At 44.5% G+C, this 228,662-nt stretch overlaps 84 protein-coding genes across 84 annotated transcripts; 44 read left to right on the top strand and 40 right to left on the bottom strand.

The window, feature by feature from the left end:
* Positions 1 to 560: 560 nt before the first annotated feature.
* FPOAC1_007752 (uncharacterized protein) lies at positions 561 to 2,547 on the bottom strand (the record flags this gene model as incomplete). The annotated part of the gene is made up of 10 exons (XM_044852202.1): positions 561 to 656; positions 713 to 795; positions 845 to 890; positions 939 to 1,479; positions 1,525 to 1,786; positions 1,836 to 1,991; positions 2,036 to 2,105; positions 2,152 to 2,207; positions 2,260 to 2,408; positions 2,465 to 2,547. The coding sequence occupies 10 exons, from the start codon at positions 2,545 to 2,547 to the stop codon at positions 561 to 563; spliced, it is 1,542 nt and encodes a 513-aa protein (XP_044704872.1).
* Positions 2,548 to 3,340: 793 nt separating this feature from the next.
* FPOAC1_007753 (uncharacterized protein) lies at positions 3,341 to 4,960 on the top strand (the record flags this gene model as incomplete). Its single annotated transcript, XM_044852203.1, has 4 exons — positions 3,341 to 3,518; positions 3,569 to 3,816; positions 3,876 to 4,679; positions 4,730 to 4,960. 4 exons carry the CDS (start codon positions 3,341 to 3,343, stop codon positions 4,958 to 4,960), a joined length of 1,461 nt encoding a protein of 486 aa, XP_044704873.1.
* Positions 4,961 to 5,275: 315 nt separating this feature from the next.
* FPOAC1_007754 (uncharacterized protein) lies at positions 5,276 to 5,970 on the top strand (the record flags this gene model as incomplete). Its single annotated transcript, XM_044852204.1, has 2 exons — positions 5,276 to 5,700; positions 5,754 to 5,970. 2 exons carry the CDS (start codon positions 5,276 to 5,278, stop codon positions 5,968 to 5,970), a joined length of 642 nt encoding a protein of 213 aa, XP_044704874.1.
* A 1,790-nt stretch (positions 5,971 to 7,760) lies between these two features.
* Positions 7,761 to 8,121, top strand: FPOAC1_007755 (uncharacterized protein; the record flags this gene model as incomplete). The annotated part of the gene is made up of 3 exons (XM_044852205.1): positions 7,761 to 7,789; positions 7,844 to 7,919; positions 7,981 to 8,121. The coding sequence occupies 3 exons, from the start codon at positions 7,761 to 7,763 to the stop codon at positions 8,119 to 8,121; spliced, it is 246 nt and encodes an 81-aa protein (XP_044704875.1).
* Positions 8,122 to 9,711: 1,590 nt separating this feature from the next.
* On the bottom strand, positions 9,712 to 11,394 carry FPOAC1_007756 (uncharacterized protein; the record flags this gene model as incomplete). Its single annotated transcript, XM_044852206.1, has 1 exon — positions 9,712 to 11,394. One exon carries the CDS (start codon positions 11,392 to 11,394, stop codon positions 9,712 to 9,714), a length of 1,683 nt encoding a protein of 560 aa, XP_044704876.1.
* Positions 11,395 to 12,001: 607 nt separating this feature from the next.
* Positions 12,002 to 12,459, bottom strand: FPOAC1_007757 (uncharacterized protein; the record flags this gene model as incomplete). The annotated part of the gene is made up of 2 exons (XM_044852207.1): positions 12,002 to 12,409; positions 12,457 to 12,459. The coding sequence occupies 2 exons, from the start codon at positions 12,457 to 12,459 to the stop codon at positions 12,002 to 12,004; spliced, it is 411 nt and encodes a 136-aa protein (XP_044704877.1).
* Positions 12,460 to 13,505: 1,046 nt separating this feature from the next.
* Positions 13,506 to 14,400, top strand: FPOAC1_007758 (uncharacterized protein; the record flags this gene model as incomplete). The annotated part of the gene is made up of 2 exons (XM_044852208.1): positions 13,506 to 13,962; positions 14,222 to 14,400. The coding sequence occupies 2 exons, from the start codon at positions 13,506 to 13,508 to the stop codon at positions 14,398 to 14,400; spliced, it is 636 nt and encodes a 211-aa protein (XP_044704878.1).
* Positions 14,401 to 15,888: 1,488 nt separating this feature from the next.
* Positions 15,889 to 17,316, top strand: FPOAC1_007759 (uncharacterized protein; the record flags this gene model as incomplete). Its single annotated transcript, XM_044852209.1, has 1 exon — positions 15,889 to 17,316. The coding sequence occupies one exon, from the start codon at positions 15,889 to 15,891 to the stop codon at positions 17,314 to 17,316; it is 1,428 nt and encodes a 475-aa protein (XP_044704879.1).
* Positions 17,317 to 17,543: 227 nt separating this feature from the next.
* FPOAC1_007760 (uncharacterized protein) lies at positions 17,544 to 18,264 on the bottom strand (the record flags this gene model as incomplete). The annotated part of the gene is made up of 3 exons (XM_044852210.1): positions 17,544 to 17,858; positions 17,908 to 18,030; positions 18,112 to 18,264. 3 exons carry the CDS (start codon positions 18,262 to 18,264, stop codon positions 17,544 to 17,546), a joined length of 591 nt encoding a protein of 196 aa, XP_044704880.1.
* Positions 18,265 to 20,098: 1,834 nt separating this feature from the next.
* Positions 20,099 to 23,268, top strand: FPOAC1_007761 (uncharacterized protein; the record flags this gene model as incomplete). Its single annotated transcript, XM_044852211.1, has 4 exons — positions 20,099 to 20,680; positions 20,734 to 21,426; positions 21,475 to 22,549; positions 22,601 to 23,268. The coding sequence occupies 4 exons, from the start codon at positions 20,099 to 20,101 to the stop codon at positions 23,266 to 23,268; spliced, it is 3,018 nt and encodes a 1,005-aa protein (XP_044704881.1).
* Positions 23,269 to 23,762: 494 nt separating this feature from the next.
* Positions 23,763 to 24,844, top strand: FPOAC1_007762 (uncharacterized protein; the record flags this gene model as incomplete). Its single annotated transcript, XM_044852212.1, has 4 exons — positions 23,763 to 23,829; positions 23,886 to 23,984; positions 24,035 to 24,405; positions 24,452 to 24,844. 4 exons carry the CDS (start codon positions 23,763 to 23,765, stop codon positions 24,842 to 24,844), a joined length of 930 nt encoding a protein of 309 aa, XP_044704882.1.
* A 1,295-nt stretch (positions 24,845 to 26,139) lies between these two features.
* Positions 26,140 to 29,404, top strand: FPOAC1_007763 (uncharacterized protein; the record flags this gene model as incomplete). The annotated part of the gene is made up of 4 exons (XM_044852213.1): positions 26,140 to 26,194; positions 26,245 to 26,284; positions 26,335 to 26,454; positions 26,503 to 29,404. 4 exons carry the CDS (start codon positions 26,140 to 26,142, stop codon positions 29,402 to 29,404), a joined length of 3,117 nt encoding a protein of 1,038 aa, XP_044704883.1.
* Positions 29,405 to 30,257: 853 nt separating this feature from the next.
* FPOAC1_007764 (uncharacterized protein) lies at positions 30,258 to 30,719 on the top strand (the record flags this gene model as incomplete). Its single annotated transcript, XM_044852214.1, has 1 exon — positions 30,258 to 30,719. The coding sequence occupies one exon, from the start codon at positions 30,258 to 30,260 to the stop codon at positions 30,717 to 30,719; it is 462 nt and encodes a 153-aa protein (XP_044704884.1).
* A 746-nt stretch (positions 30,720 to 31,465) lies between these two features.
* FPOAC1_007765 (uncharacterized protein) lies at positions 31,466 to 32,884 on the top strand (the record flags this gene model as incomplete). The annotated part of the gene is made up of 1 exon (XM_044852215.1): positions 31,466 to 32,884. The coding sequence occupies one exon, from the start codon at positions 31,466 to 31,468 to the stop codon at positions 32,882 to 32,884; it is 1,419 nt and encodes a 472-aa protein (XP_044704885.1).
* Positions 32,885 to 33,552: 668 nt separating this feature from the next.
* FPOAC1_007766 (uncharacterized protein) lies at positions 33,553 to 34,431 on the top strand (the record flags this gene model as incomplete). Its single annotated transcript, XM_044852216.1, has 1 exon — positions 33,553 to 34,431. One exon carries the CDS (start codon positions 33,553 to 33,555, stop codon positions 34,429 to 34,431), a length of 879 nt encoding a protein of 292 aa, XP_044704886.1.
* Positions 34,432 to 36,022: 1,591 nt separating this feature from the next.
* FPOAC1_007767 (uncharacterized protein) lies at positions 36,023 to 36,409 on the top strand (the record flags this gene model as incomplete). The annotated part of the gene is made up of 1 exon (XM_044852217.1): positions 36,023 to 36,409. One exon carries the CDS (start codon positions 36,023 to 36,025, stop codon positions 36,407 to 36,409), a length of 387 nt encoding a protein of 128 aa, XP_044704887.1.
* A 563-nt stretch (positions 36,410 to 36,972) lies between these two features.
* Positions 36,973 to 39,169, top strand: FPOAC1_007768 (uncharacterized protein; the record flags this gene model as incomplete). The annotated part of the gene is made up of 2 exons (XM_044852218.1): positions 36,973 to 38,689; positions 38,739 to 39,169. The coding sequence occupies 2 exons, from the start codon at positions 36,973 to 36,975 to the stop codon at positions 39,167 to 39,169; spliced, it is 2,148 nt and encodes a 715-aa protein (XP_044704888.1).
* Positions 39,170 to 40,347: 1,178 nt separating this feature from the next.
* On the bottom strand, positions 40,348 to 42,010 carry FPOAC1_007769 (uncharacterized protein; the record flags this gene model as incomplete). The annotated part of the gene is made up of 5 exons (XM_044852219.1): positions 40,348 to 40,569; positions 40,739 to 41,394; positions 41,441 to 41,652; positions 41,703 to 41,725; positions 41,774 to 42,010. 5 exons carry the CDS (start codon positions 42,008 to 42,010, stop codon positions 40,348 to 40,350), a joined length of 1,350 nt encoding a protein of 449 aa, XP_044704889.1.
* Positions 42,011 to 42,653: 643 nt separating this feature from the next.
* On the bottom strand, positions 42,654 to 44,426 carry FPOAC1_007770 (uncharacterized protein; the record flags this gene model as incomplete). The annotated part of the gene is made up of 7 exons (XM_044852220.1): positions 42,654 to 43,226; positions 43,281 to 43,353; positions 43,413 to 43,584; positions 43,638 to 43,669; positions 43,722 to 43,727; positions 43,785 to 44,279; positions 44,314 to 44,426. The coding sequence occupies 7 exons, from the start codon at positions 44,424 to 44,426 to the stop codon at positions 42,654 to 42,656; spliced, it is 1,464 nt and encodes a 487-aa protein (XP_044704890.1).
* A 3,646-nt stretch (positions 44,427 to 48,072) lies between these two features.
* On the bottom strand, positions 48,073 to 50,328 carry FPOAC1_007771 (uncharacterized protein; the record flags this gene model as incomplete). The annotated part of the gene is made up of 5 exons (XM_044852221.1): positions 48,073 to 48,932; positions 48,981 to 49,320; positions 49,366 to 50,053; positions 50,111 to 50,242; positions 50,294 to 50,328. 5 exons carry the CDS (start codon positions 50,326 to 50,328, stop codon positions 48,073 to 48,075), a joined length of 2,055 nt encoding a protein of 684 aa, XP_044704891.1.
* A 370-nt stretch (positions 50,329 to 50,698) lies between these two features.
* FPOAC1_007772 (uncharacterized protein) lies at positions 50,699 to 54,657 on the top strand (the record flags this gene model as incomplete). The annotated part of the gene is made up of 2 exons (XM_044852222.1): positions 50,699 to 53,803; positions 53,851 to 54,657. 2 exons carry the CDS (start codon positions 50,699 to 50,701, stop codon positions 54,655 to 54,657), a joined length of 3,912 nt encoding a protein of 1,303 aa, XP_044704892.1.
* Positions 54,658 to 54,919: 262 nt separating this feature from the next.
* FPOAC1_007773 (uncharacterized protein) lies at positions 54,920 to 55,901 on the bottom strand (the record flags this gene model as incomplete). Its single annotated transcript, XM_044852223.1, has 3 exons — positions 54,920 to 55,464; positions 55,513 to 55,590; positions 55,643 to 55,901. The coding sequence occupies 3 exons, from the start codon at positions 55,899 to 55,901 to the stop codon at positions 54,920 to 54,922; spliced, it is 882 nt and encodes a 293-aa protein (XP_044704893.1).
* A 366-nt stretch (positions 55,902 to 56,267) lies between these two features.
* FPOAC1_007774 (uncharacterized protein) lies at positions 56,268 to 57,758 on the bottom strand (the record flags this gene model as incomplete). The annotated part of the gene is made up of 1 exon (XM_044852224.1): positions 56,268 to 57,758. The coding sequence occupies one exon, from the start codon at positions 57,756 to 57,758 to the stop codon at positions 56,268 to 56,270; it is 1,491 nt and encodes a 496-aa protein (XP_044704894.1).
* Positions 57,759 to 58,574: 816 nt separating this feature from the next.
* On the top strand, positions 58,575 to 59,619 carry FPOAC1_007775 (uncharacterized protein; the record flags this gene model as incomplete). Its single annotated transcript, XM_044852225.1, has 2 exons — positions 58,575 to 58,663; positions 58,713 to 59,619. 2 exons carry the CDS (start codon positions 58,575 to 58,577, stop codon positions 59,617 to 59,619), a joined length of 996 nt encoding a protein of 331 aa, XP_044704895.1.
* A 184-nt stretch (positions 59,620 to 59,803) lies between these two features.
* On the bottom strand, positions 59,804 to 61,588 carry FPOAC1_007776 (uncharacterized protein; the record flags this gene model as incomplete). The annotated part of the gene is made up of 1 exon (XM_044852226.1): positions 59,804 to 61,588. One exon carries the CDS (start codon positions 61,586 to 61,588, stop codon positions 59,804 to 59,806), a length of 1,785 nt encoding a protein of 594 aa, XP_044704896.1.
* A 510-nt stretch (positions 61,589 to 62,098) lies between these two features.
* Positions 62,099 to 66,555, top strand: FPOAC1_007777 (uncharacterized protein; the record flags this gene model as incomplete). The annotated part of the gene is made up of 5 exons (XM_044852227.1): positions 62,099 to 64,172; positions 64,219 to 64,523; positions 64,568 to 64,741; positions 64,785 to 66,027; positions 66,077 to 66,555. The coding sequence occupies 5 exons, from the start codon at positions 62,099 to 62,101 to the stop codon at positions 66,553 to 66,555; spliced, it is 4,275 nt and encodes a 1,424-aa protein (XP_044704897.1).
* Positions 66,556 to 69,124: 2,569 nt separating this feature from the next.
* FPOAC1_007778 (uncharacterized protein) lies at positions 69,125 to 70,785 on the bottom strand (the record flags this gene model as incomplete). The annotated part of the gene is made up of 3 exons (XM_044852228.1): positions 69,125 to 69,433; positions 69,481 to 70,368; positions 70,759 to 70,785. The coding sequence occupies 3 exons, from the start codon at positions 70,783 to 70,785 to the stop codon at positions 69,125 to 69,127; spliced, it is 1,224 nt and encodes a 407-aa protein (XP_044704898.1).
* A 1,616-nt stretch (positions 70,786 to 72,401) lies between these two features.
* On the top strand, positions 72,402 to 73,370 carry FPOAC1_007779 (uncharacterized protein; the record flags this gene model as incomplete). The annotated part of the gene is made up of 2 exons (XM_044852229.1): positions 72,402 to 72,663; positions 72,709 to 73,370. 2 exons carry the CDS (start codon positions 72,402 to 72,404, stop codon positions 73,368 to 73,370), a joined length of 924 nt encoding a protein of 307 aa, XP_044704899.1.
* A 1,908-nt stretch (positions 73,371 to 75,278) lies between these two features.
* CKS1 (Cyclin-dependent kinases regulatory subunit (Cell division control protein cks1)) lies at positions 75,279 to 75,744 on the top strand (the record flags this gene model as incomplete). Its single annotated transcript, XM_044852230.1, has 3 exons — positions 75,279 to 75,533; positions 75,601 to 75,659; positions 75,714 to 75,744. 3 exons carry the CDS (start codon positions 75,279 to 75,281, stop codon positions 75,742 to 75,744), a joined length of 345 nt encoding a protein of 114 aa, XP_044704900.1.
* A 1,498-nt stretch (positions 75,745 to 77,242) lies between these two features.
* ERO1 (endoplasmic oxidoreductin-1) lies at positions 77,243 to 79,293 on the top strand (the record flags this gene model as incomplete). Its single annotated transcript, XM_044852231.1, has 3 exons — positions 77,243 to 77,338; positions 77,384 to 79,125; positions 79,173 to 79,293. 3 exons carry the CDS (start codon positions 77,243 to 77,245, stop codon positions 79,291 to 79,293), a joined length of 1,959 nt encoding a protein of 652 aa, XP_044704901.1.
* Positions 79,294 to 81,120: 1,827 nt separating this feature from the next.
* Positions 81,121 to 81,620, top strand: FPOAC1_007782 (uncharacterized protein; the record flags this gene model as incomplete). Its single annotated transcript, XM_044852232.1, has 2 exons — positions 81,121 to 81,482; positions 81,530 to 81,620. 2 exons carry the CDS (start codon positions 81,121 to 81,123, stop codon positions 81,618 to 81,620), a joined length of 453 nt encoding a protein of 150 aa, XP_044704902.1.
* A 90-nt stretch (positions 81,621 to 81,710) lies between these two features.
* On the bottom strand, positions 81,711 to 82,499 carry FPOAC1_007783 (uncharacterized protein; the record flags this gene model as incomplete). Its single annotated transcript, XM_044852233.1, has 3 exons — positions 81,711 to 81,791; positions 81,838 to 82,121; positions 82,241 to 82,499. 3 exons carry the CDS (start codon positions 82,497 to 82,499, stop codon positions 81,711 to 81,713), a joined length of 624 nt encoding a protein of 207 aa, XP_044704903.1.
* A 1,657-nt stretch (positions 82,500 to 84,156) lies between these two features.
* Positions 84,157 to 87,021, top strand: FPOAC1_007784 (uncharacterized protein; the record flags this gene model as incomplete). Its single annotated transcript, XM_044852234.1, has 7 exons — positions 84,157 to 84,294; positions 84,342 to 84,467; positions 84,511 to 84,769; positions 84,818 to 85,037; positions 85,085 to 86,387; positions 86,435 to 86,925; positions 86,973 to 87,021. The coding sequence occupies 7 exons, from the start codon at positions 84,157 to 84,159 to the stop codon at positions 87,019 to 87,021; spliced, it is 2,586 nt and encodes an 861-aa protein (XP_044704904.1).
* Positions 87,022 to 87,372: 351 nt separating this feature from the next.
* Positions 87,373 to 87,886, bottom strand: FPOAC1_007785 (uncharacterized protein; the record flags this gene model as incomplete). The annotated part of the gene is made up of 2 exons (XM_044852235.1): positions 87,373 to 87,594; positions 87,644 to 87,886. 2 exons carry the CDS (start codon positions 87,884 to 87,886, stop codon positions 87,373 to 87,375), a joined length of 465 nt encoding a protein of 154 aa, XP_044704905.1.
* A 649-nt stretch (positions 87,887 to 88,535) lies between these two features.
* Positions 88,536 to 88,919, bottom strand: FPOAC1_007786 (uncharacterized protein; the record flags this gene model as incomplete). The annotated part of the gene is made up of 4 exons (XM_044852236.1): positions 88,536 to 88,559; positions 88,615 to 88,719; positions 88,797 to 88,822; positions 88,886 to 88,919. 4 exons carry the CDS (start codon positions 88,917 to 88,919, stop codon positions 88,536 to 88,538), a joined length of 189 nt encoding a protein of 62 aa, XP_044704906.1.
* A 3,596-nt stretch (positions 88,920 to 92,515) lies between these two features.
* FPOAC1_007787 (uncharacterized protein) lies at positions 92,516 to 95,213 on the top strand (the record flags this gene model as incomplete). The annotated part of the gene is made up of 2 exons (XM_044852237.1): positions 92,516 to 92,599; positions 92,649 to 95,213. The coding sequence occupies 2 exons, from the start codon at positions 92,516 to 92,518 to the stop codon at positions 95,211 to 95,213; spliced, it is 2,649 nt and encodes an 882-aa protein (XP_044704907.1).
* Positions 95,214 to 96,071: 858 nt separating this feature from the next.
* FPOAC1_007788 (uncharacterized protein) lies at positions 96,072 to 96,485 on the top strand (the record flags this gene model as incomplete). The annotated part of the gene is made up of 1 exon (XM_044852238.1): positions 96,072 to 96,485. One exon carries the CDS (start codon positions 96,072 to 96,074, stop codon positions 96,483 to 96,485), a length of 414 nt encoding a protein of 137 aa, XP_044704908.1.
* Positions 96,486 to 99,015: 2,530 nt separating this feature from the next.
* FPOAC1_007789 (uncharacterized protein) lies at positions 99,016 to 99,793 on the bottom strand (the record flags this gene model as incomplete). The annotated part of the gene is made up of 3 exons (XM_044852239.1): positions 99,016 to 99,121; positions 99,642 to 99,705; positions 99,760 to 99,793. The coding sequence occupies 3 exons, from the start codon at positions 99,791 to 99,793 to the stop codon at positions 99,016 to 99,018; spliced, it is 204 nt and encodes a 67-aa protein (XP_044704909.1).
* Positions 99,794 to 101,060: 1,267 nt separating this feature from the next.
* On the top strand, positions 101,061 to 101,549 carry FPOAC1_007790 (uncharacterized protein; the record flags this gene model as incomplete). The annotated part of the gene is made up of 2 exons (XM_044852240.1): positions 101,061 to 101,069; positions 101,136 to 101,549. 2 exons carry the CDS (start codon positions 101,061 to 101,063, stop codon positions 101,547 to 101,549), a joined length of 423 nt encoding a protein of 140 aa, XP_044704910.1.
* A 284-nt stretch (positions 101,550 to 101,833) lies between these two features.
* On the top strand, positions 101,834 to 105,347 carry FPOAC1_007791 (uncharacterized protein; the record flags this gene model as incomplete). The annotated part of the gene is made up of 4 exons (XM_044852241.1): positions 101,834 to 102,082; positions 102,239 to 102,504; positions 102,551 to 104,234; positions 104,280 to 105,347. The coding sequence occupies 4 exons, from the start codon at positions 101,834 to 101,836 to the stop codon at positions 105,345 to 105,347; spliced, it is 3,267 nt and encodes a 1,088-aa protein (XP_044704911.1).
* A 543-nt stretch (positions 105,348 to 105,890) lies between these two features.
* FPOAC1_007792 (uncharacterized protein) lies at positions 105,891 to 107,090 on the top strand (the record flags this gene model as incomplete). The annotated part of the gene is made up of 2 exons (XM_044852242.1): positions 105,891 to 106,509; positions 106,855 to 107,090. The coding sequence occupies 2 exons, from the start codon at positions 105,891 to 105,893 to the stop codon at positions 107,088 to 107,090; spliced, it is 855 nt and encodes a 284-aa protein (XP_044704912.1).
* Positions 107,091 to 108,262: 1,172 nt separating this feature from the next.
* Positions 108,263 to 109,399, top strand: FPOAC1_007793 (uncharacterized protein; the record flags this gene model as incomplete). Its single annotated transcript, XM_044852243.1, has 2 exons — positions 108,263 to 108,271; positions 108,347 to 109,399. 2 exons carry the CDS (start codon positions 108,263 to 108,265, stop codon positions 109,397 to 109,399), a joined length of 1,062 nt encoding a protein of 353 aa, XP_044704913.1.
* A 1,388-nt stretch (positions 109,400 to 110,787) lies between these two features.
* On the top strand, positions 110,788 to 111,851 carry FPOAC1_007794 (uncharacterized protein; the record flags this gene model as incomplete). The annotated part of the gene is made up of 3 exons (XM_044852244.1): positions 110,788 to 110,952; positions 110,999 to 111,318; positions 111,368 to 111,851. The coding sequence occupies 3 exons, from the start codon at positions 110,788 to 110,790 to the stop codon at positions 111,849 to 111,851; spliced, it is 969 nt and encodes a 322-aa protein (XP_044704914.1).
* Positions 111,852 to 112,407: 556 nt separating this feature from the next.
* Positions 112,408 to 113,937, bottom strand: FPOAC1_007795 (uncharacterized protein; the record flags this gene model as incomplete). Its single annotated transcript, XM_044852245.1, has 3 exons — positions 112,408 to 112,970; positions 113,020 to 113,401; positions 113,452 to 113,937. 3 exons carry the CDS (start codon positions 113,935 to 113,937, stop codon positions 112,408 to 112,410), a joined length of 1,431 nt encoding a protein of 476 aa, XP_044704915.1.
* A 797-nt stretch (positions 113,938 to 114,734) lies between these two features.
* Positions 114,735 to 115,296, top strand: FPOAC1_007796 (uncharacterized protein; the record flags this gene model as incomplete). The annotated part of the gene is made up of 2 exons (XM_044852246.1): positions 114,735 to 114,879; positions 114,980 to 115,296. 2 exons carry the CDS (start codon positions 114,735 to 114,737, stop codon positions 115,294 to 115,296), a joined length of 462 nt encoding a protein of 153 aa, XP_044704916.1.
* Positions 115,297 to 116,385: 1,089 nt separating this feature from the next.
* Positions 116,386 to 118,218, top strand: FPOAC1_007797 (uncharacterized protein; the record flags this gene model as incomplete). Its single annotated transcript, XM_044852247.1, has 1 exon — positions 116,386 to 118,218. One exon carries the CDS (start codon positions 116,386 to 116,388, stop codon positions 118,216 to 118,218), a length of 1,833 nt encoding a protein of 610 aa, XP_044704917.1.
* A 213-nt stretch (positions 118,219 to 118,431) lies between these two features.
* On the bottom strand, positions 118,432 to 119,260 carry UTP11 (Small subunit (SSU) processome component; the record flags this gene model as incomplete). The annotated part of the gene is made up of 2 exons (XM_044852248.1): positions 118,432 to 119,118; positions 119,165 to 119,260. The coding sequence occupies 2 exons, from the start codon at positions 119,258 to 119,260 to the stop codon at positions 118,432 to 118,434; spliced, it is 783 nt and encodes a 260-aa protein (XP_044704918.1).
* An 863-nt stretch (positions 119,261 to 120,123) lies between these two features.
* On the top strand, positions 120,124 to 121,818 carry FPOAC1_007799 (uncharacterized protein; the record flags this gene model as incomplete). Its single annotated transcript, XM_044852249.1, has 1 exon — positions 120,124 to 121,818. One exon carries the CDS (start codon positions 120,124 to 120,126, stop codon positions 121,816 to 121,818), a length of 1,695 nt encoding a protein of 564 aa, XP_044704919.1.
* Positions 121,819 to 123,978: 2,160 nt separating this feature from the next.
* Positions 123,979 to 124,244, bottom strand: FPOAC1_007800 (uncharacterized protein; the record flags this gene model as incomplete). Its single annotated transcript, XM_044852250.1, has 2 exons — positions 123,979 to 124,142; positions 124,193 to 124,244. 2 exons carry the CDS (start codon positions 124,242 to 124,244, stop codon positions 123,979 to 123,981), a joined length of 216 nt encoding a protein of 71 aa, XP_044704920.1.
* Positions 124,245 to 125,451: 1,207 nt separating this feature from the next.
* FPOAC1_007801 (uncharacterized protein) lies at positions 125,452 to 126,803 on the top strand (the record flags this gene model as incomplete). Its single annotated transcript, XM_044852251.1, has 3 exons — positions 125,452 to 126,465; positions 126,533 to 126,621; positions 126,677 to 126,803. The coding sequence occupies 3 exons, from the start codon at positions 125,452 to 125,454 to the stop codon at positions 126,801 to 126,803; spliced, it is 1,230 nt and encodes a 409-aa protein (XP_044704921.1).
* Positions 126,804 to 127,917: 1,114 nt separating this feature from the next.
* FPOAC1_007802 (uncharacterized protein) lies at positions 127,918 to 128,364 on the top strand (the record flags this gene model as incomplete). The annotated part of the gene is made up of 1 exon (XM_044852252.1): positions 127,918 to 128,364. The coding sequence occupies one exon, from the start codon at positions 127,918 to 127,920 to the stop codon at positions 128,362 to 128,364; it is 447 nt and encodes a 148-aa protein (XP_044704922.1).
* A 267-nt stretch (positions 128,365 to 128,631) lies between these two features.
* On the bottom strand, positions 128,632 to 130,763 carry FPOAC1_007803 (uncharacterized protein; the record flags this gene model as incomplete). The annotated part of the gene is made up of 3 exons (XM_044852253.1): positions 128,632 to 129,594; positions 129,638 to 130,560; positions 130,607 to 130,763. The coding sequence occupies 3 exons, from the start codon at positions 130,761 to 130,763 to the stop codon at positions 128,632 to 128,634; spliced, it is 2,043 nt and encodes a 680-aa protein (XP_044704923.1).
* A 335-nt stretch (positions 130,764 to 131,098) lies between these two features.
* On the top strand, positions 131,099 to 132,489 carry FPOAC1_007804 (uncharacterized protein; the record flags this gene model as incomplete). The annotated part of the gene is made up of 4 exons (XM_044852254.1): positions 131,099 to 131,749; positions 131,839 to 132,234; positions 132,270 to 132,341; positions 132,400 to 132,489. The coding sequence occupies 4 exons, from the start codon at positions 131,099 to 131,101 to the stop codon at positions 132,487 to 132,489; spliced, it is 1,209 nt and encodes a 402-aa protein (XP_044704924.1).
* A 74-nt stretch (positions 132,490 to 132,563) lies between these two features.
* On the top strand, positions 132,564 to 133,457 carry FPOAC1_007805 (uncharacterized protein; the record flags this gene model as incomplete). Its single annotated transcript, XM_044852255.1, has 1 exon — positions 132,564 to 133,457. The coding sequence occupies one exon, from the start codon at positions 132,564 to 132,566 to the stop codon at positions 133,455 to 133,457; it is 894 nt and encodes a 297-aa protein (XP_044704925.1).
* Positions 133,458 to 135,284: 1,827 nt separating this feature from the next.
* Positions 135,285 to 135,692, bottom strand: FPOAC1_007806 (uncharacterized protein; the record flags this gene model as incomplete). Its single annotated transcript, XM_044852256.1, has 1 exon — positions 135,285 to 135,692. One exon carries the CDS (start codon positions 135,690 to 135,692, stop codon positions 135,285 to 135,287), a length of 408 nt encoding a protein of 135 aa, XP_044704926.1.
* Positions 135,693 to 136,787: 1,095 nt separating this feature from the next.
* Positions 136,788 to 137,843, top strand: FPOAC1_007807 (uncharacterized protein; the record flags this gene model as incomplete). Its single annotated transcript, XM_044852257.1, has 1 exon — positions 136,788 to 137,843. The coding sequence occupies one exon, from the start codon at positions 136,788 to 136,790 to the stop codon at positions 137,841 to 137,843; it is 1,056 nt and encodes a 351-aa protein (XP_044704927.1).
* A 632-nt stretch (positions 137,844 to 138,475) lies between these two features.
* Positions 138,476 to 139,591, top strand: FPOAC1_007808 (uncharacterized protein; the record flags this gene model as incomplete). The annotated part of the gene is made up of 1 exon (XM_044852258.1): positions 138,476 to 139,591. The coding sequence occupies one exon, from the start codon at positions 138,476 to 138,478 to the stop codon at positions 139,589 to 139,591; it is 1,116 nt and encodes a 371-aa protein (XP_044704928.1).
* Positions 139,592 to 140,313: 722 nt separating this feature from the next.
* FPOAC1_007809 (uncharacterized protein) lies at positions 140,314 to 141,913 on the bottom strand (the record flags this gene model as incomplete). Its single annotated transcript, XM_044852259.1, has 2 exons — positions 140,314 to 141,069; positions 141,122 to 141,913. 2 exons carry the CDS (start codon positions 141,911 to 141,913, stop codon positions 140,314 to 140,316), a joined length of 1,548 nt encoding a protein of 515 aa, XP_044704929.1.
* A 1,247-nt stretch (positions 141,914 to 143,160) lies between these two features.
* Positions 143,161 to 144,285, bottom strand: FPOAC1_007810 (uncharacterized protein; the record flags this gene model as incomplete). Its single annotated transcript, XM_044852260.1, has 2 exons — positions 143,161 to 143,511; positions 143,557 to 144,285. 2 exons carry the CDS (start codon positions 144,283 to 144,285, stop codon positions 143,161 to 143,163), a joined length of 1,080 nt encoding a protein of 359 aa, XP_044704930.1.
* A 1,568-nt stretch (positions 144,286 to 145,853) lies between these two features.
* FPOAC1_007811 (uncharacterized protein) lies at positions 145,854 to 146,077 on the bottom strand (the record flags this gene model as incomplete). Its single annotated transcript, XM_044852261.1, has 2 exons — positions 145,854 to 145,859; positions 145,907 to 146,077. 2 exons carry the CDS (start codon positions 146,075 to 146,077, stop codon positions 145,854 to 145,856), a joined length of 177 nt encoding a protein of 58 aa, XP_044704931.1.
* A 500-nt stretch (positions 146,078 to 146,577) lies between these two features.
* Positions 146,578 to 147,701, bottom strand: FPOAC1_007812 (uncharacterized protein; the record flags this gene model as incomplete). Its single annotated transcript, XM_044852262.1, has 2 exons — positions 146,578 to 147,510; positions 147,555 to 147,701. The coding sequence occupies 2 exons, from the start codon at positions 147,699 to 147,701 to the stop codon at positions 146,578 to 146,580; spliced, it is 1,080 nt and encodes a 359-aa protein (XP_044704932.1).
* Positions 147,702 to 148,059: 358 nt separating this feature from the next.
* FPOAC1_007813 (uncharacterized protein) lies at positions 148,060 to 149,536 on the bottom strand (the record flags this gene model as incomplete). Its single annotated transcript, XM_044852263.1, has 4 exons — positions 148,060 to 148,756; positions 148,802 to 149,105; positions 149,150 to 149,251; positions 149,296 to 149,536. The coding sequence occupies 4 exons, from the start codon at positions 149,534 to 149,536 to the stop codon at positions 148,060 to 148,062; spliced, it is 1,344 nt and encodes a 447-aa protein (XP_044704933.1).
* A 212-nt stretch (positions 149,537 to 149,748) lies between these two features.
* FPOAC1_007814 (uncharacterized protein) lies at positions 149,749 to 151,270 on the bottom strand (the record flags this gene model as incomplete). The annotated part of the gene is made up of 2 exons (XM_044852264.1): positions 149,749 to 150,454; positions 150,501 to 151,270. 2 exons carry the CDS (start codon positions 151,268 to 151,270, stop codon positions 149,749 to 149,751), a joined length of 1,476 nt encoding a protein of 491 aa, XP_044704934.1.
* Positions 151,271 to 152,536: 1,266 nt separating this feature from the next.
* On the bottom strand, positions 152,537 to 153,337 carry FPOAC1_007815 (uncharacterized protein; the record flags this gene model as incomplete). Its single annotated transcript, XM_044852265.1, has 2 exons — positions 152,537 to 153,208; positions 153,260 to 153,337. The coding sequence occupies 2 exons, from the start codon at positions 153,335 to 153,337 to the stop codon at positions 152,537 to 152,539; spliced, it is 750 nt and encodes a 249-aa protein (XP_044704935.1).
* Positions 153,338 to 153,885: 548 nt separating this feature from the next.
* On the top strand, positions 153,886 to 154,287 carry FPOAC1_007816 (uncharacterized protein; the record flags this gene model as incomplete). The annotated part of the gene is made up of 4 exons (XM_044852266.1): positions 153,886 to 153,941; positions 153,990 to 153,997; positions 154,049 to 154,227; positions 154,279 to 154,287. The coding sequence occupies 4 exons, from the start codon at positions 153,886 to 153,888 to the stop codon at positions 154,285 to 154,287; spliced, it is 252 nt and encodes an 83-aa protein (XP_044704936.1).
* Positions 154,288 to 155,432: 1,145 nt separating this feature from the next.
* On the top strand, positions 155,433 to 155,624 carry FPOAC1_007817 (uncharacterized protein; the record flags this gene model as incomplete). The annotated part of the gene is made up of 1 exon (XM_044852267.1): positions 155,433 to 155,624. A coding segment is annotated over one exon (192 nt), but the record flags the coding sequence as incomplete, so codon positions are not given.
* A 1,230-nt stretch (positions 155,625 to 156,854) lies between these two features.
* FPOAC1_007818 (uncharacterized protein) lies at positions 156,855 to 157,529 on the bottom strand (the record flags this gene model as incomplete). Its single annotated transcript, XM_044852268.1, has 1 exon — positions 156,855 to 157,529. One exon carries the CDS (start codon positions 157,527 to 157,529, stop codon positions 156,855 to 156,857), a length of 675 nt encoding a protein of 224 aa, XP_044704938.1.
* A 585-nt stretch (positions 157,530 to 158,114) lies between these two features.
* On the bottom strand, positions 158,115 to 159,635 carry FPOAC1_007819 (uncharacterized protein; the record flags this gene model as incomplete). Its single annotated transcript, XM_044852269.1, has 1 exon — positions 158,115 to 159,635. One exon carries the CDS (start codon positions 159,633 to 159,635, stop codon positions 158,115 to 158,117), a length of 1,521 nt encoding a protein of 506 aa, XP_044704939.1.
* Positions 159,636 to 160,491: 856 nt separating this feature from the next.
* FPOAC1_007820 (uncharacterized protein) lies at positions 160,492 to 161,328 on the bottom strand (the record flags this gene model as incomplete). Its single annotated transcript, XM_044852270.1, has 1 exon — positions 160,492 to 161,328. The coding sequence occupies one exon, from the start codon at positions 161,326 to 161,328 to the stop codon at positions 160,492 to 160,494; it is 837 nt and encodes a 278-aa protein (XP_044704940.1).
* Positions 161,329 to 161,373: 45 nt separating this feature from the next.
* On the bottom strand, positions 161,374 to 161,910 carry FPOAC1_007821 (uncharacterized protein; the record flags this gene model as incomplete). Its single annotated transcript, XM_044852271.1, has 1 exon — positions 161,374 to 161,910. The coding sequence occupies one exon, from the start codon at positions 161,908 to 161,910 to the stop codon at positions 161,374 to 161,376; it is 537 nt and encodes a 178-aa protein (XP_044704941.1).
* Positions 161,911 to 162,022: 112 nt separating this feature from the next.
* On the bottom strand, positions 162,023 to 164,113 carry FPOAC1_007822 (uncharacterized protein; the record flags this gene model as incomplete). The annotated part of the gene is made up of 4 exons (XM_044852272.1): positions 162,023 to 162,093; positions 162,269 to 162,416; positions 162,764 to 162,792; positions 162,868 to 164,113. 4 exons carry the CDS (start codon positions 164,111 to 164,113, stop codon positions 162,023 to 162,025), a joined length of 1,494 nt encoding a protein of 497 aa, XP_044704942.1.
* A 21,043-nt stretch (positions 164,114 to 185,156) lies between these two features.
* Positions 185,157 to 186,572, top strand: FPOAC1_007823 (uncharacterized protein; the record flags this gene model as incomplete). The annotated part of the gene is made up of 1 exon (XM_044852273.1): positions 185,157 to 186,572. The coding sequence occupies one exon, from the start codon at positions 185,157 to 185,159 to the stop codon at positions 186,570 to 186,572; it is 1,416 nt and encodes a 471-aa protein (XP_044704943.1).
* A 256-nt stretch (positions 186,573 to 186,828) lies between these two features.
* INDA1_3 (Amino-acid permease inda1) lies at positions 186,829 to 188,664 on the bottom strand (the record flags this gene model as incomplete). The annotated part of the gene is made up of 3 exons (XM_044852274.1): positions 186,829 to 187,089; positions 187,136 to 188,314; positions 188,362 to 188,664. 3 exons carry the CDS (start codon positions 188,662 to 188,664, stop codon positions 186,829 to 186,831), a joined length of 1,743 nt encoding a protein of 580 aa, XP_044704944.1.
* A 1,189-nt stretch (positions 188,665 to 189,853) lies between these two features.
* On the bottom strand, positions 189,854 to 192,220 carry FPOAC1_007825 (uncharacterized protein; the record flags this gene model as incomplete). Its single annotated transcript, XM_044852275.1, has 2 exons — positions 189,854 to 192,043; positions 192,095 to 192,220. The coding sequence occupies 2 exons, from the start codon at positions 192,218 to 192,220 to the stop codon at positions 189,854 to 189,856; spliced, it is 2,316 nt and encodes a 771-aa protein (XP_044704945.1).
* A 1,247-nt stretch (positions 192,221 to 193,467) lies between these two features.
* On the top strand, positions 193,468 to 195,036 carry FPOAC1_007826 (uncharacterized protein; the record flags this gene model as incomplete). The annotated part of the gene is made up of 2 exons (XM_044852276.1): positions 193,468 to 193,488; positions 193,534 to 195,036. The coding sequence occupies 2 exons, from the start codon at positions 193,468 to 193,470 to the stop codon at positions 195,034 to 195,036; spliced, it is 1,524 nt and encodes a 507-aa protein (XP_044704946.1).
* A 493-nt stretch (positions 195,037 to 195,529) lies between these two features.
* FPOAC1_007827 (uncharacterized protein) lies at positions 195,530 to 198,488 on the bottom strand (the record flags this gene model as incomplete). The annotated part of the gene is made up of 6 exons (XM_044852277.1): positions 195,530 to 196,227; positions 196,273 to 197,307; positions 197,354 to 198,063; positions 198,116 to 198,201; positions 198,260 to 198,352; positions 198,450 to 198,488. 6 exons carry the CDS (start codon positions 198,486 to 198,488, stop codon positions 195,530 to 195,532), a joined length of 2,661 nt encoding a protein of 886 aa, XP_044704947.1.
* An 886-nt stretch (positions 198,489 to 199,374) lies between these two features.
* FPOAC1_007828 (uncharacterized protein) lies at positions 199,375 to 201,384 on the top strand (the record flags this gene model as incomplete). Its single annotated transcript, XM_044852278.1, has 4 exons — positions 199,375 to 199,439; positions 199,485 to 199,563; positions 199,612 to 200,513; positions 201,174 to 201,384. The coding sequence occupies 4 exons, from the start codon at positions 199,375 to 199,377 to the stop codon at positions 201,382 to 201,384; spliced, it is 1,257 nt and encodes a 418-aa protein (XP_044704948.1).
* Positions 201,385 to 201,469: 85 nt separating this feature from the next.
* FPOAC1_007829 (uncharacterized protein) lies at positions 201,470 to 206,460 on the bottom strand (the record flags this gene model as incomplete). The annotated part of the gene is made up of 4 exons (XM_044852279.1): positions 201,470 to 202,494; positions 202,541 to 203,988; positions 204,035 to 206,130; positions 206,179 to 206,460. 4 exons carry the CDS (start codon positions 206,458 to 206,460, stop codon positions 201,470 to 201,472), a joined length of 4,851 nt encoding a protein of 1,616 aa, XP_044704949.1.
* A 1,655-nt stretch (positions 206,461 to 208,115) lies between these two features.
* Positions 208,116 to 211,983, top strand: FPOAC1_007830 (uncharacterized protein; the record flags this gene model as incomplete). The annotated part of the gene is made up of 3 exons (XM_044852280.1): positions 208,116 to 208,186; positions 208,785 to 208,800; positions 208,879 to 211,983. 3 exons carry the CDS (start codon positions 208,116 to 208,118, stop codon positions 211,981 to 211,983), a joined length of 3,192 nt encoding a protein of 1,063 aa, XP_044704950.1.
* A 380-nt stretch (positions 211,984 to 212,363) lies between these two features.
* Positions 212,364 to 212,654, bottom strand: FPOAC1_007831 (uncharacterized protein; the record flags this gene model as incomplete). The annotated part of the gene is made up of 2 exons (XM_044852281.1): positions 212,364 to 212,545; positions 212,597 to 212,654. 2 exons carry the CDS (start codon positions 212,652 to 212,654, stop codon positions 212,364 to 212,366), a joined length of 240 nt encoding a protein of 79 aa, XP_044704951.1.
* A 1,314-nt stretch (positions 212,655 to 213,968) lies between these two features.
* FPOAC1_007832 (uncharacterized protein) lies at positions 213,969 to 215,593 on the bottom strand (the record flags this gene model as incomplete). Its single annotated transcript, XM_044852282.1, has 2 exons — positions 213,969 to 214,001; positions 214,049 to 215,593. 2 exons carry the CDS (start codon positions 215,591 to 215,593, stop codon positions 213,969 to 213,971), a joined length of 1,578 nt encoding a protein of 525 aa, XP_044704952.1.
* Positions 215,594 to 217,908: 2,315 nt separating this feature from the next.
* Positions 217,909 to 218,502, bottom strand: FPOAC1_007833 (uncharacterized protein; the record flags this gene model as incomplete). Its single annotated transcript, XM_044852283.1, has 1 exon — positions 217,909 to 218,502. One exon carries the CDS (start codon positions 218,500 to 218,502, stop codon positions 217,909 to 217,911), a length of 594 nt encoding a protein of 197 aa, XP_044704953.1.
* A 778-nt stretch (positions 218,503 to 219,280) lies between these two features.
* On the bottom strand, positions 219,281 to 221,768 carry FPOAC1_007834 (uncharacterized protein; the record flags this gene model as incomplete). Its single annotated transcript, XM_044852284.1, has 2 exons — positions 219,281 to 221,559; positions 221,606 to 221,768. The coding sequence occupies 2 exons, from the start codon at positions 221,766 to 221,768 to the stop codon at positions 219,281 to 219,283; spliced, it is 2,442 nt and encodes an 813-aa protein (XP_044704954.1).
* A 5,039-nt stretch (positions 221,769 to 226,807) lies between these two features.
* FPOAC1_007835 (uncharacterized protein) lies at positions 226,808 to 228,340 on the top strand (the record flags this gene model as incomplete). Its single annotated transcript, XM_044852285.1, has 1 exon — positions 226,808 to 228,340. The coding sequence occupies one exon, from the start codon at positions 226,808 to 226,810 to the stop codon at positions 228,338 to 228,340; it is 1,533 nt and encodes a 510-aa protein (XP_044704955.1).
* Between the last annotated feature and the right edge of the window lie 322 nt (positions 228,341 to 228,662).

The following is a 228,662-nucleotide window of genomic DNA, read 5'->3' on the forward strand; positions in this document are numbered from 1 at the left end:
AAATTAAAAATTCTTATTTAAATTATTAAAAATAAATATAAATATTTTAAATAATAAGAAACTCTATTTAAATTAAAATCTATAAATAAAGAAATTTATATATATAATTAAGAGTTTAATATAAAATTAAAAAGCTAAAATAAAAGCTTTATTAATATTATAAATAATTAAATTTAATTATATATTTAATCTCTTACTATATTATATAATCACTGTAATCTCTTATAATTACAAGTATCAGTAGTTTTAACGAAGGTACCATCTTTGTATATATTGAGCGATTCAAAGACAACTATATAGAGTACAGTCCTCAGGGATATTAAATGCAATAGTCTGCACTTATCTCATTCATTATGTGTATTAGAGTTATTTCTAGAGATCGGAGAATATTGGCTACTCATCAAAGCATTGAATAGCATTTGTTCCCATTGAATACTATATTCAGAAGTATTTTACCACCTAGCTATACATGACAATGGCCTGGAACAAAAGACAAAAGGATAAATGAACAATTATATCCAGATAAGAAAGGTAAATATCGCATCACAGAGTAGCCCAATTTAGACCTTTGTCGGGGTTTGAAGCTTCCCCGGTAGTGTTTCCATCAGGTCTGATCCTGTGTCCTGAAAAGGTTGGCCGATTATGGCATCGAAATTCTATAAACTCAAGTCAGAACGTGATCGATAGGAAGCAATATGTTGAGTAAACTTACCGGACCTTGAAAGTCCTTTCCACCAGTAAACCAGTACACTGCAAGTAACAAGTAAAAGCCACCAACAACAGGGGAAACGTAGTCTATCACAAATTAGTTATCTTCTTGGCTGGCGGTAGAAACAACACTTACTCATGGTATTGGCATTCACTGGCATACCAGAGGGGAAGCAAAAGAACTAACCAATTAGCATTGTCAAACAACCCGAGCATGTATGTAAACTTACGATAGAAGTGACGACAACAAACACAGCAGCAATGCCATTGACAACTGCACCAACTCTCAAGCCCATCTTTGCGGGTGTCTTGTTTGTTTGGTAGTCTGCAAGTAGTCTTCTACCCCTGACAAGCAACGCGATAACAGGGCAAGCATAGGAAACGTTGAGGAAAATGGTACAAGACGCAACGTATGAACTGAAAGCCACTGCAGGACCCAAGTATAGAAGTCCAAAGAGAAGATTGAAGATGTAACAAAGCATGATTGTGCGGACAGGGACATCGAGCTTGGGTTGGAGGTGGGCAAAGAATCTGTGACAGACAATACCCTTGTCACGAGCCATGGAGTAAAGAAGACGACTGGCGCTGGTAATACTTGCTGATGTACCGTTGATGAAGCAGACGCTCAACATCAAAGCGAGAATTGTTGCGGCAGCGCGGGATTTGGTGCTTTGGAGGAACATTTCCACTATGGGCATACCAGTAGAACTTGCGAGGACTGTTGCAGGGTCGGTGAGGCAGAAGAGGATGACGATGATAAAGACGAATCCACTAAACAGTTAATGACTGATGGTTGAGGTGAAGAAAAAGACTTACGTGACACCACCGATAACAATAGCCAGCAGCATAGCTCTTGGTGCATCCCTCGAAGGATTAGGCATCTCCTCTGTAAGATGCAACACGACATCAAACCCAATGAGAGAAAGGGCAGATTGCAACAAGCCAAGGATCCAAGCAACACCATCAGACCAACCAGTCTCGTTGTTAAATTCTGCAAAGACTTGTTTGGCATCTGTCTTTTCAGACATGGACAGAAGAATGATGCTGGTGATGACAACGGACAAGATGGACCAATGCACTGCATCACTTGTTAGATGTGTTTTATCTGTGTGCAGGGTGACACTTACAAGCACCATCGTTCCAATGACCCAAGATTCTGTTTCCCCAGATATTACCGACCGTTCCGAAGGTGAGGATTGCGACGAAGAAGAGATATGTTTTCCAGGCTGTGGCTTCGTAGGCGTTGTTGGAGGCGACGACGGCGGCGGCGGATATCAATTGGGCTGTGGATGTTAGTATTAATAATAACTACAAGAAAAGAACATACCAGCGAAGAAGGCCTGAGTTGTCACGACAGTCAACCAACCAGCGATATTAGTCCATCCAACAAAGAAACTCTGTTATACGTTAACATCGATCAAAGATACAAACAATGGGTCATACCATGGATCGTTTCCATCGAGTCGTACACAAAGCGTACATGAAATGATACTGTCCTCCTGTTCCAATGTCAGTCAAATCCATTCTCGTTTCTGCAGAGGATTTTCTTACCAGCTGTAGGCCACAGGGCAGCAAGTTCTCCCAAACTAGCAGCAAGACATAAATTGCAAAAGACACAAACCAAGAATCCATAAATAAAAGAAACTGCACCACCAGAAGGAAGAATATACGCCATAACACCAGCGAGAGCAATCCACGTACTGCGGGGTCAGTCAGTCAGTCAAATGCCGGTACAGTTGAAAAGAAACAAACTAACTTGAGGATTGCAAACGCCATGGCAACCATTGTCAGTGTTGAAAGACGCTGCTGTAGCACGCCTTCTTGCGTATGGGAAGTCATCTTGTCGGTTTACGTTGTTTTGTCTTCTCACTGAGATGTAAATTCTTGAGGAGAAAGGGGTTGATTCATATATAGTCTTGTTTCTTAGGTTTAGGTCACACGGAACGAGGTGGTCTTTAGTCTGTGTGCAAGCGTCGTACAGCGATAAGCCAAGATTTCAGCACGACAATCATCAACTTTCCAAATCTACGTCTTCCCCCTTCCAATGACATATCTTCTATCTCAAACTGCCGGGTTACCGATACAACAACAAGACTCTATCTTGATAAGCGCATCTCTACCCCAGGTTTTTGAGAATGATCCACTGAATATACCGTAAAAGGAAATATTGCGAGAAGTTATGACGAGGATGATTGGGTACCGAGATCTAGCGTCTTCAACACCCCAAAAACGTCAAGTGGCAAGACGAGTCAAGATAGCAAGAGAGTCACTATTCCTTGCTAGTGGATTGCGGGGAAGCGATCTAGATGCGACATGGCCTGTTCATTTCTCGCAAAATTGCCTATTACAGTAAGATCTGGGGAGATAGCTGTTATCTAAGATTTTCACTTCGAGGCTGGGGTAAACGATAACTCGATTTCTCGTACAATTTCCTTTTTGGGTAATTTTGTGTCGGTTGATTGACATACGATGGTATTGATTATTATCATTAGGAGGCAAGATATGGAACCCGGACCGAGGATAAAAGAGTTGCCGTCCTTGATATATTTCATCAACTACTCTTGTCTCTCATCGTCTTCACTGTTTGAGTACTCGCGTTATTCTCGTTACATTCCTTACCATCATCTACACAATGTCATCAAAGGACGGCTACTCATGGACAGAGGCTCAAGGCCTCAAGCCCGGCGTTCCATGCATCGGTGCCATCAGTCCTCCTACAAATCTCAAAGGCAGCAACACAAAATATGATGTAATTGTCGTTGGAGCAGGATACTGCGGCTTGACTGCAGCCAGAGACGCAGCTCTTGCAGGTACGTCTCATCTTCCCCAACAAAAATATCAAAAGGCTGATCGAGTACAGGTCTCAAAGTGTTGCTCATCGAAGCTCGTGATCGCATCGGTGGTCGTTCTTGGTCATCAAACATAGATGGCTACCCATACGAAATGGGCGGTACGTGGGTGTACTGGGGTCAAGCTCACGTCTGGCGAGAACTCCAAAGATACAACATGCAGAGTGAACTTGAAGTCTCGTATGATTTCACTCGAGGAATCAATAAATATCTTCTCGTCACACCCGAGGGAACTCAAAAGTTTACTCACGAGGAAGAGGTTAGTTACTGACTGACACAAGCATATATAAGCACATCAAAAAACTAACAAGAGACCAGGACCAAATAATGCAGAGTGGTCTCAAAAAGCTAGTCAACGTAGACGGTCAAGACGGACGTGAAGCCATCATCTTCCCTCACGCAAGCAAACTTGACGCAGTGGCAGCAAAGTACGACCGCATGTCCATCGCAGACCGCATCGCCGAGATAAAGAGCGACCTAACATACAACGAACGCATCGGCCTAGAAGCATTCGTTCTTCTCTGCAGCGGCGGCACTCTCGAAACAACCAGCTTCTACGAGTTCTTGCACTGGTGGGCCATGAGCGGATACTCTTACCAAGGCTGCATAGAGTATCTCGTCAAGTACAAGTTCAAAGGTGGCCAATCCAGCTTTGCCATTAATTTCTTCAAAGAAGCCCTCGCAACTGGAAACTTGACCTACTCTTTCAGCACACCTGTTGCTTCTATCAAGAACAGCCCCGCTGGTGTTGAAGTTACTTCTCGAAGCGGACAGACGTTCCGGGCACGCAAGATGATTAGTGCGATTCCTCTCAACGTTCTCAACGATGTGAAGTTTGATCCGCCTCTGGCTCCGGGTAAAAAGGCTGCTGCTGATATTGGACATGTCAACCAATGTATCAAGGTCCACGCTGAAGTCTCGGATAAGGATCTGCGATCTATGACTAGCATCAGCTATCCTCATAATAAACTGTCATACGGTTTTGGTGACGGAACTACACCAGCAGGAAACACGCACATTGTTGCTTTTGGAGGACAGAGCAATCATTTCCACCCCGAAGAAAATATTCAGACTACGCTGGATGCTTTCCAAGGTTTTACTCCAATGAAGATTGAGCGTTTGGTAAGTTGAACATGACATGAAGTGGGGGAGTCATGGCTAACAGTGTTTAGGTCTTTCATAACTGGTCCAAAGACGAATTTGCAAAGGGTGCATGGTTCTTTTCACGACCTGGTCTTTTGACTGATCATCTACCTGACATGAGAGCCAGTCAAGGAAACATCATTTTTGCATGCTCTGACTGGGCTCTGGGATGGCGTAGCTTTATCGATGGTGCTATTGAAGAGGGAACTCGTGCCGCCATGGTTGTTCGATCTACTTTGTCCGAGAGAAGTCATCTGTAATGCTATCTATCTATCATCTGGGGGTATCTTTGTATAGAATTGCATCAAGAGGCTGTTTAGATATTGAATTATCTACTTTTTTTAATATTGTTCGTATAATTATCCAATCATCTTGACATTCTGAACCAATCTCGCCCCGTTATTAGGTCCATCCAAGTAGCGGCCCAACATCTCTCTTGGGAAGTTGTACAGCGACCATGCTCGGCAATACCACATTAGCTCTAGTTGATCTAGCGTTGTCTTACTATAACTCAAAATTTCAAACTGATGAAGCTGAGCTGTCAAATCTTGATTCTTACACAACAAACAGCAAATATGGCGACCACCACAGCAAAGCCTCAAAAGGCTTCAGGTTATCTCTTCATCTACAACACCCTCTTCGCCCTTGTCCGCATCGCTCTTTTCATTCGAACAACGTACCTATGGACACAGCAAGGAAACGGTGCTGTCTGGGATGAACTCAACGTCACAGCGCGATGGACAGAGACGTTTACAGTGATGGAAATTCTTCACGCGGTGGCAGGTCTTGTTCGTGCGGCACCAGCTACGACAGCGTTGCAAGTCGCGGGACGCAATACTATTATCTGGGCTATTACGAGAAACTACCCCCAAGTTGGTTTTCGAGAGGATGCGTACAGTTTTATGCTCATGGCTTGGAACGCAGCTGATGCGGTACGATATTTGTATTTCACGCTTCAGACAGGAACGGGATCTGTACCAGCTTTTTTAACATGGTTGAGGTATATGAAAGCATATGCAAACAAAAAAAAGAGTGAAACTGACAAATGTGCAGATACAACATGTTTATAGTGCTTTATCCTATTGGTATTCTTTCGGAGATGAAGCTTGTTTACGAGGTTATTGTACCTTCTCAGGCACGAAACCCAATGTATCAGTATTTGCTGTGGTTTGGATTGGCTATTTATGTTCCTGCGTTTTATATCCTTTTTGGACATATGCTGGCTCAGAGGGCAAAGTTGAACAGGTCTATTTCCAAGAAGCAGACTTGAAAATATATTTCAACTTGGACTGGATGTTTCTGATATGACAATACCTTATAAACAGGCCATACTATTACTTGGTTGTCAGTTAGACTATGGAGGCTGGGGTCATGTACTTGGGGAGATTCTATGTAAAAGCCAGATTTATATAGCTATATCAAATTCATACCCAAGCCTTTTTATATATCAAATTGTTCGATAACCTGCAAAGCAATCTATGTCTACTTGTAGTGGGTATGATGACTGACCCCCGAACAAAGAGTCGACTGACGGCATCAGGTCTCAGACGTGGTAATTGAGTTTCACTTGAGAAAAGTCAATTCCTTGTCCATAGACATCAGATGAGTCCAACGAGACGAATGTGAAACCTCGTCTTTGCTTCAAAGCTATATCTGTGGCATTTATACTCCTCTAATGCAACTGGGCATTAAAGGGTATATTCCAAATGCGTTGTCGATATCTCAATTGGGGATATTTCATCTGAAGTGGTGCTTGGATAGATGGTCGCTCCGGGAATTAACAACACCGGAACACAGCGAGTTGTCTGTTGTCGGTGAACACGCATGATACTAGACCGAAGGAGGCACTGGTGTCAGAGTCTAATATGCCATGTTGCATCGTCTTACTATAAGCATCTTCACCGTAAATATCATGTTGAAGCGTTTAATGGACGTTGAAGGAGGTCATGTCGCGTCGGAGTCACAAACAGTCGAGAATTTGAATCAATCCCGGATATTGGCTTCATCTCGGGAATAACCAGGATTCGTTCTCATCAGGTTGACGCCAGTCTTTGTATCTCAGCTTTCAGATCCCAGTTGTGAACGAACCCGTTGCCATGGGTACTATATCCGTGGTCTTGGTCTTTTTTAACGATACTGGCTGATCAAAAAGGATCCGATATTTTGACTCGATGATTTATTCTTTCATAAAGATGGACATGTCGAATAATTGTACACACACGCGTTGGGTGGCTCATTCGTTTATGTTGATCTATGGCGGTAACCACGCGCGTAGACCTCGAGCAGGGTTTGGACGGATACGACGGTGGATGAGAGACAAATGTTAATCGCAATTAAATACATAGTGGCAGTGGAGGATAAGAGAATTAAGAGACACGACACGACACGTGTAAATTAAGCCAAGAGAGTTGTGCTGTATATATGTAAACAGTCAGTGACTTGTTCAGTAACTAATGCCAAGCAGACCCTTTTATGCAGGAGTAGCTACACAGCCTACAAAGGACGCGCAATTGCCAAGACACAGCCTCTCTGTTTATCCCTGCACCGATAATTCAGTGGAGTTGTTCCAAGACCCTGAGAATTCACTGTAATTTACGGAGTAGATACATACGGTACAATCTAATGCCAAAAAGATTAATTATGCTTTTTTGGAGAGATACCATTTGTCGACTCGTAAAAACGGGATGACCCTGTCAAGCCATGTCTAGTGAGTAAAACTAACGGGATTAAGCTCAAACAAGTGAAGCTGACAGCGCCTGACAGTGAATAACTAACAAGTCCATGCCAAGACTACGGTTAACTCGGCCTCTGCTCACGGGGTTTCCGCGTTATTACGCCAAGGTAACAGTAACAGTCAAGGAGCCGCCAAGAAAAGAGACACAATCATAAGAGGAACAGACTCTTTTTGTTTTTCTTTCTACAGTGATTGATTGTCTGAGCCCCCCCTAACCCCTGCAGTCTTTGGGAGCCATTTCATTATATCTAACTTGTACTTTCCCATCTTTCTTTCCCTCTCCCCCCAAACTTGACCCCAACATTTACACACACCTCTCTACCAAAATGTCTGCACCATACGATCCCAACCAAGGGTAAGCTAACAAGAGTCACAATAATAGAAGAATATTCTAACTAACATTGTTCAGTTACTACCCTCAACAGGGTGGATATCCCCCTCAAGGTTACCCTCCTCCTGGCCAGGGCTACCCTCCCCCACAGCCTGTAAGTTTGGACACCCAACAACAGTCCATGTCCATCCAACATCGTCACTAACAAATACCAGATGCAATACCAGCAAGCGCCACCACCTCAAGAAGAAAAGAGCCACGGCTGCTTCTACACATGTATCGCCACGCTCTGTTGTTGTTGGGTCTGCGGAGAGACCTGCGAATGTTGTCTTGAGTGCCTCGACTGCTGCTGTTAATCAACCACCAACCCCTGCATTTCTCTCCCCCCTTCTTCCAACAAACAAAGCGCTTGCGCATAATAAAGAATGCATGATTTTTATTTTTCTATCATAGTCACTACACCCATAGCTCAGTAACGGCCTAAACACAATACCACACACAACGTTATCTCCCCCAATTGATTAGATTGCCTGTGCATTCATTCATTAGATCAAAGATGCTCCTCCAACGCGACAGCTTCGGCAGTTGGCATTGGTCAAACACTGAAAGTACCTAAAGACGTATAAGTAATTTATCTCCAAAAGTCTAGACACGACAAAAAAAAGACATACTCTTCACTCTGTTTATCTTTAAACTTTGAGCAATCGCATCCAGGAGGACACGTAGCAGTCGGTTTGGCTAAAGATGTGATTGCAGGTTGTCTACACGGTCTACAGTGAGAGTTGGTCAAGCACTGAAAGTATCTATAATAAACAAAACATCAGCGCCCTCCATGAAATAAAACTAAAATAGAATTGACGCTTATTCTAATTACTCACTCGGGACTTTTCTTGTCTTTTATTCCCGAGCAGTCACACTCTGCCGGACAGTTCCCATTCGTTGTAGCCGTGGGGTCGTTGACCACGATAATCCGAACCAAACCTGTAGAGATGCTTTCGGTGTAAGTCCCAGGAGGCATTGTTCTGTAGTCTGTTGATGACGTGATTGGTATGCCGATGTTTTCGCTGATGGGTTCAAAGTATCTTGGTTGTATTGCGATTTCTCTCTGAGCTTCATCTACCGGGTTTCTCCCATGTTGAGGGATGGCTTGAGCGACGCCGCAGAGGAGGAGTACTGTGATGTGTAAAGACAACATGGTCAGAATGAATGCTTTCTGTCAGGTATAAACAATTGTTGATGACAGTTATTCTGCGTCTTATAGCCAGTACAAATCCTCAATCATGAATCCGGTCGTCTGGCTCTGGGTTTATGTAGTCACCCTTCAGGCAACGCCGACGGAACTGTATCACCACTACTCACCAGCCTCGAGAAACACGCGCAATCTTTGACATCATATTTTTTATTTGTATTTCTTCAAAATCTGCTTTTCAGCTGACACGAACCGGTCCCAAGGTCAGCGTTGTGTCTACCATCAGCAGTCAACATCAAGAGCGATCAAAGTCACAAGGCGACACCAGAGCCCAAACGATTAGGATCATCTTGCATCATCAGGCTTCATGATACTTCATCTCGTTTCATGCAGATCAAACCAGCACATCATCTCTCCTCCCGCACCAGCAAACATCGGTACAACCACGCCCTCGCGGCCCTAATCTTTGTGCAACACCGTTACCATCACAGATCAACAATGCCACCTCATCAAGGTCTCAAATCGAACACCAGATTCGATTACAAGACATCTTTTTTACCTCACATCATTCGCGATGCCTACTAAACACCATCCATGATGCGATTGGTCTCCATCATCGAAATGTCTCGGCCATGTTCAACCACGCAATTCACCGACGGCAATCCCAAGCGAGACTAAACTGAATACGCAAATCGAAACAAGAAACGCTTATCGTCTATTCAGAAATCACATCAAAAACACCTCTATCTATCCCTAGTTACTTCTTCGCAATAGGTTTCTTCTCTCGTCTCCGAAGCACATAGTCCCACGTTCTCGCAGCGCAACCATCAACGTCAACACCACGAGTCTCAAGATTCGAAAGTACGGCGTACAGCACCACCCAGACCATCACGCATACATCCCAGATATGTGTGAACCACCAAAAGACCTGATTTCCAAGGGGGCACGTGGCGTACTCGAACTTCCACTCCCAGGTTTCTTGGTCAAACCATAGACTCAACAGACCAGCATTCCCACCAAAGTCGCCCATCATGCTGCGTACCGTGATCTCGCGTCGGCCAGGAATACCCTCGCTTCCTGGGATTTGCTGCGCTTGGGCGTCGGACCAACTAGCTACTTGCCATGATCGCTGCGAAGGGTCTGTTCCGTTTGTTTGGTTGATGTAGTGGTACGTGTCGCAACCTGCGTGGTCATGACCATTAAGCATCAGACCAGGACGACCATAACCTTTGCCAGGAGCATTGCTCTTTGCGCTCATACCCCACATGCCCTCCAAGAAACCCCGGGTGGCATCAACACTGAGCTGGTTCTGCTCCTTTAGACCCCCGCCGTCGGCAGTAGTGTGAAAGTCAAAGAGCGGTGCGTCAACGCAGATACCCTCGGGCTTGTACATAGGAATATGCGTGAGGATCAGCGTAAACTCTCCCTTGTACTGCACTGCACCTGAAGTCCCGATGACATCGTTGATAAAGCCATATGTAGCATCCTGAAGAGGGATAGACTTGGCCGGTGTATCGAGGTTCATATCGTTGACACCAATGATGCGCAGCTGAGGCATCACTTTTGTAGAATCGGGGTTTTCGTCCGAGTACAGAGTAGCTCTCGTCTCAGGATCTGTAATGGGCAGCTCAAAACGAAGCTCATAGTTGGTCTTTCCAAAAACCCGTTCAAAGCGTTCCAATCGCTCCTCTGTCAGGTCTCCAGCGTATCCAATATCGTGGTTTCCTGCCACGTTGAGCATTCTCTTCTTCCAAGCTTTCTGTTCCTCGCTACCATCCAAAACTCCAGATATTGTGTGATTGGTACTCGGGTATTTCGCCAATTCGTCCGAAAGTCTCTCTGTTCCTTTAAACACACGGTTCCAGAACCGTTGGCCTCGCTTCTCAAACTCCTTGTCGTCGATCCATTGACTACCGACAAGGTCGCCCAGCACTGAGACGTGGGTAGGATTGGTCCACCAGTTTACCTGACGATAAATATGCGCCAGATAAAAGTCGTTGCCCCATAGATCAACACGTTTGCGCTGCGACATGAGCCAGTAAGGAAGATCCTCCATGAAAACATCAACAATATCATGGATAATCTGTCTAACTCTCTCACGAAAGCACCAATGGCTCGTCTGAAAAGTCACTTTCTTGTAGGCAGACTTGATATGTGGAAACGTGCCCAAGTAGTTTGTAATAATCGATGTATCGCCTTCTAACTGGGGATCGCCCAGGGCAAGCAGTCGAAAAGGCGCAAGCTTCGCATTATCGTCGGCCGTCGGCGTCGAAGGCCAGTGGAACTTTTTTGTAAGGGAATAAGCCTCGTGGCTATCGCGCGACTCGACGGGGAATGCGCATCCTTGGATGACGGGGAAGAGGTAGAGGTAGAGAGTGAAAGCTACCGAGAGCGGCACCAAAAGGCGCAGGCCATGGCGGAGAAAAGCCACGACGTTCATGTAGCCGACCTCATGCGCGAGCCACTTTGGGGCTGTTTTGTACAGAAATTGGCCAACGGGAGTGTTGACGAGAGCAGCGCAATAGTTGGCGAGAAAAGAAGATGGTGGTGATACCCCTGGAATGCGGATTAACGACACGTGAAGACAAAAATGGCTTAGTCATGCAGAGACCCCTTTTTAGGGAGTAGGGACAGCATTCGTTTGAAGGGGATATCATTGGTTTCAAAATTAGAAGTCATTATTTTGTAAAGACTTGTTATTATCGCGTCCTAATTAATTGCAGAAACCGTTGGAAGTTGGACGTTGAGCGTTGTGTTTGTTAACTACAATGTGTGATCCCTCCATCGATTGATGCTACCCTGATTCAAGATTTACACTGCATCCTTGCTTGTCTGTAAAGTGTTCAATTGGGTATCTACTTTGACTCGTGTTGTATCAAGATTTTTTAAAGAGTATGTCGCTTGTTCGGGTTTCGACTGTCCTGTTTTGACGTGTTCCTCGTGAGGAGTTTGTAGGCATAACCTAGACCATTGTGGACGTAGGTAAGCACCAACATACAACGCCAAAATCACCAGACGTGATCAGTCGATGATGGAACGTACAAACTTCAACTCCACCCTTCCTCGTAAATCTCTTCTTCCTCTTGCGGCCACTCCACCTCAAACTCGGGATCATCCTTCTCATGCTTCGCCACAGCAAACACAAGCAAGCTGTTTTGCTTCAGCCCCAATTTGGTAGGCGTGCTCTCTCCGTCCCCCGTCTTGAGCTTGACCCATCCCGACGAGAGATCACCCGGAATCTTCAATGCGCCATACACGATAATAGAGTCCTCGTCGACAGGAGTGTTCTTGGGAGGTGAGATGGACGTCGTAAGACCCTCAGGGTATCGCTCGCTTATGACGCTGATAAGCTCGGCGGTGACGTTGGAGAATGGTGCGAGGGCGTCGATAAAGAGGTAGATAGTATGGATGCCGTGCTTGAAGCGCACAGAGATGTGTGCGTCATCGAGATCAGTCTACATTTTATTAGTTTTGGCGGTCAATAAGGCGGTTAGAATCTTACCATCTTGTCGATCTTGAGAGTGCACGGTTTGGGGAAGACGTCAGAGTTCAACGAGTCGCCTTCTAAACTCTTGTTCGACACGAGGGGCAGGTATTGAATTCGGCGGGGCTAATCGCGGCTTTGTCTGACACGACATCACGTGTGTCCGCGTAGAGTGATTCTTTGGGTGAGCGATGTCTTTGTCGATACCTAACTACGATCATTCTTGAGCAGTCATTAGCATATGCAAAAGCATCTAGATGCATCATCGGATCCGCAAATATATGAAGTTTGGTAGCGGTCAGATTCTTTGTCTTGAACCAGGTAACGTTAGATTATGGTTGTAGACTGGGCATTAATCTTGGATCTGGATAATAGGGTGTAAGCATCAATGTTGATAACGACCACATTATTGATACGTCACTTTTGTCAGAATGGATGACTCGTTGACATCTGATAGCCAGGTACCAGGCTGACAGTAAGACTCAATCCAAAGACAAATTTGGTAACATGTCTTCTAGAAAAGTCGTCAGTCCTCAAACTCACCATTACCCTGGACACCATTAATGGACCAAAACTGTCAGTGTGTGTAAAGTAAAAGCCGTGCATAAAACCGTACTAATGCACAAACGCACTGTCCATCATGACAAGACCATCAGTTCGTAACAGCATCCATCAATTCAATTCATATTACCTATTCAAATCTATCAGACAAGAAAAAAAGAGTCATCGGGCCTTTGCTGGTTATCAAAGTCCAGTCAGTCCAGACCAGACTCAGCCCCTCTTTACTCTTGGCTCAATTACCGACAACAAGCGCAAGCGAAGGCAACCTCTCTTTTTTTCCCTCGCAAACAACACCAAGGAAAAAATAAAGAAAACCCGCCAACACCGCCGGGATTGTAAACTCCGGACCTTGTCGTTCTCCGCAATCACCGCCGAACAGAGATAGATCCACAACTGAGAATCAGCCGTGCAGAAACAAGGCTAGGCACCGCAGAGCCTCACGTTAATTACGAGTGAGAAAGAAAACAGTTCAAAAAGACATCCAATTGCACTGCAACAAATACACCATGGCTGCTACTCCGTCATCCCGGCCCGGTTTCACACCATCTGGCGCCCCCGCGATACCCTCACCACCATCTGACATTGACTTCCCGCACGATGTCTTCCCCCGCCTGTCCGTCGCGACACCCACGCGGCTGATGCTGGGCACAATCTCGTCAGCCGTCGTGGGATTCTCGCTCGGTGCGACGCAGGGTGGTCAGATGGCGCAGTTGCGGTTCCGGGCCGAGCACGCCCACAAGATGCCCGACACGACGACAGGGTGGTATTTTTACCACAAGAGCAAGAACTACCACGCCATGCAGGGCGGAATCCGTGAGGGCTTTCGCATGGGGTTCAAGACGGGGTTCTGGAGCTTGATGGCCTTGTCTCTCGAGAGCACGGTTGACCGTTATCGCGGGGCCAGCGACATGTTTTCTACTACGATAGCCACGCTTACAGTAGCTGGCGCGTTTTCTCTCTGGCGTAAGTTACGTTTTTTTCCCCTTTTTGTCTTGTCACCCGTTTCTACAGATACCTCGGCTGCATGCATTGACTAAGAGGATGGCAATTGCGCAAAAACCCCATACGGGGAATTCCCACGCTAGGCATGGCACGCAGCAGAGATGGAAAGCGACGGGTAGATATTGCAAGCATGCATCCAAGATCAGAACCGACAAGTGGAACCCCGAATGAGAGATCAATATGGGCTAACAAGCGCCGAACATCGGCGTGTGCAATCTAGATCGCCTGTCATTAACAACCGCCGCCCGGACCGCGCGATACGGGCTCATGTTTGGTCTCGCGTATGGTGGGATTCAAGACCTCGTTGGCTTAGCCCGAGGCAGACCGATCGGATATGTCGAGTTTCTACGACGTCGTGGATCAAAGGATATTAAAGACGATGCTCACACAGCGTTGTGAGTGACTGTTACTATCTTGTACAATACAATCACTGTAGATATTAATATCACGACTGGAAACAATAAATGCTTCATATCCGCATTGACTCAAACAGGGGATGCTTTAGGCGCAGAGATCACCAGGAATTTTTAGTAGCGTCCTTTCGTTATCGGGGCAGTCCGAGTTTTTTCTCTCTAGGGGGACGCCTCTCCCGTGAACCAGCCCCAGAGAGGGGGAGAGCGGCTTTGCTCGGTCTTTTATGGAGACCATGATCGATAACAACAAAGCTTCTAGCGAGATGGAACATTTTTCTTTTGGTACTAGACTGTTCCAAGGCACTCACTGCATGCAGCAGGACACGAGATAGACGGGTTGCGATATGGTAGCAGAGCCCCATTCGTCATGTTTATGTTTATCTCGGCATATCAGGCTTATCTACCGATTGCAACGATAGACACGTTGACGTTGACATTAACAGTGACAGCATCAACGTTTCTACCCCTTGCGTAATAGTGACTTGAATTGACCAACCCCAGATTAACAATCGTCATAAAAGTCACAAGACCCTTTCTCATTGTCTCATCTCAAAAAGCACAAACCATCTGTGACCCCCAAAATGCCAATCCCTAAACAGTCAAGAGAATGCTTGTGATGCATCTCCAAGGTTTCCCCACAATGCTCTGTGCTGTTGTTCACCCAATTACATAACACGTAATTTGCTGGGATCGCGGCCTGTTGCGGCATCAAAAGAAACATTTCAGCGTCGTTGTTTTCCCCAGCTTCCCTAATCTCTGGTCCTGACCAATCATGTGTTGATGGTCATCTATGCCACTCCCCCACGCCCCTCAACGGCTACATTCGGTTTTCTTTTCTGCTGGTGATGCAAGACTAGCTTCACTTTTAGTTTGGCGGTAGAGCCAGAGCCAGCAAAAACGGCCACGTGACGGCTGATAAGCTCCGTCGCCATCGCATCGTCAAGGATTGTTGTTAAGGTCCCGGTAATCTGGGGCTTTTTCTTCTTTCGCCTTGTCTTTACTTACCTGGCAGATTCCCTGGTTCTTGATGTCACGGGGTCCGGGCTCGCTCGGCCTTTGCGGAGAAGAATCAAGGGGGTTCATTTAATGCGTAGCGTAAATATGCCCGACTATCAAATCATGACTAGTAATGGCGAGAAAAAAAAGATTGTCTAGGTTTTGGAATGGGGAAGCTCACGATAGCGCCACCTCCATCACACGCCCCTGGGGAGTTTAGGTCAGTGCTAGACAGATCCAGGCACCGCAGTCAACCGACAGTCTAGTGTCACTGCCAGACCAACAGATAGAGATATATTAAGCTCTCTGCCACCCGTTGTTCTTTACCCAAACACAACCAGATAGAATTAACTTATCTTCCACGCATCAACCGCCTCCAACTCTCGTAAAAATACACACCTGCCTGGATCCCTCCATACCGATCCAGCTTCACCTCTTCATCACGACCTTTCCAAAAACCACCACCACATCTCATATAATGAGCTCGGCCCTTCGGCGAGGGACTGCCCAGCCCCTTCGCTGGGCGACAGCATCTTCCAGCGCCATCACCATCAACACTCTCCGACCATGCCTCACTGCCCGCCGTTACATCCATTCTTCTGAGCGACGAACCAACACAATCGTCGAGCAGCGCCAGATCCGCGACCCTCTTCCTTCCGCTCCCAGCAAGGCTCCTCTCTCCGTCCTGCCTCTGATTATGATCCTGCGATCTCTGGCCACCATGACCGTCTCTTCCTCGCCTCTCCTCCTGCCTCCTTCTCTGCACGTCATGGGAATCCTGGCCAACACCTCCAACCCCATCCTCAACCCCGACAAGAACCCTCTTTTGCGATTTTTCTTGAAGAAGACCTTTTACGCTCAATTCTGTGCTGGCGAAAAGTCACCCGAGATTAAAAAGACTATCGACGGACTCAAGAATATTGGTTTCAACGGTGTTATTCTCAACTACGCCAAGGAGGTTGTCCTCACAAAGGATGAGGGTGCCGATCTCAAGAACGCCGCCATCGAGACCGAAGAGGCTATCCAGAACGAGATTCTTCCCTGGGCCCGAGGCACTCTTGAGACCGTCCGACTTGCTGAGCCTGGTGACTTTGTCGCCCTCAAGTTCACTGGCGCCGGCAGCATCGCCCTCCACCAGCTCAAGGAGCGTATGCCTCCCAGCCCCTCCATGTACAAGGCCATCGACTCCATCTGCCAGCTTGCCCACGAGCGAGGTGTCCGTCTTCTTTTCGACGCCGAGCAGGACATGCTCCAGGATGGTATCGATGACTGGACTCTAGAGTTTATCCGCAAGTACAACAAGGGTCTCGGCGAGGCTGTCGTCTTTGGTACTTACCAAGCCTACAAGAAGAAGTGTCCCGAGGTTCTCTCCGCCCACCTCAAGCTCGCTCAGGAAGAGGGCTTCGCTCTCGGTGTCAAGCTTGTCCGTGGTGCCTACCTCAACTCCGACCCCCGCGAGCTCTTCCACGATACCAAGGAGGACACCGACGCCTGCTTCGATTCTCTGTCTGCCAGTGTCCTCACCCGCGAATGGAACGCTGACGTCAAGGGTTCTGGTGTTTACCCCGTTGCCAGCCTGGTCGTTGCCTCTCACAACGCCGAGTCCGTCCGCAAGAGCCGTGCCATTATGGAGGCTGGCCGCGCCAAGTCCGACATTGCGTTTGCCCAGCTTCAGGGCATGGCTGACGAGGTTAGTTGCGAACTCGTCGAGGCCAACCAGCTGGACAAGACCATGAACCTCCCCGCCTACAAGTACCTCGTCTGGGGAACTACTGGCGAGTGCATGAAGTACCTTCTCCGCCGCGCGCATGAGAACAAGGATGCCGTGCAGCGCACCAAGGGTAGCCGAGATGCTCTCTGGTCTGAGCTTGTCCGACGATGCAAGAGCGTCGTTGGCCTTGCTTGAACAAAAAAAGAATAAAGAAAATCGGGAACGGGAAAGAGAAAAGAGTTTTATATCATTATGTCTTTTGGGGTTTCTTTTGTTTTGCATCATGGGTAGCGATCAGGAGTCCGGGGCGTCCAGCATCTCAATACCAGAGATAGATTAAGCATAGATGAAGAAATGACTTACGTTTTAGTCTTGTACATTATCTGATTGACCTGAGTGAAGCATTTGAACTGTTTTGTGACTCAAACACCCCGTAGAGCCATTGCGCCTATGACGAGCGACTCCATCTCCTTCTGTTTGACCTTTTCATCCTGGATATCATCCAGCCACTTGAGTCCGTTCAACTTGTAGTACTTTCGTACTTTTGGTACATCAGTAGCGGTGGATATCTGTTCATCGGTGATGGACACAGCCTCTCCCTCGACATTGGTCTTGAGATGCTCCCAGATTTGGTCCTGGGTCAAGGGCTCAGTACCCTCTACAGGAAATGTGACCTTGACAACGACAAGATCCTTGGTTGATGGGGAAATGCCATAACGACGATAGGCATCGGCAATCTGGACGCCAGTCAGTCCCTAAACTACTGTAAAGAGTAAGGGTTATTACGTTATTAGAGGAGCTCATGTTGCACACAATCTCGGAGTGAACGTTTGGCGTCCTTAGAGTGGCATTCACAGCCGTCGACGTAGCTTTAAAGACAGCAGACAACAGCTGAAGCCTCGAAACAACCTGCTCAATAAACAAAGCCCCAGTTATCAGAATTGCCTGAGCCTAAATCGGGTGTCCCGATTTTGTCTGAACGGAACTCACCACTGAGGCATCAATAAAGGCGTACTCAAACTCGGGGTTCCGGGCGAGGAGCTGCTGGTGCAGAAAGGCCGCATTCTTTACATTACGGAATAGGGCAACGTAGACCTTGTGCGATGCTGGTAGGTGTTCGAGAGTCACTGTTTCGAGAGACATGATGGATGTCAAGCCGAGAGAGCCGTTAGATTTGACTTGGCAAAGCGTGATGTTACTTGGCAGGAGAATGCAAAACAAAAGTTCGTTTGTCTTGGCCGCTTACGAAATCTGCTGATTTTTCGTAACCTTTTCGTAGCGCGACGGTTGAGAATATGATCTGGGTGAGGTTTTGCAAGTTCTAGTTCTGATTCTTTGACAAGTTTAGTTTAATGTGGAGGGGTAATTTTGGGAGTATGTAATAAAGTTCCCCTCATTCATCACATGTCGTTTTACTGTGTTCATACTGTATCCGATCTGTTGCAGCATCTCGCGACCTCTACAACTGCACTCAGAATTGAAGATTAAAGGTTATGACACGTCATCATAATGAGGAGAGGCCGTAATCACAAAAGAATACGTAAAAAATAATTACAGAGTCTTTATTCCTTATGCAATTTGAAGCCATCTTTGATCGCCTTCGCCCGTCCGTTACTGTTACACACGTGTCCCTCGCTTTTCATGTTCATCAACAACAAATGATCTACCCGTTGACAATGCGTTCTTTGTCGAAATACCGCCGATGCTAGGCCGCGCCACAGCCATCAAGTGCCGTGATGAGAATGCGAATGGTTGGCTGTCAATTTTGGTCGGCTGTCAACCTTGGCCTTGGCAGACTTGTGCAGGACAGGAAATAGTTTTACAGAATTAATAGAAATGAAAGCGACACGAAGATCATCATGTTTGTTTAGGTATAGTTGAGAGTCTGGTAGGGTTACATCATCTCATGTTACATGCACATCTACGATACCATCTATAGAGCTTCCTTTCTAGCAACTAGATTCTTGGTATTCATTCTCTTGGGCTCCGCTATCCAGCTGTGCAGGCATGTCTGACGGGACTTCCGAGTGTCCTCCTTCAGCCACAGCATCATAACGCTTCGTACGGCACATTTACCTCGTGGCTTGGCCTTGTCTTGCCCAGAAATGGACCAAGGTCTAGACCATCATCACCAGTCTTTCCTAAGGCGATCCCCCTTGCGCCGTGCCGCACAGCACAGGGTCTTGCAAATCTCCAAGTAAACTTTGATGCCTGCCTACGGAGAATTCTTCAATCTCGCATCCTGGCTGGTACAGTGCTGTACCGTGGCTGGTTCTCTTTCCACCGTTGTGTCTTCTAGAAGGCATCTCCGTTGAGAGTCAACGACTATCTTGATCGATGTGGAAGAGGTTTATTCCATTTTATTGCATCTGTGCTTTTTAGAATAATGCGGTCTTTCCGTGAAACCAAAACTTCACGATGGACATGTCTGCTGGACGCCAACCCCGAGCAATTGCGTACTGTACTTGAGGTAGGTGTATCTATTTTAACTCATCAAGCTAAAGATTTAGTGGGATGACTGATGGATGGTTACAACTTGGCATGTAGACAATACCCAGATACCATCATCTTGACTTGACTTATAAGACCGAGACATTGGCCAGCCTTATAACCCCTGTTTCTTGTCGTCAATCGAATCTATCCATTCATTTGCAACTGTCTCTGACTGTTACTCTGCAAACAACAAATTATTTCATCATTATAAATTATACAGCCACATAGACTACAGTCTAGACCATTCAATCTCATCCTCCCTTCCATCCCGTCTTTCCCTTCCCTGGGTTCATCATCACCCTCCGTACCGGGTTCTCAGGCCGGCCTCCACAACCCATCGCAGCCTTCAAGGCCGCTAATGCACAGCGCATTCCCCGCCAAATCCATCCCCTGTACAGTGCCAGTCCCGGCAAGGACAGCTACCCAAGTCCACCAACTGCAGTTGCAGGCGCAGCCACGGCTAGTGACTCGTAGAAGAGCCAATATGATGCAGGCCATATCCCAGCGCAACCTCAATTCCTCCTCCATCGCCAACTTTTCCACTCCAACGTCGTTGTCGTTGCCGTCGCAATCGCTGCCAAGTAGTTTATACTGGCCATTCGACGCGCGATCCTACTCCGCCCTCACGTGGGCGCCTGATAACTTCGCTTACAACTGCAACCCTTCTGTCGCCGTTGTAAAGCCTTCTGCTGCGACTTTGACAAAACCCACTGGGCGCCGCCCGCGCCAGCCTGCCGCGATATCTCGTTGCACGGCTAGGACAAAGGCCAGAACCGCGTCTCCTGCGAGTGTCGGCTACAGGAGCTCTGGATACAGAAGTGCTCCATCTTCAGCACCTTCATCTGCGAGATCTTCACCTTCTTGCACGAGGAGCTTCTCCCCACGACCAAAGTCCAAGATGCCCGGTCGACCTCCGAAACGGGCCAGCAGTGGCGAGGACGACGGCCATGCGCCAGGAAAAGTCAAGCAACCCCGATTAGAACGTGGACCCGATGATTTCTCCAGCGTTGTCAAGAATCGATTGCAATCATATACACGCACTGGTCAAGCTTGCGACAGGTGCAAGGTACGTCATGAAAGACCAAACTTGTGATAAAATCACTAACGCGCAAACTATAGGTTCGCAAGATTCGATGCGATGCCCTCCCCGAAGGATGCTCCCACTGTACCAACCAGAATCTCGAATGCTATGTCACGGATCGCGTGACTGGTCGCACAGAGCGAAGAGGATATATGCAGGAATTGGAGAGGGAAAAGAGCGACATGCTTTCCCACATCCGCGATCTCGAAAAGTTACTCGACAACAAAGGCGTCGAAGTCAAGCCATGGGAGTGGTCGCCCTACGCGCAGTACCCCTCTGGCGTAAACTTTGACGATATGGGCAATCCAATTCCAGATCCAAGTACTGGCGAAACATGGTCCCAGGTTGGCAGCGCATGGGTCAAGAATTCTGAATCGAGCTCAAGTCCAACCTTTCCTCGTACGCTGGAATCTCGACCTCATGGCAATCACCTTGGTGTTGGATTCGACAGCGCTCCTTTGAGCTCAATTGGAGGAACAAAACTGTCAATTCTGGGCATGACAGTCGACCTCGCAAAGTACGAGGACGACGAGCCCCCAGTCGATGCAAAGCCCTCGGCGCCATTGTACAACAAGTCGTCGCAGTCCTTCCTCCAATCCGCCATGCGCATCAACCCTCCCATGCACGTCGACATGCCCTCTCGTGAAGATGCTTTTACTTATGCCGAGTGGTACTTTATGACCTTTTCCGCCTTTCTCCCACTTCTCCACAAACCTTCATTTATGCGACTGGTGAGTTTTTCCCAAATTCTTATTGCACAAACGCTAATCGCGTGACAGTTGACGCGCATGTACGACGAACCTAATTTTGAGCCTTCGGTGGCGGAGCTTGTTACTGTGCATATGCTTTTCGCCATGATCTGCTACCAGTATGGTACTCGAAATTGGCAGCAAGTTGATCAGCGCACTCAAATGAATGATCTGTCCAATAAGCATTACCATTTCGCTTTGAGCAAATTCTTTGAGTTGACATGCTCCCGGGATCTAGCCTCGGTCCAGGCGATGGCCATGATTGTCAAGCATACCAGAGCCTTTCCCAAGTCTGGTTGTGTTTCGATCATCGCCAACATTGCGCTGCAGCGGGCGCTCGAATTGGACTTACACCGTGAGTCGAGAAAACCAGGTGAAAGCACCAATCTTCAACATGAACTCCGAAAGAGAATTTTCTGGGTCATCATGACTGTTTACATCGCTATCAATGGGCGTCGTGGTAGGCCCATGCCAATCACTATTGAGGAATTTGACGTCGGCTTTCCCGAGCCTATCGCAGACGAGCTTCTTTCGGATGAGGGTGTTGACACATCCCGCAACATTCCCTGCCCTTACTGGCCGGGAATTGTCAGTTTCAAGATTATTCCAATCTATTTGGAGATGTACTCGAATATCTACAGTGTCCGACGAGATGCGCGCAATTATGTCAGTATTGTCAGCGCGCTTGAAGCCAAGATTGAGAAATGGGAGGATGAGCTTCCTGGCTTTCTGAAGCTGGATCACGCCGAGCAGACAGAACAGACACGCATGGCAGCTGTTTATGCCAAAACATGGGCACTTGAGTTTCGACTTTGTTTGCGCCATCCCTCGGTGGCAATGACAAGCGACAAGGCCAAGATGGCAGAGAACATGTCAATCTGCGAGGATGTTTCGCGACAGATGCTTCAATGTCAGCTTGAGATCCAAAAGTGCAAGTGTCTCGATACTACGTGGTATCAGACTTCAATGTACACTGCAGGTGTTTTCACCATGTTGGCTGCCATGTGGGAGAGAAGATTTAAGACGACGCCAGAGGCCATCGCTACCTTGCGGGAGGAGATGAACGGCTGGGTCGGCATTCTTGAGGAAGCCGGCTCACTGCTCGGTAAGTCCCAGCAAATAGCATACGAATCTGACAGAGCTAACCTTTTTGTAGGGTCAGGATCCAGTATTGGTGCCGAGATTGGAACCATCATTGATCGTACAATTGCGTGGATCGACCATGATATGCGCAGCAAGGAGCCCAAGAGCACCCAACCGTCCATCACACCAGAGATCAAGCAGGAACAAGCTGCTCAATCCTCTACTTACCCAACCCCCCAGGTCCCATCCACAGCGTCCAGTGGAAACACTCAAGGTGAAGTCTCTACAAAGAGCTACTTCCCAGAGCCTCAGATGAATGGACAACCTCCTTATCCCACACTTGCCTACAACGAACCCACACCAAACGGCTTGCCTGCTTACGACGCTGGCACCATGTTCTACAACACAACTGCGCAAGCCGCAGCCACGACATCGGCCCTTTCGTCGTCTGTGGCGCAGGTGAACCCAATGCTCGCCTTTTCTGGATCGACCCAGGTACCCCAGCCTGACATGCTCTGGCAGGGTCGCGGCAACACTTGGCACGACTGGACTTCGGCCATCGCTGACACCCAGGATCGGTTCAGTGCATCCACTCTTTTGACGCTCGGAGGCAATACACGAGATGCCTCTACCAGCACAGGCGTCACAGCCAGCCCATCGGCAAACGACATTAACAATATACAAAACGGAGGCCAGTGGCCCCTGATAATCTTTGACCAAATGGCGCCAAACGGATCTTGATTTGATGTGAATAGGTATGGGGAATGTCTGTAGCATTTATTGGGGCGTTTTTATAGTGGCGTTTCACGGGAAGAATCGCCACGATTCAAAAAGGGTTCTATTGTATGATATCTACGATTGGAAGATATGGAGGTTTTGCATGGTTTGGAGTGTGTTCGAATGATGCTGTCATCAGCTTTTCTGGTATATAAGTATCTCTTTTCTATAGACTGTACATTATGTAAAAAGCACAATTGCTTCAAAATTATTTTTAAACTCGAAATCTCGGTAGCTTTCGCACTCGCATCGTGACTGTACATGTCTTTGCTCATGGAGTTTTCTTGTTCGACTGTTTACCCGAACCTTTTCCGACCGAGCTACCCACTCTTGTCTTGTCGCGTTCAATTCCAAGCTCCACGTCCAAGATATTGCGAATCGACATCTATCAGGAACTCTCTGCGCATCCGAATTGCATTTTCTAAGTATCATACATCAATTCTACTATCGCCGACAAGATGGGAAAGAAGCGGCGCGGTCATCCCGACATTGAGGAGGTGCTGCACCGTCCTTGGTGCTACTACTGTACGAAATCTTGCGCCGTGCACTCTTGTATCTAATGCTGACATTTTACATCGCAGGCGAGCGTGATTTTGAAGATTTGAAACTTCTCATCTCTCATCAAAAGGCTAAGCACTTTAAATGCGACCGCTGTGGTCGTCGTCTCAACACTGCAGGAGGTAAGTCTTTCCGTTTCTCGGATCTCCAAGATGTATATTGACGATTGTAGGTCTCTCTGTGCACATGAACCAGGTCCACAAGGAAAACCTCACGCAGGTCGAAAACGCGCTTCCCAACAGACAAGGTCTCGAGGTGGAGATCTTTGGTATGGAGGGTATTCCCCAGGAAATGCTCGACCAGCACCGCAACCGTATCCTCCAGAATTTCCAGCAGGCGCAGAAGGATAGACAGATCGCGACAGGAAACCCACTTCCTGGACAGGGTCATCAGCACAAGAAGATCAAGACGGAGTCGCCGGATGACCTGAAGCAGAGGTTGGCCGAGTTTAGGCAAAAGAAGAAGGAGATTGCTGCCAACGGAGGCGTGGATCCAGCTGCTGCTGCTGCTGCTCCTGCGGTCACCGAGCCACAAGATTCTTTCGTGAGTTTTTGGTCTTATTTGATGATACGTTTGCTAACATGTGTAGAACGCTCCTCCTACGTATGCTTCACAAAACCCCTACGAACAACCAGCTTTCGTTCAAGCTCCCGCCGCCGCCGTCGCACCACCTTACTCTTTCGCTGCCAACAATCTTCCCGCACGTCCATCATCCGGCGCCGCGCTTCCCACAGCTACAGGTCTACCCCAACGTCCCACACAAGGTGGCGCATGGAACGGCGCACCTGCTGCAGGCGACGATATTGATAACCTGATTCGCATGGCCGAGGCAGGTATCAAGCCTGCAACGCCAGCTGAAGATGGTGATAAGAAGAAGAAGGAGAAGAAGGCGAGGATGTTTTATGATGATGCCGAGATCAGTCCTGAGGAGAGAATGGCTGCGCTGCCGAGGTATGCGTTTGTTCCAGAGGTTGGACGTTAGAGACGGTTTATTCTTGATTGGACGGTTGGCGTTTGGTGGTAAACTAAATGGTTAATTTGATGGTGCTTTTGCGACACAGATGGCTTGCCATGATGGGCTTTTGGATGTGTGACTCGGTCAATCGAGCCTCTGCGATGTGAATGCTGTGCTGGAGCATGACACAAATGTTATTAAAGTATCGCCATAGAGAAATTCATACGGAAGCTTCGTTTTACCAGACATCACTGAGGCCATGAGATGCTCGTAGGACTCGGGTCAGTTAATCTACCTACAGCCAATCGCTCGCGAGTAGTAATGCAGTCAATTGCTGTCGTAAATTCGACTAATCCTGTCAGATTATGCTGAAAAAGCCCCTATTATTGTTCAAAGGACATTGCGCTGCCATGGAAAACGATATATCATAATATTGAAGCGATCTTGGGAAGCATTGTTCCAAGCTGGACGCCATCAATGTTACCCTACAGCTCCTAGACATATTCGCCATAGTGCATCATTCGGAGCTTCAACCTGTCCTTGAAGAGTATCAACAAATGTGTTACTTACTGTAAGTATTCAATGTTTATCTTTTCTTGTCATGTTGATTTAGATTCTCATCGTCGTGGGTCTTTCGAACTGCTTGCCATCCAATGGATTGGATGATCACTGTTCTTCGCGCTGCCAGCCTCGGATCAAAACATCACCAGCCTCAAAAGCAACATCGAGACAACAAATAACTCACCAACACCCTGCAAATAGACCCATCGCTTGACTCAAGCCCCATACGTTTAATTGACTTGTCCATGTTTATTAGGCAGATCGATAGGGGTCAGGCACATGCATTGAAGCACTCACAGACTAACAGGGTCCCCCTAGAACAGTGGCCATAGCGCGTTTCTACAGCAACACTACCCTGCCGAAGCTGAAACTTCCACTAACATGGGAAAACAAACCAGACGTCACCCGCAACCGTGCTTCGCTTCAGCAGCTTTAAACTGCACTCACTCTTTTCAACAAACTGTCGACTATACTAACATAACAACCAAACAGCAAACAGCAAAAGTCATATCTATTGTCTTGTCTAGACTCCTTTTTATTTCGTTTTCCTTTTTGTTTGAGTCAATCTTATTTTCTCAAACATTTGTTTCCATGATCATTAGCTCAACCCAAGAGCGCGCCTCTCATTTTACCACTGTCCCGCTTTTGTTTACTTTGTAACGCCTTCCTCACCGATACTGCTGCACACCACAAGAGAGCTCGAGGTGGTGATCTAAAGTTCCCGATTGCAACAACACCGCATAACGAGCAACGACGAAATAATGGTTATTACAGCCGCTCCAAGCGCCGCAGGGCAGTCCTCTATTACCGTTGCCGGTATGATGAGCATTTGCAGATGAAACGCTGTGTCGCTAATGGTCGTTTAGTTCGAGTTCGTCCTTTCACCATTCGAGAAGCTTCGCAATTGTACGGTTTACGATTCAATACAGCGAACCTTGTCGCTAACTATAACGCAGACAAAAGAACAATGACGGAACGGTTTTTCTCGGAGACGGTTCTTTGGCTGCTGCGCCCACACCAAAGCTACACCAACGAGGTATCCGAAACGTGATCAAGGTTGTCGATGACCGTTGTCTGTACGTGTATCCATATCGCAACCATTAGGAGATACTGACAATAAACAGAGTCTTTGATCCTCCCGAAGATAACCCCGTTCAAAAGTTTGGTCGCTCAGTCGTCCCCTCATCAAAAAAAGTCAAGGACCAAGTTTTCGCCTTTGACCGTGTGTTTGACGACAACACTACCCAATCCGAAGTCTACGAAGGCACTACCCGAACTCTCCTCGATAGCGTGCTGGACGGTTACAATGCGACAGTTTTTGCCTACGGTGCCACTGGCTGTGGAAAGACACATACCATTACCGGCACAGCACAACACCCTGGTATCATCTTTATGACGATGCAGGAGCTGTTTGAGAAGATTGGTGAGCGCAGCCAGGACAAGGTCACCGAACTGAGTCTCAGCTACCTCGAAATTTATAACGAGACTATTCGTGATTTATTGGTTCCTGGTGGTGGAGGCAAAGCTGGATTGACACTCAGAGAAGACAGCAACGCGGCTGTTTCAGTATCGGGATTGACGAGTCACCACCCCAAAGATGTCCAAGAAGTCATGGACATGATTGTTCAAGGAAACGAATACCGCACAGTATCGCCTACCGAGGCCAACCTCACCTCTTCACGATCGCACGCCGTCCTTCAGATCAATGTTGCCCAAAAAGACCGTTCAGCCGGCACAAACGAGCCCCATACCATGGCCACCCTCAGCATCATCGATCTTGCTGGTTCCGAACGAGCGTCCGTCACAAAGAACCGTGGCGAGCGCCTTGTAGAAGGTGCCAACATCAACAAGTCCCTTCTCGCCCTCGGAAGCTGTATCAACGCCCTTTGCGACCGTCGACAGAAGCAGCACGTCCCCTACCGAAACAGCAAACTTACCCGACTTTTAAAGTTCTCACTCGGCGGCAACTGTAAGACCGTCATGATTGTCTGTGTCTCGCCATCGAGCGCCCATTTCGACGAGACGCAAAACACCCTTCGATACGCAAACCGAGCCAAGAACATCCAAACCAAGGTGACGCGCAACGTTTTTAACGTCAACCGCCACGTCAAGGACTTTTTGGTCAAGATTGACGAGCAGATGGCTTTGATCAACGAGCTCAAGGCGCAGCAGAAGAACGCTGAGGGCATGTTCTTTGCCAAGTTCCGAAAGCAAGCCGAGAAGCGAGATGCCCTTGCGCGAGAGGGAATTCAGCGACTTCGAACAGCCTACGAGCATTCTGCTACTGAGCGTCACGAACGTATCAACAACATGAAGCGACTCAAGGGTTTCGAGCGACGCATCGGGATGCTGTCAGGATGGATCGCTGCTTTCGATACCGTTTGCGATCAGCGAGGTGACGAAGACTCGATGCCTCAGAACCTTGTTGCGATTCGAAAGACTGCCCAGGGCATCCTTGTTGAGCTGGAGAACAGCCGACACCATATCCACCAGAAGCTGGAAAAGTCTGGCTGGGAGCGAGCTATTGACACCGCTCTGTCGCACACCCTGCAGCAACTACAAGGAACTGATGGCGCCGACGGTGGTGAGACCGACAAATTGACTCGCGAAGCCGAGTTGCTCAAGGCCAACTTTAATCGTGAGGCGTACAGGGAGGTTCTCGAGCAGGACAAGGCTGGTGATGCTGCCATGGTCCAGATGCTTCTTACTGCCCAATTCGACATCCTCGCATCCCTTCACGATACTCTCGAGATGGGTGAAGAGGAAGCCGTCGCCCACGCCAAGGAGTCGATTAACCGTCTCCTCCAGACTGGATTCACCGCTGCTGGTCAAGTCGTCAAGCCCGACGGCTCCATGCCTGTGATTGAAGTCTTTTCGCCTCGAAAAAGAGGCACTCCCAAGCGCAAGAAGGCTATTGCTATGCACATCAAACCTGTGTCGGCTCCAGTCTTTATGCCTGAAAAGACTCCTGTTAGCCCAACCAAGGGTTCTCCCCGACGACGTAGGGTGTTGGGAGCTTCCAAGAAGAGCATCAGCTTCACGCCAGTCAAGATGATGAAGAAGAAGGGCGGAGTACGATGGAGGGATGATGAGACTGAAGAGGGTACGCTGGTGGACTTTTCGCAGACGCCCCAAAAGTTCAACTCATCACCAGCGATACCCTCACCCGAAAAAGACATTGTTGCGCCCCCAATGCCTTCCTACCTCGAACCCGACGAGTCAAAGATTGACGAGTCCAAAATTGAAGACTCAACAGACTCAAGTCCCAGGCTTGAGGTTCCAGAAGTCTCCAGCCTTGGAGGCGCGAAGCCAAGCAGGTTTCAAGCTGGGTTCCTCTCCAAGGGAGCTAGGCCGTCTCTTGCTGGAGGATCCCCTCAAGCACCAAGCCTGAGTCTCAGACTGGGTTCAGTCTCTCCCGACGTTCAACGAACACCGCCCTTGCGATCATTAGATGTCACTAAGAGCGGCAACTTTTCGCCATCGCCATCAGGGCTAGGTATTCCACGACCAATTCGACACTTTAACAGAGTACACGATGAGAACAACCCTCCCGGCTCAGGATCGGATTCGGAGACGAGCACCATCGACGCGCGAAAGCTTCAGACTGCTCTTCGCACAGCCATGAAGGAAAAGGCTCGTAGAGCGAGCATTTTGGCTGGTACAGGCGCATCCAGCTCTAAGCGCGTCTCTTCTATGGGCATGCTGCCTGAACGAAGCGCACCCCGACCCAGTTTGTCTGGCCCTCTTGCCAGCACAACCAACGGCATCTCTCGACTCCGACGAGGTAGCGCCGAGAGGAGAAGAAGCCCACCAATGGCATGCTTCGCCAACGACTTTACAATTGACAGAGCCCTAACTCAAGGTCAAGCTAGACGCATGAACTTGAGCACTACGCGAGCATCAGAAGTCAATGGCGGGAGCCCCCAGGGCAGTGTGGCCGGCGGTCCTGCGCGTCGGATCACTATCGGTACCGGCTCAGGAGCTGCGCATCGCCGCCAAGTTAGTGCCGGAGGTACATGGCGATGAAGAGGGTGACGTGTATAAATAGCGCTTGCGGATTAAATTGCCTTGATGGTATCAGGCCTTGGATGGGAGTGTGTGCTTGATTTGCTTATTAGCCTGGCGTTTGGGCATTGCATGAATCTATGTAGATTGGAATGATACGGCATTCTTTTTAGTGTATAACATTTGTGTTGAAAGAGATGTGAGCTTGATATTATGCCTGGAGTGAAACAATGAATGACTGTACATTTCCACGAAATGGAACACAAGAAGTTGCCACAGCGGGGGATAGATAAGGTAAATTGGCTATTTGGTGATTTCTTGAAGCTCAAATGGATTGATCACAACCTTCTGACCTTTGATTGTCACGGCAATGCTGGTAACGTGCCTTTGCCCTGATGTTACTGGTGTTCCATTTCGTGGAACTGTAGGGTGGCTTGGGCACATGAGGATATCCCAACCTTTCCAAATTGTAAAATCACTCTTATTGGTAAGAAGGAATTTCCTTTGTTTAGACAAGATTTAGTGCGAAGTATTAGCTAAAGCGAAAGCTTCTTGAGACAGTTGTCCAAAGAAAACAGTCGTGTAACGGCGTCTCCAAGCAACGTCAAAAAGTGGCATATGACGAATAGTAGTTCAACCAGTAGTTTCAACGATTTGGCAGTTTTGTAAAGACTAATGTAGGGCTCAATGAAGCAATCACAAATATAAAAGCAACGCATACTCAGCAGTCCCCTTCTTCTTCCCTTAACAAACACCACTCTTGAAATCGGACATCGATCATCAAGCCACCACTTGTGAGTAACTTGCCTGGATACAGTGAGGTTCAGTTTAACTGACTACTTGTCTAGACTCCTCCGTCTCTTCGACCGCAAAGATGGTTCGTCATCTTGTCAGCTGGTCCATTCTGGCCGTGATGCTCGCCGCCCTCGTCAGCGTCGTCATGACATGCCCGCCCCAACCAGTACCCTTCCCCAGAAAGGATCTCAAGATCAAGCCCGGCACAAAAGAGAAGCCAGTCTGCAACAACAACCAATGGGACCCCCCTCCCGAGGGCGTAATCTGCGGCGGACAAGGATGGCTCCTGGACCCGATAAAGAAATGGGGCTTCATCAAGGACCAAACGGATTTCTACTGGGGACCAAATGAGTGTTACAAGAGTTGTTTCAAAAAGCGAACCCACGCTGGAGACTGCAAAATCTTTGCTGTCTGGCCTGGCCTTAGATGTGAAAAGTATGAGAAGAAGATCCCTAGAGATAGATTGGAGAATTCGACGACGGCATTCAGATGGTACGAGCCGAAATGTTTCTGCAATATTACCAAGGATTGGATAGAGTGAGAGACCTTTGAAGGAATGGGCATGTCGGACTTTGTGAAGATATTCGATATGTGTTGGGGAATGAGTTCTGAAAAGGGTGATGGGTTTGATGTTTGGATGAGGTTATCTGGTTCTTTTCAAGGATATGGAACAGTCAGCAATGGTTACTTGTTTATTGCGGCTTATTCATAATATCAGAAACACAATTAAACGACAATACCTATTGCCTTAAACAACATTCATCCCTACCAATCTTTGTGATGACAGTAAGAAACGCCAATGATTGAGCATGTGACAACACAACGCGTGATTGGCTTTCGACAATAAGCACACATTTCTTCCATATGCTAATAACTTAAATTGCATGTCGTTTTCGATAGAATTCTCGTGGCTGGTCTGACTCGGGTATTCGATTGCCTGCCGCTGGAGGATCGATCCGCGCCAAGCTAATCCAGACTATTGACTGCGCTTATCTGAATAGTCGCCTGCCCTACGAAGCTACTAATAGTTTCTTTTTTAACGCAGTTTCTTTTTAGATGGATTTCGTACTAGGTAGACTTTGTTGACCAATTGAGGGTAGGGCTAGAAGTAAGCCGCAGCTATAATGAAATGAGGTTCAGGGGAAACTAACAGAGATGGAGCAAGTAAGGTCATGAGTTGTGGAAGTTCCAGGGGGAAATAATTCTCTTAAAAGAAGCATCTGCCTTGTGGTGTTGGTGGGAGTTTATCATTCACTTTATATTTCTCGGTTGCAATAATTCGTAGAGATGTCTCGTCATCTCGTTCGTTCGTTCATCTTGGCTGCGGTCCTCCCTCTCGTTAATGCAGGACCTTGTAAGCCATCGAGTAGCTCGGCAGTCTTGGGATTGACTACCACCGAGTCTACTAAGACTGATGTAGCGACGTCAACAGATGTCGTTTCTACGAGTGAGACGTATACACTTACGTCGACGTCTGAGGATGTGAGCACTACTATTGAGTCGTTTAGTAGTACTGTTAGTGAGAGTGTCTTGTTCACTACTACGGCTGAGACATCCTCTGTTGTTTCGAGTGACGAGACCATTGTTGCTAGCCATACAGATACTACTACAACCATTGAGGACATCACTTCAACTATTCTCGAGTCATCAACTACAGATGATCAAGTCTTGCCCACCATAATCTACATCTCCACACTCACCAGCGAGTTACCCACCACTACAACAGCCGAAGACGTCACCCTCACCTCAACTGAGCCCTCTGAAACCACTACCGAGGATGCATCGGCTTGCAAATACGATAAAAGGAATCCCCTTCCCAAAGACTTGTTATGCGGCGGAACTGGATATAGCTCAGGGTCCAGCGGCGCCGGGGCCGGGATTGTAGGCATGGGCCGTTACGGGACAGAGCTCGAGTGTGTAGAAGACTGCGCAAGAAACCCGAGCTGCAAATTACTGATTGTCCTGGCGGGCAACGGCGGTTTCTGCGAGCTTTGGTCCAAGGTTTTCTCCCCATCAGACGACGGTACTCCTTGGAAGTGGTATGAGCCTGGGTGTTTTTGCGAAGCCGATCCTGAGACTACAACGACTGAGGCTACAACGGCTGAGGCTACAACGACTGAGGTTTCTGAAGTTTTGCCTACCACTACAACCGAAATCACCAGCGAGATCGAACCTACCACTATGGCAACCGAAGGAGTTACTCTCACCTCAACTGAAACTGTCGAAACTATGACTGAGTCGGCTACCACTACGGTAGCCGAAGACGTTACTCTCACCTCAACTGAAACTGTCGAAACCATGTCCGAGTCGCCTACCACTACCACTATGACCGAAGACGTTACTCTTACCTCAACCGAGCCCTCTGAAACCACAACCGAGGCAGCCACAATCTGTGTAAACGACAAAAAGAGTCCCCCTCCCAAGGATCTGGTCTGCGGGACGATGGGAACTCGTACGACGGGCGACGGATATATGGGAGAGGGCCGTTATGGGTCAGAGCTTGAGTGTGTGGAAGATTGCCGGAATACCCCGAGCTGTAAATTTGTAGCTGTTCAAGCAGGCGGGTCTGGTTTCTGCGAGCTCTGGTCCCAGGTTAATCCCACATCAGACTTCGTGACTAGGTTTCACTGGTATGAGCCCGGGTGTTTCTGCGATTCACCTGAATCTGAACCCGAGGTTACGCAAACTCGGGCACCTGAGCCTTGAGGTGATATGTTGAGGGGAGGTTTGTGCTATTGGTGTCGTGAGGAGAGTGACGGGATGTATGTAGACTACTTCAAGGAGGTGTCAGAAGGACTATTGGGGGAAACAACATGATAATAAATTCACTTCTTGATGTAACAAGGGGCTCAGACATTGAGTTATTTTAAACGAGTCTGATGTCCCATCATACCTATTACACGATTTATGTTAATCTTTTGTACTCTTGTGATGATATTGGGCGATTAGTGAGTACAGAACAGCGAGCAATGCATTGGCTTACTCATAATGCCCGAGAGCTGACTCACAGTATTACCAGTAATTAATATCTAACAAGGTAATGATTTCCTGTTAATCCTTTTGGAGATAATCTACAGTAAGAAACGCCGATGATTACGTGGGTGGTTACACTAACACGCGATTGGTCTTCGGCGATAAGGCCCCGCTTTTGTCGGTGTTAGAGGGTTTCTGGTGTTTTCGGAGTTAAGTTACTTTGCCTAGTTTTTAGTGTACACCATATAGATTTAAAGCTATATAAATTCATGAAAGATTCACTGAGAATTTTACATCATCATTATCATCAGCCTTCATCACATAAACACTCACAACAAGCCAAGCAATTATAGACACAAATTATACAGTACCAGCCACACCAATTCACAAATATCATCAAAATGCCTTCACCAGTTTGGTTCATCACAGCGGCCTCTTCGGGTTTTGGCCATGACATCGCTCTTCACGCCCTCAACCTCGGTCACACAGTCATCGCCACAGCACGCAACACATCCCGTGTCCAAGACCTCGCCGACGCTGGGGCTTACACACTCGCCTTTGACGTGACTTCCCCCATCGTAGACCTCGAAACCATCGCCAAAGACGTCTATGCCAAACACGGCCGTGTTGACTATCTCATCAACGCTGCTGGGTATATCCTAGACGGTGCGGTCGAAGAGGTTTCTCAAGAGGAGCTGTACAACTCTTTCAACACAAACGTCTTTGGTATCTTCAACACCATCAAGGCTTTTCTTCCGGGTATGAGGGAGCAAAGTGTTGGCGAGAATGGACGTCATGGAACGGTTGTCACTTTTGGAAGTATTGGTTCTTGGAGCGGCGGCGCGACATACTCTGTCTACTCCATGGTAAAAGCCTGCATGTCTTCTCTCGCAGAATCTCTACGCGAGGAACTAGAACCTTTCAACATTCTAGCTTCAGTCGTTGAACCAGGATACTTTCGCACGAGCTTCCTCAACCCTGGTGTCAAGGTAGTCACCAAGAACCGGATGGATGTCTACAATGATGAGAGCACACCTACGGGCAAGACGCGCAAGGCGTTGGAAAAGACGGATAATAACCAGCCTGGCGATGTGAAGAAGGGAACAAAAGTTATTGTGGAGATTCTGACGGGGACAGGCGTTGGAAAGGGAAGAGAAGTGCCTGTGAGGATTATTTTGGGTAGTGATGCGGATGTGTTTATTCGGGGAAAGATTGGTGATGCGCTGAAGATTTTGGATGATTGGAAGAGTGTGACTGTGAGCACCGACATCACAGAGTAAGGACTTCTGAGGTTGTATTGTGTCGATGTTAATATTAGATTGTGTCTAAACCATTCGGGCAAGCGCTATACTCCTAGGGCGAACCAGTAGCCATGCTGACGGAGAGAGGGCTGTTATTGTGGTTTGCCCCAGGACGTCATATTTCGCGTGTCCTCTTGTATCGATATGTACGACTAGGCTCACCATTGAAGATACGAAAAGTGCGTTTGGTTTGATCGTCATTCGCGAAAGGGAGATAATATGCCATACATGACGGTCTAAACGTTCTAGACCACATCTTGTTGCGTCATTTGCTTATATATTCGACAGCCACCAAATAAGAAAATCGACCCCTGGAGAAACCAGGCTGAATGATCGACGTTCTAGACCATGCCTTATTGTGTCATTTGGCCATGTCCCTGTGACAGCTACCAATGAGAGAACTGTCTCCAAAAGAAACCTGGTCCGATCATGCATTTTACAGCAGAGCTTTGCTGAGTAGAAATGAAAATGTAGACTGAGCCACATAAGAAAATGGCCCAGACAATTTGATCATCGCATAACATCAAGCATAGAACCGTCGAGACCGTTTGAAGAAGAACTTGGAGATCCTCCTGTCCAATGGAGTAAATGCCCTGCTGCAATCGCCTGAAACCCTGTGAGGTTCCCATGTTGGTAGCAATTCAAGTTGCCTAACTGAAAAAACAAGGTTGTTGGGAAAGAGATATTTATATATAGAGTACCTTGATGAAAAGTTGGTCTAGTGCTAGAATGTTTGATTAGACAACCCATTACATCTTATATTAATTGGAAACATTCACATCGGAGCATTCATCCCCTTGCCAAGTGATGTTATCATGGACTCTCTTCGCAATAATACTTCTTCTCAAGTCAAGACTTCTTCGAGTTCAAAGATCAAGACCGATAAACTGGTTATAAATAAATACCAAGGTTAGCTAAACGTGTTCTGTTATCTCACCATTCTAATGAATATAGAACCAGCTTCACAATTGCTAGACTGGTTGAACCAGAAAGAGCGAGATGACCCGTGGCATGGGTTTACTGTCATGTCTACCCAAAGCCAAGGAAGACAATCGAAAGAAGTCTCTTCCAATGACATGTTAGATACATGGAGTACTCGAGCTGAAGTTGGATCTGATAAGGGAAAGTGATTGAAACGTATTATCTGGAGTCGGAGGTAAATGGGTTGACTAGTAGCCGTTGAGACTAGTACATTCAAATGCGATGAGATTGGAAAAAGAGATAAATAGAAGCAGTAATACATTCTAGAAATCATTGCTTATTGTTCTAATAAATGTGGCAAATATCTGTCAGCGTAATAAGCATGATTAAAGTGTCGGACTTGCAACAAATACCACAATAATCAGCGGTTTATTTCCTATTTTGGACAGCATCGGACCCCGAAATTGGACCGTCGGAAGTTCCGGACAGTAAGAATAGAATACAAGGATTAATAAAGAAGAATTACATATAATTTCAATAAGTTAGAATAAAGATAAAACATGAGACTCTTGCAGTTAATTCAAGTCGGTTCAATTCACATCTCAATATCATAAATACTACAGCAACTTGTTACCAAACAACCAGCACCATGTCATCATCACTCTTATCGACTGGCCTCAAGGCCTTTTCAATCTTTTCCATGGCTACAGGTACAGCAGATGTTATTGCCGGACATAAGCTTCTTATTCCCGCCTCTGAACGAGCTCTGCTGCCGAGATCAACACTCTCTGTAGTAGACAACCAACTACGCTTCCTGGGAGCTACCTGGGGAGGATGCGGCGCGATTTTGTGGTGGGTCAGCAATGATCTCCAAGCGAGACAGTCTCCTCTGGCAATACTCGGAGTTGTTATCTTTATTGCCGGTATCGGTCGGACTGTTTCGGGGTTGAGTCTTGGCTGGGGTGCATCATGGCTCAAGGTTGCTGCGGGAGTTGAGCTCATTGTTCCACCTTTGATCTATCTGTTTGGGTTCTAAGGGAGATGGATTAGGTAGAAGAAGACGAATCCCGCGGTATGGATATTGTAACTTGAAATGGTCCACTCAATTCTTACACCCCCAGCTCTGCCTGGATAGATTAGTCGCACATGAAAAAGTATGACCAACCGGATTTTACTCTCGCTCGTTGAAACAATACCGTTGTTATGTGACACTATGTGTAGCATTCATGAGATCCTGAGCGGAAGACTTGAACACGTAGCAAAAGGCTGTATGACAAGGTAAGACAGGTGGAGATACACAGATCAAGACTGGCCTCTATGCAATGATCCAGCCAACCAACTTACTCAGTTGGCGAGCTACATACTAGTCACACCTTTCGTAGATATCGAGAGTCATTCGTGCGACTTGGTGATGCATGATAGTAGACTGGAGACCGCTTCGAGTGCTGGTCGTGGTATTACTTCACTCGAGTACTAGCCCGAGTCTCTTTCTCTCACCTTTTATGATTTTCACAATAACATCCCAACACTATCAGTCGTCGAGGAAACTCCGTAAAATCTGAATCAACCATTGTCAAACTCTCTAGCAAATCCCTCATCATGGAAGTAGGTGGCTTCGCAATGGGGGCCATCGCCCTTGTCAGCCTTGCCAAAGATTGCACCGAACTCTACGCCATGTTCGTCTCTGCACAGGAGTTGGAAAAAGATTCATCATCACTGGTGACAAAACTTGACATTGAAAGAAACCGGTTCTTTACATGGTCTGGGCGAGTTGAATTACTTCATCAAGATGAGAACGGACTTGTATTCGGCAATAAGAGCACTGATGATCTTGTCAAGCGGATTTTGCAAATCATTAAAGATCTGTTGACTGATGCAACCAGATTGGAGAACATGTACGGCGTTCAGAGAGTCGGGCCTGCGAAACAGTCCGAGTTGAGCGTCACGCCAAAGCCCATACTCGAATCTGCCAGCGAACTTCAACTGCCCCAGTTTGTCAGGGACTTTCGAAAGATCAAACGCACATTCTCAAGCTATCGGTCTTCAAAGATTGATAGTTTCTCAAAGCATTTCACTTGGGTCATCATTGACAAAGAAAAGTTCAATAAGCTCATCTATGACCTCTCATACTACAACACCAGACTAGACGAGCTGGTTCCAGGATCTACTCCATTTTCGACTGCGAAAGGTCACAACGGGACAAACTTGAGTGTTACTGTGGAGGTATCAGAAGACAACTTGAATCGACGGGAAGCAGCCATGGCAGCCCGGTCCGATGCCATACGGGCTCGTGTACTAAATACACTTTGGTTCCGTTGGCTTGACGATAGAAGACTTACAGTTAAAGACGCCCATGCACAGACATTCTCTTGGGTTCTCGACCCAGACGTTGACACGGAATCACCGAATCATCTTCCAACCTGGTTGCAAAGCGGCTCTGGGATATATTGGCTTTACGGAAAGGCTGGAAGTGGGAAATCAACGCTGATGAAATTTCTCCACGACGATGAGCGTACCCAAAAGTACCTAAAAACATGGGCTGGTGACTCGGAACTCATCTCGATAAGCTTCTTCTTCTATGCCCTAGGGCATCCTGAACAGAAGTCGCAACTCGGACTACTAAGGAGTCTTCTGTATCAGATACTCAGTCATGATGCTGCTCTGGCGGAAACCGCTCTTCCGAATGTCTGGAGGGAGGCAAGCCGTGATAATGAGCAGAAACATGAAGACCTATCAATGCCATCCGTTGCGGAGATGGTGAATGCTCTAAAATGCATATGCAAAATGTATCGAGCCACTAAGAAGATGTTTTTCCTTATCGATGGCATCGACGAATACGAAGGCAACGACATTGATATCGCTGGATTCATTTCTGAACTCGGAAAGTTCTCAGATGTCAAAGTCCTCGTTTCAAGCAGACCCCATCCGGCGTTCTTCACTAGCTTCAGAGAATCGCCCAGTATGGACCTCCCACGTTTGACAGAACAAGATATTGCTTCTTATGTTGACGATACTGTTGCTTCTCACCCTTACATGAAAGATCTTTATGCTATGGATCCGAATGCAGCACATTCAATAACCAGGTCCCTCGTTGAAAGAGCTTCTGGAGTCTTTCTTTGGGTTGTCCTAGTCTGCCGATCCGTTATCGAGGGCTGCGACGAATATGAAACAACTTCCGATCTTCAAGCACGTGTTGACGAATCTCCTAAAGAAATCGAGGATTTATTTAATCATATCTTCGAATCAATTCCACCACGATGGGGGGATGAAGCGACGAAGATCATGTTTTTGATGTATAAGAACGCATTTGGCGGCGGTGAGCTACCGATTTTCGGCCTACACCTCATTTGCGAGCAGGGTTACAGTTCAGACATACATTCCTCCGATATCACAGCTTGTGGGCCAGTTACACCAGAAGAAATGGAATCAAAATGCATCTCAATGGAAAGAAGATTACGAAGCAGATGTCGTGGTCTCGTCGAAGTTAGACGTCCTCCGAAGCCAACCTATGGATTTGATTGGTTTGGTGAAGGAGACATCAATGACTCGTCTATTCGCCATTGCTATGTGGATTACATGCACCGAACCGTCTTTGAATTTCTCTGGCCAAAGTTTCAACGTTTCGATCCGATTACTATACAACAAGATTTCGATACTAGTCTGGTGTTGTGCAATCTTTGGTGTCAACTCGCCGCCACATGCCATGAACATCGATCCTGTAAAAAACCCGGTAACAGATATAAGTCCCATCTACGCCAGGATTGCTTCTATAACGCTATTGGTATATTTCGATTAGCGAATAAACACAAATACAAACCGGAGATTCTTCTGCATTTCATCTCCAGGATCCAATACACCTGTGGAATGTTTCTATATGAAGATTGTCCAGACACTACCAAACACTTCCTACATGATGGGAAATGCCGAGACTACTATAGCGATATGTCAGTTGTTCTCGCTCTAGCAGCAGAATTTTCATTGTATAAAACAATCAAGCTTGTGTACGAGAGCAATGTTCCTCTCCACCATCTTCTGTATCGGCCACTCAGACTAAAATTACTGGAAAGATGTCAGACTAGAAATACGACAGTGGTGGGAAGTCTGAACTGCCGGAAGAATGAGCCTTATCGTGAAATCGAGACCAAGCAAGGGGTTCTAAATATTAGAGCTCCTCTAACGTTCCACTGTGCGTTGCTCCCATACCTATGCGAACTTTCTCATTCTACGTACTTTATGTCGAACGATCCAGACCGCTTGCAAGCTCTTAAGTTCGTCCTCGAAAAAGAGAGCCTTAACTCTCTTGAGATCAAAACGCTTCTAGACAAGTTTGATACACTTTGTGACAAACAGGGGGAAGATTGCAGTCAGATTTATAAAGAAATGCAACTGTTAATGCATTCACGCTTTGGCTGACGTTAATCAGTAATGCTTTGTTTACAAAAATATAAAATAAATGTTTTCTCCTATTCGAATCTTGACTCCGAGCTGATTGTATTCCAGCTTATTATATTCCATATAGCATTTCATCCCACTAGCAATCACCAGCATGGAAATCATACAAGCAAAATGTTCAGACACGATATACTCAAATGCAGTTCCAAGTAACTGGTTCCACCCCATTCTCAACCCTAGGAATAGACTTGAAAGCACCCACGGACAAGTCCAAATAGTTCTCATCGATGTCACCATCGGTTGAAGCGACAACATTTACTTCAACTGACCTCTTCGCAGTTGTTTCAACACGAATCTTCTTGCCACAGACTCATGTCGAATCTACGTCGGGCCGCGACGAGATCGCCATCGCGGGAGACTTGTCCACATTTGCCAGTATTGGCCCTGGTAGATGTACGATGAGAATCCCTTGTATCTTTACGGCTGTTGAAATAGCCGTTATGGCAGTGTATAAGTTCAGGAACTGAATTTAATATTAAATTGAAAGTAGCTAAACGCGGTCTCTGGTGACAGCGTAAATTCCTAATATGTGTAGTGAAACCTCGGGTTATGCTCTCCCAATTCCTCAGCCTCTTCCTCAGTCAAGCCCTGAATTCTCCAATCCTCCTTACCCTCATCCTTTCTCTTATTCTGTTTTCGGAACCAAGCCCAAAAGGCAAGATAGATGAGTGAAGACATGGCTACCAAAGCCATAGACACAGCATGACCCTTGACGAATCGAGGTCCCTCGTGTGTTTTGTACAACTAAAAAATGTCAGTGGAAGAGCATCGTAGAGATAAAGGTGTGACTTGCAAATGGAGCTGGGATACCTGCAGAGTTACCGATGGTAAGCTGCAATCCCGTCGCAACGGTTCGCTTTCCATAGCGAGGATTGTTACTGGGAAGCCAAGCAAGAGGTAAACCAACAATGACATACAATCCCATAGCGGCGAGGAAGCATCCAAAGTATCGTACACCAGATGGAGCAGTGCTGACGAGGATGGCATATCCTACAGCACATACAAGACCAAGCACAACAGTGAAAATGGCTCTTCGCTGCGTCCTGTCTGAGAACCATGCAACTACAATGTACGTGATAGCACCCATAGCATAGCAAGGAATTGTAAGAGCTTGAACCTGCGCGTTGTTCCAATCACCCAGTCCGCGGATAATTGTAGGCAAGAAAGTGCTGTAGCCGTAGAGAATGGTGTCACCACCGAATTGACCAATACAGAAGAGCCAAATCTTCCAATCTTTGAGACCAGCGTAAACGTCTTCCTTGTGCATTTGGCTGGAGGACTTGGTGTGTCCGACTTGTCGTCGCATGCGGGCATCGATGAGTTCGCGTTCGGCGACGGTGAGATAGTGTGCCGAGTCAGGATCATCTGCGAGCCAAAACCAGACTGCGATACCGAGGATGAATGTTGGAATGCCTTCGATGATGATGATCCAGCGCCAGCCGCGAAGGCCTGCTACGCCGTCCATGTGACCGATACCGTAGGCTAAAAGTCCACCGAGGGATCCTGCTATGGCTGCGCTGACGAAGAGATAACCGATTCGGAGGGCGTATTCCTTTTTCGTGTAAAACACTGATCGCGTTAGTTTCAGTAGTTGAAGGAGGTCTGGGAGAGTTACTTGTGAGGTAGATGGCTAGACCAGGGAACAGACCACCCTCGAGAGCACCCAGGAGCACACGGCATGCGATAAGACCCTTGAAATCTTGCACGATTCCTGTGAGAGTGGCCACGATACCCCATGAGACGGTGATGAAAGAGATCCATCTCGAAGGCGTGAATTTCTTGATGACAAGGTTTGACGGCAACTCGCTTGCGATATATGTGACGAATCTACCACTCATTAGACAAGCAATTGGTTGGAAGCCAAAGGAGCAACTCACAAGACTGAAACTGCAAGTTGATACTGCGTACAAGTTAGTTTGTTTCCCTTCAAACTTCAGTTAAAACATACCTGATCGCCCACCAACCCAAGATCCTCCTCCATACCATAAAGTCTCGCATTTCCAATATTTACACGATCCAGAAAACTCAGTAAATACAAAAGCATAACAGGCGGAACAATCCACATGTCAAGTTTTCTCAAAAGAGCCTTTTCAGCTTCTGGGTCGATGTAGACGTCATCCTGTCCCGTAGCGCGCTGCTCTTCGATCTCCTTGTCAGGAAGAACATCAATAGGTTTAGAAGTCATTGTGGCGAATTATCTCATAAACCAAAAAGAATGATGAGAGAAGGAACAACAAAAAACAAAAAAAAAGAAGAGGGTCTCTCTTCATTTAAGAACCCCCCCATGCAAAATGCGCTTATCTCCGCACGCGGTCATGTCTTGGGACTACCCCGGGAATTGTTGTATCTCTTGCTGAATTGACCCCAGAATCTGGAGATAATGCTAACAGGGTTTACGTAGTGATCGGCGAGTTGACTTGCCTAGTGCAGTTTGGACCGGGATCGGCTTGTGAGGGGTTTACCGTTGAGTTTGCCGGTTGTGCATGAATCGCGTGCTCGGCAAGTCAAAAGTTGCCGGGTTGATTCTCTATCTAGCTTGATAACGTCTTGGCTGATGGAATGTCATTTGATGTTCGGGTGGTATCTTCTTGTGGAACAACTCGGCTGTGGTTCAATATTGCCGCATAGATTTCCGAGGGATGAACACTTCGGGATCTTGGACAGGTCTAATCGTTAGTTTAATTTTTCTACAACGCTTGGATATCATAATTGACCACTCCAACAATGACCATCTTCAAATATGTAGTATTTTTGTGGATACAAGATTGGCACTCATCGATTCATGCTTAGATTATATCCTTCACACTCCTGATAGCTCATCCGACCCTCTACCCATAAATGGTTGTGGTTGCCACATAAACAGTCACCAGCGGCGGCTCTATCACTTCAGCCTTGGTGACGGTCACAGGAATTGTTTCGTGCTCAGTGACGGTATAAATATCTACTTCAGTAACAATCTCCGTTTGTAGATCAGTTTCCAAGGCAGTATTGATGTTGGTAGTATAGATAGTGTTGTGATTTGTAACCTGGACGCTGTTGACGTGAGTGACAGTCACCGTCTTGACATGGGTGACGGTGACAGTAACAGGTTGAGTGACTGTAGCACTTTGGCGGTTTGTAATGGTTACTGTGTTGTAGCCTGTCTTGGTTGTAGTCTTGAAGTAGGTTAAATCAACGGTTCTGCGAAAGGTCGTAGTTATATATTTCCTTCTCTTATTATAAACCTTTATATGACTCGTCACTGTGACCAGCTTGGCGTTGAGGGCTTTTACTGTTGAAGTAGCTGGCGCAGCTGGTCTGTTGGTGATATGGCATGAACAAGCCCTGCTTACATCGCTAGCACCCTTGAGTGGTAGGTATGCAGGAATTCTTTTGTTGACCTGCGCGGCTCGTTTGAGAGGCTTCAGGAAAGAGTTAGTCACTTTTAAAAATCTGACATGTTGACTTCGGCATACCTTTGTTTCTGCAGGGCAAGCTAGATCGGAAAGAAAGATGTCGTAATCGGGGATCCTGCTCAAATGGACGTACCTGGCTATCGTCAGTACTGTATTACTGTGCTTCTCCAGGAAGTCGGATGGTCTGCTAACGTCAGGGCACTAAAGCATATACAACCGCCAAGGCCATAAGCAAAGCTCATAGCTCCGGGCTTGGTTGAACAGAATGCCTTGCATAAGCTGAATGAGCCGAAGTCAGATGAGCTGTCACCACTAGAAATAATATATTGTCGAGTCCAAAGGCCTCTAGCGCCACAGATATACGCTAAGCAGTTGTTGGTAAGTTGTTATCTTCAACTAGAGTGGTATATATCTTACGGACTGGCACTATCGTTGTCGCAGCTTCCTCTCTGTTGAGAATTAGCAACAAATGTCTCCTGGTCTCAACGTCATTTGGCTTACGTGCGACTATTATGGGTATCAGTCAGTCGAGAGTCATAAAATATGACTGAGATAGACACTTACGTGACAGTGATTGTAGTTGGAGCTTCTTCAGTAAGCTGCATGGTACTAGTCCTTGTGACGTCCCGGGTAGATGTCGTGTAGACGGTAGCTGTGGCCGTGATAGTAAAATGCCGAGTGACCCTTTTCGTGATTTGGGCTGTACCCGTCTTGGTCACTTGAGCCGTGTCTGTATTCATTATCTTGTCTGTTCTCGTGCCTGTCACCTTCTTGGTCCCAACATCGGTGACACTGATGGTTTTTGTCTTTGTGATTGTTGTAGACGCCGTCCTCATTACTTTAATTCTGGAGATGTGTTTGACTATGAAGTGGACCTTTTGAATAACAACTAGCCTTACAGACCTTGTCATCCATTTTGTCGTTGTGGCGCTAGCAACAGGTGTGATGGTTGAAGTCTTGGTGGTTTGAAGATATGTTGAGCAGAAAGCTGATCCATCGGCCTTGTGGCTTTTCAAGGCTAGAAGGTTTCGGTCACCAATTTTGCAGACTGAGATGGTACTTGGGTATTAGCAGTGTTTCCTGGTAGGCCTACGTCGGCTTCAGATTGTCCATACCCGTTGCTCTTTTATCAAGGCCTTGGCTAGCAGGGAACGCGCTGACTGCACCAAACCACAGGAGCGTAATAACAGCTTTAAATGGAAGCATTTTCAGATAAATACATCGTACAAGAGAGAGACGCCAAGTGGATTTTGGGAAACAAATAAACCTATGATATATATATGTGTCAACTCGCCACAAGGCTGAGTTTCCACCTGATGCACCGTTCTCGTCAGGGTCTCCCACCAACACCAACAGAAACAATTCAATCGCTCTTCTTGACAAGCCAATCCATCGAGACCATTCTAAAATTCCGGATTTGTGCTCAGTCTGACAGTCATCAAAAGCGCGCTAGTATGTTATGCTCAGGGTTCAAATCCATACCACGAAATCCACATATGGATCCACAATGTGGATCCATATCCATTCCATTCCATTCCACGTAGGCTTCAGCATTTCCATATCCACGCCACGGAATCCCTTCCACATGTTCCACATGTGGAAATTGTGGCAAGGAATGAAAATTTAGGTGGGGTTTGAAAATACCTGGATTTCCTTATGAAATAGCGCATACCCTAAGTACTTTCCATCGGCAATAACAACGCAACAGCAACAATTTTCCACTCCGTTTTACCCGTACACAAAGTTCAAACAAGTCTATTCTAGGACGGTTTACTATTACTCACGCCCTTACTATCCCAAATCGAAATGGCCACCCTTCATCCTACCAAGTCAACCACACCCGTTCCAGAACGTACAGAAGAAGACAATCAACGACTCTTCCAGCTCTACAAAGGCTGGACCTTGACGGAGAGAGACGGCCAAGTGCGTCAATGGGTATATCAGTTCGGCTACGATATCCAGCATGCCCAAAAGGGGGAACGCCGATGGGTGTGTTGCCTTTGCATCAAGCAAAAGCGGCCGAGGCCAAAGAGTTATGCCATCAAAGGGTTGCAGAACGCTGAGGGTCACCTGTACACGGACCACAATGGCATCATGGATCCGACAGGCAAGAGGCAAAAGCCTGCAAAGGCATCCGAGAAAGCACATCAGTCCATTGCAACAATCCTACAGTTGAACCCGAAGGAGCCGAAGGAACAAGATTTGATCAATACCTTGATCAAACGTTTCGACAAAACTGTATTCCAGCAGAAACTTGTCAACTGGATTGTCAATTCTAACCAATCCTTCTGGATCGTCAACGATCAAGATCTTCGAGACATCTTCAACTACCTCAATCCATCTGTTGAGATCACAAAAGTTAACATTACTGACGTGACCGTGCGTGCCATCGCAGAACGAGAATTTACCAACAATATGGAAAGAGTGAAGGATGCTTTGCGAAAGAGTCCGGGACAGATCCATATCCAGTACGATGGCTGGAAGTCTGGTAACCGACACGCCTTATACGGCATCACATGTGTGTTTCGGGATTCAAACAATCGGCCGCAGAAGTGCGTTCTCGGACTGCCTGAGCTTACGGAGCCGCACACAGGCGAGAATATCGCCGGGCAAATTATCGAGATCATTCGGGAGTACGAGATCAGCGATAAACTCGGATATTTCACACTGGATAATGCCGGTAACAATAAAACCTCGATGGGGGAGCTTGGATTAGAATTTGGTTTCGACTGGGAGAAGCGATGAGTTCGCTGCGTTGGCCACGTTGTCAACATAGGAGTGAAACAGATGCTGTATGGCAAGAACCCGGATGCTTTCGAGAAAGAGGTCTTCGAAGGACTTCACACGGCAGCGAAGGAGCATGAAGTCTGGAGGAGGCGAGGCTCTGTTGGAAAATGGCATAACTTTGCTGTTGTAGGTGGCTGAGTCACCTGCTTTATTTGTTATACTCACGAAGACCTAGGAGGTGAGCAGATCGGACACGTGGACTGATATGCTCAAGAAGGTACAAGCTGTCGAGAGCCAACTCTCTGATGACGCTCAGCTCAAGAAACACCGTCCAGTTGGAGTTGTGGTCGACAATGCTACCCGGTGGCTTTCTCAATTCTCGATGATTGAGCGCACTCTCGCCTTGAGGCCATTTTATAATTCTTTTGTCCAGAGAGCATCAAACGAGTGGGAGAAGGTCAACTTGACGAGAGCTGGCCACATCAAAAAGGGTTCCAAGCTGCCCTTCTTCCTGAAGGAAGAGAATCGCATGACAGCTGATGATTGGCATGTGCTCGGGACTCTTTACGACATTTTGCTTGACTTCCAGCTGGTTGTGAGAGGCCTTGAGGGTGATGGACAGGGAAAACACCAGAGAAAGGTCGAAGAAAACGAGATCGACCCTCCACTGTCTGGTAAGCCTTAGACTTCTCAAAAGCGGCCTGATTCTTATTTTAACAGCTGACTTGTACAGGAACAAGCTGGGATCTTGTTCATGCGTACGAATTTCTTCTCGAAACCCTCGAAACCGCGAAAAGAGCAGTCGCCAATTTTCCGGACGGCCATCATCTCGCTGTCAACATCAACCTGGGCTGGTTCAAATTGAACAAATACTACGAGCATCTGAACGACAGCCCCCTGGTCTATGGCGCCGCAGTTCTTCATCCTGCCTACCGGTGGGCACTGTTTGACGATTTGTGGGGAGACGACGACGAAAGACAGTTGTGGATTACCAAGGCGAAGGAGATGGTCCAGGATCTCTGGGTGAGAGAGTATAGGGACCTGGAGGTTGATGACCCAGAGATTGAGTTGCCTGCCAATAAGCGGCTGAAGACCTCAAGAAACAAGTTCACAGCGTGGCGCACAAAGAAGCGAGGACTGACGGCTGGAGGGATTTCTGTTACCGAGTCGCCAATTCAATCCCCAGCTCAATCCCCTAGGTCCTCGGTTGGCGGTCTGGATCTTGATGAATACGAGCAGTGGCAGCGTGATATCGAGGATGCTGATGCTTCTGTCACAGATCCCTACGAATACTGGCACATAAGGCGGCTCAAATCCCCGGTTGTCTAGAATGGCCTTGGATCTGCTTACTGTGCCACCAATGTCAGCCGAGTGTGAGAGGCTATTCTCGACCACTGGCCGCATGGTTACCAAGAGCCGCAATAGGCTAGATGCCAGTACAATTGGGCTTTGTCAGACACTACGGAGTTGGTTGCGTGCCGGTTTGATCGGGTCGCTAGATAGGATTCTAATGGACAAAAACGTCGACGTCACCAAGACCTGGATGTGACCCACTAATTACCATTGTTAGACAAAGTAGGTCATTCCACAAATTCCACAATATGGATTCATTTCCATAATGGATCCATTTCCACCCATTCCACATCGAAGTTATTAGTCAGCATCCATATCCACGCCATATTCACAAATGTGTCGTGGAGTGTCGTGGATTTGAACCCTGGTTATGCTTACATTCCTTGTCAAACTGAGGACCTTATGCTTTAGGCACGCCGTCAACACGCTTTCAAATGAGACTGGAATTCGGACTTGTAACGGAAATATAACCACTGAGCTTATTTCCGCATTTGACTCAACGTCCGCGATGTCTTGTTCTATTGATGTGGGTTTTCCTCGAAGTCCAATAATCGAAAGATGCAGCCTCGTCACGAAAGATAGGGCTTCTAGATGTCTTGTTCTATGTCAGTTTAGGTATAGTCTCTGTTCTCGGAGATATTGATAACATGTTTCCATTCATAGTGGGTATGATAAGCTCAGATAAAACAATCTGGCGAGATAAGAAACACAAGCTTTGTCTTGATATCGTTTAGCGAGTCATGCCGAGATCGGGTAAAAGACCAACGGGATTCTACCTAAACAAAAATTGATCTTCAATCTCTGAAGCAAACTCCTTCAACGTCCCATCCTCTGCAAAAAGAATATCCAGCCATTGAACCTGATTCCCATCCAAGAAACTCCCGATAAGTGGGTTTCCTAGGATATCCACATTATCATAATCAACAACCCCATTACACTCTGTATCCATGCTCATCGGTGTCTGAAGCGGTTGGTTCTGACCTGCAGATGAATCGAGGTTTTCGTTCGGTGAAGGTGGTCTTGTAGTAGGCGGAACACCATCTAAACGGCCCGTCGCTCTGAGTGTCGAAACTCGAGTTTGGATATGTGATAGTCTTTCACAAAAGTCCACGGCTGGAATGTTCCCATCATTCTTCAATGAGCGTAAAACACTAAGTAACGTCTCGAGATGGTCAGAATTAACAGCTGTGGGTTTCATAACGGCTGACATGATGAGAATCATGGCTGCTGAAAATATGTGATGCGCATCCCAATATCCAAACGTAGCAATACTGCCATCAAGAAATAGTCCTTCAACGATACGGCTAGACGCCTGAGCAGCATTGACACAACTCTCCGCCAGGGCTAGTGTGATGGATGAAACGTTTTGTCGAGGTGGAACGTCATCTCTTGGTTTGGGACCCAGTTGAAATTGTGTCTTGAATAGATGCAGCAAAACGGGACGAGTTGTTTGTATAATGCATTGGTTATATGCAAGGTGAAGACTCGCCACAGGTCTGGGAGTCCCACGTTCTTTGACGCGCATGTCGGGTCGTAGTTCGTCATGCCATTCTCGAAGTTGCTTTAGTATACCATGTACCTGATGGATATAAAGACCGTTTGTGGCTTTCGGTATACCGTATATATGTGTCACTGATAAACCGTTAGCCTTGCAAACCGTTTTGAAACGAGAAGACTCACAAATATTCCCAATAATCCTCGCCAGCTTAATATTCGTGATGAGATTCTGTGGATCCAGAAACTCGGCCATTTCTTCCCTCGTCAAACCTTCTTGGCTAGGCATCTCGACGTCTATATCTTCATCTCTGACTGTAATGGGCTGCCCTAGCTTGGAAGCTGAGAAACGGTCGAAAAAGTACAAAACCCACCATGTCCGTGTTCGACTCTCTCGCTCGACTGGTGTGAGGGTTGTGTGTCGCGATGCAGACCTGTGCATGCCGAGACTTTGGGCTAAACGCATGGCGATACCACTGTAGCAGTATGCTGTTCGGATGCGGCCCAAAACATTAGAAGCCCAGGCCTGTCGGAATGTTAGCGAGTGAATTGTGGAATAGAGGTTACTTACCAAAAGTGTGAGAACCTCTACTTGCATCAAGGATGGTTCTTCATAACAATCTTGGTTCTCCTGCAGTAAGCTCACTGCTCTCACGTAGTAATTCGTACCCGGCACTCTATTGTTATCCCCGACACCTCTTCTATGAGTATATATCTCGCCCAAAGCCATGAGAGCATAGAACTTGCACAACCACAACGACGAAGGTACCATCTCTCTTCGATATACTGCGTCAATCTCCTTCATAAAGGTAACTTCAAGAAACAAAGGGTGGTAATTTCCGATGAAGCGTCGAGCCACGTTGAGTAGTAGCTTAACATGCATCCGCTCTGGAAACTCCGACCCTTGTGCGGCGGGTAACCTTGTGTATGTGCTGAGTCGATGGTAGTTTGATAGACCAGCCGTTGAAGGTGTATATGTGTCGTCGAGACATGACAAGAGTCGGTTACTAAAGGCTGCGCATGACGCTTCGCCTATGAAACCTGGTTCGGAGGAGCGTTCTTGGATGGGCTTTTCGGGTTGTCTATCGAAGAGCGGATTGAAAAGATTACTCTCTTCTTTCGAGAGTGACGGTGGATCGTAATCATTTTGAGGGTGTTGGTTACTCTGGGGAGTAAAGGTTGGTTCAGTCTCTGGTGTTTGGTTATGGCTCGCAATGGCTTGTAGTTTTCGACTATCTTCTTCGAGCTTTTTGAGGTAACTGAGCATGAATTATTAGCAGAATAATTCGAAAAATTCACAATTACCCAAGGGTTACCTTTCAGAAACAGGAATCTTGCGTTCTTTGTTGGCAGGAAACTCACATTCACCCGCCCTGCCTGTAGAACTACATGAATGACACGGCTTGTCACCAGAACACTTGATCTTTTGCGAATGGCACCTATGACAACTAATAACAATCAGACTCAATCACTTCTGACAATCAAGGATTCGTTCTCACGCAGCTAAAAGTCTTCTCGGACGTCTTGTGCTCATCTCGTCCAGTCTCTCGGTAAAGTGATTGAGTAATGAAAATGGTTCCCAAGGTCTGGGGATATGCGGGTCTGTCCGGGGTAACAAGGACTTATTTCCTTTGGATTGGGAACGTTGATGATGCCGAGTGGAGATGTCATCGGCAAGTTGCAAGTTGCCGGTCGCGATAAGTCGGCTTCACTAAAAATTGCCGATGAGTAATCAATCTCGGAACCAATTGCCCGCTGGTGGCAGGCGCTGAATCCACTCACTTACACTACCCCAGACTCTTTACTATAATACAAACATCTTCAAGCCAAACATCAAAATGCGATTCATTCAACTCATTCACTCTCGCATTTTTTGTCATATACCCCCTTAGCTTTACTTCACAATGTCATCTCAAGGTATCCGCATCGCTATTGACCGCGGTGGCACATTCACAGACGCCTGGGCTCAAGTCCCTGGTCGACAAGAACACATTGTCTTCAAGATTCTCTCTGTCTGTCCAGATGAATACGATGACGCGCCTACAGAGTGTATCCGACAAATTCTAGAAAATGCGCTAGAAACAACAATACCAAAAGGCTCGCTACTAGACCTTGACCCCATCGAGTCCATCCGCATGGGAACAACAGTCGCTACGAATGCACTCCTTGAAAGAAAGGGTGATCGCGTAGCTTTCCTCGCGACGAAAGGATTCAGAGATGTTCTCCTTATTGGCAATCAAGCAAGACCAGATCTGTTTGATCTATCTGTCAGACGTCTCGAACAACTCTACGAGACTGTGGTGGAAGTTGATGAGCGCATCACAATTGAAGGTGCAAGCGAAGCACCCTCAAATGGTCCTATCGACGTATCTTCAGATCCAGCTCTCGTCTTTGGCCAAACGGGCGAAGTCGTGAGGATCATGAAGAAGCCAGACCTCGACGCTGTGCGCGCCGACCTCGAAAATCTCAAGACCCAAGGCTTTGAGAACATTGCCATTGGTCTCATGCACTCCTACACATATCCCGACCACGAGCTACAAGTCACCAAGCTCGCTGAAGAAATGGGATTCAAAGTATCTGCCTCTTCGGTTCTCCAATCCATGGCCAAGTACGTGCCTCGAAGTCAATCCGCCGTCGCAGATGCATACCTCACACCAATGACGTTTGCATACCTCGATGGATTCAGAAAGAACTTTAAGGGACAACTAGAGGATGAGAGTGCCAACAAGCTTCTTATCTGCCAGTCTGACGGCGGTCTCACAAGTTGGTCCAAGTTTACTGGACTAAGAGGTGTTCTCAGTGGTCCTGCGGGAGGCGTCGTCGGCTTAGCCAGGACATGCTATGATGACGCCGACGGAACACCGGTGTTGGGTTTCGACATGGGCGGTACCAGTACAGATGTCGCTCGATACTCTGGTGCTCTAGAGCACATTTTTGAGAGCACCATTGCCGAAGTAACCATTCAAACTCCTCAGCTCGACATTAACACGGTCGCTGCAGGCGGTGGCTCCATCTTGGCCTGGGAGAATGGACTGCTTAAGGTCGGACCAAGCAGTGCTGGCGCCAATCCTGGTCCTGCGTGTTACGGTCGAGGAGGTCCCTTGACAGTCACAGACGCCAACTTTCTCCTTGGCCGAATCATCCCCGACTTTTTCCCTCGGCGACTTGACCGCGAGATTGTCAGAGAAAAGTTCGCTGCTTTGACAGAAACAGTCAACAAGGAAAAGGATGGTGGTGAGCCTTTCACACCCGAGACATTGGCCCTCGGATTTTTGTCAATTGCCAACGCTACCATGACTCGACCAATTCGAACATTGAGCGAAGGTCGTGGATATGGCGCTTCAAGTCATAACCTTGGATCGTTTGGTGGCGCAGGTGGTCAACATGCTGTGTTTATCGCTCGAGATCTCGGTATCAAGCGAGCCATTATTCCATGCTACTCCAGTATTCTCTCTGCCTACGGTATGGCCCTGGCCGATGTCGTAGTAGAGAATCAAGAACCCTCCGCCATCACTTTCTCCCAACAGGTCGTCCCGGAGATCAAAGCCCGTTTGGAGTCTCTCTCCTCTAAGGGTTCTGAAGGTCTTGAATCCCAGGGCTTCGATGCTGCGTCTACTGAGCACGAGTACTTCCTCAACATGCGCTACCAAGGAAGCGACACCTCTCTTATGATCTCTGTGTCGGAGAATGTCGCCGATGCTGGCGTTGCTTTCACGGCGAGACATACACAAGAGTTTGGCTTTTCCCAGTCCCGCGACATCCTTATCGATGATGTTCGTGTTCGAAGTGTTGGCAAGTCGCGCGTTCTCAACATCTCAAGTCCTTTCGAGGAACTGAAAAAGTACAAATCCGATGGCCTGACTCCCGTTCCTACGCCCATCTTTTCTCGGAAGATCTTCTTCGAGACACACGGTTGGACAGAAACTCCAGTTTACCAGCTCAAGTCCATGAGTCCTGGTGTACACATCACAGGTCCAGCCATGATCATTGACAAGACACAGACCATCGTGGTTGACCATCTGAGCAAGGGAGTTATTCTCCCAGAGCACGTTATTCTCGAGGTCGACAAGGCTGAGAAACAAAATGTCGCAACAGAGACCGTCGATCCTGTTACACTCAGTGTCTTTGGGCATCGCTTCATGACTGTCGCCGAGCAGATGGGCCACACCATGGAAAAGACTTCTATTTCTGTCAACATCAAAGAGAGACTGGACTACTCATGCGCCATCTTTTCTGCCGACGGAGGTCTTGTGGCGAATGCACCACACGTTCCCAGCCATCTTGGGTCTATGAGTACTGCCATCGCGTACCAAGCGAAACGATACAAGGCTGGAGAACTCAAGCCAGGCGATGTCATCATCAGCAACCACCCCCAAGCAGGCGGTACTCATCTCCCCGACATCACCACCATCACGCCCGTTTTCGATGACGAAGAGAACCCCAAGGAGATTATCTTTTTCGTTGCCAACCGTGGTCATCACGCTGATATTGGTGGTATTGTTCCTGGTTCTATGCCTCCCAACTCGACAGAACTCTGGCAAGAAGGCGCTGCTATTGAATCATTCAAGATGATTGACCAAGGCGTGTTTGACGAAGCCGGTCTTGTCAAGCATCTCTACGAAGACCCTGCTTCATTCCCCGGCTGCAGTGGCACACGTACTCTCACCGAGAACATTGCCGATCTCAAAGCCGCTGTAGCTTCCAACCAGAAGGGTATTGAGTTGATCCGATCTCTGATCAAGGAGTTTACTTGGCCTGTTGTCCAACTGTACATGCACGCTATTCAGGACAATGCTGCGCAATCCGTTAGAGATCTGCTGAAGCAGATTGCTGCCAAGTACGACGGTGTTCTGGAGGCGACTGAATACAATGACGATGGTATTCCTTTCAAGCTCAAGATCACGGTTGACAAGGAGACCGGTGAAGCTGTATTTGACTTTACCGGTACTGGTCCTGAGCACTCTGGTAACCTGAATGCACCTCCTACCTGCTCATACTCTGTCATCATGGTACGTCCCCTAATCACACTTCTATAACAATAACTAACAAATTCTAGTATTGCCTCCGATCAATGATTAGCACCGACATCCCTCTCAACCAAGGCTGTCTCAAACCCATCAAAGTCATCTGCCCCGACAACACCATTCTCTCGCCGTCCCCAACAGCAGCCACAGTAGGCTGCACAACCGAAACATCCCAAAAGTTGGCTGATCTCGTCCTCCGCGCCTTCAACGCAGCAGCCGCTTCACAAGGAACCATGAACAACCTCAGCTTTGGGTGCGGCGGTACAGACCCTGTTACAGGCGAAGTAACAAAGGGTTTCGGCTACTACGAGACTATTTGCGGAGGCGCAGGTGCAGGATTAGGATGGCATGGTGCCAGTGCAGTGCACACTCACATGACAAACACACGCATCACAGACCCCGAGATTCTGGAGAAGCGGTACCCCGTTATTCTTCACGAATTTTCTATCCGCAAGGGCAGCGGCGGTGATGGAAAATGGCGCGGAGGAGACGGTTGTGTTCGCGAGATGGAATTCCGTATGCCGCTTCAAGTTTCTGTTCTTACTGATCGAAGAGTCACTGCACCGTATGGTCTTGAGGGAGGAGGTGAGGGACAGAGAGGACAGAATATCTGGGTTCGAAAGGATCCCATTACAGGTGCTACGAGACAGGTTTCACTAGGACCGAGAAAGACGTCGCATTTTGGAGTGGGCGATCGGGTGATTATTCTTACGCCTGGTGGTGGAGGTTATGGGTCTGCTTTGGAAAAGGCGGATGAAGAGGTTGTGAAGAGGGATGCGAGGTCATTTTTGACGAATGGTAGTTTGGGAGTTAGACATAGTATCGCTACTGGTAATTAGGCTGTGGGTGTAGGAAAATAATTGTTTTCATTACGTGGCTCCCATTGATGGTGTTGAGATCTCTTTGCAGCATTCAAGATTCGCCATCACAAGTATAAGAGACGAAATCAGTAGATCCATTCATGTTACTTAGATCACTCCTCTTGGGTCATTCAGTTTTCTGGTCTCAAGTTCAATCATGGACGTATTATAATAATGTTCTCTATGCAAGCGACATCTATAAAACAACGTTACTCCCAACACCCACCTCCCCTCGACGTCTTTAAAACTTGTGAATCTGACTCTTCTCAAATCCAATCTGTCTCAAAACTCCCTTCCCCCGTCCTCCAACAAGCGCCTTTTCCATCTCCGGAGGTCCACACACAAAAACCTTGGTATCCCTCCCAACCTTTGACCCAAGCACCTCTTCCAACAACATCTTGTCAACTCTTCCTTTCCTCAACTCTGATCCCTGGGCAGGATTGCTAGCAGTATACTTGACTTCAAACCTCTCAGGAAACTCTTTCGCGAAACTGTCAAGTTCCTTCTTGAGTAAAACATCTTCATCTGAATTAACGCCAAAGATGAGCGTCATGCGTGTCTTTTCCTCAGGGTTGCGAAGAATGCCCTGGGCAAGTTGGAAGATGGGTGTTATACCGCATCCACCTGCTATGAGGGTTATGTGAGGAAAGTTGTTGGTCTTCCATGTTGGTTTAAATGGGAGGGATGTGAAGGAAAGGGTGTCGCCTGGTTGGAGGGAGTGGAGATAGGTGCTGCCTTTTCCTTTGGGGTATTTCTTGACGAGAAGTTCCATATATCCTGGCTCATCTGATTTTGTCAGCGACTTATAAAATTGTGTGTAGATGGAGAGCTTACCTGGTGGTGAAATGGGAGTATAAGGTCGAGGTGTAGGTAGATATGATCCCTCAGGCCAAGTCAACGTCAACAAGGGCGCTATACAAAAAAATTAGCATCTTAATCTACTCATCTCAAGATTATAACATACACGCTAACGGAAGACCAGTAACGGCAGTTTCCTGAGGCAGCTTGAAACGCAACCTTTTTGTATCATGAGACTCATACTCGGAACTATGCAACGGCAGTTTCACCGAAGCAAATCCACCACCAAAGATCTTTTGGGGAGAGTTCGACTCTGCGGATGCTGTGCTGAACATCATTCTAGAAAGGACGCCGACTCCAATCGCGCTGGCTGTTATAGTCGCCAGTAGAGGTACAGGCCGGGATGGGGATAGACGAAGAGCCATGTTTATAATGGATGAAGAATTGAGTGTGTGATTTTGTTTTATTCAGTAAAGTCTACATTCTTATATATTATCTTGTTTGTATTATTATGGGTTCATTTTCGGTCTTTGCTGTAATTCATTGTATTGTTTTCCGGACGACGGTCTTCGGTCTTGTTGAATTGTCCGTCAAACGGGACCCACTTCCGGCCCGTCTTTTTTAAAACGGTCCGGACTCGGGAAATTCATTTGAAATCCGATGTATTCTCCAGGCCGCGGATGACATTTGCCAGGATGCAACGAATAATGTCAAGGTTCGTTCATTGATCTAATGCATAAAATAACAGTAAATCAGAAACTGTCCATCATGATGTTAATGCTCCATTAAATCTATGTAGGTATCAGATCCAACTTCTCATCAACATCTTTAGCAGCATCAATCGCCCTCTTCAAAATACCCTTCTCTACGCTGGACAACTCGTTGACTATCTTTCCAGCCATGCAACTCATATCCTTCTTGCTTCCGCCCTTGTGCCAAGTCTGGTCAATCATCCAATGCGTCGGGACTTCAAACTCTGTCTGATTGACGGCCTTGTTTTTTAGTAAACCGCCATTATACCAGAGCAATTTCTCATCTTGGTCCACGTGCGCTATTACAAAGCTACACACACGAACGTCTTTCTTCTTGTCGTTTGGTTTATCTTTCATCCAGCCCACGATACCACCGTAGTGCGGCGAAAATGAGTATTTCGATCCGGTCGCCTCGAATCCAATCCACCAACTCTCTTTATCGCCATACGTAATCTTGTACGTAACTTCATTCCTCACTCTGTCTGAGTTTTGCCATCCGATATGTATCAAACCAAGTAGGACATCAAGTCTAGACTTGTCAACTACCACAAGACCCGAATCTCCCTCTTCAGAATACCGTTCTGTCCACACGAGGGATTTGTCAGTTTCGGGGCTAGGATGCTTGATCTGATCATGCCACCAATCTTGTCGATCAGGAAACCCATTCTTCCAGAGGAGTCGATCGTGGAAGAGCAGCGCTCCAGTTTCGTTGAATCGGTCTTGTTGGAGAAGTCGTTCCGGATCTTGGAAGAATACTGCGTCTGCGTCTAGAAGAATGACTTTTTCGTAGTGACTTGCCAACGCAGCAAAAGGCTTTATCGCCCAACCTCCCTCTGCAAGCTTTAGTGATTTGTCGCTGAAGACGGTAAGGACGTCTAGCATCTCGATGTTTACACCATTGGCGGCTTGTTGGATTTTTCTTCTCCCTTGAGCGGACAAGTCATTGTCTCCAGCGTATACGACCTGGATTGGAAGGGAGGTCTTGTGGACTTGTGTTAGAGAGGCGATGAGATGGCATGCGAATCGGAGGGTCTTTTCGCCAGTAGGAATGACAATTCCAGCTGCTGCTGCATATGGTTTTGCGCTTGCGGTATTGTATGAGATACCGAGTCGGTCGTAGATATTGGCCAGAGGCGGCGAAATACCATTTTTCGAATTGAGCCATGGAAATTGAGATTCGATCAATTTTCCAATAAGCCCCGCCGTCTCTTTCTTTTCGTTTGGTTCATGACTCTCCAATTCTTCAATCCAGGTTCGTAATAGTTGTGTCCTCTGTCCAAGTTCTCCGAATATCTCTTTCGGCTCGTCCTTCAACGGATAATCCACAAAGTATTGCGCACCAAGCCTAATAGACTCTATACTTTTTAGCTTGACGTTCTCATAAGTGCCTTTATATGTATTTCGCAAAGGCGTCGTAGTGAAAAATGAAATGTTGCTGTAGTTGTAAAAGACGGCTATGAGAAGCCAGACAAAGACTATAAGTGCTGTGATCTTTACAGACCTTGCGCCGAGCGATTGAAAGGTAAACATGACGAGGAATGAATAAAGAACATGGCGGAGATGGTAATAAACAATTATATGAATAGCTTTATTAAAGATTCGTCATGTTCTGTCACTCCCATTCCATTAATTGCTTCTTTAGTGCTGTGATTGACAGCGATAGCGACTAGATAAGGACGTGATGCACTAAAATTAGCAGTCCAAGCACTGATCCACTATCACATCCAGTAACAAACAGCCCGGTTAGTGGGCAACACAACCTAAAGTTAGCCCCTAAACTTGGGGATGTCAAAATAAATAATCTAAGAGTACGGTCGACAGACTATAAACTGATCTACTAATTTTGTCTCTAATGCCTCGGCCTGGTATGACTTGCGTATGTCAAACCGTCAGCATGGAGACGCGCGTCGTAGGATTGATTCACTGCTCGCTCACGACATGGTCAGTTTAAGCCTGTTAACATTTGAAAGGATTCAGCGCCAAGAGATCAGGATTAGGGGTATTGTGATCGAGTCATTATTACCACATAGATTGACCAGTAACTTTCAGCTGCTGTAGCATGGATTCTGTACCGCATCAGATAATGAAGCCATCATGAATACAGACACAAAGTTGCATAAAATAAACATTCAACAAGTCTGAATCTGCATACTTGATATATTGACACCAAAACTCTTTTCTTCACATCCAACACTTGGCATCACCTTTCAAGGTCTATAGCCAAGACGATGGCAATGCCCCGCCCCCGCTACACGTCAGAGCCTCATCTCTCTTCACCACGACATCATCCCTCAACATCAGGCAATCAATTTGAACTACATCATCACATCTCTAAACCAGCTCACAATGCCCAACGATCTTGACAAGTCTCTTCTCGATCGCCTAAACGCCCTTCGAGGCAAAAGCGCAGGATCCGAGAAACCCGTTTCAACAGAGTACACCCACCCCAAACCTCTGATTACTCAGAAACTGACAAGCCTTAAGAATAAAAGTCGATCTTATTGAGAGGAAAAAGACGCCTACTCGTGAAGATACACTCGCTGCTCGTCTCAAGTCTTTACGAGAACGTAGCGATGAACCATCTCCACCAGTATCCAAGTCACTAGAGCCATCAAAGCCCAAACCTCAACCTGAAAAGGCAGATGAAGAAGATGAAGCTATGTTCCAGACAGATGATCAGACCCTAGAGGAACTTTTAGGAGATGTCAAGCCAGAGGAAGGCTTCAGCGCAGAACCAGACGATGCACAGGTCAAAGCCCTACTGGAACAACTCGCAGACGCAATACCGAAAGACACAGAAGAAAAACAACATGACTCGGATGATTCTGACGGAGAGGCTATGAACAAAGATGTCGATCAAGTCATCGCTCGCTTTCGCGATGAGGTAGAAGTAGAAGCTTCTCTAGCCAAGACGAAATCTCCAGAACCAGAGTCTGACTCTGAACCCAACGGTACAGAGACGGATATCGCACTTCCAGAAGTTCCCTCTGACCTCAACGAAATCCCTACCTCGGCTCGTGCAGGCAGCGCAGACATAGACGACATAACCGCCCGTCTAGCCGCTTTGCGCGCCCCATCCCCAGATGCCGAATCATCCCTCGCATTACCTTCCGTCCCAACATCCAAACCCTCAGGAAAACCGGTAAATCGTCTAAATACACGTACAAACTACACCGACGACGATGTAGAAAGTTGGTGTACTGTTTGTCTTGAGGATGCGACGCTACGATGTCCTGGGTGCGACGATGACGTTTACTGCACGCGGTGTTGGTACGAGATGCATCGTGGACCACAAGCTGGGTTTGACGAGAGAAGTCACAAAGCGGTGCAATTCACAAAAGAAAAAAAGACGGAGAAGAAGGAAAAGAAAAAGGTAGCACTGGGAGCGTAACGAATTCGATTTCAATGTTCATAGCTATTCATGTGCGTAAAGACAGATACCCAAATATACCAATTAACAAAAGAAGCCGCAAGCTGAGTAATTCATACCAATTAACAAACTCCAAATCATCAATGCGCTAGCAAAACAACACCTCCATCAATTTGAAACTCGGACTATTTATACGTGAAACAAATCAAGCAGCGGATTGTGATCCGTGGCCGTTATTCGTAGAGTCATTTCCTGTGCTGACCTTTCCTCTGACGTCCTGCCATGTAGCACCGAAGCGTCTACCAGTAGATGCGAGAAGGCTCTCCTCCTCATCTGCCTCGGCTTCCTCGTCAATTTGAGAGAGGTCAAGTTTGGGTGTGCGGAAAAGGGCTGTAATAAAAACAACAAGGAACACGCCAAGGAAGGCAAATTGAGCCCAAAAGTCGACCAGACCAAAGAATGGCCATGTGATAGTGATGCGGTTGAGGAACGTTGACATCACTGATGGGGTACAAACATCCTTGGCATGCTTGTACTTGAGCGCCTCGGAACAAGCGTGGATCATGTCTGAGTGGCCTCTGCAGTCGGGTTGCTCTCCCGGATGAGCGGGCTCGTTGGAGCAGAATGTTTGAGTTCCATAGGTAGAATATTGGGGTGCGACCAACATGGCGATACCGTAGTTCATAGCCAAGATGATCAATCCCAACATAACAGTGGCAATAAGAAGAGCTTGAGGCGCTGTTCTACCCTTGCGAATCTGGAAGATGCGAACCCAAAGGAACCGGATGCCAACCGTCGCGATACCAGAAATGGAGCTGCTGAAGAAGAAGAGCACAAGCAGGGCCATGAGAATATAGTCGACAGGGAAAGCCTTGGCGGCCTTGACAAAGATAAAGTTCATGGGCTGGAAAACATGGATCTGACCGAGGATGTAACCACACTTTTGCTTGCAGACCGAGTTCTTGGCCTTGTCAATGCCGGTGATGAGCATAGACACCCAGATAAAAACAGAGAGAAGCAGGAGAAGAATTCCACCGATAAGCTTGACAGGTCGAAAGACAGCGCACACCTTGAGCCAAGCCTGATAGACCTTGCTGTGGCCTTCGCCCTGAGCTTCAGCTGCGAGTCTCTCACGTCGTACCAGTGTCTGTTCTTCTCTAACCAAAGCATCCAACTCTCGTTGATCCTTTCGGGACATTTCCTCTTGTCGACCGGCGTTGCGCATCTCAATCTGTCGCTGACGTTCACGATTCTGCTCTAGTTGCGAAGTGGTGGACTGGTGAAGTTGAGGGGCCGAGATTGAAGGTGCAGCCTTGATGAAGGAAATCGGGAGAAGAGCGAGGCCAGCACCAGTGTAGACAACGTAGAGTAAAGTACCCATTGTGAGCAGGAGACCGAGAGCAAAAGTCAAGGCCTTTTCGCCATGGTTTTGAGCGACGAGCTTCTTGAAGTAGTCGAGATCCCAGTGGGACTGAGAGCTATCGCCGGCTGCAGGTACAAAGAATCCCAACAGGAATAGAACCACGACGAATGCAACGAAAAAGAGGGTGTACTTGGCTGCGGCCAGGAAGCGACTGCCTAGTGTTCGACCCTCCTCCTCTACTTCAATCTCGTCATACTCTTCATGCCAGAAGTAGGCGAAAGGAATAACGATCAGACAGAGAATTGCATCGAAACTGTACAAGCTGTAATAGACGACCTTGAGAGTGTAGAGGATACTGTCGATACGTTCGGGTGTAGCCCAATCCTTCTTGGCACCAAGTGTTGCAGAGGCGGTGGCAGAGACGAGAGCGATATCGACGGGTAGTAGCAGAACCGTAGCGAGTAGTGAAGTCAAGCTGACAATAGCGACGATGCTGACGACGGCGGATCGTTCACGGGGAGTCTGCCATGTGAATGTGGTGATGATGGCTGCAATCAGACAGAGGCCTACGGCGATGGCATAAGCGACCCAGATCAAACTGGTCTGGACGAGGCCTGCGTGGGCCATGATGAATAGTAGCGACGCTGAATTGATGAGTCGAACAATGATCAACAATGCAGTTGTAGAGTAGCCACTAGACTAGGTCGCGACCGTGGCGGATTTGGTGGCAGATCGCGGGGATTTAAAGGAAGATCTATCAAATCAAGGGTGACGTCGCTAAAGAAGCGGGATAGACCGGTGTAGCAACGTGATTAGCTTTGCTCAATCAGAGAAGAGCATGTTGTGAAGAAAACAAGATTCGATCGTCTCGATTGTTTAGCTCAAAGCTCGACCTTAAGCAGTTGATGTTTCGTGACGCAATCTATACGCTAGCGTTACTCAAGTGGGGATACTTGACTCCCTGTTGTTTTAGAGGTCTCCACTGTATTTACAGCGGATTGCCCGGAAGACGGCTCACTGATAATCCGTCCTGAGCTTAAGCTCTACTCTTTTGGGTCAATTCAATACCATCACCAACCATAACAACGGTCAAACCCAATTCTTTTCTCTCGACCGCAATAGAATGGTCTCGCTGAAATGCAGGCCTACACCGAGCTCGCAGCTCCTTCAGCTGTTACGCACTCCTTAATCGCTTCCCTCACTTCGGCTACAGCAAACAATCTTGTTGTCGCAAAGGGCTCCCTACTCCAAATCTTTACAACAAAGACCATATCCGCCGAATTCGATCCCGAGAACCAACCTGCTCAACCTACAAAGCCTGAACCCGAATTCGACCACCGCGCAAACGATGATGATGGTCTTGAGTCGTCCTTTCTTGGCGGCGAGTCAATGATTGTCAAAACCGACCGAGCACACAACACAAAGCTGGTCCTCGTCGCAGAGCTTCCACTTGCTGGAGCAGTCACGGGCTTAGCCAAGGTCAAGACCAAACACTCAAAGTGTGGAGGTGAAGCTCTCTTGATAGCGTACAAGGCTGCCAAGCTGTGTATGGCTGTATGGGACTCTGAAAAGAGCACCTTGGAGACCGTTTCCATTCACTACTACGAAAAAGAGGAGCTACATGGTGCGCCGTGGGAACTTTCCTTTGACGAGTATGCGAATTACCTCGCGGCCGATCCTGGCAGTCGATGCGCTGCCTTTCAATTTGGTTCGCGCAATATCGCGATTCTACCATTTCGACAGGCGGAAGAAGACTTGGAGATGGATGATTGGGATGAGGATCTCGATGGGCCACGACCTGTGAAGGAGGCTGCTACAGTCGCCAATGGAGATAGCGACACATTAGAACCACCATATACACCATCTTTTGTTCTCCGTCTTCCGCTGCTTGATCCCAGTCTGCTTCATCCCGTGCACTTTTCTTTTCTGCATGAGTACAGAGAACCGACATTTGGTATCTTGTCGTCTAGCCAGGAACGCGCGCACTCTCTCGGCCAGAAGGACCATCTTACATACAAGGTCTTTACGCTAGATCTACAACAACGAGCTTCAACGACTATTCTTTCTGTCACCGACCTTCCTCGAGATTTGTTCAAGATTCTCGCTTTGCCAGCGCCCGTCGGTGGTGCTTTGCTTATTGGAGAGAACGAGCTGATCCATGTTGATCAGTCGGGTAAAGCCAATGGCGTTGCTGTCAACTCAATGGCTCGACAGATTACATCGTTTAGCTTGACAGATCAAGCGGATCTAAACTTGCGATTGGAGCACTGCGTTGTTGAGCAGTTACATATAGAAAACGGCGAATTGTTACTCGTTCTCAACGATGGTCAAATTGCCATCGTCTCGTTCCAGATTGATGGCCGAACCGTCTCTGGACTTAGCATCAAGATGGTCACAGACGAAAACGGGGGCAATATCCTAAAGAGCCGAGCATCGACAGTATCCAAGCTTGGAAAGAACGCTTTCTTTGTCGGTAGTGAAATGGGCGACTCTATCGTGCTAGGCTGGACAAGGAAAATGGGACAAGAAAAGAGAAGGAAACCTCGTCTAATTGATACAGATATTGCGCTTGACGTGGACGAGCTGGATCTTGAAGATGACGACGATGAGGATGATGATCTTTATGGTACAGAGTCGGCGGCTGCGAAACCAGCTCAAGCACTTGGAGGAGGCAGATCAGGCGAATTGAGCTTCCGCATCCACGATACCTTGCTCAGCATTGCGCCAATTAAAGATCTAACTGCTGGAAAAGCATCGTTTCTTCCCGACAGCGAAGAAATGACTCTTTCAGATGGTGTCGTGTCGGATCTCCATCTTGCGTGTATCGTCGGGCGAGGAAAGGCTGGCTCGCTGGCCATTCTCAACCGAAACATTCAACCCAAGATTATCGGACGATTCGAATTCCCAGAGGCTCGAGGATTCTGGACCATGTCTGTCAATAAACCATTGCCTAAAGCACTTGGGGGAAGTGCTGGCGTTGGCGATGAGTATGAGGCTTTTGCACAACACGATAAGTATATGATTGTGGCCAAGGTCGACCTTGACGGTTACGAGACTTCAGACGTGTATGCCCTTACTGGTGCTGGATTCGAAACGCTAAAGGATACCGAGTTCGATCCTGCGGCTGGATTTACTGTCGAGGCCGGAACAATGGGCAAGCAGATGAGAATCATTCAAGTTCTCAAGTCTGAAGTTCGCTCCTACGATGGAGGTGAGTTGTTTTTCTCAGGAATTTCTATATATACTGACTATTCCAGATCTGGGACTTACTCAGATTCTGCCCATGCTCGACGAGGAAACTGGGGCAGAACCTAGAGTCACCAGTGCCAGCATTGTTGATCCCTACCTGCTCCTCATCCGTGATGACAGTAGTCTTTTACTAGCACAAATCGACAGTAACAATGAGCTCGAAGAGGTGGAAAAGATGGATGCTACACTCCAGAATACAAAGTGGCATGCTGGATGTCTGTATGCTGATACCAAGGGCGCTTTCCAACTCGGCGACAAGGTTGAGGCCGAAAAGATCATGATGTTCCTGCTCAGCTCTACAGGTGCACTACATGTAAGTGTCGCCGTTCTTCAGATTTATAGCTACTGACTTGATAGGTGTATGCTCTTCCTGATCTCTCAAAGCCCGTTTACGTTGCTGAAGGTCTCTCTTACGTGCCACCTCACTTATCAGCCGATTACACCCTTCGACGAGGTTTAGCAAAGGAGACTCTACGTGAGATTTTGGTAGCTGACCTCGGCGACAACATTTCCCAATCCCCATACCTCATTGTAAGTCCCCTCCACACTTGTCGAATCACTCTAACATCGTCAGCTCCGAAACCAATCCGACGACCTCACCATCTACGAACCTATCCGTCATGTAAGACCCGGTGAAAATAACTTATCTTCAGCTCTCAGCTTCAAAAAGACATCCAACGTAACATTAGCTACAACACCCGCCCAAACAGAGCAAGACGACGATGTAGAGCAACCCCGTTTCATGCCCATGCGCAGATGCGCAAACATCAACGGCTACAGCACAGTCTTTCTTCCTGGCCCATCACCAAGTTTCGTCCTCAAGTCCAGCAAGAGTATTCCCCGTGTCATCGGTCTTCAAGGCCTCGGTATCCGCGGAATGAGCTCGTTCCACACAGAGGGTTGTGATCGTGGCTTTATCTGTTCAGACGACAAGGGCATCGCGCGCGTCACTCAGTTTCCATCCGACACCAACTTTACCGAACTCGGCATCTCGGTCAAGAAAGTCCATCTGGGATCTGACGTTCGCGGCATCGCATATCATCAACCCACCGGTGCTTACATCGCAGGCTGTATGATAAGAGAACCTTTTGAACTTCCCAAAGATGATGATTATCACAAGGAGTGGGCTAAGGAAACACTCACTTTCCCTCCAACCATGCCCCGCGGCGTCTTGAAACTCATTAGCCCCATCACCTGGACCGTCATTCACGACATTGAGCTCGAATCCTGCGAGGCAATCGAGTGCATGAAGACTCTACACCTTGAAGTCTCGGAAGATACAAAAGAACGTCGCTTCCTCGTTGCAGTCGGCACAGCCGTTTCAAAGGGTGAAGACCTACCCATCCGCGGCCGCGTGCACGTCTTTGACATCGTAACCGTCATCCCCGAGCCCGGCAAGCCAGAAACAAACAGACGTCTCAAAGCCATCGCCCGCGAAGACATTCCCCGCGGCGGCGTCACTGCCATTTCTGAAATCGGTACCCAAGGTCTTATGCTCGTCGCCCAGGGTCAAAAGTGCATGGTCAGAGGCCTGAAGGAAGATGGATCTCTTCTTCCGGTCGCTTTTCTGGATATGAGCTGTCATGTGTCCAGCGCGCGCGAACTCTCACGTACTGGTCTTTGTCTCATGGCTGATGCGTTCAAGGGTGTTTGGTTTGCCGGTTATACCGAAGAACCGTATACTTTCAAGGTTCTAGGTAAAAGTCATGGTCGATTACCAGTTGTGGTGGCGGATTTTCTTCCTGATGGTGATGATCTTGCTATTGTTGCGGCGGATGTAGATGGTGATTTGCATATCCTCGAGTTCAACCCCGAGCGTAAGTCTTTTTCTACAAATCACAAATACATGCTAACACTCTGACACAGACCCCAAATCTCTTCAAGGCCACCTCCTTCTCCACCGCACATCCTTCTCCGTCTCACCAAACCCCCCATCAACAACCCTCCTCCTCCCACGCACAACACCCCCCAGCCAACCAACCCCTCAAGACCCCCCACACGTTCTTCTCCTCGCATCTTCCTCGGGTCACTTATCCAGCCTGATTCCCCTTCCGGAAACAGCATACCGTCGTCTCCTCTCTGTAACAAACCAGCTCCTCCCTGCGCTTACACCACACGGCGGGCTAAACGCCAAAGCGCATAGACTGCCTGACGGAATACGACCTGTGGGCGTTGAAGCAGCGGGTGGAAGAGCGATTGTTGATGGAGCAGTGTTGGCTAGATGGGCTGAGTTGAGCGCTGCAAAGAGGGCTGAGATTGCGGGCAAGGGTGGTTATGATGGTGTTGAGGAGTTGAGGGAGGAGTTGGAGGGTGTGTTGGGATGGAGTGGTATGTCGTATTTTTAGATAAGTGAATAGAGAACATATATAGTTATCGTAATACTGGGCAGACAATAGAATACTTACAATTGGAAGCATCATTATTCTACTGTTATTCATAGTGGTATGTGAAGTTGTGTAGTTATAGCAAGCAACGCCAACAAAAGCCCAATCAGCTGGGTAACAGACGCGCACGATGGTGAGAATGATGGTTCACTTGAACCAAGAAGCAGGACGAATTTCTTGATAACTTGAGAACTCAGTTTATCTGATCTCTACACGAGATCAGCTATCATCATCGTCCTTGTTATATTTCCCCCAGATACCCACGTTTTGGTTGAGCACTTGCATTCATGCTTTTCATCCCTGAATCGTAGCCGTGTTAAGAACATGTGTGTTGGCACCATATCTGATGAGGAAAGGTTTTGATTTCGGCTTGGGGATTCTTGTTTATTTATAGGCAGGCTTCGGTATTCATCACGTGAGCCAAACTCATTTTCCTGTGACACTGCACTTCCACAATAACTAACTTCGATTTCTTATCAGACTTCCTCTCATGCATTTACTGCGAAAAGAAACTTCCCTCCGACCACTTATAACAAACCTTGTCATTTGCCTTTACACAAAACTACCGCGTTGTGAAAAGTCCCGACAGCCCGGGCCTCATCTTCAGCTAGAGGTATTCTCAATTGTCCTGGTTATCAGCTTAATCTAAATGTTTAGATTTATCAACAGATGTTCTTCACAAAGTATTTTAACCTAATATTCCATACGCCCATGGTTGCCATTCATTAATGTGTAACATGGTCACTATATGGTGCATGCCTCAGATGCCAATATGCCTACAGGGAAAAGTGGCAAGGTCATTGGGAACTGGGAACTGATATAGCTCACCAAAGGCACATCGAGTTAAGGGCATCGACACCTTTTTGTTTATTCATTTATTTATTTCTAGACTGTTCTATTCCATATGAGGTGCCTCTACTTCCAAAGGGATACCCGCCTGTCTACAGCGAAACCTGGTGATGTTGCAGCATACCACTCCAGACATCAGGGAAGGAACCACCAGTACACGACACAACAACCCGCATCCCCCACCTTCCTTTATATGAAGACGAAACAAGGGTATATAAACCAAAATAGCAAAGGTTTTTAGTAACGCCCAATGATGAGCACTCTTGTTAATGCTTTTCATCCCTGAATCGTAGCTGTGTTAAAAACATTAGTTTCAAAACCATATCTGAGGGCTGACTGTACAGTGGGTTGGGTAGTAGTGCGGCAGTCATTTTTTGCATATTTCTACTAATTTTCCTCGACCAGATCTCTGACTATCCATCGAGTCGGCGTGTGTGCTGGCGCGGTGGTGTCTCCCAGACATCGCTGCTTCCCGGATGGTCCAGCGGTGACAACTTTTCTCAGCTACAGTCCCAACGATACTGTTCAAGTCTGAGATGTTTGAATAACTCAAGGCTATCTTCCTTTAAAAGAGGCAAGGGTTAGAAACATGTGGTTTTGTTAATATATACGAGATTATTTTGGTGAATTTCTGACCATAGATGGTGCCACATGCTTTACAGACATGGACTACCTCTATTTATACACACAATAGGTGGGCGGGTAAGTACATCGTGTCTATAGCCATTTCTAGAAACGATTACTCGATGATTGCTCTGATAGAGTAACCAAATCCTTACACAACCCACAAAACCTTCCTTCAACCGTGCTTTTGTACCTATTGTGTGAGAATTATATCTTCATATTGACTTTTGAGCTGGTAGTATCCCAATTCTATCCCACCTTCAGAATGCCGTTCATCTAATGTAAGCTACATGACCGCATGGGTATTGCTGTATGTGTATTATCCCACATCAATTTGTGTGAGAATAAGGTTGCTCTAAGAGCCCTATTTTTCGTGACGAGGCTGCATCTATCGAGGTCATATTAAACTTCGAGGGATACCCATATCTATCAATTATCCCACATCAATTTGTGTGAGAATAAGGTTGCTCTAAGAGCCCTATTTTTCGTGACGAGGCTGCATCTATCGAGATCATATTAAACTTCGAGGAACACCCACATCAAGTATATGTATTATAGTTTCGGGCTCGCTTGGTCTTTTGTGTGTCTTTGTGTTAAAGGAAGGATAAGTGGGTTGCATAGCAGGTCTTGCTTTTGTATTTGTGTGAGATTGAGGTTGCTCTAAGAGCCCTATTTTTCGTGACGAGGCTGCATCTATCGAGATCATATCAAACTTCGAGGAACACCCACATCAAGTATATGTATTATAGTTTCGGGCTCATGGACACTGGTCACTCTGAAACTGCAGGACAGGTATCTCTCCTCAAGGGAACAACTCGGCTGTATTCTAGACTTTACATGTCTATCTATCAGCATCTCAAAACTAAACAGGTATAAAACATTCTTTTCCCAAAACTCTTTTTACCAAGAGATACTATATCAGTACTTTCATCCGATACATATACAACACCCAAACCATCCATCATGTCTTGTTGACAAACGTACATCATAATCCCAATCCTCGCGCAAACCATAACGCCAATCCCAAGCTTAATAAAACAGGAAATACATTGGTCGTTTACTCAACTTCGCTAGCCTTTTTGCGTCGAATGCTGCCGAAGCGCTTTCGTAGACCGTCGCTCAATTTGTGGCGGCCTGTTGAGTTGTTGCGACGAATGTCAGTGCCGTTTGAGTATTCGGGGGTTGTGCGAGGGTTCTCGCTGAAGCTACGGTTATGAGTAAAGGCAGGGCGCTGGCTGGTACCCATGTTGGAAGAGAGCTCGTATTCGGCGGGACCACCTCGACGGTTGCGCTTGTGCTCCTTGAGGTCCTTCTCGTAAGTGTAAGAAGGCTCACCCTTGCCCTTCAGATCGTCGGGATGATATTGCTGTGAAAATTAGTAAAGATTCTCGAGTCTGGCGTAGAAATACTTACAATACCGTCCCAACGCTTGTACGCACCACCAGTGGCGTCGGGTTCTCTCATGAGATCAGCACCCTCCTCATAGTTGATGGTGTTTCCACTAAAGTCCCGCTCGCCGTTGGGAATATCGGCAGTGCCCTGTAGAGGCATCTTCTTCTTGAGGGAGTCCTGGATGTTTTCTCGCGGGGTGGCGCGGAGAGCTTCTCGGTTAGATTCCTCTACAGCCGCGACGGGCGAATACTTCTTGTTGCGATTACGGCTTGCGAGAGTGGCATCATAGGGACCGCCATGATGATAGGTTCCACCAATTGTGTCAAGAGCGTCAATGGTATCAGTCATGGGCATTTGCTTGCGTCGCAGATGAGGAGAACGATCAGCTGCGCGAGCCTCCTTTCTAAGGATGTCGAGAGGACGGTGAGACATGTCGCCTGGGTATCTTTGATTCAGTGAACGTTGACGGGAGACTCCGCAGTTGTTGGCGCTAAAGCTGCGGTTATGCTGGACTGGAGGTCGGCTGCGATGAGCAGGAACTCGAGCGCTTGCTGAACGGTTGACCGAAGAAACAGTGAATGGGTTGTTGCTTGGGCCAGGAGGAGAGTTTGGTGGAGAGATTGAGACTGAAGGGACAGATGATTCACGTCGTGAAGCTGCAGCGTCCGAGAATGGATTGGAAGAGTGAAAGCTGTCGCGAGTTGGACTGGCAGAAGTGGGTGGAGTAGGATAGCTTCCGTGATGTTTACGGGTTGATCGCTGCTTGTTTTTGCTCTCGGAACGATCTTTGCTTGAAGTTGAACTGGAGCTCTCAAGAGAATAGCTGCGGAATTGAGCTGAAAGGTTGCCGATACCGGTGTCTTGGTTTGGTTCAGGTTCGTTTAAAGGATCAAGTAGATAAGCCTTGGCCTATGAATCATTGTTAGACATGAAGATTAAATAGGTGACAAGTGGTGTGTTGTGAGGAACGTCATCGGGCTTGCGTGTACTTTGGGCTGTGGCATAACCCAAGCATGGTTGGTTACTTGGCTTGCATCAAGAAAACAGCCAAGCAGCCGTCAATCTTGGTGATCGACATTGACGCAAGACAACCACGGTACGTAACGATAAGGGTCTTTTTTTCTTTTGTCCCTGACGTCTTTTTTTCCATCACTGAAAGATGCTGGGATGACGTTGATTTAGGTAGAGAGCGGACCCTGAAGCGCTTGAACCAAGGAACAGACGGAAAAGAAAAGAATGGGCCATGATGGTGGGAGAACAAGGGTATCGATTTAGCTCAGGTAAGGGTCCAAAACTTACCCATTGCTTGTCACTTGTGTCTGTCATGGTGGCGACAATTGTTTTGTATTTTTTCGAGTTGCGCAAACAGTTGTAGTTTGTCGGTGATTAGAGTTGACTGTGAGTGAAGCGGCTCGATTGTAGTTGATGCGATGCGGTGCGATACTAGACAGATGCGATGATTCTGTGTTGCAATGTCTATTCGTCGTCGTGATTGTAGTTCTTTATGCGACAGAGATGATGTTTCTTTTTGGTACAAGACAGTATAGACTAGAGGATACAGAGAGAAAGAACGGAATCAAACGGTGGGATGGATGGGAGGACATGCAGCCTCTTTATTTAAGGAAGGCACGGCACGGCATGGCACCCACCATGATCCCAAAAGGAATAAAAGAGAAGCTCTCCATTTTCTTAGTAGCTACATACGTACGTAAGGCACAGGTACCGGAGCATGTGAGGTCCATGGATCTACATCTTGGAGCGGTCTCGTCCCCCCTCCATCCCCATCATGCGCCCATTCACAGCCATAGCGGGGTGAGCAAAAGCTCTCGTGATGCCCATTCTAATTCTAGCCGCTTCATCCATCCGCTATCGACGCCTCTTTTTAACGAAAAAGGGACTTTCCAGGCGTTTGGGTTTCTGGGTCAAGGGAGCCGAAGTCGGTACTAAAACGTTACAGTAGAGAGAGGTACCTAGGTGTGGTAGTTGTCACATCCACCATTAGCTAGGTCCCGCATGTCAATCCCTCAGTCAATCAGTCATGTCTCGCACTTTATGAGCCGATCCCTTTTTCTTTAGTCTTTTCTTCCAATCGCGGCAGGCTCGGAAGTAGACGACGTCAGCTAACACGAGATTTAAGCTCAGACGGCTGTCATAAATCAATCTACAGCATGAAGAAATACAATTTAAAAAAGACAAGGAGATCCTCGTTAGAGTCAAGTCAGGTCAGCTGAGCATTTAATGCAATGCACAGGGTCCAGTCCAAGCTCTCTCGCTACTGCTTGTAGGGACCAGACTTAGTTGGGCGGCGTTCTCCAATCGAGTGGCTTAACAGTAACGCTCGCTTCTTTTCCCCAAGAAACGGATGACAGCTGGCAGACCCTCTAAAGTCTAGGCCACTTGAATCAATGCTCAGTGGAGATTCATCAACAGACCGCTATTAAACATTTATGCATTTGAATATTAATATCAACATTGATTATTGAAACAAATGTTCTTCTCTTTCTTTCTGATTCTCATCATCTCTGATATCACAACCAAGAAAACTTTGCTTGTCCGGCCCGCAAGTGACGCAACAATAAGCCATGACGTCCTATTGCTACCCTATTCCAATTGATCAGCAAAAGATAGATATCGGATCTTGCCATGACAAACTTTGACAGCAAAAGTATCATAAGGCTAGTGACAGATATTTTTATCAGCAAATGACAAGACTTGAAGTCAACCCAATCGTCATCAATCGAGTTTGAGCCGCTTTACTTAGCGACCCTGCGACCGTTTATACTGACTGACCCCACTACGGGAATAATTGCCGCGTACCTTAGTACTGAACAATGATCAAACGCGCACTCCAGACACGTAAACAACAAAGAGCCGTTTATCCGTCAGAATAAGCTAGACTTTTGATACATTCATTAGTTATTACGTCTACATGACGTACAACTATGGCACTCGTCGATTATTCTTCATCCGAGTCCGGGTCCGAGCCGGAACCCGATACTCGCTCTGTCAAACGTCGTAAAGGTGACCAGAGTACAGACGGAGCTGCCGGTGCTTCTTCTATGCCGCCTTTGCCTGATACCTTTCATGATCTATATGCTTCCACTGTTCGACAGAGCGTCGTTGATGATCCGAGTTTGCATCAGGGACGGAAGAGGCAGGTTCCTCATGTAGTCGGCAACTGGCCCAGTCATGTCTATACAGAGTGTGAGTCGCCATGCACAGTTACTATTACAAAACTAATTCATTCAGGGCATCCATCTACTGAACAGCACAAACTTCTCACTGCTCTTATTGCCGACATTGAGGAACAGGTGTCGAGTGACACCAAGCTCTTTAATTTCCTGACAAGCGATCTGGGATCACCTCTACCACTTCACGTCAGCTTGTCTCGTCCATTGTCACTCACAACAGGAAACAAGGATGAGTTTCTAGATAAAATAACAGAATCCTTTAACAACAGTGGCGTCCCACCCTTTGTCATCAAGCCCCAGGGCCTCGCATGGTTCAGATCACCAGATTCAGACCGCACATTTCTCGTCCTCCGCGTCGCGAGGGTTGCCGACACCAAGGATAAAGCGATCCCTCTAAATCCAGAACTCACCAGCTTACTATCAAGGAGCAACTCGGTAGCAGCACAATTTGATCAACCGACGTTGTATCAACGAGATCAAAGAGAGCCTGTCGGAAGTGCTTTCCACGTCTCTATTGGATGGACGTTTCATTTACCGGTGGATGAAATGTCGCTCAAGACACTGCGGTTGTTTAAACAGTCCAAGTTTGACGATATACGCAAATGGGAGATCAGTGTGCCGGGGATCAAGGTCAAGATTGGAAATGTTGTGAATCACATTTCGCTCAAGGCTGGCCGAAGAGGTGCGCCGTCAAAGTCGACATCTTTTCTCGAGTCATGATTCGGGGTCCATTTTACGTCATTGGCTGGAAAGGGTCGACGGTAGAAGCAGTTACTGCCGGAGTGTCCGAGTACACCGGATGATTTGACTGAGATTAGATTCGGCTTTCCAGAGTATCGGGGTCAATAAACTTGTTGCTATGCTACCAGCGATCATTCCGGGACTTGAAACCTTGTTGGGTCAAATGAGAAGGAATGACTGCAGTGTCAGGCGAATCGGACGAAACGTAAACATGGCCACATCAAAGCAACGTCAGTCGAACGAGCGGATTGTTCGGAGACCAACACAAAATACAGTGACATCATATGACGTGACATGGATCTTGAAGAAAAAAGAGAGATTTGGGAGCTGAGAAGAGGATACAACAACTGAACGTCATGGAATGCAAGATGAGGCCATTCCAAAGACTCTAGCTATCGTCAAGAAATAAAAGCTCAAGGAAATGAGACTGCAAGAGACACGGGACGATGATAAGACAGGCGTGGGAGCCACGTGCTTTGATCTCAACGGTTTCTTTGCTTGGGTCAATACGAGAAGAAATCTGGTATCAGGGAGAAGCAAGAATGCAAGATATTAATGTTTACGTCGTGCTTCTACATGAGTGTGTTGATATTGTGGCATTACCCCGTAAACAAGTGTCATCAAATATGGCTATAAAATATACCCGGACCATGCTGAGGATGAAACTGATACCGGTAGTCGAAAGTTGTTTTGAAGATCAAACGGTTGTTAGGGTCCTAAAGACGGGAGATGGGATCCCTGTCTGTAAAATGAGGAATCATGCTGTCGATCAATGTTGCATTGGAGGGGTAAAGACGAAGCACGATGGTTTTGTATTAAGTAGAGTAAACAGGAGCTATGACTTGGACAGCTGAAGCCTCAAAATGTTGATTCAAGGGCAGCTTATCAGAGACATTTGGGGAGGAGAGAAGCCATTGGTCGTGCATACGTATTATTAGACTTTGGTCCCAGATTGATTGGCTCATTAAACTTGTTCGTAATCTAGATATTTCCTCCAAACTCAAGGGAGTCGTTGCTTGGGAGGCCAAAGGTAGATGAATTTAGGTGATACAATAGAAACCTTTTGTTTACTTTCTACTGCCCCTCCAAAACTCAATCTACCCCACCTAGATTGCTTATTGACCAGTAATCATCCACCAAATTAGGGATCCATCCCAGTCTGGATAGGCTCCTTCCAGTGCTATCAGCCATCATCTCATCTCATCCTCTCATCTTATTGCTTTTGTCTTTCTTGTCTTGCCTTGCCTTGCCTTCCATTTCAGGTTGCCTTTGCAAAACAAAAGTCAAAGTCATCCTCAACACCATCACCAAAATTTGTATCCTCCCCATCTTTCTCCTCTCTTCTTTTTTTTCTCTCTCCATCTTTCTTCCACCACAAGACAAAATATATCTTGGTCACTTCATCCAAGATATAAACCTTTTTCTTCCTCAGGGAACTCTTTACTTTATTTTCCGTCAGATTCTTTCGGGCAACGGCTTTCTCTGAGCGATCAACAGACCAAACCGCTTCTAGACGAACCCCTCGTCTCCATATCAAAGTTCCTTACCCCGGGAAATCTTTGACCGCCTCCGAAGACCCAGCCCAACCTCGCGCTGCGCAAGATTTGAACTTTTGCCGATCTCGCCTGACATTTCCGAAACAACATCCGCAAATCTTGTGTTTACTCGTCTCTACCGAATCGCGCCTCTCTTCGACGTCAAGTTGTATCGCGACATTGAGAGGAATCTTTATCCGACGGAACTGTTTTTGACCCGCCCTCACCAATCGATCGGCCGAGCTCTTGTGCCCCCCTCCCCGCACCTTGGACAATTTGGAGCTCTGTTCTCCCCCTCCCTCGTCAAAACTCGAATAAACAACAAAAAAAGTATCACGCAGACACAGCAAAAATGCCTTTCGACATTGACACCACTCGCCGGAATAAGGCGCCTCGACCTCTCTCAGACTCGGAACGCGCCCGCGTAGAAGAGTTTATCGACTCGATCCACTACTCTGCCAGATACTCCGACAGCGAATACGAGTACCGTCACGTTCAACTCCCCAAAGCCATGCTCAAGGCCATTCCCAAAGATTACCACGACTCTTCAAAGGGAACCCTCAAGCTTTTGTGGGAGGATGAATGGCGAGCTCTTGGCATTACTCAGGTACTACTCCCTTGCCCGCGTGTCAAGGGTGGGCAACTTTAGAAACAACAGACTGACAATCGCGCAGAGTCTAGGATGGGAACACTACGAAGTCCACGAGCCAGAACCACACATTCTTCTCTTCAAGTATGTTTGAGAATCAGCGGGTTCCACGCCTCTGATAGCTAACATGGTTTCTAGGCGACCGCTCAACTTCCAACCACCTCAGTAATTGACTAGATCCCCACGACTCAGATTTCTCCCCTTAATGTACCATACATATCATTGCACGGAACCCCCTTACACCGGTGCCACCCTCAAAGCCTAGACGCAAGTTCCGCTCATCGACATTGAGATGTAAAGAAAAACAAGAGACTTTTATGGTTCAACACCCTCGCAAACGTCCCATTCAGTGCTCCATGGTATACCTTGGCTGCCCCCGTCGAAATGCCAAGTCAAGGGAGGCTCTCTTACCAGTCTCTTGGGTCGAATGTCTAGTGTATGACGTATAGACGGTGGAATTTGGTTCAGGGCGAGTGGAAAGGGGATCTTTGCGAGACTGATGAGTCGCAAAAGTTGGATCCACGCCGTACATGTCCCCAAACAACCAAATGGCATGGGTACATTATAATATGGAGTTTGGATCTGGAACGATCCGGAAGCGCGCCGCGTCGGTGTTTTTGGTTTGGTTGGGCATTTCAACAAGTGTTTTTTTGTTATTGTCGTCTATTTTATCTAACGTGTTTGTTTCATGGAGAGACAGCTGGGGACAAAAAGATGATTGGGCGCGTGTGATTGAATGGAAAGAAATGTGGAGGGATGTGGCTCAGTGATGATACCCTTCTACGAAAGAAGCGCATGATGGGGGAATGACAATGAAATGGGCTTAATGGTAGGGCCTAGATGCGAAAGAAAGAAAGAAATGATACAACAAGACATAAAAACCCGACTGATTTCATTTTTTGTCAATAAGGCATCGCATCGTGTGGCTTGGGTTGAAGAGCGCCACAATTGTGAAACATTTGAGAATAGAATGTCATACGAGGGTATTGGTTGGATGTCTTGGAATAGGATGATTTGTAAGTCACTTTACGAGTATAGATATTCTTGGACATGGGCAGATCAAATCGTCTGATGTTGGGGCGGCTAATGCTTTAATGCATGGCTTCGGACCCTCGGATGACGGTGCAATTTGAATAGCTGTCATCTTTGACGGAGCATCTAAAAGTGGCAATTGATGGTCATGGTCAGTTCTAGATGTGCTTCGCCTCAAATTTGAACAGCCAGCGTGGCATCTTTATATTCCTTCTCCCGTACTTTGAGATATCTGGATACAAGTAGATTCAAGTTTTTATTTATGATCAAGAATTAATTTACTTGCATAAACTGTCTTTATTCTAGCTTCCATTTGTTTGTTGGACAAGAAAAGACAGACACTAAATTAAGGTACCGTTCGATAAATTGGCATCCAGCCTTTCCCTTTTGAGAAAAGTGCTACAGTTCCATCGCCGCCCGCCGAAGCCGTCAACCCACTTTATCTTACCTTGATACGTCGCTTCTTCTTCAACAGCGAAGAAACATTAAGAAGTTGCGCCTTGTTTTCCTTTTTACTTTTCTTTTACTTTTTTACTCTCTTTTGATTCGCCTTCACTCGCTGGCGATTCACTTTCTGTACTCAAGATTGTTACACTACAGTCTCGCATCGCATCGCTTTGGGCGCTCAAGTTACAATGAAGTCCAAGTCTGCCAGCAGACTGTTTTACCTCTCTGTGTTTGCTCTATGGGCTGCACCGGGTTCTTGCGAGGTTTCGAATGATGATTGTCATGTACGTTATTTGTCCGCCACTAAAGTCAACTGCTGACATGTCTAGATCTCGCCCAAGTCCATCGTTGGCGACGCCTGCGCTTCCTATTCCACCCTCGACAAATTAAACCTCTTGACCAAACCCGCCGTCGATGACCTCACACGAAACACCGATTTCTTCTCACACTACCGAGTTAATCTCTTTCACAAAAAATGCCCGTTCTGGGATGACGAGAATGGCATGTGCGGAAACATCGGATGCGCTGTCGAAACTCTGGATAACGAAGAAGACATCCCAGAAATCTGGCGCGCTCATGCCCTAGGTAAACTCGAGGGCCCTCGTGCTCAGCATCCCGGGAAAAAGGCCCAGCGCCAGCACCCCCAGCGACCCCTCGGAGGTCTTTTGGGCGAAAATGTCGGCGAGAGCTGTGTTTTCGAGTACGATGACGAATGCGACGAGCGAGATTACTGTGTTCCTGAAGACGAGAGTGCCAGCTCAAAGGGCGATTACGTGAGCTTGGTTCGAAACCCTGAACGATTCACAGGATACGCTGGCGACGGTGCCAAACAGGTCTGGGACGCCGTCTACCGGGAGAACTGCTTCCAAAAGAGTTCTTTCCCCAAGTCTGCCGATCTCGGTCAGTCTGGTTGGCAGCATGGTCCTGCTGCACAAGACTTTAAACAGATCCTCGATGCAGCCGGTCGCCAGGCTCAGCTTGAGGAGCGTCGTCAAGAGAACCCCAACACACCGTTTGTCGCAAACACTGGCTTCGAGGTTGAAGATGGGTGTCTTGAGAAGCGTGTGTTTTACCGTGTCATGTCGGGAATGCACGCCAGTATCAGCACCCATCTCTGCTGGGATTTCCTCAACCAGACTACCGGAGAGTGGTCTCCCAACCTGAGCTGCTACGAATACCGTCTTCACAAGTTCCCCGATCGCATTGGAAACGTCTACTTTAACTATGCACTCATGACCCGCGCCATTGCCAAGCTCAGCCCGTACCTCCAGAAGGAGGAGTACAAGTTTTGTCTGGGAGATCCCTCTGAGGATGCTGCCACCCGCGCAAAGGTCCTCGAAGTCACCGAGAAAGCTGCTAGCGTTCCTCAAATCTTTGACGAGAGCCTCATGTTTGTCAATGGTGAGGGTCCCTCTCTGAAGGAGGATTTCCGCAACCGTTTCCGCAATGTCAGTCGTCTTATGGACTGCGTTGGCTGCGACAAGTGCCGTCTCTGGGGTAAGCTCCAGACCGCTGGCTACGGAACAGCTCTCAAGATCCTTTTCGAACTGGACAACAACAACGAAGACGTTCCTCATCTCCAGCGAACCGAGATTGTCGCTCTCTTCAACACGTACGCTCGTATCAGCAGCTCTCTCCACAACATTGGTCAATTCCGTCAAATGATGGAAGCCAAGGCTGAGAAGGAAAGACTTGCTGAAGAACTTGCCGAGGAGAAGAAGCGTATCGACGCTGAGAGGGAAAAGCATGCAAAAGAACTCGAAGATCGCCAAAAGGAGGAGCAACGTATCAGGGTTGAGAGGGAAAAGCGCGCCGAGGAACGCAGGAAGGAAAAGACTCCTAACCAAAAGTTGGAGGAGATGTTTGAAGAGGTCAAGGAAGAGGACACAAAGGTTGAACCCGAGGTTGCCAGGAATGACCAGATGGACGATGCTATGAGGGACTTTATTCAGCTTCGTGCAAGAGGTCCCAAGGAGGAGTCCATGATGGGTCATCTTGAGCATGAACTCGCCCAGTTCAAGGGCGTTTTGCGCGTTGTCCTCAATGGGTGGGCACGCACCCCAAGAATGCTGTAAGTTTATGCCTGTTGGACCTAAAGTTAAGTACTAACAATTACAGATGGACCATTGTTAGATATGAAGCTCGACGTGCGTTCCGTAGCTACGTCGGTCTTCCCGTTGGTCCACGAGTGTGGAAGTTTGGATTGCCCAACATTCCCGCGGACAAGGATGAGCTGTGATGAATCATTGCCTTTCTGTACACATGCGATTGCTTTTATTTGACTGTCTATATGATGAATACAACAAATTGGAGATGATGGCATCACTGGCGTTTATGTTGTCCTCTGTTGAGGCGTTGCGATGCATTTCCCTGGCGTTTCTTTGGGTAGATGTGGCTTGCCTGGTCAATTACATAGCGAATACATAAAGTGTTTGTATAACTACACGGATACTATATGAGTGAATGGCGGTGTGTTGAAGTGCAAATGTTGTTATTGTCATTGGCTTGTAGATCCCACTCGAAGGTGCGTCAACAATGAGTTCCTCGCAAGAATTGCTTTTTGAGAATGATTACCTAGGAAAGTAACAGCAACATGGTCTCATTTCAACCCTTAATTTACAATTCACAAGTCAGACTCCAGTTGTATTGCAACCTCTTGATGTTTTTCGTTCTTTAGTCTTCAACTCCAATTGACATGTGGTAATTGGGGGCCAAAAAGGGCTGAGAACTGAGAACAGGGGATCTTTTAGGCTTTGAGGCCCCCAATTGATGGGAGCAGGGATTGTAATGTGAGACCCCGGGGTTGAGATGATGAGTGTGGGTGGGTTGCAGATGCGAGTAAAAGGGGATTTTTGAGATGAGGTAAACAATGAGAGACGATGAGAGATATGGTAAGGGATTTACTTGTATTATCCATTGTAAGTAAGTAAATACGATTCAGTACTTCTCCCATTGAGATAGAAAGAGTCAAGATAGACCAACTCATCACATCACATCACATCACAGCCTTGTCAATCACATATCAACAATATAAACCCGATACCCATGTCCCCCAAGCCCAATTCCTGACATCAATATTCTGTCCCGTCATAAAAAGCAAACAGAATGACATATTTTCAAGGTCCTTTTGCAAAATCAACCTGCATCAGTGAAACAAGCGGTGTTGGTTGTTGGTTCAAGACATTTCTTCTCAACCAATTACATCTCAAAATGCGGTACAGGTACCCTACCAGGCTGGCGGGATTTCCGATCCACCCTTTCTTACCGACCTCTTGGGTTTTTTCTAGTCTCCCAGTCCGTTGGGATGGGTTTCCAAGGATGGAAGGTAGTTGCAGGAATGGAGATTTTGTACCCAAGTGTCTGTTCCAACTGTGATATCTAAACGTGGATAAAAGGCCCGTCTGACTTGAAGCGGGCTTACATATTACCCCAAATGTCCAAGATGAGACGTATTTCCCTGGTTTTTGACATACTTTACAAAGGTTGGGAACCCTGGGGTGAACGGCAAGACCGAGCTTAGAGACAACAACCCCGGACTCCGGGTGTGATTCCGGTGCAGATAATGGGTCCCGTACTGCTGGGACGGAATGGGTGTGGTGGCCGTTTGACAAAGGTCAGCTAGTTTAGTTGCCTTGGACTAGAACCAGATGCTCGGGTCGGTTCATGTTCCTTTGTGTCGGTAACAGAATCCCTGTTTCATTGGAAGCCTTATAACTAGCTGTCAGCTCGCTTCTATGATGTGATAACAATTTCTCGAGGACTTGCCCTTTACACCTTTGTTACTATGGATCTATTGTCTGGTGTTGGTGGCTGTTGTGCTTCGACTGATAAAGTTGAGAGTGCAGCTAGAAGGGATAGTAGCATTAGCCTTGAGGACGGTGCTTATAAAAGGTATGTCTGTCATCCTGTTTGGGGAAGGGAACTAACGTGGTGTAGGCATACGCCTGAACCTGTCAAGTCTCCCCTTTCTTTTGATCTTGGGATATTTGAAGAACCGAGGGAGAATCGGCATGAACCTACCCTTCCTGCACCAAGTCCTACATCGTCGTCTTCAGTCGTCGCACCAATGGATGTATACCTTCGATGCGACGAGAGCCACGAGTCTAGAATGATGAGGCTCGGCGGTACAGTCTTACAGGACAAACATACTGAGCCTGGGGATGTGTCGCCTGCAGAGACAAGCAGCTGGGAGTTTATTCGTGGCCCAGCACAGATACCCAACACTCCAGTGCTACAGCCTGCACTCAGTCCCAAATCAACAGGTATCCCATCAGCAGAACTCTGTCGCCCAAGAGGATGTAAGAATATTTCGTCGGGCTCGGATATGTCTGATCTCGCATTGTCTGTTGACTCGCAACCTATGAGTGACGACACCGAGGCATACGAAGAGGCTATTGCCGAATACAAACTCGCTTCCAAGCGATACCGGTATAAGTTTTCTGTTCCTTCATTTAGTATTGCACTAACAATTGTAGGCATGCCAGTCCGAGGAGTTCCAAGAGACCTCGCGTCTATAAGGATCTACCAAGGCTTAGGGGGGGTAAGAGGGAAGCAGAGGACGGATGAGTAAAAGAGGGGGTAGTTACCAAGTGTTTGTATGTCATTAGTATTCTCTCCTTGTATAAATCGTTTCCCCTTCAAATAGTGTCGCGTGACTCAAGGAGTTGCCGTAGTCATGGGTTCACTCTCCTTGACGACGTCAATACTAAGCAAAAAAGAGAAAAACACCAAAAGCAGCTTTTCACGTTAGTCACATACTCAACCAACAAGACAATAAACATACCGCCATGCTGCATATACCCAAAACGTGAATCTCGAACCCTCCTACCAACGCTTTCCCACCCATCATGATCCTCTGATGCCTCCACGTCCTAACAGCCCCCAGCAGGATTGTTCCAATGGAGAACCCATAACAGGTCAAAGCCAGAGGTCTCCCCGTGATAAAGTATCCAAAGCTCTTTGTGTGATACCCTTTGCGACTGAGAGTAAACAGCTGAGCTATCATTGTTCCCACCATGGACATCATAACCGAGGTACGAAGATACCCTAAAAAGGTCCTTTCGTTTGCTGTGACCATGTGTTAGCCAGGATCATCTTTGATACCACCGGGTAAACATCACAAGACCCCTTTTTTTCCAACGTGGATCAAGTTCTTCCTCCAATCTTGTCTCTGGATGAAAACATACCCAGATGATCCCTTGACGCTGAGAGGTCTACCTCGCAGCTAACATAGTCTTTCCAGAACGTTCCCAGGCTTGTCTTGGGTGCAGCGTCATCCCTTTGCGTCACTGCGGTGGGTGTCTCTCCGTTGCTGTTTCGGGGATGGGATTCATCTTGTTCGTTGCGTGAACAGGAGCGGGAATGGCGTAGACGAGAGCCTGGTCTAGCGAGGTCTTGGAGTGAGTATTCTGAGTTTGAGCGGGTTATGTTTGAGGGGCGTAGCATTGTGAAGGAGTAAGATATACGTGAAATTGATGCTATAGAGATATGTATTGTTATGAAAGTGATTCCTTTGAGAAGTGAGGTTGAAGAGTGTCAATCGTGGATGACCATGTGCGGATATCGGCGTGTACAGGGGGAGGCTCCGAGCGCCGAGCCGGCCCCTCTTAGCCGGACACGGAGGAAGATCCATAACTTTTCGGAGGTCAGAGACAGACTTGTAAGTCGGTTGGTAATTGATTGATCAGTTATTGTGTCAGTTGTTAATTCATCGATCAGTTACATACTCACAACAATGCTTTTGTATTTGTGTGAGATTAAGGTTGCTCTAAGAGCCCTATTTTTCGTGACGAAGCTGCATCTATCGATTTCGCATTAGACTTCGAGGGATACCCATATCAACTCACAACAATGACAGAGGATTAGAGTTCAGCAATCAACTAAACAGAACCCATCCCATCACACAACAGATATCTAAATGATCTACTTACATATATGCATGCACAACTCCCCGGCACTTATTTATAAAATCTCCCCCCCTTTCAGCATCGGACATTCGTAAAAAGTCCCTCCTCTTTAAGCCCTTGGACTCATCTACCGAAGTTTCCACATCTGGCAACTGCAACGAAAAGTACCACTTATCTTCTAAACCCTACATACAAGTTTGTTAGTAAAAGTGGCTTCCAACGGCTCTCGCTCGTCTTGGCTCCGCCGGTACGCTCCGGCCGACAGACTGGGATCACCGGCCCGTATAGCCGCTGAAACAGGTTTATTTCCCGATTCTGTCACTTACTTGTAATCCATGTCGTATTTGATTCCCAGGCTGTCGGGAGAATCCTTTTTTATAGGAGTCATTGATACCTAGTGAGAAGTACAGCACGAGACTGCAAAACAAGCGCTTATGTCTTTTTAAATAACGATTCAGTTACTCTCCAACTTATTCTATATTGACATGTGTATTCAATCATCCAAGAAAAGCCTGGGAACCCCGGTGTAATTAATTCGAGTCCACGTCGCTCTCGCGGTCCGTATATACCGGCCCAAGTTCCTCATCTGCACTTGTCATGAAACAAAGACCCAAGGCGATGGAGACCTTGTCTTACATTATACTGGGCTTATTTCAGCCGGGCCGTTTAAATGCAACAGCAGACTAAAACTAGAACCTCATTTGTTGATTATCCAGAAAAGCAAATGCCTTATCTTGAACCACGATCAGCTTTACATCCTTGATCCTTGATCTTTCCACTACTGTACAACATTATTCCCCCCGAGCCTTATGCTTATCCATCCGTCGTGACATAGCAGATGACTTTATGTGCCGCTTGCCTACCTGATGATTGCGTTATCCCCCTAGTGGGTAGCAGAAAAAATGACCTCCTAAGTCTTAGGTTACAAAAATAAATAGTCTAAGAGCTATAGTCTAAGGAGCATAAAGTGGCCCACTGATTTCGTCTCTTATGCTTCCAGTGGCCAATTTTTCTGATACCCCGAGGTCCCCGTACAAGTGAAGCCAAGATTGACTCTTCTTCTGGTGCACTGTAACCTTGACCTCGCTTCCACTTGCCTTCTTTTTACCTCTGTCGTATTTATTCTGTTATAAGAGACACAGATCTCTATTATATTTAGGCTATCGGACAAGCAGTTCTGCCATCAGCATATCACAATGAACGAGTCAAACACCCCTTCAACTCCAGACACTGAGTTTTCTGCACCATGTAGTCCTCCGCAAAAGATTCAGTATCTTCGAGATACTCGCTCTGCAGCAAAGGAGAAGTTGTCACAGTTGACTCTGGAGGAAAAGGTATATCTTGATCAAGTGTATATATATACATTAGCTAACATCTACAGGTCTCGCTTCTCACAGCAGCCGACTTTTGGAGAACAAAGGCCATTCCTGAAAAAGGTATCCCTTCGATCAAAACAACCGATGGACCCAACGGTGCACGCGGTGGTATCTTTGTTGGCGGTACCAAGGTTAGTTGAACTTCTAATACTATGAGCATAACTAATCATCTAGGCCGCACTGTTCCCATGTGGTATCTCCCTCGCAGCTACATGGAACAAAGACCTCTTGTACCAAGTCGGACAGCATCTAGCGCAAGAAGTTCGCGCCCGATCAGCAGAGATGCTTTTGGCGCCGACAGTCTGCATGCATCGTCATCCCCTCGGCGGTCGAAACTTTGAGTCCTTCTCCGAAGATCCACTCCTCACTGGAAAGTTGGCAGCACAGTACATCAAAGGTCTTCAGGATAGAGGTGTCGCAGCTACCATCAAGCGTATGCATGTTCAGTCAGAGTGTTGGAGATGTGCTAACAAAATAACAGATTTCGTTGGAAACGAGCAAGAGACCAACAGACTCACGATAGACTCGCTCATCACCGAACGACCTCTCCGTGAGATTTACCTCAAACCATTCGAGATTGCAGTTCGGGAGGCCAACCCTTGGGCTGTCATGTCGTCGTACAACCTCATCAATGGTGTTCACGCAGACATGAACAAACATACACTCAAGGATATTCTTCGCGGAGAATGGGGATACGAGGGGTAACGAACCCGCATACAATCACTGAACAATAGACTAACATGCGCAGAACCGTCGTTTCAGACTGGGGCGGCGTAAACTCAATAGTCGACTCGGTAGAAGCAGGCTGCGATATCGAATTCCCCTACTCTCCAAAATGGCGTCTCGATAAGCTTGTCGCGGCCGTCAACGAAGGTCGCATCTCAATTGAGACAATCAACCAAGCAGCAGAGAATGTTCTCGCGCTGGTAGAGAGACTCAAGGGAGGCGACATGTCACCTGAACAGCCAGAGCGCGAAGATGACCGTGAAGAAACGCGTCTGCTAATTCGAGCAGCTGGTCACGAAGGTCTCACTCTTCTCAAAAACGACAACGGCATTCTTCCTCTCTGTCCCAAGAGTACCAAAGTCGCTGTCATCGGACCCAACGCGAACCGTCACATCGCTGGTGGTGGCGGAAGCGCGAGTTTGAACCCTTACTACAACACCATTCCACTAGACAGCATACGAAAAGCATCACAACAAAAAGTATCGTTTGCACAAGGTTGCCACATCCACAAATGGCTACCTGTCGCTTCGGAATACTGCACTGAAAAGTCGGGCAAGCCAGGTGTTCACATAGACTGGTTCGCAGGAGATAAATTCGAGGGCAGTCCTGTTGTGAAGCAGCGTCGAACAAACACAGATCTATTCCTCTGGGATTCAGCGCCTTTGAACCAGGTTGGGCCTGAGTGGTCTGCTGTGGCGACTACATATCTGACACCCAAGACGACTGGAAAGCACACCATCAGCTTCATGAGCGTGGGTCCCGGAAGACTTTTTGTTGATGGGAAGATGGTTCTTGATTTGTGGGACTGGACGGAGGAGGGCGAGGCCATGTTTGACGGGTCGATTGACTATCTTGTTGACGTCGACATGGAAGCTGACAAGGCTGTTGAGCTTCGTGTGGAGATGACCAATGAACTACGTCCCATATCCAAGCAGAAGCAATTCGGCATCACGCACAAGTACGGGGGGTGTCGCATTGGATTCAAGGAGCAAGACAGGGTGGATTACATTCAGCAGGCCGTCGAGACAGCTCGCGATGCTGATGTCGCGGTCGTCATTGTTGGTGTGGATGCTGAGTGGGAGTCTGAGGGATATGATCGTCAGACGATGGATCTTCCCGCTGACGGAAACCAAGACAGACTTATCGAGGCTGTGGTAAAAGCTAACCCGCGTACGGTTGTTGTCAATCAGTCTGGTAGTCCGGTGCATATGCCGTGGGTTGATCGTGTACCTGTCATTCTCCAGGGCTGGTACCAAGGTCAAGAAGCAGGCAACGCTTTAGCTGATGTCCTATTTGGCATTGAGAATCCCAGCGGCAAGCTCCCGGTAAGTAAATCGTCTCGACTGGAAGAAAAGCCGACTAACCGCAACAGAGCACGTTTCCCAAACGCATCGAACATACTCCAGCATGGCACACCTGGCCCGGCGAAAACCACAAGGTTCTGTACGGTGAAGGCCTCTACATAGGATACAAGCACTACGACCACGCCAAGATTGAACCTCTTTTTCCTTTTGGTCACGGTTTGTCTTATACAACGTTCGAGTACGGCCGACCCGAAATCTCAACAAGAACCCTCACACCCAACGGCGAGATCAAAATCACCCTCGCCATCTCCAACACAGGATCACGCGCCGGTTCAGAAATTGTACAACTCTACGTCCACGACGAAAAGAGTCGATTACCAAGACCTGAGAAGGAGCTTGTGGCGTTTGAGAAGGTGTATCTTGAAGCTGATGAGACGAGACACATCAGCATCAAACTGGACAAGTATGCTGTTGGATACTATGACGAGACTGTTCCGGGATGGATTGCTGAAGAGGGAGTTTTCGAGGTGTTGATTGGAGCGTCGAGTACGGACATCAGGTAAGTTTTTTGTGGTCTCGATAAAGAATGAATGCTAATCGGTGTAGACGATCGACGAGGTTCAGTGTGAAGGAGTCATTTACTTGGGTATTCTGAGTGACTTGCTGTTTGCGTGTTTGGCTGGATAAAATATATTATTAGATATCAATCCATTGAAACGCACTGGAATTGTATGCGTTTCCAACACGATCGCTATGTAAGCATATCACGTAGGGCGACAGTCATGTATTTCGTCCCGCACTATCCAATGCCATGTACCATAGACCACGTCGCATTTCATTCTGGTAGAACTAGTACACGTTAGACCATAAACAAGGCAAGATGCGGTCAAACATACCTCATGTATAAACATTACACTGCCGACGTGCTCTCAACCACTTGATCTTGCACGTCGGCGATTCTGCATGGCTTGATCGTCATGACTTGATCTTATTCCTTTTTTTTACCTCAATCCCTCTCTTCACGCTCTTCCTTGCCCTCGGGGCTACGACTCCTGCTTCGTCCTCTGTTTCGTCCACCGGCACCTCGTCCACGACCAGGCTTGCCGGGAGGAGGTCGCACGAAAGCAAAGTCCACCGAGATGGTTTGCTCGAGAAGTTTCTGGTTGTGCGCGCCGTCGATGGCAGCTCGGGCTTCTTCTAGGGTTGTGTACTCGATAAGGGCATATCCCTAAGCAAACCATCAGCAATTGTCTCTCTGTTCTTTTGTGTCGGCTTACCTTGACGTAACCGCTTCTTCGATCGAGGTTCAGGTGCATATTCTTGATCTCGCCATACTCTCCAAAGAGATCTTGTAGGGCCTCTTCGTCGGCTTCTTCGTGGACGTTTGTGACGATGATGATCCAACCTTCGATAGAACGGACGGCTGTTGCTTTGGTATGTGTTTGCATGTCGGATTCGTTGCGCGCGGGGGGAGGGGGAGAGCCCGCCTCAACATCGACGTCCATTTCCACATCGGCCATTTTGACTGTAGTATTTGGTGTGAGAGTATTTCGTTTGGGGGATTGGTGAGTGTACAGTTGAGCTTCGGTGATGGAAGCTACCTGACAGAGTTCAGTATGGAAATCATATCACGTGACACGCATTGGATCCAAGCAATTCATGCTGCAAATGACAGACTTTCTATTGGAGGTGATCATTCGTGTTGGAAGCTATGTTTTAGAAGCCATGTTGCAACTATAAATTTAGATGCATCGTTTACGAGGAATCATGTCGTGGCATTTGAACAAGGTTTGACCGAGGCCTAAGGCACCAGAATCAAAGATGTCATCCATCGTGAGTCACTCGCCGAAATTGCCCCCGGAAATCCAGCTCTACGATCCCAGGATCGTCGCACGACTCGTAATATCACCAGACAAAATACCGACATTCACAATCGAAGCAAATGGTGCGAACAAATGTTTGTTGCATTGTGACAACTGACACCGGACGCCGAGTAGGGTCGTAGCGCTTCTTTGCCATTTCCTTTTTCATTTCTTAAGGGGGCTCAGCTTATCCATGCGACCCGACCGACCCAATCCATCATCCCATTACTGAGTGAAGTCAACCATTGTTGTGGTCTGCAAGCCAACAATCCCGATTCCGCAAATCTTGTCGTTTTTAACCAATCGTTTAAGAGCCGGGGTTGGGGTTCATCTGTTTCCGCATCGTCAGTCGGCCGTTTCCCCATGTTACTATCGACTCTGCTCACCTTTCTCTTGCCACCGGTGAGGGTAACGTTGACGAATCGACGGGTGTACTTGAGGCGCTTGAGAGCACGGCCCTTGGGGACCTTGGTCTTCTCTTGCTTCTCGACCTGTTGTTTCGTGATGGTTAGTGATCGTTGTTCGTCGGAGTAATCGATTGTTTGTTGGATTCGAGGAGTCGTCGTACCTTGGGAGTCTGAGACTTGACCTTGCCTGCAAGAATGTTAGCGATCAACAGATTAAAAGCGACGACACTTTAGGGCGAGGGGGACATACCGGCACGGGCGAGAGATCCGTGAACTTTACCCATGGTGAATGATTTGCTTGGTGATGTGGATGGTGAGTCGACGGCTGCGCGGTAAGATTTGGGGAATTTGGCAAATGCAGAATGTGGGCGAGGAACAAGAACTCACGTGAATGATGCCCTCGGAATAACTGGTTCCGATTGGCTGATTATGTAAGGTAGGTGGGTCCAAGCTCATGATACTGACTACTGGGTAGCAGAAAAGTTGGCCTCCTGGGTCTTAGGGTACGAAAATAAACAGCCTAAGAGGTCTGGTCTAAGTAGCATAAGCTGACCTACTAATTTGGTCCCTTATGCTTCTAGCGGCCAATTCTTCTGACACCCTGAGGACTGAGAGTCTCTGAGTTGTAGTTACAATCAGACGGATGTCAGAATAGAGGTAGAGTGTTATTTAGATTGAATATGTAATGATTTGTTTAACTTTGGAAAATAGTGGCTTAGTTGAGACTGAAAGATCTGGGTGACGTCACTTGTGAATTACTTTGATGAACATCTTCGCGGTGTTGAGAGTGAACAGTCCAATACATGGTAGAGCTTTTCTGGTACGGCAGGTCTGTATTCATAATCGCGTCTGACTGCTGTTCATGATTGATTGAGTACTTGGAGCCGTTACATCGTTCTTCGGCCATGCAGGTACAAGATGTTCCCGTGGTTGGGCGTCTTACAAGCAGCTGCAGTCTTGGACAGCTTCGACTTTACGTAGAGGCTGATATATGTCATTGTATTATTGTGATTCTGCTTCCCAATTGAGATTCGGTTCAGAATATCTGCCGCAAACTTATGAAACGACGTTTAGAGTCGCTGGCTTATGAGACATCACGCTGTTTTTGCTGGAGGTTACTGATGAATCATGCTTTGACTGCAAATGACCAATTCACAGAAACCGGTTATGCATAAGCTTAATTATCATCAATCCACCATCTACTTAGATCTTATGCTTATATTAATGTTCCAAGTAATATCAGATTTATTTGAGAGTCTATTTGCGATGTAATTAACGAGATAATTGATGATTCCATGCTCAATGTAGGGTAAGTTTTGTCGCGAGAGTGACTCCATCAACCCTTCTCCACTCCATTCTACTCACTTGCTCCACCAACAGCCCAATTGATCACATACTCATGGTCTGTTTATGACTTATCTTCATCATGGCCAGAACATTCATGCCTTGCATCGTGTAGAGTGGGCGTTTGCTATATTTACTTTGAGACCCAGGTACTTGCAGGGTCTAGCCACCATGGACTTTTTACTGATGCGAAAATACGAGATCAAGATGAGACCGTGGCGACAGGGGACTGAACCTGACTGTGAACCCCGCCATGTCTTGGATTATTTATATCGCGGGCTCAAACTGTGAGCTGCTGTATTGCACTTTTAGACTCTAATATCTGGTGTTTGTTCACAAGAGACAGAGATAAGTTTAATCACCTTTTCATTAAAAAGGTAGACAGAGTCACGGAATAAAACGAATCCCTTTGAGGCCATCATATTGGTTTGCCTCAATCACATCAGGTTATATCCGGTAGACAGTCTAAATCAAGCCCCAAATGCACAGACCCATTGTCCCAGATTCCATTATCGCACACAATCTTGCTTGCAGAAACAGCACGTACCATACGATACCCCTCACAGATAAATCACATCACTACGTAGTCTAGTCTAGTCAAGACTATACTTTTAGTTATCCGGGCGAGAGGTTGGAAATCATGTCATGAGATTCTCATTGCTTTCGAGCTACAATGATCAAAAGGTTGGGGCACCACCTGTATCAAACCAGGGGAATCAGTGGCTTTCTTGTACTACAATACACTTTAATTAAGCAGAGTGCTAACAAACTTTGACCATGTCAACCTCTTCACTAGCTATCATTGTCCCCGTCCAGCCTCCCATGTTGCATAAGGTTGCGGTTCAAGCGCATCCGTCAGCCACTACGGTACTGCTTTGTTTCTTTTTTGTTGCTTCCCACTATCAAAGACTAAACGAGCTTCCGTGCAGACCGCTAAACCCCAGAGTAGAGAATATGAGTTCGTATCCTTCCAGACTGAGACAAATACTGATGGAACCTTTCGGGCGGGTAACCGTGTTACTATTCGCGTATCTTTGTTACAGAAGTCATTGGATGGGATCATCTATTTTTGGTCTCCCCCGCTGTCATGGACTGAAGAAGATGTCTGTAAGGTGATGGATGGGACGGATGGATGCCCTGTCCGTGGATCACTCCCGCATCTGCCGGAGCGAACCAATGAGTTCCTCCGATTGACGGGTGACACTTCAAGCCACACACGTCTTTTTTTGGGTGGTGCCCACCTCAACAGTTCGTATTCAAGAACCCACTGGGAGTTGATATCCTTACGAGCTGAGTTTGAGTCTGGATGTAGTTTACAGAGACTCTCAAGGTTATAGAGACCTGTAGGCATACAACGGGTGATCAAGTAACCAGTTCAAGAGTCCTATCATTGGAGGAAAAGGACAGTCAGTGCTGTACTTGTGGCTTTCAACCCCAGTCATTGAGTGATGCCGCCATCCCGCATAACCCATTATCTGATCCATGGCCCATGCTAGTCTAACAAGTTAGCCAGCCATGATGATGGATGTGATTATCATTATCGTCCCGCAACTCAGCTGGTTTTGGGTTGGTCTACTGCAGCTAGTTTAAGCCCAGAAAAATAGAAGCTACCCAATTGAATGAATAAGTTATCGGCATCTTGCTTTGCTTTGCTTTGCTTCCAAGCTTTGTCTCTGATGAGAAGAAACAAGATTGCCAAGTGTCAGGCAATCCATAGATTAAAAAAAAGAGAATTGTCTGGAATTCTCCATTTCCACTGATTCTATTTGTTGCAATTATATTCTCCCTCCCTCCCTTTCATTTTGTCGTTCCCCCTCCATCTTCTCTTATATCCATACATGGATGGATGCTACTCGAGCCCAACATTGAGTCAGGATACTACTACTACGTGCTACCATCCGATTACGCTTTGGTTCCTCTGACCTCTTTTTCGTGTCACCATACTTTTGTTTCTTTCTTTATCAGCCATCTTGTTCTTTTTCCACTTGTACAACACTGGTAAAAAAAGAATCGTCAAGGCTTTCGCTTGTCTCGTCCCATCACGAGATACTTGCCCACCGCCTTTGTAAACCACCTCATTTACACCACCAACCGCAACCATCTAAATCCACCGCTTTCGTTTATTTTCTTTTAGATTATCGAGAGAAGGAAAAGAAGGGCTAAAGTGCAATTGGAATGAATAATTTCCAATAACAAGACATTATCCGAGACATCATCAAACATCATCACCCGCTTGGACTGTACCGAACGCAGTCAACAGACCAATTTATTCTGAGCGCATTCGGACAAAGCATCTCATTCCATCTGCAGACCGACGCAAACGCCCGATAGAAAAGATAAACTCTTTCAGATTTATTATTCTTCCCGCTTACCTGCAGCAAACCCATCACCCCACCGACCCTGTGCTCAGCTCTGTCCGACACTGACACAGACACAACTTATATTTCTGTCTCGCGACATTTTTGTCTCACATTTCGCATGTTCTAAAGCGCCTCTGCACAGTCGCCAGTTATAGGTCGACCGAAAAGTATTCATCATGCTGCAGACACCTGCCCAGCCTCAAGGGCGCTCTCGCTCAAATAGCTTGCAACAAATGCTCGATCTGGAGAAAAAGCTCAATGTAAGCATACAAACCTTTTGAGAAGAATAAATCTGACTTTGTCTCACAGTTCCAGCGAACTCATCAAAGCTCTGTGCCTCCATCTCCGGCATGCACTGATTCCTCTATTCCTCCAAGTCCCGCCCATACTCCCCGCCGATTCGAATTGGTGCCAAAGGATAAAAAAGTCCCTCTTCGAAATTATTCCGCTATTCCTCCGCCGCTTTTCTCGTCTCAATCAGATCCTGCGCGGTCAGAGTCACCAAACATGATTCCTCGAAAACCTGTTGGCCGAGGCATGTCCCAACCAGCCTCGACAGAACAGCTCAAGGAATCGTCCGACAAGTCCGCTCAAAAGACTGTGGCATTTGTATTTCCTCCAGATATTGAAGAGAAGCGTGCTGTATGTCAATCGCCCACTTGGGAGGCGTACAATCGTCAAAAGAAGGAGAAGAAAGAAGAGAAACGAAAAGAGCTTGAGAAGAAGGAAGAAGAGAGGCGAAAAGAAAAGGAGAAAGAAAGAGTCCAGACTATGGATCAGGCACTTGAAGAAGCCTGGAAGAATGCCCCCAAGCCTCGTGGAAGAAAGCTCAGCAAGCCTCCTCCGCCTTCACCATCAGTGCTCGCCGCCCAAGGCCGTAGCGTCACCGAGCCAGTGCCCACAACACAGAAGCGAAGATCGCGTTCGTCCAGTTTATTAGGGTTCTCCATTGGTAGAAACAATGATGATCCCGAAGAACCGAAGCGAAGCAGTCGATCCAGCTCACTCTCATCCATCTTTCGCAAATCCTTTGAGATCAAGAGGGCCTCATTTGACGAGACGAGTCCCACAGGGTTTCTCGGGGGTAACAAGCTTGAGAAGAAGAAGGAGGATTTCCATCAGAAAGTGCTTCAAGATCAAGCCAAAGGGGACAGCAAGGTTCATCCAGCTATGCGAAAGACTTTTCTTGGTCACGGCTCATTTACACCTCTCAAAGTCAACACTCACAAAGAGGCAGACACAAAGAAATACCCGCCCATCTCGATCAATACATCCGTCGCGAAAATGCCGTCGACAAAACCACAGAAATCGCCAGGGAGGAGGGGCTCTGTGAATATTTATCTTTGGAGCGCTCGTGCGAGACGGGGTTCTGTTAGTGATGATTGTGCTGTTGATGATACCGAAGATGAGGGTGATCACAAAGTGCACACGCCTGATAGTGAGATTCTTTACCACAAGGCTCAGGGTTTGAACCGACGAGGTGGTCTCTATGTCAAGAAGGATCAGAATGAGGACAAGTCTAACACAGAGGACAAGAACCTACCCAAGAATGCCGAGAAGCAAGCAACACCACGCACTTCAAACCAAAGTCTGAAGCAAAACCCGGTCAATGTCCCCAACGATAACCCTCCCAAGCAAGATACCATTACAGTCTCAAGGCCACCTATAGCATCTGCACAACATCCACCCAGGAGATCATCCGCCGCATCTGGTCTCTCCATCCCCCCTACACCTCCGCGACGAAGCTCAAAGAGACGAGGCTCTCTTACCTTGTTAACCCGTCTCAACCACTCTCAACCTTTAGACGAACCATCAACCGCCAAGAGCGCTCCGGTGGGTAAATCGTCAAAAGAGAAGTTGTTTAGGCATAACCCACCGAGTATCCGCTATGAGCAGACTCAGCCCGGTGCGCGCCCAAAACCCATCACCGCAGACCCTGAACCCGCCGTCACCACGAAATGGAACCTTAAGGAGGCTGCCAGAAGTGCGTTCGGTCGAGGACATTCTGCTCAGGGATCTGTTTCTTCGACGGCAAGTTCGTCCACTGTTGGACCTCCAGTGCCGCCAAAGAATGACCCGCGTGGTTTGAGTACTGCCAATGCTGCACCTATCCGTACTCAACACGTTCATATCCCTAAACATCTCACCCCGCCAACATCCTGTTCTCCAACAGGTCGCAGACCCATGACGAGCTCTTCTGAATCATCATACTCGGATGCGATTCAATCTGTATCTCCCCTCAGCACACCGCGCTCAACCCCTCCTCAATCCGAGATGGGTCACTCTCCCAGAATGGTATCCGGAAAGCCCGCAAACGGCGCGTACTGGTCTTATGCAAACTCACCTCAACTTGCACCCAGCGATAATTCGGAGGCAGACGCGGACGCAGACGTTGACTCTATCCAAGAAGAAGCCAACAGGGTGATGGAAACATTTTCCAACGCCAGTCTCCACAACTCCACTCCTCGCAGACAAACCCCTTCCGACGATCGAAGCTTTACACACGCTCTCAAGCACAGCAGAGGTCCTGTCCGATCACCCGTTCAAGGCCACAGACCGACCCTCTCAGATACTGAATCAGTAAAAGCTGTCAAAACACTTCGTCGGCAGTCCAATTTGGAGCACCACCAACACCACGGTGAACCCAGCGCCAAGATGTTTGTTGAGTGCTGCGCTTGCAGCCGCTACCACGACATGCCCAGCAAACTATACGAAGCCATGTCCAACCCCGACGGTGTTCTAAGCGCTGGCTCGACTGATTATGCGGGTAGTCTGAGCATGACTGTAAAGTGTGCTTGGTGCAGACATGAGATGAGCACCAAATGCTGTGCGGGATTCGCAGCCATGGTGTACATCAAGGAACGATTCCATTGAGTTTTGTTACTTTTCTTCTTTTATGCCATTTTGTTATCAGATATTTGCACGACGCTTCTTTTCTTACTGTATGATGGCGTAGATAGCGGAAAAAGAAGACGGGGCAGTCAGAGTCTGTTGAACAACCCCTTCTATACCAGTGTATTTAGTCTTTGAGAGATAATATAACGAGTCCATGATATGATGAAGACAGATTGCTTTCTCAACGGACATTTCTTTGGACCCTGGTTTGACGTCACATCCACTATCTCGGCGTCTCTCCACCAAAAGAGTGAAAAAAGTCTAGCTCTTTCTATAGCAAGACTTGGCAATTGTTCTATCGAGAAACTAAAATTAACCTGGACTACCTTCCTGTATGAGAATAGTATTTTTGATCCAAAAAGACGATGGCGAATTAAATAGAAACGTGGTGGTGTGTATATTAGTTATGTTGAGAAACAGTTGCTCGGTCGCATTCAACGCCAAGATGGTCCGTGACGACAAAAGATATTATCGTCAACAAGAAAAACAAGTCTTTTTTGAGTATCGCAAGGACGAATAGATTATAGACAATAACTTGTTGTATTGAATTGTATTTCTTGTAATTAATTGGACAAATGTAAAAATATATCCTGCTTTTGAAATGGTTGCGCAGCGCTGACGTCAGGCCAAGCAGGGATTCATCAAGATGAGACTGATGCCAGGTTTTGGATGATGGAAATGCAAGAAATGGAGGCAGAAATCCCCAATGTCTACGTCAGGTATTCACGATGAAGAGGGGATATCATTTGTCTTTTCTTTTGAACTGATCATATCAATCTCTTCTTATCCAACCAGTAAACTACTACCACAATAACAACAACACCAGCAAACATCACAATGGGCGAAATCAAGAAAGGAACAATCAAGCACCGCAACAAGGAGGGAACTCTCGACGCCTCTGCCCTCCTCTGGCGAGCCCTCACTTCCGAAAAGCCAGAGGTCATGTGGAAATACATCACCAAAGACGCCGTCCTGGTCGAACCAGACCAAAAGGTCTACTCACCACGAAGCGAACCCGCCCTCGACGAATATCTCGAGGAGCAGTACGAACCCTGGACCGCATACAAGATCCACGACGAGCCCGAGTTTGTCGAGATTGACCTCATGGCTTCGGCTCTCAACTACCGCGTCACTTGCTGGAAGCTGCAGAACGGCGAAATGAACGCGACCGATGCGTGGTGCCATAGTGTCTTTAGACAAGGCCCTGGAGGAGATTGGAAGTGCTGTCTTCACCACATGGCAAAGATTTGATGCATATAACGAGAAGTGCTTTGGGTGTTTGGGTCTGGCGAAATGGACTTATGAATATTTTTGTTAATAAACGATCAACTTACTATACTTTTTCCCGACTGTTCTTCCCATTCAGCAAGCGAACCTTTTTGCCAACAAGTTGGACTTCAGCCTCTAGCTCCATAGTCCAGGAGATAAGGTAATGGTCCGAGTTTCTAATTGTCAATAGTTGCTCACTTGCTTCCTATTTTTCACTGGTAAAACATGAACCCTTGTTTGTTAATAGATAATTACCCGCGGGAACTGCGACGGCTGGGGAGACAGAGTTTCGTGCCAAGCTTCGAAATGAGGAGTTCCCACAGGCTCTAAAACGAGGGGGAGGGGGCCCTTTATTTCGTGCATCGTCAAAACGAAACCGTGTTGTCTGTTTTCTGAATATGGTCGCGTGCGTCTTTCCCCCACGCTGGCCAACGCTGGCTATTGGTGATCAGTGATGTAGATTGGTGGCTGTCGCTTAATGGTTGGAAGTCAAGCCGTTTCCTCTGATCGGCAGCAAACGACAGACAGACACCAACGTTGGACCTTCCTAAGCAAGGATCGAGTAGAGTTTGGTCTCTGGGACGTTTAGTTTTAGGTCGTCTTCTTTCTCTTGGCGTCCTGGGCGTTTTCGCCTCCCCAACCCAAGCGATGTGCCTCATCGAGAATGAGAAAACCATCGGGGAATCTGACCTGGGTGTGTCTCGAAAAAAATATGTTGCTTGGCATTTTTGGTCATAATGAGCATTTGTTGGTGTTGTGCCAGACCGGCCCCCTCAATAGTCCCTTCTATCCGGTCGATGCATCTGTGGTCCGACGACATCAATGATCGCTTGTTGACTGCATTCAAGTGTGGTCAACAGTTGTTTGGCTGTTATTTCCCTACGATTGTCAAGATGTGACGTCGTTCGCTTATTGATGTCAATCAAGTAATCTCGCCTCTGCTAACGAATGCGTGTCAATATTGCGATATTCCTAGATTTCCCAAGGATAATATTCGTTCATCTGGCCAAGCACCGGATTCCCGGCTTGACAGCCGACCCTGTGGCCCGGCGACGATGTCTATAATGTCTCAAGCCAAGGTCTTGTCAAATGCTTCTTCAAATCAAGATACCCTTGGCGAAAAGCATCGGGTGAGGATATGTGCGCAGTGACATGTCTATCAATATCCGTGCAACCATTCCCAGCCTTCTTCATCCTCAGGCATACCTCCGCTCCGTGGTCGGGTTGTCAGCGGAGGGCACGTGTCTTCTTTCTCTCAACTGCGAATGGCTCCGCCGTGTCCACTCCGCTGCTTCTATCCCTGCATCACCCTCGTAAGCCTAAGACACCCGCTTGCCTTGGCAATAGGACATTGGTGGGGCCGCCCACCGTTCCGCTGAGAGACCAATGTTGAGCGTTTCCGTTTTCGTGCCGTTTCGTTGCGGTTGCTTTTGTTTGGCTACCTGCAGACTGGTGCAGATGCCTTGTTGTTTTGCAGCAATTGTCACAGATAAACCATGGATGGTTGTGATAATAAGTTGTGTCGCACTCCAACTTTTTGGGATTCACTATTATGTAATTGATTGCACTTGAAGCCTTGGCTTTTATCGCCAAGAGAAGAAAGATAGCGGCAGAATTGGATGGACCCTAGGGAGTCACCCTGTAGTCTTCAGACTGTTGAAGCATAGGCGAATGTACGCGTACGGAATATAGATGTATATGCCGTTGTATCATGTCGCCGTAGGCATAGATCTAAGGATCTCAATATGCAGCATGTTAGATAACAACCGAAAAGGCCCGAACAACACTTCAACTAGTATCCGCCCAGTTATCGTGATACATACATAGTTTTTTTTTTATCACCAACAACATCTGCGGACCCCACAGGGATCGTCCTTGGAAAAAGGCTTGAGAGTCTCTCTCAAAGCTTGAGGCCCTCTGATAATTCTAGGCCTAGACCGCGCTGCAATAGCAAGGGGGCTTGGCTGCGTCAAATGTTTGAAGCTGTGATCTTTCACCCCAGGATTTGTTGAATGCAGCCATCGAAGCCTGGGGAAATCTGACGCTTATGTCAGGGCTCTAAAGCCAAGACATGCCCTTGAAATTATGGTACGATGAGTTGAGAACCAACCTCGCATTGAGAGCTTTTCGGCCAAGTTCCATATCGCCAAGTTCTTGGTCAAGGTAGACATCGGTAATCATGTTTCGTGCTTGAACATCTGCGGCTGATAGCAATCAGGCCTATTGAGAATCGTGAATGCTTTGAATGGTCCGCATATGGGGCTCGGCTTACTACTTTTGAGGATTGATATCCGTATGTGTTCCGATTGAAAGCAAATGCCCGTGGGATCATCACCGAGCCCGAGCGCACATCTGCCGTGTGTCATTAGTCGTGGTGTTGAACTCCCGGTCTATAATCAGTCCGTGCCTGAGTCGTTGGACCCTTGTGACTTGAAGACCTCCCGATACCACTCCGTTCCCGGGCCTCGTTTTGCTGGCTTTGACCGCCGTTCCGTAACAGGGAGGCCGAACATCACAATCTTGGTGCCGAGAGTCTGATGTCGGGCCTGATGCTCAGTCCCGGCGCAAAATAATAGCAGTTTGTTCTACTGTACATCACTTCAATGGCATAGATGCGGCTGCGATTGAGCATGCTTCAATACGGCACAGTCATGCGGGCGAAAATTCTTTCCTTCTTCCTCTGGGCAGATGGCGGCTTTCCATTCGTTGTGTCTTTCGTGGTGTTGCGTTTTGTGGTGCTGCGTTTTGCAAAAGCAAAGCCCCCACGCATGTCTCATATCCGTAGCGAAATGCAGCGAAATGCTGTGATTACAGTCGCAACGCCGACACATCCGGGTTTATCCCCATCGCGAGAAAATATCTCCGCTGTTAAAGGCTCGCATTGGAGCCTCTTTCTGGAGACCGGGGCACCTCCGTGGGGAGTAGTCCCCGCTGTGTCCGCCCCGAGACAGTATCCGGAGGGCGGATCCAATAGAAAGAGATAAAGACCCGTTATTTTCCCCGTGAAAGCCTCACATGCGTCTGAAAGCCCAGTTAGTGGCCTGTAAGAGGACAATATCCTTGTGGTAACCATAAGCGCCCCGTCAAAGTGCCGTTTAGAGTGGGGCGGGCGAATCCTTTTGGTGTGTTGCGGCATACGGCGCTTCTTTGCTCTTCCTTGGTGTGAGCGTCTCCGCGTCCGGCGTCTCTTTGATCTGCGGCTCTGAATGAGGAAATGATTAGCATTTTGTTTCTGGTGAATAACCAAAACGGAGACGATCATGTGTCTCGTGAGTCGTAGAGAGTCGCATCTTTTGACAAGTTGTGTAATGGTAATGTGAAGCGAAGACAACAAGTATCGTGATTCGCCATCTCTCAAGTTGGAAATGCGGCTAAAGGGGTAGTGCAGAGATTTGAAAAGCATTATCAATATTGTGGGCCATTGTGAGAAAAAAGCCGACGATTTAAGCTTATTGTCACGTTCAAGGAGATCCCAGATGATCTGGTGGAGGAGAGATTACGTACCAAGTACCTTTCATGCTTGGTAGGCTTCTAGAAGCAGTGGAAGCTAGTCACGTGAGCGATAGGGAGCTGACAAGCGCAGTGATATTTGCCACCCAACTTGCATTCAAACCGTTAGTGCACTAACTTTCCACAAACTCGGCAAGTCTGTGGACCCCTGTGAGACAGAAGGCGCTAACGGTCAGGTACATGCCTCCAGCTAAGGCTTCCTCCAAACTCTGGGCAAAGATAAGACTCTGTGACTAACAGCATCAAGTCTTGCCAAGCGTGGCAGTGCCTGCACCTCATGCTTGGCGAATACTCGCAACAACATTCGACGAGACGAGAGAAACGCTGCCTAACGCGCCAAATACTCCAGCCAAACATATCTCGAGATCTGATCGACCCCAAGATCTCCCTGGTCAGAACAGTGGTCGGAGCGACAGAGTCTTTCCTCCGTGGTCTTGTCTCGTTGATAATGCGTCCCAATAAGACGGATAGACGGCTCTTCTGCGGCCTTGGTGCGATTGATTTTGAAAGTTTGCCTCAGAATCGTTTCATTGATGCCTACGCTAGATTTCACTACGACATTTCGACATGCAGAAAACAAGCCTCGTGCCATGGCATGGCAAGCATGGTTGGGACAGAGCGACAAACAGAAATTACCAAGCGAGGGAATACAAACCCAATGACGTGACAACCTTTGACAAAAATTATGTATGCCCAGACATGCCAATCTTGCTAAGTCGTCCGTCGACAAGAAAAATTACCGAAAAGGTCGAGGAGCAAATTATGGTGTGTCTTGGGTTGCAGAGGGGGGGTGTCTTCCCTCCATACCAACTCTCGTCTAACGTCGGTTCATTTTATGGGCCAATGCGCTGAATTGAACTCGGTTGCAAACGCTCCACCATAAACAGCCTTGAGCCTCAGAGCCTCACCAGGTGATGCTGAGCAAGGCTTCAAGCAAGGCTCAAGCAAGGCTTTGGTCTCCAAACCCCAGATGCACTGACGATATCTCATGACCGCTTATTTGGTCTTCCAAGCTCGAGTTCGGGTTCGGTGGTTCCTAAGCAAGCAATGACTCTGGTGAGCCTCTTATCCTGGTCTCCCAAGAATACCAAGCCTCAGCCAAGCCCTATACTGACCACTTAGAAAACCCAATTGAGACCGAGCCCGCCACGCCGCGTCACACTTGCTGCCCAGTCCCCAATGACGTGCGAACGACCCAGGCCCCCCCGCTCAAGAACCCCGACGCCCAGCTCTCCAACACCGTACGGCACCGTTCTGTACGGTTTTATCAAGACCAATCAGCAATCATCTCACCCCCTTGGGAAAACTGGGACCGGCGGTCCTCCACCGGGGTCGCACGGCCAAGCCCGGTGGTTGTTAATCGAATTTGGGGTGGTTTCTCAACAACAACAACCAAGGTTTCGCCTCAAAGCCAAGATCCTCGCTCTCAGTTCAGACCCCGCCTTTAAGGAAGCAGAGAAGGAAAAAATGGAAACGTCTTGGCGATGTGGAGTTTACTGGAGTATCAGCGATGGTCCTCCCCCGATGGTGACTTGAGCCAAGACTTTGAGAACACGAGATAAGCACTGCTCAAGATTGAGATGGACTTCTATAAGACTTCCCCATCTCCCCGCACGATATTCTTATTCTTTGGAACTCTCTCCCCAAAGATCTTTCTTCTGATCTTCAACCCTACGCCAAACGAAAGGCTTTCCTCTCTATTCTACAGGAAACCCCAGACATAGGCGTATGGACCCAACTATCTAGTTCAACCCCGACCCGATTTCCTCTCATCACGAAAAACACCTTCAAGCTGGCGCCCGCTAGCTTTGACCTTTACCATGGCTAAGCAGGACGATTCTGTGGACAACCATGTCTCGGGCCAGAGCAACGAGCCCATGAGCCGCCCAGCTCACGCCTTGACTTTTGATCAAGTCGTTCAGGAGCTTCAGACGGATGCTATGCACGGTCTTAGCTCTACTGAAGCCAAATCACGACATGAAAAGTTTGGCAACAACGATCTTGGTGACGCCGATGGTGTTCAGCCTCTAAAGATTATTATCGCCCAGGTTGCCAACGCTATGACACTGGTAAGTTTTATTTTACTACGTTCAAAACTGCCGCCCCCACACGTTTAAGCATATCTCCAATGGCTGAACTCTACTCCTACCCCTACACCACCACACACATTACCGGATCGGGCATCCCATGATTACTCCCTGCAACATGTACTGACGTCTGCCAAGGTGCTCATTCTTGCTATGGCCGTTTCTTTCGGTATCAAGTCATGGATTGAGGGTGGTGTCGTCGCCTTCATTATTGGTCTCAACGTCACTGTCGGTTTCTTTCAGGAATACTCTGCGGAGAAGACTATGGATTCGCTCCGAAACATGTCTTCTCCCACTGCTAGTGTTGTCCGTGATGGAGACGCCAAGGTTATTCCCTCTGTTGAAGTCGTTCCCGGTGATCTTGTGGAAATCAAGACCGGTGACACTATTCCTGCTGATATCCGGTGAGTAAATAGCTGTCCTTTAACTGGGTATTGCTAACATTTGCAGATTGATTGAGGCTGTCAACTTTGAGACTGATGAGGCCATGTTGACTGGTGAGTCTCTTCCCGTTCGAAAGAACGAGGATGATGTTTTCGATGACAACTGCGGACCTGGTGATCGTATCAACGTCGCTTACAGCTCCTCTACTGTCACCAAGGGTCGCGCCAAGGGTATTGTCTTTGCTACTGCTACATCCACCGAGATTGGTGCTATCGCTGCTGCTCTCCGAAAGAAGGACAGCAAGGTCCGCCCCGTCAAGCGTAAGCCTGATGGTTCTGCCAAGCCTCACCGATACCTCGAAGCCTACACTCTTACCCTTACCGATGCTGTTGGTCGTTTCCTCGGTGTTAACGTCGGAACTCCTCTCCAAAAGAAGCTATCCCGGCTGGCAATCTACCTCTTTGGTACCGCCGTTGTTTGTGCTATTATTGTCCTTGCTGCCAACGATTTCAATGCCTCCCAACAGGTTATTATCTACGCCGTCGCTACTGGTCTGTCCATGATTCCCGCCAGTTTGGTTGTCGTCTTGACCATCACCATGGCTGCCGGAACCAAGCGCATGGTTGAGCGTAACGTCATTGTTCGAAACCTCAAGGCCCTCGAGGCTCTTGGTGCTGTTACCGATATTTGCTCCGACAAGACTGGTACTCTTACCCAGGGTAAGATGGTTGCCCGTGGTGCCTGGACACCTGGAAAGGGTACTTATCTCGTCGAGAATGCTACCGAGGCCAACAACCCTACCATTGGTGAACTCCGCTGGTCTCGCCAGCAGCCTCATGAGCTTCCCCTCAAGACTGGCGGCGATGACTGCGGTGTTGTCACCTCCACCACTGGTCTTCTCTCTCAAAGCAAGCACTCCTTGACCAAGTTCCTTGAAGTTGCCTCTCTTGCCAACCTTGCTACCGTCAACGAAAAGAGCGGCGAGTGGCACGCCCGTGGTGACCCTACCGAGATTGCTATCCAGGTCCTCGCCTCTCGATTCGACTGGAACCGTCTCAAGCTCACCAGCCACGACTCCTCCAACCAGTTCAGTGAGATTGCCGAGCTTCCTTTCGACTCTGATGTCAAGCGCATGTCTGTCATCATGAAGGACAACCGAACCAACCAGCTCTTTGCCTACACCAAGGGTGCCGTCGAGCGCGTCATTGGTGCCTGTACTACTTACTGCCCCGAGGATGATGATGAGCAGGTTCCCATCACTGATGAGTTCCGTGAGCAGATTCTCCGCAACATGGAGTCTTTTGCTGGTATGGGTCTCCGTGTCCTGGCTCTCGCTTCCAAGCCCTACAACGTCGACATGAAGAAGGGTGACGAGATTGACCGTACCACTGTCGAGTGTGATCTCGTCTTCCGTGGTCTCGTTGGTCTTTACGATCCTCCCCGCCTCGAGTCTGCCCCTGCTGTCCGCGCCTGTCACCAGGCTGGTATTTCGGTGCACATGCTTACTGGTGACCACCCCGAGACTGCCAAGGCTATTGCTATCGAGGTCGGTATCCTGCCCACTCGCATGGACATGGTTGCCGAGGACACTGTCAACACCATGGTCATGACTGCTACCACTTTCGATGGTCTTACCGACGACGAAGTTGACCAGCTTCCTTTCCTCCCTCTTGTCATTGCCCGATGTGCTCCTCAGACCAAGGTTCGCATGATTGAAGCCCTTCACCGACGTGACAAGTTCTGCGCTATGGTATGTTTATTCTCTACTTTTTTCGATCATGACTAACGTAAATAGACTGGTGATGGTGTTAACGATTCTCCCTCGCTCCGCCGTGCTGATGTTGGTATTGCCATGGGTCAAGCCGGTTCCGATGTCGCCAAGGACGCCTCCGATATTGTTCTCAGTGATGACAACTTTGCTTCCATTGTCGCTGCCATCGAGGAAGGTCGCCGTATCTTTGACAACATCCAGAAATTCATTCTTCACGTCCTCGCCACCAACGTCGCTCAGGCCATCGTCTTGCTTGTCGGTCTCGTCTTCAAGGACCGAACTGGTCTTTCCGTTTTCCCTATTGCCCCCGTCCAGATCATGTGGATTATCATGGCTACCTCTGGTCTTCCCGACATGGGTCTCGGTTTCGAGCGTGCCGTTGCTGGTATCATGGAGCGACCTCCCATCTCCCTCAAGACTGGTGTTTTCTCCTTTGAATTCATCATTGACATGACTGTCTACGGTATCTGGATCGCTGCTCTTTGCCTTAGCTCTTTCGTTCTCCGCATGTACGCCTTTGGTGATGGTGAGCTCGGCGAGGACTGCAACGACACATACAGTGACAGCTGTGAGACCGTCTTCAAGGCCCGTGCTACCACCTTTGCCTGTCTTACCTGGTTCTCTCTCTTCCTTGCCTGGGAGATGATTGACAAGCGACGATCTTTCTTCCGCATGCAGCCCAAGTCCAAGCTCTACTTTACCCAGTGGATGCACGACATCTGGCGCAACCAGTTTCTCTTCTGGGCCATTATTCTTGGTGTCGTCACTCTCTTCCCTATCCAGTACATTCCCGTCATCAGCGACACCGTGTTCAAGCACAAGGGTATCACTTGGGAGTGGGCTATTGTCTTTATCGCTGCCGCTCTCTTCTTTGGCGGTATCGAGGCGTGGAAGTTTGCCAAGCGTGTCTACTTCCGTCACCAAGCCTCCAAGTCTCAAGGCACCGACTGGAAGGACATGGATCTTGAGCAGCGCACTTTTGGCGAGTACCTTACTCCTGACTCTAGCGAGGCCAGCGTTCGCCACGACTCTGAAAAGGTCAACGCTGGTGCTGCTCAGCGCCAAAACTCCAACAACGAGAAGAAGGCTTGAATGACTTGAATGAAAGGCTACACTATGCTAGATGAGGGGACGAAGCAGTTCAACGGCCGCGCGATGGACTTTGCTGAAACGCGAATAAAAGTGTAAGGGTTCGATCAAAAGGTGGAAGAGAAGGAGAAATAAACTTGAGCTCACTGGAATGTGAGTTCTCTACCAAGGAGGACCCAATCTGCCTCAACGTTGGCCGTTAATGAATGGAGGGAGGATATACCAGTTCCCGTTATTTATCTACTAGCATAAGGAGTAGTTCCTAATAATGAAGTTAAATGTTTAACATATGTTCAGTGATGTTGAATTGATGGAGCGTGGTTCATTAATTGTCACTGTCGCATCTGACTCAATTGTTTGTCATTGCAAAAGTAGTTCATTAATTGTCTGACACGAGTACGAGTGTCGTAATCCGTGTTTCTGATACGTCCACAATGTCCGTGCCATAAATCCTACAAGATCGACATATAACTAGGGCTTACTCTCCAGACTATATCTTGACGACTCAACATCTTGATTGCTTTTCTTTTTTTACTACTCATCAAAATGACAGACTCGACCAAACAAAAGAGGGAAATGAAGGTTCTATCCCTAGGCCTTCCCCGCACAGGCTCTGCTTCAATGGCAGAAGCCCTTACCATCTTGGGCTACAAAAACGTTTACCACGGTACCCATACTATCGACCGTCCAGAAGACTGGGCAATTATGGAACGCGCATGTGACGCCTCATTCACCAATTTACCGTCTTATACGGGTCGACCGTTTACCCGCGAGGAATGGGATGAGCTCTGGGGTCATTGTGAAGCTACCACGGATGTAGCATCTATTTTCGCACCGCAGCTCATAAAGGCATACCCCGATGCGAAAGTTATACTGGCGATACGCGACTTTGAACCATGGTTCAAGAGTGTCGATCAAAGTGTTTTACAAAACCTCTGGAATCCGATTGCGCAGTTTAGTATAAATGTACTCGAACCCATCCTCGGTTCCGCAATGGGTCGATCAGCGAGGAAGCAAATGCTGGGTTTATTCCAAGCGTCAACAGTTGAAGAAGCACGCGCCAACGCAAGAGACACTTATGACAGACATCACCGGGTGATCAAAGAGATGGTTCCTGAGGGACAATTGTTGGAGTACCGCATGGGACAGGGTTGGGGACCTGTTTGTGAGTTTTTGGATAAGCCTGTGCCTGACAAGGAGTTTCCTTGGGTTAATGAGGCGGCCGAGTTGAAGAGGGCTATTAGAGCAAAGGTGAATAGGAATATTAAGGCGGCTGCGATGGTGGTTTTGCCTTGGATTGGGGCTATTGGTGTTGTTGGAGTTGGGGCTTGGATGGTGTATAAGCGGTGATGGGATGTCGTTGGATTTGTGTTTGGTGGTTGCAGCACATGGAATGTTACACAGTCAGCCACAGAGCCTCCAACCAAGTTTTGATCCTCTTACGTAGTACAACATGAAGGGATTACCCAAGTTGGAGACCTAGACCATATTTACACCGTATCTTCCGTAGCAAATGATCCGCGGAATCCTCACTTTGCCTCCCATCGTGGTCATGTCCCTTCATACCAAAACGACATGCATCACGATACTTCTTCCCACACTCCTATCGATGCGGCTCGCGCACCTCCTTCTGCTTTGAAGAAACATCTTGGTGAGCCTTCAATTGAGCATGATTATCCTCATGAGAGTTCGACCAAGAGACACTCTTCTGTTAGTCACCAGGAGGAACACTACAACCTTAACTAGAGGCGACGGAATATGTAATTGGAGATGACCAGAATAGCGAATAAGAATTTATTATACTATGACTACCAAACTGACTGATAGTGAATACGTGAGATGCATTGTATTGCCAGCTGTCCTGATAAGCTTCTCCGGTATTCGTAATTTCCGGCATTCCGCTCCGCCCCGGCTTCATCGACCGGACGCTATTCCTGATGGAGCAACTCCGCGCCGGATCACGCCGGCGATGCACCGCCAACCTAATTTTACGACCCGATGCAGGAACATAGTTCTGATACTGGTATACCAGACTTTAGTTCTAGACGTGTCAGATGAGATGGTCAAGTGATCATTATTGGATCCCGGATGTCAACCGGAAGCTGTTGGGGGAGGCCTTGTCTTTCTGGGTGGATTGTACCGGATGAATTGGACATGATCTGAGGGTATGGTTATCCAATGCCATGTTTCAATTGATGTCAATTGGTATCTCCTGAATAATCACCATCATAAAGAAAACCTCTCCCATGATCCCATTCAACCTCTTCACAGTCCCGGTCTATTTCTCCCCGATGGATCCCACTCCACCACAGACCCTTCATCTAACTGGTGCGGTTAAATGCAATCTATCTACTCTGGCTAAATTGAAAGACAAGAAAATGTCAAGCGCTCCCGTCATGACAAGCTAGACCAAGTCTCTAGCGTGTTGAGTCTCAATATCATGGCTTGTTGATTGGCGAGGTTAAAAGTGAAGCTGAGATTATTATCATCGCAGCTCTGCTCTACTCTAGTCGCACACCCCCCACGGCATGATGATGGGACATGATCTGAAGAAGAGAAAGGAAAGAGAAAATTGTGAATGGCCATGTGATCATGTCTGTTCATCCGTGGGTATATGAACTGTACAGGTCTCCTCTTTATCAGCAGATTTCATTTGGAGATGAATCAACTCATGATAAACAACTTCAGGCTATTCTAATATTTTTTTTTTTTTTTAACTCTGTTGCGAACTTGGCTGCGGTGACATTGTTTATCGCAACTCCACATTGTGACACTCACTTGACGTTGGGGTCCATATAAGAGAGAGGGGACACTCCCACCTTGACATACGATTGACGACTCTACTCTTTCATCAATCCTCCAACTAAAGTCAATTCCTCTCGTCAGCTTTTTCTCATAAACCTCACAATATAGACAAAATGTCCAGCGTATGTTGTCCCAAATGATACCCCGCCATACCCGACAACCCCTCATGACGTCGAATGTTAGCTGACCCCTCATAGAATCTCTCCTTCGTCCTTAACAAACCAGGCGACGTCTCCTTCGAGGAACGTCCCAAACCATCCCTCGCAAGCCCTCACGATGTCCTCGTCGCCGTCAACTACACCGGTATCTGCGGTTCCGATGTCCACTACTGGGTCCACGGTTCCATCGGCAAGTTTGTCGTTGAGGACCCCATGGTTCTAGGCCACGAGTCCGCTGGAACAGTCGTCGAGGTCGGCGAAAAGGTCAAGACCCTCAAGGCCGGTGACCGCGTCGCTCTCGAGCCCGGATACCCATGCCGTCGTTGCCAGAACTGCCTCGCTGGCAAGTACAATCTCTGTCCTGATATGGTCTTTGCCGCTACACCACCTTATCACGGTACTTTGACTGGTTTCTGGTCTGCTCCCGCCGATTTCTGCTTCAAGCTTCCTGATAATGTGTCACTTCAAGAGGGTGCTTTGATTGAGCCTCTTGCTGTTGCCGTTCATATCGTCAAGCAAGCGCGCGTCAAGCCTGGTGACTCTGTTGTCGTTATGGGCGCTGGTCCTGTCGGTCTTCTCTGTGCGGCTGTCGCAAAGGCCTACGGTGCTTCCAAGATTGTCAGTGTCGATATTGTTCAGAGCAAACTCGACTTTGCCAAGGACTTTGCTTCCACGCACGTATACGCCTCTCAGCGCATCGCGCCCGAGGAAAATGCCAAGAACATTTGCGATCTGGCTGGTCTACCCGACGGTGCCGATGTTGTTATCGATGCCAGCGGTGCTGAGCCCTCAATCCAGGCTTCTATTCACGTACTCAAGAATGGTGGCAGCTACGTGCAGGGCGGCATGGGCAAGGCCGATATTACTTTTCCCATCATGGCTTTCTGCATCAAGGAGGCCACCGCAAGTGGATCATTCCGGTACGGCGCTGGTGATTATCCTCTTGCTGTTGAGCTTGTCGCTACTGGCAAGGTTGATGTCAAGAAGCTCATTACTGGTATCGTCGACTTTAAGCAGGCCGAGGAGGCTTTTAAGAAGGTCAAGGAGGGTGAGGCGATCAAGGTTCTTATCAAGGGTCCCAATGAGCAGTAGATGATAAAAGAGATGAGCGATGAATGAATGACTACGAAAATAGGATCTGGGGGTGATGATGGGCGTTGGGATTGTCTTTGGTCTAGGTAGACGTAATATTATAGCATCAATGGCATGCAATTAATGAACCATGTCTGTCTCAGACTTTCTGCGCCTATAAACGTGATTGTACGAGATGTTACTGTGCTGTGGATTAATAATCACACAAAATGATCCTGAGCTTGACCTAGTTCAGTAGATGCAAGGGAAGAATCTTGCCGGTTATCCTTGTCAAGTTACGAATAGCCTCATTCATCCATTCAATTCCGCACTCTGCCCATCATGTTCCGCCCACACACACTAGTTCAAACGGCTGGACAGCACAGCCGAAACATCCACTTTAGCTCCTACTCTCGTCACGATCTCGACTCTTTTTAATGAGATGAGTTATTCTTTTACAACAGTAAAGAGTACAAATCCTCTTTCACTAGAAGTACTTACAAACTTACGTTTGACGCGGAATTATAGATACTATATACTCTATACTGTATCACCACCTCATCAAGGGAGAGAGATTTCTTTCAGAAAAATGATCGACACGACATGGGTCTTGAATCCTTCATGCATGCATCTCAAAGCTGTCTCTAACCAATCATGATCGACCAACTCGCGCAGCTTTCTCTTTTAGACATACTCACATTCCTCACTTGGGTCAGCCCACTTACACCGTATGTACATTTTCATCAAGAGTCAGTTTTTAAATAGGAGAAGAAGTGGTTTCTAAACGAAAACGCCTCGTCAATATGTTCAAGTCAGTGATGCCTTTGTCGCACAACCCAAACATTACTAACTATCGATTCCAAACGCCACTCCGCTTGGTCCAAGTATGTATAGTCGGCATTTGTCTCCGTTGCCAGCCTTGTACAGGGGTTTGAGAGACAGGGTATGATTGGGCTTGTTTAGTCTCAAACATGAGTGTCGGTGGTGGTCACAAAGATCAAGTCAAGTCCAGTCTATGAGTAGTTCACTCTACAGGATACTCAAGGGTCACAAGAAGTCAACACTGTCCCTCAACATGTAAGAAGATATATTTCTCTGTCCAATTTGAGGCCTTCCAGGAACAAATCTCCCCTTCAAACGCCTTCTCCCTGATCCACCACACTTGTACGCCCAACGGCGCTGGTCAAGCTTGTTTAATGGACAGCTGAGTTGCGGCTGAAGGACGCTAAGGCAAGCCATCCGCCAGGGGTCCTTGAACATGAATCTGCCTTGTCTTGTCTAAGAGGTGGTGAGTGAGTCAAGTATTTGAATGGGGGTATAAGGCTGCCAAGCTGCCCTTTCTTTGTAGTCTCTCATTCTGCTCAGAACTTATACTGTTATTATCACATTGTATTCTTGTGACTTGCAAGATGACTCAACAACCACAAACTGAGGGAGACCATGTTCTCCAGACACCTCTATGGATTGTAATTATCCGCGCCTTTCAGTTTCTGGTGTCTCTCATCATCGTCGGTCTTTGTGGCTGGATGATCCATGATGCCGGACTCCCAGAAAACTCTCTCTGTATTGCTATTGTAAGTCACCTACCTTGCGTGTTTCAACAACACTGACACCTCACAGGCAGTCCTCACCTGGATAATAGTCGTCTACTCCATCTTGACAGAAAAACTTCCCGCCCTTCGAAGCTTATACCACATCATCGCTGTCCTCTGCCTTGACGCACTGATGCTCATTCTCTGGCTCGCCGCCTGGGCTGCTACCGCCTCTCGCCGAGCCAAGTATGTTGTGCCTGTCAACGTGGGTAACTGCGTCGATGATGGCAGTCTCATCGACAGCAAGAACTGCAGTGTATTTTTTAAACGTGATGGAGAGAATGTCATTCTTTTCAAGACTGGTCTGGCCATCTTGGCTGCCATCGCTGGTTTGGGAGCCTTGGTCTGGTAAGTTGTGCCTTGTCCTCATATTTGACATATACTAATTGAGATGTAGGATTCTGTTTATTGTTACTTTTGTTTGGAGTCTTGTCATGTTTCTTCAAGGACGCAAGCAAGGTCGTTTCGCTATTGATCTCTCTGGCCCGACAAACAACTACCAAATGGAGCCCAAGACTGAAGCTCAGGTTAATGTCCAGCCTCAACCTGTCCAAGCTGCACCTCAATACCAGCAGCAGCAGCAACAACAACCTGCTCCTGGACAGTTCCAACAACAGCAGCAATATCCTCCCCAGCAACAACAGCAATACCCTCCTCAACAACAGCAGTACCCCCCTCAAACAACTCCCTCTCCATACCAACCTACCCAGAGCCCATACCAGCAACAAGGCGCTTACCCTCCTCCTCCCGTATCGCCTTATGATCCTCAACAAGGTCAGCAGCAGAATTATGCACAGTATCCTCCCCAGCAATACCACGAAGTCCCTGGTACTACATCGTCGCCACCTCCTCAACAGCAGCCTTATCCTGCTCAGCAGTAAATGAAATGAGAAGGAAATAATGGATTGATGAGATGTTTGAAGCGTGGTGTAGTTTTAGTCTTTCGTTTAGCTTTTGATACCAATTATATGCATTTAGGAACGCAACTAAGCTCTTCATGCTGCTATCCGTTGTGAACATAAGAGTCGAAATTAGTTGGTCGGTTTGGTTTATGCTGTTTAGATCAGACTTTATTTTTTTTATTCTTGTGTCCTACAGCTTACCCCCCTCCCCCAGTCTTACTTTCTCATTGCTTTCACTACACATCTCACTTTGACTCTCAGCGCCCTGTATCGTTCCCGGTTCGCCTTTGTGCCAGGGTAAAGCGATGACCTCGGCTTAGGATGCAAAGACAAAATAACATAAAAATAGTCTAAACAGCATAAATTAAGATATTAAAATGAAAAAGAAGAAAAAAATCTAAAGACTTCAATCTAAACAACATAAATTGACCAACCAATTTCATCTCAGACCAACCTTTTTATTACCCAAGACACCGATCCAACTTTCCCACATTATCCACATCTTCAATTTTCAATCTTCATACTTCTCAGCTTCTTAATCATCGTATTCGAAGCCTACCCATGCAAAAATGACTGCAGCAGAGTCAAACCATGTTACACTAGGGTGTCTCTCGGCTACCGAGGCAACAGCAACAGAAAATTCTCTGCACATACGCTTCTCGGGAGCGCAGTTGAGCCACTTGACTTTCGCACGGCTAAACCCACCGTCAATATTATTGACTGGGTCCGGGCAATAGCCATCCTCGTCGTCACGATACCAATCTTCGACCCATGCAGGGCTCAGTGATTTAGTCATACAAACTGTGTCCTCGTCCAGGGCTTCCTCGTCGTAGTCATAGGGCCACTTACGCCCCCAGCGCCCTTGGGTATTGTTGGCAATTTCCTCTAGGCGTTCAAGCTCCATCTCTTTCAATTCGCGTTGGCTTTCGACATATTGTGAATCGTCGAGTACCGTGCCAACACGGACTCCGCGGAGGTTTCGTTTGAGGGCTTGGTAAACTAACAAGTCCATGCCTTTAAGCATATGATGGATGTACTCGTAGGATGACCTGGATGTGTGAGGGTATTGATTAGTGCATGAGAAACCGAGGATGTATTCTAGCATAGCCTGTTAGCTGTAAACTCGCGAATGACCGAGGCTACTTACGTTCTCCAGTGGATTTCATTTTCTCAATAAGCTTCACAAGACCTGTATAGAAGTCAAGTGATTCCTGATCAATAACCTTCAGTTCATTTGCCATGAGACATGGGGTGTAGTCTGTCCCCAGAAGCCTGTACGTCAACGTCAACCTGTGACCCTCAGTAATCGGGAGAACTTCGTGCTCGCGATCAGAGATGAAAGCAGCCCACTGGACAGTGTTTGGATGTTGAGATGCCCAGTCGAATTTGACTTGTCGATCTCTATGCCGAACCGCAAGCTGTCCTCCTTTGTGTGGGACAGGGAGACAAATCACCAGTGTACCCATCTGGCGATCTAATAGTGGATTGTCGACATAAGTCTCAGACCTGCCAGAGGAAGCAGAGTATACCTGTGAGATTTGTGAGCAAATGTAAATATAGTCGTGAAATGGAAACTCACGTCCAGCTTGCACAGCTCAGCCTTGACTGCGATCTCATCTTCTTCCTGATGTCTGGCCCAATGTGTGCTCCAAGGCAAAGTCTGATTGATCGCTGCGAGGATGCCATGCACATAAGGGCTGAAGTTAGTAAAAAAGTCGTCAGCATCCATCGTGGCAGGGCCATTCAGCAATGCATTGAACGAGTCCTGGGAGGCACCGTCGGTCAATGGAAATCTCAAAGTATGACATTGTCCATTCGTTTTGTCGGCCCATTGAATAGCAAGCTTGCCAATGTCTTGAACATGGCCCCCTATGGCAAAAACACCCTTTTTCCTGATTGCGGAGGATACATCTTTTAGAAGGTCCTCGACCGAAGGGTCCTTGACTGAAAGGGTCTCGACTGAAAGGGCCTCGACTGAAGAGGCCTCGACTGAAGGGCCATCGACTGGAGCTCCCTGATATGGAAGATCCATTTCCATTGGTTGGGGTTCCATTTGGGATTCCATTGTGAGCTCAAGATGTGTAGTCTTGTTGTCTTGGGTGTTTAGATGAGAGGAATGATTCCCAGCAGATGAGATGGGACGGGGCCTTATATACTCATATGGTCTTTCTTTAAGTTTAGATAATGTCTTAGACTTCCTTCACTCTGAATTCTCATTTACTTTCCATGATGAATTTTATCGAGTATGCTCCAGGCAGACTTAGGCAGAAAAGACTATTGTGTGGTGTCTCTGAATTGGTGACCGTGGGTTGGCTGCCCGACCAAAGCCTCAGTGAATAACAAAATTGGCCGCAGGAGCACAGAGACAAAATCATTAGGTCAGTTTATACTATTTGGATCATACTTTTTATAAATTTATTTTTGTCGCCTAAAGCTTACAGTGCAGGCGTTTTTGCATGTATAGTTAGGCAACTGCTGTATCAATCACGTATGTGTTATAACCGGAAAAGTTAAATCTCCAACTTTGATGCCTTGAGCTTTCAATGTACATAAACTTTAATTAATGAACCTAAAAATGATGTTAAGTTGGTCGTGATGCTGTGTAGATTTCGCATTAGACTTCGAGGGATACCCATATCAAGTGTACTTTATTCGGACATTCCCAAAATAGAAGGCGGTCAATGCTGTCAAAACCCATTCAATCATGGGCTCACCTCACCATCTCAGCATCCCGCGAGCTCCAGCTCCTCGTCTGATAGCTTCAGTCGCTTGCTCTAACGATTGTACCACGATCATTACGACCACCTAAATAAAATACAATACCGATACTCGAATCCCTCCCTGTCTTCCTCCCAGGTCACAATGGCCACCTCAAACCCCCCAATGCCTCAAGAGAAGCTCGGCGTACCATCTCGAAACCCTCTACCTCTATCTGCGTCGCAAGAAGCACAAGTCCGAGATATCTTTTACCAAAAAGTCCGAAAAGAATGCGCCGACGAGATTAAGGGTGTGTTTTTCTCCCATTGGCGGCGGCAGCGGCAGCAGCAGCACCTCACGCATACCTTTTACAATCACGCCTTTACAATCACAATACTAACACTTTTCAGCATTTGCTGCATGCGCTCTAGGCCGAACCTTTACAGTATCATTCGCTTGCCGAGCCGAACACCGCGTCATGAACAATTGCATGAAGATCCACGCCACACAAGCAGCCCACGACGAAGCACGAGAGGAGTGGTTCGCTTTGAGGATAGAACGACAGAAAGAAAGAGAAAAGAAAGCTAGAGTTGCTCAAGCTCAAGAAGAGTTTATGCGCGAGTGGTGGGGATTACCTGAGCATGTGAGGTTGTCGAAACAAAAGGAGATGGAGCAGAGAGGGGAAAGGATACATGGTCTTACAGCAAAGGATCGACCGAGGAATTGACATCACATAAAATGGAAGAGGGTTAGCATCTGTGGCGTTTGGGGGTTTACGGGATATCTACGCTACTATACGGACAAGAGGGGAGGGCATTGTACGAATATAAAAGGCGAGATGTGATGTACCAAGAATTGTACTATATAGTCCTGCAGCGATGACATTCGACTGGACAAAGATGTATGGAGTGATTAAAGAGCATGCAGCCAGTACTATTATCACTCGATGTTGAAACAGGCCTGCCTCAATACCCCGAGATCATCATGGATACTTCTCAAGAGGGCAAGAAACAAATTGTGACGAGTTAATTACCGCCCAGCCTCTCTTAATAGCTTATAGTGACCTAGTCTATAGTCTTTTAGTGGTTGATATGATGGTTCCTGTATGCGACGATAGGGTTACATGCATCAAGCGGTCAACAATCGTTTCAATATCTGGACTCAATTAATGAGGAATATAGTCTTTTCAATCATATCCTAATATTCTAACTAGATCTTTCTTTTTAATACACCAACAAAAGCAAAGTCTACATTGTATTCTCACCCTTCTATTAATTCTCAGCTCCTACAAACTCAGACAGTCTTACTACATTCCATCACATCAAATCACCCGCCCATCATCTTCACCAAACCCAATAGAATCCATCCCCGTCCAACCCAAGTCATTTATGATCTCAACCAATTATACTTGTTCTTCCCCTCACTACAGCGCGTCTCCAGGGCGCTTAGCATGGCTGCTGCAGTGTGATTGTCTCGCCGATTGGTTGACAGGGGTCTTTGGAGGGGATGCTATTTTCGTGACCCCCTTGTTCAAGTGTTAGTCGGAGCGCTTAACAAGAAGAATAGGAAGAGAATATAATATTGATCATATTCTTTTCGGTATCTTGTTTCTTGGTCTTTTTTTTTTTTGTTTATTGCTGTTTTGTTCTGTTTGTTTTTTTTGAAACATATTACTTTTGTGGATTGATCATGAAGCGGTAGCAGCAGCAGCATCAACAGCAACTTTACACTGTCTTTTTGATACCCCGGGTTTTATATCCCCTCTTCTTTTGAGAAGAAGTCGCATTTTTGAGAGAGAAACTGTTTAATACGGAAAATGTCTACTCCAACCCCAGGAGGGTTCTCGCTATTCCCGAACCCAAACTCTTCCAAACCACCACCAACTTCACGGAACCAAACTCCTCGACCTCGTCGTTCGGAATCTCGTGAACGGGATTTACGATCTGTTACACCACAGGCCATGGCTTCTGAAACACCTGAGCCTGTCTCGCCGCCGAGAAATGGACGACAGACGCCACAGAATAGGTCCCAGACACCTCAGAGATCTCAAACACCACAAAACAGATCACAGACGCCTCAAAGTACATCACCACAGAATAGATCACATACCCCAATCGAATTCGATCCTATTCGCCAACAAGCTGAACCAAAACCTGTCAAAGTCCAAAGACCAAGGCCAACCGTCCAAATCCCAGGTCGTGCTGATACAGGCAACATCCAAGGCCCCACGCTCGTCCGCAGCAGCAGTGATCGATCACGAAGTTCCATAGCGAAACCTCCTCTGGGTGGTGAATCCACTGCGCAACCTCTTCGATCCATCTTTCCAGCGTATAACCCAGACTTGCCGCTGAACCAGCAAAATTATGTTCCCACAGAGACTCGACCTGCCGAAATCCCACGAGCAGTTATTAGTCGGCAGACATACCATGAAACACCAGCCGGAGCTGCACCTCGAAATGCGCCTGTTCGAAGTCCTATTATTAGTCCCATGAGCATTCAATCTACGCAGCCTTCGTGGCCTCATCGTGCTGTTCAGCAACAGGAGCCCCCTCTAATTCCGACGGTTAGTTCGAATGAACTTCTCAAGAGTTACTGGAAAGTTGCGAATGGATGGCAGGCTTCACCATCAGAGGGAAGAGTGTACTGCATGAAGTTGACGCAGGAAAAAGATGCGCCTGTTTACAGTCTTTCGTCTGCGACACAGCCTTTTTATAACCTGCGCTTGGATCCAACTTCGGCATCGGCATATGTGACTCTTACGAGACATGACCCCAACAAACCTTACAAAGCACCCAAGCCTGAAGCAAGTTCTTCAGCGAGCAGTATTATTAGTGGTGTTGTCGGACACAGCTCGGGAAGCAAAGTCACCGACACGAAGCATTGGCAAGAAGCTCTTACTACGACTCTGGAAGAAGAGACGCGAAGACATCCCCCCAACGATGGTCTCGTTGCACTTCTTATGCCTACACCAGCTACAAAGATGGCCATTGAGAGATCCCAAGATCCTGCGTCTGTTATGCTAGCAGAGAGGGAATGCGCCCGTCTTGTGTGGGACGAAGATAGTTCCCATCACTTCCTCGTCCATCCCGCCCTCGCAACACCTTTCTGCGTCACCATCGAGCGATCCCCCTCATGGTCTCGTGTAGAGTACACACTCGAACACAACGAATCACCCCAACATCTCGCCAAGCTTACCCGCGACGGCACCGGCAGCGGCTGGTTAGAGATTGACACAGGCATCGCCTCAAAGATAGAGTCATACTTTATCGTCGACGTAGCAGTCACAGCACTTCTCCTCGTAGCCCAAGGCGACGAAAAGAACAATCCCATCACAGAAGCCTTTGAGCCTCCACCACCTCTGATCCTCACAGCCAAGCAAGAAAAGCGTCTTAGCAAGCTAGGCAAGCGCGAGGAAAAGAAGAGCAAGAAGCGCAACATGGAAGCGTTTGAGATTGACGTCGAAAGTCAAGATGAGAGTCTCGGCAAGGGCAAGAAAGAGAAGGAAGACAAGTTACCCTTTTTGCTTCGGGTGATTGTCAAGATTGTCAAGGGTCTTTTTGCTTGTTTTATCTGGTTGTTGACGATAAGTTTCCGATGTGTTGGGTTTGCGTTTAAAGGGTGTTGTGGGTGCCTCGCGTCAAAGTATTAATGAATGGAATCATGACGAGACGGACTTTTTTTTTTTCTAATCAAGCGCAAGGAATGAGGTTTAAACGTATTTTCATATTTTTTGTATCATATATTATACACCCACGGCGTTCTTTTTCGGGGGTATCTATTAGCTTTTGCCATGAGCAAACGTAACGAATAAAATACGAAGGACATGATCTGAAACCAAACTGCAAATGAATTATCCGTCCGCTTATCGCTTTCTTGTCCGCACCATAATCTTCTTTCCTTTACGTGTGGTTCCTCCCGATGTAGCCGTCTTTGCCATTTTTGCCTTTTGGATCTCGAGTTCTCCTTCGGCGTCTGTGAGGACTTTGAGTTTCTTACGGGCATTTTCGAGTTGGCGGCGAAGACGGCGTAGAGCCTTGGCGCGCTCAAATTCTTCGTCTCCCTCCTTCTTCTCTTCTTTTTCCTCCTCGTCTTCCAAGTCTAGGTGGTCTTGTAATGTTTGTTCGCGTTGCTCTTCATCATCTGCAAAGACAATCTTTCTAGGCGCTTTAGGTGCGGTGGCAAAGTCGAATTCCGAATCGCTGTCTTGGTCTTGGTCTTCGTCTTCGTCAAGCTTGTCGAATCCTCGGGTGAGGACTACCTGCTCCTCCAACTTGGCAACTTCCTTTGCAACAACCTGTCGCATCGTTCGAACGTATCCGAGATCTTGTGTCTTGAGGAGTCGCACTGTTTCGACATCCATGACCTTGTTTCCTCGATCGCCTTGCACCTTTCCGGACCATGACTTTCCATCTTTGAGTTTGGAGCCTGGTCCCTTGCGGGACATCATGCCAAAGTAGAATTCATCTTCGTTTCGCTCGGAGGCCTTGTCGCGGAGGTTTTTGAGGGTGGCTTTCTTCTTGTTGAAGTCTTTGGCTCGAAGGGAGTAGTCCTGGAGGTGTGAGTAGTGGTTAAAGTGGTGGAATGCCTGAACAAACCTTGTGTTTCTCGAGAAGACCGAGACGACGACGCTCTAATGGTTGAGCTCTCTCACGGTGAGGTCGCCTGGCGACGGCATTTCGCATAGACGACATGTTGGATGTGGTGTGAGTGATGTCGAGAATGGTGTCGCAAAGAATGGGTGATCAGAGCTGAGCGGCAGAATTAATTTTGAGATTTTTGGCGGTGTGGCGTCGCTGAGATAAGATAAGACCAGACAGAGCACAGCCACATTGATGTTGACTTAAACATGAACCGGAAGCTAGATTCACTTCCGCCGATTAAATACGGATAAGCCAAGCTTAAAAACGTATGGTTAATTTTGAGATTGGCTGTAAATAAAATCAAGCTTTTTTTTCATCTTGTTTTGTCGCATTGGCGAGCTGAAAGCCTCCCTTGATTAGGTGGCTTGTCCAGGGGGTTTCAGCCTGTCAGCTTTTTTGTCATTGAGTTTCCAAGGCACGCGACACTAATGCACTCCTGAAAACCCAATGCAAGTGCTGACTCTGGTGATCTGCAAAGTGAGAACAGACAATTGATCCCAACAATTGATCTCAGCAATTGCAGCTCATTTGTATCCATCTGTATCTCGTCTGTGATCAAAAGTTGTACAAGCTTCCATCGAGATCAAATCTCGCCTAACGTCTCTTTGTTTAAAGTAACACAACCGTGCTCGCGTATTGATCTCCCTGCACTCGATATGTCATAGTGTCTGCGGATCTCACGTTAATCTCTAGTTATTCTTAGAAAGCTTGCGTGTCAGAGTGGGGAGCTACCATCAATAACTGTTTTACCTTGTCTTACATCCTTGTTTTACGGTGGCTTTCATCGTATAAGATCTGGCTTCCCCTTTCATGCTGTCAGCATTGGATCTTCCAAAGGTCTCAATGGACTTCAATTGAACGTATTTCACTCCTTCCTTTCCTTTTGTGTATTTCTCATCTCTTCTGTCGTAATCATGGGTGTTGCTTTACCTTTTACTGCGTCGAGGGCGATCTTCTCTCTCCTCATCGCAGGCCTCATATTCTACGGCCTTTTCCACGAGATACCGACTTACAAATCCCCCAAGATCACTTTCATTCCCAGCAGCTATGACTGGAGTAGACATAAATTACAAAATCCATTGGAATTGAGTAGCATGGTCAAACCTCCTCGTGGTTCACCTGCCAATCTTCCTCGAATTCAACACGACTTTTCCAACCCCGAGTTGAGAAAACGAGAGCTCGCAACAGCTGATCAACGACGAAAAGAGATTAAACAAGCTTTCCAAAAGACATGGAAATCCTACGAAAAACATGCCTGGGGACATGACGAACTCAAACCGTTGAGCTTGGAAGGTAGTGACCCTTTTGGTGGGTGGGCCGCTACCATCTGCGACAACCTCGATGCGTTATGGCTCATGGGTATGGAGCGAGAGTTTTACAAGGCTGTCGACTACGTTTCTCGTATGGACTGGGATCTCCCTACCAGCGCCGGTTTTAATATCTTTGAAACTACCATCCGACATCTTGGCGGTTTACTTTCGGCTTATGAGCTCAGTGGTGAGAGCGCCTTGCTGGCCAAGGCAATTGAGCTGGGAGATTTATTGTATGCCACTTTCGACAACACAGAACACATGCCACCACATACGATTCATTTCCGAGACCTAAAAGAAGGAAAAGGTCATCCTGAACCGCGACAGAGTACAGCTAGTTTGGGTAGTATGAGTATGGAGTTTACTCGTCTTTCACAGCAGACCGGCAATCCCAAGTATTACGACGCAATTGACTTTATCACCAAAGCTTTCGAGAGAACGCAAAACGAGACCGCGATTCCTGGACTTTGGCCTATTCAGATTAATGCGCAGGATGGATTCCGGGTCGATGATGATACCTTTGGCTTGGGTGCGAATGGCGATTCACTTTATGAGTACCTCATCAAGGAGTACGTTCTCCTACAGGGTCTTGAACCAAAATACGAAAAGATGTACCTCAAGGCTGCCGATGCTGCGATTGAGCATTTGATGTTCCGACCGATGTTGCCCGAGAAGGAGGATGTGCTCATGCTGGGTGAAGCATCGATTGCACCTCGAACGAAAGAGGTTCGATTGAGGACAGACGTGGAACATCTGACTTGTTTCGCAGGAGGCATGTATGCTCTCGGAGGAAGAGCCCTTGGACGAGATGACCACGTTGTTGTCGGCGAGAAACTAGCTCGTGGCTGCGCAAAAGCATACTCTGCCTATCCAACCGGCCTCATGCCCGAAATCGTCCACGTCGAGCGCTGTCCAACTCTAGAGTCTTGCGACTTCAACCCAAGTTCCAACAAAGAACCCCTCGGATTCCGCGCCAGAGACTCAACTTATCTCCTCCGACCCGAGACCATCGAGAGTATCTTTTATCTCTACCGCATCACCGGAAAGGAAGAGTTTCGGGATATTGCGTGGGATATGTGGCTTGCGGTTCGCGCTGCTGCTGAGACGGATGAGGCGTTTGCGGCGGTTGAGGATGTGAATGCGAAGGAGGAGATTAGGCATAAAGATTCCATGGAGAGCTTTTGGATGGCTGAGACGTTGAAGTATTTTTATCTCATTTTTGCGGATGAGGAGGTTGTTAGTCTGGATGAGTGGGTGTTTAACACGGAGGCGCATCCATTGAGACGGATGGTGAACTGAATAGGATTAGATCCAATAATAGAGACTGCATAAGTAAAAGAACAAACTTGGCAATTCCAGGTATCGTGCTTGAGACGGTTCTATACCGGGATTAGCAGTGGCCGTCGCATTCGGTTGAGTTGTTGAGGAGCCGGGGAGCCCATGTCCAACTCAATGGAAGAGCGACTCAGCTATCCGTACTCTCAGCTGACATGATGGAACAGACAGCAAGTCCCATTCGCAGTCTGAAAACGGATATGAGATATTGTCCTTGTTGTGTGAGTATACACGTACATAGACGACATGCATATGCACCGCCCGCCAACGAACAACAGCTGTGTCTCAGAATAATCCGTTTCAATTGTCAACATTCTTCGACTGCAGAATGACGTTTCTACGCAGCTGACCCCAGTAATATATATATACACACTCCCGAGGCAGTTTCGCACCTCGAAACAGGGATACTGGTCAAATCTTACTGTCCCTGCGTAAGATGACTCGAAGTGCAGAGTACCTGATAAAGATCCACCAGCACCAAGATCATATTATTATTCCAGTCTCACTTTATCGATTGGTACGATAACTAACCTATACCTATTTTTCCCTGAAAAACAGAAAGAATATGATGTATCATATCTCTGAGGCTCCTGTTTACGGCTTCCGGTCCTCATTGCGCCCGTTTGTATGAGCAAAACTCGACGCGACTCGGCTCTTCTGGCCAGCTTGAATGGATGTTTCATGGGTCAACTTGATGACTTCTGTCAGTCAACAAGCTAGCTCATCCTGGATGTACTGACTGGCCTGCGATCAGAATACCGCTCCCGGTCAAGTTTGCTTTCCTGCTTGCATCGTGCGTCGCAGCATCGTCTATGATCTGAGAGTGGTCTTATTTTCCTGGGGTGCCTTTCACGTTTTATGTCTTATGTCACTTTCATTTCCCTTTGCATCTGGTCGAAACATTGACAGGGCCATTTTTGAATGCTCTTGTATATTGCCCACACTACCGCGCTTATAAGCAGCTGTGGAAGGCTCAATCTGTAAATAATCACGGTACATATCTTCTTTGCGAGGCATTCGGGAGACTGTGATATGGTTCCGCGAACAACATTTAATAAGACTAACAAGGTTGAGCCAGTCAATTATCCTTGTCAAGGTTGGGTGGGTACTGGTACAGCATTTGGCTTACGGTTCAACCATACCCTAGTCATCCCTTGCATCAACTGACATGGTTTGTAGAACACCGCGGCGGACGGTCCAAGGCCCTTGCTCACTAGCTCTGGGAATATCTTCTAGAACATCTTCGAAAGTAGGGGTTGCTTGGGCGATAGCAATCAGGTAATAGTACTGGGGAGGTTGAAACAGATCTTACATAGATCCACCAGGCTCTGGCGCACCGTGACGATCTCCTTACAGATACCAGTTGACTTTCTTCTACTCGAGATAGTCACTAACAGTATTGGCTAGAATGGAATCCTTTTTAAAGTATAGTGATATGTTCCCATTCAGTGGTATCAGTAGGCTTTCACTCATTCCTTCGCTTCTATACTTCCCCGCCAAAGATGTGAATATCGATACGATCTCTGGTCGCATCGGCAATGGTGTTGTCTCCATCCTGGAGCAGAGTGATAAGACCTTGAGCTATAGCGTAACGGAAGTAATGAAGAAACCGCAAGAGACATTACCGTCGGGTCCATTAGTGACAGCCGATAGGCCAGAGGAACCAACACCATGATAATCCCGGCCGCTTTTGACCTACTGGAACGCACCGGTTCCTACACAGTCGAAGCCGCCGTTTCGAACGGGCAGGGTTACTAATTATCAGAGATCCTAAAGCACAACGACACAACAAGCGAATGTTATGGCTGGGTTTATTTAAATTGGCATACCGGTGTTCAGCTCTTGGCAAAACGGGCCTCAAAATACAGAATCGTTCAGGGATGTCTCCAGGCCCATGTAGCGAAACTTGCGTTGCTTGTGCAAACCTTTGGCTTTAACCACATACCCTCAAGGCTAGCCATTGTAGGCAATACGGTGCGATGCGGTACGATGCGGTGCGATGCGACTATCTACCTCACTGACACCACGAGGCTCTACTCTGATCGCCGACCCTTGGCCGCAATGAGCATACAATTTCCAGAACAGCATCAATGAGTGGTCTTTGCCGGCCGAACCCTGTAAACCTCATGCCGCTTTTGCTGCATCGTCAGCATTGGTGTATTTCCGTCGTGACTTGGTGTGGCTCGTGCTGGGTCTTGGTTTGGTCATTGCTCGTTCAGAAGACCAGACATCGGTAGCAGAGGCAGTGGTTCCCGTTTCGTTCAACCACATTTGCAGCATCTCAGGTTCTATTAATGGTTAGTGGATGTACACAGCGGGGATTGACTGCTGATTTTACGGTGGCTTTCATCTGTTGCCTGCTTCTGTCTAAGCTGCTCTTCTGATGGCATGTTGATAGCGTCACAAACACTTGTAGATAATATGAGATATAGTTTGGATATCTTGCATTCTCAAGCTACGGTCTATTATGTATTTAAATATCCCTTCATCACAATCTCTGCTACTCCAGACCGGACCTCCGACTTTCTCACTTACTCGGAGGTGCTTGGAGGCATTTGAGCATCAAGAGTCTGTGGGTTGGTCGCATGGATCTGATTCCTTCTGCCATCCGAACTGTAGCAGGGTAGGCAGGTTTGGCCTGGTCGTTTGGAGGGCTACGGGCCAGCTGGGACGGCAGCGGATTCGTATTGACCAGGGTTCTGTAGTTGTGAGATCAAGGAAGATCCGAGCTCTACCAGGCTAGACATTTTGTCCTGGAGAAGGACAAAATGCCCCCGATCTACGTTAATAGTGGATGTTACGGATGCATAGCCTTGTTGCCAATCTCGAGCCGACATCTCTTTTTTCCCTCTCAACCCCTGATGCCGCTGTTCCCCAGTGTTTAAAAGTGTCATGAATCCTGGTCAAGCCAATCGGTGAACAACCTGCCATTAAAGGTTCCGACACCACACCACAAAGCTTCACAGAGCCAGAGAGCCTTGGAAATTTCATCTTGTAAAATTTGTGATGGAAGACAATAAAAACGGTTTTGTTGTTGTAGTTATGAATGAAACGGCACGTCTCCCTTATACATTGCTGTTGAGAAAATGCAGATGATATCTACACGCATAGGTACCCATAGCCCCAAACAGCCCATCATAGGTGTACCAGCTTCCATTTGATAGACCCTGTAAACGACAGGCAGTTCACAAGACGATGTGGAGCCCCTCCCTGTCTCTCTGGTTCTCTTTCTCTCTGGCTCTCTGGCTCTCTGGCTCTCTGGCTCTCTGGCTCTCTGGCTCTCTGGCTCTCTGGCTCTCTGGCTCTCTGGCTCTCCTTCTCTTTGTCTCCCTCTATTTCATCTCGGGTCTGTCTGAACCTCTCATTCACCCAGAAAGCGCGCGGGCGCGGCTCTCTGTTTCTCCCCCTATCTTTTAATGACTATTGCGAGGTCGCGAGGCTCCACATGTACGCAGTACTTTAATCCAGAGTCGGGATGGATTCTCTGTCCCCTGTTCTATGCCATGCAAACACACATATATACCGTCCCTCCTCCATACATCTTTGAGTTGACAATACTGTGCACGCCAATCCCGTGTTTTCACCACCGACCCACTCATGGAGACAGCAAGTCTAGATTCTTCATGGACGCTCTCAAGAGCCAAAGGCTTCCTTGCCGGACTCATCTACATTGACTCAACACGGACAATCGTCAGTGAAAACTCGACCACAAACCCCATGTTCTCTCATAATGCCAGTCAATGGATTATCCTTCAACACGTCCACTCTCGGCTAGAAGAAACCCGTCATATGTTGATTGGTGCAATGAACAGTATCAGTCTCACACATCCTGATGACACCCTCGACATCTTTATCAACCCCATATCATTCTACAGGGCTGCAGTTAGTGGCTTTCACAATACCTTATTGGGCCTACCGCCCACTGCCTTGGGGGATGTTGTTGCGCTTTGTGCCATGTCGCACACCACCTCATGTTTCTTACATAATAGTGCTTGCAACTATCTCCGCTTTGATCCCTTCTCCGACTTTGATCTTTGGAGAAACGCCATTAACAACCATGAACATCGCCAAGCATTTGATGATCTGGTAAAGGCCGCCTGTTTAGATCCCTATTTGACTGCCCTGGCGAGTACTTATCTTGAACCCCAGTACAACGGCATGTCTAATGAGGCTCTAGAGTCGTTCTGGGACGTTGATCTTGCTACTGCCAATTCATTTTCCACTGGTTTAGATGAACAGCCATCTCACATTGTTGGCGAGGGCACGCAGGCTACTACTGCTAGTACCCAAGTGCCAGATCTGCAGAGCTTACAGGGGTCGCCAATCGTCTCCAACTTTGCTCATTTTCTAGAACATTGCGGAGAATTTCCACTTATCCTCGCTGGTCGTGGGGCGACAGTAAACGAGTGGAATCCCATCGGCACTTCCAAGCCGGATGAACCCAGATGTGAACGACGCTTCAAACGCTTGTACATACAATATTTGCAAGAAGGTGATTCTCCTGACAACACGATTATCCAGGGGATTATCTCTGTTGTGGATAACTTTGTCGATCTCGGGTATTGGCGATGTGTATGCGAGGTGCGCGACTACCTTCTGCTAGTCTCAAAGGTACTCTTAACTCCTGATGTGCATTACCTTGACGTGCGTAAACTGACAGTGCCTGCCTACCTACCAGGGAATGTTTCCAAACGACCAAGTTTTCTTGGACTTTGTTGAGTTGATCCAGAAGTCCATGGATGAAGTCAAAAATTACATTCGCTCGACGTGAGTCCTACCCTAGACCAACATATGGTGATTAGATTTGCTAACAATATGCCAGAACAGGAGTCTTGTGTCACATATGCGGAAAATTTGTTAAACACGAGAAGAACTTGAAGCGACACATGGACTCAGAAAGCTGTAGAAAGTCGCTGGGCCCGGCCGATGGACAGCAGTCGGCTCTTTGACAGGGGCGCCAAGATGGGTAAAGAGTATAGAACGTAATGGATAACGAATAATATAGAGAAAAGGATACAAAGGAGTTTCTATAATGGTTGGAAAACAGGAGGGCGGCCTTTAATTGTAATGTGACTTTTCCCAACCACGTTCTCGACGAGTGAATAATTAGATGACTGACTGAGCCCTGCGAGACCTGACGACGCAACAAGTGCCGACTGTGCCACACAAACACGCGGCAATATTCGCAAACACCCGAAAATGTCCGTTTTCTACTGTGGCTTAGACATTGCGATGTTTGCCTCTGGTCGTCGTCATGACAGGAAGAACGTTGCGGGACGGGTAGACTGAACTGGCGGCCTCCTCCTAGCGTGGCAATCTACGCACGGCAATTAAGCTTGCTTTTGAGTTGCCCCTTCCCACTAAAACCAACGAGTATGGGGTAAAGTGATTTAAAATTAAGGTATGAGTCAGCACCCTAGACACTGGAAAGCGCCTTCCTCAGACTCGAAGTAAAAAGTTGGCACTGGCGATCGACAAGACACGGGTATCGGCAGGAACGAAAGTTGAAAGAGGCTTGGCTGACATACGGCTGACGATGCGTGTTAGTCTGTGGCTGGCACGACGTGTTACTCGAAATAGCTGCACCAGCCTATCTTAGCCAGGAACAAGAATGGAATGACATTGACCATCGGCTGAAACGAAGAATGAGGAAATGGTGGATCTGGGGGCAACACTAAATGGGTGCTGGTGATGACATACTAGAGGCGCAGGCCTTAAAACAGGTTTAGATCTGCGCAGGGGAAGGAGAATATCAGTGTCTCATTGGTTGGAAATAAAACAGAAACAGGGGCTTACAGGTGGAACATGACGCAGTTCAGCCGTGGCATTCATGCAGGGCCTGTCTTAGTCCCCAACCTTGCTGTCAATGAAGGCAGCCACAGCGGTCTAGGTAGCTTGAGCTTGGGCGTACAGGAAATTACAGAAATCTATATCAAGGGGAGGACCTGCTGTTTCTCTACTTCTTTCATCATCACAACAAACAATCACATCTACTTTACCTCAATAACAACACTACTTTCAACCTTCAACCTTTAACCACCAACAAAACTCCAAACCTTCATCATGCTCTTCACCAAGGTCGTTATTCTCGCTGCCGCTGGCCTCGTCGCCTCTGAGGCTGCCCCCCAAGTCACCCAGCCCGCCGTCCTCCGTCGTGATCTCGGCGACGACCTCAAGAACTGGGCCGAAACCAAGGCCGGAGAAAAGGTCACCAACGTTGAGGAGTGGGCCAAGACCAACGCCGACAAGGTCCAGCAGTGGGCTTCCGAAGAAGGCGGTGATGCCAAGACCTGGGTTCAGGACAACTACAGTGACGCTGGCAAGTGGGCTTCCACAAAGGCCGATGCCGCCAGCACCAAGATCGAGGCTGCTATCAGTGGTGCTTCCGCCAGCGCCTCTGCCGCTGCCAACGACGACGATGACAACGCTGCTGCTAGCCTCGGCCAGTCCGGTGTTGTTGCCATGATGGCTGCTATTGGTGTTACCGCCTTTGGCTTCTTCCTCGCTTAAGCGACTTGTTTCTCTTTTCGATCGCAAAGATACCTTACGCAGCATGTACATTTCTTTCACAAGCAATCGGAGTTTGGGACCCTAGGGCATAGACTGGTATCACATAGAATGTGCGGATCTGGCTCGGAGGGATAATGACTAGGACAATGAACCACTTTCAAACTATTTTACATCTTGACCTGAATATGTATGTGAATGCTGATGTATGCTTGTACATGGTGAATGCTTCTATAATACATGTGATACTAGTTCCAAGACAACAGCTACTCACTCTCTCCGCAACTGCAACCCATAGGGCTCGAGTTGCTCATCCGTCAATCGACTAGGAGATTTAACAAAAGGATCCTCTCCCTTCATCGTCTTGGGAAACGCAATCACATCCCTTACCGTCGCCGTATCCGTCAACAACGCTACAAGTCGATCAAAGCCCAACGCAAACCCGGCATGTGGCGGACATCCAGATTCCAAAGCCTCAAACAGATGCGCAAAGTCACCAATTCGTTTATCTGTCATTTGTAGAACGTCACTCATGATGAACTTTTGTACCGACGCGATGTGGATACGTTCGCTACCGCCTCCGACCTCCACACCATTGAGAACGAGATCGTAGGCTGCGCTCTTGGCTTGAAGAGGGTCGGTGAAGAGGAGTTCGAGGTCGGCTTTTGAGAGAGGCGCTGTGAAGGGGTGGTGTGATGCTGCGATACCTGCGGCGCCTTCTTGGCCTGGCTCGCCTTTCTCGGTGGGCTTGAACATGGGAAAGTCTGTCACCCAGACGAACTGCAATGATCCTGGATCCCCGAGGCGAGGCGTCTCCATTTGTCCTTCTTCGACAAGGAACTTCCATAGCGCAATTCGAACATCGCCTATCTTGGTGGATCCAGAACAGTATTGGCCCTTGGGTTTTTCGCGTGCTTGAAAGACGACCAGGTCACCCTGCTCAACACCCTTATCCCCTGCCACAAGATCGACAACGTCTTGGAACTCGAAACCAAGCGACGAGAAACCTTGGAGGGGTGCTTTTCTGTCGCACACTAGAATTTGAGGCTTTCCATCGGGGTTGTCGGCTAGTGAGCTTGGTAGGTTGTCCATAAACTTGGTGACCAACTTGCGCGCTTCGTTGGGGTCTTCTGTCGAGATGGGGAACGTGAAAGCTTCTATTAAGGGATCTTCCAGATGGGTGATCATGCTGACGAATTGTTTGTATGGTTCGAGATCGGGGAGTGCGTGGATCTAGACAGTTAACTATAGTCATGAAGGCTTTAGAACAACGTACCTTGTTGGGGATGCGCAAATCCGGCTTGTCGCTTCCATACGACGATATACAGTCTTGGAACTTGAGGGTTGTAAACGTATGCGCTACAGGCTCGTCTGCTGGACGTTCGCCTTGGGGGATCTCGGACAGCACAGGAATACGCTCTCCACGGATCTCCTTGTAGCTATGTGCCGGTCGCAGTGCCTCTAGAGCGGACAGAATAATGTCATTCACATCCTGTCTCACCTTTGATGCGCCTGCAAATGACCACTCCATATCAAGCTGTGTAAACTCGGGTTGACGATCCGCCCGACTATCCTCATCACGGAAACATCGCGCCCACTGCATGTACCTCGAGACACCGCTAGCCATGAGTGTCTGCTTGTATTGCTGAGGACTTTGGTTCAGCGCATACGCCTTGCCGCGCTGACGAGTCGGCACCAAGAATTCCCTTGCACCTTCGGGCGTCGACTTGAACAGTGTTGGTGTTTCGATATCCGTGAATCCCTTCTCTTGCAAGCCCTTGGTCAACTGTCCCTTTAGCCATGACCTAAACTTGAGTCTCTCTTGTAGCTCTTGGTGGAATCGGATCTGGTAGTGGCGCTTTTTGGGAGGGAATTGGACTTCGGGTGTAACGATGAGGTTTTGAGGGACGGTATTTAAAGCTCGAATGTCTTTGAGGTAGACTGTCGTTTTGGATGTGTTATCGGCTGGCTCGGCCTGGCCACTGACACTGATGACGACGGGACTATATGCGGGGATTTTTGTGAAGAGGGCGTGCGCGTTGGCGTCTTTCTTTGCGTCGGAGCATATTTGGATGGTTTCGCCCGAAGGTGTGGTAAGGTCTGCGAATGCGAGTTGTTTGTGGATTGTTCTTCGTTTGCTCAAGAAGCCGACGCATTTTTCGCTGCTGCCGAGATCAAGAGGGATATCGGAGTTGCTATCTGCGCATGTCAGGAAGCAGATCAATAGTGACAGAGAAGAACATACACTTGTCCCAGGCGCTGAGGATGTCGCTACGTGCAGCTGCGACAATTGAGCTTTGGGTAAAGTTTCGGGGGCATTGTCGCGTGCGTAGGAGTGACAGAGGTCTCGTGCATGTCCCATAGCGCAATGAAGCGCGACAGCGGGCGAGAGGGAGCACCATTGCGGCGAAGAGCTATGTCTGAGTCAATTGAGGCATGAAGATGTATGTGGGCCGATAGTTATCGACAATTTCACGTTGAGCTTCGCTTATCGATAAGCCCCACCAACGCCGACTTACACGGACCATGCCCATACTAAGGTTAGTACTCGTTGGCTAGCCGGGAGGGGGTGCCAACTAAGCAAGCTTAGTTGGCCACAAAAGTATGAGACAAGGCGAAAAGTGTGAGACAACCCCGCACAGGCTGCTGTCGCAAAATCATGACTTTTGCCCGCCAAAACCAATGATTTCTAGGACATCAATCAGTAAAAAAGTCATATATCACGTCCATCAAAATTATGCCCTCACAATCAAATCTGAGAGCTGCTCAGGCCGTTGTTCTTTCACGCCAGCGACTTCGCCGCGGTCTCAATCGTGATGCTGCCGGCCGCCGAAAGAAGCCACTGACTCTTCGTGCTGCTGAAGCTCGATATGCCGGCTCTGCTCGTGCATCTATCGGCCGCATCGTCAAGAGACTTGAGGCTGCGAATACCGTAGATTATGAGGATGTTGTCGATCCTAAGATGGGGCGCCCGCGGCAACTCACGGATGAGGAAGAAGAAGCTATCGTGTGTTATATCATCTGGATGGAAAAGTCAGGCCTGCCTGCCTCCAAGTGGGAAATAGAAGATGCAGCACTTACTCTGCGGCGCCGCCGTGATCCTGATGCGAGACCTGTGAGCAAGATGTGGTACTCTCGCTTCCGCGATGATCATCCTGAGCTTGCGAAATCGATATTGAAGTCGAGAGAAGCTTCGCGTGCCGAATATGAGGAAGGCGGCGTTGATGATACGAAGGAGTGGTTCCAACGCCTCAGCGATGTGATGACGAAGTACAATATCGGTGCATCAGAGACCTGGAATGCAGATGAAGCAGGAGTTAGAGTCGGAATGCTACGAGATAAGATGGAATGCCTCGTTGTACGCACCAAGAAGAAGTCAGCAACAGAGGTATTTTCTCCGCAAGATCGCGAGACTTGCACAGTCATCGGCTCAGGCAACGCAGCCGGCGCAACAACGCCCCCTGGCTGATCTTCAAGTCGTTGCCAACGCTTGAGTGGGCGTTCATTGAAGGCGATCCTGATATGCGCTTCGCTCAGTCAGACTCGGCATTCTCAAGTGCGGCGATAACGCTCGAGTGGGCGAAGCACTTCAACCGATGCTCGTGGGAGAAATCTGCTACTGTACAGAAACGTCAGCTTGATTTTGAAGAGTGGTTTGGGTGTAATGAGCACCTTCAGGATACAAATAACCGCTTGGTTACTCACGATATGCCTCCCGCGGCGAGGCCTGATGATGAGGCTGTATGGCGGCTGCTCGTTATCGACGGCTTCACAGGCCACGGCTCATTCGAATTACGAGAATATATGATAAAGTTCAATATTCTCGTAGCATTTCTTCCGCCTCATTCAACGCATATACTCCAGCCAATGGATGTAGGCGTATTTCAATTCTGAAGGAAGCGCATCAGAAGAAGCTTCGTGAGGCGTTGCGGAAGGGAAATCTTACCTTTGGCCGGCGTGCCTTTGCAGGAGCTTTTCAGGTATGTGCCTTCTTAATCAGCCTTCACCGAAAAAGGCCCCTTTTCTCACCAAAATCAGGAGATCTTTAATGAAGGCTTCACTGCCGCTCACATCATCTCGGGCTTCCAAAAACGGGCATCTACCCTCCCACAGACCGACCTGCCATAGAATATCTTCTCAGGAAGCAGCTCAAGAAGAAGAAGACCTTCACGCCTGCTCATTTCTCACTTCTTCCCTCAGATATGCGATTTCACGCCGCTTCCAGCACCGCCGAGACCATCGGCGAGCGATATCACGATATCCTCAGTTCTCCTACGCTCGCAGGGCTCCGGCACATTCGCAACATCGTTCATGAAGCTGTGGTGCTTGAGGATGTTATCAAAAAGTACGTGGATGATCGAAGAACTCGCATCGAAAAGCGGTATCACGAGAGAAAGCGAGGCCGCCGCGCAAAGACTGTCTCTGACCTTATTCCTACAGTATCGCTGCAAGATCTGCGAGATCAACAAGAGGAGGCTATCGCCGACGATAAGAAGAAGCAACATAAGCAGGGTATACGATTCACACGATCTGTCATCATCAAGGAGATGAACCGCCTCAAGGATGAGTGGCGAGAGAATAAAGAAGTTATCGTCAACGGCATACCAAAGAGGCTGCAGTTCAAGCAGTGGTTGGAGCACACAGGGAAGCAATATGACTATTTATCTATGGATACACAGCGTTCACAAATGACTCAAGCACTGAAAGAAGAGACTGACGGCTATATGATAGATACACAACTCCCTGATGATGTGCGTGAAGCTATCCGCAAGGCACAGTATGCCGCGAAGCCCCTCAGCGCCGTTGATCTCACCGGCCTCCCTCACAGTGATGATACGGTCACTTTCAACCTCACACAAGCACACGAGCACGAGGAAATGGATGAAGAAGACGAGATTCTTCCTGTAATTGAAGTCGCCGGCGGCAGCGAAGTCGAGATGCCCTCATCGCCGCCCTGTGCACCTGACTCTGAGTCATCACTACCTACACTTCCCTCAACTCCTTGTCCCTATCAACACCACACGCAGCTTCATGAGTCACTTCGTGATATCATCAGGGGAATAAGAACGGCACAAGAAGATAGCCTTATTGGCTAAGAAAACAGATATACGGCACATTTTGGCAGGGAAGCTGTTTCCCTTGCCAGAGCATCACCAGAGCCGTCGCAGTCATTTCTCCCACTCTGAAATAGCCAATAAATCAATAGAAGCTTCAAACTACGCCTTTTCATCAGTTTGAGCCTATTTTGACAAGATTTGAGTGTCATTTGATTGAAAAAAATGGTATTTTGGTGCAAATCACGCCAAGTGGGCATCTTCCGGGATGTCTCACACTTTTCGCCTTGTCTCATACTTTTGTGGCCAACTAAGCTTGCTTAGTTGGCACCCCCTCCCGGCTAGCCAACGAGTACCTAGTTTACCTTACCCAGTCGTTGAATGGTGGAATATCACGGTATAGTGGCACACGATTGATTTTGAGAAACGAAATAGTAAGCACCTTGATGGGATCCTCAGGGTATCAGAAAAATTGGCCGCTGTAAGCCTAAGAGACGAAATCAGTGGGCCACTTTATGCTCTTTAGACTATAGCTCTTAGACTACTTATTTTTGTAACCTAAGACTTAGGAGGACATTTTTTCTGCTACCCACTAGGGGATAACAACCCTGGTTATAAACTATATTGTCCTAATTCCATTCTCATTCCCCACTGTCCTATGCGCCTTCACATATCATGTGTTGCTGTTTGTTGCTGGGGCTGTCCATTTCGCGTGCACGTCATGGCCGCATCCGGCTTCACAAGGTGTCACAGGCAATAGTGACCTGGATCTCGATCTTGTGTTTTAGCCACATTATTGCATTTGACGTTTGTCCCCCTGCGGGCCTCGCACTGCGTAAAACCGGTGTCTTTTTTGCAACCACACAAGTAGATGATAAATGTTGAGGTGCACATTGTAAAGCTAGCGATAGAGATTTAGTTAGTGATACTGATGGTCTCACTTTGGAGGCTGTCTAACTTACCTTGCAGCGTTTGATAGTGTAGACAGTATAGAAGCTATTGATAGCGTTGATAGCGTTGATAGCCCTCAGGGTATCAGAAAAATTGGCCGCTGGAAGCATAAGAGACATAATTAGTGGGCCACTTTATGCTCCTTAGCCTATAGCTCTTAGGCTATTTATTTTTGTATCCTAAGACTTAGGAGGTCATTTTTTCTGCTACCCACTAGATAGCGTTGATAGCGTTGATGGTATAGACAGTATTGGCAGATGATCTGTTAAAGACTTGGTTTGTTGAGGAGAGAACTTTTCAAATGGAGGACGTGGTGAGGTAGAAGATAACCCCTTGGTTCTGGAGCCTAGGGAGCGCCTGCTGTAAGAACCGAAATGACGCTCAGTCTCGGAAACTGCGTAGTAGTGCCTGCCTCCTAGCGTCGCGGCGATAGATCAAGCAACGCCTGGTTTTCGTTGGTCTGCCTGAGCGCTGCTTGAGAGGCAAGAGGATCTGATTGATTTGTCAACCCCTGTGGTCCCTTGAGTAAGAAGGCGCTCCTGCCTTTGATGAAAGTTGTAGGAGGTATACGCGTAGGACTCTTGAGGAAAAGGAGCATACATATAATCTGGCTAGGACTTTGATAATGAATTACTGTTTAGAATGGCTGGGAATTTGATAATGAATCACTGTCGAGAATGCGTCTATGCAGCGTTTTGTTTTTAATATGAAAGTTAGCGGCAATAACTCCGAAAGCGTTAACTGATTATATGCAGAAATACCCTAAGTAAAATCTCAACTTGTTTCTTCTGGATGACTGGGTCCGACGTATCCAGAATTAAATTTGTAAAGACAGCTAACAACGTGTTGGTCGAAACGGATAAGCGCTCGTCTATTGTAGAATATTGTATCTGTTCTGGAACCTTGTATCCCATAGCCTCATTTGATCTGCTCAACCATTGCCTCAAAGTCAACCAAATCCCAAACCTCTGCAAACTTGCCATCAACAACATGATAGAGAGTAAACTCTGTAGTTTCCACCTTGCGTCCGGTAGGTTGATATCCTCGAAATTCACCCTTGTGCGTTCCAGTGATTCTGAAATGCAGCGAAAGATAATCGCCTTCGATAACTAGACGTCGTAGTTCCCACTTCCAGTCGGGAAATGCAACCACTAGAGGTCTAAACTGGGCAACAACGTCGTCTGGGTCTAGTGGTTTGTCCATGACGTTGAGAGGGGACTTGTAAAAGGTTTTCATGCCTTCAAAGTCGTGTGCATTGCAGCATTCGAGGTATTTTTGGTAAAGAGATCTATACTCTTCAGCTTTGGAAGTGGTTGATTCTGTCATTGTTGCTTGGCTGCGGCTGTTATCGTGATAGGTTTGAGATGAGAAAGTTAACTATTGTAAGAGAATCAGAGGGTTTACCGCGCTATTTAAGAGTATTGTACAATTGCGATGCCCATTTGTGCTGATGGATGATTAGACAAAGCTTACCACACTGCTTACATAGGTTTGTCATCAGTCAAATCGCAACGACTACCTAGACCAAGAGTGAGCGCAGCATATAACTATAATAGGAATGAAAATTTGGCCTCAATCGTCTTCAGTTCCAGCTACAGAAATCCAATCGCCCCTAAACTCTGAAGCCATGGAACTTTCCCTTAAACTATGCCGGCTATTGAATCTTGGTTAATATGATGGGTGTCAACTTGGAAGCAATACAGCCGTACAGAGAATCGTTCAAAGGCTCGCAAACCCTCACATGAGCCTCCATTGTATTTTAACAATCAATTTTCGGATCTTGTAGCTTCCGCCTGCGCCTTTTTAGTTTTATTAAAGCTTTTCATTGATAGTTTATGGTTTTGGCTTCCAAGTATACTGGCGTTTTCGGTGTGCAGCTTTATCGAATTTGTTAATCATGATTTGTTTATTTCGACTAGGTACTTGGGCTTTCGCCCAGGCCTTCTCAGTTTTATCTCGGTTATCAACAAATATTAATCTATCTGCGCGGATTAAATTTTTAATAAATTATCAAAGTAAGGTTTCTGTCAAGTCTTATTTTCTAACCTATACGTGACTCTTTAACTCTATAATGTCGGCTATGACTTATAAAAGAAGCGTGTGTCGAGCCGTACAGACAACAGCACCCTTTTCCTCTTGCAACCTCGATCAGTCATCCAAGGCATCTACTCGTCACCGATCGACCTCAAGACAAACTCGCTCAATTTCATGGGCCCAAGGCTCGTTTGTTTAAAATCGCTCTATCTGCTCGCATTCACTTACACATTGGTGGAGTTTTAATTGCGTTAGGCTGTTACGCACTTTAGCCACTGAAGACGGAAGCTCTCTAGCGCTTCTCTCACACCCCCCACTAACAACCTCCACTACAACCCGCGATTCTCTCACTCAAACGTACGGGTTCCCACACTGATGGCTTCCTCCATGCCTCCAGGATATTTATCCGCCACAGAATACCAATTCAACAAAGAACAAGCCGATGCCATCGTACGAACCGCTTCCTACCACCGCAGGCCGTACTTCTCCTCCGTCATCTGGTTCACACCTAGCGAACACGACGATGTTCGTCCATGGATAGCAACACCCTTCCAACGGACTTCAAATGCGGGACTCGGTTCACTCGACCAGCTACCGACCGAGCTCTTGCATGACATCTTGTTCCGTCTCGATCTATACTCCTTGCTCAAGCTTCGACAAACGAATCTGAGATCGAGACAGACGATAGACTCACTGAAGAAGTACCAGGTGCTAGTCTCACATGGACTAAACCTTTTCTGCGCCTTATTACGAACACGAATTGCCCTCCAAGTTTCTCTATCCGACTTTTACGACGCTCTCTGCACCAAGGTCTGCAGCCTTTGCGGCGAATTTGGTGGATTTATGTCTCTCTTGACCTGGAAACGATGCTGCTTCGATTGCCTCAGGGACGCTCCCGAGATCCGAGTGCGAACTCTTGCCTCCGTCCGGAAACAGTTCCGCATCAACAAAGCCGAATTGGCCCAAATGAATTCGTTCAAGACCTTACCAGGAGAATATACGCTGGATGACAAAGTGCTCAAATCCCGCGTCACTGTCGTTTCCATTCACCAGGCCAGTTTGATTTGCAGGCAACCATTACCTGTACGAGGTCAAAGCGATTTTGAACGAATAATGAAATATAATTTCATGGGGTCGTGTGCGCTTCCATATTATGATAAAACAACTGGCGATGTGGAATATGGAGTGTCATGCGCTGGATGTGAGCTTGCTCTTGGAATAAGCATCGCCCGCCTCGGACCCAACGAATGGCTGGCCAATGCTCGAGACAAAGTGTATGCGCGAGATGGCTTTTTGAAACATTTCCAGTGGTGTGAACAAGCGCAGCTCTTGTGGAGAACGAGTGATGAAGGCAGCAAAAGGCCACCCGAGCTACCAATCAGGGCTTACAGAATGGAGGACTTCCGAAGATGCGGATGGAATATACCTGCTGATATTTTATAGCCAGAGTATAGCTCTAACAGGACCTGGTCTCGGGGCCTCAGAGGATTAGCCACTATATGCATGAAGTTGCAAAAAGGAATGATAATTTGGATGGGGGGGAAAGGTATATGAAGCGAAATGTTCTCTAGAATTTCTATCTTGGAAGCTCATGCGGAACTCTTGGGGGCGTACAAGACATCTTGGATCAACTTGCAACGGCGAAGGATGACTGACGCACCTGCCAGTAAACAATTCAACGAGCTCGGCAGCAAGGTTAACAAGAAGCCCATATTGAAGGCTTGGACAGGGTTCAGTCTGAATGAGATCCCGGTATGAGATTTGTTTATCTGAATTTGAATAACTGTTTACCGTGGGGAACAAGATGATGGACCTTCCTATTCAAGAACTTCGCCTAGTCAGATATGACTCTTTCTTGGCATCAAGACGATGATACAAAGCAATGCAGCACGATTGCGTGATTACACCGATCTTTTCCTGACAAAGTAGGTTAACAAGTCAAACTCCATATTTCATGCAACATACTTATCACTTCCCCCGATTATTTTCTATTCGTCTTTCGGAGATATTAATGGTCTCCGGTAAAGGCGGGGTCAATCACATCTGCAACTTATAAACCATCATCAACCACGAAAATGGAAGAGCCTCACAAACCTCAAAAGTCAGCCAAGATGAGCGAAGTAGCACACTCCAACGTTGTCGTTATCGGTGGTGGTATCGTCGGAGCCTCCATCGCCTGGCACTTGTCATCCGAAACCAATGTTACTGTCATAGCTGAAGATATCGGTGGCGTGGCAACACCCAACTCATTCGCATGGATCAACGCCGCATCGACAGACAAAAAGTTTTACTATGACTTTCGTCTTCGTTCTATGAAGCGATGGAAAGAAATTGAGCAAGCCCTCGACTCGCTTCCGATTTCTTGGGGAGGCACAACTACTTGGGATAAATCACCCGAGGAACTCGAAGCTGAAAAGGTCAATGCTTCAGCTTGGGGTTACGATGTTATTCGTGTCGACAAAACAGAGATTTCTGAGATTGAACCTCATATCGAAGAGACTATTCTGCCGGAATGGGGTCTTGCGTATGGACAAGAGGGAGCTCTTGAAGCAGAGATAGCAGCTCGTCAGATGATTTCTCAAGTCGAAGAAAGAGGAGGAAAAGTTGTCGAAACAAGAGCAAAGGGTTTTGTCAAGACTGAGGGTCGTGTTAGTGGTGTTGTCCTGGATTCCGGCGAGACTCTTGCTGCTGATCATGTTGTCGTCGCTGCTGGTCTGGGAAGTGTCGCCTTGCTCGCAACAGAAAACATCAAGCTGCCTCTCGACAGCTCAGAAGGACTTTTGGTAAACACAAAACCAACGTCTAAAAGACTCATTAACGGCGTCATCAACGCACCAGAACTTCACATCCGTCAAACAGTCGAAGGGGCTCTTCGTTTTGGATCCAGCTATGCAGGTGGTGATCTCGGCGACGATGCGGAAACACAAGCTCGAGAGCTTTTTGCCAAACTTCAAAAGGCAGTTGTCGGCGGAGAAGAACTCGAGTATAGTCACTACACCGTCGGACACCGAGTTCTGCCGGAAGATGGTCTGCCTATCCTTGGAGAGACTGGGTTGGAGGGGTCGAGCGTTGCTGCTATGCACTCTGGTGTTACCAACGGTGCTCTTGTTGGTGAGCTTTTGAGTAAGCTGATTTTGACGGGGGAGAAAGATCCGATTTTGGAAAACTTTGGACTTGATCGATTTGCGTGAAGGGCTTGTTTGTGTATAGCATTGCCTGATTGGAAGCCGTTACTGTCATGAAATATATTTTCAAGAGATTCACTCGAAGTAAAGGTGGAGTTTATATTCCAACACTCAATTCAATCACGGTGAATAACAATATCACTCAACTGCTACTAGATGTCAATTCGCGACTTGCACAGATCCCAATAGTAACTCAATATTTCACTCCTGCTACCAAGACTTCCACTCAACTTCACAGCTTCACAGGTCGCTCCACTAGATTCAAGCTTCCAATTTGAATTATTTATTCTTCCTATATAGCCAACCAGGCCCCCTCCCACCCAGTTTCAAGTCAAGCTTTATATCGTAAGCTATTATAACACTTTAGCTTGCATCTCTTTTTGGATGATTAGATTGAAAGCAAACCGGCATAAGATACCACAGCAATATGGTCTTTCCAAGAATATAAAGTATATAGGTGTCTGGGCGTTTGTATTCGTTGCGCTACAGTGATATCTCGCTTCTTGTTACCAGAGGCAGTTGCAAATGAGATCAATCAAGGGAATGTATTAGATATTGTAAATGTAGCTAAATTCAGAGTACTCGGACAGATCGTGTCTCAGTAATGAATGACTGTTAGGAACAAAATCAGATCAACACACACCAGATCCTTTTGGGGCCATTTCCATTTTGTCAACCGGGATGGCAGTAGACTCCTCAGCGCTGGGCTTATCACAGGCTCAATCACATCAGTTATATCTGATTCGTTTTAGATCCCTGGGGTTATCGTCTTCCACAGAGGCATGCTTCCCATTGCGCCGCTCTTGAATTGTTTGGAGCAGCTTGTCCAGCGCCTGGCGATCCGCCGGTTCAGCCACCTTGATTATTTCTTTTGGTTTCCCTAGCATATCGTCCTGCACATAATTACACTCGTCCATAGTCTCATCAAGATAAAGCGATACGCTTTGGAGGCAACGCCGTTTGTGGGCGAACCCCACATATCGGAATGTCATCATGTCCTCGTTGAAAGGGTTTTCAATGTGACGAAAGTAGTTTGCCCACCTCTGCGCATCAAAAGTAAAGTCCTCTAATAGAGGCAGATTTTCGCAGATACTGTCAAATAGAGTGTTCCACCTCAAGGGGTTAACATACCAGCCAGGCTCAAGTGCGTCAAGGTCTGGTTCATGAGGCACCTTATATCGGTCAGGATGTGTCGCGGGATCATAATTGGCATCCTGAACTCTCTTCCAACCTTGTAGGTTGACATTCCAGTAATCAAACTCGGGTTGAAAGACAAGGCAATGGGTAATAATTGGGCAGCAATGGAGATGCAGCCTTGTAAGAGATCTTATCCGTAATATCCAATCAAATTGATCTTGACGTAAAATTTCAAAACCTTCCAAGGTTAAAGTCTTTAATGTCGGAAATGACAGTTTACCGCCGTTGAATTCTCCTGGAATAGCGCCCCAGTATTCACCAGAGAGTGTTAATTCAACAAGATTGTTCTGTGCCCCGCGGAGGAATGTATTCTGTAGATAGAAGGGAAAGTCTGTTAACTCCTGCCGGTAGATTGTTGAACTGCTTTTTTTTTCGTTTTTCGATAGTTGACCCGCCCTCGTGGGTGACTTTGATGTGTAGACGCTTGAGATGTTCAGATGAAACATATTTCACAAGATCTCTATTCAAACGCATGTTTTGTAGATTCTCCAAAACCAATTCTTCAACCAGTCTCAAGCTTTGATGGCGTTTAGTCCGTTCGATCATAGCTTTCGCAACGGCTTCGAGGGTATAGAGGCGAGTCTCCGCCGGCTCGGTGATTTCCAGGCCTGTAAAACGTGACAGGTGCCTTCCTTCAAGCTCTCCTTCGGGACCGGTGCAGGCTGCTGAGAAGCGCACCTCTATCGCATCAAGGTTGGGCAGATGGCGGGTCAAACTTATGGCAGATAGGAACTCGGGCCATTCACCCTCTTTCCAAGATTGAGGCCACTTGTGCACTAAGCATTCATCACTTAAGAAGTGATTACTATGAGCCACTGTGTCGATGACAACGCGGCGAGCAGCGTCCCTGACTCGCAATGAGTCAATGAGTTTGTGCCACGCCCTGAACTTGTCATTTATAGTGATTTCGGTATGCCAGAGCGGCAAAGTGTGTAGTAGATGTACAGAAGCGATATTATTCCAGCGACGACACACTGCGCGAACCTGAAAAATGTGACCAAGCCAATCTAACAGTAGGCGTTGTTTTTCTCTTGGGTTTAGGAGGTGGCTGAATATTTTGTCCAGAATCTCGTCGGGAAAGTCCCCGAGTTCTGGGGCCTTGTTGACTTGTTCGACTTGGCATGAATTCATTTTGGATAGTAGAAAATATGTCCTCTTGCCCCGATTTCGCCGGGAAATGGTTGATGGGAATTGATGTGGATGTTCCTCAAAGTTTATACGCTAGCAGGAGGGACTAGGTAATTAAGTTTTACTTTTGCCTATTACGTCACATGCAAGGGGTTCCTTGGAAAACCAGGAGAATGATTGACGAAAGAACAAGGTCCCTGGCCTGATTAATTTATATTTGATACACTGGTGGCGTCAAAGTGTTATAATAAACATGTCTGATTTGTTTTATCCTGAATGTCATCTTCGCGGTTTTTACTACTGACAACCCTCTGTCCAGATATCACTGTCTAGCCATTAACATGACATAAAAGCCTTGAGACTGTGTAATAGCTATAAGTAGTTATTATAACAGTGTGAAATGATTATATCGTAAACAATTGGTGAATGGATTGAGATCGGCGACTTAGCAAGGGGGTAGTGCACTAATGCAAATCTTTCCTTATAAAGCCAAGTTGACCGGGGGGATGGATGATCTGACGCGTTTTCTCTCTTCTCCTCCTATCTAGCATGCCAAAGACTTGGAGAGTAAATTAATAATAACCGAGACGTCGTAGTGGTTTGCATCTGGACGCGAGGGAACATAGTACTGGCCTACGAGGTTGGCATTGGGATACAGACTTTGTTAATGATGTGTATCAAGTACCTTTTGGAGATACTGATATGTGTTTATTAGACAGAAGGTAGTGGTGGTAGAAAGGTTAACCTCCAACTCACTAATTCAGTATTTTAAATATAGCCTAAGTCATTAACTGACATTTATTTCATCTCATGTGCTTCCTGCAGTCAATGTTTCTAAGAAGTAATTGATGCCTCAATATCGGGTAGGTGGTCAATGACGGCAGAATCTAACCTCACGCCAACGACGCCGTCTTTGATGGTGATTAGTTTTTCCATCACATTAGCCAAGATGCATTCAAATTTCCCTAATGAACTCCTAAGCGAGGTTCTCAGCTACCTTGTAACACCAAAACAAAAATCTCGTCTTGGCAATGATTGGCTTCATGATATCGCCCAAGCCCGACTCGTCTGCCGCCGTTGGAACCAAGTTGCTTCAAAACATCTACTCAGTACCTTGGTACTCTGGCATACATCAAACACTGCAGATGCCAACTAGCTATCACTCCTTTGTGTTACGACGAGGCATCAAATTTAGATTCTCTAACCGTGCCTATGTCGTCTGATCTGCTCCAAGCCCTCATGGCCATCCACTAAGGATGTACCAGTGAAACCAAACGTGGAAAAGCATCTAACCAAGGCGGTCCCAGTTTCCAATTATTCAAATCACATGCAATAGCCTCGAATTCAGGACTAACACAAACTTGTCCACTGTCCATGGTCATGAGAGAACATCCCGGCGGCCATTTTAGTTGAAGAGACTCCAGATACATCTTGACGGAATGCCGGGATTTGATACGTGGATTCGTGCAGAGAAAGTCGCGAAGGTCGGGCCAAGGGATGTAGTCGATGCTCACAGGATGAGGATATGTATTCTGAACCTCGGTTGGGAGAAGCCACGGCGGCACGTCCTTTAATGTCATAGGATCAGGATGTAAGCGCCACTATAAATCGTTAGTTGGTTTCTGACAGACGGGACGAAAACAAACCCTCATAAGTCGATAGGCAAAGAAATAAATCCCAAACAAAGTCTCCACACTCGACATTTCAAAACCCTTGAGAAAGGATGTCAGAAAGCATGTGACAGCGTTGTCGCCGTATGAATGAAGCGTCATATTAGGTAAAGACGGGTTCCTCGGCAGGGATCGTGCATGTAGAGGATCCTGGGGAAACGCAGCATGGGTTTCGTAGAGGATGGCGAAACTGCGGTACTCTAGACAATCGGCTTGCGAGTGATGCTGCACTCCGCATCGACAATCCTCGTGTGACGGTGCAGGGAATAAACTTGACATGACCTCGGCAGGTGGCATTGGCATGTCGTGGTCTGGGCGAGGCGAGGCTCTACCCGGACCGTTGGGTGCAGATCGCGCGGGGAAGTCCGGGGTCTCGTTGATGCGTGTGGTATTAGTGTCCATCTCAAACGATTCACCAGGGGGATGTCCAGGAAAGTTGCTAGTTTGTCGCTGAGGTCTCTGCTGTTGTTGCTGTTGTGAGGCCATCAAGTCGGCACCAATCTGGGGCAGCGTCCGTAGTTGCGCAGACACGGTATCGAGATTCTTTCTAATCTGCGCAATATCGGCTTCCATTCTCTCCATGCGTAACTTGTGCTCTTGTCGATTCTCTCTGTGCTTGACGCGGTCTGCTAGTCGCTTCTGGCTCATTTGAGCCTCTGTGCGAACCCGTCTCTTGGTCGAGCCGCTAGGTGGAGACGCCGACATAGTAGTTCCCTGCTATAGACTCAAAGAGAAGTAAGAGTATCTGTTGATATGAATCCACTGTTCTGAGTGAGAGATGAGAGGAACTGGAACAAGTGTGAAAAAAAGGGGTGCGTCGACGTCGACCAGTTAAATAAATAAAAAAGTCGGGGTCTCGTCAGGAACAGATATGAAAACCCCTCTAAAGGCTACACTTCCGGTCACGGTGCAAAACCTTCCTGTCACGGTGGAAGGCCCCACTAAATGCCTAATACAGTAACTATGGTACAGTTTTTCAACAGCCCGGTCATAACTTATAGCTACCTTTTACAGCAGCCTCATCTCTCTACAGCAGCCTCTTACAGCAGCCTCCTACAGTAGCCTCTTCTTTTTATAGAGGTCTATTATAGCAGCCTCTTCTCTCTACAGCAGCCTCTTACAGCAGCCTCTTCTCTCTACAGCAGCCTCCTACAGCAGCCTCTTCTTTTTATAGAGGCCTCTTATAGTAGCTTCTTCTTCATATAGCAGCTTCTTACAGCACCTAGGAGGCTCTGAGCGAAATTTACACTAGCCTCACAAGATATTCATACCCTATTTCAATTAATCTGATTGGCTAGATACCCTTCCACCGTGACAGGAAGGTTTTACACCGTGACCGGAAGTGTAGCCCCCTCTAAACTTGGCAACACCCAAAAGAGAAGAGTATCTGAATCGAGACTAAGCAAGATTAGGTTTTCTGTATGGGTTGTGTTGGTTTGTAACTGTCAGTCAATTTTTGGCAAGTCGAAAAAAAAAGGGAATGAAAAAGGCGTTGGAATTTCTCTTTGGGTGTGCGAGTTTCTACCGTCAATTGAAACGCGGGGTAAAACACTCGCTCTATACCATTTTTGCTCTAGTTTTGCAAGGATCAGGCTGGTTTCTGTTGGGGAGATGATTATTTGTTGGTTGTCAAGTACAAGGGTTGAGAGTATGATTGGTCAGCGGATCAGGAACTTGATATAGTGAAGGATAGATCAGATGAGATATGTAGTTTTACTTTATGATATCCGGTTTGAGAATATGTATGTTGTGTAGTAGCCGTCTTTGAAATTGTCAGAACTAACCCAACAAAGTAGGGTAAAGAATGATCTGCACCCTGATCTGCAATCGATAAGACCCTTGACCCAGTGGACAAGATAAAAGTCAAGAATTAATTATAATAAAACACAAACGAGACTATATTGACTATTTTCGTCACTATAAAACAGACAGGGTTTTAAAATACCTTGGTTTAGTATAGTTCGTCTGATAGTTGAGACGAAATAGATAAAACGTCAGGTTCGTTTCAGAAGGAAACTCGTTTCAAGTTCTGCAACCACAATCACATTATTTAATTCTAGTCACAGGTCTTGTGGTGTTTCTGTATTTTATTAGAATAAGGTTGCTGCCCTACCTCTCCTGATAAAGCTGTATGAATCAAGTTATTTAATTTTGAGGAAAGTCTCAAATTAAATTAATTTGCCAGTCTAAACCCAGACCGGAATTAAACTCGACATAGCAATAACTCATACGGGACAAGATGTGCAAAATACACATGTAATCCAACTCTCATGTCATATCTTGGGTGTTAATTTCGTATAAATAGCTTCCCTGTAGTACGATTCACAAACACCGGCTTGTAGTACGTAGTACCGTCCTTTGTGTATCTGGCAAAAACCTTTTTGCATTCACAGTCATCTTTTGTCTCGTCGTCGGGTTTCTCCGAGTCTTTGCAGCCTTGGATGGCTAACTCGATGTCCTCAAACCGAAGCGTTTTTGTCTGGACAGGAGCCGGCATTGTGTTATACGAGACTTACGAAATGGTTAGCTATGAAGAGCAAGGGACTGGGATTGACCGACGGTAGCTTTTTCCGTAGCTTGATTGGCAATGAATGTCTTGGATGATGGGGAGTTGATGAAGGTTGTAAGGGGAAGAAGTTACTGCTGTCTTTGTAGCTTAGTAGGCTTCTTTTATAAGTTATGGCCGATGTTATAGAGTTTAAGGAGCCACTGTATCCATTTTGCCTTGTAAAATCTTGCCTTGAGAGAACCTTTGATTTGAAATTTTATAGGGAGTTTAACCTGTGTACATAGATTAATTAACCTTTATTTATAATTTGAATAAACCCAAGACAACTAGGGCAAAGGTTAATAATGTATTAAGAAAAATAAAAAGCAAAAAGTATATAATTGTCAAGACTATCTGAATTATTCTCTTTATTCTTTAGTGGACTTGAAATGATGTTTGATTGTCTATATAATCAAGTCAAGATCAGGTCCCGCATAACCAAGACTTCTTCACCACTCAAACACGCTTCCAGTAACCTTTTCCGAAAACTCCCACAATTTCTCACCCTCACTACTCGAAACAGCGAGTCGACTTGCTTTATCGCTGATCTGACAGTCTGCTAGGTACGCACCATGGTTATCATCCCCCTCTCCAACACCCACAGCCAACTTTGGATCCAACGCTGCGATCAGACCCGTAGAAGCTCCAGCCTCCAATGATTTCAAACTATAAAGTCCAGCCTCACAAAGCTTCATCGCTGCGTCGATGGTATCCTGTGGAAAGTGTCTCGCGAGCTCGGTTCCCCAGATTACACCTGGGTGAGCAGAAACCGACAAGATCCCATACTTGTTGAAGAGTCGCTTGGTTGCGCCAATGCTAAAAAGTACGTTGGCAACTTTGCTGCGGTCGTATCCGTTTAAAGGCAGATAACTTGCATCCTCGGGGTTTTCGTAGCCCCAGAGTTTCATGATTTGATATACTGGCTGTTCTTCCTTGGGAAGGTCTTTGTTCTTTTTGTCAAAGTTCATATCACTCCAGCGCATACTGGATGTCATTGGGGAAGCAGAAGTGATGTTGACGATTCTGACTGATCCTTTTGGTTTGCCCTCTGCTGCCTTGATGAGCTTGGGCATGATGAGGCAGGTGAAAAGCCAGTGTCCGATATGGTTTGTAGCGAGGTGTATCTCGAGTCCGTCTTCAGTTAGGGTGCGTTCCTGGATACCCATCACGGCAGCACTGTTGATGACTAGATCAATAGTCGGGACATCAGACCATGAGAGGACCTTTTCGGCTGCCTTTCGAACAGACGTCTGACTGGAGAGGTCTACCTCTAGAAAGCGGTAGTTGACAGTCGGGAATTCAGCTTTAAGTGCAGCTATGCTGTCTTGTGCTTTGGAAGGGTTACGGGTGGCGACAATGATAAGAGCAGGCTCTTGAGTGGACTGGAAGCTGTTAGATGTGAGCTGCTATATCAAAACTGACTTACAAAGGCATGAGCAGTCGAGAATCCAATTCCAGCACGGTTAACACCGGTGATGAGAATAGTCTTTCCACGAATACTACCCGCAAAAGCTTTGGCGACATCGACTGCCTCGGTCTGAGCTCCAAACTCTGAGTGTGTAGTAGAAGGCATGATGAGAGTATCTCAAGAGGTGGTAGTAGAAGTGTCTTGATAATGATGTGTATTTGGACTAGTTTTCAGTCTTTTAGAGCTGGGAAACCTCTGTATTTATATCTAAACTTGATACTCTTGTTAATAGTCGTGGCTTTACGCTTGTGTATACGACATCCATGGACCAATGGGAGACTTACTACCCTATTCGGAAACTCTTGGATCTTGACTGGTCAAGCCTTGGCCCAATGAGAGACTTGCTACTCAATTGGGAAATGATAGTACACTATAGTTGATTGGTTGCATTGTGACGGATGGTACCATTATGTCAGTAGGCAAGGAACTCTATCGGAATTAACAGAATATCTTGAATATAAAATCATCCTTCAGTCGTAACTCCGTGATTTAACTCCATATCCAAACTCCGCACCTTGTTCCACAGTGTTTGTCCCGATGTATCATGAATGACGGTCATCCAGGGAAACTTGTGCAACAAATCCCGTGCATCATCCCAGGTTACAACACCCAGCTGCCGTGCCTTTTCATGCAATCTCACCACTATCCACTCTATATCCTCATTCCCAGACACAGAAATCCCTCCCAAAACCAACATCCAAAAGACAAATTCATTCTCAAGATCATCCGCCATCTCCAAAGCTTCTTTGATACAAGCTGCTATCAGTCCAGGCTTGGCAAGTCGATTTTGATGATTATTCCAAAACATTGACATCATGAATACCAACAATCCGATGTGATGTGCTGAGTCTGCGTCTCCTATTAACCTGGATCTATTCAGCGTTCTGAACTGTAGCAGTCGATAACAGATAGATATCAAAATCTCTTGAAATTCAATCAGATCGAGGGGCTTCTTGTCGATGTGGTTGTTGAACAGGTCGCAGACACCCATGAGATCAGAAAATGCTTTTTTAAGTACAGGCTCATTCGTCCGGAAGTGGCTGGTTTCTACACTCTGTAATGTGAATCCTCGGGATAACAGAGACTTTTGCATGCCATCTATTTTGTCGCGATAAAACAGTGGATGGTCGCCTTGTTGCAAGGTAAATAAAATATCAGTCCTTCCGCCGGTTAGTGCTTGTACAGCTGATCAACAAAATACTCACCGGCAGATCTTGCCCGCTACAGCACCATCTTCTATCTTGTTCAACCCCCCACGGAGATCAACAATTTTCTTCATACCCTTCACATGAGCCTCAGCTTCGACGTAGTGCCCCGCCACTTGCTCATGATTGATGAGCGTCATGACGATAGAAAGTGTATGGTCTGACAAAGCCTCGCTGCTCGACAGTCGTTTTGCTAGTTGGTCCAGAGTTTGCGATAGACATGAAAGAGAATTTGAGCAACTGTAACCCGCGCCGAGATATGTCTCGTTGGATGATTGTATTAGAGCCAAAGAGCAATCGTATGCTGTGACGGTTAGCACACAACGATAAAAATAAGGATTTAAGTACCGGGTTTGCTGTGAAACATAATTTCAAGCCATCGTAGCTTGTACTGCTCAATATCGAATCCCAGCTGCGTCGGATAAACCAGATTGATGGTAATATTAAAGACTGACGCGTCAGTGACAGCAAACAAGATGAAAGATACAACTCACAATCATGCAAAGCTTTGCTAGCGACTTTGGTCACCGGTACAGGAAACGGAAAGGTAAAGAATTGAGTGCCGATGGGACGTGCTATTCTTTCCAACGCGTGGTACCGAACGACTTGGCCAACTCGCGACGGCCGGCGAAATGTTTTGCCTGCATTTTTACCTTTCATGACATGTTGTCGCATGAGCTTCTTCGAGTTCCTATCGGCGTGTAAGCCATCCACGAAAAAGAATGTCTGCTCCATTGTGAGTTGTAAGAGTTAGCTTGAATGATGTCAGCGTAAGCAACGTTTGTCTCTTGTATTTTGCTTATTAATCTCATGCAATTCACCATATTCCGAAATTGATGTTAATTATAATTTTATTAATCTCATAACTCATGTCATGCTTTTCATACTCTACAACCCAGGTTCGCATTAGAAAGCAACTACTCGTCTCATAGTACATTAATAACTGTTTAAACCTCAACAGCACCACAAGGACCACCGTGGGCGTGGGTGTGAGCGCTAGTGCGCTTAAAGATTTGAGCGTGGTCGGCGTCCCTTCGTCGGGTGAGGTGGTTCACCTGGGGAATACCCTTGAAGCTCTTGGCGTACTTGGCAACAGAGTTGGCAATGGCCTGGGTGTTGACAAGGAAAGCCTCCTTGTTGAGGTTGTCAATGGTATCACCAGCCTTGTGGTAGTTGATGTCGTAAGCAACACCAGCCTCACCGCCAAACTTCTTGGCCTCCTCCTCAGTCTTGAGCTGCTCGGCACCAGTGAAAAGACCACCAGAAGGAATACCGTTCTCGATGAAAGCGGCGTAATCGGAGCGACCGCTAAACTCGGAAGGAACGGAAGCGAGACGCTTGGTCTTGAAGAACTTTTCAAAGTCCTTCTCAATGGCGTCGGAACCAGCGGGACCAGTAAGGTTGAAAGCATCACCATCACCGTCGTAGATACCGTAGACATAGTTGGGGCTGGCAATCATGTCAAAGTTGAGGTAGGCACGGATCTTGGCAATCTCGGTGTCAGAGCTGTTGATGCTCTTCATGTAGGCGTAAGATCCAAGGAGACCAAACTCCTCAGCACTCCAGAAACCGAAGCGGACGGCGTTCTTGACGCGGTACTTGGTGAGAGCCTTGGCAACGTTGAGAATGCCAATAATACCAGAGCCATCGTCGCTGGGAGCTGTTAGTAAAAATCAAATCTCGAAGCGCGTAAACTTACTTGATACCGGGACCAGCAGCGACAGAGTCGGAGTGTCCTCCAACGACGAGAACGTTGTCGTGGTCACCCTCCTTGGTCTCAGCAATGACGTTGAAGGTGACACGGTTCTCAACAGTAGCATCGACCTTGAGGTCGACGTTGACCTCGCCAGCCTCAACCTTGGCAAGGATAGCCTCACCATCCTCGAGGCTGATGCCGACAATGGGAGCGAAATCACCAAAAGGCTCACCGAGGGTACCGCTCAGCTCGCCAGCAACGTTGTTGTAGACGATGACGGCAGCAGCGCCAGCAGCCTTTCCGTTGGTGGACTTGGCAGAGAAAGCACACTCTCCTCGCTTAACAAGGACAACCTTGCCGGTGGACTCGGCGGGGAAATCGCTGGCCGCACATCCAAGGTTGGAAGCAACGACAAGAGGACCAGAAGCCTCACCAGCGGGAGTGTAGGTCATGATGGCGGCGGCAATATCATCACCGTCGGCCTTGAGAGAGGCGGTACCGGCAGAGTACAGCTCAGTAAAGGGCTGCTTCTTGACATTGTAGTAGTTGAGGGACTTGAGGGTGTTGTAGAGGTAGTCGACAGTGGCGTTGTGGCCCTTGCCTCCAAAGACACGGGTGTCGTCGTTGGCCTCTGCAATGTCCTGAAGCTTCTGGGCGCCGGCCATGAGACCCTTGAGGGTGATGTCCTTTTGGAGCTTGAGCTCATTGACGAGGGGCTTCTTGGTGGTAGCGGTGGCAAGGCCAGCCAAGGCAAGGACGGTAGAGTACTTCATGTTGACGAACGAGGGTGAGTAGAGGATGAAGAAGAGGTGAGGAGGGAATGTTGGTAGTGGAAGTGGATTGATATTTATAGGTGTCCATCATGTCTCTGTTGGCAAGTGCATACCGCATACCAAGGCCTGAGTATGTAGGCAGGCAAGAGGCTGTGCTTTTTGGTGATAGGTAAATAAATGCACGGCACTTCTGCATAGCACAATAACGATTGCACCAATCATTACCCAAACTTCGAATACGGCGCTCAACCCAAAAAGGAAGTTCCAGGGATTAATATGGCGATCGAATCTTGGCGTCTGGTCTTGTCCCCCGCAGGAACTGCCTCTTGTAGGAACTAGCGCCGACTCAAATCACACCTCACCAGGGAACTTTTGACTCGCTCTAAACTATGTTGATAACGGGCAGGTCCATAGACTTGGCGGGTCTTTTTGATAGCACGCGATTGATTAGCTTATAAGTGTAATAATAAGCATCATTCAAGCTTATTCGTTCCCGCTGCCTTGCCTTGCCTTGCCACCATGATTAATCAACTCTATCGTTTATCTAGATACTGACTAGCGGGACCCATTCTCACCGGTTCTTTTGTGTAGACTGTCAAAGCTAGTCTTGTATCCCCCAGACCATAGATAAGAACCTTGTCATCAATTGAGTTGTGCCACCTTTTTCTCAAAACGTTGTATCCGTTTACCCAATCTGTCCTTGATTCCGTCTGTGGCTTGCTTGGCTCCACAATCGACCATCTTGTCCTACTACAACAGAAAAACAACAGAACTGGTCGATCGAGCGTTACATTGACTTTTGCCATCTGCAACTACTTCATTTTCAAGAAATGATCTACTAGTTCGCTGCGGCAACATGTACTGTAACCCAGCCTTGTGAGGCAAATCGAACAGAGTGGGAACAAGTCCGGTCAAGATGTGAGATATGTATGGCTAGCATACACACCTGATTCCAAGGAACTGGACGGAATATAGCCGGGACTCGTTCCGTTTATCGTTTCCATGCATGTCGACCTGCCAGACAAACATTAGTTTCCCCGCGTTACATCAAGGAATGTCGATGAGTTGGGTTATCTTGGCAAAAGCCAACGTCTCACCGTGTCTTGGTTTAATTAAACTCTATCCTTGTTATCGATGAGTTGGCACACGTGATTAATTGTCAATTCATCACATTAATCCAGCTTTTATCCAATCACTCAAGATGGCAAAACCTTGTCAGTTCCCAAAGAATTAAATAAATTAGCCCGTCCGCTAGTACAAGAGATGTTACGCTCTAACAGGCCGCTGTGGTAGGAGCACGCCATCATATTCCATACATTCCAAATGGTCTTCATATTGCTGAATCAGCCAAGCAATTCTGCTTCTTGCTATAAAGGCAAGTCTCTCTTCAGACAGCTCAAAACCTGCCGACTCCAAGTCCACTATCATGATTTTATCCTTTTCTCCAGTCACGAGAAGAAAGTTGTCGAGTTTAGTGTCATCGTGATAACCACCCAATTCAGTAAGAGATGTCAAAGCCTGGTACAATAGAGGTTCAAGATCGGTTTTGTTCAATACTGCACCCTCTGGTGTTGCGAGGGGGTGTCCCCCCAGATCCGAAAGAACCAAGGCTCGCCTGTCGTTGTAGTTGACCATGCCGTAAAACTTGGGTATTACAATACCTTGTATAGACCGTAGTTTGTCGTATGCCACGACTTCCTGATTGAATTCGTCCTCCCAATTATCCTTTTCAATTTTCAGGACAATCTTTTCGGGGAGGAACCATTCTGGGAATCTGCCCTGGATCCAGGTACCAATTGCACTTGAGATGAAGGAGAATAACGACTTGATAAATCGATCAAAAGAAGAATGATGGATCCTCAGACGTAGAACATTGGGATGATAGTGATCGAATGTGGTTCCGTTGGCTTGAATGGTTCGAGTACCAAATCTAAAGGACTTTAATCCAATTTAGTAGCGGCACAAGACATCAGGACAGTGCAAACTCACAATATTTGCCGATGAGGGATACGTGGGAGGACATGGCTCCGTTCTTGAAGAGTCTAGCTCATCACTCGAACTTTCCATTGTAATTTTCAGTCTAGAGCAGACAAGGATAAGGGAAGGCGGCAAAGCGCGTAAAGTAGATACCTAATCCAAGATATTTACCGCCCGGCAACCATAACAACCCCGGCCCGTTCTCGTGCTTAGACGGATTAATACTATTCTTGCAACCTGATAGACTGTTGGGCGCTTCCTGTAAGGACAGCTCATGCAGTCTACTTGTTTAGGCCAAATCGTCTACATTTCACTGATTGACCCAAATGTGCAAAACATCAAGTAAATTGCCATAAAATCATTTATCGATTCCAGTAACATCAACAAATCGATTACAATAGCATCAGAAGATGAATTGAAATAGTGTCTGTTTCTTCCATGTTTACACTTGTTTAGTAACAAGATATCAAGTTTTCACCAGTCTTGGCCTTGATTGTTGAGGTAAATGGATTCACCAGAGGAAAACATCTTCAGTGCTTGTGTCGCCTGTGAATGCTAAACTGCAGCCGTCTGATTGGTAGAAACCACCTTCCGTCACTGGATCCTTACCTAATCATACAGCACCCGTCACTTATAAAATGGGCAATTCCTTCTTGAGATTATCACCACCAACAACCTTTTCCAACGCCCCGGTGTGGCAGACATGTTGGCCTCTTATATATTATATTATATGAACCAACAGTCGGAGAGGTCTGGCCTGAATCTTTGTTTCTTTTTCTTCCAGCGGCTAACATTTTGCAGGTACCTTGACCCTGCACCACCCTGAGGTCTTAGAAAAGGTCTTAGCGGCGCACTTTGGTGGTGTCTCTGAGGACACCCCGGCTTCAGCCTTGCCACTCAGGCCGTCGTCGCCTGCCAACGTCTCGACGCCCTCGCCGCCACACTCGGTCGTCACTATAAGGTTTCCAAGCTATCACAAGGTACTAGATCCACACGTTGTCGAAAGTCACATTGTGGCTAACTATCGATAGCCGACATAGGCACCTCAGAACATGTCACTTGGCCCCGATGCTGATCAGCTGCTGTCATCTAGAGGACGGCGTGATTTCAGGTGGACTACTTTGTTCAGAAGTATTAGCGAGCGCCTGCCCCTGCTGGAGAACTTCAGCTTTGACGGAGAGGACTCTACGTATGAGGTATGGAATAAGGCCGCCGACGCCAGCATCTTTACTAGTGGGAGACCTACTTTTAATAGGATAAGCAGTATAATTATAAGGATATATTATATTAAATTTTATTATATTAAAAGCTATAATATTAATTATAAGCTTTTTTTTTAAAAAAAATTTTTTTTTTTTAATTTTATAAGATTTTTAATATAATAAATTTTAATTTAATAAACTTTTTAATAATATTATTTTTATTAAATATTTTATAAATTATTAATAATTTATTTTTTTTATTAAAAATTATTTTATAAATTAAAAAATAATTTTATTTAAAATATTTTATTTTTTAATATATTAAAATTATATTTTTTTAAATTTTATAAAAAGCTTTTAAAGTTTTTTTTTTTTTATATAATAAAAATTTAAATTTTAATTTATTAATTTAATAATTAATTATATAATTAAAAATATTATAATTAAAAAAAATAAAAATAATAATTTAATTATTATTTATATTAATAATATTTTAATTTTAAATATTAATAAAAATATTATATTAAAAATAAATAAAATTATTAAATAATTTTATTAAATTTTTTTTTAAAAATAAAATTAATTATAAAAATTAAATTTTTATAAATAATTTTTTAATTTAATATATAATTAAAATTAATAAAAACTTTAAAATTTATTATTTTATATAATAATTTTATTAATATTAATATTAATAAAAAAAATATTTAATAATTAATTTTTAAAAAAAATAAAAATTTTTATAATAATTATTATAATTTTAATTTTATAAATTATAATATATATTTTTAAATTAAATTTATATTAATATTTAAATTTAAAAATTATATTTTTTTTATAAATTAATTTTATATATATACTTTAAGACTTATACCTTAAAAATTACCTAATAAAAGATAAAAGATTATAGGGATAGAATAGCAACCTGCTATTTGGGGTTTGCGTAAGGTTGGTGTTTTCTTAACTAACTGTATATACAATAGCTTGGATATTGGGGTATTTTCAAGGATGTCGAATCTCTTCACGAAATGGCTGATTATGTCAGGAAGGAGAACAATTGCTCAGAGATCTCGATATGTCCAGGATTGCATGCCAGCAGAGTTGTTGGTATTGACGAGACAGGCTCATGGCGAAGGGCTGAAGGAGGTACTAAAACAGTTGAAGAATCTAGATAGAGGATACTAGAAACGTCAACCTTTAAGCTTTAGGGTACAAAAATAAATGACCTAAGAATCATAGTCTAAGTAGGATAAGCTGCCATGCTATTTCTCCCCATAACGTAATCTTTTGATCTCGTCTGAACAGTTGTGCTACCAAAGCTGTCTCTGACATGTTATCGCAACAATGACCTCCAAAGATGCTGTGGCTGTGTTGTTGTCATTGTCGTTACTCCTACTGCTCCTCATTTCGTGAATAGCAATGAACGGCTCTTGATCATCCATACCTCGGGGTGTCAGAAGAATTGGCCGCTGGAAGCATAAGGGACGAAATTAGTAGGTCGGCTTATGCTCTTTAGACTATGGCTCTTAGGTTATTTTGTTTTGTAGCCTAAGCCCCAGGAAGCCAACTCTTACCCAGTAGCCATGGTCGATGTGAAAAGATCTTGTTGCGATGTGGTAGGGAAGGTCAGATCGGAAACCGGCCGGATAAACGGCAAGCCGAACCATGTCCTGCCTGGATTCAATCGGAAGGCGGCAGCGCCCGCTGATGCCCAAAAGAACTTCTATCATCAATACATTATCAGACTAGTCATTCACACTTTCCTTCGACTTCAACCATCGACACTTCGAAAAAGTCTGCTGACACTCGTTTCTAAGGGCAAGGTTCTGGCGCCGACGCGGCGATCGTGAGCGATCGGACTACATATGTCACCCGCCGGATCAACCCTCGAGGAAGAATCTACAGAAAAGCCACAGAGGAATAAACAGTCTTCCACGGGAAACCTAGCTTAGAAAATCCACTTGGTCTAGACTAGGTGTCCATCCTCTGTTTCAACTCGACTATTGTGTTAATTTTTAATGTATACTTCGGGACTTACGCCTCGAAAAGCACCAAATAATAGTTTCAACTCGACACAATACCAGGAGTCGTGTTCTATATTCTCGCAGCAAACACACATCCTGTCCATCTCACTCCACATTAGACGAGATAACATCAAAAGATGTTCTCACGAGAAATGAATCCTGGTCCTCCCGGTTGATTCAGCAATTCAGAAGTGAGTTGCAGCGACTCTTTGAGCGTCGACTGAAGAGTCGCATTCCCCTCAAGGCGTTCCAAGTTGAGAAGCTTGACACCTTGTTCGGTCAGAAGCGGACCTTTATTAGCATCTAGGTTCAAAAACTGTGTTTATTACTGAGTTGATTTTTAATGTATACTTCGGGACTTACGCCTCGGACATCTTCAAATTATTGTTCGGTCAGAAGGAAGTTTTTCTGCCATATAGCTCCGTGAAGAAGTTTCAAACGATGAAGCTTTCCAAGAGCGTCTCGGCAAGCGTCCAGATCTTTCCAACCGGCAGGTCGTCCTTCCATCTTTTCTAGAAGAAACCCGATGATGCGACCATTCTCCGTTATGTGACCGAGGAATCGCAAAGTGAGTCCGGAGGCTTGAAGCAACCGATACGCCTTTGTTTCCCGTTCGATACGAGGCAGTTCCCACTCGAAGCGGGCCATTTTGGCAATCATGGTGCCTCTTGGAAGGATTGTGGAATGCGAGACAGCCTCGAAATTGGTCGCTGTGAGCGATTTGGTCTTTTCCAGATCAAGGCAGTCAACTCGGGTAGGATGCCAATGACATTTGACGCCAGGCAGTGTTCGGTTCAAGATGGAAATCTTCAAGTCGCCAGTGATTTCGTCTCTTGAGAAGTGGGCAACGGTCCAGTCTTTGCTGTCAGGAAGACGTGGAAAAAACTGGATAGGGGATGCAAGCGCGTCCCTGTCAAAGACTTTGGGCCCGACAACGAGATATTTGACTTTCTTGCCGAGTTGGAGTCGATAGTGGCTATCGGATGAGCCAGTTTCGCTAACTTTCATTGAGAGGACGATGGGCTGCGCCGGGGGCAGAGTTTCTTTGTCGGACATTTTCGGCGTAAATCACTGAAAGTGGTCAGCTAGATCAAGTTTATACTGGAAGAGTCGTTTTACCATGCGTACGCTTTGTTTCTCTCTGGACACAACTGTCATCGAGGGTGGGTGTGTTTTTTGTACAGCAATATCTGAAATGATGAAAGGGTGTCGATCAGTGGTTGGTGATCAAGCGGCGTTTAAACAGATCAGAGAATGCCGTACGTTGTTTGCTTTACCATCTTGCCTTGGCAGCGCTGACAGCTGCGTAACAGGCGCCGTGATTCAGTGTCTACTCCCGGCGCTCCGGTACTGTATACAAACATTATCTTAAACAAGATTTCACACATGTGCATGAGCTTCCCTGTGTTGTATTAAGTAATATCGATGAATTAGGTCATCTTAGCAATAACCAATATCTCACCGTCGCTCAGTTTGGAAGATATGAACGGCGGTGGATGTACACTATGCCCACGACAAGTCCTACAGATTACGCTGATTGACCAAGATGTGTTAAACTTCAAGATTGTAATAGAATCAACAAACACATTTGAATGACGTCTGCTTCATTCGATGTTTCCATTGCATTCTAGTATCTATTAACTAGTTAGACGGCGAATGTCGACGGTCTGCACTGCGACGTTCCTTGACTGTTCGGAGTACCTCCTCCAGCGCTTCTCCATCAGTCTGTCTGGTCAATTCCAACAGCTCCTCTGGCTTGCCCGGCACGCCATCTTGAATATATCCACAATGTTCAAACCATTCCGTGTGCGGTTCGTTGAGGCAAGACCAGCCCTGCGCAAATCCCAGATAACGACCTTCCATTCCATCGCTGCAATCATCCTGCTTGTCCTGTCTAAAGTAGGTCTCCCATACCTCTCCGTCAAAACTGAAGTTCTTCAGCAAACGGAGACGCTCGGCAATACTGCCGAATAAAGTAGCCCACCTGAGAGGATTGACGTACCAACCAGGTACAAGTGCGCCAGGGTCTGGTGTGTGGGATATGGGATGTCGATGCTGACTGACAGCGTAGGTGTTGTCTTTTACTCTCTTCCAGCCTTGAAGGCTAACGTCCCAGAACGAAAACTCGGGTTGTAAAACGAGACAGTGGGTAGCGATTGCGCAACTATGCAAACGGAGGCTCGTAAGAGTTGTCGTTCTCAGTACCCAGTCGAATTGATCCTGATTCAAAATGGTAAGACCTTCTAAGGTCAGAGTCTTTAACGATGGCAATTTGATGCTACTGGCTCTGAAATGTCCAGGGATGCCGCCCCAATTCTTGCCGGCCAGTGTTAGGTCGACAAGATGAATCTTCGATACGCGGTAGAACAGGTCTTCTTCCAGAAAGCCAGGAAACTCTCTCAGTTCCTCTCGGTAGAGTTGCTTCACAGGTTCGGGTCGGCTCCAGGTACCATCACCTTCGGCAACGATCTTGAGGTGTAGGCGTTCAATGCCCTCAAGCAGATACTGCATGATATTTTGTGGCAAGGGCGAGTTTTGCAGGTTTTCGAGCACCAGTTCGCTAGCCATGTTCCAGTTGGTGTGACTGTTTCGTTCATACATGGCTCTAGCGATGGCTTCGAGTGTGTAGAGTCGGGTGCTTGGCGGCTCCTCACGGGGCTCGTTCACATAGTCTGGGTATTCCAGAGCTTCCTCAGTCTCTCCAGCAGGACCTATGCAGGTTGACGTAAATCGGACCTCGATAGCGTCCAGGTTTGGGAGATGTCGTAGTCGATTGACGGCGGATTCAAACTCACGCCACTTGCCATCACGTCTCCATGACAAGGGCCACCTAGAAACTTCGCATGCACCGCGGTCATCCGATCCCCACTCCTCGACCTGGAGTGCTGTTTCGATCGCAATGCGGCGAACAGAGTTTCTGACTGGTCGTGAGTTCAAGAGTTTATGCCAGGATCTGAAGTTATCGTTCATGGTGAAACAGCTATGGCGAAGTACCACAGTACTGAGCAGGTGCTGGGTGGCGACGACGTTCCATCTCTTGCAGACGAGCCGAACTTGTGTACAGTCGTCGTGCCAATCATGGCGGAAGTGATGCTTCCGATTTGGAGTGAGAAGGTGACTGAATATCTCATTCAGCACCTCATCGGGGAGATATGGAGGCATTTTCGCGGTTTGCGAAGATGGTGAAGGGAAGAGGGTGAAGAAGAGAAGATGCACTGAATAAAATGAACAGGCGGATGCTGAGCAGTGGAAGGTAATCTCCCAAAATAAGCGGGGCTCTGTACGGGCGTGATTCATTCACTGCTGGTAGGAGTTTGAAATTTATGAAATAAACATGAGAAACAACTGTTCATCATGAGCAACCACCCACATGTGGTGAGCTGGGTCACCTGAAAGGGTTTTGAAGTGTCAAACTTGGGAATAATGCGACCAAACTGCCCCTGCCACGCAAGTATGAACTAATCATTTCACTCAAACCAATCAAGTCTAAAATTCTCTAAAACAGGATGTCGCGGCTTAGTAGTTAGCTGCTGGAATAAAGGGCCTCGTTCGAAGTTTCTGGTCGTTATTGAATTCCTGAGGAAATCCTTCAGTCAAGTCACTCAGATCGCAGCGCCAGAATCACCCCACGGCCATATTGAAAACGAAAGAAATCTTTTCTAAGATGGCCAATCTAATTCGGCAAATAATAACCTGAGTTACAAGACCTATGGCATGATATTGGTCGTTGAGTGATGGTAGCCCACAGCTAACCTCGAGGCCGTTGGACAGCAACATTGTTATCCCCTGTATAGAACATTACCATTCTGGTTACAAAATAAATTACATGCCGACTAGACCTCCTCAGTCCTGACTCAATACTGTTTCTTCGTGAGGGAACACCGCGACCGACCGACCGACTTCGAGGAAGTTAGCTGGGCAAGCTTCGTCCGGTCCCAGAACCGTCTGCGCGACTCTCGGTGAAGAATCACTCCAGGGAAAAGAAACTTAGACCAACATCCATCATACTCCCTTGGCCTCATTTTCCACTCCGTCGTGCTACGACGGTGCGAACCAAATTGTCCAAAGCTTTGCGATCTGTCGGATCATTCTTATCCAGTTCCTCTGCTGAACATACAGGCATACTCTTCTGTAGTTCGCTCCTCTCGTAATAGTGACGACGTGGAGGCTCAAACCAACGTCCTGAAAATGCCAGATACCGCAACTCCATTTCTCCAGCGAAGGTAACCTCATCGTTATGTCGAAAGTACACTTCCCAGGGCTTCCTGTCAAAGCTGAAGTCTTGCAGCAAGGGAAGGCTTTCCTGAATACTGTTGAATATATTGTCCCATCTCAGATGGTTCATATACCAACCAGGTTGGAGTTGTTGCCCAGGTTCCAATCGTTGGACAGGGTAAACAGCACCGTCTTGTAACCAATCTCTTAGGTTAACATTCCAGTGGGCGAAGTTGGGTTGTTCCACACGACAATGGGTACCAATAGTGCAGTTGTGAAGATGTAGGCTGGTCAGGGATTTCTGATTCAGGACCCAATTGAATTGGTCATCTCGCAGGATATCGAAACCGTCTAGAGTCAGAGTCTTTAACTCAGGGAATAACAGTCCTCTTCCATTAAACTCTCCAGGGATCCCAGCCCAGTGCTTCCCAGCAAGTGTTAATTCAACAAGCTGGTCGGCTACTGATGGCAACAGTGTGTTCTGCAGATAAATGGGAAATTCCCTTAATTCATCCCGGTGAATTAGATCAGGCCTTTCCTCGTCTGGGTATATTTTCCCATAGTTCTCGGAAACAATCTTGATATGCAATCGTTGGATATCCTCAAATAGATATTCGGCGATATCTTCAGGTAATGGCATATTCTGAAAATTGTCCAGGACTAATTCGCGAATAGTTGTTACGCTCTAGCTGAGACCTCGGTCGTACATGGCTTGAATGAGGCTTATGAGCGTATCGAACCGTACCTCCGCTGGTTCTGGATCTGGAAGCTCCATATGAGGAATCCATGGAACTCGGTTGGCATTTCTGCCAGCGCAACATGATGCAAACCGTATCTCCACGGCGTCAAGTCTAGGCATGTCTGATATTCTGCTAATCGCCGCGTTTACAAAATGATATTGCCGAAGTCCAGTGGTGCATGAACCTGTATCATCTTCTAGAGAAGATTCAAAAGCAACGCGGCGAACAGCCTTCTGGATTGACACTGAGTCTAGCAGTCTCTGCCAAGAGTCGAAATGGGACTCTTGCGTATCGACGGTATTATGCAACGTCAGGGTGCGGAATAGTTGCTCGGTCGCTAGATCGTTCCAGAGACGACAGACAAGTCGGACGTCGGCGATATCGTCAAGGGATTCATCCCATGCCATGCGTTGCTTTTGGTACTCAGTCAACAAATGACTGAAGATCCTGCTCAAGATCTCATTCGGAAGATTTGAGAACATTTTGATTGTGATGCGTGGAAAGACGCTTTCCGAAAAGTATGGTGGTTGTTGAATCTGACAAAAAACATTTCACCCGAGTCACTCAGATAATTATTTTTATGGATGACGTAACCTACATAGAATCAGACCTGGCTGGATCCGATTCAAAACGCTGGAAATGGATAATCAAGTCTTTGCTCGCACCTGTCACTGGGTGTTTGGGTTCGCAGGAATCAAAAATCAAATAAGAGGCCACTAATGATGTAAGCCTACCGCCTGCGGTAGCTAGATAAATCGTCTTGTCCTACTCATTTGGCCTACAAATACATTCCCGGCCAGTTAGACAGTCAGTATAACTTGTAATAGTTACAATACTTACCCCCCATTTTCCTCAATCTTCGCATCTCTTCCTTCTTATCCCGTCCTCTGTTCTTCTCGACTCGGTTACTTTTCTTCCACCTCTTTCCAACATTAGTCTCCTGTTCCATACCACCCATGAGAACGTCTCCTTCTGTATCCATCTTGTCCTGTGTGGTAAGTCAAGGTTAATGTGGTGTTGTTGTGAGAAACATGTGTGAAAATTGTTATCTTGTAGAACATCGACCTCGAGTGTGATTTATTGGTTTTAAAGACATTCTGGCTGTGAACATGATTATTTATTGTATATTGAATATTGGACATGACTGTGTTCTGCAATTTAAGCTCGTTGTGCGTTGGGACTCTCTCTTGACAATGAACACACTCCTGCACAAAGTCAGGAGTGTGGCCATGGGCGAACAACACCATGTTCCAGCCCACCCAGGATATTCAGGGACAGTATGGCATGGCAATCACAGGGTAACTTCAAGGATGATTTATTTCAGCGACGACAAACCAGTTGGTGACTTTCGTTGTTCACATGGTCTATCTAACTTTAGCTATGGTCGCTATTATTGTATTCCCATCACCATCACCTTTACCACCATCACCAAAACCCACTTTCCCACCAGGAATCATCATCGATGGTGTTACTACTGCCAACACTGTCCTTGAGATCCTCACACGTTCGCTTGGGATGTTGAGTCTCAGTGCGCTCATCAGGCTCGACCGTGTCATGTGGTCGTTTGGCCACAAGGGATGAATCCCGAGACGCTGGTTGATTGACGACAGGCTCGTCGGGCTTCGGTACAGTGTATTCGAGCATGGCTGTCGCCTCCTCCATCACTTCCCTAAAGCTCTGCAGCCACCATTCATCCACCGGTTCGCGTTTAGCTACTTCAGAGTACAGGTGTGTATCTGGCAGCCCCTGGCCCAAGTTCGCAGCCACATTACAGAAGAACAACATGTATGTCTGTTTTCCATCTTCAACTGACCAGTCATCGGACATGATCTCTCTCGTTTTGTAGCTGGGAAGATGGTTGGATCCGGTGGGATTGTACGTCCGGACCATGTCTGTAGGGACGTCGCTTCTTAAACGGACAACAGCCATCAGATAGTAGGCGTTTTCGCCATCGACTTGAAACTGGAGGTTAGGCGTGCCCAAACGCTTTTTCCAGATGGGCAACGTGAGGTACTTGAGGTCGTGGATATTAGGAAGCCCATCGTTACCAGACGCATGGTAGAGGACACGGACGATCCAAGGCTCATTGGGTCGTAGCATCATTTCTTCACCGCGTCGAACGAGTCTGCCAAAGGAGTTGTCGACGACCTCCTGAAGATAAGTGTCGGGATACTTGCAAAGGTCAAGCTCGACGATGCTCATCCGCGCAATTTCGTCTGGCGAGAGCTCGATCAATGCACCAGTTATTGCGCTTTGAGGAGGATGGGTGAGGCGGAAAACATCTTGTGACCAAAAGGTCTCGTTCATTAACGTCGAATCGCAGATACTTCGGAATGACCATGTTGAATTGACTCCAAGACGACTGAGAGCTTCGGTGATACGGCGTCTGTCCGCGTTTGTTCTCTCCATCTCATTTGGCTGATTGCCAAAAAGATGCCAAGCGTGGTGCACGATAGGGTTCTGGTTCTCGGCCCCGCGTAACCATTTGGCCATGGCCTCTTCCATGTCACCGGGTTCCAGAAGGTTGCAGCTGTAAATCCGGCGGAGAACCACGATGAGGCAGTCAAGTCCGGAATGATTTCGGTTTTCTTGGTGTAGGGGTGGGAAGCTGTCAAGGCGGCAACCGACCTTGGTCTTCTGCTTGACTATATCGTAACGGTCTCGAATATCGCTGGAATCCTCCATTTTGATATCTGCTTTGAATTAGTTATAAATCTTCAGCGTCGAATTTTACTCACATATAGGTAGATGTAGAAGGGTTGAGTGAAAGGTTTGGGTTATTCAGTTGGATGCATTTATATAGCAGCAGAGAGGCCCGAGCTTCTCTGTTGTGATTCACTGCAAAACATTTTATTACACCTTGTAGGCAGCGATTAATCACCGATTTCTGATAATGCACAGCTCGGCGACGAACGACTGACACCACAGAGAATGTCAGTTGCCGGTATATTGTCTGTTCTGAGAAACAATCTACAACCAACTACAGTGGGCGGACGAAATTGGAAGATACCTGGCATGGATTTGACCCTCTGGCTCACGCAAGGTGTTCTGCCATGGCGTGCCGTGTTCCTCTTCCAGCTCGATCTCTACATCTTATCTGAATGCGCTTTGGCCCTGGCCTTGATTGTTGACTGGGCGGTGTGGACCAGCCGTAAGTCGTTTTCTGAAATTCGTCTTCTTACCGTGTCGTCGACCCCGAGTGAGGTCAACCTTCTTGACAACCTGCTGTTTGAAAGGGGTGCATCACGCCCCGTCCAAATTGAACTTAGGCTTCTACGTGATCGCATGGCAAACAATACCATCTTTACTGCCCAATCGACTACCTAAATCGCCGAGGAGTTGATATATACCTCCAAGAAATCATATGGAATTACCCATCTTATCATCATATTTGACAAGTAAACCTGATACTGGCTTATTCTTTATATCCTAAGGTATAGTAAAGCCTTTTATAATAAATTAATATTACTAGACTAGATTAATAATATCTTATAGGATATTATTATATTATTCTATTATACTATATAATCTTTATATTTAAAAGAGACTATAAGGCTATTTCTATATATATTTTTACTTATAATCTTTATATAAAATCTTTTTATTTATAATCTTTATATTTATATTTATTTTATATTCTTTATTTAATTTATAAATTAAATTAATTAATATAATTTATATATATATATATATTTTAATTTATATATAAATAAATAATAATTATTAAAATATTAATAGCTATAAAGAATAAATTTATATAATATATTTATATATTAATTATTATTTTAATAATAAATTTAATATATATAGGCCTATTAATTAGCTATTTTATTATAGCTTTTTATAATATAAAGATATTTTATATTTATAAAGTATAAATAATTTAAAATTAATATTAAAGCTAATTAATTTTATATATCTTTTTTTAATATTAATATTAAATATAATATTATTAAAATTAAATAAAGCCTTAAATATAATTCCTTATAGTTTTTTAATATATAAGATTATAATATAGCTAAGGCTAATAATAAAGTCTCTTTAAGAAATATTTATAATAGCTATATTAAGTATAATACTTTATAATTTATAAATAATAATTATATATAAAATAATTAATAGGAATTATTTATATATATAAAGATTATTAATAATAATATACTTTTACTTAAATTAAAAAATAAATATAATTTTAACTATCTTAAGGTCTTTAAGGCTAAAGTAAAAAAGGCTAAAGTAATTTTTAAACCTAATTATAATAATCTTAAGAGACTTATATTAAAGATTAATAATATTAAAGTAGCTTTATTTCTAATTAATATTTTTAATAATTTCTATAGTATTATTAATAAGGCTAATAATAATCTATAGATTTTCTATAAGTATTATCTTTATATTAATATAAAGTAAAAAGACTTTATATAAATTATTAATAATTTAAGAGTTAATATTATTTCTAAAGCTATTATTATATATAGTATTAATATAAATAATAAGTATATTAAGTTTCTTTATATAGTTTTTATTATATTTATAGACTTATTAATTAATTATATAGATTTATATAGCCTTATTAAAGGCTATAACTTTAATAATAAGAAGAATTATTTATACTTTTATATAAAAAAGCTTTTAATAATTAAATATAGGTTTATTTTATTAAAGTTCCTTAAGAGTATTTTAAAATTTAGCTTAATTAATACCTTATTAATATATAACTTATTAGAGTTTAATAATATAAGTAAAAGTATAATAAATATTAAAGCTTATAAGATTTAAAGTATTATTAAGTTCTTTAAATATATATAAAGGCTTATTTATTATAAATAATAATTAATAAAAGTCTTTTAATAAGAAAATACTTTAATTATTAAAGTATTTATATTAATAAAGTAAAAAGAGTTAATAAAGTCTAGTATTAATATAATAGAAAGTCTTAAGATTAATTATTAATTTTTTATTAATAATAATATACTTTATATCCTAGATAATTATTTAAAGATTAATAAGCTTATTATCCTTTAAGAGAATAAAAGAAATTATTTAATAAGATATTAAAAATATAGAAATAAATAAAGAGTTTATTTATTAATTATATTTATAGTAATATTAATAAGAGCTATTTTTATAATATATCTTAAGTATTAACTATTTAAAGTAAAAAAACTATATAAATTAAAAAAGACTTTTTAATATTACTTTAATTATTAATTTAAAAAAAGAAAAGTAAAAGAATATTATATATAAAGTTAATTATATTATTAAGATAATTAATAAATATATTATATATAAAGTATTACTTTAAATTAAAATTCTTAATAATCTCTAGATTTATTATATTATTAATTTCTTTAATATAACTTTCCTTTAAACTTTTTAATACTTATTTTTTTAAGTTATAAGATTTAAATATTTATTAATATATATTAATTAATTTACTATAATATTAATTTCTTAATTATTAAAGAACTTAATATTTTTAATATTAAGATTATTTTAAAGTAATTAAGTTATAATTTTTTATTACTTTTTTTAAGAAATCTTATTATTTTTTTTATTTTTATTTTCTTTAAATTTATTAAGATTAAGCTTAAGAGTTTAATTATAGTAATTATAAGGATAAGTATTAGTATAAATATATTTATAATACTAATAAGCTTAAAAGAATATAGGGAATATTTTACTCTTAATAGTAAATAGCTAATTATAATATATATAAGAATAATAGAAAGTTAATTTAATTTTACTATAGTCTTTATACTTATTTATATTAATCTTTAAGTTATACTATAAGAAATGAAATAAGATTTAATTAGCTATATAAAGAAACTTATACTATAGTTAAGGTTAATAAGTAAAGTTAATATATATAAGAAATTAAAAGTAACTATATTCTTTCTATTAAGTAGGTTATTTAAAATACTTTTAATATTAATTCCTTAAAGTATATATAGTATTTTTACTTTTAATAAGAATAAAGTTTATTTATTAATAGTAATCTAAAGAATAATAATTAATTAATTAAATAATATATATACCTTATTATAAGTTAAGGTTAAATAAGAGGTAATAAACCTCTTAGGTAAATTAGTCTTATTTAATAATTAAGTAATTTATAAATTTTATAATAAATTTAACTAGCCTATAGCTTATATTAACTCTAGAAAGAATTACCTTAATAATATTATTAAAAGTTTTAATCTTAATTTTACTTTTAAAGTAATACTTAATAATATAGTTAATTACTATATAAATACTTATATATAGAAAAGTATTAATATTTACTAGCTAGAATATAAGTAAAGTCTAATTATAATTATTTAATTATATATTATTTTAAAAGCTATTATATATTATAAAATAAAGATTTAAATCTATAGTAATAATAAATTCTTTATATTATTTATAAGGAAAATAAAACTAATAATAGGTCTTATTTATAAGGTAATTATCTTAATCTTATTAATAGTATTAATAGTATTATATTATATATTAATAATATTATACTTAATTAATAACTTTTATAAGGTTATAAAAGGTTAGCTTAAGTTTAATAGTAATTAATAGGTTAATATTATATTAATTTCTATATATATTAAGGTTATAGTTAAAGGTAGAAATATATTTTCTTTAAAAGTTAATAAAGCCTTAGTAAATAAACTTTATATTTAGATTATTAATATTTAAAGTGTCTTTAAATTAAAATAGGCTATAAGTATAAGTATTACCTTAAGTTTACTATTTATATTAAAATTAATATTCTTTAACTTTAAATTTTAACTTAATAATATTATTTAAAAAGCTAATAAAGTATATATAAAAATACTAAGTAATAATATAAAGATTATACTTAAGATTAAATATTATAATATTAACTTTCTAGTAATTATTTATAGCTTATTATTCTTTATAGTATAATATATATTTCTAAAGAGATTCCTAGTATAAATTAATAGCTAAAAATATAAAAAATATAATTAAATACTTAAAACTATATATATATACTTTAAGCTAATATTAATATCTATTTTAAAATAGCTAGGTTTTATAAAGACTGCCTAAGTAATAAATAATAAAGTTTAATAAAGATTAAGCCTTAGGAATATTAATATTAAAAGTATAATATAGTTATTTAATATTTATATTCTATTAATTATTTCTTTTTTTAATATAGTAAGAATTATATTAATTAATTTATTAATATATAAAAATATTAAAAGTAATAAAAGGAATTATAAATAATAAATAAATTATCTATTATAATACTTTATAAGATATTTAATATAATTAGTATATATAATACCTTATTAATATAGTTTAATAAAATTAGCTTACCTATTTAAATATAAAGTTAAGAAAGTAAAAAGAGAATTACTTATAATTAATTAAATTTATTAAAAGGTATACTATAAATATTTAATATCTTTAAATATATTTAATAAGCTTTAAGTAGTAATTAATATATATTATTAGTCTAATTACTTTAAATTTAAGTATATAGTATAGAAAGATCTATTTATTAAGTAATAAAATTAAGTATAACTATAGCCTCCTAGTAATCTATAGATATATTACTATTTTACTATATATTATTAAATTTATCTTTAATATTAATATTATTTATAATCTTAATTACTAATTAGTTTAAAATATCTTTATCTTTTAATAATTAATTAAAAGACTACTTATTAATAATAATATTATAATATCTAGGATAATTAGCTTATAAATACTTAAGCTAAATATAAATATATAACTATTATACTTAAAACTGGTTTTTAAATTAATAAACTATATATAGTTAATTTAATTAGTTTTAAAGTTATAAAATAATAATATTAAGGTTATAAGGGAAAAGAGATAGCTAGTTATATATATAGCTAATATCCTTAAGAAAGTTAATAATATACTTATAGTATTAATATTATTAACTATAATATATTATAATCTATATATATAGATAAACTTATATATATAATATCTCTTTAACTTATATAAATTTAAGTAAATAAGCTAGGACTTTATTAAGATTAAAATTATTTTTAATAGACTAGAAAAATAATTAACTTTTATATTAATTATTTTATATAGGTTTATATAATACTTAATTATATTAGTAATAAGATTAATAAATACTATTTACTAAGTTAATATTAAACTACTTAATTTTATAGTATAAATAGTACTTTATAATTTACTTATTTATATTATTTTATTAATTCTTAAGTAATTATTAATCTTAAGTAAAGAGGTATAAGTTATTAAGTTATTTATTAAAGAATAAATTAAGTTTAATTTTAAGCTATACCTAGGATTAAAATAAATATTATATATAACTGAGATTTTAATTATTTTATAAAGAAATAAAATACTTAAGAATAGTAAACTTTAATAATAAAATAATATTATAAAGCTATAAGGCTATACTTTTTAATAAAGTTTAATAAAATTAACTTTATATTAAAGAATAAAAGCTCTATTAAAATTATAATAATATTATATACTTTCTTCTTTTTTATTTAATAAAATTACTAAGAAAAAAGATATAAATTATTCTACTTTAATATATAATATACTAAGTTAACCTAGATTATAATTATAATATTAATTATATATTACCTTATAATTTAATTAAAAGATAATAGCCTAATAGCTAGGTAATATATATAGTATTTCTAGTATACTTATAGCTAGATTATTAAAGCCTTATATATAACCTTAATTTAATTCTAAGGTCTATATACTTTTATAATAAGGGGATTAAAATATATCTCTATAGGATAATTACTATTAATTAAAGATAATATAATATTAGCTATATTTAGCTATAAAATTCTATAATTCCTTAGTCTCTTTATCCCTTAAAGAGACCTATAGTAAATTTAATAAGAAATATAATAATTTAATATAATATATTACTATATTAAAAGTAAGACTAACTTTATAAAAAAGTAAACTGCTTTTTAAAATATAATAAATTAATATATATTATAGTTTATAAAACTAAGGGTTTTTATTTAAATTATTAAAGATAAGTATAAGTATTCTAGGTAATAAGAAACTCTATTTAAGTTAGAGTTAAATAAAGAAATTTATATATATAGTTAAGAGTTTAATATAAAGTTAAAAAGCTAAAGTAAAAGCTAATTTTATTAATATTATAAATAATTAAACTTAATTATATACTTAATCTCTTACTATATTATATAATTACTATAATCTCTTATAATTATAAGTATTAGTAGTTTTAATAAAGATTAAAATAAATATATTATTTACTAAGGGTAATAATATTAATTTTAAATAGAATCTAGAGTAATTAAAAGTAATAAATTAAATTTAAAATAAGTTTAAGAAAAAGCTATAAATATATTTTTATTACCTTTATAATACTTAAGATAATAGTCTATATAGTATATATACTTATTATTATTATTTTTAATAAATTAATAATAAAGAAAAGGTTTAAAGTAAAATATATAGACTTTTTCTTTAGTATTTAAATTATAATTTTCTTTACTAAAAGTATAATAAATATATATTTCTTTCTTATATTATATATAAAAAGAATAGTAGAAATTATAAACTTTATATATAAAGTAGCTATTTTTATTATTAAGTTTATTACTAATAGTAATTATAGCTTACTATATTATTAAATTTTATTTTTATAGTATATAATTATATTATATAAATATTTAGAAAAGTTTATTAAAAAATAATATTAAATCTAGTTTTTCTTTAGTATATTATTATTAATAGTAATCTTATTAAATTCTTAGCTAAAGATATATTAATATAATAATATAAAGTAATAATAAATATTATTTTACTTACTTAAATTAAGCTAAAGCTTATTTAAGTATATTATTAAGATTTAAATTATATTAAAAGAACTTTATTATTCTTTAAGTTATTTACTATATAAAGGAGCTAAGGATTCTATATAATATATTAAGATTTAACTATAAATTAAAAGATTAAAGTCTAAATATTAAAATAATAGCTTATTATATTATATTTAGCTAAAGACTAAGAGTAATAAGTATATATTAATAAATGCCTTAATACTCTAGAGATTAAATATTACTAATAGTATATTTATATCTATTAATAAAACTATAAAATAAGGCTTAAAATTAATTAAATACTTATACTTAAGAAAAAGAAATTAAAAATATATATAATAAGAATTTAAATACTTATAAGAATATTAAATTATTTTTAATATACTAGATATTATATTATTAACTTAAATATATTTTTCTTATTTATAAAGTAAAAAAAAGAAAATACTTTTTTATAATAATTATATTATTATAAACTTTATAGAGGAATTTATATATAATTACTAGGAGATTAATTATTACTATTATTATTAAGAGGTAATAGTAATAATTAAAGTATCTTTATAGTAATTAAAGCTATAAAAGGCAGTTTAATAGTCTTAAAGTTATAAAGAAATAATATAGTTAAAGGTATTAATAATAAAGCTTATTATAAAGTAAATTAATTAAATTAAAAAGTAAAAAGTATAAAGAGGTAGAAAATATATTACTATATAATTTTAATAAGATTATATTAATATTTATTATTTTATTATATTTATATTATTTAATTAATAAGTAAAAATAAAAAAAAGTAATTAATATAGATTTAAATTAATAATCTTTATTTTAAGCTAATTTTTAAGTAATTTTTAATTATATAATTATTATTTATTTCTATTTTTATAATAATATTTTAATTTTTAATTATAATATTTTATATTTTTTTTAATTAAAAAGATATTTTTATTAATTCCTTTATACTTAAGCTTTTAAAATAAATAAATTAGCTTAATATAAGTTAATACTTATAAATAGCTAGGTTTTATTATTTAAAGAATACTATAAGAATACTATACTTATTTATATATAAGATTATTATTAAAAAGGTAAAGAAAAAATATTAAAAGAAAGTAAATAAAGTCTAATAAGTATTTTAAAGGGTAAGTTTAAGTAATAAATATTTTATAGTAAAAAAGGCTACTCTTTATAATTAGTAAATAGAAAAAAAGCTATTTAATTATTAGACTATTATAAAAGCTATTTATATTAAATTTATTACTTAAAGATTAATTTTATAATTATAAGTTATATAGCTTTTAATTAATTAATCTAGCTAGTAATTATAATATATAATTATATTAAGCTATTAATTTACTTTCTTACTAAAGGCCTTTTATATAGAAAGTATTTTCTTATTATACTTAATAGCTTATATATTTATAATTAATTAAAGTTATAATTAATCTTAAAGACTATATTATTATTATTATTAATAACTTATTATATTCTTTACTAAGTATAAAGTAATAATAAAAAGTACTTAAACTTAATAAAAGCTAAAGATAAAAGTAATAAGGCTTTACTATAAAGAGTATTAATATATCTTTTATATTCTCTATTATAATAGGACTTAGAGATAGCTAGGTAGATTCTTAAAGGTAGAACCTATATTAATATAAAACTAAAGCTTATTCTTTTCCCTAAGGGACTATAAGATTTTTAAATAAATCCCCCTAGAATAAATCTTAATATATAGCTAAGAACCCTTTAAAGATTATAAGTTTAAACCTTATTATAATTATACCTCTCTTTATAGTTAATAACCTTAGTAATTAAAAGAAATATTTAAATTATTTTATTAATTAATTAATAGTATTAATTAGCTATTAAATATACCTTTTTAATTTAATAATAAGCTTAATTATAATAAAATTTTATAGAAATAAATAAATAAAAATATATACTTTTCTTAATTATAATAAATCTCTCTTAAAAGGCCTTTTTTTTTAAGCTTTTTTATTTTTCTATTATATTTAACTTCTTAGCCTTTCTCTTATATTTATAATAACTTATTAATCTCTTTTAAATATTTCTTATTTTCTTTTATATATCCCTTTAATACTTTTATAATATTTTTATAATATAAAAAGAATATTACTACTTATAAGTATATTATTAATATATAATTCTAATATATTATTATCTTTACTTTAAGTAATACTTTTTATATATATTATTTTTATTCTATAAAAGATATTTTAATTAAAGCTATAAAGAAACCTTATAATTAAAAACCTATTAAAGTCTTTTTATTTTTATATAAATTCTTCTCTTTTATATTTTTATATTATAATTACTATATTAATAAAGGATATATATATAAACTATAAGTAACTTAATATAGTTTCTTATATAATTTAAAGATTAATTTAATAAGAATAATATATATTTTCTTTTAATTAAAAATACTATTAACTTTCTCTTTTTAAATAAGTATATTTATTATTTCTATATTATAATAAATAATATAAACCTAGATTTTAATTTAATTTAATACTTACTTTTTATTAATATTTACTAAAAATTAATAAAAATTACCTTAAATCTTTAAAAGGCCTTTAATATTTATCTTTTTATTTATACCTAGGAATATTAATTAGATTCTACCTATAATAAATATATTAATTATATTAATTATTATATATATATTTTAAGCTATTATTAATTTCTTACTATTTAAAATAGACTTTACTTTATTAACCTTATAAATATACTCTTTTTAAAGGTCTTTAAGTCTATTTTATTAATAACTTATTATAATATAAAGTTACTATTTAAGATTAATATAACTTTTCCTATTTAAAGCTATTTAACCTTATATACTCTATTTAGCTAATAGCCTTTAAGGGCTATTTAAATAGTTTAGCTATTATTTTAAATAAAAATACTTAAATTAATAATAATAATTAAATTATTTAAACTTTAAAGAAAATTCTTATTTAAGTTTTTAATACTTTTTATAGTATTTAAGGGATTATTTAAGCTATTATCTTTAGTAATTAAGTTTAATTTAATAGTTTTTATTTTATATTTTTAGCTTTTTAAGCTTTTTTTATACTTTAATATTAATATTATTTACTTTTAAAGTATTCTTTAATATACTTTATTTAAATTATAAAGTTATTTATAAATAATTTTTTACTTTTTCTTAAAGTTTATATTTATTTTATTTTACTTTTTCTTATAATACTTCTAGAAACTCTTAATAATCTTTAAAGTATATATTATATTACTTTTATTTACTTATTAATTATATTTATATAGTTAATCTTTTTATTTAACTAGAAAGTAAATAATCTTTTTAATCTTTTTCTATATAAATATATTTTTAATTTCTTATTTATTTTTATTTTCTTTTAAGTTTAATATTAAGAGTATATTTTCTTTATTTTTAATTTATTTTTACTAAGGTTTAAGGAGGCTAATATAGAATATATTATAGATTTTATTATACTTTTTAAGTAATATAAATTAATATACTTATTTCTTTATTTTCTTAAGGATTTAAAATAATTTAATAAAATAAAATATTAGCTTTTTCTTTTTTTCTTTAAACTTAATATTCTTAATAAATAGCTTAATTAATTATCCCTTTTTAAGTAATATCTTTATATATTTTCTACTATAATATTTATTCTAGGCCTTAGTAATATTTTACTATTAGATTTTTATTTTTTCTTATAGGTTTTAAAGCTTATTTAATCTAAGGTTTATCTCTAATATTTCCCTTTTTATAATTAAGTCTTTTTAATAAATATAAAAGTTAATATTATATTTAAAAAGTATAAAAAATAAAAATACTCTTATTATAATACTTTTTATATTATTATAAATAAATTTAGCTATATATAGTAAGGCTATTTAATTTATTTAATCTTTAGCTATAAAATATTAAAAATAATATTTAAGTATTTAATTTATATATTCTATTTACTTATTAATTTAAAAGTAAAATGCTATTAATAGTCTTTATAGTATATATAATTTATAATAAAGGTTTAATTAAAAGGTATTTATAAATATAGCTTTTTAATTAAAGATAATACTATTTAATAAGCTATAGTATAGCTTAATTTCCTTATAAAATAGAGTTATTAGCTTTAAAGTATTAATCTTTAATAATATAAAGAAAAAGAAATAATATTTTAAAAATTAATCTATAATTATAAGGATAATATTAATATATTTATTTTTATATATAATAAAGAGTAACCTAGTAATAAAGTCTATTAATAGCTATAATATAGGTTAAAAAAGTATTAAAAGTAATTTAAAATAATTATAAGGCTTATATTTAAAGGTAATTACTCTTTAATATACTTTATATATTTTAATATATTTATAAATATCTTTTTTTATATTTACTTAATATAGCTTTTATTATAATAAATAGAAGGTTTAATTTACTTTAAAGTAATTTACTAAGAGGTTATTATAATAAATAGCTAAAAGCTTATTATATAAAGCTATATTCTTAAGTATAAATATTTAATTCTTATACTTTAAAAGTCTATTTATACTTATAGTTTATTTAATTAGTTTTTAAAGATAGTTTTTCTATAATATAGTAATTTTATATTTATAAGTCTTTTAATTTATTTTCTATAGGGAAATAATAATATTTAATAAGGATTTTAATATTATTAACTAGTAAATAGATTTATTAATAAAAAGTAATTAATTATTAAGTATAAGTATTTAAGGTATAATAGCCTTAGTTTATTTATTTTAATATTTTAAGTTTAATAACTTTTTTATACTTTTTCTTAAGGGAATTAATACTTTCTTAAGTATTAGTAAGTTTATAGGTATTTTTTATTATTAACTTTTAAACTAAATAATTACTTAGATCTTTATTATCTTAGTTTATAGTATAAGGATTAATTCTTAATTCTAGGGTTATTTTCTTTTATATTTAAGCTTTCTTAAAGGTTTATTAATAAGGTTTATCTTTTCTATATAATATTTAATAATAAAATTATATAAAGTAAAGTATAAGTATTATCTAGCTTATCTCTTATTTAGCTATAAATTCTTTATAAATCTTTATAAGTTATAGTAATTACTTAAGATCTTTATTTAATATAAGGCCTTTTTAAAATAATATTATTAATATTTAAAGGATTTTATAATAATAAATAGCTTATAGTTTAAGGTATTATAATTAAATTCTATAGCTTTAAATTTATATAATTAGAATATAATAAAGTATTAATTACTATCTTTATTAAATTAAAATAGAATTTTAGCTATTATAAAACCTAAAGTATTTATTTTTATATAGATTTTCTTCTTAAGGTTAAAGTAATATAGTAAAAAGGCTTTCTAGAATATATTAATTAAAGATTAAAATACTTTCTTTTCTTTTTTATTAAAAATTATACTTCTTAGTTTTTTACTATTTTTATTCTTTTTTATTAAAGCTATAAAAAGATTAATAATATTTAAATATTTATAAATAAAATATTAATAGAAATTATAAAATCTTAAAAATATTTATATTTTATAAAAAGTCTTTAATTCTTTTTAATTATAAATAGTTTTTATTTATAAAGGATTTATTAAAATACCTTTAATAGATAATATAAACCTTAAGTATTTTACTTTAAATTAATAAAAACTATACTTATTAAGTTTAATATAAAGCTTTACTCTTTTTATTCTCTTAAGTATAAATTAAATATATTTAATATATTCTTTTTAAGTCTTTAAGAAAATAAGTATATTATTTAAATATATAATATAAATAATATTAACTAGGCCTAAGAAAGCTTAATATATATAATATTAAAATATAGCTAAAGTATTAATTAGCCTAAATAGTATAATTATATATTTAAAATAGTTATAATAAGTATAAAATACTATTTTCTATTTATCTCTTTTTATAATTTTAATTTTATAATAAGTATTTTTAATATTAATCTTAAAAAGGTATTTTACTCTTTAGATCTTATTAAAGATCTTTATTATTAAAAGTAAAGAATATTAATTCTTTATTAATACTTTATTAAGCCTCTTATAGTCTATATAAAGATATAAGGTATTATCTTTTTTAAGTATAAATAAGATTAAAGCCTTAAAAAGGCTTTATAAAGGATAAATATATCTTATAGCTAGATTATTATTAAGATATTAATATAATTTACTTAATTTTACTTAAGATAATAAGTAAATAGATTTATATAAAAGTAATTTTCTTAGAATAAGTTTAATATTATAATTAATAAGTTTATAATTTAATATTATAATTACTTTCTTTAATAAAAAGATATTAATAAAGTCTTAAAGCTTTTTTAGCACTTTAAGGCTACCTTAAGGCTTATTTTCCTTATTATAAAGAATAATTATTATTTTTTTAATATTAATAATAATAAAGACTTTTACTTTATTTTAATATTCTTATTTAAATTATTATAGCTTAAGTATTGTTACTTTTTATTATTTATATTTAAATTACTATTTACTTAAAGAGTAATTTATAATAATATTAAGATCTTTTAAAGTATTTTCTCTTAATAAGAAAAATTCTTTAATAAGGTTTAAGTCCTTTTTAACCTTAATATATATATAGATAATCCTTTTAACCTTCTTATTATAATTCTTTAATATAATTAATATAAGCTAGGTATATTTTATTTATAGTAATATATTATTAATAATATAAAAAGAAGGCTTATTAACCTTAATAGGTTTAAGCCTTTATAAGATAGTAAATTATTTATTAATTAAATTAGCTTTTATATTTAAATTTAAAATTATCTTTATATTAAAGGTCTTTTAACTATAAATTAAATATAAAGTAATAAAGGCTTTTTTAACTTAAAGTTTTAAGAATATAATTAGTAAATAAGTTATTTTATTAACTATTTCCTTTTTTTTTAATAATTTTAAATAAAATAATTATTTTTCTTAAGGTATTAAGAAGTAAAGTATTCTTTATTATTATAATTATAATAAATAAATTACTTTTTTATTTTTAAGTTAATAAGATTTTTTTATTTTATAAAGTATTAATACTTTATTAATTTAAATACTTAAAGGCTTTAAGTATAATTTTTAAAGTTATTTTATAATTAATAAGATTCTTAATTACCTTAGTTTTAATATCTTTTTTAGCTTTTATTAAGCTAATTAAATATTAATTCTTTTAATTATTTCTTATTTTTACTCTTTATAAAGTCTTAAAAGTATATAGCTAATATAATTATTATTTTATAAATATTTAAAATCTTAAGAAAATATAAAGAAATATACTTTTAAAAAAATAAAAATAGTTTAATATAAAATAATAATACTTATTACTTTTTAAAAGGCTATAAGAAATTCTTCTTAATAAAGTTTAAATATTAATAAAAGTCTTAAAGAGATTAATTTTCTTATTATTTTATATACTTTAGCTATTTTATTAATAAAGGTTTATAATTAATAAAGTTTTTAATTAAAAAGAATAATTATTCTTTAAAAGTTTTTTAATTTTTCTTAGTATTTTTATAGAGATTCTTAAGGAGTTTATTAAAGTATTAATTTTATTTTATTCTTTTTTCTATATTTATATTATCTAGAGTAATAAAAATCTTCTTATAATCCTTTTAATAATACTTCTTTATACTTATAAAGGCTTAAGTTAGATTATTTAATTATATATTTTTTTTAAAAAAAATAATAAAAAAAATTAATTAAATAATATTCTAAATATAAATTTTCTTTTTATTATTAAAAATAAAAGCCTTAAAGTCTTAATAAGATCTTAAGGCCTTTTTATAAGATTTTTTTCTTTTAATTAATATAAAGAGTTTTTATTTTTTCTTTTATAATATTATAAGTTTTTTTAATTAAGCTATTTATAGCTATATAATTTAAGTTATTAAAAATATATTATTTTATTCTTTTATAAAAAAGTTAAAAGTTAATAAGCTAGCTTTAATTAAATAAAGTATACTTTTATATATAAGACTAGGTTTATTATATAGATTCTTAAGTATAACCTTTTAAACTATAAAATTATTTAAGGGGTTCTTATAAATAGATTAATTATAAGTTTAAGCTATTTTTAATTTAAATAATTACTTAAAAGAAGCTTTAAAATTATAATAAGACTTAAAGGTAATTAAGTAAATTCTTAAAAATAAAACCTATATTAATATAAAACTAAAGCTTATCTCTTTCTTTAAGGGACTATAAGATTTTTAAATAAATCTCTCTAGAGTAAGTCTTAATATATAGCTAAGAACCCCTTGAAGGTTATAGGTTCAAACCCTATTATATCTATATTCTCTATATTCTCTATATCCTCTATATCCTCTATATCTTCTATATCCTCCCCCCCTCTCTTATAACTAAGGATTATTATTTAGTTATATACTAATAGAAGGTATTTTAAACTTAATAGAAGCTAAAGAAGAAGGTAATAAGGCTTTACTATAAAGAGTATTAATATATCTTCTATATTCTTTATATTTTCCCTCTCTTTATAATTAAAGATTATTATTTAATTATATATTAATAGAAATTAGTTTTACTTATAAGAGATATAATAAAAATTAAATTTATCTATATTATTATTTAATATTAAAAGCCTAAAGCTTCTTTAGTTAAATAGAAATAAAAATAGCTATAATATCTTATAGATTTAATTATAGGAATTAATAGGGATATATAATACTTTTACTATAAATATATAACCTTATAGATATATAACTTTTTAAGCACTTTAATTAGCTAAGCCCTATATTTATTAATATACCTTAACCTTTCTTCTTTAATTAATTATTCTTCCTATAAACACTTATATATTAGCTAATTAAGATAATTCTAATATTATTATTAATACTATAGATTATTATCTTTATAATTTAACCTCTTAATAAAGTTAATACTATATTATTATTAAATATTAATACTTTAATATAATAATAGTCTTTATATATTACTAATTATATAACTTTAAGTCTAAGTTATTTAATATAGTAAAGCTACTTTAAAAATATATTTAACTTAGTAATTAATATATTTAATTAAGCTAATAGTATAATTTTTATTTACTTCTTTTAATAAATTTATTACTATTTTATTAATATTATTTTACCTTTTAAAATAATTAATAGACCTTTTTTATTAATAGTATACCTAGTATTAATAATTCTTATAAGTTTAAAGATATTAATACTCTAGATAATATCTTTACTATAGTCTTTAATTAATTCTTAATTATATTATTACTTTATTATTCTAGACTTAAGTTATTATTTAAGCTTTAATATAACTATATAATAACCCTCTATAATAACTTTTCTTATAAAATAAATTAATAAAATATTTATTAAGTATTTATTCTTAGATTAAAAATTAATCTTTTTTAAGGCTTTTTTTATAGCTTATTAAAAGTAATATAAATATTTATAATACTTAAGGTAAAATTCTAATATACTTTAAGGCTAGTTTAAGATATTATTAGTAATAAGTAATAAATAATAAAGTAATACTTTAAGTTCTTTAATATTATATATAGTTAATAAGAAAGATAAGGCTATTTTCTTTTAAATATTAATAAATATAATTTACCTTTAGTATATTCTTTTTATAAAAGTTAATACTTTTTAGTTTTTATTCTTTTTTTATTTAATTTAATTAAAAGCTTCTTTTTATAATAATTTAAATTCTTATCTTTAAATAAAATATTAAATTTTTTAATTCTAAATAATTTAGTCTTTATAGAGAATACCTTTTATAAGAATATTTAATTCTTTATAAAAAAATATAGCTTTAATATAATAAAGTATAATAAATACTTTTATAAAAGATAGTTAATATAGTATTCTATTTAATATAATTAATATAAAGATTTTTAATTAAATAAAGGCTTTAGTTTTTATTAAAGAAAGTTATAAAAGTATAAATATAAGTAGTTAATTATTATAAAGGCTTTTAAGGAAAATAAATAGTTTCTCTATTAATATTAAGATATAGAATATTATACTTATAATTATTCTCTAAGTAAAATATTATTAACTTATTTATTTTATTATTACTTTATTTCTTTAATTAAAATAATTATTAAATTTATTAATTATTAAATTAATATTTAAGTATAAAATATATAAGCTATTATAGAAAAATAATATCTTAAGTTAATATTTATATAATAAGATATTTATAATACTTAGGCTTTAATAAGTTAAAAGAAGCTTATAAGCTATTTATTTATTATTACTTTACTTAAGCTTTTTAATAAGTAAAAAGTTCTTTATATTATAAAGTAAGTATTAAATAAGCCTAGCTATCTTTTAGGCCTTATTTAAATATTCTTTTATTATATCTAGATATAGAAGTAATTCCTAGAGGTAATTAGCCTTAATAATATATATAATATTAATTAATTTAAGCTCTTATTTTTCTAAGTAATTAAGTAAACTTATTTTAATATAGTATTTAATATTACTTTTAGTTTTATTAATAATAAATAATAAAAAAGATTTTAATTTCTTATAAAAAGTATTTTTACTTTTTTATTAAAGTATTTAATATAATAACTAGCTATTATTATTATAAACTTTAATAACTTAATAAAGGCTACCTTAAATAATTAATTTCTTAAGGTTTAATAATAGCTTTATATTTATTATATTAACTTTAATATTTTTTTTTAATTAAAATAAAAATAAATTAAAAACCTAAAGAATAATAATAGCCTAAATATTAATAAAATAAATAAACTTATTAAATCTTAAGCTATTTTAACTTTATATAATTATATATTTATTTTAATTAAATCCTTTTTTAAGATTCTTTATACTTATTAAGGGGTCTTTTAAATATAAAAATAAATTCTTTTTATAAAAATTAAAGAAATATATAAAAAAATATAAATTACTTTCTATAAGGAGTTTAATAATTAATACCTTATTTTATAGTATTTTTTTAATATTTATATATTAGTTTATACTTAATAGGCCTATTATTTTATTTATAAATACTTAAACTATAGTATTTATATAACCTTAAATATAAAGGCAAGTAATAATAATATTAAAAGCTACTTATTAAATAAAATAAGCTATCTTTATAAATTAATAAAAGTAATATAAAATATATTATATAATTAAGAGTATAACTTTAAAGATATTTATAAGAATAATAAGGTTCTTTAAGATTATAAATTCTTTAAGTTAAGCTTTAATTACTTAAGTAAGCTTTAGTTTTTTATATTATTAAAGTATTTAAAGCTTATTAAGAGTTAATATTAATAAGTATATAAGGTATTATTTACTAGAAAGAATTTTAATCTTAAGCCTTTTAATTTATATATAGATAAATACTCTATTTTAATTAAACTTAATATATTATATTATTATATAATTTACTTATATATATATTTTATAAAAGCTTTTATAAAATAGAATATTTACTTTTATTAATAACTTTATAAAATATTCTCTTAAGATCTATATTAAAAAATCTTTAATTTAAAGATTATTATATCTTTTAAAAAGTAATTAAAGAATATAAAATAAAGAGTATTAATAGACTTTATACTTTTTATAATATCTTAAGAAAGTAATTAGGCCTTAGTATTTTAACTATAAGTATCTTAGTCTTAAGTATCTTAGTCTTAAGTATTTAAGTCTTAAAAGAAAAAGTATAATTATTTACTTAAAAGCTAGAATAAATTAACCTTAAAAAAAGAAAATAAAAACTAAGAAACTATTATTACTTAAGGGATTATAATAAGTAAAATTATTTATATTAAGGCTAGGAATACTATAGGTATTTATATAAGTAAATAGAGAATTTAAATAAGTATATAAAGAATAAAAAGTTAATAAGAATTATTATAAATAAATAAATATAATATATATTAAAATTAAATTTATAATCTCTTTAATATATCTTTTATATAAAACTAAACCTAGTAATAATCTTTTTTCTATAGTAATAGTAAGATTATTAAATAAGATTATTCTTTATAGAGATTATAGAAGTATTAATAGGGTAATATTTCTTTAATTAATTAAATTACTTAAAAAGTTATATATTTATAAAGTTATATATCTATAGTAAAAGTATTATATATCCCTATTAATTCCCTTAATTATAATTATAATAAATTAAGAATTAAATAGAAAAAAGGATAATAGTAATACTATATAGATTTAATTATAATTATAATAAATTAAAAACTAAGCTAGAAAAAAGGTAATAATAATATTATATATATTTAATTATAATTATAATAAATTAAGAATTAAATAAAGAAAAAGATAATAATAATATTATATAAATTAATTATAATTATAATAAATTAGAAATTAAATAAAAAAAAGATAATTATAGTAATATTAATAAGATTATTTAGCCTATATTTAATTATTAATATTATTATTAATATTATTATTAATATTAAAATTATAAAAAAATATCTTTTTTATAATTATATAAATATAATTAATATATTTACTTTAATATAAATAATTCTAATTAATAATTAAATATTTATTATTTTATTAATATTTAGCTAATTAATAAATTAATATAATTTCTAGAGCCTTATTATATTAGATTTACTTTAAAGAGATAAAGCTAAAAGGTATACCTTCTTACTCTATTCTCAGTATATACTCTTCTCTAGACAGCTTTGCCTAATGATAATGTATTTGCGGCGCCAGTTGGGTCAAGAAGAATTGAACCTTTTCGATCGTCATTCAGTCGTATAAAATAATGTGGCCAGTGTCAACGACTTCAAGAATATTGATCAAATTGCGAACCCCGACTTGACAACTCTGATCGGCGTACGTGGCCAGCTACCTCTACGACCCGAACCTTTACACGCGTTTCAAGAGATCCATGTTGTCCTCGACCACGAGGACTTGGACACTCCTGGGTGGGACAGTGATACTCGCCAAATTCTCGCATATCCACTATTCACGTCGGAGCAGTATCGCGAGTTACAGTGGTGGTAGACCTACCACCCAGACGCGAAAGTCACAGTTTATTCTGCCCGAGATACCATGGAGGAATTCATTGAAAACGGTGGCCACAGTTTATTTCTTATGGAAGGTGCTCATATGGGAGCATTCATCGTCTCTGCGATCCATCTCGGGCAATATGGATTGTCGCCTGACTTTATCATTGGCACTTTTATCCGCAACCCTTCAATAATCAGGGAAATGAAACACATGTTGACTATGCAAGGTCTTCTATCGGATGGGGGTCTTGCATTGAAAGACCAAGTGGCCGATGTGTTCCACTCCATGCTACCTCTAGTGCAGTATAACTATCGTGTTACATGTTTCTGGCACTGGACTCTACTACAAACGCTTGTCGCGTTAAGGTCCAGTTTACGGTAATGCTGGGACCTTATGAAATTTACGGATTTATCAATCCACAAGAGACAGGAAGTGCAGCAATTAAAACCATGATCAAATGCTGCCAAGGTCATGGAAGTAACCTTGCTAGACGGGGTGTTACATGGCTCGCCCTCGGGATCACCAAGTACTGGCTTGACCCGTCTTTGTGGTTGGCTCATTGTCGAATAATTAGAGACAAAATGCACTCGTACCTCATCAATTTATTGTATGTGACAAGTGTTGATGTTGATGATAAGGAAAGAATTCTTACAATCACTAGATTAATTTTGCAGGCAGTCAGGTAAAGGCTTTGTAGACCTACCTACGGCTGGTGACAGGTGCCAACAAAAAAAAACCGAGTATCCTCCCAGGCGCTCCAACTCCTTCCCACTCAAACTCCCTCCCACTCAAACTTCCTCCATCTTCAACACCACAACAAAACCTTTTCACAACGGATACCGACAAATACACTCTATCCTCAAACTTTCGAAAATGTCCATGACAGAAAACCCCATTGCCCGAAAAGCAGCACGAGCTTGGGTTAGCCAAAGTTCTGACGCCAACATCGATGAGCTCGTAGGGTACCTACATAAGCCCCCGAGCAATGACTGGAGTGCCAAAGACGAGGCCGATGTCGAACAGATGTGGTGGAATTCAGATGCCAAGGACGCAAAGGAGATGATCGGCCCAAACACTCATTCAGAGCTATTGACTCTTTTCAAGATCTGTCTTCGTGTCCGCGGCTGCACTCCAACGCAGCTCATCTCACCCTTGACTAACCTACGATACCTCCCGACGGTAGGGGCCACAGGACCATCTTGCTGCCTTTACTCGAACGCCTTTTGCAAGGCCCTTTCGACGATACTCGTTCATCCGTGCATGCGGAAGGGCAAAACAAGTGTCATTTTGACCCTCCAGTACGCGATCATGACTCGCATTGATGACTGCACAGTATGGGCGCAATTACGGTCCCGGATACAGACAATGAGATGCCCAGCGATCACGCAGACCGTCAATAGGGTCATAAACGAGATCGAGTCAGGTCTTATGCCGCGCCTGCACGCTGTTCATAGGGACGTCCGATCTCAAGTGTTGTCGAGGGGGGAAACGCCATCGCAGTTGTCAGTGTTGCTTTGTCAAATCGGCGAAATCGTTCTGCGGAATGCAGCAACGGCTGTACCCTCAGAGCAGAGCATTTCCGTCCAATTCGGCCGAGAGGTCCTTCCTCTCACTCTTGAAGACTTGACAGTCGTCCAGACGGCCATTGACAGTATGGAATGGCCCGAAGGTTATGGAAGCTTTGCTTGCACAACAGCCGAAGCCTTGTTCAGCTACAACCTCACGGACACACGTCGTGATATCCCTGGAAGGGATACCCTGGCTGATTTCTTTGAGCGGGGTCATAAGCAACTGCTTCGTGATTGCTTGCCAGAATACAGGCAATGGAGGGGAAAGCGTTCTCGACAAGACAAGGAGGACTCTCAGAACCAGAGTTTCTCTGACGTGGAGAACTCTGAAATATCGAGTATTTCTGACGTGGAGATGGACTCAGACTGTGATTACTGGCAGGGTCGTCTGCCCCCCGACCCTCAACCATCGACAGAGGTCATCATCGAAAGTGATCCGCAGTCACCTGAGCTTGCCTCTGCTATGGACACTACCCAATCGCCGTGGCACCCTCTGGGAACACTTGAGCAGATTCCCGGACAGACTACCGCATTATCCATCTTGCAAGAAGTTCCGCTATTGAGGAACGAGATAAGGGAATTGAAACAGAAGGTCCAAGACCAATCCGAAAAAATGCAGGAGCTGGTTCAATCGAACAAGATGCTGGTTGAGAGAATTGATGATTTACTAGCCAGAGTTCGGATCCCAGACACGTCGCAGCGCAGAGTTATATATCGATGATGGCCCGCGGTAATGACCCCAAGGCCCGAGAGCGATGAACTCGATACTATCGAGACGAGACTGATGCAGACAAAGTCTCTACAACACCAAGGCCACTTACTTGGTACTTAAATTGAACCAGTAATCTAAGTAAATAGAACAAATCACATTGAATGTATCATACAATCGAAACCTGCCGTGCAGTAGCCAAAATATTAACTATATTAGTTTCTTATCGCTTTTGGTAATCTGTCAACTCTAAATCTTCCACAAAAATCTAAAACAATGTGTACATCAATCGCTTCCACCAGGGGAATGTAGCAAGTTCTGCTCTCCAAGCGTTGATAGAATCCCAATCATGTTCACGTCGTCCGGTGTCGATATCAATCTTGTCGATGCTGATCCAGCTCGTTCGCTTCCAGATGACACCTCCAGCCCAAAAGGCCAAAACAATGGGTAGACCAAGATATTGCATAAAGAAATCTTCAACTGTTCCCATACCCGACTCGCCGACAGGGGCAACAATGGCGACATAAAACTGTGGCGCGTTAGTGGTTGTTCAAATAATCAAACGGAACACTTACCTGGGCAATGAGAATAACAACAACAAAAATCAAACCAACCCACGATCCATAAACACCACCAATAGCTTTGAAAGGGATTTCATCAAGGGTGTGTCCATTGTACTTCCAGGCAGCTCTGAATCTGATGTGCGCGAGACAAATGGAGCCCCAGCAAACAAGCATAGCCAAACCAGACAAAGCCAAAAGCCAATCGAAAATAACAGGACCAGCCGCGTCGAGGTTCAGGAAAGCAAGACATCCAAAAGCAATGATGAATCCAACAGATGGCAAAGGTCGACCTGCGCGATCAACCCAGGTAAAAATCTTGGGGGCAAATCCTTGCTGCGCGAGAGCAAGAAGCGTGCGAGATCCACCGTATACTGAAGCGATACCGAGAGACAAGACGGATGAAAGGATGACGGCGTTCATGTAATGATCGAGACCCTTGAGGCCAGAATATTTTCCAACAAGAACAAAAGGTGATGCAGCGCTGTTGGAATAGGAGCTTGAACTCAAGAGATTTTCGTCGTTGCAGCTGACCAGCATACCGACGAATAGCAAGGCAACAATGTAGAACAAGCAAATTCGCCAGAACACCTGCTTAATCGCTTTGGGAACTGATTCGGTTGGGTTTCGAGATTCAGCTGCAGCGAGTCCGACGAGTTCAGAGCCTGCAAAAGAAAACGCCGCCGTAACAAAAACAGAGCAAAATCCTTTGAACCCATTTTTGAAAGCCCCTGGATCCTGCCAGAGCTTGAATCCTTGGTACGTGTCGTAACTACCGCTTGAAGGTCCTCCGCCGCAGACAAGTACGAGAGCGATGATCATAAAGATGGAAATGGACGTAAGTTTGAAGCAAGCAGCCCAGAATTCTTCTTCCGCGTAACCGATGGTGCCAAACATGTTGAGAATGACGATAGCAGCGAGAAATACAGCGATCCAGATACCGGGGTTCGAGTCAGGGGCCCAGTACTGAATGGTGATGGCGCAGACTGTTAGTTCCAGGGGAAGCGTGGCGGCCCATTGAAGGCAGTAGTTCCAAGCCATTGCGAAGCCAAAGGCAGGGTCGATGAAGCGTGCTGCGTAGGTGTAGAAACCTCCAGAGATGGGATACATGACGGCTAGTTCACCCATTGCGTAGACGACGTTGAAAACCATGACACCGACGAGGAAGAAGTCAATGAATAGAGTAGCAGGGCCCTAGAAGGTCAGTTTTGTATCTCAGTGAAAGGTTCATCATCACTTACACCCTTGCTCAGAGCAGAACCGGAACCGACAAAGAATCCAGCACCGATTGATCCTCCGATAGCAACCATCTGAAGATGTCGAGGCTTCATCTTGCGATCCAACTCAACAAGACCCAAACCATAATGCTTTCTCGTGAACGACTTTGCATTGAGACCTGTTCTGGTCATGAAATCATCCTGCTCATATTCTTCTCCCGTAGCGGTAAACGTCTCCTTACCAACAGGAGCTCTCTCGTCAACATCTCTCACAACACCCTTTTCACCCACGACGGGAGCATCACTAGTGACTTTTTCGACAGCCATATTGAAGAATCTGGATATAAGCCCAGAATGAAAGAGACAGAGAAGGACAGAGAGAAAAAGTCTGGATATGGCCCCATTAAAAAGGATCTTTGTTGAAATGCAAGCCGGTTCTATTTCGCCCCATAGTAAAAAAAAAAACGCCATTAGTGAAGTGGGTTCCACAGATTTTTTACATGGTTCTGTCTGACTCTTGCATTTTTCTCTTACGATATAGAATAAATTCGCTATCGACAAGTTTAAAATCTCCACGATCTAAAAGGGGGTTGCTCTATTTCCCCGGGTGTTGACTTTGTTTCTTTACGTAAATCTCCATGGGGAAGATGGTGAGGTTATCTACAGAATTTGTATGTGGAGAACATCTCCAACTGAGAGGCAGAATTTGGAGACCAATCTCCACACAGAGATTTGGAGAGGGACGACTCTTTCTCGAAGAGAAGGGTTCAATAACAGGCGAAATACAGTCTAATATTTACTATGGTAGTAAAATACATCTGGTTATAGAGACGTCGATCTTGATTGATTGATAGTTGATCTCTCTTGTTCAACGTAGCTTCGGATAGCTTCGGCCCGATCAAATAAAAAACGTTTCATCGTAGTGGTTCGACGCTATTTTGCCACTGAAGATTCAGAACGACATGCTGTAATTTAGAATTGTCTATTGATACTGATTACTTTGTCATCAATTGATTCGACAAGTAAATACCTATCGCATCAATTACGTTACTCCAATAACTAAACAACCCAGCAATGACAAGATCCCTGTTCTTTTCATAACGTAAATCAAGCGGCTCAAGCCTCAACGGATCTTCGTGGTGGAGACTAGGCTGAGGCTTATTGGACTTGCTATTCCCGTTGCCTGCCGTTGAACCATGTGGATTAATCGATACGGTGATACCCGCGTCTAGTGGTAGCAGAAAAAATGACCTCCCCAGTCTTAGGTTACAAAAATAAATAGTCTAAGAGCTATAGTCTAAAGAGCATAAAGTGGTCCACGAATTTCGTCCTTAGGCTTACGACGGCCAATTTTTCTGATACCCTGAGGGTCGCGTCAAAGTATGGCGACAAATAAGCCTTGAATGATTAAAACCAGAGATTGCAATTATGTTATTTGACATTCCCAGTATCTTGGGATAGCTTCAATATGCCTCTATATGTACGCAAACCCACAACTCCATAATGTACAAGGGTATTAAGTCATCATCGCATCGGCCTTAGCTTGAGCCGCTCTACTATGCTCCTCGTAAAACTCCAGCGTCAACGCAGCCAGAAACCCAGGAATACACCCCTTCTCCCTAACCCAGAACCCAATCTGATCACTTATCCTTCTCGCGAAATCACTTCGTGGACCGCCGCCGACCTTCATCGTGCCGCGCTCGCCATCAAACACAATCGAGTTCTCATGCTCGTCTGTCTGCGATGGGTAGAACGTACTCTCGACTCGCATCTTTCCGTTGGGGATAAACGTCACGGTCCAGCCGAGCGTGGAAAAGATGGCTTCTTTAAACTCTTGAGACTTGGAACCCCAGACTTCCTTCAGACGACGGGTGCGCTTCTCGGCTGATGCTGTTTCGGCCTTGGCTGCTGTGATTTCGCGCTCCATTGCTGCGAGGACAGAGGTAGGAATCATGGGCGACGAAGATTTGCCGCGTAGTGTAGCTAAGAGTTCTTCGTTCTCCTTCTTGAGAGCTTTAAGTGTCGACCGTTTGATGGCTTCAAAGTCTGATGTGGGGTTGGACTTGAGCGACAAGACGCGTGTTTGCGTTGACTGCTTAGCAGCCTTTAATTGCTCGCGACTGGTAGACAAGTCCTTCTCTAGTAGAGAAATCTTGTTCTTGGCCTGGGTCAACTCCTCCTCCAGCTTACGCTTCTTCCTTGTGAGCTGTCCAAGCTGTTCTTGAGTGCTGTCATCCTCCACTCTCGATCGCTTGCTGCCTGTAACGGGTTGGGGGGCGCCTGTTGATGAAGGCTCAAGAGACGACAGCTCGGTATGTAGTGCTTGGACCTCCTTCTTGTACTGGTCGACAAGATCTTCAAGTTCTTGGACTCGTTGCACTCGGGCTTGGTCGAATTGTTCGGGCTGAAGCGTCTCGTCCTCGGTATCGAAAGTCTTGAGTTGGGCGCGAAGGTATTCGACTTCCTTGACAGCCATAACACGCTGTCGCTCGAGGCGCATACGAACCTTGTCGGTGTTGGTTGCGCTGGCTGCGGTCTTGGATTTCTCGACTTCGCTCTTCAATTGGGCCTTTTCGTCATTCAGAGACTGGATGGTGTTCTGTGCAGATGTAATTTCGGCTTGTAGTTGGCCCACTTTCTCGACGTAAGATGCGTTGCTGAGACGCTCCTCTACCAAAGCTCTTGCGACAGCTTCTGGTGAGTCGAATTGTGATTCGTCGGTCTCGGCGGCGTTCTGAAGGTAAGCAGACCAGGCCAATCGTTCGTCTTCAAGTCGTTGTCGCTGGATGCGGGCTTCGGCAAGCTCTGCTTCAATAATCTCCGCAGTCTCCAGTCTTCGTTGTAGGGTTCGCTTCTCTTCTTCGACAATTTCGACTGCTTTGCTTAATGATCGCAAATGCTTCAGCTCAGACAGCTGCTCACGGTTCGTGGACTCAAGGTTTCGAATGTGCTGAACTTGTTCAGTAAGTTCCTGTCGGATAATCTCCATCGTCTCTGCATCACCACTTTGTGCCTTGAGTCGCAAAACATCAGCCTCCAGGTTCGCGATTTGTCCATCCCTCTCAGCCAATTGAGCTTGTGTCTGCTGCAGAGCATTCTCTCGCTGCTCACTCTCGTCCTCAAGTTCTTTGACTGTCTTTTTTGCAGCTGCAATCTGCATCTCCATATCGGTAGCCTTGCGGTCGGCGATTCGTGCAGCTTCGTCCTTGGCAGCGGACAGATCCTCAAGCTGATCCTGAAGCAAGCGAGCCTCATCCTCTGCGTCACGAGCCTTGCGCTCTAGTTTCTTTTTATCATCATCGACCGACTCTTTGATTTGTTCTAATTCTTTTCGCAGAGCTTCCGCTTGCTCGACTGCTTTCTCGCGTTCGGCTTCGGCAGCTTGGCGCTTCTGGATTTCATCCTGTGTCTCCCGACGAGATTGCTCAACCTTGCTGCTGCTTGTCGAAAGGGCAATCTCTTTTTCTTGCTCGGTCGTCTGCAGGCGATACTGTAGAGTTCCTATCTCTGCTTTCAACGCCTCCATCTGGCGCTTGTCTTTCTCAGACTCGTCCGCTTCAGGAGGCGGCATGTTCTCCTTATGACTTTCGCGCGAACTGGGGCGGGCGGTTTCTGGGGCTAGACTTGTTCGAGAGGCAGGACGAGGTAGATTGGATTCGCCGGTGAGGAGGTTATAGGATGGCTGAGTGCTTGCGCGAAAGGACATCTGGTCGCGGTTAGACAGTTGTTTTGTTTGTTTTGTTTTGGATGAACTTACCCTGGAGTTTCGCAGCGACGTTTGCGGACGATCCAGGTTAGAAGTACTGGCCCTGAACCTGTTGTTAGTTACGGGAGTTCTGCGGCTTCCACGCCCATCGTTGTTATTGGGCGTGTGCGCGCGCATCGTGGTGATTGTTGGGTGGAGTTGTCTGTATGAAATCGCGGTCGCAGATGTTTTGTTTAGATCACCATCGTGTTACGGTGTCACGTGATATTTCCGGACCAGCTTTAGTCTATTGGAGGCTTCCATGTCTAGTGGGTAGTAGAAAAAATAACCTCCCAAGTCTTAGGTTACAAAAATAAGTAGTCTAAGAGCTATAGTCTAAAGAGCATAAAGTGGCCTACTAATTTCGTCTCTTAGGCTTACAGCGGCCAATTTTCTGATACCTTGAGGCATGTCACTCACTGCAAATGACAATAGCCAGTATCGATACATCTCATTGATTTGAGACAAAGAATGAATTAGTGTGCCCATTTCATCCCATCTCTGGAATTGATGCGGACGAGATGTCATGACCTGACATTTGTGTTGTAGGGTAGATGCAATCGTCAGCCACTCCCGATGGTAAAGCTATGTTTAAGTAATGTCAAACGGTTTAATATGGTACGATTAATTTATTAAAGAGTGGCTGTCGGTATTAATGGTTTAATTGAGAGTTCAGCCCTGTTGGTAAACGTTGTGGGCGTCTGCTATTCCTCTTCAACGTCGTGACAGCAACACACTTTATTCTACAATTAAGCTACCAAGTGACCAACAGGCATTGGCCTCTAACATTAGATACAAAAGAAATCTGCCAAGTTGTAGTCACTAATTTCGTCCCTTGTACTCCTTAACATCAATCCCTGCAGAGCTCATCTAGCTCCCCAATCAATGACGCATCCCACTAAGAATGTTCCTGAAACGTTCCTCTCCCAAGCTGCCAAGTTCCGAATCGTCCAGTGACGTAGCAGTTCCTGGAGGGGGACCCTGTCCCGTCATGATGAAGCTTTTCTCCAATTGGTTATCCCACATTCCTCTTCTCGTGACCCACTTTGATCTATTTTCTACAGCTTCACAGCTTCTAGGTCAAGCCTATATCGTCAGACCCGACGATCACCGAGTTACCATTCATCGTGCTTACAAAATTATGCTCCACTGACGTCGATTCGATATCGGGGCTGTTGAGGGTTTGTCACCATCGTTTGACTTGTATCGTCAATTGAGCGTCTGACCCATCTTTTTACTCTGCGAATGGAGCCGTGGGTAGCTTCTACACCAGCATCTTGAGACCGACATATCCTAGCTTCTCTACCACGACTTTCACGCATCAATAGCTTTCATCACGATAATCAACATCTTTGAGAACCTCTACATACCGTACATCTCTAACCATGGCCTCAATTGGCCTCAGGGTAAGCTCCATCTACCCCTCCATATCCCCCCTCTAACAGCTTCAGTCCTCCGCGACCCGAGCCATAACCCTTCGACCCTCCCATTCCCGCCTCCTCCCACGCCAACTAAACGCAACACAACGATACTTTTCGAATCAAACACCACGATGGTACTCCGACTCGTCAAAACCCTCCACCGACAGCTCGGCAAGCTCGGATGAATCCATCGCAAGCAGCGCATCCTCTGAGCCCAATACCAGCAAGCTCAACATCTTTGGCACAGAATGGGAAGATCTCGACACAAAGATCAGTAGCTTTTCTGATCTTCCGCATCGTCTCTTTGGCGCAAACCAGCACATGGTCATTAACTACGAACTCAAAGAAGCTTTGCGCCTCATGCTGCGACAGTTCAACGCGCCTATAATGTACTCTTTCGCATACGGCTCCGGTGTCTTTCCTCAGTCAGCTTCCAAGGCCAGTATATCCGAGTCCAACTTTCGAGCTGTTCATCCGAACCCCCCAGAGGCGCTCATCAAGTCGCAAAAGGGTACACCGAAAGTGCTGGACTTTATCTTCGGTGTGTCGCATGTTGAGCATTGGCATTCGATCAATATGAAGCAAAACCGTCATCATTACTCTGGTCTTGCGTCTTTGGGATCAGGCGTTGTATCGCGCGTGGGGAACTGGGGTGCTGGTGTCTACTTCAACCCTTTCGTGGAAGTCAACGGTATGCTTATTAAGTACGGCGTAACGAGTATCGACAATCTGGTACATGATCTTTCTTCCTGGGACAGCTTGTATCTTGCTGGCCGCCTTCAAAAGCCTGTCAAGATTTTACGAGACCATCCTCGTGTTCGACTCGCCAACCAGCACAACCTCATCGCCGCTCTACGAACCGCTCTACTCCTTCTACCTCCCAACTTTACAGAAGTCGAGTTATACAGCACCATCGCAGGTCTCAGCTATCTAGGTGATCCCCGTATGGCTCTCCCTACAGAGAACAAGAGCAAGGTGACAAACATTGTCGACAACAACATCGTTCACTTCCGCCGGTTATACGCACCGCTCGTCAAGACGCTTCCCAATGTCGACTTTACAGGACCCTGCCGCATCGACGATACAGATTGGATCATGAACCCGGACCCCAACAAGGGACTCCAGCAGGACATGGACCCCATACGTCGCGGCAACATGGTTAGACGCCTGCCTCAAGCCTTCCGATCACGACTCTACTTCCAATACCAGAAGCGATTCGAAATCCCCCGTGGAGAGTTCAACGAGCTCATGAAGGCGTCTTCAGACAATGATGGCACCGCGGTAAAAAAGATGCAAGGCGGTGACTTTGAGCGTCGCATCGCCACCGATGAGCCACAGAAACTTCACGAGACGGTGCGCATAGCCATTAAGCAAACAGTGAACTGGCCGAGTACAGTGCAAAGCGCCAAGGGTCTTTTGACGGGTGGTATCTCAAGAGCAATGCGATACTTGGGTGAAAAGTACTCCAAGTACAAGAAAGATCAAATGAGCAAGACAAAACAACTTTCCGACAAGTCAGAAAAGTCGGACTGAACATAATCACCAAGCGCATTACATGAAGAGGAGGAGCAAGCGTCATTTTGGAGTATTGGGGTATCAGGGTAGCATAAGACGAAAGTAGGAGGCCAGTATGCTCCTTAGTTTACCTTGTTGTTTAGCACAAGGTCAACTTTTCTGCTTCCCAGACGAACAGCGAAAGAGATGATATAGACGTAGCGAATGAAACAAAATACTTGGACAAAAGTCCTTGATCCCATCTGCCAGATATATAGCTACGGATTTGTGCAACACCTTTCTCCAAGCGAGATATCCTGTATTTTGTCCAGAAAACATACAAATGCGCATACAAAAAAAAAAATAGAAGAGAAGAAAGGAGACATTAGGAACAAAGGGGAGAAAAAAAAAAAAAGAGTGAAGAAATGGTTTCACCCCGAACAAGCCATTTACGCTCGCTATTCAATGCGCCGCCAAGAAACGTATTTCTGGCCTTCTATCCATGCACGTGGTAATATTCAAGCCCACCGTTTTATCGTCCTTCGTATTTGCCGCTGACAAGTTTCCTTGATACAGGCACGTCTACCCACTTTTGTTCTGTGCTTGCGCTGTCGTCGGCGAAAGGATCATCCTCAGAGATTTCCTTGCCTTTGCCCTTGCCCTCATCAAGTCGAGAGATGGAGATGCCGCTTCCGACGGGTTGATCGCCCGAGGCTGTGAGTTCCCATCGAGCTTCGATATGACCTGGCTTGGGCTCTGTACCTTCTGAGCCAATGATGCGGCAGACAATCTTTTGAGGTTCAGCGGTAAGAGTGAGGTCACCGATGCGCCAGTAGACGAGGTGCTTGTCCTTTAGGTGGATTCCTACAGGCTTTGTCTGGGCGCCACTTGATTTGCCCTCGTATTTTGCGACGATCACCACGTTGTGCAGTGATACAGGGGCGGTAATCTTGGAAGCCGGGTTAAGCTGGTATTGCAGTAACAAGCCGAGCTTGTCTCCTTGAGGCTTCCATGCGGGCTTTAGGAGTAGAGGAGCATGCTCGGCCAATGTTGAAACGTCGGCCTCTTCAGAGAATACTCGATAAGAAAATGCGGTGGCATTCTTGGTGAGGTGAGACACATCAAGATTGAACTGATCGTGGTTGTCGGGAGATGAGTTTTGTACAAAGATGCGGTTAGGACCAATGCGCTCAAGGGCCGAAAAGTTGTTGATTCGGATGGTTTCATAGCCTAGATACGTTAGCAATGAAGGAGATTTGGTAGACATCAACTTACTCTTAGCATCACCCGAGTCGCTCGGGTTGTTGACGAATGCAACTTCACCAGTAATAGACGCCGACTTGATGACGCCATCCTCAAATACAGCAGACACACTCTCAATGATGGACGAGTTGAGACCAGGGGCAGTCATTTGAGCGTGTTGAGGATGGTTTCCGCCACCCAATGAGTTACCAGATCTCACAGACTGTGTATCAGAAGTACCGGCAATGCTAGCCTCGGACGCCAATGCAGCAATTGCGCTTCCCTTGGATGTTGATGGTGCAAGGGTTGGAGATGCCGCTAGACCACTTATAGGGGAATCGGTGCCACTCTCTGGTAGATTAGGAGGCGGCACATACATGGTGTGACGCACATCACGACGTCCCCTAACTGTACCACTGCGACGAGTGGCCGGTCCAAGTTTGAGGCTGTTGGCGACGCTTGAAAGGGCAGCCAGCTTGGCCTCAGGATCCTCATCCTCGACAGGTGTTTGCTGAATGTTGACCTTGAGCAATTGATCAGGATCCTCGCCAGACTCTTGTTTAGCCTCCCGTTGAGCTTCCGAAATAGGGTCGTTCATAGGGGGTGGAACGTTGAATCCGTCAGAATCCTTGGTTGCGTTTTGCGGCGCCGGGTTCTCTTGTTTGTGCGACGGTGGAGGACCGGGAGGTGGCTGGACATTTGACAGGTCAATTTCGTGATTGCCGTTAACGGTGCCTCCAGCCGACTGTGGAATCGGGCTGTCCATAAGATTTTCATTGTGCGACGTTCCGTTCGTATTCTCGTGCGCGTCCGGCTTGGGTGTATCGTTCTCGCCATCGGGTACCCGCGGCATATCAGGGGTTTCTGCTAGAGACGACAATCGTTGGTGCTCTTGGAGATTGTTGGAAGAGGCCCTGGGAGAAGGGCCCCGATCGTTTTGGCTGTGGCTCGTTCCCAATCTTCCAAAGCTAGGTCCCAATTTTCCAGGAGAAAGCTGACCGAAACCGGCGTGCATGCTCTGCCTTCTACGGCCACCAAACATGGTACCAAGACGGCGCAGTTTGCCTCCTGTATTCTGTTAGTTGGTTCATTGTTACCCTGCCAATTGACATACCTGGCTTTTCCTGAGGCATTGAAGTCTCGCTCATATCGTCGTCAGCGTGGGAAGAAGTCGGGGCTGTAACTGGAGCAGGAGACGCTGTGTGAGCGCTTTGAGCCGGCAGATTGGTGCTATCGGCAGTGCTTGGAGGTACTGGCGTCGAAGGTGTGGTGCCAGCAAACGATGACTGACGAGTCGAGTTTCGGGTCGGAAGCTTCGCCTTGCCAGCAGTAGCCCTATGCACAAAAGATTCGATTTCTTTTTCGGTATTAATCTCGAGCATCAATGCCAATGTTTCCATAGCATTCTCTTGTACGCGCTGGGCCGAATTGGACTCGTGAGTCTGGTATTGGGTGAGAAGATCTCGCAGGTTGTTGACACGCGACTCATCAAGAGCTTGGAGAGACTCAAAGATGAAAGGTGCCTGTGATTCCCATTGCCCAGTAGCAGATTCAAGCTTGGATGTAGCACTCTCGACCTTGGAAGTGTTTGCTCGACCCCCCTTCTTAGTGAGTTTGTCGACAGCGTTCTGTGATTCATCGAGGTCCTTTGCCATGGTGGACAAGTTATTAGACATGGTGTTCATGTTTTGAAAGTCTTTTCGACTGGAAAAGTTTCGTAGAGGGTGCTCGATATCTTTCTCGATGCGATCGGCGAGCTGATGGTGAGCATGGGCAATGCTCTCAGTCGAGTCGATAATTCGGTTCCATGGCGCCTGGAAAACACTACAACAGTTGTAAGCATATTGCGACCCATGCCACGAAATGGTGGATTTACCCAAGCTCCGATTGACCATTTGGCACCTTGAATTGGGTGAGCTTTTTTAGACCCTGGACGTATTGATCCTCCACGCGACGACGCTCCTGTTGGAATTGATTAGCGGGATGTCCACGAGATGCTTGGCTGTTGTTCGTGTCGTACCTGGAGCCAGTCGGCGACTTCGTTGTTGACACGGGTCATGCGCTTCATTCGTTCAGTGAGAGTTTGAACCGCCTGGCCGGGCTGGAGAGCTGCCTATATGCGCAAAAGGAGTCAGTCGAACTCGATCAAGCAGCGATTCCATTGGTCTTCCTGTCGCTCATAACGATGCCAATGGAGAAAAGGGACTTACCAGCATGGCGGGATACTCGGCCCTTGCCATATCCTCCATGATGAACGGCGCAAAAGGATATTAAAATTATATATATGTGCGGACGAGAGAGCAATGCATTAATGATGGTATTAAACGCTCCAAGAGGTGATGCGCATTGCGGTCGTTGAGAGGGGTTTCGGTCGAGATTCGGAGGGACTGTAGGAGCTTCAGTTATGTACGTAGGCCTCGGAGGTACGTCAGGTAAACAATGACGATGGTAGGTAATCGGATGATTCGGAGAGGTAATGGTAAAAGTGTCGAGATCCAAGGCGACTCGAGGTTGGAGGGAGAAGAAGCCGTTAAAGTAAAATACCTTGGCTGGGAGTGACAACGGCTAAAGGGACCAAGTTCAAGTTAAAAGTAAAAAGAGGAGAGAAGAGGCTGGCAGAGACAAGACAAGACAAGACAGGGCTGGCGTTGGTACTGAATTGGGTTGGACTGGGCTGGGGTAGCTCGATTTAGGGATGGTGGAGAAGGCAATAAGCAACGTTTGGTGGTTGGTCGCGTTTAGTTTTAGTATCCGCCAAAAATCACGAGGACAAAATAAACATGACCTCATTAATTAATAGGTAGGTAGCTGTCAAATATTGGACGTTTGATATAAACACCAATGGATAACGCCAATGGATCGTGATATAAATAAACATTTGACATTAACCTCTATTGCTAGGTTATACATACTTTTCACGGCATAAATCACCCCCTGTTTCCTTGTCCTTGTTTCTGAATTATGAAAGTTGTGGGCCTCTTTTCTAACAGAAACCAAAACCAAAAACCTGAGACATCCTGGTCAAAGGGCTGATCTTTACCGGAAATTTGATCGTCATGCTCCAGACTCTTCCAAATCCTTTGACTTGCAACAATTAGAACCCTGCAAGTTGTACACAGATACACCTCATCGATCATGTCACTCCCAGAATGGAAAGCAGCTCTATCCATGTCTCAACGATATGAGACAATCCAAAAGATGTAACTAAAACCCTTGCATCCATCAACACGACTAACACCTCCTAGACAAACCTCCCTCTCTGCTTCTAGCATGAGTGAGGCCATCGCCATTGAACAGGCCGCCTACCAAATCTCTTCTACTCAGGTATGCATGTAGCGGTCCAGAACTCACGGAACCGCTGACAAGGCCTAGGAAGAGTATAATCTCGCCTGCCAACCGACATCAACTCCAACACCCCCGTTGCAGGAACAAGAGAGTGAGATCGACTCTGGCATTAGGATTGGGTCATATAAAAACTGCCGACCCGTGTCAGAAGGTGTCACTTCAGAGGTTTACCGGTCAGGCGACAAAGCTCTCAAGGTTATCGTGACGTACCAGGACATTGAACCTCATAATCCTCAGCGCGAGGCAAAGATACTAAAGACTCTACGATCACCATGTATTCCCCTTCTCGACACCTTTCGAGACCAGGAACAGCGATTCGTCCTCGTCTTTCCCTTTATGCCATATACTCTAGCCGATGTTCTCGCTCAAGGGCCTCTACCTCTAGGCTCTTTGCGTTCAATCTTCCAAGACATACTACAAGGTCTAAAGGATATACATACACAAGGCATCATACACCGAGACATCAAACCATCCGCCATCCTCCTCTCTTCTCTCACAGGTCCAGCATATCTCTCCGACTTTGGAACAGCGTGGCATCCCGAGCTGTCAATTAGCTCAGAGCCAGCCGACGATAAGATTCTCGATATCGGGACGGGCCCCTACCGTGCCATAGATGTACTCTTTGGTAACAAGTCCTATGGTCCGGAAGTCGACATGTGGGGGCTAGGAGTCATGCTGACAGAAGTTCTTCGCGATCCTCCTACCCCAATATTCGAGTCTCGTGCTGTTCACGAAGACGGCAATCAGCTCGGTCTCATTCTAAGCATCTTCAAAACTATTGGCACACCAACACCTCAGACATGGCCCGAAGCAAAAAGGTTCAAGGTTGCTCCTTTCGAGCTTTGGACAAGCTTCCCAGGTCAAAGTTGGCAGGAGCTTCTACCCAATGTGAACCCTAACTTTATAGATCTCGTGTCGTCGCTTGTGCGGTATGATGGCCAAAGACTAACTTCCACTCAGGTAAGTTTTTTGTTTAATTTTTTTTTGCGTCAATAAATGACTGTCTGTAGGCCCTTGAACATAAAGTCTTTGCGAAACTATAAAATGAAAAGGTTAGCAATCAAGTTTTAGGATATTATGATGAATCTAAACCGGGCTTGATCTGTTGAATGCGCCTGCGTATATAAGGGGAAGGGGACAATGGAAAGTCAGAACCAGGTATCATCTCAGAGCTACTACTTCTAATTTCCAAGACATCTACTGCCTTGATCTTCTTCCTCCATCATCAATTCTTGTGAATCAACCAACACTCATTTCGCTACAAACACAAATAAACGACACAATGTTTACTGGTAAGTAATCACACTCCCTCCGTCTACGAGTAATACTGATATACCCGCTGGCTTCAATTATGATAATCTTTCCGTTGGGGCTGCAACGATACAACAGCATGAAGACCTGTGTTACCAGTGTCATTTATTTTGGCACAAATACTTTCTGGAATGTCACCACCATAACCACACTCCCGTCTGGTTTCTGCCCACCAAAATCCCCAATCCATCATTTCTCCCCTCGGCTCGCCCGCGTCAGCAATGGGGACCTGATATGGCGAGGGAAGACCTCGTGATGACTGACGAGCCCGCGCAAAGGGGATATTTTATCTTGCCTGCTACAGCGACCCCTAAGCAGAGTTCTACGGACGAGGATGGAGATGAAGTGATGACTACCGATGACGACTATTACTCAAGCGATGCTGGAGATGCGGCACAGGCGATGGAAATGATGAGTATCGACATCTCAAATATCGAAGACGATACGGCAATGGATCGGACAGATTATGACGGGGACACGGAGATGTAGAATGAATAAGCAGGCGTGGGACCGTCCAGACATTGAGTAAAGTATAGCGACAATTCAAACTTTCTTTTTCTAACCAACTATTCAACTAACCCTGACGTCTCTTTTGTGTATCAGCACCCAAGTAGTCAATAGGGTTTCGGCACAGCGGGCAAGTATTCTGGTTACTGCTCTGGAACCACTTGTACAAACAAGTCCTGTGGAACAAATTCTTGCATGTCGTGCATCGCTTATCCGGCATGCGCTTATCCGTCGAAATAATGCTGTAGCAAATGGCACACTCGCTCTGGCCCTTGAGGGCACCGATAATGTTGCGCTTAAACACTTGTAGACCGTCGATAATGTTGCCGTTGGAAAAGGTAATGACACCCTGTGTAGTCATGATCCAGCTCTGCCATTTCTTCTCGTTGACGGCGACACGGTTGAGACTTTGCACGACGACATTTTCGATGGGGTAGTTTTGTGGAATCTTGATGGAAATGGCGGCCTGGCTTTCGTCGACTTCGTAGCCGGCTATAATTTCTCGGGCGGCGCGAGCGACTCGTACAGCGAGTTCCTGCTCGTCCATGGCGGGTGGTTCCTGGGTATCAGCCCACTGCTGCACCTCGTCGAGTGCATCTGCGATGATGAGAGGCGAAAAGTATTTGGTTGTCCAGGATTCGACAGCAATTCGTGTCTGCTTGGAGCGACAGTCGATGTACCACGCTCTGAACAATCCAGGAGTGTACTTGTGTAGGAGATAAAATATGTGGACCAATAACCATTGCATGTTCTTCTCTTCAGGCTCTGATTCTGCCAGCTTGACGTCGTAATCCTGAATGTGTTCCGACAAAAGGTTGATCTTTTCGAGTTTGAGGGGGTGCGCGGCCGAATGTCCCAGGACATCAAACATAAAGTCCAGTAATGGCGCTACGTAATTGTCTTGCTTGAGGTTTTCGTTAAAGTCGCCGCGAATCTTAAACGACGACGTGGAATAAGCATCGAATACGAGCTTCCAGGATAAGAGGTATGATCGGATGGACGAAGGAAACTCTGCGAGCATTTCGTCCGAGTACTTTTCGAGTGTGGGAGCGTCGAGTAGAAGAGACAAAAGTTCGTCAGGCAATCGAGCATCTATACACGTTAGTAGGTGAATCAATTGCACAAGTCTTGCACATACCTGTCTTGTCCAACATGGCGTCAATCGACTTTTGCTGTTGCTGCTCAGGAAGAGCCTTGTGGAGAAGGTTGTACGCAGCTGTTTGAATATCGCGAGAATCCGACGCCACCAGACCAAAGATATCCGAAAGATCAGGGACTTGACGAACGGAAATCTTCTCGACTTCCCTACAAAGCATAGCATCCACAATCTCCAGTGGCTGAGAAGTGGTTTCCCGAGGGAGTCGCAGGAGCTCGATTAAAGCTCTAGGCTTAGCACCAGCAAACTCCTTGAGGGCATCTTCAAGATCGTCGTTGGGTTCGGGAAGAGATTCGATAGTCTTGTATAGCTTCAGCGAAGAGTGGATGAATGGTAGGGCTTCGTCGAGTTCAAATTCGTGGGCGCGGTTCCATAGCGAAATACAAAACTCGATTGCCTTTTCCCAGTAAGAACCATAGACATCCTTCATGCATGGGAGCAGCTTGTTGAGAGAACGGCAGATCTCGGCGCAAAGGGCAGGGCTCAAGGTTTCGGGCTCATCAAGCCATGAAGTAATCTGTCGAACAGCAAATACGATTCGGTTGTTAGCCACAGGCAGTTCGCCCGCCTCGTAAATCTGAGCACAAGATGAAAGCAGGACAAGAGTCATCAGGGTCTTGTCGCTCTCGGTTTTGGCGCCCGCAATCTCGCTTACAACTTTATTGCAGAAGTTATTGGCAGCCTTGGATGGTTGAAGCGTCTCGCCAAACCCGGCAATGATGGCAGACGCGGGTAGGACTGTCGCGGGGCCAACCTTGAGGATGTCGGGCTTTAGAAGAGCATCCTCGAAAGCAGATGATGCACCGTGTGCCTCTGCCAAGAATTGAACAAGTTCACTGAGTGCCCTTGCACTGTATAGACCTCTGGGGGTCAAGTCTTTTGAGTGCTCGGTTAATAGGTCGATCAGTTCTTGGATGATTGGCTTTTCCTCAGCCGAGTCGCTCCAGACTTTAGCGTCGGTTGCAAGATCGTTTAGGACTCCACGCGTCTTGGAGACAAAATCTTCAGCTTGAGCACTTGCTTCAGAATGTTTAAGGGTTTGCCATAGTCGGTTCTCCTCCGTACAAGTAATTTGGTCAGAGATCAGCTGTACGGTCAAGCATTGAAGGTAGAGAAGCTCAAGTTGGAAAGGCTTTGGCAGTTGGGATAGCGGGAGTTTTTCGGATAGACGTGACACATAAAGAGCCATTCGTGTGGGAATAGCACGTCCCTTTCTGTCTCGGTGAACTCGTAGCGGCGTGGATCGAGGTGTTCCCTTTACTAATGCAGAAGCGCCACCGGTGCTGTTGGTGATGGACAGTGACGGGTTCACTGACAGCTCTAGGAATGGTGCAAGTTCCTTCATCCACACGTTGGTGCTTGGGAAGAGCTCCTCGGATGGGATATCGCTAGAGGCGGCACTCTGTGCTTGGGAAACCAATGTGTCGATGCTGTGAATGGGTTAGCTTGATCAACTGTACAGATTGGGCAACCTACTCTAGAGATTGTGTTCCCGCTCGTTCGAGGTTAGCTTGAACGACGGCAACAACGGGCAACTTGCCATCCGTATGACCGTCCAGCAGAGTACGGATGGCAGTGGCCTTGGAGGAAATCGCAGAGTCATCGAGCTCAGAGAGACCCAAGAGAAGTGCGACCAAAGTTGTATGGACGCGATCGTCTCGAGAGAATAGTTCGGGTCGGCCCTTGGCGGCAATCTCCAAAGCTTGAAGTGTGGACGCTGTTTTTTGGGGGTCCTTTTCGAGAATTTCAACCAGGGCTTGCACAAGCTCACGGTAATTGCTGTCGATTAGAGTCTGATATGTAACAGCAGCCTCCAACAATTCCCAATCGTTACTGTTGCCAACTGCAAGTAGCACAGCTTGGCCGATGATGTGCTTTTGCAAGTCCATGTTACCCTTGGCAAGGACAGCTCCTCTGTCATTGGAAATGAGAGATGCAAGAGCGGCGTCGCGTGCTGGTTCGGATGGTAGATCAAGCACTGCTTCAACCCAAGAGTTCCAGATAGGTGCAAATTGTGTAGACACAGAACCAAGTAAGTGAAGAGAAGAGAGGAGATAGCGTGAAGAAGGTGAAGAAATGGCCTTGGCAGCATCGTCTCGAGCCATTGAAGTGAAGAATGCTGAGAGCCTTGTAATACCATCATCATGGAAGAGGCGAGGCGACATGCTTAGAGCGTACTCAATGATGCGCGCCGCGCCATATGGCTTCAGGTTGCGACTCTCCAAAAGAGTGATGCACTGATTGATGGCCTTGAGAGAAGGCTCAGCTGTGTGGTCCGGGACGGCGTCTGACTCGGCTATCTTGTCCTCAATCTGGCCAACCAGACCAAACCATCGTCGGCCTTCCTCTGAAATCTTTTCCTGGGACTGTTGGTACTCTCGAGACACTTCAGGTAGGGATCCGGAAATCTTGGCACAAAAGATGCTAGCGAGTCGGTTCCATTCCTCTTCGGAGGCAGATACAACAGATGGAGAGGCTTGAACAGTGGCGATGTAGGCTTCCACAAGTACAGAAATAGCATTCGGACCCATGGGAATGGCGACAGTCTTTTCCGAAACCGAGAAAAGGAATTGCTCGATGAGAGGGAAGAGGTGTTCCTGGACAAAGGGTAATTGGTCGTCGGCGGGTAGGTTCTTGAGTAGTCGCTTGGCGGTATCGATGAAGCACTTCCATGCGAATGAGGTATTAGTTCGTGGTTCTTCGCGATGTGTGATTCCTGACTTGAGAGATGACAAAAGTTGCGAGGCAACCTCGGGCGTAATCAGGTCAGATGGCAGAATCATCAACAATTGGTCCAGATATTCCCAAAACTTTGGCGGGCTTCCCTGCGATCCCTTGGAGATGAAGGCTTGTAGTCTACCCAGAGGTGACTTTGGTCCGGTGGTGACCTTTCCTGTGGACCAAACATCGGGGTACCTTTGTGTCATCTTTGTCAATGCTCGCACATACTCCAAAGCTGAACCAGCCTGGTTGGTCTTGAGACCCCCTGTGATAAAGGCCTGCTTGACCTTTGTGTCGTCGGCATACGGTAGCTTTCGTTCGATCGAAGCGAAGAGAAGTTGGCAAACAGTCTTTCGGACTGCCGAGTCGTTGTAGGTGATTGTCTTCCAGACGCTTTCCTCCGCGAAATAGTCATCGTATCGTGATTGCAGCTTCTCCAGGTTACTTTGCTCGACCTTTTGCAGTAGACCCAAAACAAGAGATAAGCTGGCAGTAACAACTCGAAAATACTTGGCCTCGGCGTCTTCGGCTGTCGTAGAGCGTTCGTCGCTGAGAGTATCTTGCGTTTCCTGGATAGCATCAATGGCGTAGTCAAGGATCTGGGCCTGGCACTTGTTCCAAAACGCAATGACCTTTTCAGGGGTGTTGAGAAATGGGGTTAGACCATCGCTAGCAGCTCTAGCTACCACACGGTCGCGATCGTACAGACCGGCAAGCCATGCGCCGACGATCTTTGGTAGATGACGCTCAAATCTCTTGCGCGCAGACTTCATAAGCTCGAATTGAAGATTATGCGCAAGTTCACGGACTCGACGTGAGTTGTCTATTGATGTGCGAGGGTATATTTGGACCTGCCGAGTATAAGTTACTGTCATCCCTATAGTATGCTTTCTACTAACCCAAACGTCCAGGATGCCCTCTTCTACCCCGCCATCCTTCTCAAATGGGTGAGCTTGAACATGAGCTAATAGCTCCTCGAGTGCCTTGGCCTTGGTGGTGCTGTCTTTCTTTAATATGTTCTTCAATGACACAACAACATTTGGGTCGGAGACAGCTGAGAACGAGGGAGGCTCGGCGAGGTACGACAGGGAGGTTCCGGAGGCTGCGGTGCCAAAGCCTCCAAAGCCGGAGCGGGGTCCTTCAAATCCACGGCCGGCAGGTTTCCCTTGTGACCTCTTCATGGTTGTGATTCGGTAAAATGCAGTCCAAGTATGTAGGTGAAACAAATGCAAAAAGGAATGTACGTGTCTGGTGCCGCTCGATGGCGCTCTAAATTGACAGAATCTTGGAAAGCTGATGATGATATCAAATTTGGTGGTGAGGGACCAAGTGATGTCACATGGAAGCACGGACCCTGGTTGGTTTAGTGGGGGTCCTGTCGTTCCACTGAAGAACCTCACTTAAAAAACGATGAAGAAAATTAATAATGATACGGTTAAGGTTGAAGATTTGAAGATTTGAAGATCCTTTTATTTATAATGATTGGAGTTTTCTATTTATTCTTGAATTGTACATTGTGAACCTTGCCCATTAAACCTTCGCCGAAGACACTGTTGCCGCTCGCTTGACTCACGCCGAACCTTCCAGTCACCAGCTGCGGATCACGACGATGGGAGCAAAGTATCGTGTCGAGAATCTGGTTATTGGGGAAGTGAATCTCAAGTAAAATACATATGGTCCAGTCGTCTCGAGGTGGAAATTATTAACCGTATTGTGAGACAAGTGGTTTGACCTGAGAATCAAGGTGCCTACTCAGCGTAATGAAGCTTTTGCTGATATAACCTGTTCAACGTCAGCAACGTAGGGTAACCCGAAAGGTGCCCCTGTAAGCGAATTTAGAGTGGGTTAAGCGTTTTAAATTCGCTTACAGGGGCTTACGCTAAGGGGGCACCTTTCGTGTTATCCTACACGTAGCGATTAACCCAATATCCAATTAGCCGATTGAACCCTAATCATCCCAGGTCTTGGTCTTGAATCGTCGACTTAGAAACGCCAAGTTTGGCAATTCCACTAGCACTCGCTTCCATTGCGTGGAACTCACTGAGAGTTGCTCGTGTGTCGGGGTATAGACTGATGCAAAAGAAACATCTACGCAACAAAGAGCTAACGTTAACCTGCCGCTTCACACTTTGACAAAAGAAAGCAAAGAATGCTGACGGCTTGACCTGTTAAACTGCTTGGTAATGGATCGTCGCTGCATGTGATAGTCACTTGTCCCTGGTTTCAGTGAACAAGGCTCAGTCATCCTGCGATTGGACACGGTGGTACGAGGATAATTGACTTGTTCAATCCCGCCGCATGCGCCATTTAATCCGACAACAAACAAATACGGTCTTCCGTTTTGTTGTTTATCGGAGACGGTCCAGAACACCGACTGGCGTGATAAGAACAGTACTCAATGGGTTAGTCAACGCCGGATACTGTTTGTCCGCTTCTGTCTTTCCGTTTCAATAGCCGTATTGTGTTCAATGCCTGCTGCTTCCGTTGGCCCTGAGTCTGCATGTCTTAGGGGTTCAAAGCCACAAGACCCTAGCCAAGTCTCTGATAAGCCGAGGACATAATCCTTGTTGCCTCAGGAGTTGTGCCATTGATGAGTTTGGAGATCGACCCCCGAATAACGAAGTAACCGTTTCTGGTATTCACGATAGCTACACGTTACTGTAACAAAGTTGAACTTTTAACCAAGTTGTAGTTACAAGATCTCTCGGTGAAAAGTGTACCCATCATGGTTGTTCAGCGGAGGCTTAGGGGCATCTGCGAGCTTGACGTCAACGGCTGTTCACGAGCGGGACATCGTCCACTTGCCGCTTCGGGTTTGACGCCGACTCCCCCGCAAATGGACGGTCAGTGGGTCGTTGTACGCTCTGTAACCCCGGCAGGGCAGGGCATCCAGTTTGCTACAGGCTGGTAAGACATGAATGCTTTGCCTAAGGCTTGAGACACGTTTGCGGTGTTTAAAGATGTTGATAACTTTGCTTGTAAAGTTTGAGTGTACAAACACAATACTACAGGCCACAAGAGGCGTTATACACGAGTCACAACAGTTCCTCGTGTCACTGTATCACGGCGTCACCAAGAAGCCTCTCTAGCTCTTATCCAAGCTCTATCCAATTGCATCACATCTTGCAGTGCTGTTTCCCTTGAATCCCCTCTTTTCTTGGGCATGTCCTCTCCACTCCCCCAACTTTACAGTGGCCCCACTTAGTTTCTCCCCGGCTTATTGAACCTCAGGTTGTCCCTGCCTCATCGTGTGTCGTCGTTTGCTGCTTCCGTTCCCTCCATGTTGTTTTAAGGTCGTGGTTCCCCTCATGTAGCCTGTTTGTTTCTCTCTTCATTCCCAAGTCTCGCGTTATCTTTTGGCTTACAACTCATGCTCGCATCCGTCCAATTATCATTGTGTTAGTCGCTGCTGTCTCACAAGATACCGACGTCTTCAGTTTCAATCACGCATTCTATGGGCTGTGAGCCTTTGTCAGTAGACAGGGATCGTCACTGAGTCTCTTAGCCTCAATATCCTTCCGGTAAGTTGATGATTTAATTGTGCATGCACGCAAGCAGCACTTTTTTTTGTCTTGCTCAATGTTCTGACTCTGAGACAGCTTATCTTAGAACAATATCTCAATCTCACGATGCTGGCCGCCACACGTATCCGGACGAGCGAGAGGCTCCTCCAGAGTCGACCTCATGCCTCGGACGTGTTACGCTCTACTGTCTCATTACAACCAAGATGCAACAACAGAAGTTTCTCTTCTGCGTTTGAGTCGCCCACACTTTCCGAATACAGAAGCACACATGGTTCCAGACAACAACCCGCCTCGTTGACTCGCAATATCTCCTGGGAGCATCGATCAAGAGTTGCATTCAGGAAAGCTATGAAGGGCTTCAACCAGTCTGATGCAAGCAAGTTCATTGGTGCCGAGCAACTCAAGGCATGGCTGGACGACCTTACTGGTGCTCGACCTGGGGCAGGCATCGAGGACGTAGAAAGAAGTGCTATCGACCACTTACTTCGTGGTGACGATAAAGCCAATATTCGGAAAGCTACATTGACCAATGGTCACCACTTCGCTGGCCTACGTCCAAACGAAAAGACTGCCGGCAATGTATATAACGAAGACACCACTATCGACCCTATCACAAATCGTCGAGTTCCCAAAACTCCCAAGACAGCCCCAAAACCACGACATGATGACCTGGAAGCCTATAAACCGATAGACTTTGTCAAGGCGACCGCGGAAGCTGACTCTGCCCCGAAGTACGATGACCTGGACAAGTACAAGCCTGTCAAGGATGTGGAAAAGTCTAAATCTGCCGAACCAAAGTACGATGACCTCGACAAGTATAAACCAGAGATCGACGACACATCTACAAAGGAGCAGGCTGTCGAATATGATGATCTCGATAAATATGGGCCTGTCAAGCACAATGAGCCCGATGGTCAACGAAAGCCGACCAATGAAGAAGACTCCAAGAAATACGACGATCTTGACAAGTACTCTTCATCCAATATCGACAGCCCCCTTGCCCAACGCCAATTGACAGCAGAGGAAAGGTCAAAGGCATACCAAGATTTGGACCAGTACAAGCCAATTTACTGGAACGAACCCGATGGTCTCAAAGCGCAGTCTGCTGAAGAATCGTCCAAAGACTATGATGACCTCAACAAGTACAAGGCAGTTTACTGGAACGAGCCAGATGGTCTCCGTGAGCGCACAGCAGAGGAAACTTCCAAGGATTACAAGGATATTGGCTCCTACGGACCAGTCCAATGGAGTGAGCCTGACGGTCTGCGTCGTTCAACTCCCGAGGAAGAGTCTAAGAAGTACGACGATTTGGACAATTACAAGAACCCGTTCGAGGCTAGCAAAGCGGCCCTAAAGGCTCATGCGAAGGCTCAGCTCGACACCACCATGCGAGGTAAGCCTCTGGCCTCCAAGGTCGATGCTCCGGTCGAGGACTTTGCAAGCAAGTACGACGATCTTCACCTCTACGGACCTATTCGCTGGAACGAACCTGATGGTCTCCGGAAACTCACCCCCGAAGAGTTGTCAAAGAACTATGATGATCTTCACTTGTATGGTGCTGTCAGATGGAATGAGCCTGACGGCCTGAGACGTCCTACCGCTGAGGAAAAGTCCAAGTCCTACAAAGATACACGGCTCTATGCAACTCGGGACTTGTCTCCCCCAATCTCACGCATTCATCCCGAGGAGGCTTCCAAAGCGTACAAGGATCTCCCAGGATATCGTCACTATGCGAATGCCGACGCTGCTCCCCGCGTTCACCCTGAAGAGACCTCGAAGCAATATGCTGATTTGGATGCTTACGCTTCTTTTGAGAACGATGCGCCCCAGGTCAACGAAACCAAGCAGTACAAGGATCTGCACGAGTATCCTTCTGCTGGCTACGAAGAGACCACTCGACAGCATGTCCATCCTGAAGAGTTGACCAAGGCCTACACGGATCTTGGCAGCTACAGACCAACCGAGTTTGTTTCACAGGCTCAGGCATACCCCGTTCACCCCGAGGAAGCCTCCCAGGTCTACCAGGATTTGCACAAGTATACTGCAATTCACCACAACGAACCAAATGGTAATATGTCAATCCCTCTGGATGAAGTCGCCCGCGGCCTCCGAGAGTTCGATTCCAAGGCAGGTTCCCAAACATCCCCGGACTCAACATCAAATGCTTATTGTGGAACCCCGAACAGGTCTATTCCAGACTCTATGGAAACTAACGTCCGAATGGACGATTCCGGAAGTGCCGAGACGATCCGAGCTGCTGTTTTACGTAGAGCTCACCAAAACAGCCAACGGATCAAGAGCCAAGAGACCAGCATTCTCAAATCTGGGCGTACGTTGACCGGCAATTATGCTCGAGACTTTCCAGAAGAGTTTGCGGCATCGTGGAGCAAGAGTAACTCGTCATCCAAGTCAACACTGCTACCAAACAACAACGGGTCATCTGGGGAACAGGTCACAACTGCCATTGAAGACAACGAGGAGCTTGCATCTATGGACGAGAGCTTCCCAGTGGAGGGAACGAGACTTCAACCAGCATTGGATCGGTCAGGCAAGGTGCACAAGGATTCTTATTCACACGAGCTTCAAGGGTTACAGACTAGTTATTCGGAAGAGTGTGGTAGCTCGACTCTGCCTGTTTGGGAGAAACACTACGAGCCCAAGTCCGAGTCCCCCAAGACTGAGGTGCCCAACGCTGCTTCATACACGATACTCGCTTTCGATCCGGCTTCAAAGATGATGAACGTGGCGAAAACCACGTCAAACGTTGACGACAACAAACCCCCGATGTCCCTTCCTGCGGCACTTCTGCTTTTAGCAGAACCTGCCAAGTTCTTGCCATTTGTTACATCCCTCGAGAAACGAGGCTATGAAGTGGTTTCAGGTGGCCGCCAGATGCTTGTTTTCCGTCAAGTCCGACCACTGTCGGAGGACACTGGGTTTGATCCCCTTGATGAGCTGTTCCGTCTCGGCGGAGTCTATCCTACCACAGACGGAGAGACATCCCAGAGCTCCAGACGTCGAAGAAATTATGACGAACGCAAGAAGAAGATGGGATTGGGTCGCAAGGTTCTTTTGGGAACTGTTGGTATTACAGGAGGAGCCTTTGCAACGGCCAATTTGGTGGAATATTTGAGTACCAAGGGAATAAGACCGGAGACTAAGCAGACCCGACAGGTCTAGTTCCCCGACGATGATGGGATTTATGCGCAGCTCCAATGTTTGCTGTTTCCGGGGCTGTAGCTCAAGCAAAGCGTCTACGGGTTATTCATTTGTTTTGGAGTTTCGGGCAGCGATTGAGACCAAGATTGATATCACCCCCAAGCGATTATTTCTTTTGTGGGTTTATGAGGGATGCGCAAGTACGCATGCATAACATGGAGCTTTGGAGTCAAGATACCTCAGCATATCATTTTCACATTATATAGTTACGAATAAACACGATCATTATTGCTTTGTATCATTCTTGTGCTGTCATTGCAGCTTTGGTAGTACAACTTTCACCTTGATCCCATTGTTGTTGCCCCAATGCCATTATCTCCTCCATTCATCATTGCCATCACTTACGCACCGTCACGCTCTGTGAATCCAGGCCCCGTATTGACCTGGCCAATCTTGTCCATGTGCATCTCATGCTTTCGTTCCTCAGGGCTCCAGCTCTGTCGACGCTGAAATGAAGGTGTCCAGCTATTTGTGTGGCGCATGCAACGGTCGGCACCAGCTTGAGCGGATGGGGAAGTTGGAGCTGCAAATTTCGACGTCAGCTTGGAAAGAATGACGAGTTTGTGCTGTGTACCTTCGGATGGGGGAGAAGTGTGGGTTGCAGTTGATATGGCTGTTGGTTGACGATCCATGATGAAGATACTGTGGGTAGTTGATGATGTTGATGTAGGTTGTTGATGATATCGATGGTGTTATGCAGATGTTGTGTAAGTTGATGTGTCTTTTTATAGGTTGTTTACTGTAGTTGGTATGAACAGTGTTGCTATAGTTCAAATCAATGTCTTGCACTAAAACCCCTCCCTCCTTCCTTCCTCCAGAGACAAAGCTCTTATTTATAAACAAAATCTCATGCACAAGCTCATCATCGTAACCCCTCTTCAGCTTCACATGCATGGTTAGAGGTGGCGAAAAAGTGGCCTGATGGAGGGGGAAATTGTTTAATTGAGGGTGACGCTGAGGCGTGACATTATCGGGGTTTTTAGAGTTTGGGGATCGAATAGAGGGATGTTGATCGTGTGCTTTGTTAGTGAGGTGTGAGGGATTAGTTATGTACGGACGGATGGATGCATTTGTGAGGGAGTCACCAGAGTACAGAGGCATAAGAGACAAAATTAGTAGGTCAGTTTCTGCTACTTGGATTATACTTCTTAGGCTATTCGTTTTTATAGCCTAAAGCGTAGAGGTCAATGTTTCTGCTACCCACTAAAGTAGACTGGTTTGATGTAACAAGGTGGTTACAATGCATTCTGTATGAGTTGAGGAATTGAGCAGTAGACTCCGGATGCAATTGAAGATGCAGTACGTCTTACTCGCATAAACAAACCGACTACGGAGTACTACACACCAATTGACACTCTGGGGTATCCCAATCTTCAGGTTGACTACTCGTTCGTTGGTGGAATCATCATCACCCTACATCAAATCTAGACTCCAATTGGACCTCATGATCCATCACATCATCCACCAACGACATCACCATCTTCACATGAATAGTCAAGACATCATGATCAACAGGGGTAATTAATAGTAATAGTTTCCATTGCGTTTAGTCTTTGTTACAATGTCATACATCCATCAAAACAAACGCTAACCCATTCCTTTCCTTGCCTTTTCTGACAGGCTCCAAACATTTATCTATATGCCTCATTTCCACACAAAGCATACTTTGGTTTCCTTTTTGATGGTCCAACCCTGTTCCCTTTCAACTCCATCATGCAGAAACACTTTATACGCCCATGCTATGCAGTTTGAGAGAGAGCACACCGTGAATCAAGAAAGAATAAAATAACAACAAACAATGGGGGAAGAGATAAAAATGGGGGTATACAGCAAAAACAGACATCCACCACCGAATAATTAGAAAAAGAACAATAAACTTTGTCATCGAGAGCTGCGTAAACTCATTTCTCGGAGTGAAAATTCGTATGTACGTAAAGGCGGGTGAATTAAGGGGTCTTGGGTCGCTTCCAGTAGTATTGCTGTTATTGTTAGCTTTGAGAGTATTGTCAAGTGATGGGGTACAAACCTTGTGCTGCTTGCGACAAGCTCGGAGACTGGGTTTGCGGAGACCATCAGTGACAGCAAGGCGTCGCTGCTGGTCGTCGTCGTGTTCAGGAACGTAGTAGTACTCGCTTTCAAGGGGCTTGCCAGCAGCATCTTTGCCCTGGCGCTTGATGATGCCAATGCAGGGTGTGCTCTCAATGACATCGCGGAGATCATCTCTAGTAATATCTCGCTTCTCCTCGACAGGGAGATGAGCCATGATGGTGGACAAAGGAGTCGAAGACAGACGCGAGAAAGCAAGCTGGTTCACGACATGGTTGGCGACGGCAGGGTTGGTCTCAAAAGTCATCTTGGTCTCAGGAGTAGGAGTAGGAGTAGGAGAAGAGATGCGAGGGGGTGAAGAGAGAGGAGACTCTGTCCTGGTGGGCTGCTTTCGTGGAGATTGGGGAGCAGTGGGGATCTGGCGAGGAGCGAAAAGATCAGAAGCGACGTCGCTGTGAAGAGCACGCTTGGCACCCTTGAAGAGCTTGGGAGACTTTGTAGTTATCGAAGCCAACCGGCAAGAAATGTTAGCGCCAAAGGGACCAAAAGAGTGGATGATGGGATCGTTCTCCTCATCAGGGTCGTTCTCTTCAACTTCATCGCTGACTTCACTGCTGAAGCTGGCAGTCACGTCGGTGCACATGCTGACGTTGATGCTGGAGGAATCGAGCTTGTCCGACAGTCCATGATCGGCATCATCCTCGTAGATTTCAATGTCACGCTGTCCAGGTAGCAAAGCCTGGAGACGACGAGAGCTGGAAAGGCTGGCAGGCGTGGGGCTCTCGGGCGATGCAATACGAGAAGCTCGGCGGGGAGGAGAAGACTGGAAAATAGCCTGAGCACGAGATTGGCAGGGAGGAGAGTCCCAAGTGGCGTCAGAAATGTGGTCATGAACCTTCTTGGGCCATTGGACGAGAACACGCGAGTTCTGGACGTCAATTATAATCTCGGAACCCTCGGTCTCGCTGGTGAAGCTGTCGCCCTTGAAAAGCTCCCAAGTGCGGCCCTGGCTGTGCAGCTTGAGGCCGTTCCAGCCATTGCAGATAATCTCAATCTTGCTGGGCTCGAGAGGACTGGCAGCAGCAATGAAGCGAGCCTTGACGTGGACACGTGAAATGAGACGGTCTGCAGAAATTTGATAGTGGGACGAGTTGGAGGATCGACCCATGACAAGAGTCTCGCCGTTTTCCGACAGTTCAACGGCGGGGACGGCAGCAAGCGGGGCTCGCTCGGAAGCGGATGTGGCCCGTTGAGGCGGGGAACTCGACAAGATACCCGTGCTCGACGTTGGAACGGGAGTAGGGTACTTGAGGTGAGCACGAGATCGGCCTGTTCCCGAGCCAGATCCAAGATTCTGTCGCTTCACGGGTCGTGGGAGGTTTGGTGGTGAGGACGATAGAGGCTCAAAGGGCGGGAGAAGAGACGGAGCGGAACGCTTAGATCCGGCGAGCGAGCAAGACCTCATGGTTGGAAGAGTAGGCGAGGCAGAGATGCCTTTTCGTGGTGATGAACCGAGAGAGTCCATATTGGATGATTCGTATCGTGGTGAAAGAAAGTCGAGGATGTCAAAGGTCGAGGTCGAGTATTGGACTAGATCGCGTCCAGAGCGACAAGGTGAGAGACCAACACGCGTGAAGATCTGTATTGGAATACCGGTTCCAATTTGAGAAGAGTCAATCTTGGTATTTTCCTCCTTTCTTTTTTTAATCCTTTGTGACGAAAAGTCGTGATGAAAGATCGAGTCTCGGTGGAACGATGGATGACGACACGAAAGGCGGTCTAGTTGGTCAGGGACTCGTTGCAATAGGTGATAGAACAAGTTGATGATGAGGTCTTGAAGATGAAAAGACCGTGGTAAGCAACTTTTCGAGGAAAAGATGTTTTGTAGGAAGAGTCGGATCAAAGAAGTGAGCAAGAGTCGTGTGTGTGTGCGTGGTGTGCCTTTTTTGGTGGTGGGAGGTATTTAAGAGGTGACCCGCTCCACTCACGCGGGAACGCGGCCAAGCGTAAAAGGTGTACTTTGCGCGCATCCGTGATTTTTGGCGTTGGCGTTTTTGTGCAGTTTGCTTCAGTGGGGTGGTGCTGTAAATTTAGGGGACTGAGCATAATTTGTAGGGGAGATGTGCAGAGCACTATAGGGGGTACTTTACGCGACTCAGGCCCGCGTTGAGTGGGTGGGCTATCGATAAGGATGACGTCCACTAGACGCGCTGAGTTATAGTGGCTGCGTTGGAGGCTTGGGCGGGCTTTAATGAGCTGGGAATATCCTTGGCAATTACAGGAGAATGTCTCAAATTTACTCCGTTGCTGTTTTCTTTTCTTTTTCCCTGAGACATTTTGTTTTAATTGCGTTCCTTTGCTTCCAATTAATCATGTTAATCATGATATTTTCTTTCATCTTTTTGAGTGAGAGCTCAAGTGGACCAAGTCGTTGCGAGCCAACCTCTCGTTTAAAGTCAAACTCCAATTTCTTCCAAACACGTCTCCACCAACAGAATCCTGGGTTCTTTGTTGAAACTGCTCTAGGTTCGCGTCTCGTCTCTTCCAGACCAATCTTTTAGTCGGAAAATGTCCCAGCATTAATTCTATTCGTTCCTGTGCAAGTAATATTAAACTCGCAAGCTAGGAGTACTCCATTAAGCTTAGGGTTTCGCATGGAATCTCCCGTCTTTACGTGGAGCGAGCCTGACATCAGTCTCGCTTCATGGGACCATCGCGATTATGATATTGAACGGATTTAGTAACATTGAACTCGATTTTATTAACATCAAAAGTCGATGACTTAATCGTTACTCTTTGACCACATTGGTCGAGGTTGCTATAGTAATCACCGTAGCGATTGAGTCCTGGAATGTCTTTGTTCGCCCTTCGATCGATGCAGTCCCGCGCTACTCGTCATCAAGTCATTTTGTCATGGTGACTACTTATGCAATATCGCGTTCCTTTCAAGCCTTCGAGACTCATTAAACTTGCCCCACGTAAGATCTAGGCACGGACAGTGATAAGATTTGTGAAATTGTTACATGGGTGCTCAGATACCCTACAACACCACCAATTGACAAAAGATTTATACATTTACGGTCCAATTCGGAAAGAGTATAAATACTGTGGTTACTTCTAGTTCATAATTTAATTTTTAGTAATGTCTCATACTTTTTCGCTGCTAAAAACGAGCTGGTAGGCCGGCTGACCATTCCATGTAAAAGTTCACGATAGCTTCATTCCAAAAGCAAGTCAGATGTCCACTCGGAAGACCCCGATACAAGTCAATCAATCAACAATTCGCTTTGATCTTTCCGCAACCTTGGGGGATGATTGGGTGGCGTGCATATCTCACACTGGCTCGAGCTGACCCTTTTTACGTTATGTATCGTCCTTTGCTTGCATGTGGCCAGCTTGTGGTTTCTGTAAATGTTACAATACTCAGTAGTAGGCTTGAGGTCAATGAGGTTGTTGCAATCCCTGCAGCGGATGCTTGTAGAGTAGTGAATACACATTGCTGTTGAGTCCTTAGTATGGAGAAGACTGTCTGATAGAGTGCTTGTGCTGTTGGCTCGTTTGCTTAAGGGCTTGGGAGTATCCTGAAGCGACTGGCGGACACTATTTATACGTAGGATTTAGATGTTCTTGAGATACGACGTCACTGCTGAGTGTCAAGGGGCTATCACGAAGCATTTAGGTAAGCTAGTGAGTAGCAGAAAAGTTGGCCTCCTAAGTCTTAGATGATAAGACTAAGCAGCCTAAGAAGCCTGGTCTAAATGGCATAAACTGACCTTAATTTCGTCTCTTATGCTTCCAGTGGTAAATTCCTCTGAAACCCTGAGGTCGTGCACCATCATATCACTGAGTCCCATTGATCTCAGGATCCTCCTCAAAGCAAAAGACATATTCCTTCTTCTTGAATCGATCCCCCTCAAAGGTAATTCGCGATCCATCACTCACCCCAGCCCGAGCCCGCTCTACATATGCATTCACCTTTGTTCTCGCATGAGCAAGCCAAATCGCAGCATTATACTCATCGACAAAGCTGATCTCGTGGTTATTGTAATCCTCCACGAGCTCCTCTTTAACAATAGACATGGCGAGACCGCGTTTCTTCTTGATCCAGCTGCGCCGCACTGGCTTGCCGTCGGCATCGCACCAAAGAAAGCCGTGATCGTCGTTGTCGTTGATGCGCTTGATCATGAGGAAAGCCTTGGCTTTTCTCTTGCGGTTGTTGGAGAGGACACCGCCACCTTCGACGGGGAGGTCTTTAGCGATAGTGCCGACTTCGATAGAGGCTTCGGCAAATGTGTGAGTTCGGAGGGTGGGCATGGTGACGGGGTCTCCAAAGTTCCAGTCTTGCATGACTACGTCGTAGAGCTCTACGAGGCCTGCGAGGCCCATCGTCCGGAGAGACTCGCGGTCTTGGGTAATCTCGGTAGGGGTTGACATTGCGATGCTAGTTAGGTAGTTGGTGTGAGTAATTGTATTGTGACGAGCCCGAGTTACTTACAATACCACGCGGGTTTTTTTTTCTTGATATGAAGAGATTGAAGAGCGACTGTTGTTGCCGGCTGGGTTGGCATCTATGCCTTAATGTACAAAAATAAACAGCCTAAGAAGCATGACCAAATTTGCATAAACTGACCTAAGGTTTCGTCCCTTGTGCGTGCTTCTATCGGCCAATTTTCTTATTATCAGTGGACCTGAATATTTGGAGGTGCTGTTTGATCGATTGCTAAGTGATAGCCTTTGAATACCTGCTGTCAAACGCTGTCCAATATGTTTCCATGCATCTCGCATTGTTCAACAAGATCGCAGTTGGTTGTAAAACTACCATCAGCAAACGCTCCTCAAAGGATCATAATATTGACAATCGCAAGAACGCTGGCATATTGCGCATACTGACAAAAGAAGGAGTAGAGTCATTCCCTTCGTGTCGGAGGGTCACACTCAACAGCTGATGAGCTTGGGTTATGTATTCGAGGACCAGCAAGCCTCAAAATAGAAGAAAGGGTGCTCACAAACAAACTACAATAATTCAACACAATCTGACTTTCTTATGTGACATTCTGCATGTAAAGTCGCATGCTAATTGAACTGCAACTTGGTATATTACACTACATGGCACAGACATCACATTGAGAGCAAGTATATGGTAATCGTAATTGTACTAATTAATATCTACAAAGAATAGGTATCATATAACTCATGCATCGTAAAAGAACGCTCAAGCCTCAACAAGGGTAACCTTGGTTTCCTCCTTCAAGTCCCTGCTGCTGAATCCAACACGGATGGTAAACTCTCCCTCAGGAATAACCCACTGCTGAGAAATAATATCCCAGTAGCTGAGATCACGGCGCATCAGCTCAAAGCTGACATTCTTGCTCTCACCAGACTCAAGGAAGACCTTCTCGAAACCACGGAGCTGCTTGGGGGGAGTACCCTTGGGAGCGCTCTCGGGGAAGGTAACATAGAGCTGAGGAACTGTAGCACCATCAACCTTGCCGCTGTTGGTGACAGAGACAGTAACGTTGTAGATAGTCTCCCAGAGGGCGGGGTTACCACCGGGCTGGACAGGGAGGGCCTCGGGCATGGCGGTGATGTCGTCGGCGAGAGGCTCAGCGGAGATGTCGGAGATCTCAAAGGTGGAGTAAGATAGACCGAAGCCAAACTCGTAGCGAACAGACATGTTCTTGGCGTCAAAGTAGCGGTAGTCAATCTCGAGCTTCTCGTCGAACCAAGACTGCCAGTCGTCAGTACCGGTGGTGTTGATGGCAGTGGTGGGGGGAGCGTTGTAGTCGGTGCCGTTCAAGGCAATGGTGTAGGGGAGACGACCGGAGGGGTTGACATCGCCATATAGAAGATCGACGAGAGAGTTACCAGACTCCTGACCGGGGAAGTGGGCGGCCAGGATGGCGGTAACGTTGGGATGGTCGGCCCAGGGGAGGGTGTTGATACCAGAAGAGTGAGTGACAACGATGGTGTTGTTGCAAGACTTGGCGACAGACTTGACAACGTCGTCACCGTCCCAGTCAACGCTGAGATGACCACGGTCACCACCCTCCTCAGCCCAAGTCTTGAGGAAGACAAGGCAGACATCAGGAACAGCGGGGATCCAGAGGTCAGTGACGTTGGACTGAGCAATAAGGGTGTTGTTCAACCACTGCTGAACAAGAGTTCCGTCCTGCTTGGCACGGGCGTTGATGGCAGTAAGAGGAGAGACGAGGTAAGTAAGACGACCAGTTCCGGAACCACCACCAGCAACAAGAGTACCAAACTCGTAGTCCTTTTGGTTGAGGAAACCCTCGGTGATATCACCAGCATCATTACCAAAGACAGCAATGGACTTGGGCTTCTTGAGGGGGAGGGCGTTGTTCTCGTTCTTGAGGAGGACGGTGGTCTCGGCGCCGTGCTTGCGAATGAGATCACCGTGGTCGCCTCGGACATCACGGCTGCGCTCGCCGGTAAAGTTAAACTCCTTGAGCCAGGTCTTTCGGGGAGAGAAAGTGTTGAGATCACCGCTGGACTCGTCGACAGAAGGGAACTCCTCGCTGTCCTGGCCGAGCCAGAAGTAAGGAGCCATGATACGCATGATCATGTCATCGACACGGGCCTCCTCGAGGGTGCCGTTGGTGACAGCGTTGGTCAGGTTACCGCCAAAGAAAGAACCGGCCTTCCAGTTCATTCCGTAGGCACCGATACCACCGGGCATGTCCATATCGAGACCGCTGTTGATGGCAGCAACACCAGCATGGGTGGCACCCCAATCAGACATGACATAACCCTGGAAACCGAGCTCGTCGCGAAGGATACCGTTGAGGATCTTGGAGTTTTGACAGCCGTACGAGCCGTTGAGACGCTGGTAAGAGCACATGAAACTGGCAGCCTTGGCATGAGCGGCGTTGGCAAAGGGCCAGAGGTAAAGCTCGTGCATGGTTCGGTCGTCCATGTTGGAGGAGAGAGCCTCCTCATCGACCTCACCGACGTAACCGTCCTTCTTGAAGGTGGGGTTTCGCATAACCTCCTGCTCGTTACCGATAAAGTGCTTCGCAGTAGCCTGAACACCGGCGTCCTGGTGACCGTTGATGGTGTGCTCCATGGCGACACCAGTCAGGTAGGGGTCAGGAGAGAAACCCTCCCAATTACGACCAGAGTAGGCAGAACGTCCAAGAGGACCAGCGACGGGGCCGAGGAGGACGTGAGCACCCTTGGCCTTGAACTCTTGACCCATTGCGAGACCGCGCTGGTAGAGGAGCTCCTTGTCCCAGGAGGAAGCGGCGGAGACACCGGCGGGGAAGACACTGGCGTAGTCGGCGACTCGGATGGCGAGAGGACCGTCATGGAGACAGAGACCGTTGAAGCCTAGACGAGGAATGGCGATAATGTTTCCGACACAAGGACCGGGAGTTCCAGTGACCATGTCGGCTTTTTCTTCGAGAGTCAGCTTGGAGACGAACTCCTTGGCTTTGGCGAAGCCCTGTTCCCATCCCTTGCCAGTAGCATAGGCTGTGATGTTAGCAACGAATTGATGACTTTGGAGTAGTGAACATACTGGAAGGGAATTCAGGCGAGTGGCCGTATTGTCCTAGGATGGTGGTGTTCTTGGGTTGAACCCAGCTAAAGGCCTCCTCAGAGCGATCATTGCCACCAAAGTCTTGAGCATTCACACTCGCAGCCAACAGGCCGGAGACCAGCACGGATCGAAGGCTAGCCATTGTGGAAGAAGGGGGAGAAGAGATGAATTGGCGTGTGATGATGATCTCTTTTTTGATGGTAGGTTATCGATTGACTTTATATATCCCAGTGTCCGGTAGCAGCAGGTCCGTCCATCGGCGCATGCCCGCGCTGGAAGATTGTCACCCCAACAAGTGCGTCATTGTGAAAAGTTTAGCGTCGTCGACGAGCGAGTTCTTCGATAAGAGGAGCTGTGCGGGGATGGCCATGCGGAGTAGAGTTGAATGTCTTGTGATGGTATTCCCAGTTTACGAGGTCGTACCCTTGTCTTCTGGGTCCCATCGGGGAACTTTACTCTGGTGAGTTTCTGCCGTGGCTTAACCGATACTACTTTGTGTCAGTCCGATGAGGATAAAAGAGGAGCAGAGTAGAAAGCATTCTTGGTTTGATGGTGTCATTGTTTGCTGAAAGAAGATCCCATCTTTGTCTGCTAACTCGAGTTGGTCTGGTGATGTCTGTAGCCTGGGGAAGAACAACTCCACGAGGGAGCCACAAGTTTAATAATACGGCCGTCAATACCACCGAGAGCCCGAAGATTAACCAGACATTAAAAGTGATTATTTTCTCTTTCTCTTCTGTTTCCGTCGTAGTTTAGAGAAAGTAGTTCTGAATTGCCGGGGTTTTTAGTGTATCGTTGACAAGTCTGGGGGAAGAGCCGGGGTTGACTTTTTTTCTCCGCAATTCAATTCGGCCCTGTTGTGGACTCCCATGCGTAGTATTTTCAACGGACGAAGACAAACTCACCCGATATACAGAAAAAATACTTGGAAAATAGTGATTTTGTCACTCAATCCTTGGTTCCTCCCTTGTTACTTGTTGTCCGTTTTCTCCCCCGCGAAATCACCTTACGGTAATCGGACAGCACGGCCATTCCCATCGACCCAGTGCAGTGGCCTGGTGACGCCCTAGGTTACAGTGACAGACATTACTTTCGGGGCCGTTTAGACCGCTTGGGCCAAGATTTGTACTTTGGGCGTGATTGTCAGGCCTTCCATGAGCACGTGAGGGTTTGGTTTTTTGTTTACGTTTACATGGCGAGACTGACACTGCCGTTTAGATCTGCCGTCTCTGTAGAGTCTCCCATCCTTTATAATGGGTATTCGGACCTTTAATACTCGATGTGCATGATTTTTATCCATTAACGATTCATATGGGCTGCACCAAGAAGGTTCGGATATACGCTTGCATCCGAGAAAACCCAATCCATCGTCCCGTGGCTGTTGAATGCAACGGCTCCATGACATGCTTGACTCGAGTGGATATTAGTTCTCCGCATTTATTGACTCGGAAATTAACGGTTCCATAGACATTGGGATGGCTCGTTAGGCTTCCATTGAGATGCAGAGTTTGCTTCCAAGGTCTTGTGATCTGGATGAATGTTGGTGCATTGATGAGGCCATCGCCCCGTGTGTCAACCATCTCTAATTGATGTGTCTAATCAATGAAATTTAACATTGAGTTGATCAATGCCATGAATTAGTGAACGATTTTAGTGTAAGCACTCTATTCGAGCCACACTGTATTTAGCGCGAACCATTGGCTTTACAGAACTTGTGCACTTGGTAAACATTCGCACATATCAACATAAAGAATCATGACCAGATATCGAATTGAGGGAAAAGAGTGACTTGATATTCAAAGGAGTGACATGTACATAACCACAAAAACAGCAAAAAGTCCTGAAAAACAATCTCCTCCAGGGTAAACTTTTCCTTCTATGACGTCCGAACCAAACCTCGGCATGCTTTCCAAGAACTCGCTAGCCTCAAGTTCCCGGCTCGGCGAACCCATGAACCAGCTTAAACCTAAACTGGACAACCCAGATTTCGGGGGTTAGGCTGACTTATATCTTGCTAAGACCCTTGCCAGAAGGATTGCACTTGTTGCATTCAAGGCAGGAAACATACTTGGAGTTGTCCTGTACATTCTGTTGAAAGCAAATCTCTGAGCGACAGAGAGAGTTGGTCGAAGTGTAGGTGACCAAGCGACGACAGATCTCGCAGATCATGGCGGTGGTTGTTAATTGACACATTTTGACGAGTTGTGTGTGTAGTGAGTGATTTGGGTAGAACTGACCGTTTGCGTTTCTGCTGTCAAAAGATGATGGTGAGAAATTTGACATTATTTGATGGAATCATAACTAGAAGTATTTATTAGAAGTGGAATTGTTCGATATAACAAAGAAATATGAGAACAAAATGTGTCACAAAGAAAAGAGCTGTCCGCGGTTGAACAAGGGGATTATTCACAGTCAAGTTCTGCATTGCCCTCTGTTTATGCTTGACTACCAGAACAAGTGTCAAAGAGTCATTGCAGCATTGGTAAAACATTCGGATTGAAAGATCGTAAGCTGGACAAACAATACCTTGTTCAAGCAGATTTCTCTACGCCGTCATCTGATCATCATGGTATCAACACAACGGAGGACAAGGGATAGTATCAATGGCCGATAATGGTGGAATGCATTGTAACTATCCCATGTATCAGTAAGAAAAACGCTTTGAAATATCACCCCTTTGCTTAAAGCCATCATCACTACACCAAAGACACCCTTATAGTTCCTTAGGGCTCGTCATCACTCGCTCCAATATCAGTAACACATCGCTTCCGCTTCACTCCCTGGTCACCCATCTTCTTCAGACACCCCTCACATTCATCCGGATCGCAGAAGATAATGTCAGTACGAGGGGTAATCTCGCATCGTTTGTTTTCTTTGGCTTTAGAACACTCCTCTTTTACGGTTGTGGCGGCGATGTCGTAGCGCGTTAAAATGGCACCGCAGCCTTCGCAGACGTGTAGCCTCTGGACTTGCGTACACATGATGTTGATGATGATGGATTATCGATATGACTGATTCTTGAAAATGTTATGGTTGCTGGAAGAAGGAAGATATTTTGTTTGTCGAAAGAAGAAGATTTTGTTTATTGGACGGCGAGGATGCCTTCCTTTTATCTTGAGATATTATTGAAAAGTAAGAAGGCGCTGTCGAGTTTAGATGACAGCCATTATGGGTAGTCATTCCCTCCTATTTCTTGCATTCATCAGACGGCAAGTGTATCGTCTGTACCTGCACTTGAAGCATATCACATGAAGTGTAGAAGAAATAAAAGAATAAGATCAGATCAACTAAAAGAATCCTATCCGACGAAACTAAGTCGATTTTGGATCCTGATGATCTGATTTGACGAATTGCAGTTACTGCATCGTGACTTACTGACTAGCTTCGTCCTGGAGACAGTGCTCTTCAGACAACGATTCCCTTCTTTCGCATTCTTGCATAGAATGGTCTTCATGGTCTTACCGCAGTTTCTGCCGCAGTTGTTGCACGCCAAATTGATATCTACAATTGTGCACATGGTTAAAAGTGTTGAGAGTATCGTTTGTTATGTAAGGAGGCGTTTGAGGCAAAGTGAGATAGTGAGTATAAGTGGCAGGAAAACAGGCGGGAGCAACACGAGTTGGCCCGGCTTTTTATAATTTTGACCTACCTAGAGGATTATCACTGATCTCCTCGTCAGTTGAAGCTTACAAGATAGCATTTGCAAAGTCATTCACTTTCACTATTGATTTATACACGGATAGTCTTAATTCAGGGACAAATGGTATCTCAATTGATGACCTACATACTTTGAGTCTAGCCCCGACCCTCATCTTCCTTGCTCTGAGACAATGCTGAAAACCAGCCTCAGCTACATCCCAGAGCCCCACGTTCAAAGACAGTAATCAAGATGTATTCCCAAAGGAATCATCTGATCACGTCCAGAACTCATCCTCTACTCCCCATGACAAGCCCAACATAGTGAAGGGCTGGCAAGCTGGGAATCAGAAATGTTGACGACCTCGCAGTCGCCGGTTCCCGCAAGTTCGCATGCCTCCCAAAGATTGTAGGAGTTGAGTACTCGCCCACAACCGTGACAGATTGTCTGGAAATAGGTGTATGTACACATACTGAATAGCGGTGGTAGTGTAGAGTTTGTGGTGTTGTGAAATCGCGATGATCTGATTGGTGGTGTTTAGAGATGCTGTCAAAATGCCTTAGCAAGTTGGTGGTTGGGAATCAGAATTAGATTGAGTGTAGAGTAGAGTATTTAAAGGATTCTAGAGGAAGGTTAAGCATCCTTTGGATATATTGTTCGATAGTGCTGTTCCAATGGACACCTTGGTGTAGATACTTGGGCAATAAATACATGGTTGTATGCGCTTGAACAAAAGGCAGCAAAACACGAATAGCTTTCCTGTTCAAACTTCGTTATCAGAACAGTGTTCAAAAAAAAATAATTTCAGCTCATCTGTCGACTATGTGCGGTAGAACATGGAGAGATTGACCTGGAACAATCAACACCGTAGTCTCGAATGTCTCAATATCGGAAACGGGTCGTGAGAAATAATGTGTAATTTAATTTACTAAATATTTATTTATGAATCGCAAGAAACTCAACCTCGAACCAATATCAACTGGTATCACGGGGTTGCAGCATTCTGACTTGAATCGTTGTGATTTCTTATTAAGGGGCGACCCTGACAGGCCTCCCATTATGCACGGCCAACAGATTATGGTGAATGTTATTGTAAAAATCTCTATCGCAATGATGCCAGGTGAATGTGTGTTGTTTGGGAGAGCAAATAACTAACAGTGTTTAGGAGTGCTGCTTGTTGTGCTGGCAAATCTTTGTTCAGACTGAGATAGTGAATGTGGTTTAGTGGTAACATGCAAAAACATTGAGATGACAGAATTCGCTAAGCTTCTTATGATTCTAACCAATAGTATAATCAATAACTAAAAGTTGGATGACGAGGTGAATGTGTGTCGCAAAATTGCAAATCAAAGCTGGCATAAGCAAGCACTGCAAGTATAAGAGAAAATATTTATACTCACTTGCCTACCTCTCTCTACCTCTATCCCCAGAACCTCGCTTTCTTTGAGATCGCTGTTAATCATCCGTGTGTTTTTATTCAGTGCTCATATTCTCTTCATCTCTTCATCATCTACACCCTCTGCATTCTCTAAACCTCTACGAAAATGCTTCCTTACCTCCCCGACGAGATTCTGAATGGAATATTCAGTCACCTCTTGACACCAAGTCAGAGGCACTACTACTGCCGTAATGATCGGCATGACGATTGTACTCAAGTCCGTCTTGTGTGCCGCCGATGGAATGCCATCGCTACCAAAGGCCTACTAGGGACCTTGGTGCTCCGACATAGCGTTGCCACCATAAATGACAACTTCGGGTCCTGGAATAGACTCTTGGACTCGTTATCGTTCAGAAGCGATGTCCAACGTGTTGCCATCGAAACCGCACCCCTGGTCAAAGATCCATTTTCGATTTATAATGGTTTATGCGAAGCGTTCAGATGGCCCGTATCGTGGCATAACTATAATGCACAATGGCCCGAGTTTGAATCTGCCATAGACAGAATCCGTCATCTCCCCAACCTTGATGCGATAGAGTTGCGGTTTACAGCAGACTGTCTCGGTTACCGCGGCGAGATGGAGCGAAACTGGGAGATGGCCTATATGGGCGTTTCGCTATCCACGACACCCATAGAGGAGCCGATAATGTCGCGAGAATATACACTCGAAGCCCTCAAGAGGGCTATGCAAGGGCGAAACGGCAACCCTAACTTAAGCAGAGTTCGCGAAGTGGTTCTGGAAAACCTACAGAACAGGCTGTCAGAATATGCTATCCTGCCAGACGTCATCCAGGACATTGAGCGCCTGCACATCAAGATCACTTCTGAAGGTGAAGGCAGATTTGCTCGCACCACTGAGATTCAGCGAAGCTACAGATATGAAACTAGAACGTTTCCGTACTATCTAGAATACCGTATCTTAAGCTTTGCGCCAAATCTTGTCGAGTTGACACTCGCCGGAAAGAACTGGTCTGGTATCCCTGGAGCATTCCGCGGCATGGATATTCATTTCCCGAGGTTAAAGACTCTGACTTTGGGAGGTCTTGACATTCTGCTTGAGCGGCATTTCGATTGGGTGCTGAGACACAAGTCTCTCACAACCCTCCGCCTCCATCAATGCACTATCGCTACGCATTGCCTTGTACAGCAACCCGAATTTTCGTTCTGGGGGGTTGAACTTGATGGCTGGGTGAGAGTACAAGACGACAACCATGATACCGAAGGGGAGCATCGATTTCATATACGCCACATACCAAGGCCTGATCACGATGAGCCAGGTTGGTATGTTGGTCCGTTGAGGTGGAATACTTTGTTTGACAGTATCGGCGAAGAGCTGCCTCTATTGCAGGACTTTATCTTTGACGGGGAAAAATGGGAGACCTACTTCCGACATGTTGAGGATCCGTATTACCTCCTCTCGATCGACTTTCGATATTCGGCGTTTGCACACTGCTGGACTCACCTGGTATTGTCATTCGGAGAAATGCCAGTCTTGCAGTGTCTTGATGAGTGTCATTATGTGCAGGCAGGGATGCCAGGCACACCAGAAGAGCTAGTTTACCTGACTGAACAGGCCGATAGCCAAGCATTGGAGAAGTTACTTCAAACAGTTCAAACCAGGCGACGTGAAAGGTACTAGATCTAGAAGATCTGTACCAGATCTTGAGACCTCTTGCTCCGCCACGGCCCCAGTGGTCACTACAAGGTCTCAAGTCTTTGCGAATACGCCTATTATTTGGTGATTTCCGAGGCGTAAGTCCCGAAGTATACATAATTTGCGAATATGTAAGGGGTCTAATATAGAAGATCCTACGACGCCACTATAGCGACGGGAGTGATAAGAACTTCACTTGGGACCTTTAATCGGGACCTTCTACTCCGGCATATCACAATGAATACACTAGGCCGGCACCACAAGGTCTAATGGGGAACAGGATGTATTTACTGCTACGAGATAGAAC

This window comes from Fusarium poae, chromosome 3, assembly GCF_019609905.1.
Source record: "Fusarium poae strain DAOMC 252244 chromosome 3, whole genome shotgun sequence".
Classification (NCBI taxonomy): Eukaryota; Fungi; Ascomycota; class Sordariomycetes; order Hypocreales; family Nectriaceae; genus Fusarium; species Fusarium poae.